Genomic DNA, 223502 nt, shown 5'->3' with positions numbered 1-223502 from the left:
GTCCTGCAATGTGAGGTCAGATTACCTTTGTTCTTCACTATGGCTCCCACAGTGGTGGTCAGTGGCTGTAGGCAGAGGGAACTGAGATCCTGTACCCCTGTGTGCAATCAGGTGTTGGAATATATTGGTAATATATTACACTGCTTATGTTGTTTCATGGAATACATGCTGTGCCCACATGTTGAGATGCTTTTAACTCATGTGCAGACTTTGATATTTCTTTTTATTTTTCCTGATATTACTGGGTTTTATCTGTGACCTGTGCAAGAAACAGCCCAAGCTGAGGAGAGCATCTAAACCTTGCTGATGCCCTGCCGTATGGTGATTTATCCTGAGGTACATTTTTTTCTGCTTTCTCTGTTATATTCAACATCACAATCCCCATATGGTTATTGCTTCTTTGTGTATTCCAGTGGGAGTTTATCTTTTGCTTTTCAAAGATTTGCCACAGACACTATCCTTAGCAGAACAGCACTGTGTTCCTGGCTCATCTAATCATCCTCCCTTGTTAGGGATGCATCAGGGACTCTGTGTTAAATTGGGAAAGGCTTTTAAAGATTAATATCCGAATACTGAAAGCGGTAGAAACACTAAAGAGCAAACAGAAGGCATCATATATTAGTGTTCGCTCAGCTTTGACTTCCTACTGCCTACAGCTGACTATGACTTGATTTTCATGGCAAAGCTCAGGGAATCACAGTAAAGAGGTATCTCCTCCTCCTGAAGTGACCAGAAATATTTTCTTCCATCACAAATTCAAAACATACAACATGCTCAAGGATCTTTGCTGAGCTATTACAGTAATGTAGGACTGCATCGTAGTTCCACCCATGCAATATCAAAATATGCGAGTATCTTGTTGATACTGGCAAGTCAAATCTATCTAGGTGCTCAGTAGGTTTTTAATAAAATGACAATAAAAAAATCAAACTCCTGTTGCTCATCATAAAGAACTTTTCCTGCTGTTTCACCTTACCCTGAAGACCATGACTTTTCACATCATCATACTGGGGGCATGTCCATGGTACTGAATAGTGATTCTGGGAGAGAACAACTGCATTAGCCTGCTAAAGACTCACCTCGTGAAGGGCAGCATGAGTCAGTGAAGTCAGCAAACCATCCTAAAAAATCCTGAAACAGAGTCCAAAGAAATGCAGACTCAGTGGGGCTCTTCAGGATAGAAGCAACATGCTGCTCCTATGCAATGGTTTCCAGCTGGAACCACAGTGGAAAAATAAACACAGACCAAAGTAGATGCTGCTTTTTCCAGTTCCCAGAAGACATATCAGTGCACAGCATAGTATGAGTTATTCAATTACATGTTTGTCATTCAGACATCTGTTAGATTTTTATGTCCTTAGCCATAGTAATAAAGGAGTTCCATATAATATCTTATTACAGTGGTATCAGATGCTGCAAAGCAGCACTGTGAAGATGTCGCTGTGATTTTGAGAGGTACAGTGCATGCATATCATCAAGATTAATTAATGGTAGCAAGTAACATTAGTGTAAGAATTTTATTAACCTAACTGCCTTTGTTTTCAAAACAGAAAATATGTAAATGATTTCAATATTCTGTGCTTCAGCCCCCAAGTCCACTCTTCTTCCTTTCTCTCTCCCCTTGCTAGTCAAAATGAGGCAGATGGTGTGTACTGAAAGGCTGTAAATCAGGAAGGATAAAGTCTAACATCTGTGGCATGTGTAGTATTTATAGGTATTTCCTATACTCTATTACTACTTCACACCTCTAAAGCATCAGGTATACAGTAGCATTAAGAATGCAAAAATAGGAATAGTAGAGTAATAAGAATTTTTTTAAAAAACCTCCACAGTATTTTTCTGAGATTAATGAACAGGTCATAGATATTGATTGTACAACTACTTCCACCATGTAAGTCTAGACAGACTGGAAGACTCTTCAAACACTTTTCTATATTGGTAAGGTTATGTATGTATGAATCTATCCACGTGTATGTGCAAAAAATGCAGATGCACACAGACACACAGACCCACACACAAGAGCTTTCTTTGATCCAGCTCCCCAAGTCTCTCAGCTAACTGGCAAATACATATCAAAGCTCCAATAGAGTAGCAAAACCAAGTAAATACAATGTCTTATATTTATCCAGTTTCTACTCTTCCAATTCTGCCTCACACAAGTCACAGTGTTTGGCATTGCTCTCACGTGGTTTGAACTGCTATAATCCTGGAGGAGTTCTGAAGTGAAGTTACACAGTAAGTGCTGTGTGTTACACACTGAATCACAGAGTCTTACCAAGGAAGCTGCAATATCAGCTGCTTTCCTGAGCTGCTTGTATTTATGGGAAGTATTCATCATTGATAGATAATGTCAATTTGTGCTGCTGTCATCCTTGCCCAGAGACCAAGAATGCAACAATTTTTCTGCTTCTTTCCTGTCCCATGTTACGTGGAAAGTGAACTCTGGTAAGAACAATCAACAGAGTGGCACAGACAGTGCAGATTCTGGGCACATTTGAGAGACACTTCTGATCTCAAAAATGCACCATTATTTGTTTTATGCTATTGCTTGTCAATAAAACTGTTGTTGGGCTGTTATCTGCCTGGGCACTCAGGCCGTAGCCATGAGCACCACCCACACTTAGGTGGTTAAGATGGGCATGGGAAGTTAAAATTGTAATGTGAAACTCTGTGAGTGAATCAGTATGAATTTCTATAATGTAGAAGTTCAGGAAAAGCTTGGAATGTAAGGGCCCCATGCAAAAGCAGAAGGAGGTATCAGTGTCCCAGCAATAGCAGTTAGGTGCCTGACAAATGGCTTGAAGGAAACTTCTTCCCTAAAGAGCTGGTATTTTCACAAGACAAAGAGATCTTTAAATAAGCAAGAAACATTATAAAAAACCTTCCTGAGCTAATGAATTTAGTGATGCCTGTGGTGAAACCATCTCCTGATTGATTAGCTAGGTGGGAAGATTTGCCTTTACTTATATGGGTGACAGGACATCTGTGAAACTAAAATGTTGTAAAAACATGAGTATAGCCTATGCTCCCAGTTTGCCCACATGCAATCTTTAATTCTGAGTCTAATGCAAAATCCTTTGTATAAGAAGTAAAAACTGGTGGAGATGTGCAATAATGGAGGTCCATGAAATTCAGAATCACTGCCGTGTTTTCTTCTATTCAATGTGCTTTTAAACTCAGTGTATGTTAAAGATCTCTATGTTGCATAATATGAGACTCCTGTCTCAGGAAACTTTAAATCTGATTTCAAACACAACATTATAGCTAAGGTCAGAAAAAAATAGACTGGTCTGTGGCAAAGCACTTCAGTCAGTGCATGCAAATTTCTTGCACCTGTGAAAGGAGATGTAAGGTGAAAGTGAGAAAAGAAAATGAGGTGGGAGTTGGTCTCTTTTCCCACGTAACAAGTGGTAGGAAGAGTAGAAATGGTCTCAAGTTGCTCCAGGGGTGGTTTAGATTAGACATCAGGGAAAATTCCTTCACCAAAAGGGTTGTGGAGCATTAGAACAGACTGCTCAGGGAAGCGGTGGAGTCACCCTCCTTGGAGGTGTTTAAAAGATGTGGGGATGTGGCACTCAGGGACATGGGTTAGTGGTGACACAGCAGTGTTCACTGCTGGGTTAATGGTTGGACTCAATGATCTTAGAGGCCCCTTCTAAGCTAAATGGTTCTATGATTCTAAATGGAAATAAGTTTGTTTTTTGTGCCCAGAGAGTGGATTATGGATTTAAAGGGACTTTTCCAAATGTCTATTGTATGAAAATAGAAACCACAGAATAGTGGTGTCTCTGCAGAAGACAGATTTTGTTTTCATTGTAGTTTTATATTTAGAGAAAGCAGATAGTATATTCTGTCCCAGGAGGCCTTTCCTCAACATTTGCTGCAAGTATCTTACCACATAACAAATTTAACTTGGGAAGTTGGGATTTTTTTTTTCATTCATGCCTCGAGGCAAAAGAGATTGTAACATCTGTCTTTCATATTTCACCATGGTACATCTGTGTTTCAATTACTGTTTTGTCTAAATTTCCCTTTAGCAGGATTTAGATTACCAAACAATATTTAAGGCTTCTTTATGCAAAAAAAATCAAGGCACAGAGGTCACTCTATTTATACCGATGTGTTTCTACAAAACAGCACAACTAAATTCAGACTGGGACATTCAGACTTACAATTTAGGTGGGCAGGAAGGAACATCTATGTTAAGGGAAAAAAAACTGCCGAGAGATGGAGGAGAAAGCAATAGGTGAAACTGGGTATCCTAAATTAATAAATCCTAAGCTCTGAACATTCTTGTCTCCTCCTTTCTGGTTCTTGCTATTGCTCTTTTGGGTAATCAGTTTATGGCATCTCTTTGGTGCAAGTGTCCCTTTGGCCCTAGTATGTGTCAGGAAAGTGGCTAGCCTGCAATATAACCAGCAAGGTGACAAACTGCTTTACTGTGAATGGAGATGATAAAACATAACCAGGAAACTTCACTGAAAGGCTGACAGGGCTGACAAACACTAAATTCAGAGGGGCCTTGGAGTTTGTGAGAATCTTTTTGCTTGACAAGTGCTCTAATTAATGATTAAAGGAAATGAGAAGGCTCAGCACACGAAGCAGAGTGGGAGGAAACTGCTGGCATGATTAACAGCTGGTAAAAATATGGATTTGAAATAATTGCACTGTTTTCCATTTCATGGCCTCTTTTTAATCATTCTATACAGTTCTTGTGATGACAGAAAAAGAACAGGCTCACTGACTTGCCAGCTAGCCTGAGATCTGTAAGAATCCATTTTGTGGCCTCTGATAAAGAGAAAGCACTTCTCTAATGATTGTAGCAAGGAAGGAGCAAACAAGAATCCGTCACTACCATGTTAGGTCAGGGATTTACAATCCATGGCTATAGGACAGTTTAAATTCTCTATAGGATATAAGCTCAAAAATGGTAAATCTGGGCCTCGTTTTAATAAGTTCAAGAGTGAAAAAAAAAAATAAACTTGCATTTCTGACTACCAAACAGGTCCCTGCAGGCATGTAGAGGATCTTGTATTACTGTAATTTGACTACAGTTGGAAAGTTACAGGCTTTCATTTTTCTGATGTAAATTTTATTTTCCAAAACATAGTTTTCATTTCAAACACCCCTCCTGAAATGCCCTTTTGGGTGAATCATACCTCTGCATTCAAATGGGTTTCTCAGCCTGTCGGATGCTACTGGCAGGGCAGTGATTTATGATTATTAGTCAGCTAAAATCCACCACAAAACTTCCTATAAGCCTAAGCAAACCATGACATTTACTTCACCTCTGAAGTGAAACTTCTGAATAAATATGTGTCCTCACAGCTTGTTCAGGAATTTAGGACAGTACTGGAGAATGACATGCAGAAAGAGGAAACACTGCAGAGAATAGTCAAATTGAAATACAATTCCACAGTAGAGAGAAGCTGGAAAGAAAGAGAAAATAAAAGGCTAGAGGAGCAGAAAGTAAGAAAAAATAGGATGGAAAAAGATGTGAAGAACTAGAACAAATAAAAAGGGCAGTACAGATCCTTAAGAAAAAAATTGAAGCAGTATTAAAAAGGAAAACAGCCAATAAAAGTTTCCATTAAGAAAACTGAGTTATTTCCTGGTTCTTTCAAAAAATGGAACCTCAATAAGCAAAGTTACTCAGAATCTCAAATTGCATCTCAGCCAAAACAAAGAAAAAACTTAGAAGCTGTGACAAAAATCAGGTACAGGAAGTCAAAAATCTGAAAGAAGCTTAGTTTTAGAGAAACTGAACTGAAATGAAATGTGCAAGTATGCTTTCTATTATATCAGCTTGAAGGAAATCACGCACACCAATGGTGCAAAAATGACAGCCAGGGACTTGGGAATGGAGCCAGAAGTAGAGAAATGGTAGTCAGAATCAGCTAGTCCAAACAATTATTCACTGTTATTTCCCTCCAAAGTGTTGTTTTTCTTGAACATTAAATGTCTAAAGCATATCAGATTTATTACAAACTACAGTTAATTAATTTAGCACCAATGCTAGAGAAACCAGTCCATTTTCCTCTGTGTCAGGTGGTGTCTCCAGTAGCATACTCAGCCTTGGCATGCTGCCTGGCCATTCCCTAGCCTCTTGGAAATTTAAGACAGGTGGTATTCTAGATTGAATCTGTTGATCTTATCTGTGTGTAAATAAGTAAAACATCCGAGGCAACAAATGAGCCAAGAATGAAGCTGTGCTTGATAAAGTTGTACCTGGGCATCTTTAGAATCTCTTGCAAAATGTATTCAAGTTAGAATGGAAATGTGGATGCTGAGCTGCTACAGTTGCAGTGTTAGGGAGTTTGCAAATCTCAGCCACATTGGTTCTTCCCATATACATATATAGTATTGGATAAGAGATGGGAGAGAGATCCTAGAGTAGAATCTCCCTTATCAAAGATAATGGGGAAACCTGTGAGAAGCCTATACATGTACTACTGAGTGCACCTGAGACCACAATAAAATGAACACAATGTCTGTGCCCAGTGCAGGGCTGAATTCAGTTGAGCCTGGCATCTGGCTGTATCAGAGCTAGGCTGGCTCTTGCTGTCACACTGGCATTTCCTAATCTTCCAGAGAGGCTTCACTAATGCAGCACAGTGCTAGTCTGTATTCTGCAGGGTCTGAAGCTGCACTGTGGCTTGAACAAACAAGCCCTGGAGCCAGGAGCACAGAGCTGCAGTGCACAGGCAGTGGTTCTGCACAGCATTTAACTTAGATCCAGCTTGCACAGGGCTGCTTGCACAGCTGTACTCAGTCTCACTGCATGTGGCTCTGGAAATTGTTCCTGCACACTCCTGACAGCCCACCTGGTCCTGCCAGTGTGGCACAGGCACTGAGGGGCTTTGAATCTAAGGTTTACAGTGGGGGCTCCATGCAACACAGATTAGCTCTGTAATTTCCAAGCCTCTCAGTAGTGTGTCATTGTTCTCCATCCAAGCAATAATACAAATTGTATCAGAGCCAACTCCCCCTGCATCCATACCAGAGATAAACTGCAACCTGAATAAATCCAATCCCAGAAAACAGAGGCGACTGCATAGTTGTGTCCATGGTGTTAGTTTCTCCAAATCACAGCTCTGCAAGGCTAGGATGAGTGTGGAGGTGCAGGAGAAGGAAGACTGCAAAGGTGTCTTGAACTGAACATGGAAAAGTGCTTGTCTTCTACACTGTCATGACAAATCAGACACTTGACTATGCGTATTCTCAGGGAAAAAGTAGGATGAGCTTCTTAAATCAGCCAAAATGTATATGCAGGAGAGGCAGCTAAATGAAAAACCCCTCAGAGGGAATCCCGGGTACTCAAATATTTAGAGAGAACCAAAGCAGGTTTCATTTGCCTCCTGGATATAGTCACCTCCCTGGGAGAACATGGAAAACTGCGGGGGATAGCAGTAATCTGAAACATTCCCCTCCTTGGCTAACAAGGGAAAAAGGAAAATTCCATTAAAGTGAGTATGTAACCAACCGCTAAAATCAGCTCTCTTTGTGATTCTAAAGCATTTGAAGGAGAGCTGTATTTTCACTGACAGCATTAATTGATTATGCTGATTCTCTAATGGGTAAGGGATACCCAAACAACAGCGTCCCTGCCCCCAGAGTTACTTAGTTCTTTTTTTATCCCTTTGATATCCTGAAGAAAGGACACAAAGGTTTTAGTGCAATTAAGCAAGAGGGAGACAGTGTTTTTAATAGAAGTGACTAATGTACGCCCTGGGAATGATGCAAATTCATGCCACAGGAATTTTATACCTTCCTCTGACTTATCTGGTGGTGTAACTGCCCACGTGTGACCAAGACCATTAAGCTCAGTAGGCACACTGTTCTGGAGTTCTGTGAGGATGGGGCATGAGCCTTCATTAACCAGTCTGCTTTAAGGCAGCCAGGCCACGTTTCTACGATGTCTTCCTGAAGCAATACTCCATGAGCCACAACCTCTCACTCTGTCTCTATTTACTAATATTTGAAAATGAAAATACTGGTTCCAGCCTATCTCAACGGGGTTTCTGAGCCTGAATTAGCAATTATGAACTGTGATAAGATCTCTGGAGAGCTGACAGAGCATAGTATTATAATCAGTTTTCTACTGTCTTAAATACTCATTTGTGTAAGTTGGTGTACGTATATTCTGTTGCCCTGTTTTGGGGAGACAAAAGGGAGAAGAACAAGTCAGATACAGATTCAGAAATTCTTCATTACTATATAATGAAGGGTAAAGGCATTTTTGACACATTCTTCTGGTTCTCATGCGCTAACACTGCTGAGGCTTAGGGATTAGAATTTTGATTGATACCCCTGTGCCAGTACTTCCTTTCCATGAAGAATCAATTGTTCTACTTAACATGAAGCAATAACCAATATGAGCCAAACATTTCACTTTTGTGGATAAGGATTCAGAATGAATGTTAATAGAAAAGTTCTGGTTAAAAGTCCCTGGCTTCAGTGAATACCCATTTCCTTTCTTATGTTCATGGCAACAAAAAGATGACTCAGGAACTGATGGAAAAGTATGACTATTCCTTGAAGGATGCAGAAGTCAAGTATGTTCTGAGGGCTGGCAGGATTGGACCATTGGATACTAGTTGCAAGATTCCTGCTGATCAGTATCTACTTCACCTTGCTGCCACGGCTTTTTGGAGGCTTCAGATTTTCTGAGGTCAGATAAATGTTACTTTCCTAGTCTGTGTGATGGTGATGAGCGGAGTCACTAATCATCCCCCCTGGGTAGCCAAGTGCCTTCACAGCAAGGTTCTGTGCACTGGGATCGTAGCCAGCCATGGTCAGCATGAAACAGGCTTCAAATCACTGAGGCTAAGAGATACTGTAAGCAATAGGCTAATCACGTTTCTTTAATAGGAACAGCAGCCAGCCCCATAGCAGTTTTCTCTCCAGCCTGCCTGGAGGCTTCAGCTCCTTATAAAAGCTCTGGAAGAATAAATCTTGGCTGCCATCTAATGTGATAGTGACCATAATGTAAATGTAGACTAGATTGTCCATCTGCAGCTTCTCTGATTTATATATCTTGCCCTTTTTCCCTCAAGCCCCTTTCAAACCCCTTTCTCAGAGTGAAACCAAATCATATTCCAAACTCCTAGAGCAGACAGCCCTCACTGTTGGCCACCTTAGGCCACCAGCAAGGAGGGCATTCTTACATGTCAGTCCCTGATACTGACAGTCTTATAGAAAATACCTCACCTTCACAAGATGCTCTGGGTTTTAATGAGCCACATTTAAGCAATTCATCAGCATCAAAATCCCTGTTATTATTTCAGCTGTGCCTCTGAGATAAGGCAGGTGGTAAACAGATCCAGTTGGACAGCGGATTTGACTGCAAAAAGTGTGCTTGTTCTTTGGAAATTTTATAGAGTGCTTGCTTGACTTGCCCTTTAGAAAAGCTTTGTTCTATTAGAGCTTCCTCTTTCCTGCCCACAGCTTCATGTTGTCTACTGGAAGCAGCTGACAAAAGCATCATGTTCCATTTTTCCATGAAGAAAATGCTTGATGTTCTGCTTGTCCTTTATGTTGATCTGCAGCAAACACCTTACAAATGTTTTTGGGGTTTTTTTTGTGGGTACAGAGAACAGCGACAGAGTGCCCAGCCTGCCTCTGTTGATCTGCCGAAGCTATCTGCAACAAATTATTTACCCACTGAGTTTGAATTTTGTTTCTGACAGAGAACAGTTTCTCACCCGGAACAACTCAGTGAGTATTCTGTGTAAAGAAATTTTAACAGAGAGACCATACTGATAGCCATCACTGTTAGGCACTGTAATGTTTGCAATCTAAAATCAGATTGATATGGGCTTGTTTCATGAGGTCATACAGCTGTTAGAAAATAACTCACATCTGAAATATTCATCTCTCACAAACTAATCATTAGCCAATAATATGAGCATGATTTAACTATTCATCCTAAATGCAGAATACCCTTTGCCCCTCAGATGTGAAAGTTACATCAAAACAGCCACATTCACTGTCAGCTGCCATCTGTCAGGTGGTTTTGTAATGTGGAGTTTTGGAGGCAATTATTTTTCTACACTTGTCTTTTAAAAAGGCTGTTCGGTAGTGAGAGATGAGAGACATTAATCTAAATCCTTATTAGTAGACCTTGCATGGTAGAAAGACCTTTGTGAGTGGCTACACCCCAATACTGCTCAGCAGAGATGAAGACACTCTTTCTCTGCCATCTTCTTCATTAATGCTGTTCCCAACATTGTAGGAGGCTCAAGGTGGTGGTATTTCCAAAGTTGTTTTCCTGGCATGACTGTAGTGCCTTAAAAAATACACTTTACTGTTATGCATATAATCCTATTCCATGTGGGGAAAGATGTTGAAAGTAGCTAAAGGTTTTGTTTTCTGATCTTATCTCTAATTAGAAAGGCTTCCAATATTGATGCTCAGATGGAGATTTCTGAAAGATGGGATTGCTTGTCAATGGACAGCCCAATTTTTCTGCTGTTGCAAAGTATTTTGAATGTTTTGGTGCATTTGAAACATTTTCTGTTCTTACTCTCTATTTAGCACAGTTGTGTTCATAACCCTCTATATAGTATTAATTATATTATTAATGTATTCTATTAAATATGTATTATTTATAGTTATCAAATTAAACAATACTGCACCATGTAGCCAGAAAAGGTTTGAGAGATGTTCCTCTTCCTCATACACAGATTAATCCCAGCAAGAAGCAGGATGACTAAAGCACAGCAAAGCTTGATCTTTACCTAATAACTACAGCATGAAAGTGTTCCCAGAAACCCTTACAGATGGGAGTCCAGGAATAACATCAATTTGAGATGCTTTGAGACTAGATCCATAAGAATATCACAGTAAAGATTTAGCTGCTTTAAAGGGAAATTTTATTGAGTTTCACTTGTGCATTGACCTAAAGAAGTCTTGACAAATGGGACCTTTCCTCTCCCTCACCCTGCTATTCACTTGCTCCTGCTGTGGTAGGATGAGCTGGCATTAGGAGCTGGTTTATCACCTGGCGTTTCCACTGAGCCAGTAAAACCACACCCACTAAAAACTTGGTCAGGAGCCAGCAGCAGTCTGCTCTTCAGAAGTATCTGTATGTGAAAAATGAATGAGTTAGAGATAAAAGAGAGTGTGTTAACTCTTCTAAGTAAATTATTTAAACTTGCAACCTGTTTCTATCTTTTCCATATGAAAATTTAATGTACCACGGGCCCTTTTGCATCTTCATGGTGAAAAAAAAAAATCATCTTTTTATAGGTTTATTCCTCTTATGGGGTTCTCACAGTCGGTATCAGTATTTCTGCTATCAATCCTCAGGCCTCTCTCCCCCATCCCTGTCCCCAAAGGGGACAATTCCATTAATGAGCATCTAAGTATGAACAGAGCAGAGCAGGCCCAGTAATCTCCAGAACAGTGTGCTACTGAGAAAGAAAAGCTGAGTCAAAAAATGCTGTTCTTAACATTAGCAAAGAATGAAATGAGGATTTTTTTTTTTCCATGTGCCACATGGATCTTGCACTAGCACTAGGCCTTAGACTGACCCTTGCTAAAAATCACGGCCAAAATCTTCAACCTGGGTGCACAAACTGGGCCTTCATTTTCAAATTGATGCAATACCTGAATAAAACCACCCTAATTTTTAGCAGTGCTGAGCAAATGTCCCTCGGAGTAATTTCAGTGGTAGTTAAGAAATATCAGCACCTCTAAAAATCAAACAGTGCTTAAATTTACAGCTCCTCTATTTGAAAATATCTCCCTGAGTCTCCATCTATTTAAATGGAAAACTGTGAAGCCAAGGGCACACAGTGATCTGGACACTTAATAATGTTCCTTGCTATATAACAAAACTCTTGGAAATAATGGCATCAACTTGGATCTAACAGTTTCATGGCAGCATCACCGTTCCAAAAAATATTGGAAATTTGCCAGCATGGCATTAGGGAAAGGTGAGTATTGCCTTTCTCATCTTGAAGGAAGGGAAAGCAAGAAAAGGGGACAATTCTTGATTTCCCTGAACTGGCTTCAGTCCTATGCAACATCACAGATTTTTAATGACTTGAAATGGAAGACTCCCTGATCTTTTTAGGACAGTCGCACACAGCTCATCACTGCAAGTAGGAAATGATTCTGCTTTCCCTTGTGACCTGCAATTAGCATCTGACTCCTATGGGAAGCATTAACTTTTCAAGCCCTGGAAGTGCCTGTGCCTGCATTTGGAGCCTTACTGCATCTGCCCTCATCAGTGGTAGCTTTCTCTCCCACATTCCCTGTGCTGGGTGGCTGTCTGGAAGCACAGCTGTAGTGTTTGCTCTTTTACAAGACTGCTCTCCTGGGCATTCCCACATCTTTATGGCCCCATGTTTCAGGTCCTTCTGCTTCCCCTCATTATTTATTTACTGCCTTTAGCTGCTTATTTGGCTGACAGTGCACGTTCTGTCCTTGTATACCTTGTCCCCTCCAATATTCCATATACATTTTAAAGACAATTTTATTAAAAAATAAAAGCAGGTGAGTTTAGTAACAATTTGTGGAGACAAGACCTCAAAGGGATATTTACCTGAGCCACAGTATGAGCTTCACACTGTAATAGAAGCTGAGGCAATATTTAGTTTTGTTTCTTTTATATAATTTCTTGCAGAGTATCCCAAGCAAATGCTGCGTAACTGCTGGGCAAGGAAAGATTGAAGGGAAAGCAACCTACAAACTACTTAATGCTTTTTGATATCCACATAATGCTGGCTGATACCCACCAGCCAGAAGGGCAATAGTGACATATTAAGGTTGACATTGTGAGCTTAATGCAATCATGTATTTAAGGGTTTACCATTTTGTTCTAGGATCCTTAGTGAAATACAGCTGAAAGAATGTATTTGGGCATTTTGGGTGCCAGGTGTAATTCTGTATTAAGAACTGCTGGGGGGAGTTCTTTTCTTTGTAGAGATGGATAATCTACAATGACCATCTATTTCTTTCCTTAGTATCACTAATGTGAAGCGTGTATCGAGCATTGCTTTGTGAGAAACCCTTTGATATCTTTGTTAAACCTCACCCTTTGCTATAGCTTCATCTCCAGCAACAAATCTGGCGTGTTTTGTACAGACAGAATAAACGATAAAAACAACATATTATATTGAAGGAGACCGTTCAAACTGGAAAGGAGAATGCTCGTCACAGGAAAGGTGGTTTATCTGTCCCGGGGAGGGCCGCACTCCTCGCCCCGGGCCTCCTCCGGGCACACGGGCGGGATCCCGGCGGGATCAGCGGCGCTCCCTGCCTGGGCTCCACCACACCCGGGCTCCGAGCCGATCCCCTGCACTTCCAACACCGCTTCCCTCGCCTCCTCCTGCAGCGCACCCCGAACGTTTCCCCGGTGCCCGCCGCGGCCCTTGGGAGGGGCCGGGCCCGTCCCGTCCCGTCCCTCAGCGCTGAGGCACACGGAGAGGCCCAGGGGCCGCCATGGCAGCGCTGGTGCGGCCCCGGCAGAGGGAGCAGGAGACCGCCGAGCCGAGGAGGCGGCGCCGGGGCCCCCGGGGCCGGGTGTGCTCTCTCGGGGCAGAACGGGCGGCTTGGCTTTACCTGGTCCTGCCGGGGCTCGGCCCCAGGGGTGTCCGTGCGCCGGCTCCGGGCCCTGCTGCCCGCCGGGGGTGTCCGCAGCCCGCTCCGCTCGGGGGCATCGGCCAGGCTGCTCTGCAGCTGCACCTCTGCCACCTGTAATTCGTGTAATTTGGTTGGACGGTAATTCCATCGTTGTTACCTTTATTTACAGGAGGTGCCCTGCTATTCGTTCCGTTTCTGCCCGTTGTTTTCCTGCACTTCCCAGTCGTGGTTCCGTGATTTCCTATGCAGTTCTTGGCTCCCGGGGTGTCAGTGGCTCCTTTGTGCCGTGCCCCAGGAGGGTTTGGGTCTGTACAGGATCTCTCGTCCTCGCCTACGTAAAATCACTATAGTCTTAACTGAAATCTCTTATTTCATTGAAGTATTACAAGGGAAAGTGCCTTGGGAATCCCATCAATTTAGTTTTGGACCTTTTCCCCCTTTTTTCCTTTCAAAAACAACTTGCTTTGTTTACCTTCAGATGCTCATTTAGCTCTAGGAAAGCAGGTGAGTACAGCTTCATTATTTCAGTTTCTACGAGCTAGATACCAAAAGCAATTCAGCACAATGAATTACAGCACTTTAAATGCCAAAATGTTTTATTTTTTAATCACTTCTCCTTGGAGCTGAATCTGAAACCTGTATCAAATCCCACTTGTGCTTCTTGAATGGGCTGTGGGAAAAGCTGGTATGTTAACCTGAGTTCCAGAACAGTATTTCAAAGATACTTTGAAATTGCCTCCAGAATAGTGTTTCCATAAGATCCATAAAATAGATCTAACCAGCAGGAAGTTGTGAGTGGAAAGGGTTCATCATCCATCATGTCTCCTTTTAGAGCTCAAGTGTTTAATTAGGAAACATTTGGGATATTGTCTGGAGTTCTTTTCTGAGCAGAGATGCCTCCAAAGAGAAGAGAGCTTTTATTTCTTCCTTAATGCTCCCTCATTGTGTAGGAGATGAGATGAAGGTATAATCTTGGTATACAACACCTTGTCAGGTGTTGTCTTCCTGCACAGAGAAACTGTGCAGCAAGTGAGAGATTGTTTTCTTCGCAACCTCACAACTTTCAAAGTCACATCTCCCCGAAATACTCTAAGCCTGCAGTTTACTGGGAGAGAGGCACAGTACTTGTTAACCTGTGTCATTATCCAGAAAATAATACATGAGAAAAGAAAATTTGGCTCCCACACGAAGAACTTCTGTTACCTGGGTGTCCAGAGTTCTAATCCCTGCCTCAGGAAACACATAGTTATTATACCAGTTAATAGTGAACACTGGAGTAATGCTCAAAATGGAATGCTGCCTTCTCTCAGGTGCATATTTTAAGTCCTCAGGTGCTCTGTAAAAGCAGACCATTGTCATCAATATGTAACAGCTGAGTGAAAGCTGTGGATTAGTAACTTGGGATCTTGATACCTTACGCCTAGAGCCCAACTAGGTGGCTTTGTTTTCCTCTAAAAAAATAGTCAAAGAAATAATAATCTGATCCTCTTTTTCAAGATTTTTTGTAAATATGGATATTTCTGCATATCTCTGAATGGTAAGATGATTTTTTTTTTTTGAATGGTGCAAATGGCTGCTTTGGAAATAATAAGGTCATTAAAAAAACCCAACATGTTTTTAATGTCTAAATCATGCCAGTGTGTGAGCACAATGAAAATTTCAGGATGGAGGTTTTAAAACTAATGAAAAAATTCTGTAGGCATATACACGTTCCAGATATGGAGATAAAAGTTACAGAAAGAACTTCTAAAGTTGGATTTGCATATATTAACTTTGTAATTGTATGCACAACAGGCAATTACACAAGAGTTAATAAAATAATAGTAATAATGATTTGTACTAGGTAATTGAAATTTATGAAGCAGTTTTGGTGTCTCTAATAAAGCTGTGATGTCTTCAAGTAGAGCTAATGAGTATGATGGAAGTGACTAGCATGAGTAAACTTAATTAACATTGCATTTGTCAAACAAAGATAGTAAAATATTTTTAAAGGTGTCTGAATATTAGTATCCTGATTATACAAACGGAAAGCTGGGGTAGGAATGCAAGTCACACTTCGATGTGCTTTTCGTCTTAAGTTAGAAATTGAATACTACAGTCTGTCATATAAACACCCTTTCCTCAATGCTAGTCAGTAAAATCTTGGCTGCTCTTTACAAAAACCACGTAAAGTGCTGGTGTGCTTCAGCATTACATCCATCCCTGAGGCATGTTCCCCAAACCAGTGTTGTGTTTAGCTACTTGATTTCTTTTCTCATGTTTGCACCACTTTAACTGTTTGTTATTCTTGAGTTCAGGTGTGTGTTAATTATTCTGAAGGAGTAGCCTGATAGCTTTGGGATCAGCCTCTGTCCATGCCTTTGAAGAACAAAAGAAAGAAAATCTCTGAATGTGAAAATGTTCTTGTTTGGGCACAGCTCACTTTTAAAAATACTGGCTTTATGCTTAGGGTTTACATTAGGGTTACCTTCTTTATCTCCCTTTATCTAGGATGTATTTAGCACTTGATAGCCAGTGGTTTTCCTACACAAAAAAAAAAAAAAAATCTGTGTAATTTGCAGGTCGGGTAATGCCATCCACATAGAGTAGTCCTTACTTTATGTGTTTTGTGGGGGGTTCACCTGGACAGACCTTTAAGCTGGGAAGTTTGCTTTTCTTTATGTTCTGGCTTTGTTGCAGTGTCCATCTCCTAAGAAAGTACTGTTTACTGTAGGATAGGATGAGACATGAGTAGAGAATGGATTCTTTCAGCTCTCTCAGTGATTGTGTTACTTTTTTTGTTGCATAAAGTTACAAGATTGCAATGGTATGAATTACTGGGGGTTTGGGGGGATGCAATTAGAAGGAAGAGGGAGGGGCAAACTCCAGAAATAAGGTAGTGGAGGAAGTGTCAAGTGCGTCAAATTGTTGTTGAAATGTGGTGGTAATAGTTGGGATCTCTGCTGTCAGCAGTGAGTAAGGACTGCTGGGGACACAAAGGTCATGAGTCAAGGTAATGTGTATTGGCAGAATTACGTATCAGTATTTTGAGAACTAGACAGATGGAATTAGGTTCTCTATTTCCCTCCTCTCCCATTCCTTCCTTGCCTCCAGCTGAGCTCCTAATGGAAATACTGGGGGGAGGGGAAATGGGAAGCAGCAGAAGGATGTTTATTGCTGCTTGGTAGGAATGTAAATTAAATAACTAACGCTGTGCATTGAATAAATGCACTTTGTTTTTTTTGTCTTACTTCTTAGCACAGATTGCTACTCACAGCCTGCCTCTGCCCTTCACTCACACATAAGCATGTGTAAATTTGACCTTTTCCTAGGAAAGTATCACCAAACTGAGTATGTTTTTGAGCATCTTTCCCTTCTAAAGGAACCGAAAGCTTCTCCAGTCAGGCATGACATGGCAGATCTCCACCAACACTTGTCACGCTTATGACTACAATGCAATGTGGGAATGATGGGTCTGGTTGCCAAAGCCCTGGGAACCATTCTTTTTCAGAGAAAGATGGTGGGATTTTTGAAAATCTGTGAGAGCAAATGGAATGGTGGTGCTCCTCCACGCCCCTTTTCTGGGGGGGAGGGTGTGGGGAGGGGGTGGAAATTCTGAAATGTCTCTGGATGTAGGGCTGGCTGGTGTTCATTGCCTCCAAATGGGCTCCTCACACCAGGAGAGACAGTCTACAGTATAGGTACCAGAAAGCTTCAGAAATGCACCTTTTTCTTAAACTGAGTTTCTGGATAGAGTTTGAGCTGGCATGAAGTGAGAATGTTCCACATTATCCTCCAGCAAGAGGAAGTAACAGGAGGGGTTCAATGTTATTTATTGCTGGGCATGCTGTATTTGGCAAATGACAGAAAAAAGAAGGAAAGGGGTGATGGCCTTAGGTGAGATCAGCTCAGGTCTCTGGTGCTGACAAGCTAAGAGAATAATTGGACTAACACAGGCAGTAAAAATGAGTGATGCATTATGTTATGCCAGTTGACCTTGGAATTTAACCTAGGACATTGCCAATTTAACCTACGACTGAGGAAGAGTGGTTCAGCTCTTTCTGAAAACCAAAGGAACCATGAAAGAGCTTTCCATAAATATAGATCAGCAGTCTGCATTGTACATGGACATAATGCCTACTTCAGCTGCTTTAGGTTTGGTATAGAAGGTGTCACGACCCAGTCCCAGAGTGCAGTCTCGTGTCTGAGTTATGTCACACAGCTCTTTACATCTCAACTTTCTGATAGTTGAATGTTCACTCTTACTGTGTAGGATTATATTCTTCTCTTGCTAAATAATCCAATTTGTTTCCACCCTAACTTCAACTGGCCACACTCAAGCCATCCTTGCTGACATGTACAGCAAACTGGGGCAGGATCTTAAGACTGGGAGCTGTCTGCTGAAAGCTGCTTTGCTCCATTTGGTACAAAAAATTGCAAAATATGGTACAAAGCCTTGTCTGTGGCCTGCAATGTCTGTCTTCAAGAAGTCGTAAAGAAGATGGGTGACTGCTTTAAGGCAAAGGTGCAAAAAACATTTTGCTTGAATTTTAGTTGGTTGGCACTGGTGGTTGTTGTTTTTAAAATCTTTTCTTCCACTTCATTGTTTTATCTTTCCACTCTTGTTTTGCCCTTATGCACAGGCTGACCCTGAGAACTAGGGATTATCTGATAGGGTGGTAAATCCAGCTCCTTCCCAAGCCCCTCTCATAATTCTCACTCTCTCTCTAAGGATCACTCAAGCAGGAAGGTGTGAAGAGAAGTATTGGTAAGAAGGTGTGAACAGAGGAAAGACTTGCAGTTACAAAGATGCTTTGGCACAAATAGTAATGATTTTTTCCTGCTTGGTTCATTTCTTCCTAAACACCCAGATCCCTGAACTGTGTATTAACTGGACAGCATGTCACTTAATTTTCACTGGATGGAAAAAACTATAATTCCAGTGAATTAAAAATAGAGCTGCAAATGGGCTTGGTTTGATCTCTGTGGTGTCTGAGGCAGAGGAACAAGATTAATTCCCACAATTAGATGTTAATTGATGTCTGAGCATGTCTATTCCTAGAAACAGCAAGACCACGTATAGCATAACCAGCACCATTAAAACAGCATCGCCTTCCCTCTGTGCTCAGCAAGTGCAGAACGGGAGGAGGGGGGAACTCACATCTAAATAGAGCAGTGGGGGATGCTGTGAAATGAGCAGAAACTTGTGATAAGGGAGCTGGGAGTGCAGCTGCCTCAGATGGTTGTGAACTGGTGGTTAAACGCACAGGGTATTACAGGAGAACCGTGGCTTTGTTTGCTAAACCTGTATGTGCTTTATTTTCATTTCTTTGCTGGTCAAGTCTGCTTGAGATTCACATCATAAGCAACTACAAAGGTTTATTACAAAGTGATGAAATATGTAATAAAGAAAAGAAGAAAAAAAAAATGAAAAATTTTTCTTTGGCCTTTGGAAAACCATATACTAACAATTTTGATTAAATGGAATAAGAGGTCATTGAATCTGGTCTTTTACCTGCTGTGTGTTACAGCTTCAGCTACATCCATTTCAATAATGAAATTCTGTTCCTGTGCTGCCCGTGCCTTATATATAAAGCACCATGCACTGTATATATTTCATTTTGTTTCCACTTTACAATACAGTAAAAATCTTTTTCAACTAGAATAGATCCTAGCCTTGGATACTGAAGTGCTGAATAGAATAATAAATCCTGTGCATCACTAGCTTGACTTTCATCTAAGAGTCTGAAAAAGCTTTATAAACATCAAGTAATCTTTCCAGCATGCCCATTACAACTGGAGAATATTACCACTTCTCTTCAGCTATTATTATTATTTTGTATCATTGCCTCTAAGGGCCCCAATCAGACTCAGGACTATACTCTTGTATGTAATGAAAAGTTAAGCCCTGTCCCAAAGACCTTTGAAAAATTATTAAAAAATAGAGGGATAGGGGCCAGAGTAATGCAGGATAACAGTAGAAGGGAGGGAAAAATTGCAACCTGGGGAGTGAACGGTGTTGGAACAGCATGAGCCATCGAACCATTGTCATATATCTTGTGGGCAATGCACTGAAGATGAGACCTGAAGAATTTTCTCAGTGACACTGTAGATTTTACTGTGTGACTACTTTTGTGTTTAAAGGGCAGCACAGGAACAGCCTGAGGCACACTTGATGAGCAATTAAGTTTGCCTCAACATTAGGACAAAAATCTGCAGAGTGGAGGTAACTGAACTGTGAAGGAGTAAAGGCTGTTGCATTATGTGAGGCAGTAATATAAATGGACCCAGTAGGCTGAGGGAAAGAGGAAAATAGTGGTGAGCCCCTTGCCCTAACAGAGGTGACAAATGGAATGTGCATAAACCTCACTGTCCCAAAACCTTGTGATAGTCTCAGCTTTGTATTTTTGTTTCCAGACATGCTTAATGAGGACTTTGCAGCAGCAAGAAGAAAGCACAAAGACTGTACCAGCTTATGTAGAATATTGTATTGTACAGCCTGGTCACCTGTAGCCAAACCAATTAAACCACAGCAGGTGTGGAGTGAGCTCTTCTGTTGATTTTACAACTACAGGAGCAGATTTAGGAAGCAGTGTCTGGCATATTGAGGCTGTGCAATAATTCTGTGTCACTCAGGATCACTCTTTCATTCTTTGTGTAGCCTGTCAAGCAGGGCTTTCATTAGTGTTTTGGGGGAAGGAAGAGCTTCCTTCTGGGATTTCCTCCTAGCCCAGTGCCAGTTAACACCTGGGCTGCAGGGACAATGCTTAGCTCAGAGTACCCCCTACATGGGCAGTTAAGGTGGGGGGTGAAGTGCATCTAAACCATCTATGGCATGATTTTTTTTGTTGCTAAACTGATAAAATGAACATCTCTCAATTTACAGCTCCTGTACTGCAGCAAAATTGCAGAGCTAACAGGGGTTTTATACTTTCCATCTTAGGTCTCTCAAGATGGAGAGTCTGACAAGCATCTACAGAAGAGTTAGTCATTTTACCCTGAGATGTGTTCTCCCACTTCAGACATGCTCATGACCAGTTCTTACCAAGGGCAGAGATCACACCTCTGACTGCTCCCAGCTGTTGAGTACAGAAAACGCCTGGTGAGGAGAGTGTTTGTGATTGCTGTGTGCAGCTGCTGTTGGACTGGACTTCTCCTTGTTTAGCTTCACTCTGTGCCCCCACCTCTGTTCTTCTCATTTGTTTTCTGATCACCTGGCTGTTCATGGGAAAGCTGAAGCAGAATTTGCCTCACAGTCCAAATCTAGACAGCAGTTTGCTTTTTTGAGTAGATTGTCTCTGAACTGCTTTCAGCAGTTCAGACAGGTCCAGGTCATCCCTGATGTAAGAGTACAGATGTGCAGAAAGCTGTATCACTGAAAGGACGACTGTCTGTAGCATAAGCACCTGCCAACAGCAAACTAAGAGAACCCTCGAAGTTCTCACACTGCTTCTCTAGACTGTGGGATCCCAGGTGTTTCTTAGGTACACATTGCTTGTCCCATCTGCATGTCACCCAGTACTCCCACAGGCTTCCTTCATGCCACAACTGAAGCTCATGCTTCCACAGTGCCAGGGACAGGTCATTAGCCCAGGTTTGTTAGCCTGGGCCCATTTGTCATCCCACAGCATTCCTGCTGGCAAACCTTGCTGCTGAGATCTGCCTCAGTGCCTGCAGCCAGTGAGGTGGTCACAACACGAACCTGCTGAAATCTTTCTGCAGGTATTTGTACTGTTCCTCTGCATTTTTAGTGGGTTGGGGTGGCTGCTGTGTCAGAGGGTTGGGGTTCCTGAATCCTGGACAGTGAATCTCTGCCTCTATTGTGTAAAATGTGTGTGGTTAAGAAACTCCTCTTGTGAAGTTGGTGCTCCTTGCATTCTGCCATGTTATCCCCGGCTGTAATCTAGAATCCCAAAGACTTTGTGGTCTAGGGAGATGTCTTCTAACCCAAGGATAATGGACCACAATATAAACATGAGGCTGTGCCTTGAATGTTTCAAGTCAAGATGACTTTGAAATACTGGCTTGTCAAATCCATCTCTTCCTGACTAGTGACCTTCCAGGAAGCTATTTGATCTGTCTGGGACTTGCAAAGGTGAAGGAAAAGTGGAATACTTTGGGTGACTGCCCTTTAACATCAGTAAAACTGGTATTCCTTTTGTGTGTCTTGTTTTCCCATTCTGGTACACATCTCCTTGTTGGGCTACAATATCTGTGTCCCATTCTGATGCTGTGGGATTTCACAGCCATTTTAGTGCCAGACTGTTGTCACGAGCTGTGTGATATCTTGCAGCTGGTCTCTTTGAAGATGTCACTGGAGTTGAGGATCCATCTCAAAGGCAATCAGTCAAGCTGGAAAAAGGACACTGACTGCACAGAGTAGCATTTTGATTGGCTTGCTGGCTGTCTGCCACAGGCTGTAGTTCTGCTGAATTTTGTGAGATAATGCAGGTTCGAATCTGGTCAGTTCTTAGGTGGGAGAATGCTGAGGGAAAAGCCTGTGCTGCAAGGAGTGTATTTCTTTGATGGAGGAGCTGGCATTCCTCTCTCTTCAAGGGCAGACAGCACTTTGCTGTGATAACAGGAGATGTTGTCCTTCTGGAAGTGCCATCATTCATGCACTACATGAAAATTGCAGTTGGTTTATGCTGCACTTAAAAACTTCCCAAGGCAGTGAGAATCTTATTCTGCGTGGCCTGTTCAAATTTCCATGTAAACAACTTTGGTGCTGCCTCCCTAAATCTACATTCTTATGATAAAAAATGTTTGAGGTACTGTGTGTGAAGGCCTGTGTTCGCAAGGGAAAGAGAACGCATATGAAGAATTACTGAAGTGCTGGTGATAGATGGTAACTTAGTACAAGATTTTAAGCTGGGCTGCATGGAAGTGCCTTTGCTTTGCATTTGCAATGGGTTAAGGGCACACCATGGCCTTGGCTGCTGCTGCTCAGTGGACAAGCTCTGATCCAGTGTACACCACACTAACTCAATCACTTGCAGCTCCATTCAAGATGGAGACAGCAATCTCATTTGAAGATGATTGGGTTTTTTCATGCCAAAGAAATGTGCAGTGTTGCCAGTGTGCTCAGAGGGATAGTGATGAATCTCTCTTGAATTCACACATCTGATGATTTTCCTGTGTGAAAAGGATTGGGATTTGTTTACGTCTGTGTAGGCAACTCAGCAGGAGAAGAGTGCTCTTCATATTGGAGATTTTCTTTTTTTTGAAAGAACAAATTGTTTGTGATTTGGGCTCTTTGCAATTGAGGCTACGTGAAGCAGTAAAATTTCAGTAGTAGAGTGAATGTTTGGATTTTTCTAGTGTAAGAAATAATGAGATGTTCTGATGCCTTATATCATCTCCAAAGGGCAGATCTCTGATGCTTGTGGCATTCAAATGCCACATTAAGCATTTCACTGCTCTGATCAGGAATTGTTTGGCACCTAGGCTTTGCCTGGGATTTCTAATACTTCTTTGTTGCATATAGACTTTGGCTTGACTGCAGAAAATCCTAGCAAATACTTTTGATGATACATTAGCATTTTTGCTGCCTTTTAAAAGCTAAGATTAAAAAGAATGTAATGAGCCACCTAATCTGTGCAGTACTTGCTCTCCCTTTCTTACATATAAGAGGAACTACTCTTTTTTTCCTTTTGCCACTAATTGACTTGATCTTCTCTTCATGCTACTGAAGTTGAGATGCTCTTGCATCAAGGAGGGGAAAATGGCATGTACAAGGTAGGTCAGCTCAGCTACCACTGAGAAATAGGCAGTAATTACACTGATTTTTCACCTGATTCTTAAATGACAGAATTGCTTGAGACACAGGGCGGGGTCCCAAGATTAATCATTGTAACCAAACTTGTGTTTGAATGGAAAACCTTCTGGCTATATTTTTTGCCTGCTGGGTGCCTGTTTTACAAAGCCATTAAATTACTCCAAATGAGAGAAAATATCTTAGCCAACATATGACATCTCAGCTGTCTTCTTTGGATGGTGAGGAGATAAGAACGATAAAGGGGTGCTGCATTGCCGTAATTAATGAAAGAAGATAAATTTATTTTTGCTATTCAAAAAGCACTTCGGTTCAGCAGCTGACATTCACTTGTGCAGTTTGGCTCCAGACTTTTGTAATTCTGATCTCGGTGGAAAGGTATTGGAGAAGACAGAAATAGAACAAATTAGGAACCAAAGCCTTCTCCATGTTAATTGAGTAACTGAATATGTCTATAAACACTGAACAGCCCCACAACTGCTGCTGAAGCTGTTGCATATAACAGCTATGGAAATTCTCAAAGCATGCAGATATAAAACATGTTGACAACTGAGAAAGGAAGCTGTAAAAAGGGAGAGCATTTAAAAAAAAAGTTGGATTTCATGTTCCCACACCTCATTTAAAAACAAACAAACATAACAATAGAGCTGTTATACAAACCAAGTCCCTCTGATTCCTGCGAGTAGTCAACACATCTCCTTTGCATTCCACCGTAAAGAGCAGCCGTTCACAAGGAGCCGAGCCACCTCACAGGTTTTCAGGCCTTCTGTCAAACAGTGCTCACTCTCCCATCACTGGAGACCTGGAGTTACCTCTGCACTCATGCAGACCTGCCGTTATCTCAAGTTTCTCTATTAATGTCATTTGTTGACATTAAGACATGGAGGTTATGGAAGATACTATTTACATGACTAAAACAAGTGCTACCTTATTGGCAGCTGCCTTCTGTCTGGATTTTTCTTTGTAAAAGGAAGAATATTGTCTTCAATAGCTCTCCATGGCATACTTTTAAGTTGCCCACAAAATATGACAACAAAAATCCAGGTTTAATACTCTAAATTAAATTTAGCAAGCTCATTTCCCCCAGCTTTTCTGTTTATTCTAAATGACTTTTGTAGTTATCCTTGGCTGCAGGAAATTCATTATCCAGGGTGTACAGTAATGCAGGTTGGGCACATCAGCTGAGCTGTCCTAGTTCTTGTACACAGTTCTTGTGTTTTGACTTGTTTAGCAGATGAAGGTGGTACCAGATGCAGATCTTTGCAGCAAAGGGTGCAGCTGCTTTATTTTATCCCTTTGTTTCTCATGAGGTGTGTTGTAGTGGAGTAGCAGTGAGGAAGGGCTGCCTGTGTATCTTGCAGCTGCTACACAAGAGTGAAATACTGTTGGAAGTACTTGTACTTTCTCTTGGGGGTGATGGGGGAGAAAGCCATTCTTCTCATTTAGAAAATCTTCAGCAGGAAAGTTCAGCAATGTGGGTAGAGAAACTCTAACAGAGAGACAGAGTCCCTCTCTTTTTCCATAAGAACAAGGCGATGGGAAGAAAGGGATATTGTGCTGTGAAACTTTTATTGACTGTCTTACCAAGCAAATCTCAGTTTTTTATCTGTTTGAAGAAAGGTCTTATTTTAGAGTCTAATAAACTAGAATGTCTCCTGGTTTAGAGATTGAGAGCTTCTTGGTGTACTTTGATGTGCTTATAGGAAAGAAAAGATGGGGAGTTGTTCCACATGAATACTCGAGCTGTTTCAGGGTTCTGTCACAGCCTATTTTTCTTCTCTCCTTTTACTTTAATTGGACAAATGGAAAATAATGAAGAAGGTACATAGAACAGGCTACCTGGATCAATAAAAATGTTAGTTTGGTCGCGTCAATGTAATAGGCAGGGCTAATGTAATTTGCCTAAATAAATGAGTATGTTTTGTGCAGCATTGTGGTTGTCTGAAGTGCTTTAAAAGCAAAGATAACAACACAGCTCAGCAGCTGGCAATCAGTGTGGCCTGGTGATCTTAGAGCAGAAGAGACTTTGTCCAGTTTTCAGCAGGAAAGGGTCTTCATGCCAAAGCACTGGCTCTGATGGGGACAGAGGAGGGCTATGGGGCTCAGCAGGGCAAGGCTGGACATGGTTTACTTGATAAATGGCAATTCTGCCAAATATACGAAACAATGCAAGGTTTTGCTGAAGTCTGGTCAATGTAGCTGCTGTCTTTGTGGCATTATGGCAGTACTGTGTTGAACCTGAGGTGCTGAGCACTGTAAGGATATTAAATCTGCAGTCAGGATCTCAGCATTGGACATGCTATATTCCATTTACTGTGGCATTTTAACACAATTGCATAATGCTGTGCATTTGATTTCAGTCCACAGAACTGCTAAAACTCTTTATGAAAGGTGACATCATTTAGTCTTTGCTGCCTAAAGAGATGGCAGCAAACGCATTTTCATTTGCTGGGGTTTTTAAGAGTTCTGTTAGCCCAGAAACTTATGGAAGTCTTGTGCAATTTCTGTGATACTGCAGCATTCCCAGAGAGGTTTTCTTTAAATACCAGTGGAATTGGGAAGAATCTTAATGGTCAGGATAATAGTCTGGAACTTCGGGTTTATCAAGGATCTAGTTTCATTCCAGCCAGATACCAGTTTTCATAGTTATTTGGTCTCTTAATTATCAGCTTTAGTTCACATCTGTGAAATGTGGCAGTTTGTCCACTTATTAATAAATACAGATGTGAAATTGGAGTGCTACCAAAGACCTGATCTGTGGGAGAGGTAGCCATGTGAGATGGGGAGAATTCCTACTTTCAAGGCTGCTAAAACAAAAATGAAAGGGAAGTCCTTTAAACCCTACCCTTCAGGTTCTGGGTCAACAATGTTCATGTTCATCTTCAGGAGCCACATACTGCCTTTATTTATATTTAGGGTCACACACTAATTTTACTTTCTGCTACACACAGGTAATTTTGAAACGAATACTGACAGACAGCCTCTTAATAGCCTGTATGCAGGATCTTTTTTGCAAGTATTTCTGTGCTTTACAAATTGGATTGCACGCTTTGATCTTTTTCCCAAAGGGCAAATACCTCTGGGAGGGATCCAACACATTTAAACATCGAAAGCAAAATCAAACACTCTCATAGTGTGGGAAAGAGGAGAATAGTACGCCAGCTAACCTTAGGGAACTTGAATGGCTTGTAAGAAGTCAGTGTAATGTAGAGTCCAGTCACCCTGGCTAGTGAACTGTCCTTTCAGTCATCTTCCATGTCCATTTGTTTTTCATTTCTTGTGAAAATGAAATACCAAGTCAAAGCATTAGGTCAGCATGGAGCCAGATATTTTATGTCGCACCTTGACATTTGTGCAGTCACTGATGCAGGGCTCAGCTTGAGCAGAGAATGAAATGGTGGCAGAGAGATTTACTGTTCCTGCTCCTGAGGAGCAGTCTTGTACCCAGAGGTCAGATCACTGACTAAAACTCGCTTCTGCAGGAAGCTCCGAGTCCAAAATGATAAAATGGGCACTGTCAGCTCACTAAACAGAAGCTGGTTCTTGCCAGTTTTGAAAAACAGCAAAGCAACTTCCCTTGTTATGTGTCAGGAGGACATTCCACCCAAGTTTTGCATCCCATGCCATCTGCAAAAAGCTTTCCAGTACCATCAAATACTGAGACACCACTGCAAGCTTGGATAGGAGTTAGTGGGATGTTGGAAGGAGGCTTCTGTGGAGCGTGTGCATCCCTTCACTGACCTTTGCTTGACAGATGTTCAGGACCTGAAACAAGATTTGCAGAATGGGGAGAGGGAAGGTTTCAAAATGGCCTTCAGCAGTCCAAAGCAGCACAGGGAGTTCTACTTTTTCCTTTCTCTTTGATGACTTTTGGTTAAGCATTTCCCAGTATCAACCTGCCACTCGTCTGAGGAGAGAACATGGGTGAATGTTATTGCAGAGGACCTCTTAAGCCCTTTCTACTGCCGGAGGAGAGGGTCTGCAGAGTACAGGCAAGTCATGGCCATGTGATGTAGGGGTAGAGCATGGAGCTCACCAAGGAGGTGCCTTGGGAGCTCAAGCACGGCACAATCACTGTACTGACAGTATCTTACACATGGCTACCCTTCTGTCCTGCCTACCAGTCAGTGCTGGCATGTCAGTGACTTCTCAGTAGCAGAGGATTGTACCCTTTTCTCTGCACAGAGGCTGGTGCACAGGTCTCAGCCTGGCCAATCTGAACTCCGTGATGCCACCTATGACTTTGGAGTGATAAGGGATTTTTATGATGATCACGCCATGGGTGGCATTTCTTTTACTGGTTTGTCATAGTCAGTAGGGGCAAGCACAGAAATGGAATTTGATTCTTTTATGTGGGTTGATGTGGACTGTAACTCAGTATTAGAGCTGGCTACCACATTCAGATGAATTTGGGATAAGTGGATACTTCAGAGCCCAGTATTACTTCTCTCTCCTTGCCAAATTACATGAACTAGTTGCTGAACTGCCTGCAGGTAAAGGTTACTTAGTCTGTCATCTCTGAAGAAATAGCGATTGTGTGAGACTGCCCTATGAGTGTTGTAGGCTCGTTGCAACCCAAGGAATATGACCAGGTTTCATATTCTCAAGAAGGAAAGATCCTTTTTATTTTGGGGATAGTTATGTGCAGTGTTTAAGTCTTAGTTGGCTTGGCACCTCACAAAACAAAGGCATTTATTTAAGACCTCTGTGCCACCAGAGAAGCAAAACAAGAGATGGTTAGAGCAGCATGGTGTAAACCTGTTATCTGTTGCAAACCTTTGAATTTCAGCCGCCTCCGTGGACTATGAGAGTTGGTGTGCAAAGCTTGTACTTCTATCTGTGTGGCTGTGCTGGCACAGACAGGGCCCCAGTAGTCACAGATAATTTGTATGGAACAGAAACATGGCATGAAGAATGTGCCTCTGGCTGGAGGGAGCAAGTCACTTTATCACTGGAGCTTTTTTTAACTGAAGACTGTTTACCTGGCAGCTCTCAATTAACAAGCTGATGAAATCTGTGCAGGAAGTTTACAGAGACTCCGTGAGAGAATTTTCTACTTTAAATTTGCCTGTTTTTTTCTGTATTTAGGGGATCAACCCCTCAGCCATGCGCCCAAAAATAAAGGACAAAAACTAGGCATTCTAACATTTAATGCTTTCATTCTTCTCACATACTTTGGAGTAGCAGTTATCTAGCAATGAATTACACAGTATCCACAAACTGTAGTTCACCGTTAAGCTCTCTCAAACAGAAAATTACACCAAGAAATCCATAAACAGTAAGAACAGCAAGGGTCAGACTGTCTTACCGTGAAGAATTACATGGTGTGGGAAGCCTATTGCCTTTTTTTTTTTTTTTCTGCTGTTAATGCCCCGATCTTGGCTCCCATGGAGCTTTCAGAGAAATCAGAAATGTAGTGTTGCATTTGAAATGCATTACAGTATTAGAATTCTATTTTGGTACACTTTACACAAAACTGTGTAATCCCTTATAGTAGATATTTAACTCTGGTATGTTTTATCTGCAGACTGCTCTCAAAATGATTGATCCTCCTTGCCTTTACTCTAGAATGATGCTGAATGTTGGCTGAGGGAAACTGATCTGTGTTGATGTTAAGTGACTGCATCAGGGCTGGTGTGAAATAAAAGCATTAATCTTTCTGCCTCGCTGGATGTATGCAGACTACATAAGGCCTACCATTTGTTTCAGCTCCTGTGGAGTGATTTAAGTTCCACAGGCTTGTTGAAGTTCTTTACCCACCTTACTATGACCATCCAAAGGCTGCTAAGAGAAAGCCATGCTGGAATGCATGATTCAATCACAGGTCAGCAGTGTCTTGTTTAGTTCATCATATCTCTTCATAAACAATTTTATTGTTTTGCAGAACAAACAGGTTAAGAAAGAGGAGGTACAGTGTACAGCTTGATTGCCTTCAGGGACTTATGCACGATGGTTCAGTGACTCCCGAGATCTTTCAGGGCCTGGGGCCCAGCACAGAGCACCCCCTCCAGCTGCCGAGCCAGGCAATGCAGCTGAGGCAGCAGAGTTGGATTTATTCTCCACACGGAGAACAGCAAAGGCAAGGAATTGCTTCTGATTCATGTTAAGAAGTCTTGACTTGGGTCTGCCTGATGCATGGTTTCTATGCCAGTCAGATCTACCTATTTCAGTAGGTTACACTTGAATACTGGCTTCATGAAGCTTGGTGTAAAGAAACCAAACAAACCCACTGTATCAACCACATGCAACAAGGAAACAGTGGGTGATACCTGTCCTTCTGTGTGAAGGGAGAGCCACAGATAGGAGTAGGTCTCTGAAATTTTATTCTCATTACTTACACAGTCACTGCACTGTGCTACAAGTTATTAACTCAGAGCATCCTACTGCAGGTTACTGGCTTTGCACAAACCTAGCAGAAAGGAACATTCTACTTACGGTTGAACTATTGCCATCAACACTTGCTACTATGTGAAGAACAAAACCCTTTTGCTAGAGGATGCAGTCATCACCATCTTAAACTAGATATAACTTTAGTAATCTCTTCATAATGCTTCAGATGCATGTACTGAATTTGAGATCATTTATAGTTTTAAGTCTTATAAAGTTCTGCTAATTTATCTTCCAAAGAAAATATAACAGCATTTGCAAAATAGGAAGGTCCAGTAGCAAAATATGTAGTTATTACTAAATAATCCATCAAAAATGTTTTCTTATTGTGATGGCCTCATTTAATTTTTTTGCATGTAACATCTGTGGGAGAACTGACTCGGGCAAACTCTACACAGGTACAGCCACAAAGATAAAGCAAAGTGGTTTTTTGTAGTACCAATTAAAAAAAGTTGATGCTGTTTGCAAGTACCTGCCTCTTTCCTATTCTATGATCCAATCTGTCTTGAAGAGAAAGGTGGATGTGATCACTAAGCACTTGTCACTTTGCATCTTCTGTCTCCTGTTTTCATAAACATAAAACATGAGTAAGGGACGGTGCTGGTTACTCAGCTTCAGAGTGGAAGTTTATGGGAAGGCGTTTGTGAACAGAATAATAGAACTGAAGTTCAAAAATCTCACAGCCCAAATTCCAGAACAGGTGAATTGTGTTTGCATTATATTTCAGTTAACTGAAAAAACAGCCTGTCCCTGCAGTAAAATACAAAGAGGTCATCACTTCTGTGGACCAACAGCCGTATTTTAATCTGCTTGAACTAACATGCAGGGACTTGCAAGAACAACAAAGTTGACGCTTTCTTTTTCCAGTGGGGAATAGTGAAAAGCCAAAAAGGGAACACTCAAGCAAAACTACTGTTGAATGCCCAGCCGCACATGCTGACTGCCTCAACAAAAAGGAAAAATTAGTGAAGATGAGGAAGAGTCCTTCTCACTGATGTATTTCAGGACCATTATTTAAGAGTCTCTCTTCACAGCAGCGAAGTTTGTCCTCTCAAAACAGTGCTGATAGTGAGAAATACAGCCCATTATTGCACCGGTTCACCATGTGAAATGTGCACTCCAAATACTTTTAAGCAGTTTAATCTTATGCACTCTGCTTTCACTGTGGTCCTTTGTGTAGTGAAGTACGTACAGACACAGCCTTAACAAAGCATAATCTTATGAACTGGTTATACTAAAACTACATCCTTACACAGCAGCTCCTGCTACCACAGCCTTTGTGCTGGACCACATGTATTATTTTTGTTCTTTATGAAGCATTCTCATCAGGTATTTCAGTAATAAGATAAACATCCGGTGCCAATAAATACAGGTATTTTTAAAAAGTCAGTCTTAAATGTTTCCATTAGTTTGCTAGGCATAAAAGTTTCCAGGAGAATTATGAATTTATTTTCAGCATGAACTGGCTACAAGCTCATTGTTACATTAAGGGATTACTTTGCTTAGACCACCTCTTGGCTGTTCCTCTGATGACTGACACTATCAGTGACTACAATACAACAAAGAGAATGTTACTACAATTTGTCAGGGTACTTAACTGTCTGCACATCACCTGTGAGGAGAGGTGCTGTCAGATATTACACTGGCATACTTCTTGGAGTCTATTATAAAATCTGTATTTTTATGACAGTTTATATCAGTCTTCCACCCTGGTGAGTCTTTGTACTGAAATAATCATTTTAAGATTAAAAAAAAAAGTGCTTTTATCTCTTAGAGATGTATATCTAAGATGTAGCTTAATCACAGAAAGAATTGCTGATTACAAAATGAACTGAACACCACAGTGAAGACAAAGCCAAATATAAAGAGGACATTGTATTCACTAGGCCAGGGGATTACAATTTGTCCAAAAGAAAAGTCATGCAAAATTCAAGTTTTGAATGTATTTATCACCTGCCCTTGAGCTGACAAAAGCAGATAATATAACTTCTGGGTTGCTGGAATTGCACCAGGACTCTTTTCAGGGTGTTGCCTGTGCAGTTCATGTTCTCCAGTACCTCACATTACAGATGTGCTGCTGCTCAGTCAAGACAAGGAGCTGCTTTGAAACAGAACAGGTACACAGCAACATTCCTAGGCAATTATTATTTCCTAGAAGCCCTGGCTTGCACCTAGTCACAGGTTTGAAACTGGATGAAAAGGCAGAGCTGTTTTATGCAACTTACCTTTACTAGAACACAGCCATCTTGTTCAACTATCATGAATTTTTATAACTGAAAGTACCATAAGAATTTGAAGGGAAAAAAAAATGGGTGTGTGTGTCCCATGAACCAGGCACAATTTCAAGTCCAAACTTTTCCGATTCTTAAAAAATGATTAGTTTTACATTCTCTCTCCCTCTAATCCAGTAAATTGTGGGGTTTTTAATTAGCCTTGTGTTTTTAGCATTGAAATGAGTAACAAACAATAGTTATTCATCTGTTTATCTATTATGAATATAGCCTGTTCTGATTTGGAATATAGCTACTCTAGACTAATCTGTCAAAGTACAAGAAAGAACATTTAAGACATTTATAATACCAGTGTTATGGTGTACAGTATGCATCTGAAGAGTATGCACAACTTACTCCTTTGATTACTGTCTCTAACCTCAAAGTTATTAAATGGACCAAACTGGCTGCAGTGGATTTGCTTACAAAACAAATTCCTCAATTCAAACCCAGCAGAAATACTATCCATCTCTTCCAAACCTGCAAGAAGTCCACCCTTCACCAATTGTAAATTCAGCTTGAAGTTACTGACCTAACCTTGATCTTTTCCCCATTTATATTTCTTACATGAATTTACAGTAGAAATGGTGCAAAATAGCAAGACCTGTTGGAATAGGCAGAAAGGAATTCAAACTTTAATCTGATTGGTTTAATTTTTTTTTAGCATGAGGAAAAAGAATAAAGTTACAAGATTCTTTTAATATTTTCACAATGTTAAACTAAAACTGAGCTCTAGGCTACATGTGTAAGTAAATCTAGAACACAAAAGGGTTAAATAAGATCTTTTTTTAAGATACAAGAACTTAAGCTTTCTTTACGTTTTACAAACTTCACAGAACAGATACTGCAAAGGAACAACCCCCTCCCCAACTTTTTGTTTAAAGTGAACATTGTCCATAAGTCACATATAAGTAGTGTCCTCTCAAGAGCCACCTTGAAACCATCTGTGCACTTGTAACGAGATTAAAGAGAATATTAAGGAGGAACAAAATAGCATCTTCAGTATTAATGCAGAAGAGTCTTGTGTATCAATCAGAATGCCCATCAAATGCTAGGGTAGGATTTTGTAGGAAAAGAAAGTGCGTATCACAGCAGCCGCCAAAATCCATGGGTTTTTTAAACTCCTCACGGCAAATGTAAATAATATCCTGGGACAGTCCCTCTCACCAGGACCACTTCCTGAAACTGCAGCCCATTACAGAAGCTTTTGCTGCTGGTTCATATTCTTGAAAAAGGGAAAAAAAAAAAAAAAAAGCAGCTTGCCTTCCAGACAGCTTGCATTTATAATGATGGGACACTTCCGATTTGCTTCATGGTTAATGCTAATACAGTCAGATGCTGAGTGTGTGTGTGTGGAGAGACATATATATATATATGTATATATGTGTATATATATATATGTGTATTCTTTTTTTAATTAGTTGTCTCATTGTTAAGTGTTCCTAACTGGATACCAAAGTAACAGTATAATTTGGCCTATAAGGAGTTAATTACCTGTAACAAGTAGAATGGAGGATGACTCATACAAGCTGGGGTTTTCCAAGTGATAGGTTCACCCCCAATGCTTCAGATCTGCCCAGTATTTGAAGGTGAGACAAAGTCGATCCCTCCCTCAGATTTTCTTACAGGTTTACCCACTTGTTAATAACTTACTGATCGACTGAGAAGTTAAACTCATTCAGGATTAAGCTGGGCGACACCGGCAGGAATCATTTTTACCTGCATAAGCTCTGTGTGCAGCAGGAGACAGCCCGGTTATGATGTTTGCTTTTATGTTTCCAAAGTGGCAAAGCTGGTGCGGTTCGGCTCAGCTCAGCGTGACACTCCGTTACACAGAACCACGGCTCTAACCAGATCCAGAACGTTCTATCCAGGTAATGCTTTTCACATCCACTTGCTATACTCACTTTGTGGGCAGGGATTTTCGTGGGCGCATTCAGCTGCATAGAAGGAGGGCTGGTGGAGCCCCTTTGATTATCTCGACACTCTGAACGTGAGGAACACGAACTCATTCTGACAAAGGGTGTTTTGTTTTACAGGTTGTTCCCCAATACTGTTACTGAATTCTGTTTGCTACAAAATGTCCTTTTTTCCCCAATATGTAAGTCTAGCTACAGAAAGTCAGTCTGTAGAATCCAGCCATGGCTACTGTGCTGTGAATTAGCCTTATTTGATCAATTATCAGATACCTGCACTTAGCAAAAGGCAAACAAGAGCCAATCAGGTTTCGGCCAGTGGGAATGGCTGCACTGCTCAAGGAATCTGTTCACATAACGCGTAGAATCTCTGTGGATGCCATGTAAAAAGTTATGCACCATTTACTGCTCCAGGATGGAGTTGGCTTTAAAGAGAGATCATAATTTAACAGAGAAGAAAGAAAAAAAAGAAGAAACAAAAAACCCTGATAGGTTCTATATAGTAAGATACATATAAAAATTTTTCATAAGAATCTCTGTCCCCCTTTCTTTTTGGCTTCCTGGGAAGAACCAGAAAGGTGTTCCTACCCCAACAGAATCCCTGATGCTGGTGACACTGCCTAACTCAAAAGCCACACGCGATGAAGGCACGAGTGACCAGTCAGGTCTTCTGGGCTTAAGCAGCTGCACTTGCTGCTCCAAGTAGTATTTCACCTCCTCAGGATTCAGTAGCAGTGAAGAGGTGAAAGGCTGCACATTAAACAGTTTGTCAGAAAGCCATGTGCATAGCAAACTTTTACACCAGCTTCTATACAACTATTTGTTTTAACTCTGCAGCTGGAATGTTTCCAGCATAAGGCTTTTAGAGTGACTCCAGCAATAACAGAAGCCTTTGGATTTTTCTTGCTTTGTTTAAATCCACTAGCCATACTCAAAAATAATATTTCTTCACGTTTTATTTTTATACGGTGGCTAGCAGGCACCTTAGTAACCAGCCAGAGATCAATTTCAACCACCATCAATCCCTAAACTACAGTACCAGGACGGTTGGCTAAAGAAAGGAAACTGATTGGCTGTAGTCTGAAACTTGCCTAGTACAAGGTGTCTGGCTGACTTTGTCCTAAATAAGGCTAACATTAGTGAACTAAGAGAACAGCATTTGGTTGCAGTCTTGCACTCAGGAGCATCCTTCGCCAATGCGTTGGCAAGATCTCCCTACTTTCCGATCCAGTTTCACCATTTTCATGATGGCCTCCTCGCGCCCGCGGCCCATGTGGTCAAACGTGCAGTCGTGCTGTTCGGGCAGGCGGTGCAACATGCAGAACACGTAACCTGCCAGGGGGAGACAGGAGACACAGTTAGGGACTGCTTACAGAGGTGGCATCTCGCCTGAACCACAAGTGAAGAATCCCATTTACTGGGGGACTACTCAGTTCTCAAAAATTAATGCCAGTTTAAAGCTTTCACTTACTTTCTTAGAAAGAATTTTTTCATTTACTGCATTTTTGAGAATTTATCAACACATTACCAAAGCTCAAGTCACATGAGATTTGTGGCCTTTTTTTTGCCATCCTCTCATCTTATACAGGAAACCTGCAAAATCATCTAGGCTCTATGTATATGTCTACATAGTAACAAAGCTAATGCTTTTGGGTTGTAAACACCTTTGTGGAAATCTTTCCACTTTTAAGTGGACTGTGTTGCCATTTCTGAAATTCATGCCTATGGGACTCTAGGGTGAGCTCCCAAGCAGATTTTCTAGTCAGAACTGTTAAATTTAAGCACCTTTCTTCCTCCTCACTGCCAGCGTTGGCAGTGACGGCAGGAGAGTTCACTGCTCCTTCACGATCCCGGTCTTGAGAAGCTTCTCCCCATGAGCCATTCTGACACTAACCACAGGGGGGAACAGGCATTTGACACAGGGACGTCATGCCTCATCACTTTGCTCTGCAGCTGAGAAGATGAGGTTATTGTCTCTGTCTAAAGCTCCTCGATGTTACTCAGCTTTCTAGGGAGCACGTGACTTAGAAACATGCCAATACTTTTCCCTGCAGGTGACAAGGGCATCTGCCACAGCCACCACTTTCTAGTCTACAAAGGCAATCAGATTTTTTCTTCTTTGTCCCTAACACTTTGTAATAGCAAAAAAGCTGCCTCAAATTTCCCACCTCCAAAATGAATGTTAAATAGCAGTAAATAGCATTAAGATGCTAATGGAGGGAAAAGTCACACAGTTACAGGGCTCACCAGTCCACTGTATATGAAACCAAGAATGGTTCATGTAATACCGCCTGTGCTGGGATATTTTTTCCTGCCTGATGGTGCAAAGAGTAACACTCTGCCTCTTTCTTGAACGCTTTACATTTCTGTTGCTCCTCAAATGCTCAGAAGATATTGAACCCACAAAATTATGGTATTTGAGAGATGGAAAAGGATAAAAATGAGTGAGTGAATGATTGGGAGAGTGTTTTGTGCATATATACATACACACATATATATGAGAATATGTATGTGAAATATTTTAAGTTCCTGGACTATAAAACATGAATTGCAGGAGAGAACAACATGCTACCTTTATATTAGAGCAATTGTTAAGAAAACAAAGGGAAAAAGTGTCCTGCATGGAATTATTTATAAAAAGTGAAGAAAAATTGATTTATCTTTGTTCTTTGTTTCAGTTGCACCAGGCTATGAAAAGACATGCCTATTATCTGTGTCTGGCTTTGAAACACAGTTCTAGGAACAAAGCCAAAGAGACAAGTTTTCTGTATTGGTATGTACAACTCAGAAATATGGATGGAAAAGTGCAGATTGAACTGATATGAATCTCACTCCTTGATCATTGCCTCCACTTCAATCTCAATCTGGGTCATACCACACTCAAATGTGACAAATATCTTTCCCGAGGTGCCAAAAATTCAAGGTTGGATTGTTAAAATGAAAATATCCCTGGACTACAGTGCCAATACTGAACAGGCACTTCACTCAGTTCTTTCTCACAGAAAGCAGGGTCTGAATGCTTCCCTTATTTCTTGAAATAAGATTTCAAATTGCTGAACCCATGTCCACTGCAGGTACAAGAATCATAAACACCTGACTGGATGAGCTCAGAAATCAAGTTCTTCGTCTTACCTGCAATGAATGTCCAAGAAGCAGATGCAAGACACCACGAAAATATGGACTGGGCAGGAGGTGCCTCAGTCCCTTCTAAATAAAAACTGGTTTTAAATCCTGGCAGTTTTACAAATCCTTTCCAAAATTTAATAAGCATATGTTAAAATGCCTCTAATGTTACTGAAAACAGATTTTGAAAATGTATACAATCTTCTGCACTGCTTCACCAAGTCCCTTTGACAATTCTATAAATCTAGTAAGGAAGTAGATATGCCACATGATTTTTCGCTTTTGAACGTGACCTTTCAATTGCCCCATCCCTTCCCCTTCTACAAAGCCTTGTGCAGACCAGCACAGCTTCATGATCTTCCTTTCTACCCTGCCACCCCAATACAATCTATCCTGTGCTATGCCTGTTCTTTATTTCATTTTTGAACACCTTTTATTTCTTTATAGAGCACCTGTTTTCACACAGGAAAATCTGTACTGTAAGCTATATTTATTCCACATGACACGTGATTTATTTTTTTCTGTTCAAAAATCAAGAATTTTTTTTATGCATTCTTGAACAAAGTTTCAGTAGATGTCCACAAAAGAATGCAGGTGATTTTCAGTTTTCCCAGAGTATGGTAATAGTACGTCTGAGTTCAGCAACTAAATGATCTAAACCTATTATTTTTATTTATATATATATATATATATATATTTAAATATGTACTGTTAATTAGAACAGACAGTATCTAATGAAAGAATACCCAAGCTCATTTTGAATCTTACAAAAATAGTTCTGCATATATTGGCTGATTTATGGAAGGGGGTTTATTCTGGTTGAATTAGCAATGCAGCTCTCCTAGAAGCTCCATTTTGAAAAAGAGAATTCAGATCTTTAGTCTCATTGCTACAAATGCTTTAAAGATTGGAACTTGTGTTTTTGTAGGTTTTATTTTAAATTTAAAGGCCTTTAAAACACTATTATTCAGCAACTAATGGAGTAACAGTAGTTCTGAACATTTTTTCATTAGTTCACAGTGGATATATTCAATTAAGTTATTACTGCCGTATTCACTCTGATTCTTCAGTGGTTTGAAAATCAGAATGGATATTCTGTGGTCTGCATGCGCACAAGTGCCTGATATCACATCAAGGCCATCAGATTTTACAGCAGTTCCATTATTAACTTGTGTGTACTGGGGCAGAAGGCCAATAGATGTATCTGTATTTTGATCCTTAATGCCAATCCATATTTAGAGGTGAAACCTGTTCTCCTGAAAATTCTGCTCTTATGGTTACAAAGTAAGTTCGATAAATGAACTCCTGCAGTGTATGTGCTGTTAAGTTCATTATGGGATGGCATCAAATACAGGTTGTGTCTGTCTGGGTCTCTTAAGGGAATTTACTGCAGAAATGCTTATTTTAGCACACTATAACTAAAAGACAAAATAAATAACTTTTCTGCTAGTGGAAAGAGCATTGCAAGAGGGAATCCATCTGCCAGCTGAAGTTCATTTGCCCAAGTCATCAACTTAAAACATTCCAGACTTCCAGCATGGAAGATTTCAATCTAGTAAATGTAATAATACATCTCACAGCAATGCAATTGTTTTCTGATGTTAGAAGTAAACTATGAATCACCTACTCCTCAGGTCTCTAATGCAAACATCTTGGAAAAACATTATGTAGTGTCTCAAAACATTTGAGCTCCTCAGAAACTTCTTCACAATACATCATAAAAAATTCACTTCCATTTCATTGCCAGAGTAAAAATGGCTAAAGCCATAAAAGCAGAGCACCATCCCTGCCTTACAGGAGTCACTCAAAGGAGGCCCAAGAGTGCACACCAGCAGCTCTGAAGCTGCTTTCATCATGCCTGAGGAACCTGATAGGAAAGGGATATTGGAGAGAACAGAAAACAAAATAGGCTTCCATATTCCAGACCAGAGAGTATCACAGACCTACAGTATGCTGTGTGTGGGTAATGAAAAACAATTGCCTTTTCTTCATTGCTGCACTCAAGAGCCCTGGTACATTTCTGAGTTTCTGAAAGCTGAGCCATTCAAGTATCACTGCTGATATGGAAAGGCAAAGCCCTTCATTACTAAGTACCATCAATCACCTTAATTGTTCACTCTAGGCATTTATGCTTTCACTGCAGGCACCAGCTGCTCTGAAGGTTTAGCCTTCTACACTACACTGACCCCTTTTGAAACATTCAAAGGAATTCCCACTGGTAGGTGAAGGAAAGTGAAGTCAACATTACCATAAAACCCTGAGCTTCTGATACTTAAAGATCTCTTACCTGCCCACTAGGATCAGTATATATTATTTTCATTCCAAAGTCAACAGGCAGAAGTTCAGAACTGTCAGTACTTGCAGCATACACCATTTCCAAATTTTATTTAATAAACAACCTTGTGTTTGCACAGAGCCCTACACAAAGCCTATTCAAAAGTAGTCCTGGTAATGATATGGACATAATCCTGCTCAGAATTCTGTGCTCTGTGGTTTGGTTTCTTCACAAGATATTTACTTCTCTTGCAAAATTGAAATTCTAATGAACAGATGTTCAAACAGAATTTAAAAACACCTTGTGACTTAAAGAGTTGAAGATGCTGCAAAAATTCTCTACCAAAGGTTAGAAGTAAACTGTGTAAGGTTAGAAGTACACTAACTACACCAAAGGTCTATTATCTAACAAGGTATTGTGTGAGTCTACAAGCAGATTTCTGTGCAACAACAGATTTTAACATCTCTTTAAAAAATGAACGTATCTGCAGGCTATCACACATCACAGCCAAACCAGGCAGATGAGCCAGCAGAGAAGATCAGCTCGTGCTGCTGCAGCACTGTTCAGAACAAGTGCACGCCATTTACCCCCAAAATAACATTTATGCATCGTGCCCAACACTTTCCAACTGGAAAGATGATTTGAAGTACTGCAAATTACACTAACAATAAAACAATTTATAAGTAAGTGTGCGAAGGGAACATTTTTTTGTTTTTTAAAGACATGAAATAGGTAAGAAATGAATGGAAGAGTAGAACAAATAGCTACCAAGATACAAAGCCAGATCCTAAAGGCTTGAGTACCTGAGAAGAGCAGTATGATCCAGCTTGCTTCTCTGTGTTCTGGAGGTTGTTTAGCAAGAACGCGTAGTACTAGGAGGTCAGGAACATGTGCTATAGCCCAGCCAGGCAAAGATTCCAGTGCAGCTTGCATGCACTGCATTAGGCAATATAAACATACTCTAGTCTGCTGGTAATCTGGTATTACTCTCTTTTAGACAGCTCCATTCTTCTATATACTCTCATTATATCTCCTCTCTTTTCTGTGGGGATACTCTGCACAAGCATTGTCAACTTTCATTACACAACTCAAGGAAATTTCAGATTTACTGACAAATTTCTATAAAACCAAACCAAATCCCACCAAGCTTAACAATGAGGTTTTGGAAATAAGTGAACTAAACTCTTCTATTTCTCTTTCCCAGCTCTGCAAGTTGCCATAGACTTTGATTAACTGATAAGTGCCTCAGAATAACTTGGCTGTGAATCTTGTCATTAATTTCCAAGGGGGAAGGGGAGCAAGCCACAGTATGATGAAGCTTTTTAACAAGACGGATATATTTATTAAAACTCTACAAAATTGAGGCAGTCTTTTCTATCATTTCCACTCCAAATGGAGTGGATGGGGAATGTTCAGTTCTAGGTGCTCAAAGGTAGAAGTCTCTAAATATCAATTCACATTGTCTTAAGCATTGTCCTTTTGAGGCATTTCAGTTCCATGAATCTTCACAAACAGCACAGCTGCAAAAAGTTCACAAAACATACAGTAGGATGAACTGTACTTTTCCTATTAACTTATTTCTCTAACCATTTGTTATGATCACTGCAACTTAGTTTTCAGTATTTTCTTCTTCATACAGATTGTTGATACTTACTCACGACTACCAAAATAGCTGTATCAGAGAGAAGAAAAGGAAAGAGGAGGTGTAAAGACACCTTATAATGTTTCTTTTACTCTGCCAATCCATCCCTGGGACTGGATGGGCACACTGGGATTTCCATCCTGCTCTGAGTCAGCAATTATTTCCAGTTTCATGCTGGAAGCACAGAGCTCTGTGATATCTCTGGTGCTACATAAGAGTGCTCATGAGATCCTAGAGATTCATTTTGTATTTCTACTACTGGTTTTATGCTTAGGAGAAAAGAAGGGAACAAAGAATTTTTTTTCCTTCTTCCTCTATTTTGCTCTCTGCCATAAAGAGGGTGAAGCAATGTGTATGTATCAGCATTAGAGATAGAAAAAGCATTTGTGGAAAGGACTGCCCAAGAAATGAATGGAAGAAGTTGTATACAAAAGAGAGAGGACATAATCTTAGTACTGCAACAGCCACTGGACAGGTATGGTTAGAGATTCTGCAAGAATTCTTTCAACTGCAAGGAAAAGACTTTGTATTTCCAAGTTTTGTCACTCACATATAACCTGTGCTTCAAAGCTGTTTTTCTGTCTATTTTCTTTAAGATCATAAGCCTGGGAAGCTGCTTTAGGGAGCACACAAGAGATGCAGATTGGCACTGTGGAGACCCTGCAAACAAACTGTGTTTTATCCCAATTAGTGCTAATTTCAAATACACTTTTCTATTTATCTGACTACTTGCACAGAAAGATGTCAAACAATTTTTTCCTATGTTAAATGTGGCACAAATTTTGAACAGAGAATTCATACCACTTGAGAACAGAGAACGTGCTGATTTTTAGGGGAATTTTTTGGATCAACAATTCTTAAGGAGGTTCTTACACAAGACACTATTCAATTCTTTGTCATTGGAACTAAGAACAACAACTCAAAGTTTTCTCCTGTTTCTTTGAAGACATTATATTTGGAGTGGGAAAAATTAAGATATGGCACTACTCTAGACTTGATTCTTACTTTCGCTGTAGTGAACACTAAGCCCGGAGAAACAGGGAAAATGTTTAGGGAGAGAACTGAGTTTTTCAGGGAATTATTTCTCAATTTCAAAGAATCCTTAATGAATCAAAATCATAAATACAGCACGTCTACTTTGTTTGCTGTGGGTCAGGTCTGACTCACTGAGTACCGCAGGTCTCAGCTGTATCATGTACCAGAAGAAGACAGTAGTTAAATCATTTGATTTGGACCAGATATTTTGCTTGCTGTACAGGACTCATGCATTTGAGAGTAAACACTTCCACATCACAACTTCTTCATCCACTACAGATTTGTAAGTTAAGGCTATTAGCTATTGGGGACAGACCATCAGAGCAATTCATGTCCAGGATTACTCCCACAGATACACCATGCAATCAATATTCACTTCTGAACTGCTTCATACCTCAGAGGTCACTGACTTAGACAGTGGTGACAGTGGCATCTGTAGGCTTCTGACCTCATACACTGTCCCTGGCTTTTGGTCTCAGCTTTAACCCACAGCAGTCAGGCACCAGCAGCAGCTGTGACACCACAAGCTCACTCTCCAACCACCACAACTGCTGGGTTACTGCTCTTGTGAAATCTCTACAGAACTGGGCTCTGGTCCCAGTTCATCTGTGATAAAGGATGCAACTTCCCAGAAATTAGCACTTTAATTTGTCATATATGATGTTGATGTAACTGGAAGAAACATTTTCCACCAAAGGCTTGTGCAACTGTTGAAATGCAAAGGCAGGAAACCTCCCCCGCCCCCCAACCAACCAAAATTAGTTGAACTTTAATTTAATAAGAGAGTATTTGGAGAAATCATTTTGTTCCCAGCAACTGAGGTATCAAAAAGTGAATATCAATGATCAACTTATTTTAAGGAGAGGAAAAGCAAGGTTCAAAATTAAAAGTTTAGACTTTAAGTTAGTGAAAAGTTTCCTTATTTGAATAATTGTGTGATTTTGCAATGATGCATTCAAGAGGAATTAGTATCACTGCTACACTTGTAAAAGGAGTATTCATGTTTGCATGACCAAGAACACACTGAAATGATACTGCACCTGCCAAATCATTCCTGGTTTCACAAGGTTATATGCTGTAGTATGTGGGAAAATTAATCCAAAGAATAGAATGTACAGTAAAAAAGCAGAATGATGCCAAAAGGCCTCTAAGTGTCCAAGGCAGCTAATGAAATAGAGGTAACTCATACTAAAAGGTTACACTATCACAAATGTTAGTACTGCTATAAAATTAGATCTTCCATGGGCTATACCAGCTTATCAAGAGGGATTTGTTTCCTACTCAATATATTTGAAAAGTGTAGACTCTCTAGATTTGAGTGGTGTGAAGCCTTAATTAAAGTGTCCTGAGAAATGGCAGGTGGATGACAGAGCTCTCCTAAGGTCAGAGCAGGGACTTGTGCAGTATTTAACACTTTAAAAAGAGCTGCAGGAGCTTTAATACTTCTAGAATCCTCTACACCAAGCCCACCTGAGCTAATACACTTCTCCCAGAAGCTGAGGATTTAATTAAAAGCTGAAGTGTACCCAGAAAGTTAATTAAAATGGCAAGCAATATCTGGTGATTTAATAATGTATGTGTGTAATTTTGTTTAGCCCAATGAAAATGCAGGAAAGATAAGGCTACTAATAAAGAACTGAAATGAATAATGAAAGGTCTGTACTAACATCAAGTACGAGTTGCATTAATTCTAACAGTTCTTCTGGATCCTGCATGTCAGAATTGACTTCATCACATGCTGACTATGATTCCAGGTTTGACTTTCAGTATACTTCCTGAGTTGTATTATTTATGCCCTGGGTTTCAGTAGCTTCCTAGAGGTTGCACTGCAGTGATCTACAGTCTGACAGCAGCTAGGCTTGCTGGCCAAACAAGAGAGAAGCAGCTCTGCTTCTTTTAAACCTAAATAAAAGGTGTTTTGTCCGCATTCCCTATTTACACCTTATGTCCAGAGTCTCTTAGATTACACCTTCTGCTCCATGAAAGTCTTCTGTTACTGTAGCCTCTTGCAATTTATGTCAAGAGTAATTCTTCTTCTAATCACAGGAAAACAGAGCTCCATTCAGAAGCCCCATTTATACTAAAGGAAAACAAATGCTTAGAGCAATGTATACTTCCACTCTTCCCTTTGTTGTTTTTCTTTTAGTGTAGGCTTACAAAACATTCCTGGCTCCTGCTTGTCTGGAATATGGCAGGATCCCCATACACCACTTATGCCTGTAACTTGCAAAACTTTCAGCAACTCAGGAATTTACAGCTCTGAACAACTCTATAAGCATTTGCATTTCAATACATACAAAGATACAGTAAATAAATGCATTACTTTTAGAAACATACTGAATATTCCAAAGTAATTATACTATCCACTGATACAGTTTTTCAGCTCTTGAAACTTTCCTCCAAAGCTAGTAATATTCTATGTCAGGGCCTTTTAGTATTAAGTAATATTACTCCTTTTACCTTTGTGAAAACTGATGCACAGTGATCTTAATGCCATTTCCTTAGGACATCAATTTCCTTAGAACATCCACATCAAGTAGTCTCAAGTCTCAGTACCTACCTTTAACACCTTCTCATAACTGAATTATGCAATTTAGGGCCACCGGTGGTATTTTCCTCTATGATAAGATTTTTTTTTTATTTAGTTTGGAGGGGAAAAATACTCTAGCTCCTGGAAAGAATCCTGACTTTTCAAGCAAATTTAGACAATTCCTTTCAATAACCTTTTTTTTCCTCCCAGTTCTCATGCAGCAGTTGTGGCTATGTTCTTTCCCCACTTCTTCCTGTGATTAATTTAGACTTTCATCAACAAAATTCATATTCCTCCCTACCTAAGCCTTACCTCATGGCCAGTTAACTACCTGGTAATGTTCCTTCAGGGTTCATCAGATTATTATGACATATTTTTGGGCCTTCTGTGTCTACTTCAAATATCAAACACAAGTAGAATCAGTACTTCTGTGCACAGCTGTTTGTTAACTTATGGACAAACATGTTTGAATCATTTTTAAGAGGACTTATCTGTCCTTTTGTCATAAGAAAAAAGTGACTCAGAGACTGAGCAAATACTTCCCTAAAGGTACTGGAAGACATAAGGTAGTCTTATATGTTTATGTTCAAGTTCACTAAGCCATGTATCTCTTGTGCAAACAAGACAATTAAAAACTGCTCATTTTTTCACTTTATGGACACACTTCTTCTGTAACCACAATACAGGTGTGCAGGGAAGAAGAGACTTAATGTGGTACACCTGCAAAAAGCTTTTTTTTCACTCACTACTGCAGTTTCCATTTAAAAACCCCCAGAAGGTTTTATACTGAAGGACTTATCACACCAGTAATGTCAAAATGAAACCACTTTTTATTTTTAGAAGGAACACCCTAACTTGTTTTACTTAAGGAGAACTTGGGGACTTAAGAGATGAGCAGCCCATTTCAATTACATGGACTGATCAGGACTACAGGAAGCAAAGGAACAGGAGGCTCAATACACATTACTATATCAGCATTGCCAGACTTTTGGTAGCACAATGGAAGAAACCCACGTTAATTGAACAAACTGGAGAAATACACTGGAGCCTCTTCAAACAGTATTTCATGATTCCTAATTATAAGGAGCATGAACTTCATTAACTTTTAAAGCTGTGGACAGCTTTTCTGAAACCTAGACACTAAAGCATTTTTCTGGGTCCTACACTTGGAATCTATGATGCACCAATTAATCAACTACTTCTTCATTTCCAGTACTTTCAGAATACACATTAGTCAGAAAGACCAACATTAGTTAACAGCTCCTATTCCTTATCAATTAAATTGGAGTCTTGGAATAACATCTTCTTAAAATACAACAAAAAAACTATCTCCCCCCCACCCCCCACTTTGAGTTAGAATTCAAACTGCAATAGACTCTGTGTTTTGTTGGGTATTTTTTTAATACTTGCAGCAATATAAGGTAAAATGCTGGGCATTCCTGAAATGGCTGCAGCAAAAGAACTATTCTGGGAACAACTCCCTTAGGAGAAACAGCCAACACAAGACAGCTGAATGTGGTACATCTTCCAGGCTGACAGTCAGATTTGCCAGAACTGTAGTACATAACCAGTCACTAATAAGATTTATTTTAATACTTCTTACTGAACTGGCTGACTCATACTCCCCAGAAGCTCTGTGCACATTTCATCTTAATCAATGGAAGTACCTCTGTTATACCAAGACATAATCATGCCCTGAAGCCATTTTGGTTTGTACCAGATAAACCTTATCCATCTAGAAAGTGAATTTACCAGCACCATTACAAATTCTCCTCCACAGAAAAAAGTTCCATGGAAATAGAACTATGATTTAATATTTTACCAAGTTTTAAGAGAAACACTAGTTTCAATACATGTTTGACAACTTTGCATAAAGATGGAGCAGCTTATCTATTCAAATGTGATTCTTTTTTCCTGTCTTACTGAAGATTATTTCTAAATTAACTGAGTAAATCAAATCACTCCAGGCTTATTTTGGCATAATCCAAACAAGTGCTTCATCTCTTGTGTTTATGGAGCAGCAATACTGTTATCCACGTTAAGAATCTGCAGCTTCTTTTCTTCCACTTTTTTGATTACTCACTGACCGTGAGACTTGCTGTCATTTTATCTGTAAAATAGGTACAGTCTCTACAGTGTGGATGTATTTTGTTTCTGCTGGTGCTTGACAGGAATCTGTTTTTCTCTCCCTCTATACCTGTGCTTAGACCAAAACAAAATAACCCAACAGTAACACCAAGGAAAGAATTTAAACAGATTATTACAGATTTATACAGAGCTGAACTAAAAACAGGGATGTGGAAAAGTAAGCACAGTAACTAGGAAGGAAATTTATGCCCTTCTAAAGGAACAGTCTGTGGTGGGCCATGTGCTCCACCTTCAATTCCAGGTGCTCAACACCCGGAGGTGGCTCTCTGGCTGAGTTGTAAAGTTTGACTCTTGTTTCCTGGCTCAATCTTACTGCTGTAGAGGCCACTTGTGAACTGCATCCCTTCCAATCAAAAAGCAGACAAACATCAGTACTTGCCAACATCTCACAAACTAAAATTACAAACCACCACTTTCTGCCTGAGGTTAATGCTCACAGCAGCCTCCCCCAAGAGCAGCAGTGAGTGCACAGCTGTTAGGTCAGATGCATTCCAGGAAATTTCAGCTTCTTACAACATAACCTAGGCCAGTAAAATTCCAAGAAAAGCTTTCTTGTCCACACAGGCAAGAAATATGGCTAGCAAGTGCTTGATCAGAATGCAGCATGACTGAGCAATTATTTTTTAAGTGTCATCAAGCTGGAAGGTTTCAACATCTTCCCTCCTCTTAAGTATCTCCTCTGGCCCAAGAACATGAAAAACATTACGATTCCTATTTGAGAAGCACACAAACAAATGGCACTGCTACTGGAAGCTACAGCCTGGCTTGCTTTGCAGGGCCCATTACCTCAGCCACCCCACTGACTGCCAAGAGGCAGGTGGAGTCTGAGGTACAGACAAACCATAAGAATGTGGCTACAAACACCAAAGTGTTCCACACAAAAGCTGCTGCAGAGCTGGCACACTACACTAATTTTTCTTTAACTGCTGGCTAAAAGCTGATCTAACATGACAAATGTAAAATTCCATTACTGATTATCTAGAATATCCTCATATTTCTCATGCCATTCCAACAAGAAGATCATTGCAGACTTCTGCGTGTTGCCTTTACAGACTTAGTGGTACCAGAACTACTTTTTACTGTAAAATTGGAAGCCTCTTCCAGAAAATTAAGTTTTGCTTTCTGTGCAAGTAATTTCTGTAGATTAAAAGTTTACAGCTCAGTGTCTTTTAAAACTGTACACAACTTTATTTAGTAGCAATATACACCTAGTCAAGCAATTAAGAGCAGGCCTAGAAATTTATAGTGTAATTTGCAACTTATCAACCTGCCTTTTTTACAATAAATTTCCAGAACTCAGTGTTTTATAGCTACTTCCACTCACACATTCACTGCCCCTAGTTTTGAAGCAACTCTGTGTAACCACCCAGTTATGACACCACTGGGACAACTTCCTTCTCAGATCAAGGACCACAGGCAGTTGATTTCAGACTGCTTGCAGAAATGCTGTAACAGAGTGTAACTTGAAAAATATGACTCCTGCAATTCTCTGATGATAAAACTGACTCCTAGATCTAATATTAAATAAAAAATATTTCAATACAATCATTACCCATTGTAAGACACTAAACTATTGATTGGAAGGTCCATCCAGCCCAAACTAGAGAACACTGCTGTCTGCAGGACTTGCCTACTCTTACTGTCACTTACAAACACTGCACAGGAAGCTGATTTTGTTTTAGTGGTGTTGATATAAAGGTTATCCTGTCAGAAGCTCAAAATGAGAATTCATTTAAAAATTTCTTTCACACTGGAGCTTACAAAATGCATCAGCAATTAACAATTCCTATCACTTCTCCCAGTTTGCTGTGTGAAAAGGCTCAGAACTCATCTTACAAATTGCTCTTTTGAAGATCAAAGGGAAGCTGAATTTGTCTTGTGTGTGCTCTAGATGAGTTTGTAATTTACTGGAACTTTCAGAGGAGGCTTGGCAGCACACTCGTTTGACAGCCCCAGGGCACAGGATTCAGGGGAGCTCTGTGACTCTTCCCTTCTGAGTTCCTTCCTTAGCTTTAATTGGCACCTCATTAGAAATTAATGAAAATGACATCCTCTGTTCTTCCTGCTCCGGGCGTAGAATGCTACAAAAAGGCCCATCACAATTCATAACACATTCAATTTATATAGCAATGGCTCTTAAGCATTATTTATGAGATGTGAATTTCTTGTCAGCAGTTAATAACTTGAACAGAGCAGAAGAAGAATGAAAAAAAAGATCTTGAGAGTACGTGTGTATGAAAACAAACAAATCTTTCTACATCTGAAAAATGTTGTGTTTGAATTGCTGGAACTCACTTCTCAGTAGTGAATTGTTGTTCTTCACAGCAAAGCCCTGCAGCACTGTCAAATCTGTCTAAAATTCCATGTAGTATCAAGGGAATGAGGTCAGCAGCATCACCTCTCTATGGACAGGGCTTACAGGAGACAGGAGTCAATACAGCAGCCTCCCAAAGATCTCTGAGCTGGTGTAAAGCACCAACCACTCTCTCTGTCTCCTTTGCAAAAGAGCTGTGCCTTATTGGACAAGTCCCAGTTAAGTGGATCAGTATTTGCAGATATATCTACATCAGAACATTGTTCAGTATGTACATGTGTTCCTTTCCACTATGTCTCACTAAAAATCTCACTGGAGGACTCTCCAGGACAACTCATCAAAAAGTAAGATGATTTCCAGTATTTTTAACATTAGGACAAGATGCGCAACAGCCAACAATCAAATTGTTGGTGTGTGGATGGAGTTAATTTGAATTTTAACAAGACTGTATCAGACACAGCTTTGGATCAACATTTTTATGCTTTAAATCCTTTTTCCTTACATCCAAGCAAACCCACATATTTGTCATTCTGAAGATGGTGTCTGCCTTTTTATTGATCCTGATATCAGATTTTCTCTTACTGTTCAAAACTGGGAGGGGTTTTCCCTATTTTTTCTCATTGCTTCAGCTCAGGATAAAGACACCAATAAATAAACAGTAGCTGTTCAAAGCCCAGATCAAACAATGTTCTGTGTTGACCATGACTTTTGAAGAGCATACGTGCTTATTTTACACTAGTTGATTCTATCTCATCACCTCCACCTGACCACAAACCATTACCCGTGCTTCACATTAGGACAGAGAAGGATAACCCAGTCATGTGTCAATTTAGGTAGTATTTTAAACAAATGAGAATTTTACAAATTTACTTTACTGCATTTCTATCACTTCCTCCCAGGGTTTTTGAATGGGCTTGTCATTCATGACCTAAAGCAACCTAATTTTACAGACAGCAGGGCAAGCGAGCAAGAATGGTTTCTCAGGCAGCATCTTTAAAACTGACCAGAACCACATGCTGCTGATTATTGGTAAAGCAATTTGGGTGATCAGTGCCCTGTGTTGCTCAGTGGTAGCATTTTGCTTGCTTCTTTTTAAAAACTCTACTAAATCTAAGTGGCACAGGATATGCCCACATTCACATCACATCAGAGCACAGATAACACACCCTTACTGCATACAGTATTAATGAAACATTGTAACTGCACAGAAACCGAAGATCTCCAGTTTTTTCAGCCCTGTTGTACACATGGAAATAGACTCCTGCCTTCTATTTTCTCATTAAAAGTATGAAATAGTAATGTTTATAATACAAACTATAAACTGTACAGGATGCAATACAGGAATGCAAATTTTTATCTCTTCACTTATTGCTGAGGAGTTCAGAATTTTTTTCACATTCATGTTTTATTAACACATTTTATGAACTTTAACAGAAATATTTCCATAAAGCTATATATATCCAGTAGAAGAAAATTAAAGAATAATTCCTACAACATTTATATTGCAACAGTATTGAATTATGAAAATACTTCATGAAAACTTAAGAGGAACCAACCAAATATATCTGTAATCCAGTTTACAGGGGAAAAAAAAGGCAGGTCTTATTTCGTAATTTTAAAAACCTTACTGATCAAGAAGAGGGCTTTTCAAAAGTTGCTTTCAATTTAATTTCTCTTACATAGCTCCAAGATTGCAGAATGCAGGAAAGATTAATGATATTACATAATGTTTAAGCAGTCATTTATCCAACCCTCCCCAAAATTCAAACTCTCTTGCTCCCAATATTAGGGACCATTCTGCTATTTCAGTCAGGTACCCATGAGCAGCTTGAGTTGTTGTACACGTGACAAGAGCAGACAAGAGCAGAAATTCCTGCCTCTACCATGCTGAGCAGAAAGAGCCATACCAAAATGTGTCATTGATAGCCCTTTCTTCAGTTTGATAAAAATGTTACCAGACACTTCAAAGTATCCTGACACATGATTTCCATAACAAGAATTTGAAAATTACAGCTTTTGATTTCATATTTGGTGGCTTCAGAGATAATGTATGTTAGTTCTGTGCAAGTGCTCCAGTATCTAAATAAAGCCTATCTTGTGTCCAAAAGAGCCCAACACAACAGTGATCTCTTCAGCCTGAAGACAGACAGATGCTGAAGAAAGGAACAAAGCATAACACAAAATCTTTGCAGCTTTCTATCACTTCTCTTCACTTGGCATTTGGTATTCAGTATAGGATTAACTGTCTTTGTAGCTACTTTAGCTATACCTTTCCTCTTCACGCTGCTGCTCAGGACTTGCCTTCTCTCCAGAAAATGGTTTTAACACAAGATATTAAAAATGGTTTTAACACAAGATTTTTTATTTCACAAGTGAATTGCACGTATCATCTGTGCAGATCCTTTGGAAATTATCCCCTGCCAGAAACACACTGGAGTAATTGAAACAAACTTCTCCAAATGTATCAAAGCATTGTCAGAGAGTTCAATGCAACCCTCAATATGTGATTATATGAAAAAATAATTAGCAGGTAAAACTACCACATCCATTATCACTGGGTCTAATGAGCACATTTAAACCAGTTAAGAACGCAATTGTTCCATGAAGGAGAGAGCATCTCCTTTGGAATCTAGTCACATTAATTATTGTTTCAGAAAGATTATTTGCATTTAATATAAAACCCCAAATGAGCAGTCTGCATGGGATTATCGTCCTCAATTCAACTACCTGAACAGTGTCATCAACTTTGGAAAAGCCAAGTTAGATAGTTTTAAGTGTATGGTGAACAATAACTCCTCCCCCCACAAACTAATTGTGACAATGAAAATATTTTCAGTTAGAAGGGATTTTTGGGTTTAAGTTTTTAATATTAATGTAATTATAACCTGCAGAAGCACATACTGACCTATGTTCCTTTACACACTATAGAAACCTTCTTATCTTTGCATATTTATTGATGTGTTTTGTGCTTCTTCTCCTGTAAAGTGGGTATGATGCCCTTCCTGCCTTACATGGACTTCTGAAGATAAATTCATTAATATCTGGCATCTCTTGAGACGAGGCAGTACATCAAGGCCAAAGTTTTAAAGGGGAAATTAGGAACTAATTATAACTTTTTGTTACCAGTGGAAGATACAGCTTCTGTTTAAAGCATCTTTGCAAGGTGAAAAATGCAAGTGTTCTCTATATTGCCACGTGTGACGCAGGTCGGAGCACGGCTGTGTTCGAAAGCCAGATGCTGCTGACAAACAGTACTCACCACAGCGACATGATCCCAGCTCCTGCTGTACTAGTTCCAGTTTTGTTTGGCACTGGAAGCATCGACGTCTACTCTTCTGTTTGGATCGACTGGTTTCTTCAGGCCTGTCATTACTGTCATCCAGTAGCCGTGGCCGTTTCACAGGAGAAGCCTCATTCTCCGACTGTGAATCTGTTGTATTCACAACAAATATTTTAGGAAAAATATTAGAATTTCCTCACTGAGGCAACCCTTTAGGCAGACTGAAGGTATATATTGCGTTCAGCTGGGGTCACCACCAAGCAGTGTGATACCTCCCACTCTATTGCATATGCATGTTTTCTTAACAACCAGAATAAGCATCGAGTAAAGGACAAATTATCTTTGTCCCCTGTAAGAACCTCTCCTGCTGTCAATACTGAATATAGAATGAATTGATTAGCTTCCTTCCAGCCTTGCCTGGGTCATACAGAGATACATGTAGAGCATACACCATCCTAAACAATTGCAGGCTTCATCTATCGTCTCATTTATTTTCTCCTGTGTGCTGCCTTTGGTGTCCCCACACAAACTGACTGAAGTGATGAAAAACACCCGAGGACAGGTTTGACCTATTTCCTCCCCGGGCAGGAGGGGGATTTTTCAAGCACAGTATATAAATTGTATCTCTCATAACTGAAGGCGGTACATGAAAGCACCTTACTGTGCTTCCCTCTCTTTCCACATGGATTACAATTTAAATGTAAATTAGTATACACCAACAATACAACCACAAAATAAGTATGATCTGTACATACATCCTATAAATTCCAAATGCTCAGCCATGTCTAAAGTATTAGTCAAAATACTATTTGCATTAATAAATTCATAAATTTCAGCTTGTAAGAAAATGGTGTGTGGAAAGACTCTAGAAGTTAAAAGTTTACAACAGTCTTAGTTCAGGTAGCGTAGTGCCTTTTTCTTTTCAGTCTTTTTTTTTTTTTTACAGTGGAGAATGTACTGACAAGGGTTTTAGAGTAGCACATAGAATGCCCATTACTGGCTGAACTGTGAGATGTCCAAGCCTTGTTTTTGTGGCATGCCAGAGACACAATATTTCAGTGGATCTGCTGCTCTGCAATCCAAGTCAGGTCAGAAAAGACATTTTCTTTTCCCAGACCTGTGCACAGGAGAATCAGTGCTGTACTTCTTTGCAGAAAGAACTGCAAATAAATCTAATCCCAACTGTACTAAAAATTAAATTATTTGTTGTAGTGCTGCAAGGAGCTGCTGAAAGACATTACTGCAATCAGTCAGTATTCTACTGCATGATGGTGAGCAAGGAAAAAAAAGCCCATTAGCTGAGTTAAATCCCTTTTGAACCTACATTAATCCAATGAATAACAGGCTAAATCTATCTTTTTTGGCAGGATGGTAACCTATTGAACATGTCTGTACCATTATTCTATGATTCCATTGCCTATGTCTGCTTTGTGCTGTCCTGGATTAGGCAGGAAAAGGTAACTGCCACGGATACAACACTGTCCATAACCTTGTTATGTCAGCTATCTTACCTGAGCCACTGCTTATCAAAATCATGGCTCTCCTTGAGTAAACACTTAAAGGAGTCAGACTTAGAACACTTGGTAGCTTCTCCCTTTGGGGAGGCTCTGGTAACTTCTGGTTTCTCACATGCAATACAGACTAATTCACATTTCCTACCTGTGTTTTAGCTCTTGTGTCACAATGTTTTTCCAGTTGTTGCACCCCACTGTTACAGCCATTACAAATATACACCTTGACTCACTGGGGCCTACTTTATTTCTGTCATACTGCTTTCAAGATATGCTTAAAATGTGCCTGGCTTTACAACAAATATAAAGCCTCTATATCTCACATTTCATAGAAGAGCAAATTGCTTTCTGCACTGCATACAGGTGATAAGTTTTTATTAAGCTGCAATGATTTTATCTGATGTGTGCCTCAAGACAGCCACCTTTCTGATCAGTGTCACAGATTACAATTTACACCTTACGAAATACATATATTAGGCCTAAACTAACATTCAGTACATAACATACCTCACCTCTGCATGTTTGGCTGTGCAGGAGCCTTGGCATGGAAAAGAAAGTAGTGCATTAATACAGCTAGGGAACAACTAGTCCTGTCTTAAATCTCTGGAGAAAACAGTTCAAGGGAAAGATCCTCTGAACAGACTGCCTGACTCCCTGAACAGAGATCCCAACTCATACTCCAAGGCCAACAGTCCCGTCCCATGGACACTTGTTTTCAGAGTGCCTAGAACACCAGGCTAGCCTTGAGTGTGTAAGAACACCCAATCCAACAGGCAGATTCTGTCCTGCGACCTGACTCAGTGTTCAGTGAAACCTGCTCCAGCCCACCTTGCTGCCTCAGATGGAGACCTATATAATTTGCAGTTTATTCACTACTCAAAGAAACAGATACACTGCCATTATGGAACAGCTGCCTCCCACACATCTTTGCTTTTGGAAATATAAGCCATTCTGGTAGTTCTCAGAATACCAATTTGGTTTTCTGAATTATGCTAATGAAAACCATAGTGGTCTGCTGATCCTGAAGTCCAAATAAGGGATTCATGGGGTGAGTCCACCAGTGTCTAATCAGTTAATGAAACCATATGCCTTAATGAGAAAAATAGCTTCCTCAAGTCAGGCTAGTAGTCCTACAAATGAAAATACTTAATCTCACACTTTCTGTTAATTGGTAATGACTAGCTGAATATTAACATGAGTTGGTCATTATCACAGAAATTATAGGTATCTCATTTTTTACAATGTGTATATTTCTACCATAAACTAAAACACTTAGCACTGAGGTAAACTCAACCTGGCTCTCAGGGACAGCACCATCTCTCTGATCACTGATTGCCCAGGGCCTTGAAAACAGCAGTCCAAGCTAATACTCATCACAAACCAGACCCACGGTACACACACTTCCATCTTTCCATGGGCAAGTACAATGAGCAAGGAGAAAGCACAGAGCAGAAATTAGAACTTTTAGAGTCAGTCCTGCATGCATTTCTCCCAGATGACATCACTTTTCATGATACTGATGCATGCAATACAGGAGACAAAATACATATTCTGGCACCTGGAGTCTTGCAACCCTCAAGTTCAAAAATCTGACAGCAAAATGGAATTGTCATACATAGCTTTATTACTTGGAGTGCAATTGAAAAAAGCCCCCTAGGAATACAGGCTGAAGTGCTGCAACTAGAATAAAGAATAAATTCCCAGAATGAACCTTCATACAACCAAAAAAGGCTACAGAGAAGAGGATTCTCTCAGCCAGTGACTGACAGTTGCTTTTCTCAGACAGTTGGTTCATTCAACAACAGTTACTTCTTCCTTTGCCTTAAGAAACATTTTCCATGCTCAACTTGCATTTTAGTATTGCATCCAAATCAACAAATACCCAATCCAAGAGGAAAACCAAAATGCTCTTCTTTTACCTGCAGATGCCAAAAATTGTAAAAGTTCTCTGTAAAAACGAACAGTAAGGATGAGAAATCCCCAAAATTCCAGGAAGAAACTGCTCAGCAGAGTAACTGCCATTGACACACTCCCACTGCAATTTTAATTCTGAGTTAAGAAACAAGGCTTCTTCTAGCTGATATCCGATGGTGGAGATCCTTCTAATTGTGCATCAAACTCCCATTTGAAATGAGAGAACAAAGAAGTTCCGTTAGGCAAGGCTGAAACTGGAGGCTTGTCTGGAATCAACAAGCAGAGCAGTGATCTTAAAACTATTATGCATGGACAGAGACTCACATTTGTTCATCACTGTCACTGTTCTCATCTTCATTACTCATGTTCTCCTCTCAATTTTTTTCCAAAGGTGCCTGAGCTGAATTCCACACCCTTACTCTCCAGCCTTGGAGGAGTTTGCAGGCTGCATGCAGATGGCTTCAGTTACAATCATGATGGCTCCTCCATGGCATTTGGGGGGAGGGTGGGATGATCTAGGCCCAACAGAGATGTGGGCTAACAAAACTTAATGGGGAAGGAGGAAGGACGGAAGAGATGGGGAAATAGTAAGAATAAGAGGATCTCTCCTCTGCTGCTGCTTTCTTCAAGAAGATGAATCTGTTTAATCTGCAGTTTCATGACAGCTTTTGAGGTGCTCAGGTTTTTTTTCTTATGATAAAGAACCTATCACACAGACTAGCATTTATGATCTCAGCTGTCTGTGCAAACACCAGAACAAGCAGTCTTTAATGAACCCTCAAACATTACTGCCATCTCCCCTGAAACTATTTTAGAAGCAGTTTAAGCTGTTAAAACCTCTGTCCATGGAGAAACTTGCACAGCCGCAGACAATAACTATATAACATAGATTAACTAAAATTTGAGCAATAGCTTGGTGCCAATTTCTAGTCGCTGTATTTTTTTAAATTCATTACTCTGTTCTTAGATGAGGGATTACTTAACTGCCTGGCATGTTGACTATGCATTAAAAATTTCATTTTTCTAGAGAAAACTGCCTCTATACAAATCTTCCCTATCACATTTACCAGAACCATAATTTAAAATAATAATCTCTCTAGTTCAAATGAATCTAAAATTAACACAGTTGTTCCAAAACCTTTTTGCTTGTTGACTATTAATGCAAAAACAGAAATTCAAGATTAACACCTCATAAGCCACGTCTGACAACTGTGACCGCCTCAGTCCCTCCCTGCTGCTGTACAGTACTGTGGAAAACATCATTCTGGAACTCCAATATTTAACTGAAATGAACATCTTATCTTGTCTTCTCACACAATTGTCACTGCATTTCAAGGCTGTGCACCTCTTTGGAAGCACTCACACTCATAAGAAATGTTTTTCTTTTGTGAATTCACCTCAGTTTCTTTTTTTAAACACTACAGACAGAAATCTCAAAAATATGTTACATAAGCCCTTTGGTAATATTTAACCACAAAATCTCTTTTCTAGTATCACTGCAGAACCCTTAGTATCATTATTTCACCAATTTATTTTTTTCCCCTCCATGGAGTTTAAAAGAAAGTGCACTAAAACTCAATGTCCCTAAACAATGTGGAATAGAAAGACCACATGGGAGCAGTCTCTATAGAACTCACATCCTATCAGTCGCTTCTTTGCCTCAGGAGGCTCTCCATTAAATCACACTGGAGACTATAAATAACACCCATAAGTTGCATTACATAAGTTATTATTTCTCATCCATCACCACAACCATGCAACAGTAGTTGTTTCCAGCTCTAATGAGTAAAAATAACCAATGAAACGCCCCCCACAACTTTCAGCCTAGCTGCTGGAGACATGTAAATGGAAGAACTGCTGCAAGATGTTCCAAATGTGAAACATTACTGATGTGCTTCAAACTGTTGACAGAAAAATCCTCCTTCCCCCTTTGCAATAGAGCTAAGAAAAACGGTATCATCATAGACTTGAAGTGTTGGATTGATTTTAAAAAACCCCAGAAACAAACAAACCCTCAAAGAAACCAAAAACTGAAAAACAGAAGAGGAGCTTGGCTGGCACACATGACATGTGTTGCTAGAAAGGAGGATACACATACACATGTATGCATGTGACTGAATGAGTGTTAATTATGATGATTTCAGGAAAACAGACAACGGTGAGGGCATAACCATATGTACAGTTTACAGATAAGAAAATGCTTTCTTACTGTAGGAGAGACCTGACACTGGCACAACTTGCCCAAATGGGTTTGTGGATGTTCCATCCTTGAAGGTACTCAAACCTGACTGGACACAGGCCCCAGCCTCCTCTAGGTGACTCTGTTCTAAGTAGGGAGGTTTGATCAGTCTCCTGAGCTTTCTCCCATCCTCAGCCTTTCTTACTTCATGGATAGGAAAATAAAATTTAAAATTACATACCAATTCCTTCCTACTGTTCCCATTTTTTGTGCTCCTCTAAATCTGTATTGTCTGTGTTATCACCCAGAAAAAGGAAGTGTACTATACTGCAGTGTAACTTAATGAGGGTGTTAACTACCATCTCTAATGAAACAGAAGGAACCAATCTAACGCATGTTGAAAATGTATGACAAATAGTGAACTACAAAGGCTCCTGCATGCATTTTAGCTAAGCTATAATTAGAGAAAGTGTGAAAATGGCTATTATCCTTTCCTGTCAATAAAATTCATAATTGCTAAATTACATGAAAAGGCAATTATTCATCTCGTATTTCGGCTCCTATAATACATCTGTTTTGTATTTAAGTTTTTGATTACTTCCCCCATACTCTCTGATGACAGCATGTCTTTAGTTAATAGAAACATTAATTTATTTCTCAAACATTTTTAGTTATATACCAGATTGATTCAAAAAAGCACATATTTTAATGTATTCAGGCACCTGCACTGTACAGTTCCTTTGATGGATTAACTTTGGGCATTTCAATTAGTTAGAACATTTCCTAAGGCAATGGCCACCTCTACTTCTGCTGGCTGACAGAAGGACTTTGTTTGTTTAGAAAACGACTACGTGAGTGGGGTTCCTTTCCTGAATTACACATGGAATTATACATGGGAGAATCCTGCAAACCTCCAGAGCCACAACAGAGGAGCTTGTGAAGAGAAAACAGGTTGAGCAGTCCTGGGCTGCTGTTCCTCTCATGCTCCAAGGGTAAACACCTGAAGAATGTGTTTAAAAGCAGCTGCTGACAGCAACATCATACACACACAGTGACTGCTGGTGCATACAGGCATGAGGCTGAATTCCCATTGCCTTGATTACTGGGGGCAATTGATGCAGGGTAGAAGCTTGATTCTATTCTAAGGATGGTAAGGGAAGCTGGTTTGGGTTGTTGTTAGGGGTTTCTGTAATGGCTCAGAAGCAGCACCTTGTCTTCATATATTCAGACTATTACAAAGAATGAACCTTGAAGAGGCCAGAAGAGAGAAAGGGCCACAAAACTAAACAAAAAACAAACAAACAAAAAACCCACAAACAAACAAACAAACAAAAAACCCCATAAAACAAAAAAAAAAAAACAAAACCCCAACCAACCAACCAACCAACCAACCAACCAAAATTAAAAAATTACAAAACAATATTTTATGGCATCAATTTGGACTTCTTTTCTAGTTATTAAAATATGTACTTTATTAGTATAGGGTCAGGGCTGGGAGAGGGACAAAGCCTCATTCTGGTGACACTTGAAGCTGGAGAACAAAAGACATCCTAAATGTTCTGAATAATCAGAACAGGATTATTAAGTAAGGGCTAATGCACATGTAACAAATAGCTAAATGGAAGAACAAGACACAAGTAGGAAGAAAAAAGTGACAGTAACACATACAATGAAGAACCTGTGAAAACAAATCATGAGCATTCTGGCCACTCCACAGCACCTGAAGACTACTTAGTAGTACTCAAATATGGATATTTAAATATCTGAATATGTATGTAAAAATATCCACAAATAAGCTCACACTGGTTCTGAGAAAATAGGAAATTTAAAATCATTCAGCAATATCATAGTTTTGGTTTTGCTGACTTTAATGAGAACCTTCTTATACTTTGTGAAATTCTCTAAAATATGATTAGCAAGAATAGATAATGCTAGAAATATTTCATATTTGCTAGTCAGCTCCAGCATGCATAAATAAGTGGTGCTGCTCTACTTCCAAATCCTAGTGGTATACTACAGCTATGTCCTCATCAATCAGATGGTATACAGTACTCAGGAAGGTAATTCTTCAAACTAATAGCCTAAAACCAGTTCAATATAGAAAGTATTTGCTCTGTTATTTTTCACTCATACACAGAGGCTTTCCTTAGTAGACCCTCCCCCATTGGTATAATGAGGGTTTTCCAAGGCTAAGAGAGATATTCAGAAGAGGAATGGTAAAGAACTCTTGCCTGCTAGCAGTGAAAAAAATACTTACCAATATTTATCTTTCAAAAAACTGATTTGTCTTTAACTGCAGAACTTCAGTGATGTCATTAGTAACAGAAAGCTTGCAATGAGAGTCTATAGTTCTAAGGATCGTAACTGATTAATGTCAAGGAAAGAAACTCTAAGAGCTCTTGTATTTGGATAAAAAATTTCCTGAATGCATTGTGAGAATGTTCTGAAGTGTACAGCTAATCCATCTTCAAAGTACACTTGGTTTTAATCCCATTACTTTAAGTAAGGCTTAACAATCAGTTTATATTTTGACTGTTACTTTTTCTAGCAGTTTTTTTGGGGGAGGGGAGAGAGGCAGGGCATGGTTGAAACAATCAGCCCTGGCATAGGACACAATTCCTGTCCACCTGACTGGTGTCTACAGTCCACCAGAAGTCAGGCTGGTTTAGCAGGCAGTTCTTACTGTTTGGAAAGAAGATGTTTGGGAAGCTTCTACAATAACGTGAACCAAAGACCAGGGAGAGGAAGAACAGATCAGTGAAACTTGGAGGATGCAACAGTACATGCACTGTCTTTTATCTTACATGCAGCTCTTTTTCAATCCTCTTTTGCTCCAAGATGTTGCTCTCATTAGTTATTCCTCAAAGTTTGTGTTACGGAAATAATTTGGAAATTATTGTTATTATAGAATCAGGAAAAAGTCATCACTTATATGTTCACAGATCTGTCACGCAAACAATTTCCTCTCTTCCTAGGAAGATACACTTTCCCTGTATTCAACACAGGGACTAAAGAATACTTCCAAAGGGCTTTAAAATTACCTTCATGTATTTTTTAAGTCCTTATGAAAACTATAATCTAAATGAAAATACTGAAAACTTGCTCTTAGTTGTCTGATGCTCACTGAAATAATTAGTCAGAACAGAGAACTTCACCGAGAGTTGGATGAAACATCTGGGACACTCGCTTCAAAAAGTACAGCAGGAGTCTGATTGTGGATTTGCTCCCTGCAGGTTACATGTGTTTTAAAGTTGTAAAAAATTAAATTAAATTTAAAGTAGTAAAAAAAAAAAAAAAATTGAGTTAAAAAGTAAGTGTAAGTGACTATTTATTTCAAACTTATTTCAGGCCAGTTATTTAATGCTTAATTTCATTTTAAAAATCTCCAGTGCAGGAAAGTAACAATTTTTAAATTACAAATTTTAAATTATGTGTCTCATTTGCTAAAGCATACCTATAAGGAAGCTGTCTGATCTGAACAGATCAGATCAGGGTGCTGACTGCTGAGGTAAAATCAATTCAATTCTTCAGCCTGACAGGAGCTAGAAGTCTTTAAAGTTAATGATCTCAACTATTCTTTGTGACATTCTCCATATTGTCAAAATTAAAGCAAACCCTAGGCTCCCCAGATCCTCCTCCAGTACAGTGCAGGGTGCAGGTAAGAAATGCAAGATGTACAACCCTGATTTCTTTACCCTTGAAATTAATGGAGATGTGCTTTGTTTAAAGTTATGAGATGCAATTTTTCCAGCAGTCTCCGGTTATAAAACAAGAAGTTCAGAGCTGTTGGGAGAAGAACATTAAGTAAGGGTAATAGGTGTGTATTCTTTTATAGTATATGCCTACTGTTAAAGATAATTTAATTGACCATAGAGATCTTAAGAGTTCTGAAAACTAAACATGGCATGAAATCACTAAAAAATAATCAAGGTAAAGCTGTTTCATTTTAACCAAAATATACATAAAGGAAAAAATATTTGCTCTTCAGTTTCAACAATCTGAAGACAAATCCTTCATCATAATTCCCTAAGACTTTGGTAAAAAGAGGTGGCAATATCTGAATTCTAAAAGACAATGACCTTTTAATTCCATAGCTTTGTATTTGGCAACAGTGTCACCAACCAGACTGAAAAACATCAGCCCACAGAGAACATGTGGTGAGAAAATGTTGAGGGCAGCAGCACACGTTTTTTCAGGACAGGAGAGTCTCATTTACGAAAGCACACATCATTTCTCCTGCTCATGGCCCAAGAGAATGCTGCTGCGTGGATTGCTCTCCCAGCTCTTTGCTTTGCATTGACCATCCCAACTCTCCCACCTTTCCCTCTCTCCTGGCTCTTCTCCACAGTACTTGAGGCACTAAATGTTTGCCTGTACTTCCAGACCTCAGTTCTCATTAAGTATTATGAATGCTACTGAGATTAGACTAAGTATTTTTAAACACTCATATTGTACTTGTTTTCCATTAGTGTCACTGCAATAATTAAGTTGGAAGGGATTTCTGGAAGTCATGCAGTCCAGCCTCCTGCTGGATGCAGAGTAAAACATCAAAGAAATTGGATCAGGTTGCTCAGGCCTGGTCCAATTTTCAGAAATTTTCAAAGACTAAGACTTCACAGCCTCTTTGGGTACCTGTTCCACTGCCAACAAGAGGGGAAAAATATCTGCCCTTAATCAGCCAGCTATACTGTTCCTAATACAGTTAATCCAGACAGTGTTTATTCCTATCATCTGGTACCTTTAGTTTGACATTCAAAGTATTTTTCTTATTGGCTGACAATTCAATGTAAGCTCCTCTCAAGAGATCATCTTGTCCTACTGACCCAAGTACATTTTCTTCCAAGTTGTTCTTTTTTTATGGGATTCAGAATATGGAAATGAAACTAGATGAAAAATTTGAAACAAAAGCAGCAAAAAGAGCTAAAGACAAGTGAAAGCTGAGGAATGGACTTACACAAAACCAGAAAGTCTTAAAGGGGTTATTTGGTGTCGAATGAAAAAGTTTCAGGGGCTTATCTGAACCGCACAAAGGATAAAAGAAGACGAATTTGGATGATTTGAGAGGATAAATAAAGATAGTGGGAATAACAGTTTAAAGTACTTGAAGGACATTTTCAGTTAGGATGCTGAACTTGAACTGACCTCAGGCAGCTGGGAGTACTATGAGGTACACAGAGGTGTGTGTGTCAGCTCCTGCTAGGAGGTCACACAGGCCAGGAGGCCCTTATTCCCCATCCACAGAGAGATTTTGATTATTGCTTTTTACTTCTATTTTACTGGGTTGGTGTTTTTTCCTCCCCACAAGGGAAAAAACGGTTGATTCTTCTAACCTATAAACCTCTGAATAACCAAAGTCCACCTGAATTATTGCTGCACATTTCTGCCACTCACACCAGCACACACCAAATCCCACTTTCTGCATGACACAGTGTCCTGGTTTCCACTGGAATTTTCTTCTTAGTAGCTAGTACAGTGCTTTGGATTTGGGATGAGAATAATGTTGATAAACATGCTGATGTTTTAGATGTTGCTAAGCAGTGTTTGCACAGTAAAGGGCTTTTCAGCTTCTCACATCATGCCACCAGTGAGAGGCGCTGGAGGGCACAATAAGCTGGGAGAGGACACAGCCAGGACAGCTGACCCCACTCTCCAAAGGGATGCTCCATACCTTACAGTGTCATGATCAGCATGTAAACTGGGGGGGAAAACTGCCCAGGGACTGCTGCTCAGCAACTGGCTGGTAAAAGTTGATTATTTCCCTCTCCTTTTTGCTATTTTCCTTTTTATCACAAGTTATTTTAATTATTGAACTGTTCTTATACCTAGGAGTTTTCTTTCTTGAAGATCATGTTTGATTGCCTTACATGCTCTTAAGAGAATTAATCTGAGTTATTGTGGTTTTGGGGAATATTACATTATAAAATGGGAAATATTATTAAGCATATAAGTTATTGTGTTCATCTATTTATCATATTCCACAACACCAATTTTATTTCTTAGGGTCAACAGTCCTTTCAAGAATGACTTCAACAGACTGGTAAGAAAAAGGAGTTAATCCTAAATAAAAATTACTGCCATGTTTTTTAAGTATGAAAGAGGGCTTTCACAGCCACAATACGTTTTTCATCCCTTTGGCCACATCAACTATCTAGCTTCCTCACCTGACGACCAATGCAAAGAAAAGGTACACCTAGGAGCCACTAACTGTGAAAGTTAATTTCAAAGTAATACTGTGAAAAGTTTCCATTCATCTTGATTTAGTGTACTTTAACATAGGCAGATAAAAGTATTCCTGTCCTACTACCATAAGATGATAGAAAAAATAATCTATTTACTTTATCCTGCCTGTACTGAATAGACAGGAGTCTCCGTTTCCATATGCTGTCATGCTGCTGCATGCCTTTTCATTTCTGAATGCTGTGTTTTCTCCACTACTTGGAAGAAAATTCTCTTCAAAAGTAAACAGCATGAGTGATTAATGTACGAACTATGAAGATGCTTGCAAAACTTCTCTTTACATCAAAGCAAACATGGACTAAAATTCAAGGCACTTTTTTTCACTGCAGTTTAGTAAAGCAGCGATTTAGATGCCTAGCATACAAATGTCCTAGACTGATAGATAAAAATCAAGAAAGACATTTTACCAAAAAAAACCCGAAACAAAACCCCCAAAAAAACCCAAAAAAGCCACCCAACAACTGTTGTGTATTAATAAGCTCTTACAAACCTTCACAGGAACAGATGAAGTTTTTAAATTCAGAGGCAAGGATCATAACAGCTGTAGCTGACTTTTAGCAAACTTTTTGATGTATTGACCCCAAACCCATCACTTTGGATTCTTCAACTAACTCAGTCTAAAATCATGGGATACCTTCAATGTAAATGAAAGTTCAGGTGAACCATATCCACTATTTTCAATGAACAAGGGTAGCTTTGTGAGAAAGGTAATAGTGGAAATAAATCATACAATTAGAGCAAGTCCTTAACTTTGTTTACTGCTATGGCTATTATGATCCTTAGCACTAGGAGAATTTTAATCTACAATAATCATAACACTTTGAGAAGGCTCTTAGATAAACCAGGAGGAGAAGAAACCAATCTGTCCATCCAGATAGATATGGGAGCACTGAACAAATAATGCAGCATGGCACAGAGCTGGGCAATAAGCTGAGGCAGTAAAAAGCCATCACCATATATCATCTGATCATGGTACGGTGTCATCTCCCAGCCTCTATCAGCTCCTGTGCATCAGTGCCAATCCCAGGCACTTCATCCTGTTTGTAATTGCTGATGAGCAGCAATAAGGCCCCCATGCCTCAGCTCCCCTCCGTTCCACTTCAGCACCCACCTATTAGGTTGTAACTTTTATTTACAGCCTTGCTTGATGTGCTGCTCTATTAGTACAGCTGGAAACTGAGCAGAGGGAGGGGGAAGAGCGTCCCTAATGGGCACTATTATTGCTAGGGCTGGGTGATTTACTATGCTGCTCAAAAGCTGTTCTATCATCACTTTCCTGATGGTGAGAGAGCTCCAAGAAGGCTGGATTTCAACACAATGCCCTCCAGAAGTCAAACACTAAAGAACACCTTAATAGTCCCTTGAAACACCAATGAAAAACAGACCTCAAAGTTGGTTTAGTGCTATAAAGCCCCATTCAGTAATCTTTTGTGCATTTTTTTGCTCAGGAACTTAACACTTTAGAACAATTCAAAAGGAAAATCTAATTAGTGGTGTATGAGGTCTTTTTGTCCTTATTCAACATATAAGGATTGATAAAAAAATGATCATATCAATGTAATGATTTCATGGTTTTGGCTCAGGCTCAGAATCTGTGTACTTTTATTTCCACAACTTGACCTTCCTATAACTCCGCAAAGCCTGTCCTTTCAATTGTGCAGGTTCAACCTCAAAGCATTTGGATTCCTGGCACTATTACAAGCAAGCACATATCTTAGTACAAGAACATCAATAAATTCTAAACTTTAAAAAGGACCACCGCCCTGTTCAATCACTCTACTCAAGCAGTGAAATAATTATTTCCATCTTCTAGACTCAAAGTTTAAACTAGAAAACACACAAAAAGACAGATTCTAATCATGTACAATATAAACACCACCACACCAATCTACAACAGATATTCTCACAAAAGTGAGCTATCTACACACATAACTATACAAAATATTACAGATGCACATTTCTCATGAACTGCTACTTAGAAATAAAGTACTTAAACCTCACCAACTTTATGTATATAATGCATGAATTGATTGTACCATTACCACATTTTATCTGCCTGTTTCTACCACCTTCTCTACTGCACAATTAAAAATTAACTGAGCACACTCACACAGTTCCATCAATTTTTTCCAGGTTTTTTTAAGCTGCATGAAAATGTTATAAAATCTGGCTGTTTAGAGTTGTGCAGTATATCATCATTAAATTTGTACAGCAGGAAAACAAAAGTAATATGCTACTTGGTACTGCACTGGTCAAAACACAGGCACCTGATACAAATGGGATGTGGATGCCCTGCAGACTAGAGCAAGCCTCCCAGTACCTGGTATCAATCATCACATTACCCAGCCATTAAGAAACAAATCAAAATACATAAGAAGCTGTACACCGGGCCACATGGCATCCCATCTTTCTTCCTACAAAATCTTCAGACTGCTAGTGCTCAGAAGCCTTTGAGGCATCATCCAAACTAATGATTGCAAGGCTTTATTCATTCTTTCCATTATAATCCTTGTCCTGTGGGTACAGTGGAATAGAAATACTTCTACCACAGTGATGATTCTGGTGAACAGGAGGAAAAACTCCACTATTTGGTGTCACTAGTACTATTTTTTATCAGAACAGCTCCTATAGCATGCAGGTGACAAGTGCATTAGGTAAAACCTCTTTTTTTCTCAACGAGAACTTTTCCTGTACCTTGGCAGATTTATTGTTTTGATCTTTCTTCAGTTGTTACAGTCAATGCTGATAAAATATGAAAGGTTTGCCTCCTTCCTTAATATTCTGATGGAAACTTACATATAGGATAAGTAGGTCAAATTTCTAATTTTTTGTCTCAAATGCTGATTTAGGAAACTTTGGGGAAAAACTATGCTTGAAGGGTGAACAGAATTACACAGACAAAATCCAACACAACATTTCTGCTTCAAAGCTCTTCCAAATAGAAGAGGCATAGGATACTTACAGAAAATAGGCTTACAAACCATGCATAGTGTTGACAAATACTGCTCACATCATTTAAGCAGTTTCTACGAAGCTGAAGTGATTCTAGTGTGGTTTTGGGTGAGATAGAGTTAATTTTCTTCACAGTAGATAATGGGGTTATGTTTTGGCCTTGTGGTTAAACACTGACAAATGTTCACCTACATGATATGCTGCTCATTCCTGAAGATGTCACAGCACTTCCGAGTTTTATTTTGTAGCCAGTGTTTTCTTGTCAATTCCCATGGCAACATGGTAATTTATTTTAAAAATGAAAGTTTGCTGAAAATTCAAGATCTGGAGAAGAAAACTAACTCCTGGTACCAGGTTTATTTGTGTAAGGCACTATAAAGTCAATATGTAGATTACTGAGCAAATAAAGTAAGAACCTCAGGGGAAATTGAGGTAATACAAAATCAGTAGATTTAGTTGGCTGAAGATTAAAGTTGTATCAAATTAAGGTCATCGCCTCATTTGCTTGCAAAATACTCTAAATGGAAAAAATACAAGCATCAACAGACCAAACAATAGCACAAACTGAAAATAAGAGAACTACTGAGCAAAGTTAGCCAAGACATTTTTCAGTATGTCTCATGGTTTCACCTGTTTTACTCCACGGAGCTTTCACTGGTGCTATTAGACACTCCAAATAACGAACTTACATTTCTTTTTGCTAAGCAAAAGAAACACACAAAAAAATTCTAACAGTATTCTCAGTTTACTGTATCTGTAGCATCATAGTAAGCTTTTAAATTACTCTGCCATGAAAACCAGCTAAACATTACAACAGCTAATATATAAAGAAAATACAATTTAGTAATAGCATGAGCAAAGCAGATTAATTTGCAAGGGATATAGCGGCAAACTTTCCATCTTGTTTAGATACACCTCCATGGCTACACAGAAAAGAAAATCCAGTCTTCCTGTTTTGAAGAGCTATCTTCCAGTTCCAAACTCAGTTCTTTGGCAAACAACACTCACTGTCACAGATTATCATGTGTTACTTGAGAAGTCTGCACCTGCACCAAGAGCAAGGTAATGCAGCTTCTCTGTAACCTTCCTGCACTGCAGAACAAGCCAGCCTGTATGATCACACATCCGCTGCAAGTTAACAACACTCACCTATGGAACAACTACAGTTCAGCTCAACAAACTTGAAACACTTTTTGAAAGAATGACTTCAGAGGAAATTTCTCTTAAACTCCTTAAAAAGAAAGGTTCCTTACTCAAACAAGATTACCCTTCCTTTCTGCACGTAAATGTAAATATAGGCAAAAATTATTTTGGAAACACAGAAGGCAAGAACATTACCATTACCTACACACCCACCACTCCTCAGGAGACTACGGCTTCCAACAGTGATCCTGGTGGAAAGAATCATGTGAGTTCTCCTTAATCCACACAAAACCAAAGCCTGGAGAAGACCTGAGCCAATGCAGGTAACTTGGCTGCCTGACTGAATAAGTGCATGCATGGTTCTTCAGGAGAGATGTGATACAGAAGCAGTGACTTCAGCCTGGCCTAGCACGTACTACTAATGCCAACTCTGAGAGACATTATCCATGTACATCCTGCATACAGAAATAAAGGCATCAAAAGGACCCAAAGCTGGTAAAATTTAGTCTCAATGAGAAGATGAGCTGTCTATACTGCATCTTCAGTCAGGGAAAGTCAATGTACTCAGAACAGTGTTCAACTCAGTACTTTGCATTTCAAGGGCAGGACTTCCAGAACACTGTCACAATCACAAGGCTTAAACTGATTACTCCTGTATGTCTTGTTTTTACAAAGATTAACTGAAAACAGAGTGTATTTACAGAATTATGTTTAACAGGATTCTCAGAGGAACTACCTGCCATACTAATCCTTTTATATGTACATTTCTGTCAGCAAAGCAACAATATTTACTTTCATTTGGCGTTTGCCAGATACAGTTATTACTCTTTACTATTAAGCTATAACTGCTAAATATAATACAAAACCTAATTCCTTGATCCCACAAAACACATACCTGAGTCGCAAGATCTTTTGGTTGGTGTGGTTAACGAGGCATGAGCTGTACCTGTGCATGGCCCACCTGAAAACAGAGAAGATTGTATGTCTCAAAACACCACCTGTATTTAACATTTACAACCACATCAAGATTATACTTAGGAACAAGGAACACTTGTTTCTGGAGAGCACATATGGAAGTAGCCTTACTCTCAGTACTTCCTTCCCACATGAATCTGAATGTCTTGTGGTAAAAAAATAGATGAAAAGTTGGGGCAAAGTTACACTTCTAAAACAGACTTTATAAATATTTCAAGAGGCATTTTTAGGAAAATATACACTGTAATTGCAATGCAAGAAATGTATTTAAGTGACCCACAAGTAACACAAGGGACAAAGTGATCACTTCTCTGATATCAAACCTTGCTACTGCCTCCAGTGAGATAATGACTTTGCCTCTTATCTTGTTCTCATTATGTGTTCTAAGTGTGTCACAGGCATATGATAACAAGCTCTTTCCATGTTTAAGGTTTTTCAGCTCTGGACTCTTGCCCACTCATCTGGAATCTGCTTGGTAGTAAATTGCTCTCTGCCTTTTTTCTTAATATGCATCATCGTTGAGGAGTTCTCCAGAGATCTTGTTAAAATAGCAACCAATTGAATATACACAGTGACAGAGTAAAAATAAATAAATAAAAATAAACTCCATGCAGGGAAGCCAAGACAAATTGTCAGTAGCATTACCAATGGTAATAACACATCATAGCTTTGAAAATTGGATATTATAAATGGGAAGATGCTAGAGAGCCTGAAATTGAGTTAGACCTACTAGAGTTTGGCTATCAAAATACCAATAATCAAGTTTGCACTAAACTGCTGGCGATATAGTAATGCTTGCTGGCAATACGACAGAGCTTAGTATAACAGGATAACCTTTAACATTAAGTCTTCATGGACTGAAAAATACTAAAAAATATTTCCCCCCCCCCCCCCCCCCCCAAGTCTTTGCATATCTGGAAAGCAGCACTGTGACTGTAGCAATGTTTTTACCATTTTAAGTATTTTCAAGCCTGGCCTGTTAGTAAACTGTTTCTTTGTGCTTCAATCCAGGATGCTCTCCCTTGAATCTTTCCTTCATTTCTCCTTTTCACTAAGTTTCAGGTCTCAGGCAACTCTGCCCACCCTGAATTACTCATAGCATTGTAACATTAAAAAAAACAACTCTGCAGTTGAGGGGAAAAGATATGAGGAACTTACTTTGGTGCATTTGATTTCAATGAAGTTCACTTGGGAACAGAGTTTTACACTCTCAGTTTTCCAGAGAAGAACCAATAAGGCCTGCAGGCCAACACTGAGAGCACATATCAGGGCCTGGCCTGAGATTAAGCAAAGTATCAGGACATGGGAAACTACCAAACCTGACATAAGAAATTGCTATTTGTGACAGGCAACAGCATAAGCAGCTGGCAGATGTTACAGACAATATTGCAAGGCACACAAGGATTCTCCAGGCTGGTAAGGAGGGAGCTGGTGGAAATGGCTGAACTGCACAGGTAAGGGGAGGGGAGTGGTGGGGACCTGTCTGCAGAATTAAGTCTGCATATGAGAAGATACAAGCTTGCTTTTGCAGTGAGGAGGACTGAGAGTCCCAGGGTGAGTCCTTTCCTAGCCAAAAAATACAGCATCCTGGATGGATGGATGGATGGATGGATGGATGGATGGATGGATGGATGGATGGATGGATGGATGGAGCAAGCATCCTGGTATCACCAAAGTAGTGCTGCCTTCAAGCCTGACAGCACTGGCAAGCAACAACCTCTTCTCAACAACCAGAAACGGTCAAGTAAGCAGAAATAATTTTTACAGCACAATATTTTCATTTTTTTTATATTCTGGCCTAGAAAAAGTTATCTTGATCTATGTTAGTACTACTATTGCAAAAGGCTCAAAAATGCTTAGTGTAGGATTTGGTGCATTTGGGAAGAAAATCAATACTGAAACAGAATCCTTACCAAGTTTTCTAGTGAAACTTTCTACATATACAAACACCTACAGAGCAGGTCTGTTCAGTCAGTCTCTACTTTCAAACACCAAGTATTTGGCTTCAGTAGAGAATGTGTGTAAGCAATAAATTCAACAGGGTACAGAATTTCAATGAACTGACTTTAGATGCAGCTGCCTCTTAAAATGCAGCAGGCCTTCTGTAAATAATTTTAGTTACATTCTCCCAGTTTTCACTGAATAGACAGTGAGAGGCATCATCACTGTGGACTAACAAATAAGACTAATCCTTTCAATTATTGTAAAATAAATATTTACACTAGCTGATACTTTCAGCATCCAACCAAATATAAGAACTTTATTTCTCACTCTCTAAAGTACAGTAAGTTGGCATACATTCTGCACTTCCCTTTGTCAGAGTTTTTCTGTTATTTATTCTTCCCTCATTAGGTATGGCTTTCATACAGCTTTGATTTGTATAGCACAGCACCAGAGTTTCAATAAAGAGTATCTGGGGATTTGCATGCATGTACACTAGTGCCTAATAACCAGTGAAGGCAGCACATACTTTGCAGCATTTCCTTCTGCTACTCCTTTTGTTCCACCATTAAAAATGTCATGCATAATTCAGTACCGTGGGCTTGACTGTGCAGTTCTATGTGGAAGTCACAATGTGGAATCTTTTGGTATACATAACTGCTAATTCGGGCATCTTTGTAATTGAAAAAGGACAGTATATTTCTCACAGCTTTAATAAAAATTCTGTGTGTGAGAAAGAAAAGAGAAGTCATAACAATAGAACACCGGTCCATCTTGGCTGTTCACAAAGGTAGGCTTATAAATTCACATGATTTAGGATATATCTGGATCTGCAGTGCAAAAAAAGTAAATTTTTCAAGGTTATTTAACTGTGCTACATAAAACACTTCAGTGCACAGTGAAAGACCACACATGTCTAGCTTCTAACATAACACACAAGACTGTAGAGCTGTTTTTGCTCTGCACAAACAAGACATTAAAATGGAAGAACAGAAATATCTTTCTACTCTATATCCAATTAACAGATAACACAACAGCTTCTGCTTCTACTTTTTCCAGTGTGTGGTTTCTGGTATTTGCAACTTCTCTTTCAAACAAATGCAGCCACTGCCCAGGAATAACGTAACCCCAAGAGAAGATGATTATAAATGCAAAAATACTAAAAGCTACTGAAGAAATCCAAAGAATTGTGAGAATTCTGAGAATCCTCAAGTTTGCAAATTCAAACATAGAATTAATAAAGGACAAAACAAAATAACTCAAACCTTATAATATATTAATACAATAGGTCTTGTTAATGTAGTCATGTTTTTGGCTTCTGATATCCACAGCTTTCCATAACTTACTGTTAGCTGTACTCAAAATATATTGATTAGCAAAACAGATTCAAACCAAATTTGGATAATTATCCAAAGCAGTAGAATTTCATTTGTTGCTTATATTTGTATGGATACATTAATATTGCTATTATTTACTACTGTAGACTATTCTAAATTCTGTATGTTTAAACTGTCTTTTAGAATGCCCTTCTGCACTGTTCACCTCCCTTCCTGAGCTATGTTAACTGCTGTCAAGGAGTATTTCTCCTGAGGACATCCCTGAGTCAGGGCAACTTCTTGTTTTCCCTTCCTGAAGTTGTGAAGCGACTCCACACAGTCAGAGCTTCCCATCCAGGAAAAAAGTTCAATACTAGGGTGTGTAACCTCCCTCTTCTTGCTGTTTGAAGAAGCACTAAGTTTGAGTCCAGAGTACACACATGAGGTGGATTAGAACAGCACTCAGAAGCACATTCTGTGCAGAGAAAGAGATGCAGAATGGAGCTAAACTAGGCACACAAGTAAAAAGTCCAAATTACAGTAATTCATTGAAATTATTTCAGGTGCAAACCAGGTAATGCACAAACATGAAAAGTAAGTGAAGGAGCCTGAAGCTCAGTAACATTTGTTCACAGTAACATAAGGACAGAGGAACTCCTCCTTGAGCTTTTGGTAATGTGATGGTTCCTTCCCAGATAAGCCACACTGACCCCTTGAATGCAACAGGCTGGAAGAAGGTAATAAGTAAGAGCTGAATTTCCTTGGACAGCAGCATTCTAGTCAGGACAGGAACAATTTCCTGGCTATTTGCAATATAGGAAAGAACCCACCTTGAGAAACCTGTCCAAACCAGTAACTTAGTTGTACATTTCCTAAATTGGGAGAGACATAATCTAATTAATCTACACAATTGAGCCTGAAGACAGTCATTGATTACGAACACCAATACATAAACAAACAGGAACATAAGTCTCTAAAGTTCAGTCTGCACAGCCAGACTATGCTATCTTTAAGGAAAAAAGGCAAAAGAACTTTACAACACTTAAGAACTGCTTATTTCCTGCAGAATAGGCAAGATGCATGATCATCTAAATGATGTCATTATTACACATAGAAGAGGATTATATCACATAAAAATACTTACTTTTAAAAATCGAGTTTTACAAAACAGCCTGTAGGTGGATTTTTGTCTGCATGAAGCTTTTGGAGAAGGAAATGAAACCTGGGCTGCCTTGTTGCTGAATGGATGGTAAATTTAACAACTACAACGAAGTAAAGGGAGACAAGATTGATTCCACCTTCTTCCCTACTACTGTCTCACTTTGTTACCTGTTTTTCCTCAGTAATAGGAATCCTACTTTGTAGGTGTAAGTTGAACTGTAAAATGTGCTTTTGAAACCAGCAGTTAAATAACATTTTTATAAACAATTTTATTCAACCTCAAAAGCTGTGCAGCTCTAACCCACATTTTTCCAATGTGACTGTGTTTCTGTTTTGTGTTCCATGGGGTCCTTTTACTCTAATAAATTGAAATGTAGGATACACTGTCTACCCTGCAATGTGAAGTGACTATAAATCAGAATGAACAATTAACAGTAGTATAACATCCCTGGTCTTCATTATGTTTCAAAATTACCATGCCACAGACGTGGAAAGAAGTGCTCATTTCATAAATTGCTGTGCCAGGATCTTTGCTTGTTAGTAAACACGTATGTTCTTTATATGAAACTTAGACTGTATGGAATAGATGGAAATTTACAGAAAGATCTTCACTGAAGAAAAGCTGATGACACTGCTTATTCAGATTTCTAACTGCCTTTATGTCCTATACTGGCACCTAATACTGGTGGCATTTCTCAAAAGACAACTCAAACAGTCCACAACTCAATATGGTTTTACGTTTGAAAATATTCTTACAAATTTCCAGAAAGAAAGTGCTCACATTGATATTAAAATATACATATTCTGTAATAAACAATAAAAAAAATCAGACTGAAAGATGATCGAACTAAAAAATTGAGTTAGCTAATTTTAACACTATAAACAGTACCAAAGGAGTATTTGTAAATACCTTCTAATGAAAACAAGGCTAAAAATAAAAACATCCCAGACAATGTAAAACAAATTTCACTCTAATTTAATAAAAGCAAAAGCCTGAGAAAATAGCTTGTTCTTGTTCTGCGGCATACAAACCCAAAGATGCCTGTAACATCAAAAACCAGGCAGGTACACTTAATATCCTGTATTAGAGGTGTGTCCCCTCTTGCTTTAATACAAGACACAAAATTGACTACAATGAGAAAGAACACATGACAATCTTGTGAGTTGATAAAGAAAATTAGAATTATTCACCATCACGTGCAGCAGCAGATTTCTCAGTTATGTTTGGGTATAAGTTTAATTTAATACTGGCTCACGTAGGCTTCATTGTAGCCCAGTACAATTTTACCTGTTACTGCATTCTTTTGAATCAGAGAAAAACACAGAAACTGGTATGAGAATAAATCAGGTTAGCAACAAAGCAAATTACTTTCTACAACCATTTGTGACAAGCAAGAAAAAAAAAAGGCAGCTAGCTTGGTATGCTTATATATTTACTACTTACAGAAGTGGGTATGCATGTAACTTTCAGCCAGAGATGAGCCAGAAAACAAAGTTCCCCATTGACTGAATTAGGAAAAAATCAAATCAAACCAAACCAAAAACACAGCCCCCACTCCCCAGGAAAAAAAAACCCAAACAAATGAAGACAGGATATACAAAACTGACTCCTACTCTGCAATAAGCAGCTGAATTCTCAAAGGCATTTACAAAAGTATACGATGAATCACATCTAAGAACAGGTGTCATTTTAAAAATCACTCTCCTTAAAAAGCACAAACTGAAGTTAAGGATGTCATCATAATAACTCAAAATATGAATTATTTTCAGAGCATACATAGAAAAGTTGTCATCTAGGACTCTACTCATAAACCCAGGCAAAATACAAAAACCATGAAGTTGTTATAAATTGGTAGAAACCTTTTGCATAGTGTCAGAGAAAAGGCCGCTCAGCAAGAAAGAACCAAAGAAAGAATTCACTTGTTTATCCATTTTTCACAAAGTAATGTTGAAAAAAGACATATATTTTTATTTTATTCCAAAGAGAAAAAATACCATTACTTTCTGAGTGCTATGGCCTATATGGCTTTTTACACAGTCATGCTTCAACAAGCAATAAAACTCAAGAGTATAAACATCCAATAGGTGCAGTAGGAAAAACAATCTCTCACCTTTGTGCCAGATATCTTTTATACAAGCCTACTGCATCTTTGTGTCAGGACTAGTACATGTAATGTACATTAACTTGACTAAAATTAGTCCATAATTGGGGGTATTTCAGTGCTTCCACTGCACACAAATGCTTAATAAAATAAACAATGTTATAAAGCATTTTCTAACCTTATTTTGCAAATTCAGGTGTTCGAGACAAAGGTGTTTTACTTTTGATGTGCAATGGTCTAAATTCTGAAGGGTATACAGAAACTAGCTAAAATTTACAGAGATCCAGTCATGAAATACCTTTATATTTGTACATCTAAAATTCAGCCCACAGAGAGGTGGTCAGTGATCATCACCATCTTTCTGGGCTGAAATCTCCAGTGTATTTTCTGACTTTCACAGCGGTTGCTCAGATCTTTGTTTATCTTCTTATAAATTCTTCAACACAGGAATGAAGAGCATTTAACTGTTTTAGAAACAGCAGATATTCCTTTTGTCCTTTTTCAATTGTGGTTCTTGCTATTCAAGAAGGCCAAGAAAAGTTAAGCATACAATTAAAATAAAATCCTGTCAACCGAAGCTAAAAACTACTGAAATACCAAATCTGATCAAGCTGCCAGAGTCAGTGTTCTTCACATTGACATTTCTCCTGTCACATAACAACACAGTTAATTTCAGACCTGCACAGAACCGGCTTTAGCTCTGCTCATACAGTGACAGAAAAATGATGTGACAGCCCCAAAGAAAGCATTGAAGGCCTGAAACTAAGTAAAATTATTCCATGTGCAGTGTGACCTTTTCTCTACCAAAATACATAGAATCTTGCTTAATAAGCTGCTGTTCTTAAAAAAAAAAAAAAAAAAGAATGCTGGTGGCTGAAGGTAAGGACATAGGGAATTGAGGCCCACTGTCAAATTCATTTTTTCCTGTCTGCTAAAAATAATCAAAAACCTTGCCCACCCAATATGAAAAGGAAATCTTTGACAGAGCAACTGGCTGCTATAGTGACTGATGCTGAAATAAATACCATTAGAAGCTCCAAAATGAAAGGAGGAGATGGAAGGAAAAACGAGAACAGATGAAACTTATCTGCACATAAAGCAGCAGCAGAACTAAAGTTAGACTGATTTAACTATCAGTTAAGAAATGGATAAGTAAAATCCATGCAGCTCTAGACTAACTAGAGCTATACTAATATCAGTGTTACTCTTTGACTGCGATTTTCTTTCAGAAAATTTACTGCAACTGGTGAGACCTGAAGGTTTTGGATAGAAGCAGGCAACTCAAGAAGTATATGTGGAGGGGAAAAAAAATTCCACAGAATTCCCCCTCATCAATTTCAACAGCATTTAAAAAAATATCAGTGACTAGTAATATTTCATAAAAGATCAAACACATGTGAAAGAAGTGGAAAAAAAATAATACTAAAGTTGTGTCACTGTCTCTGGGTATAAATTAACACACTTTTGTTGACTGTAAATATTATTGAGAACTACTGGGTATAAATTTTTAACACATTTTCGTTGACTGTAAATATAATGCTGAAAAGTACCTTTCACCTGCAAGGGGGAGAGATTATTAGAAGGCACAGCAGCCATTGTGGTAGGTAACTTGTCAGAACTGAGGCTGGTGGGAGATGGAAAGTCACTGCAACCTGATTGTATATTTAAGACACTCAGGAATGCAAATGCAACTCCCACATAAAATAAAAACAATAACAAAAACCACAAAAATACTTGCACACTGTCAAACTGAACTCCTGCAAAATAGGCTTCAAGGAACTTTTCTCATATATAATTAATTCTGTGATAGAAAAGGAAACAGCTATTTCAAATCAAAAACTCTTTCACTTTTTCTGATACAAAGTATGAATCTTACCACATGGGATTTCTATGGTTTTCTCCAGTTGTTGTAGCATGAATGACTTTAATTGCCTACATGACTGCTGCAATTTTGTTCCCTCTTGTTTACCCTGTGAACTCAAGTACTGTGGCAAATGCCTTGATGCAAGACTGACTCTCCTCAAAATCTTGAAAGAAAAGAGAGGCGAGTGGAATGAAACATGAGGATCCTTCTTGATTAGATCAATTTTCCCACACTTGGATAGGGATTACTACAGTGATCCCACACAATTGATTTCTGGTGAATTACCACAATTCTCTTCAGAACAGAACACAGCTGTACATCATCACATGGCAGTGAAAAGTATCAGTCTTTGAAAACCAAAGCTGTATTAAGAGCAGTGCATGCTTTACAGAATATGCAGCAAAATAAATAAATATTGCACAGAAAAAGACACCCTCAAACTAAAATCAAAAAGACATTTAAGTCTGGGCATTCTTCATTAAAGGAAAGAACCTTACACAATGAGCTCATTATCCATCAGAAAATCTCCATCTGTATATAATTATTTCTGATAAATGATATTAAGCTTCATTAAAGAGGTAGTGGGGATGTGAGAGAAGGCAGAGCTGTAAATAAATCTCTCCACTGTATTTCACTTAAAAACATCCCAGCAGAAATTCAAAGAGAATTTTTGTAATAGGCTATATTTTCAAATCCTCTGCAGGCTGTGCTGCCTACTATCCATCACATTCAGTGTATGGTTACAAGCTCACAGCAATTCAGGGTGAAGGACACTATTTAATTTCTTTCTCATCCCTGTAATCACCTTCCCACTTAGCAAATCTTACTCAGTCACAACAGAAACGCTTTGTTATAACACAATTTCATTTCTACCTGAACAAATTTTCAGAAAAGCTGACCCAGTAAGCACTACAGAAGCACCCTGTGATACTGGTTAATAAGTGAGTGGGGTGCTGAAGTCCCCTGCACTATGAAGGCCCAAACATGCGGCTGAAGCATAATGTTTTCCTGAATTCTCCAGGAAACTCGTTTAAAAGCCTTGTTTTTACAGCAGGCTACAGGCTTCCCCCTTGAAGAAGCACTGAACAGAAGGAAGAGATGGAAGGGTGGCCAGCAGCAACTGTGTACACGAAGCAGAGGCAAGAGTTACACAGCAAGTTCAGTCTTATGACAAGAACTCGTCACAGAACATTCACATTTAACACTTGTGTTTCTGACAATATTCTCAAATACAGTTAGATAACAACATCAGTTTAAAAGCTGTACTTAAGTTAGTCTAATAAAGCACCACAACCCCAAAATTACATTTTATGCTTTGTCCAACATAAATACTTGGACAATTCAGCAAAACCATGCTATGCAAATAGTTAATACAACTGAAAGCAAGACATTTTAGTCCTAGTGCTTTGTCAACATTGTTATTTCCAGCAGTTGCCTAAACGTTCAAGAACCAGAGTAGGTTGCAAATTTTCTACTGAAAAGCAAGCATTTTCTTGCAATGTGTAGATCTATCCACTAGCCACAACCTAAGGTAATCTCAGCTCAAGGGGGTTTCTCTCCACAGAGCATCTTCTAAAATAAATCTACAACTTGAAAAAAATGAAGCTACAAATTAGACATTGAAGCTTAGGTTGTAAAATGCAGATTTTGAAACTCAATATATTAGATGCAAGATGAGCTTTATACAGAGGTTTAGAATAAATTAAAAGTCAATTTTATCTCGCTGTGTTTGCTAGGCATTCTAACTTACCTTCAGGGAGAATTTTTGCCTGACCATTCAATAAAGACAAAAGATAGGTCATGAAAGAATAGATACATTACCACATGAAACAAGTTATATGCAAGTAGCAGTCTAGACAAACATTACAGTCAGTGTTATGTGCAACTACAGTCATTAAAGAACATGTTTAAAAGTCAAATTTCATAAGATACTGGTGTTGATGCTAGAATATACATATGAATTTACCATTAATGTGAGGAGTTTCGCACAAATTCCTTCCCACACATCAAATGGCTTACATATACATGAAATACAATACATCAAATGTAAAGTTAGTTAAAAACTCCTATTTGCTCTTCTGTTAAAGCCATCAATGTCTATTTTGTGAATAGCTTCTAAACCCTTCCCTTCACCCCAAAAGCCAGGCCATTAACTCCCAGAGGGAGTCAATGAAACATAAACCTGAGAACAAAGCAAAATGTTTATGCCTCCTTTGCTTTCACTTAGGGCTGGTGCACTTACATTCCTCTTTGCTCGGTGAAGTTACATTCAGTTCTGTCAAAAGTTGCTGGTTGGAGTTAGCGGCCTGCGTGGTTAGAGAGGTATTGCTGTTGTCACTGTTCGTTTCCCCAGAGAACAAATCTGACTGGCTGCTTGTGCTGGGAGTAGAGTCATCGTCTGGCTGTTTCTTCTGGAAATCTATCAAAACCAAGATTTCATATGTCATCACGCTTGCTTAGTCTAATAATCAAATTTTATGCAAAAACCCCCATGTAACAAAAATAAGCTCAAAACACTGCCAGAGGTATCATCACTTTGATAAACACAAACAGTGTCCTTCGAATTTTTACTTCAGATTTAAAATATCATAGGAGTTATTTGTTGGAGAAAAAATATTTTCAGAATTTCACAAAGGTCTTGTTTTGTCAGCCATCCAAGAGCATTCAAAGCTTACCACAGCACATGGTATAGTTTTTAAAAGGGTTTACACAAAGCATACACAGAAACATAAAGGGAGCAAACATCCAGTGAGGGAAGAACCAAAGCATGTAATACGGCACCATGGGAAAGTTATACCTTCACTGCCATTATATAAAATTCCATCAGTAACAGTTTTGAGAAAGCCAGTGTAGACAGCTACAGTTCCAGGTTAACATGGGGAGCTGGTGAGGGACTGCTTCTGCATCATTGGTTTGACAGGCATTTGGGGGAGAATGTGTGGGAAGATGTGGGGGGAAGGTTGGGACGTTTCCTCCTTCCTTCACTTACTCCAACACTGGTATTAAAAGTTGAGCACTGATCTAAGAGCAGAGTTAGGTATGGAAGATAAATCACTAAATACATCAGAGATGTATACAAACAATTTCGCTTCAAACTTTTCTTTTTTTTTTTTACCAGCAAATGTCAAGTCACACTTGTCTCCAAACTTCCCCCACAGTCCAAATCCCATGTGTTTGACAAATGTCACCCTCTGGCTTACCTTGCCTCAAAACCAGATGCAGGTTTGAGGGCAAATATTTTCAAGTGCAAATTGCCATTGAAAGCTTCTTCTCCAATCTGCAGTCCTGATATATCACTGATTATAGCATTACTCTACCAGCTACACTACTGAAATTCAGTCTGGCACACTATGACTCTGGGAAGCACACCTGTCAACCAAGTGAATTTTGGTTTGTTTAGCATTTGGTTCTCTCACCTCTTCCTTGTAAAGACAAAGAGACAGCTGAAGATGAAGTGCACCACCACTTGGTATCTAAGTACATTTTTTCTAAATTACATACAAGAGAAAAATTTATTCAATACACAAATACATAGATAAATCAATATTTGTTTGCTCATTATTATGTCATGACAGAGAAGAAAACAGAGCAATCTATAAATATTTGCAGATGATGATGTGTTAGAAACACAGGTTGCCAACATGAGTCACTAAGAGTGAGAAGTACTACAGTCAAACAGTCCCTAAATGCTGATTTAGCATTTTAAGTGATTTGCCAGAAAAAGTAATCCTTAGCTTCTGCTGTGGAAGAGTCAGCCAGAAGTCCAGATAGGAGAGAAGCAAGCTCAAAGCCAGGGAGGAGGAGGGGGAGGAGGGAGGTGGCAGACAGGAAATCATCCACCTCCACAATACAGCTCTGAAAAAACAGTGGGAAATTTTTTGTCAGGGTATGAGTTACAGGACTCAGGAAGATGTTCTACTCAGGCCTCACTAACTATCAACAAAGTTTAACCCAAAGTGGGTCTCTGGATTTTATTTGTGTGTTTGTACAATCAAGAAGGCTTCAGACGCTTTTCTGCACCAGCCACAATCAGGCAGCTGCGGCAATTTTAACAGTTCAGAGCGGCAACAGCAGCAGCAAAATCCACCATGGCAGTGAAATGCTCTTTGCCTCCATGAACTCATGACCTCCTGCTCAGAACTAACTTTTACTCAGACTGCAAATCAATTAACTTTCAAAAAAGTTTTAGCCTGCTCAGTTGAGTGGAACCCAAGAACACCTCCTGGCCCTGTTCTAACCCCTTCTTCATTACAGACAAGAGTACTTGAGAAAAGCCTTAAGACTGATGATCCCAAGCACTCAAAACAAGAACTGTAACTGAAGCTGCCTTGTATTTTGTCCATGTATTGGGGATGGCATTTGGCTTCTGCCAACCAGGACTCTCATTAACACGACTTGCAGATCACCTTGCTTTCCCTGCAAGCACCATAAAAGTTGGCAGTATTTCCAGGAGAGCTGTGCCTGAATAAATCCAGTTAAGCCTTAACTGCTTAACAAATAAAACAAAAATACACACATGATACACGCAAGACCCTGGCAAGTTTTGAAAGGTAAGCTTTATTCTGATTAAAATCAGAATGTGATTCTGTTGACATAACAATGACCTCGCCCAATAATCTCAACAAAAAAAACCAGAACAAGAGTTGGCAAGACATTAATCACCATTTGCAGAAGTTCCTATTTAATTGGAAAGGCACAAAAAGCACTTTTTTCCCCCCCGAGACTTTCACTATAGTAGCAAAATCTGTGCCAAAACGCACAAGAGTGACCAAAAGTCCGTGAAACGTACACTGCCCTTTCCTAGTTAATGAAATGCATCTTTAAAAACACAAACCTTCTTTATTTGTCAGAAAAGATGTTTTCTTTTTCCTCTTGACACTCCCTTTCTCCACTGCCTTCAGGTTTGGTGGTTTTGCTTTTGGGGGCTTTTTGGGGTGGCTGTGATGGGTGGCTTTTTTTTTGTTAAACTGCAAAGTATCCCATTGTTAACTATATGGTTGAGTCAGCATCAAAATAAGACATGCAAATTTGCTCCTTCCTGCAAATATGAGGAAACAGTAGATGGAAAGATCTACCAATAAAATGCATTAAATGTATTCAATAAACTATTACTGTATGGTAGAGAAGCATCTAGGAATAAGCAGCTGTCAGTCTTCAAGCTCCAGAATCCTTTTGCTTTGTTGAGTTCAAGGGTTACACACCTAGTATCTCAAATAGTTGAGCAAGAACAGAATATCTCAGAGCTCTCATACACTGAAATTAAGAGGGATTTTTTTTTTGTTGCTTAGTGTTTCTTTATAAACAAAACAACCACTATGTGAATAGACAGACATGATACAAACACTTCATATTTTATATATACAAAGAATTCTAATAGCTTAGACTAAAGGAAGGCAAGAAGCGCCATTTGCTTCCAGACTTGAGGTAACAAGTTCTCTTCCAGGACTGTCTTCTGCCATGTAAAATCACACCTTCTGCACAGCCCTGAAACTTTCAAGCTCAGTTGTCCAGTTAATGCTACCAGGTTAAGGTGAACAACCTGCAAGAGCCCATCCTCTCAGCATGTTCATTTCACTCATTGCCTCAAGAATATTTAGGACATCAAACCCCTTCCACCACCTAAAATACTTGATTCTGTGACACAATAAATCAGTCCAAATTCCAGGACCTAGCCTTCTTTAGCCATCAATATCCAATGAAATATCTTTAGAAAATCTTGAGTTCTCAACTTTTGCTTAACAAAGGGCTCTGTGACTCAGCAGGAAACAACCCTTCACAGCTTCTGGTATGAAGATTATCAGCATGTCACAAAGCATTTCTTCTGCAAAAGACAGGCAAAATGCCAAAGTATTAGATGAAATTACTTAATACTAAGCCAGATGGTTTCCTCACTTGCACTCCTGCTATGGTGTAAGAAATCATGCCATCTCCCAAAATCTCCTTTTGGGTTAAGAGTCTAAGTTACAAACAATTCCTATTCTCTGACCTGTAACAGATCTTTCATTAAAAAGAAAAGTTAATTCAAATATATTATGGAAGAGGTGTCTGAGTAAACAGCATGCTAAGGGGAGAAAACCAGAGTCTTTAAAGTAATTATTTTAACTGATAGGAAATATTACACTTCCTTACTCTTCAATTTTACAGTTCCCGAAACATAGCAATGTAAACTAGCAAAAAGGTTATTTGGAGAGTGTTAGCGTCTTTGAGTGCATTAAATGCATAATCTGCATGTTTTTTTTATGCCCAGGGCAACTTGCTCTTTTATAGAGCATAAATTAATGTGTTGGTATAACATCAAATGTCTCCAGTCCATTAGCATCCCAATGTTCACAACAGACATAGTGTAGGCTACTCAGAAAACACTTCCACAATTAAAATAAACTGCTTTCTGAGAGTACTCTATGGGCAGTAACACAAATGTTATGATATTGAAACTGCTACTGTGAAATCTTTAACTTATGGCCTTTCTTTTTTTTTTCTTTTCTTCATGTGTGTATTCACAGAACTGAGAACAGAGGAACTGTTCACATATGGCCAGGGAATAGTACTGAAAGTCCTAAAGATTTTATTTACTAATTGAGAACTCTTCACCAACTTAGGCATTTCAAGTGTCATTCATACATAACTACTTTTTGAATAATAAATTAAGGTGAGATGGATAAAACCTCCACTTTCAGTACATACTTGAATGCAATCTAGAGCTCCAATAATGGTCTGGCAATAAAACTCCACTTGGAAAGGGAAGTTTTAGCTTTTTTCTTTTTAAATAACACACAGATAGAAAGATGCATTAGCCCTCTTGGAGAATAAACACAGCTATCTGGCTATTAGGGGAGTGCACCATAGAATACGCACAAACATTTGCATTAAGAGGTGACAAATAAAGTCATAAAAAGGAATCAGAGGTATGTATTAATTATAGTAAAATATATTTATAAGTATATAAATGAAATATATTAGACAGGAAAGTACAAAATTACAGTTGCAGTACATCTTATATGAGCTATCAGCAGATCTCATTGCTTGCACAGTACAAAGTACTGAAGGAATTAAACAGTAAAAATACTAGAAAGGTGATTTTCTGTAAAACAACTTTACTTAAGAGTTATGAGCATATATGATATAGGAAAGCTATTCAGCTCTTATGGGTTTATTAATAAATACAACATTTTCTCTTTTTTCAGCATTTCTTCTTCATGAAGAAAAACTGAAATGAGTTCTTTATGCTAAGTTAGCTTTTATGATTGCTGTACTTTTTAAAATTACAACATATGATTAAGTTTCAAATAACACTGAGCTTTGCATATTGCATATACTGAGTTTTTCATAAGGATTTCACTGTCTTTTCAAATAAGCAGAGAAGTATTACAAAGGCAAAATAAAAAATATGCATCTTCAAGGGTGGCAAAGAGTGAGACAACACAGCTGCAATTACATGCATTTATCACTAAGGAATAATGACCAAGCTATACAACACTGCCTTATTTGTAAAGCTTATTCAATGTATCAATATTTTGTGGATTTAGCTTGGTGGGGGGTTTTGCTGAAGGGTTTTTGGTTGTTTTGGTTGCTTGTGTTTTTGAGGGGTGGAAAGTCAGGGGGCTCTCCCCAGGAAGTCTGATGATGATGTGTTTTGAGCTGGTTTTGTCTCCAAAAAGACATTCCTTGCCTGAAGATGACATTCCATAATAATCCTTATTTCCCTTGGCTCAATACAATGATTCTTCCCCAAAGCTACATAGAAAGCTCTAGATTTGACTAACAGATTTTGCCTATTATTTAGCAAGAAAATTCATGAATAGCTAATAAGCAAAGACTATCAAGACAACAAGCATAACTGTTACGGATGACCTTCAACTTAAGATCCAGGTCATTATTATATATGCAGACATATTTTTAAGGAAGGAAAATGCAGGTTTGTACAAGAGAGTCTACAGCAACTATATTAACCAGGCTTGTAACACATTGCATGACAGACATGAAAAAAATTGCCATTTTTACAGCATATGATCCCACCATTTCCAAAGCAGTTGTGAAATCCTAAATTGATGAAATAGGAATTTCATTATAATCGAGAAAGTATCCCTTGAGAGCGGCTTCCCCACAGAACAAATACTCCTTGCTCTGCCTGATAATGACAGTTTGCTTACTGTAGCTATTTCAGTACAGACCAGGAACAAGGTCACCGAAAGCTTCTGTACCCTGGTGTCACATTTCCCATTCTTACGTAAAGTGGCAGGCTTACATTATTTCAACTAAAATTTCACTCTTCCAGAAAACTCACCAACATAAAAAAGAATAAATATTATTGACTGTTACAGGATCCAAAACGCTGAAGCCATGAAGAGCAAACTCCTATTTTAACAATCCACTTTAAATTTCCTGTTAGAGAATCCCTACAGTCCACAGTCAGCATTCATACTTTTATTTATTATGGAGCACGTACAATGAGAAAGCTCTACTCGAAGGTACTGGTAACACTGCAAAACCTAAAACCAGTGAGGGGCTATCTTATACAGCACCTGCATCTGGTAAAAACAAGGACATGAAGACAATTTAATAACCAACTAACTGACATTCTATCGATTCTTGGATCTGTATCAAAAGATATTGGTAATAGAGTAAAACATGACATTTAAGTAACTGAGGAACACAAAGCAACCACTCCATCATGACTACCATAAAGAATTTATTTTTCAATGATATGTGGAGTGGGTATTCATTAGGAAGGACATATACCACAGTGGACAAGTAGTAAGACACCAACTGAATGGGCAGCTTGCTGAGGACTCTTACATGCTCCTCTGCTAAAGATGGAAATCACAGTAATTTTACCAACTCCAAGAAACAAGACAAGAAACTCCACTACTTAAGAGCCAGGAAAAGTAAAATCCTGCAGCCATTTGAAGATCCCTCTGGTACTTAAGAAGAACAAGCATTTATGATCTGAGGGTAATACAGTAGAGATATAACAATTAAATATGGGGGAAAAAAATTAAAAGTACCTGGGGAAAACATCTAAGCAGCTGTCATCTGTAGAATTTGCTAAGACAACTTGGAAAGTGTGTGACGTAACAACAGATGAGACAATTCTAGAAAATGCTCAGAAGTATAAGCATAAAACTGACGAAGAGCAGCGGACAACCCATAAAAAATGCACCTCTCTTATTCCCCTAAATTTTGGTATGTATATCACTAGAATTCTTTCAGTATTAGTATCTCTTTATGGAACTAAACAGACTAGTAAATGTACAAGTTTGAACTATATTCAGTGATGAGACATCAAAATTTATGCTCCTAAAGTGGGAGAAACATTCGTTCTGATGGAGGAAACTGACCCATAAACCAAGAACTTTGCAACAGCAGCGAGTCCTAATAAACAAACTAATGAAGTGAACTTCTCAAGGTGTGTTTATAATAAATGAGAGATCTTGAAAATGGGAGATCTTGAAAATGGGATTGTTAACTGACAGAGCTGAATGACAACTCATATTTATTCTGGACACATAGCAAATATTATTTTAATAAAAGAACTGTTTCAATTAGCTTTTCTTATACTGGAGCTATCTTTCAAGTCACCTTCCCATGCCCTTTCCAGTATCTAGAGAGAATCTTCCCATTTCAGGACATGTGTCTATTATTTTTAAATTAATTCCTCCAGTCTAATTCATGTGATTCCAATTAACGTGTACATTTGCTTAATTTTCTGTCAATAATAGTCACATTTATGGTCCAAGCATTCCCAAATGTTTGACTGTGCCATAAATTGACAGAATTTTCCCAAGGGACAGAAGGCCTCTGCAGTAGATTAAACCTTGCTTAGTAGTAAACCACTTACCAGCTCCCTCTCCCTTATCTTCAGTTAAGACACCTTAACTACCAATACTGAAACTCTTAAAACATATCCCAGAATCACTTGTTTGCCAGATTCTTTCCCTTTGAACAGCCCAGAGGCTGCTCTGGAAGAAGAAAGAGAGCAGGTCTCATTTCCTGGCCTCACTTCCCCAGAGCCAACCAAATGCTTTGAAACATATGTCTGTAAGGAAGACTTAGTATTTTCCCACTATTTAGGTTTTACCACCAAAGCAATGAATGGTGAAGTATAAGGGCTAATCTTCCCACTCTTCTCAACCTTACAGCAACCTGATGCTGCTTCTTGTAATACACATCTGCCTTTCATAAGAAGTAGCTACAGGAAACCTAGAGAGGAAGTTCCCAGTCTGACAGTCCTCAGCTGTTGGGGCAACAGCTTTGCAATGGTTAGAGCTTATAAGAGCAACCCGTAACTTCAACAATCTACAATAATATGAAGAAAACTAAAGTAATGTTTTATCATACAAGTGAGAACACTCTCTGAAGTCTCATCTGATACCGTTCTGCCTTAGCCTCAAGCTCCAGAGCTTTTTAACTATGGAAAGAATCCAGAAGCTTAAGCGAGCAGCTGTAGTCTCCCACTTACCATCCCCTCCATCACATTCTAAAATAATATAGAAATGCTGCAGAGTAGTGTTAAACCTGCCAGCAACAACAGCAAAAACCCAACCAACAAACAAACAACAAAAAAGCAAGAGCTCAAGGACAAAGAAAAGATGATTTAGGTTTATAAATCCCAAAGCTCCAGCACTGAGAACTCTCCCTAGCTGTGTTTGCCACAAACCACAGCGTTACAATAAATTCTGACTATGGAACATCATGGCTCAGAAACCAAATCTATACTTCAGCACACCATGCTTATTCTCAGTAAAGTTTAAACATACATATTTCTTTTCCAGTCCTTTAGGAACAAAAGTATCAGACACAGACATTGAATGCTTACATAAAATAAACATTGCTTAAGCCTCTTTGTGAGCAACGAAACATGATGAAGTTTTGAGATGATAAATGTTTCCTTATTTCTTATCAAAATTGTCTCTTAGAAGAAGACATTGAATGTAAGTCAAAGTCAACATCCATTTTCATTATTAGCCAATTGTTCCCAAAGAAAAAAGCTGGAACACATCTCAACATTTGAAATTGGTACAAAATGGCTGCAAAAAACGTCATCTATTGAGTTAATATCTGAAGTTCATGGATTTTTAAGTGGGTTTTTTCTCCTTACACATGCTGATTATTTTGATATTGATGCTTCCTTTAATGCAAAGAAACCAGAGAAGTGTAAGAAAGAAAAAGGAATGGAAAAACTGCTCTCCTCAGAATGTTGCATTCCTGTCCCCCCAGTGGAAAACACAGATAAATACACTTCTCCTCAATTCACCTTATTTTTATTTAACAAAGACATGAGAACTTAAAGCATCCCTTATGAAGTGATCCTTCTGCCTGTCAGTGCTGGAGGATCATTGCTGAGATTGCCTAAAACACCCACTCCTGTCTATGTGTGTATCTCCATATTAAGACAAAGTGCAATAAAAAAGAGGTGTAAGAAAAAATCAATCCTTTTTCTTCTCATATCCATGGTTTGTCCTTTGATGTGATCTGACTTCCTGTGCTATCACTTCCAAGTTAACGCAGATTAATGGAAAGATCTCCTTTCACAGTGGTGTTTCCAGAGTTATGTCTTGCAAACGGTTATTTGGTATAATAGGTGTGGAATCCCTTAAAAGGGTATCTTCAGCAGCAAAGCATAAACCTTCAAACCAGAGCACTGATGTGCTGACCTTGGCCAATGCATTAATTAAATACTGGAAATGCTGGGATCCTGCACACAAAAACATGCTTCTGTAGCCAGTCCTCCACATCCAAAGTTTCATTTCTCTGAGTTTAATGGTGTCACAGTTACGGAATTAGGACTCCTACTCATGGAAGCATCCCAGATTTTTTGCTTTTCAACTGGAGCTTTGGAGAAGATTTACAAGGTTTCACAGGTTCTTCTATTAATGACATACAAAAAAAAAAGCTAAAAGTGTTTTGAGTGCTCAGCCTGGATAGGGAGGATAAGAGCAGTTTTCACTATGCTATGAAAGAAAAACAGGAAAGGAAAACAAAGATCAAAAATGTCATTCTCACACATTCTGCTAGTTTGCTACACTTTCTGAAGTGTAATGAGCATGAAAAGCATGGAACTAAAATATGCCTTCAAGAAGTATTTTAAAGCATTCTTGTTATGCCTAAACAGAGGTAGAAATAACAATTCTACAGCCTCTTTGGGACCTCACATGCCTGATTGATAGATTGAACCCATCCCTGAACCACTTATTAAAAGACAAAACCTTTGAAATAATCTGTTTGTTGGCAATAATACCCTACAAGATAACCTGTTAACAGTAACCCTTTTCCTCCAGTTAGGGTGGTTAATCGTGTTTCAAGTACAAGTAATTACAGACATTACTTCGGAAGCTAACTGAGGACTGGCACATAAAATTCAGACCAAGCAGCCAAATATGAATAAACCAAGAGATTAATTAAATTTTCAGAACGAGCCAAATGATTGCTAGAAGCAATGAGCTGTTCCATGCATACTGTTTTGATTAGCTGCTTAAAGCACCAACATCCATAGAGCCTATTCCTACAGCCCAGCAAAAATGGCAAAATGCAAATGATCCCAGCAGCAAGAGGGGAGAAGACAGCACGACCTGACAGACTCGAGAGTAAAAGGGGGTCAAGCAGCCTAAACCTCCCCCATCATACCTAAAGAGGTACAGGGGCAGGAAAATATGTATGCAATTCAATCATCTTTTCAAAAAGTTCCCCTAGCTCTTCAGTAGCAGTGGCATTCCCCGCCATGAAGGTTCCAGTTCACTGTGTGACAGAGCAGTCTGAACAGTAATATCTACCACCAGAGGGAAGTGTTCTATTAGGCTGCATTTTCCAAAACCTTCCTTCCCTACACATCGATTTCGATTCAAATCATCTTCGGCAGAGAAAAAGCTTATTTCTGTAAAGACACTTTGAAGAGTCTCTTTTTATGTATATCAATTTTAGAATAAGTACTGCTATGGCAAATTTGATTATTTAACAGAAGCAACTTGGTAACTAAATCCATCCTTTCCATCTCAATCAACAAAAACCTTGCTCTTGATCCTCTTTCTGACACACAAAACAAAGGCAGTAGAAATGCTCATTCTCTGTATGACTGGGGACCATTACAATTTTTTTTTTTCAAAACAGAAATTACTTCTACTTTCTTCAATGAGGAGGGAGGGGGAAAAAACCAAAAAATCAAAAAGAGAAAAAAGGAAAAAAAAAAAAAAGTGAAGTCGCACCCACCTTGATGTGCAGCGCATCACTGAACTTGAAAAATAAATTCAACAGGAGAAACAGAGATATAGTTGCAGAAGCAAGACTGATGTAATTTTATCTTTGGTAAATACACAGTTATAAATCTCTGAGAACAACCAGTACTGTAGTTTTCCAAGAGACAAGGAAGTAGTACCAACAATGTCTAACTGCAAGAATTTCACTCTGGTAGAAGTTTGAGAGGACTGAGGCAGACACCTCTGGAAGAACAAAAAACATTCAGAGTGCCTACAACTAGCAAAAAAACCTACTACAATATACAGTGCCTAAATGGCTCTCTTGAAATACCCACTTCTGACTACAGTGAGCAACTCAGCTATGCATGGAAAAAAAAAAAATCTCACAAGCCTGCCATCTTGCTTACAATGATTTCTCCTGTTCTGCCTAAGTAATAAAAACAAACCCCCTGCTTGGGAAAAAAAAGAAGACAGGAGTTGTATGTTTCCTACAGAGCTGAACAGGTAATACCTGCAACACTCAAACCAGCACATAGAAATGCAGATGAAAAACAGAGAACAAGGATTTCCTGTATCACTTCAAATACAGGATACACCAAATGCCAGTCTTCAGGAGAAATCTGCAATCCACTGCATTGACTATTTCTAATTAAAGTCTGCAAGTGCTTCAATATATGAACACTAGATGGTAACTTTTATCAGGACAATCTCCAGTGTTAAATCTGATCTTGCTGGAGAAGCAGAAATATACCTAAGAGTAACAATGGAGCAAAGTTTTACCCATTAAGGGATTTTGCTTGGAAACAGTGACAGTAAATCTAACTTGTAATGCTCTGTGACTGGTGTTCCAGTGTTTGTCCTCATCTAAAATACTGTAAAGGTAGCATTTCAATCCTGCCTAAATTGTCTGTACATTAAAATATCTGAGGCAAACAACTTCCAAAGTTACTGTTCTTAAGAATAGATTTTACTCTCATAATCATATACTAGGACCATAGTGACATATATAACACCAGATACATTTTAATGCCTATATATAATATGAACTTCAACAAAAATATACTTAGCACAGGTAAAAATGAAAGAATAAGAATTTTTCTTCTACATGGGACAGGAGCAATGGAACCATTAATTTTATTCATACTATGGGCTTGGATTATCTCCAGAAACACTGGTTACATACACAAAATTATGCTTTATATGTTTATTCAAATAAAAAATAGGCTGTACTAGATATTCTGGAACACAACATCAGGAAACATCTGTCCTATTAGTTGTCCAAGGTTTCTGTAAACATTAGTACATTACGATTCACAGCAAATAACAGTGGCAGCTCAACTGAAAGCAGAAGTAAAATGAAGGGATTTCAGGTAATTAAATCAATCCACGGCCCAACATTTGCATTTTTTCTTTTCCTAGAACTAAATTCCAAGTTGATGCATGCTTTCTCCAAGACTTTTAATTAAGAAATTAATTTGTAGACCTGCATGCTAACTACACTGATACTCCATAGGAACACAAAGTCTGAATCTTAAATCTTGTTTCATAAAGGCAAATCATCTGCAAATCTCCTACACTCAATTTCACAGACTCAAGAGAATTACTGGTTATGCCCTATCTTTTTCCTGCCAAATTCAGCAATGACTAAGAACACATTAGCACTACAAACTCTCTGATATGAAACCCATATATTCAATGCCATCAACATACTCCCTTGCTAATTAATTTGTGACCTCTACAACGCACTCTGGGACTTCAATTTATAATCTCCTCCAGTTTCCAGTTCAGAACATAACTCAATCTTGACTGCAACAGTGGTCTGGCTCCCTGCTTCCTTCATTTCCAAGTTCCCCAGGCTATACTAGAATGTGTCAGCTGCATCCGAGATAAACAGTATGATTACAGAAGCTGAACTTTCAATTACATTATTTCAAGACCTCATATTTAATTTAAGCAAGAACACTCATTTTTATGTTTTGCAGACATTTACAGTAACAGCTGTGCTACTTCTGCTTTGCCTGGTCTGTCCCAAGCTGAATTCTGCTCTATTAAATTACCAACAAACCAAGTTCTGGTTGTGATGCTACTTAAATTAGCAGATTCAAATCTGGACATCTAAAAGATTTTTTTTAAAAACAGAGACAAATTAGTAGCCCAGAAGAGACCACGGTGGCAGAGGTAACAGACAAACTCCAAGCGTGTATGTAGTATGTTCAACTGGATTATTTCAAGTTGCTTTACATTGAACTGCACACTATTTACAGGGGAAAATGTCCCATGCTATATGACTGAAGGTTAAGTTTGTGTTTACTGTTGAGTGATCTTTTCAGCATTATCGAATACACTTTTCAGTAATGTTAGCTAGATTTTCATAACCATTTTCCAAGGGCATCCCACTGTCTTTAGATACACGGAAAAGCTGTGCATAAGGAAAATTAAGCTACTAGCCCAATTTCATGCTGGAGATGCGTGACAAAGTCAGGAAGCCAACATTCATTTCCAATTTAGGAAGGGTTTCTTTGTTGAGTATTTTTAGAAATTTTGAGAGTAGTTTGCCCTATTTGCTTAGTCTGGAACCCTGGTCACAACTGAGAGAGGGTGCTCACTAGTCATAGCTTTGGCTGGCCCTGTACAAACATTACTTCATTCAAATTAATGAATTATTTAGGAATTGCTCACTAGTACACGGGAAACAGTTTGAAGAGAGCAAGCAGTGTTGTAGTGAAAAATGTAGTTGAGAAAAGAACAGAAAAGAAATAATATAGTTCCTAATTGTATACTGTGTGAAGAACTCAATGTCAAAGATCAATTAATCTGAAAATTCTGAAAATAGCCATTTTGCTTGCAAATTTCAAGGCTTGCCACTTTTATCTTGCTTAATTATCTTAATCCTTCTAGACAAACAAACCTGTTTTTAAAAATTATTTTTGAAAAGGAAATCACCCAGACCTGAAAAGAAACAGGATTTGTAACATCTTTATAAACATTACACAGTACTTAAGTAGCTTGTTATTTTACTAGCAGCAAAGTGACTAGCATAACTTTAAACGAAGTAATGGCACAACTAACAAGAAGAGCTTTTAAGTCCCTGACTTTTGCTCTCCTTTTCCAGAGAAACCTGAAGTACCTCATTATAATGTATGGGAAAATTACCACTGTCTGATTCTCGAGCAACTTCCTCTTATTCTTGCTTTATCCAACCTGAAATGTCTTTTCTTCTCCACACTCCCTCCTAAAAGCAGTTTTAGAAATGTGAAACTTATGTTCCCATGTCAATTTAAAGATGATCTACAGAGTCAGTATTTCCCATCAAACTTGCTTTACAAGTCGTATTGATTTGCAATGCCAGAAGAAAACCGCAGTCTGAAAATCTGCAGCAGCCCCTCATGCTGAAGACAAGGCACTCACCTGAAGTATTTTCAGACTAGTTTTCACATCAAAATTAGAGAGCAGAAAGGTAATGACTTTTTACAAAGCATTACAGTCAGAAAAACAGCTAGGACGAGGCTTGTCTATCAAATTATTGCAATGCTGGATTCTCAAGCTCTCTGTTTTATTCATGCTAAAGACTGAGGCAGACACTGGCCAGTGGGGAGTGGTAATTGTACGTGCCCAGAAATGATGTTGCCATCAGCTTCTAAATTCAAGACTTGTGTTTGTGATTTTCTGCGTTAGCTGCCTTCTAGCCTTCTTTCAGTGCTGTAGAAAGTATTTTATCTTAGTGATACACATAATCTTTTCAACACTTATTTTAGGGAGCAGTATCAGATGTTACACTGATGGATACTTCATAGATTTTCTTTCTCCTCCTTTTTGATAATGTCCCCAGTCAAATGATATCTTAAAGACATTATACAAAAGGGAAGTTAAGACCATTGTACACTGTATTTGCATTGTCTTCTCAAGTGAGCATAATTCTAGTTTCTTTTTCTTTAGGTCATTCTCTTACTTCTATTATCAAGCATAAGGGGAGAAAAATCATTGCTAGAAGCAAGTTAGAGCAACTTTATTCTTAACCTGCTGAGAGAGCAAACCACGCTAACACCAGGCAAAGGCAAAGCAGCTGAATCCCATCAATGCAGAGCATGCCAGAAGTATCACATTTAAGAAGACATGAAAATTCAGTAAAGGGACAGCGCTATCCTTCTGCTGTTCTCAACTAATTTTCATAGTTTCTTTAGGGAAACAAATCTTGGACTGCTATTCTGATGCTGAGAGACTTTCTATTCTCTTCTTCACCTGTTCAATGACACGAGAACGAAAGGCTTTCATCAAATCTCATGTGGTGAAGAACAGAAAGCTGTAAATTTCCAACTGGATGCCTGATTAGTACTAAAATATCTTCAGAGATATCTGCTTTTAAAAATAGAAGTTGGTAGCACAGTCTCTCTAAGTTAATACAAAATTGCTGTCTAATTGAAGTTCAAGTGAAAGTGCCAGAAGTGCCAAGCTAAAACTACTCTGCAGACTTTTTCTATCTCACTCACAAAATTTTACCATTTTTCACAAGAAGAGGAGATGAACTCTCTATAGTGTATTATGTCATGGATGTATCATTGATGCCTAGAAGTTCCTTGGGACCTACGCTTGCTCAGATTTTCAGAAGGAGTCAGATGCGGAACATCCACAACCATGAATTTCTGAAAGTTTTAAGCAAGAGATTACATCACTTGTTTAGGCAAAATCCAACATCTAGTCTGTATATTCAGCTGCCAACAATGTATTTCTGGGAATACTACCTAAGCTTCAGAACTAGAACTTGTATCAGAAAAAGTAAAGAACACTAGGCTATACATGTACCCAGGTAAGAACAGTTGCTCTTTCTTGCAAATGTTCAGAGTGTATCACAACTACTAATGAGGTTTTTTTAAAAACACACCAGACTGATGAATAAATGAATTATGAAGTGATTAGAAATCTGTAGATGCAAATGAAAAAGAAGCCAAGATAATAACAACTTCACATATTTTTTCCAACTAAACTGTAAATGCAAAAAAAATTATATTTGTTTGAGATTCTGTTCAGCAGATAAATATGAGAAAAGGGATTAAACAGAGAGCGATTAGCTACACCACAAGAGAAAAGATGCTCTTTAGGTATCATGAGCCTGAAAGCAATTGTATCAGAAAATAAAAATCAAACAGAGATATTGCAATAACAACACACAATTTGCATACTGCTTTTTAAAAAAATAGTTTTTATCTTTAAGAAAGCACTCCATAGTCCTAGGTTAATCAAGATTCAAAATTATTAGAGGAATATATACATGTATTTACACCAAGCACTCACTAAATTATTTTAAAAAGTAATTTAGTAAGAGAAATTTATAACAAAAATGCATCTACAAACAAAATACAACCAAAGTAACTATCTTAAATATAATTATATTTATGCATTTCTGCTGCTCTCCTAAAAATGATTTGGTAAGAAAAACTTTTGTGAGGAGACCCAGTAGGTCCATTATGATTTCTGTTGCTCCTGTAGAGACTTCAAGCAGGCTGGGACCCATTTCCTCCTCTAAACTCTACTACATAGTCCCTCTTTTCAAATGCAAATGGTGTGTGAGAGCACAGCTATTTAATTCACCCATTTAATCCTCTTAATACTTTAAATATGTCAGAATTTGGTCACAATGAAGAAAGCTTTTCTCTTGTGGCACAGTATTACCTTTATCTACTGTATTTTAGTATCTATTTTTCATGCTCATTCACACTAATTAGGGCTTTACCAAGCAAGAAGGTAACAATTACTGTGTTCTCTAGCCAGCATAACATTGCTTCTTCTAATCAACATGTTGTAAAAAGAAAATGACGAAGAAAATGACAAAAAAAAAATCCTGAAAACCCAAAAACATCAAGTTATTTTAATCGAGTACCATGACAGGCAGTTATTATCAGAGACTCTGATACACACTATACTGTCAAACCACATTCTTCGTAAATACATGAGCTAGGATTACAACAGATGCTACTCTGCCCTTTTAAAAATACAAATCCATACTCAAATGCAAAACTTGAATTTTCTCAGAAGTGAAAAGAAGAGCAAAAAAGAAGTCCAGGAGAGGCAAATTGCATTAGGCTTCAGAAACCTCTACTACTTTAATTATTTTTTGCTGACTTCATGACACCTTATTTTCACTGATTAAGAAACCGTCCCCTTCAGTATCTATTGCTGGTTGCATAGTCTCCACTAACAGCAGTCTTTTATATAAATATTACAAAGGCAGACAGCTGTGAAAAATTTTCTTCTTCAAAACTACATATTGATTTTCTGTGACTTCACCTATTATTATATAAATTGAGTTAGTTTCACAATTCCACCAGGATTTTAATACTTTGTATGTTCATTAATATTTTATATATTTCATTAAAAGGATTTTAAAAATACATACTTTCAAATTATTTTTTATACAAAAAGTGTGCTCTAGGAGATTGTGTCACAAAGAACTCTACAATGGAACTTTAAGATGTTGAGGAAAACAAAGCCTCCAAATTGCATTTCATTTCTGTTCTCTTTATTGCACCACACTCAAAAGAATGAAGTAACTTCACAGCTGCCATTTGCTGTTCCATGATTAACACAATTCACCTGCAGATTTCTGGAATTTGAGAGCAGCTCCTCAGAACAATCTTTTGACATTTACGTTTAGCACCACCATCACATGTTCACAGCACTTGCTGACTTATTTTCTGATGCAAAAGGAGGAAAGGGGAAGGAAAGCAGTCTGGAAAAGACACAAGGATTTTGATTCTACTGATAAAATTCTTCACACGAACAAGTTACTGAACGTGTCTGACATTTGATATCAATACTTTAAGATTTGACCACCAATTTTCAAGTTACAAGCAGTAAATAAATGGATCTGTGCCAGATGTCAGTTAAACAGTCATCAGATTTCAGTCACAAGTATCTAAGCAAAGAATGGCTTAACCTGAATTAGTACCTTTTCAATATGGAACAAATCCTTGTACTTGTGAAGCAGTTTGCTTACCAGTGCTAGTCTCAAAGATCTTTGATTAACATACTTGTCACTTTATGTTTTGCTACGTCTATGTTAAGTGTTAAAGACTAAATTTCTCTTGCTCACATCTTCCAGAGTTCAAAATTTCCTTCAAACCCCAGTGAAATTCTGAACTTACAATGTAATCACCACATAGCCCGAAATATATATCAGGCCTCAGTTTACAGGGTCAGGGGTAAAAGTCTAGAAAAAAGGAAAGTATTACAACTACTTTTTTCCTGGTAGTTGAGATGATTTATTATTTATTGCAAGGATCACTATTTTTGTTTACATGATACTCTGACCTGAATTTTCATCTCAGATATTTAAATGCTATTGATTCCTCATAAAAACACATTTGACAAATCAGATGTCCTAGAAGTACTAAATCATTTTGTTGAGGGTAGAAAAGCAATTTGTGGGAAATTCCAAACTTATCCCACATCTTCAGATCCCTTTCTTTTCCTAGTTTAATTTCTTACTTTTTCACATTACTTTATACACTTAGTTTCCTAACTAATTAGTGGGTACACAAGTATATATCTATATCTATATATATCTATATATCTGTATCTCTATATATCACCACATTAGAAGTAAATAAAAATATGAGACCCTAAATGACTACATGCCTAATAGGCCTCACAAAGCTGTGTTCTACCATCTTCCATGTAAAGATGCCTAAAAGTTGCTTCTGAAATTGTGATTTTTTGATTCCTAATGGACAATTTGCATTTAAAAGAGCTCTGCTCTCACCTCCAATGAACTCCATCGATGGGAAACAAAGAGTTACTGCTGTTATTTTCTCCTGGATACAGGAATTTTTCCCATTTTAATACAAGATAACCCTGGTTTTGATTTTGAGTATGTTTTCTAAGTGCACACTGAAACACAGCTGTGGATACACACAGGCACATCTGCTCAAAACCCAGAGGGTGTTGTGGGATAAAACAGATCTTTACTTTTGATATGGCTACCAAAACTGTTGGAATCCTATTCAAAAAGGCCAGGTTTAAAAGGTGTTCTGCTAGAGATAGCATCGACATAGTGGCTGACAGATCTCTGGAGTAACAGAGTAACTTTTTTTTAACTAAACAAGTCAGATAGGTGATATGGAGCAGGCAAACTGTTCACCAAAACCTGCAATGAGCTCCCTCAGGACAATGAACCACAAACAGCTCAACCCTTTTCTCTATATATGTGAAGTATGTTTTTATATATATATATATATATATATATTCCTTCTAACATGTAACATACACACATCTACCTGCCCAGTCCCATGCCTCACCCAAAATCTTTCAAACAGAAAAACACTTACATAGCCTGCGCAGGATTTTACCCCTGGCAAAAGAACAAGGGGAACTGTCAGCATGAAAATATCATACCTTTTCAGCACTGTCAGAAAATGATCAAAACATACACTGACACGTGGTAAAGAATCTTGCAGAAAATGTTATACAGACGTGTCTTAGAGCTGATTTAATTTTAACTAATGCTGGGCAAGATGGAGCAGTAGGCAATCCAAAGATCTTGAGAGGCAATAAAAAACCACAGAAAAGTTTATGCTTTACAAGAAAATCTGAAGCACAAAACTGGAGAGTTGAACATAAACATTTCTAGAAGGGGTATTTTTGTATTGTTTTGGATGTTGGTTTGTTTTTCACATTTTCATAACCATCAATATTTTATCAGCAACAATGCAATGATTACTAAAGAGCAGAAAGGAACTCAAAGAATTTAAATCAGATGTTGACCATTATTTTATAGTGCTATCTTCAAATGGCCTAGAAACTACTTGGAATAGAACATATCTAGTGATAAATTTGATTTTATTCCTGCATCAGGAATAGGTTTATCTAACTCTATTTGCAGCGAGCATAGAGATGTTGGGTAAAAAGAAATATTGGCTAGGGATAAAACAGAGAACACAAATTTCTATGAGAGAAGCCTGATCATTGTTAAAAAAATGTTTATTCCACCAATATGTTGTGACCAGTGGAAGTGGGCAGCTTACCTCCAGCAGGTTTGGTAGGAGAGTGAGTGTGATCAACCACTGGCTGCCCGAAAAGCAGCACAGAACAACCCTCAAAAGACCAATTCAACATATTCAGCCAATGGATAAAACACAAAGATTCTGAAGAGAACATCACTGGGTGAAAAGTTCAGTCCTGCATGGTCTAAGAAGACACAGAAAGCTGAATGAATAGAAGAACTCTTGGTAATTTTTAGAAGACTGGGCCACCCAGCATAGAGGAAACTTATTTGTATCACAGCACTTGGGAGCTATTCAGCTCTCCAACACTGGTGTTCTGGGTGATGTTGCACAAGTCACTAATTTTTTCAGCTTTTTCCATATGCTGGTCATGTCAAATTAGCTTGTAAACTCATCAACACAATGATTTGTTCTCAAAATTCATCTACAAAGGATGCTCCAGAATGTTAAATAAATAAAAATGAATTAAAGTCTGAGCATAGGGCTAAGCACAGTAAAGTCTTACATAAATTTATCTGAAATAAGCTTGAGATTCAACGTCACACCTCCAGTCCATACACTTAAGTTTTCCCACATCTTGCATTGGCCTGCACACACATTCAGCAGTACATTTCCAAAGTATTATTTTAATAAGAGCTTGGGTATACAAAATTACTGCTTCACTCCTAATTATTTACTATTGCTTTTACTGCTTCAAGTACTACAAAGGAATTTTCTCCCCAAAAAAGACCCTTTGTCTTAAGAACTAGAATCAGAATTTCCTAGTCCAAAAAAAAATACACCACAAAAATATGCAGCAAACTAGCTGCAGCCCATCAAATTAAGATAGCATACCTTCGGCATCTTAATACATTTCTTGAAAAGTCCTATACTAATAATCCATCTATATACTGACTTTCATGGACAAATCACTAAACTTTCCCACACTGCTTATCTCAGGTAGGATAATGTTTGATCTAATCCTAACAGATTTTCATTTCGGAACCAATTGTAAATCTAAGCATGGGATTATATACAACTTCAACAAGACTCATGCAAGTCTCATGCAAGAATCTGCCGACATTCACTTGTTTAGATTTGCAGTATTTTCCTTTTGGAGGTCAGAGCTCAAGGAGAAATGTTAGTTGAAAAAAGAAAATTTAAAAAGAAGTGACACTTCTTTCCTGCTAATCATATTGATATGACTATATATGAAATATGACTTAACTGCTCATGGCATTTCTATTTACCTTTAGAAATTTCAAGACAAACTGTGCTCTCTGTTTATAGGTGCTTTCCACTACATCTACTGAGTTGCAGAAATTAATGCAAAGCAAGAAAGCAGCTCTGTAAACCCACTGACAGCCATTTAATGGGAGAGGTGGCAAGTGGTGGACATGTCCTGGCAGTGTGCTTAATGGATACACAAACACCCACAGTCGTCATTCTAAAGTGATACTGGCACAAAATTAACTGGGAGATGCAAAGCACATTTAACAAAGAGACCCAAAGCAACCTGGACAATATAAGGCAGTATAAAGGCTGGAAGAAGGAAAACAAGATGCATTTTTTCAATGAGATGGCAGTCTTTAATTTCACAAGACATTTTATTTAGCCTTGTTGCTTCAGTGCAGAAACCACTACCTCTGCTTTGCAAAGCAAATGCTTTTGTACAAATCTTTAAGTTCTCTAGACCGAGCATGTCACAGAACTGCTTGAGTTAAAAGGAGCTTTTAATGCTAATAACACTGCCACCATATCATGTTTTCTTCAGACACTTCAGAATGTGGCTGTAATAGAAATTACGGTCTCTCTCACATTGTGACCATTTCGAAAAACAAACCTCAGCCACTGTCAGACCTTTTGCAATTACTGACAGAAAAGCAAACCAGCATATTGAATTATACCAAATACTGGCATTGGGAAATAAAGAAAGAAACATACAAACAATAATTTAAAAAAAAATCCCAAAACACAAATAATAAAAGCCAAACACCACAAAACCTTTCTGCATGGTTAAATAAGGAAAAAAACCCCAACTCTTTATCTATTCATATGGCAGTGGTAACCAGCTGCCCAAACAAGTCAGGGCTGCTGTTCTACCACACAAGGTGAGCTGCAAACAAAAGAGAACAGGCAAAGGCAAGACTGCAGAGAACTGTATCTGCAATATTACAGAGGACTTCAAATAACATCATGAAATCACAAATTCAGTCTTCTGTAGCATTTCTGTGGGATTCTGTCTTTCTGGTGACAAAAAGATCAAACTAAACAACTTTATGTATAAATAGTTTAAAGAGCAATCATCCTCTTCATTAACATTTTAAGCAACTTTCTGTGGCACTTCCTATTGCAGAGCAGTGAAATTTTAAGTGCATGAATCCCTTGCAAAAACAAAAATAAGGAAATTATCAGGCAGTCTGTTTTCTGGCACCTGACATTTCCCAGCACAACCCTGAAGTGACCTGTAAATCCACTACTCTCTTCCTCCAGACCTTCTCTCTGAACCACCTGTACACCAAAAGCTAGAACAAAGTCTGCAAGTCCCCAAATATTATAACAGGATTAACTAGGCAGCATTTCCTTAGGTTTTATAATTATGTTGTTAATGATAAGCCTTGCCATTCTCCATTCTTATACAAAAATTTTAAAAGTTTTCTCCTTAGCTAAAACAGAACTTCATTCACTTTTTAAAAGTAATTTTTATAATACAGTTCATCCAATCTGTAGTCAAGGATGATTTTATTCCTCAAACACGGAAAGGAAAAATCCTAAATCTATTCCACCCTATTATCTGTATGAGCCAGAAGTCAGAAATTCTGTCCAATGCAAAAATAACAGAAGTACTTTCCATCCAAACTGTATCCAAAACAAGATGACTGCATCATTTAAAAATTTCATCTTGAAGAGATAAACATGCCAAAGTTCAGAAAGCATTTCTTCCAACAGCTGCACCAGCTTGTTTAAGCAGCTTTCCCTGTGTGTTCCTCAGGTGACTGTCCTACACAAGTGTGACAAACCACACCAGAAAGCTGAATGTGGAAAAAATACACCACATCCTCTCATCCTAAACAGCTGCATTTTTGCATTTTTTTTTTTTTTTTAATATTCTGGTCAATATTACTTACTTCCCAGCCTAGGTTACACAAAAGAACTGGGGGTGGGTGAGGAGGAAACAAACAGGGAGTCCTTGAAACTGGATCCATCGCAGAAGAAATGTACTTGAAACTCTGACTTCAGTTTCATATATCTCCAGAGCAAGCAGTGATGAATTTTTAGAGCAGTTGTGTTCTCAGTATATGAAAACTGTCTGCAAAATCAACTAATGTAGTTATTTCAGCAGCTTAGCAGGAAATTTGTTAAATCATACCCTCTACCTATAGTGGCATATGCATCTTAGTATCAATGAAAGGTTCCACACTTGGAGAAAGTATGTCAACAACCTAGACCTTTCCCCCTACTCTCCATGCAGCTCCATCAACTTCCTAACATCAAAACTTTAAAATACCTTTTATCTTTTGGTATGACAATCTCAAATAAGATTTTCAATATAGTCTCCTTTAGAAGTAACTCTCTAAACCATAAGCAAGTACTACTGTCTCTCTGACACAGTCAAGTATTTATGACAAACGTACTAAATGCAACCACACATCTTCCACAACTTTTCCTTCTCCCATTTTTTTCAGCTAAAGCTCAGAATTTCTTAGCAGCCAGACATATATTTACCAGCCATATCATGAGAGTCAACATTTTAGACAGATTTAGAAGAGGGAACATAGACAATGCTTTTTATCTGAAAGAATAAATAAACTATAAATTAAATCTTCCCACTCAAGGCAAATCAGTTGCCAACAAGGGTCAAAAATAAGTCAGCCTTTTGCTATCAGTTTCTAGACAGTTGTGTATTTTGTGCTCAAGGTTAAGTTTTTTGTAGTTTTTCTTAGTAAAATTCCTGAATACCTCCCACTCCAGACAAGATTTTAAATGCAATCGAACTCAAGTGTCATTTCTATGACATTCAGAACTTCTCTTGGCAGTAATGAAGAGAATTAGTAAATTTATTTTTATCTTTCAGCTTTCACTACTGTATTACCCTGGTTGGAAGGCACTGCCCTGTAAAACATATGTAAGAATAGGCCATTAGTACTGATTCCTTTATTCTAAGATGCAGATGACAAAATCAAGATATCTCTATTTATTCATAAATTGATTATCAGGTAATTTAATAAGATATCCTTAATTCAAAATTAGTTTATTAAGTTCCAGTACCCATCTGTGCTAACCCATGTATAATTGCTTCCTCCCTTGTGGTCTCAAAGTTATTTGTGAGGTGGTGAAATACACTGAAATACAGAACTCATCCAGCTGTTTGCATTTTGATGGGATATCTTTGTTCCTAGTACAGTCTGCTGTGTGGCCAAAACCACCACACCCACGGAGGGAACTATCAAATGAGGCTTTCCAATTCAGTTTACCTAAACCAGTCCGTATTGATACTGAAACTGTGAATTACATTCGAGCTAACTTGACTTCAATCGTCTAAACATAGAAAGCTCAATCACCTACAGCTTCAGATGGAACTTCCAAACTCTTCAGCCAGGAACCAGCCACTGAGAGGGGTGTAGCACTAGTACAAATACAGACAAACTTAACAAAATGAAAACATGGCTAAGAAACCTACAGAGCAAACTGGACTGAAGCACTTTGAGGCATGGTTACTGTTTGACAGGCAAGAATGAGGAAAGCAATACATAAAGTCTAATAAAGCAACCTATGCCACCATGTGTCTAATTCTGTATGACCTATAAGATCATGTCCAAAACAAAACAGGAAAAAAATCAGTTTAGAGTGCAAAAGATACTAGATAAAAGCAGCTATTAAATCAGTAGACAGTACAAGTCTTCTAAAAGGGATTTACAGAAAAAGTATTAACCTGAAACATGACATGATGTCTCTAGAGGATGGTTTTATCTTCGATATAAAAAAACTGAACACATCATAGTGTCACTTCACTGTCTGCTGAGAAACCTGTATCCTGTCATCTGTTCAACCCCAAGAACAATACTGTGAGAAATTTCAGCAGTGAGCTCCACAGCTTCTGAGAGGTTATATGATTTTCTACTCTTGCTTTCAGTTTAGGCAATTCTTACAAAGATGTGGAATTTTGTTTTCCTCCTATTGCTTCTGCATTCTTTCCACTGTCAGGAGACAGTAGAAAAAGCTTTAAGAAAAAATACACATTTTAGAATTTATCTTGAATCCCTGTATGCACGAAGAAGAGAGGCAGTAAAGTGTTTTCAAAAACAAGAACATTGATATAGTGGAACTAAGCAGATCAAGCTCTCAGACTGTATTTTTAAAACATTGAATACATGGCTGGCTGGGCACACTAATAAAGAACTTCAAACACCAGCTGAAGGAGCTCTATAATGGAAAGACAGCCAAACTAAATAAAATCCAAGCAGGAAAAAAACCAGCTTATTTTTTCCATTACTCCTACTTGCTCGTCCACAAACCCCATAATATAAGTCTTCACTATATATTTACTAATATGCAAAATAAATAGATTCTATCACTCTATACTGAAAACTAATATACACAAACTTGTGTAAGTGGAACTTCAGAACTATTTTGTGTACAAGACTCATGGCTTGGGTTTTACTTCTCAGAAGTACCCTGTTATGATTGAGTTAGGAAGTGTTACTCACTGTAGTGAAAATAAAGTCGCAATTATTTAACTATTTTGAATCTGGATAAACCATTTTTTTAGGTTTCGGAGGACTTGCTTTTTACGCTCCTTATATCCAGAACAGTGAGAGTGACTTCCCTATTATTTTTTTCCATATCTACAGGATTTATAAACCACATAGATCCTCATTTAATTGTCAGCCTGGGATACCCAAGCAAGTTCTCACTGGGTATTGTGCAGTACTTAAGTTTCTACAACTATTTTACTTACCTGAGGTCAACACCCATTCCTATGCTAGCTGATGGAAGTCAGAATGTAAAGATCCCAAATGTGTGTCCCAGCTATCAATGCAAAGTCTAACAGATACAGTCAACAAAAAGCATTTTAAAACCATTAAGAGATGGAAATTTAGAGAGGCAGAAGAGATACATCTCAGTTCCTTAACTGTAATTTCTGCTCTCCAAAATCTGTATTGTCCAAGCCATGGAAGACACATGGAATGCAAGAGAATTAGCACCCATCAGTGAAAACAGAATAATCTCCTGAACATATGCATATTCATTATCATACTAGCACTAAGCCCAGTGCTGGCTGCTACTCAGTTTAGGAATTCTGTCTCCTGGGAAAAAATTCTGGGACACAAGTTCTCTTTACCACTGGCAGAAATCTTAGAATTTGTTATTCTTCATAGCTGGTGAAATGTATTGGCAACCAGTATAACTGAAAATTAAAAAATCAAGTAAGTAAAGCAGTACAAATTTCTGTTAATCATGCAAATATTTATCATATTAGTAATAGGAAGCCTGGGAACAGATGAGAAAGCTGACATTTCCTACGTGGAATAAAGAACTTACAGGACCACGACACAGGTCTCAAAGCACAGAAGTCTGCTTTGGCAAGCTGCTGCAAAACCAACAGAGGTAAAAGAGAGATTTAAAACTGTTGAATCATTTTAGCTGTTATTACTGATGGCAGCATTAAATTTAAATCTTTTATTAAAATTAATTAAAATTAATTTAAAATTAATTTTATTAAAATTAAATCACCTGCTATCACCAACTACATTTGGTGAGCTGGGAGACAAGCCCTGTTCTCAGCAGATATACAGCTGTGTTTTGGAAGAGATACCACGCCACAGAGATCAATTGTGAAATATCATCTGTAACAAACAAATACTTGTGTGTGCAAGAGTGACTATATAGGACACTGCTTCTGTCATTTGCACACTGGATACAAACCAGTACTTTCTCCGTTGCATGACAAAAAAGACATTAAATAAACACAACTGTTTTACCAATGATGTTTGTTCATTGTGTTAGAAGATACATGGTGCAGCTGCTTTCCCCCTCGTTTCTATTACTATAACAGTTATCTACAGTAAAGGAAACTCTGAACACCAAGTGAGAAATAATCAATAGCAATTTACCTTAATGGGTTGACAAGCAGTCTAAGCAACACTTCATTCTTACAGAAACACCTAAAAAGCAGACCTTGAAGCACTTAAATGTCTTCTATTAGGGAACAAAAAATGCAGACACACCTGAGAATTTGTTCCTATCATTGTCTATAAAAAGATAATTAAAAATAAAGGACTGGCAGATGTTATCTGAGGTTCTTGATAAGTCGTTTTAGTCTTGAAATTTTTTAAGACAAATAAATCCAAGATATTGTTGCACTATAATTCTGTTCAGTGAGAAGATAAAATAGGTAACTGAACAATTACACCATCAGGGTCCATCTTAAGAAATGTAGTCTTCCCCAGCTGCAGAACTTGCATATACCTTGAACCCACAGGAACATTTCCTCCTTCAGGAAGGAGATTCTTTTATTATGCCTAATACAATCATCAGCTCATCTGGAAAAGGGCCAAGGCGATGTCAGCTCTCCTTCAGAATCAGACAAGAGTAACACTTCACACCACCCAGGACCAAGTGGCACAGCTGCCCTGCACTGCTTGGAGTACATTCCCATACCTAATGAACAGTGCACAGAATTTAGTATTTCTAAGGCTACATATCAAGTCACTTGTGGATCATGTGGATATGTTGTTGTGGGGGTCAGGGAAGAGACTACAGCAACAAAATATGTTAAGGTAAACACAGGTAGTAATTAACACCCTTAAATGAAAGATAATGTTATTTTTTTCACCCAAAACCAGTAACACGCTTTTCCATGTAGCAACTTCAGTGTTTCTGAACCAAATACAGACAACATTTCATTAATTTAGGATTAGTTTGCTATGTCACACAGCCAAGTATCTGACCAGAATTGCTAGTTTAAAACAGTTCCCAAGAATTATTTAATACTTTATCAAGAATATGGGCTCTGTTTTTACTGCTGCTTTACCCAGTCTTAATTACTTGATACAGAATAACAGAAAATAAACACTTAGTTGCTAATAAAAATTATTTTCTCAATTACAAAGCACTTAAAACTATATAGACAATTAAAAAAAAATACTACTGAAAATTAGATTAAAATTTATGCCAAGGACAGATTTTATACTTATCAGTATACTTAAAAGTATACTGATAAGTATGTACTTCATACTTATCCCTTACATAGCTCACTTGCAGGCACACATATCTACATGGATAGGTTTCCATTTATTTCTAGGTACAGGGAAGAAGTGAACAGTATTTTATAATATTTCCAAAGAGACTTTGTAGCTAAAATATTGATTTTCCCTCCAATATATGTCAGCTTCAGGGCACTTTCCAACTAACACCTTGATCCCTGAAGCAACTTTGATTTTAGAAAGTGTTTTTGTGTAACAGTTAGCCATCAGCTTCTCAAGAGGGCTCTCATTTATGGTGCATGACTTCATTCTGGACATTTTTCAAATTAGCTGACACCAAGATGCTACAGCTTCCCATAATGAGGAAGTGCTATTTATTCCATTAGCATATGGTGCAGCCTTTCTGCTGTCCATCGAAGAAAGTAAGAGCTGCCAAGGGACTGTACCACTTCATAATTATACAGAGCCTCTCAAATTAACATCTTCATCCCCGTATCTTGTATATGGACAATATTTTTCTGAATACTAATTGCTGTAACCTCTTCCTGAGAATCTCTAGTTAGCCCTGTGACCTCAAACACCTCCAGAAAACATATGTTAAGGCAAATTACCAGGATTTTTAAGAATTATGCAGCTTATTATTCAGCTACCCCAAGACAGGCAACCCAGGACAAACTGCAATCTTCTAACAAATGCAAATCAGTCAAGGAAAGAGACAAAGGCAACTCAGTAGGCATCTCAGGCATCAATTGCAATGAAGTCCTGTTTCAACTCAGTTATGAAGTAATATGCTAACCCTTCAAGGCACCACAATGAAGACAAGTGAATGTGTTTTGGGACTTAGTTTGATTAAATGTCTGGGTTTACATTTAATTTAGAGAGGGCATTCTCTTAATTGCAGGAGCCTTTTCATGCTTTGCATGAAAAAGAAACAATTAAAACAATCTGAAACAAAATGAGTGTGAAATTTCTCCAGCATCCCACATGCCACTGCAGCAAATGCAAAGATGTGTAACAGCTGGTCAATTTAACCTGCATTCTCAGTTATTAAACACCACCTGAACGTTCATAAAATTCTTTTCTACTGGAAACATGGTATATATAAAGTACTTTGTATCCACAATGCTAAAGTATCAACCTGACCTTTCTCTAGGGCATGATACATTCCTGTTCAAAGTCACTCAAATACAAACCTAAAATGAATGTAGCTGTTCTTCTGGAGTCTCATTTTAGAGTTACATCTTTTGTAGGTAACCTGGAGGATGTCACTCATCTACCTTATTGCTCTTTTATGAGAAACACCCAGGATTGAGAATCCTGGTCAGTCCTTGAGAGAGACAAATAGACGTAAGTACTCTTTCACATGGCTGGTATCTGTGCCTGTTGGATACAAATTGTGTAACAACTTTTGCTTATTCTTATAAAATTGTTTCAATAGCTCCTGGAAATGACAAAATATAACACTGGGACACTGCTTTTAATTTTCTGCCAAGAAAAACTGAGATAGTGAGAACTTGGCCAAATACTGATTTTACCCATATGACGAGCTACAAATTCTTTATGCTGTGTAGCCCAATAATTGTATGTAAATTAAGATGTTTTCTGAAATCCATCATTATAGCTAACCTAATTATTTAATGCATTACAATCCTTATAAATAGCATAGAGAATGAATTGTTGCTTGTTATCATTAAAACCTCATGTAAATCTATTCCTGCTTCATATTTTGGGACGTATGAAGCAAGAACTCTCCTGACCCCTTCTGACCTCAAGCAGTCTGTGATTCTGTGAAATATGCAGCAGTCTGACTAATGACAAGAATTCCTCTCAACATAAAGCAGTTCTCATTAATTGCAGATAGAGTTACCTGCAGTACTAAGACTATTCCTGATGCTACTGTTTGAGAACAGGAACAAACCAAAAACATATTTGGACAGCATATGGAACATTAAATCAATGTGAAAACCACAGGAGACAAAAACCCATAAATACCCACAACCTACATGTAAATATGATCTCTAAGAAATGGCTGCTGTAAGGGAGGCTGCAGCCCAGCTGTTGGTGATGATCTAGCCTGAAGTACATTCAACTTTGTCAAACTCGGGATGCTCTACAGCAATGCTGATAGTCCAAACCCTCAGGGAACTACAGCTAGTGCTGAATACAGCAGTCATCATCCATACTGCCAGTATGGAACCTGTCCAAACCTTTATCCTGGCTTCTCAGAAAGGAATTTCAGGTGAGATGTCAGATCTTATCTTTGTGTTAAGTGTTATCTGCCAGCTTGGTACTAGAAGGCATCTGAAGAGAACCATGCAGAACACACCACAAATTGCTTAAAGCAAAGGTGAAGCTCACCTGAATAGCACAGATTTCCCCAGTCAATTCAAGTCTCTGTAATGGATTCCTACAGAAACTAAGCCCACTGCAAATATTATCAGTAACTTCTACAAAGGCAAGGTATGCTCTGGTGATGTAGCTTTCACTAACAAATATAGAACAGAGAATAAAGGAATGTATTTAGCAACAACCCTATAGGACTTACATTGGGGAAAGGAAGAACAAACCACGCACAGAAGATGCTAATCAGATTGCTTGCTTGATTTCAGGCATTACAATAAGGACAACTGTGTATGAAATAATAACCCACACTAAGAAGGTAAATTCATTAGAAAATGTCACAATTGAACCAATACAATCAGCATTCAAGGACACCATGAAAACACTATACTCAGGGCAGATGAGCAGCTAGGCTAGAAAACAATCCCACCAGAAGACCACGTAACACCACAGAGAACTGAGAGAATGCCTGTGCTCTTGCTGAGTAAAACATTACCATGAAGGGCTGCCAACAGCTTGGAAGCCTTTTTCTGTAGATATTTAAATACAAATAGACACACTTTAGACACACTGGGCATAGGTTTTTGCAATCTTTACAACATTCCACAATAAATATTACTTTAGTATTAACAGAGAATATCTCTGGATTTTTCTTAAAGACACCATGTAATATTTTATTTCTCTCATGAATTTTAACACATTTCCCTTTTGTTTACAAACATTCTCCTTTTAAAACTAATTTTATGGGGATTTTTGTTTCATATCCATTATACTGAAAACTAACTCTCATTTTTGTTTTGTAATAATCACAAGCTTTACCAGTACATAGACTGTAAGTGTAAGATTGAATCCTTTCTCCAACACAAATATTTGAGCATGTTTACACTTTGGGACAAAATATATCCTAGCCCATACTCTACACTCAAAACTAGGGTATGGCAACTGATAAATTGAAGGAAGTGTATTTATAAAACATTGTTTCTTCTCACATAGAAAATATTGCATAGATATAATCAGTATTAACCACACATTAATTTTGTTTAGTTCAGTAAATGTAAGGCATAGCTCCATTATTATTCTCCAGAGCTACCATCTTGCTTTGAGATTTATTGCATTTGTAATGACAGTGACTGATGTACTCTTTTCTATCAATATTCTTATCTTTCAGCTAATGAAAATTTTACTTTTGAAACAGAATTTTATAACCATACAGTTCTCGTAATTCTTAACTTCTCATAGCAATTCTGATCTGCTAAAATTTTTGTATTGTGTGATCAACACAACAAAGACAAGTACCATATATGAAATGAAAAAGAAAATTGAGGTAATTTAAATGAGAAATTCACAGTAGAGTGCAAGAAAACACATATAGAAACCATGTACATGAAAATATTTAAATACTATGAAATTAGTTTAAAAGCTATCAAAGTAGTGAAAGATGTATTACAATCTGCTGCTCAAAACCAAATAGTAAAATGTATAGTTTTACTTACATTACTGTTATCAATGGAAAAACTGCTTTAAATTATGCCTTTTTATGTTTTCAGATGGGAGATTTTCTTACACAGAATCAAAGTCCAACTTAATACTGTATGTTGATGTTCTTATGCAAGTGGGAACTGTTTTGTTCTTCCCTTTACTGTTTAAGTACACACCTTTGTGGTGTCTATTTTCCATATTCCACATTTGAATTGCACCTTCCAGAAGGGAAAACCTGTTGGCAGCTAAAATGTAGATTCACACACAGCAAGATAATTGCATGCTAGTGACAGCACCAAACAGAACTCACAGAAGAAATTTCTAGTTTGATTTGTCTAAAACTACAGTAATAGAGATTTATTTCTAAGAACTTGAACTAAAACTCAGAATAAAGCATCTGATAAAATTAAATTTTTCTACACCAACACAACAGAGGAAAAGGTCTGTGTCAGGTTAACAAAATAAATTTCTCCTAAGAAACCTCCTAAACTGAGAAAAGACTGGTTAATGGAATCTCTGCCAGAGTCAACAGCTTCCACTATGGCCCTGACACAGCACAGTGCATCAACAGAGCCAGTATTTCAGTAATCTCTCCAGTATTATGGTACTCCCACCTTCCCTCTTCTGTTTTCACCTCTCAATCTTCTATTCATTCATTATCAAACACAATGCAGCTGATAAATTCTTATCTCACTGTTAGCAAAAGAGAAATTTTCTAATTAGAACTGTTGAGGTAGTAGAGGGCACACTTCAGGCCATGCTGAACATGTTTCCCTCCCTTTTTAAACAGATGCATGATGTCCTTACATATTTAATGGGCCTTTTACCAAGGAAAGAAAAAAGTTATGCACAGAATATGCACAGAGAATATCCTCTTGCAAAGGTCCATCCAGAACTCCAGTAAGAGGTGAAAACATTATGTTGTTCTGTCAAGTGTTTCATATATGTTGTTAGAAATAAGTTGGAAAGTAGATGAAAAGGTATTTTACTGATTAAACATTCTCGTTACCTACAATGACTGGTAATAAGAATAAAATGCTCCAGGGAGTTACTCCAAGAAAGGAGAGTATCTTCAATCCAGGAATAAAACTTGAAATGAGGAATACCTTCTCTTTCTACTGAGACTGATAGTTGTCACTTACTTCTATGGAAACTGCCAAAACAGGAGGCCCTCAGCATCTAAGGGACTTCTATAACTATAAGGGAAAGTAACATAAAGAAATGGCTATGCACACATGCACAGTCTTTCTCTCTCTCCTAAGACAGCCACAACCATATAATATAATTGGGAAACTAGAAAAAAAAAATCTATTCCATCAAATTATGACAAATGAAAAATCTTTGGAAAGAAATTGTTCTCAGAGTTAAAAACCAATATATTTTGCCCTAAGAAAAAAAACAAGCAACAGTTTCAAAAGTTTGCCACCATCAATATTTCCAGAAGCTATTACATCCTACATGGTTTCACAAGAAAAGCATGCCTTTTAAAACCTCAGGCAGAAAACCCTTCCCCACTGCCACTTAGACTGAGTTCTGCACCTCCACCTCTCTGCTAGCTCCTTGTCTTGCTTTGATGAATGCAAGAATATCTGAACACTTACTAGAGGAGCTTCTGTTTAGAAAGAAAATACAGGAACAATTGTTTTAAAAGCAGCTTACTCAACAAACCCAAAATATGCTATATATAGGGCCATCTGATCAAAAAAAGAAAAAATTCTGATGCATACATGCTTACATACTTCAGGAGTATTAGCTGCACACTTTTGTTCACAACACTCCAGGTTTTACCTTTTGAATAAAAAGCCTGCATCCATACAGAAACTTTAATGAGTTCTGTGTGCCCTGCTTTAACCTGCACTCACATTTTTTCATAAATTCTTCCTCTCTATGACAACAGCAGTTAAAAAGGAAGAGAGAAAATTCTACATCCAGGTATAAAGAGGGAGTTTTCTGTAAGGCAGTATTTCAAACTGGACATACATTTGTCATCAAAACATGTCTCGCTCCCCTGCATCATGCAAGAAACTCCCCTTAAAAGCCCACACAAGCTCCACATTGAGAAGAGGAACCAGAACTCATCCTTTCAAAAAGAATCTTCACCTTTTTCCATACAATCTATTCAGCTCTGTATTTCTCCTTCCCATGCTACTTGGTCAGAATTACAGTTTCAGTGTTCGTTGAACTGTGCCAATAAAAGAACAGTGTGTAAGCAGGGTGACTTCTTAGACTAAGCTGAGTGAAGTACCTGTCCCCCTCTCCCTCTTCCATTTTAAGGAAGTTACTCTGTGCCTCACTTTTCTACATACAGCACACAGCTCTATCTTTGACTGAAGCAAATGGAAATTACAATGCCTGAACAGTAGAAAATCCATACAGCGAAATTCCATAAACACTACAGGCATGGCAAAACAAAACTAAAATTAGCAACCAGTTTTTTCAGTTTTAATGAAGATGACCTGGAAGATTCATTATTGTGACTAGAACATTAGGAAGCAAAGAATTTTTTCAGGCTTCCTAATAACTTTTCATCACCAGTGATATCACATGGTACCACCAACTCATGCAGACTCAATTGTTTTTAAGTTTACTGATTACTGAATAGCTTTGCTATGCTCCAAGAGAGTAGTGTGATTTTCCAACCCAGATGCCTACCCTACATAAGATAATACAGCACCATTGTTTAATGCTTTCGAGAAATTTGACAGGAATGGTGTGAAATACTGGCCTGTTGAAAATAAACAGCAACTCAAATTTTTGGCAATATGTTTAAATTGAATCCTAAGAGTCAATATAAATTCTAAAACTTCTACTCTTATTTTACACAATTCTCTCACCTCTTTAGCCCTGTGGATAGCACTCTGTATACTCACTTCACTGGACACTGGCAGAAGACAAGCTACAGCTGCAATTCCCCTGGAATGTCCAGGGGAGACAAATACAAGCTACTGAACTAGAATTAAATATTATCAATTTTCAAAAGGGAGCACAGTTTCTCTACAGATTCTATTCCAGTTAGCTCCTATATCTTTCACAATTTGTCTGTCAGTACCTAGTAAATGAACCGTACCCTAAATTTTTAATCATAAAGCAGTCCCATATCACACACATACACTATTGCCAGGTTAGTGAAGATTAATTTTCAGTTTCTTTGGAAAAGTAATAAGCATACATACAGAAAAAAAAAACAACTTACTTATTCTACTCATAGTCCAGTACATTTCAAGCGTGAACATATCTGAAAGCTTCAGTCAGAAAACAGTTTTGAAATCTCATTATAACAGTTAAAGAAAAGGCCCAATCAATTTTAACACCAGACAGCACAGATGCAGAAAAATCCTTCAAAAATGCAGTTCACATTTGCCATTTATATCTACATGGAAAAAAATGACAGGAAACTACTTACCACATGAACAAAGTATAAAAATTGTAAAGGTTTCACTTATTTTCTCTCTGAAAAAACAGTAGGAGCATGCTGCTCAACACGTTAATGCACATCTGCCTCTCAGAGAGCCTTCGCAATATCGGTTTTACAATTCTTGAACACTGTGGGTTCAATTTCAAGAATTTAAAAAGGTTACCAGAGAACAGCTGATTTGAAAGGAACACTTTCCACTGATCACACAGAACAGGCAATGCATTGTATCCTAGGGATTAAAACTGCTTCTCAGAAACCTATCAGAGATACAGATGGTTTCTTTTAACCACTTTGTACTGCACTCTGTAAGGTATTTCCACACTGACAGATGTGTCATCTTCTAAATTCAACCAGGAAACAAAAAAGGTGGAGGGACAGGGTTATTACAAAGAACTGTCTACTATATGGGAACTGCTTCCAGCAGACACCTGTAGACACAGCAGCACAAACTACTGCCATTTGTAACACGGAGATCCCAAGCTCAGTCCCTCATTAGATGAAGACTTTCCTGTTCAAACAGATTCCCCATTTTCTTTTGTGCATTTCTGTAGATCAAGTTGAATAATATGAAATTTCATACAAACCTTTAAAAAAAAATAAGGTAATGATCCATTCTTAGTTGGGCCCAATCATGAGTACCTTTCTTAGGCAGGAGCCATAGCCTAATGAGGCTAAGTTAGACTGACAGCATTATAAGAATTCTGGAAAGAAGACAAGTCCAAGGTAAGGTACATGCCAAAGATTCTTCATGCCTATTGGGCACCAAGCTATACTTGACAGTCTGTGAATTCAGGTCTCACTTCTCAGAAGGAAGGAGAATGATTAAAAGTAAAAATACGAAAAATTAAAATCAGTGTTACCTGTAACTTATTTTAACCCTAGAAAACTCACATTTATGTTTTGTGCTTTATTGGTAAGCTAACATACTGACAAACCTTATGTTATTATTTTGAAACCTCTATTGAATCCTCTAGGAGCAAATCTAGCTCAACAGCAAAAACAGTGTTTGACAACATGATTTTTTTTTTTTGTAATTGCAGCGCAATTGTCAGGTTTTAAGCTTACATATTTCTCCTTTTGGTATCTCATTTAGTAGACATCAGTGAAATGAGAGTTTTCCCTTTTTTCTTTGAAGAGACAAAGCAATTCCTTGAATTTATTTGCCATTAATTCTCAAAACAATTTCTGTAGCCCACACCAGATGCAAAAAAAGAAATCCCCTATCACCTGCAGATGGACTAGGTGATCAAACTGGTTTTACTACACTAGGTTAAGGCTTCTGTAGAAGCCTTCTTCATGCCTTTACAGCAAGAGTCAGTCCTACCATATGAGCACACAACCTAGACTTGCTAGAAAAGTTTCCAACTACTGCTTTTGTGATCTAAATTTGAGCAGTATCAGCCATGTAAAGGAACTAACTCTAACCCTAACTTGCCCATCTCAACCTATCATTCCATCCAGTGCATGACTCTACTTTTAATGCCTGGTTAAAACCAGCAGTTTGCACCAGTTAGAAAAGTCTCAGGAACAACACTATCAAAACCAATGTAAAGCAGATTTCATTTTATAACTCAGTCAACTGAATACCATTTGAATTAATTAACTTTAACCAAATGCATTAAAAGAATACACCTAATATGATTCTGCTGTCACTCTACAAGAGAGCAAGCAGATTACAGGACACTAAAAAAACTCCTGGAAAACCAAAATTGTCCCAGAGAACAGACTGAAGATTACTTTCTTCTTCCTCAGCTGCTGTGTGCTGCCATCCCACTAGGACAAAAAAGCCACAAGAAATACAAAACAGTAAGAGTAAATCCCCACTTGCCTAAGGAATGCAGCACATCCTGAAATGCACAGCTTATAAACTATTAAAAAAAACTGAGTGTTTCTGTCTAGGGCTGTTAACTGGTGAATTATTTTCCATTTGCCTTTTCTGTTGCTGTAAAAGTGTTGAGTGGTTTTCCTGTTTGCACCATCCCCCCTTGGCAGAAGTCTGTGCTCCACCCTTTGTCAAACACTAGCTCACCTACACTTATACCTAAGCTTTGTCTCAGGGCTGTAAACCTTCAAGTAGGATGATTAAATTCTCTTAGAAGCAAAACAAATAATTTCTTTCCACATCATGAACCTCTTATTGGTTATGCTGAGCACTCCAGTTCCATCAGTACTGATCTATCTCTTCGCTAAAGTTAAAAACATATGTTTCATTTGGAGCATTCTGAAATTTTTACAAAGTATTCAATAGAAATGGAATTATAAAACCTTTTTATCTTCCCTAGGCAAACTGAAATCCCTTATCAATAACTTCTAGTTAAGGCTGACCTGAGCTGAATCAGAGGAAAAATCTATAGCTGAAGCATTTGCAAAATGCCAGCTCCAAACCTGAACCCAGATTTGTACAAACTCTCTGTTCAAAGCAAACAAAACCAAACCCAACCACCAGGATTAACATTTAATATCAAACAGCTTTCCCACCTCCCCCTGCATTGCACAAAATTCGCATCACCGGTGTCACATGGCAGTTATTGAAAAGGCATTATAATGCTCACTAAAGGCAGAACTCTTCAGAGTTCTTTTCCCTTGTAGTACTGACACAGATGGACAACAGCATCTCCTCTTCCTCAGGAGTTTGCCCTTTTTTCCTTGTCATTTCCACTCATCCTTATCTTCTGCATTCTCCTCATACTTTGAATGCTCCACAAGCATTTTTTCATACGTGAAAGCAAAACTAAATCATACACTGATTTACGTTATAATCTTTCTAGTTGAATTCTACTTCAAGAAAGTATTTAAACAATTAATTTTAATGTACCAGCAATAAGATTTTTTTCCATTATGTTCCAATCAGAAGACAAGAACAAATCCAGTAACAGAATGTCAACACTAATTTAAGAGGAGAAGAAAAACGACTTAATAACGCTGCAGAAGAATACCATTCTTCAATAGGTCATGAAGGCATAAAATTTTCAACAAATTCATTCTTGTACCACTGTATATTCCTGCTAATAGGCCAGGGCACAACTGAAAAACTGTTAATACCTTGCTGCACAACTTACACAGTGGAAAGAGAAGCTAACTTTTATAGTCTCTGTTTTCATGATCAGCAGTAAAACTGTGGAAAGAATTGGGAAGCCTCCTACTTGCTTTCCCTTGAGCAAAGGGCAGAAAATGAGTTGCAGTTAACCATGAAATGCAACATCATATTAAGCCTCTATTTAATAAGTGACACTAAATACTACTATAGACATGTTCTAGTGAAGAAACTGCACCTAGAGAGTCAGAACAGCACAAAATAGCCACAATAATAATTTGTTACTAGTTTCCTCCAACCAACTGGAACCTGCAAGTACACTCAAAACTCAAGAAACTTTCTCTTCAGTAATTCAGTTAAACAGGAGTGTTTTGTAAAGGTGCTTGTGTCCTTACTAGAATACCTTGCTGAATACAATATAAAGCACAATATAAAAGGAAAGAAGAGTTTCCTAACACAAGGGAGGGGAGAAAAAAATGTCTGTTTTGGACACAGTAACTGCCATGTCACTTTAACTTCTCCACCCACCCAACCCTGAGTTGTTCAGAGACTGGAGAGTGAGAGAGGGAAGAAGGTGGCCCAGACACATGCCAATCTAAACGGCTTCCTCTGAGAGTCTAGAAGCCAAAGCTCCTTTTGGCTAAGCAAAAATGAGGGCTGGGTAGAAACCAGCAAACATCTCAACCCTTGCAGTTAAGTTGCTTACACAGGTTTTACAGCTTTCCAGCCTCAAACCTGATGGAGAACACACAATAGAACATTGGATTTTCACTCCTGCTCAATAATGCAATCTCACAGTAATTTAAGATTTTCTACAATTTTCAGGGCCTGAATTCCTTTGAGTTTCACTAAGAAAAGAGAAATAGAAGAAACAGATTCTAACCAGGCAGCTCTAGAAAGAGTTTTCAGATTTTAAACTTAGAAAATGCTATTCTAATCCTGGTTCACAAGGACTCGTTTTAACCAAAATGTTTTATTATTTGGTGAACATGTTTAAAGACTGATTCTTAGTCACTGTTCACATTTTATAATGAAATTCAGAATTTCTTTTTGTTCACTAAAAAAAAAAACTACAGGTTACCTACACGCATTTACAAAATAAAGAAATTTAGTATTTGCCATGCTTGTTGGACACTTACCATCTTCTAGTTCATTTGTCTATTCATGGTTTAGGAATACAGCAAACTGGAATTTCACAGAAATTCCACAGAAGGTTCACAAATACAGCAAGTTAAAATTGATTACTTAGTTGAATAAGAAGTTATCTCAAATGCTTTTCATTTATTTAGAGGCAACATTACTGTTGATAAAAATGACTGCTTTTATGATAATGTTAGTAAAAATTTCAGAGAAGTCATCTTCATCTTGAATCTTTATAAATTACATGCCATCACATCAACACAATTACCTGCCTAGCTCTTCTTTAATATAAAGTAGCTAGACTCTAATTTGAACAACTTGCTAAGTCTAACTAAAGAACAAGCTGCCATAAGAGAATACAAGATTTAGTACTTTAATTATTTTCTGAAGTCTCCTAAATGAAGATACACTCTCAAGTCCTACTGACAACATCACCTTCAGAAGCCTTAAGTGAAAGAGCCATAGGTTTCCCTTCCTTGTAAGTCAAGTCACAATTAATTTCTCAGGCCCGGGTGCATGGATAGAGCCACAACTGACCATTCTACCTGCAGGGAGTTACTGCAGCTTGTTGTATGAAAGAGAAAACAGCTTCAAGTTAAAATAATTACTCCTGCTGTCCTGTAAATGGACATTCCCTACTTTGTTACAGTACCCGCAGAAAAGACCAGAATAAATATCTTAAAATTCCTTTCACCAAGGCATGGTCAGAAGTACACAGTGCTGCTCACAATGTCAGATGTTTATGCAGTACTAACTCACAATAAATAAATCAAGTGCAAAATAGCTTTCCTTCTGTCAAAATGGAACTCAAATGGGAACAAATACATGAAATCTGACCTTTACATGAAGAAAAGCTCATTTACTTACTACCAAGAAAAACTGGTTCTGTTACAAAAGCTTTCAGCACTCTGCATTTTAAAATCTATTAGATGAATATTCCTATATATTTTGCCTTCAACTAAAGCACACCAGGACCCTTTCAAAGAAAGACCAAGAAAAAGAAAAAAAAAAGAACTGAAACGCACTACTGCTACCCACAGCTACCAGATATATTGATTTAAAGAATATTGCCAACCATCTTGATTTTGGACTCAGAGTTACTATATTTTTACAATTCAGTTGTGCATAGATTTTAGAGCTCATTTAGAAAAAAAGAAGAAAATATTCATACTGGAACACATCCAGTTACCTCTAACTAGCTGTAGCCACATATCAGCTATGGTTTTCATGTGCTGATTAGCAAAACAAGTCACTGCAATTTCTATCTTAAATGAAACCTTTACAGTCAAAAGTTTTCAGTAATTTTAACTCTTTCGAAATAATAATTATGAACACTAACAGAAGCAGTGCAGAATGAAGAATAATGTTTGAGCAATTTCTAAACATTAACTTATCTGTGTCAATTGAGTAGATGTCAACATCCATTATATGTGTTTACATTTTTGGGATTATTTACACCTATCATAATTTTCTCTAGATATTAGTAAGTCTCAAGGGGAGAAAAAATAATTACCAGCATTGTCAAACTCTAGTCTTCAAATTGCTGTTCAAAGTGTTTCAGCAGATGCCAGTTCTGCTGACAACTTGAAGCTAAGCACTGACTTTGCTGAGGCACAAAAAATGTCATGGTGAAAGACTGCATTCACCTACACTGGGATCAACTTTCTATTTCTTCACATATTGCAGGGCAAGACATGTCAACAGAGGAGAACCAAAAGCTTGTCTATGAAGAGCAGTAATGCTATACTAAACATTGCTAGGACACAAAGGTAAATAGCACAGTGTATTTCCTTCTCAGCCTGGAAATGAGCCAGACTGCTATTTACCTCCACAATCACCCTCTAAAGTGGTCAAAGTTTTGCTGTTTTTGTTTTCCTATTCTGAAGCAAAACACAAGATGGAAGGCAAAACTCCAGCATCTTTTTTTTTTTTTTTTAAAGAGCAAAGCCTATAACTTACAGAATTACCAAAAATTAAATGAATCTTTTATTGCTGATTGAGATCACCACAAACAACTTGCAGTGAATACCATGCCTGCTTCGAGCAATCCTAGAGCATTTGAGATGTACAAGTGTAGTTTTGGTCATTTCTAATGCTTACCAAACCCCCAAGACATCTATTGTCTGCTCATAATTTGCTCTCTACTTACATGGGACCTTTTCCACAGAGCTGGACAGAAATGTCCCAAGCCCAAAATATAAAAGCTCCAGTTATTTACAAGCTGAAACCTAATAAAAATGCTAGCAATGCTGCTAAACTATTAATGTAAATAAATGTACATAAATACGAAATCAATGTGTAGAAATCTCTAAGGTTCTTCCTTATACAGGGGATCATTAACCTTGCACACCATGACATTCATGTGTTCACTTATTCAAGTAATAAAGAGCTATGATGTGGTAACGTTAGTAGTTAAAATATACAAACCAGAGCCTCCTTCAATATTCGTCTGATCAGAAGCCTTAATGCATAGGAGAAAAAAATCCTGCATTATGTTCTGAAGACTATTACTAGAGCTGCTTTTGTTGCAGCAAGAAAAGAGCAGTCTCAGAAGATGGACTCTATAGAAGACCCCAATCAGATTACTTGTTCAGCCTCAGCACTTCTGATCAACCATGACAGAGTGTTTGGGTCCAATCTCACTGCAACCCAACAGCTCAGAATCAGCACTCCCAATCCCTCGTTTCCAAATGCTTTGGCCCAGTAACAGTTAACAGTTCCACATAACTGCATATATTTATACTATAAGATTGGGGATGGCATTACAGGTTGGCAAAATCCTACACTGAGCCTGAAAAGTCAAGCAGTCTGAAATAAAGAAGTGCCTGATCTAATCAATTTTTTACACTTGTGATCTGACCTCTTTATTTCATTTTAAATTACTTCATAATGCATGTAAGTCACGGAACTTCTCTTTTAGAGGACCCCTAATTTCCTTACTGGATAGAAAGACATTCAATACATGCAACTGGAATTTTACAGAAAGCAAAGCAAAGCTCCTTTTTGCTCTTGACTTTGTTTTAACCCCAAGGAAGATTACAAAGAAAAACCTAAGAGAACTGAATTCTACGTACTTTCTCTGCTACAGAATTTTGACATGACTTTTGTAATGCATTTATTGTATTTATTTTCAGGATATTCAAAGTTATTCTTAGGTTCACCAATTGAAGCATTAAATACCTCTGCAGTTCCAGAGTTAGGGAGGTGTGTACTTTTAATGGTTAATGCATCAAAAGATTTTACATCTTAGGGGAGGGAAGATTAAGAAAGGACTGCAGTTGATACTCAGTATCTGTGGATGTCTGACATTTGTGCTTTAGATTCTTATCTATGTATATATAGGGAACAAGAGTATCACCACCTCTGACTCACACAAATGTCAAGATGGTAAATTACTTGTTTTCTTGAAGCACTAGGGGGCTAATGAGTTCTTTAAAGAAATTCTCTAAAGAAAATTGTTATTCTCTATTCAGCTCAATGTGCAAATGTCATCCCCATAATGCTGCAATTAAGAAGGCATAACTTAATATTACTTAATAGTGAGAGGGCCTATTCATTATAAATACTACCAACCATGGTGCATTCAGAACCCCCAGCATCCTCCCACCAAGACAGAGTAGCTGTTTAAAGGAGAACTTTTCAGCAAACAGAGCTTACCTAGATGATATTTAATGACTTGTGATTTAAATCAGGAGATTAGGCCAGTAATCTTGTGCTTTCCTGTACTCTGATCCTTTTATCATAATTAAAAGACAGTTACAATGCATACACACAGATTGGATTAATTATTACAGCACCAGAACCTGTCTCGTCATTTCCTAAATCTTTAGTGCCAGATTCAGTCAACAGCCTATGCTTTCTGCAAAGGAAAGGAACAAAATCTTACAGGTTCAACTACTAGAGATGCAGATATTTCAGGTGACTTTTCAAGAAAGGCCTTATCTGTATCTGCAGCATAGGATTACACATATACACCTGCCCCCATAATAAGAGTCATCTATTTAAAACTAAGAATAAAGATATTCCTGCTGAAAATGGTTTCAAGCCACTTTTTTTCTCTCTGACTAATAGTTGTGATATTTAATCACTTATTTAGTAAGGGCTATTTACTGTGATAAAAAGGAAAAATTTGTCTAAAGGGGTACTTTTTCCCCAGTGTTTACAAATTAGTCCAACCATTCAAATTTTACCATTTAAAAACTCCATCTTATTCAGCATAAAATTGTAACTTCTTCATCTCTGAAGACAACAGTCATTAAACTTCTCATTTAATTAATACTACATGGAAACCCACTTATAGACTCTTGGGCTTTTTTAAAAAAATTAGGAAGTTATAGTTGTATTGACTAAATCTGCATGAGCAGTTTGCCCTCTGGTGATTAACTTTTTGAGAATGTTTTGCAACACATACATATGAGAAGACTGGTACAAATAAACAATGACTGGCATGTTTGCAGGCAACAGAAGAAAATGCATTAAAAGTTTTAAAAGAAATGGTTTGAATTAATTGTAGCAGTGCAGTATGACTTCCTTTAAATTAAGAAGAGAAACAAAGTGGACTGAAGATACAGTGTCAAGAAGATGAAGAACAGAAATTCAACTGCAGAAAAGACACCTACAGAAAAGAACTGAAATTCCAAAAGATTTCTGGAGGCTAAGACAAAATAAAGGAACCAAAGGACCGTAACTGCATACATTGCTCAGGGGTATAAAAGGCATGTCCAAAACCAGGTTGTCCAAAATCAGCAGGGAAATAGTACCATCATTCAGTAAGTGATGAGGAACAGAAGTGCAAGACAAAAAAACCCCCCAACTTGTCTAGCATCACAAAGAAATCCTCACTGACTGCAAAATGGAAATCAAGTCAGGATCTCAGCTAGCTGTCTAGCTGCTAGATCTTTCATATGAAATGGCCAAAGAACTGAAAAGTCATCAGTTACATTTCATTCTATTGTCCAGATCACATTTGTCCCATACACCTGCTTTCCTCAACAGCTTAAATCACCTTAGCAAACAGCTGTGCTTCTTTTACAGCTAGCTGCTCAACAAAAAGGTTTTCACAAGGGAGATCTTTCTTGGTCTTGCCTGCCTTGTGCCTGCAAGGACTGCTGAAATTTTGTATAACTGTCATGACTGTTCACCTAAATTCTTTCTCACTGTCCTCAGCTAAGACTTGTTGGACAGTAGCTATTCCCATTTGGAGATGCTCAAGAATATAGAAGTACAAGATACTAGTAATTAAATGAAAAAGGAAAGGAAATGCTAGGGGTGGAATTCAAGAACTGCAAAATAGAGTTAACTTCCTAAATGATTATTGTGTCTTGTTTGAATTCACCAAGAAGTTTAGTTAGTCTGAACATCAGTAGAACTCTGGATAATTTATTCAATGATCACAAATACTGATTATAAACGCACATCTTCCCAGCTATCTCAAAAAAACTTCCTCTTGGTCATCTAGTACATAACCTTAGCACTCTAAATAAACAAATGCTGTTTCTAGACTCCTTCCCTTCTAAAATACCTTCTGAAATCAGCTCTTTCACCATCTGGCACTCCTCCTGTTCTCTCTTAGCCCCTTATGTAGCAGTACAAGAGGAAAGAAAAAGGTAGCTGCTAGTCCTGTATAATTTTGATGTGGAATTAGCAATCAGAATCCTAGAAAACACGGAGTCAGCTCGACAGATATCCTCATGAACTCCTAAATACTCCACAGGCAGTAGTGCCTAACACATCTCCAATGGTAAACTACATTTTATTTAAAAGACAAACCATGAATCTGCGTAATACTTTTTAAAGGAATGAGCTGAATGTTTCTAAAATGTGCACTCTGATATTGCCTTCTCTTCTCAGGCAGAAAGAGTTAACCATCCTCTTTTTATTCCCCGAAGGCTGCTGGTCCCACACAGAGGTGCCATGTTTTATTTAAAACATGCTCTCTCAGTAACCACTTGTTCTAATTGGCAAGGCAAGGCTGGGTCCCCAAAGCACATAGCTCGTTAGATTCAGTTTGGATTACAAAAACACGATGAAACAAACTGCATCGAAATGTACAAATTAACAGCTCAGGAGTGCACGACACGGACATGGAATTAGATTGTAATATGGAACAAACTCCACAGGGAGGCTAAGGAACAAATCACTAGTGTCTCTATAAACTATAGAAAGGTTCCAAATGAGCAAACACACAAAAAAGAGCACAGATTTTTCCATAAATCAAGCAAATTGCTATATTAGAAAAAAAATAATAACATTCCTTCTTCTATCGTATGCACACATTTGTAAGAGAACGGAGTTATAAAAAAAAGTTAAATAAATTAAACCCGTGGGTTGCACATCCTCAATAGGTAACTGCACTTTCATGCTGGCAAAATGCAAACATTATGGCAATTAAGTCATGTTTCTAAACATTTTTTTTGCATCAACACAGAACCTGTACACAAGAGACTAAATTACAGCTGGTGCTTCAACGAGTCATTTGGAAAGGTTATGAGTTAGAAGGAGAATAAGATATTAAGGAAAAAGAAAGAAATTGGCTTTACCATAAAGAAAAAAGACATACTATAAAACAAAGCTATGAAAAACTAAAAATCATGTAAATCTGAGGAAAAAAGGGCTTGAGCACTTTTCTTGGCTTGTAAATCAACCCATACAATGGGACTGGCAATACCCTGAGATAAGAAAAAGAAAACACATGGAAAACATCAGTGATGTCTTGTCAAGACAGAGCAGAAAGTTTAATTAAGATTCTCTAGTAGTCTTTTCAAGTAGCCAGTACTGAGAAAAGGTCATATTTTTGCTTGAGTGTAATTTTTTTTTTTTTAACAAATTAGCCCCAGTCTACTAGATTGAATTTTGCAAAACACAATCCAACAACAACTAATGTCCTAAAGGGTAGTTTGCTGATAGGATTGATTTACTGTAAAATGATAATACTTATTAATTAAAAGGCTTTAAATTTTTCTAGACTCTGTTGGTAAAAATATACTTATGTGACAGGACAATGCCCCACTAACTTAAAGCAGCCAGAAAGAAGGAAAGAGAAAAAGAAAAATCTGTACTACCTCAATACACAACATCTGAGTGACAGCTGTGAAAGAAATCCTTTCTTCCACTAACAATTGCACAGAAACTTCATGGGTCTGTCCCCTGTCAGTGCTTGCCCCTTCCCACTATTTCATCCAGGGGAAATTAAAGGAGGATGAAAAAAGACAAACTAACTGAGCACACCAAACCAGCAGCTGAGCCATTGGCCACTGGCCCTGCTGGCACCCTTCACTGCACTGCTGTGCACACAATGCTGTCACACAGCCAGGTTCAAGACTGTGAGGGTTGTGCCTTCTACACAGTGTCTTCCTCACCTTTTTATACAACACACAGTCAAATCAGATAAGTACTGACACAAAGCAGCAGAGGAGCACTGTAGTCTGCAGCTTCCATGCCATGACAATGTAGACAGGGTCCCCTCAAGTAATGTTTTACTAACTTCACTCAACATGTGATCTGTATTTAACTCCAGCAATGCTAGAAAGCTTCAGGTATCCCTCTCTCCAGAATTTCCAATTCTCCTGTATACACTTAGACCTAGGAAGGTACTGAGTAAATATGCTGTATGATTTGGTTGATGTTTACTTTTGACAAACGTAAAATTATTAGTCCCTAAGTTTTGATCACACAACTGTATTTGAAAAAATAGTTTCCTCCTGATTTGTATTTCCCCTCCAAACCTTGAACAGAGGTTAGGGTAAAAGGAGTCAGCTAAAAATCCCTTCCCAAACTTTCCACAAAATATTGTCCTGTTTTAACAATCCAAACAGAGCTATACTCAGATTTTGAAATTTTTCCAATGTCAAAGAATGGGTACTAACAGAGTAAAAGGAATGACTGGGGTTAGCAGCGCAAATCAAGGGCATAAATAACTGAAGCAGTTTATCCAATTTTTTTCTTAATTCCATTTCATGGTGACTCTCTTTTTCAAGCTTAGCACACATCTTATATTTCAAGCTTACTAATTATGCTAAAACATCTTTTTCCTACCAGGTTTATCCATTTAGAAATTCTCTGGGTACAGAGTAAAAGAAATTGAATATATGCCAAACAATATCTATGGTTATATCTGAAATGCTATATTCTTTACTAGAAGGCGTTCTAGAAATAAGAAACATTTTTGATGCCACTGTAATAGGTATACAATTTTCCACAGGAATATCTAGCTGCAAGCTTGACTGTGTAAGAGAAGTTAAAGATGAAGCTTGATTACTTTCAAATTCTAGCCAGTGAGGGCCATTTTTTGTAGCAAGCAGTCCATGTACTTCAACGTACAAAGACAGATGTGAATACAGCAGCAAATTCTAACCTAACGAAGCAACATATCGAGGCACTGGCTTCTATTAGGAGCCAACAAAGGAAATACCATACTGAAGAAAGAAATGTCTTGTGTAGTGGTAAAGAAAATTAATTCTTAGTAATGTTTTCAAATTTCTGGAAACACTTCTTGCTGCTTTTCTAACAGAGTACTAAAACTTGTGGGTTCACATCAGAAATTACAAGCATATGAAAAATACAAATATAACAGATTTGTATCATTCATTTAGGACTGAAAACTTTATGAACACAATGCTGAATGAAGCATAATTTAGCAATTACCATACAATAAGGTACAGTAAAAAAAGTATGATTTGAACTAGCAACATGTAAGATGCACCTGCTGAAAAATTTTCCAGTAAGTAAGCTGTAAGCTTGACTAGGAATCAAATCAGCAGTTAATTAACAGCAAAATCTATTTAGGCAGGAACGCTGATTTTTGCCAGCTCATGCTTACAATAGGAGTCAATACTGCCAGACATGGCAGCAATAACAGACAAGTTCTAAAAAGCTCCCAAGATTTACAAAAACTGAGAGAAAAGGAAATTGTATTATTCAATATGCCTGATATACAAAAAACTGCCAAATATATAATCTCCAAAAACTGTTTGCAATTTAAGCATGACAAAATAAAGGTCTGCTCAACAAAGGAGGGAGGTTAAAATATGCAAAAATATGATGTAACTCTATAGTCAGACATCTGAGTTCAAGCAATACATGAATAATAAGCCACTTCTAGACTCAGACAATATGCAGTACATATTAATGTCTATTTTTCTTTTTCACTCTTTATTAGATCTTTTCAATTCAGGAATATAAAAAATACTATCAAAGTTCCAAAATTTCATAACCTAACATAGAGTTAAGCACATGTACTGCAAATACAGATGTGGTTCTAGAAACACTGCCTTTCATTAGTATAATCAAGAATCCAGTAATTAAAAATACGCATTTTATTTCAACCTACAAGTAAGACCAAACTATGAGTTGAAGCTTCTAAAACTCAGACAATTCATGGGTTATATGGCTGTGTTATTTTTCCATTTCAGTGACACTGTTCTAGTACTTCACACAACATGAATATAAATACTGCACAGCTGGATTAAGGGATGGATACCCACCTCCAGAAGTTTCAATTACATGTTCAGACAGAATGCCTATAATTTGATTCACAAATCCATATATACTCTAATAATATTTTGTCTTCTTCCAGTTTTGCAATTGCATCTCTCCACCAAACCATCCAGTGCTGCACTTACCTTTGGCTTCGCACACTACCAAACAAGCTGAAATCCACTCCCTGTACCCCTCTTTCCACTGCTGATAGAATATAACACAAATTAAGCCTTCCTGGCTCACAATCAAATGGATTACAGATAGACTGCATTTTTGGGGGATGATGTAAGTAGAAAGTGCAGTATTATGATTTTCTCTATTTAAATTTTTGTTTGTACTCTGTAATAGTTCATTCTGTGACTGTTCCCAGAGGTTCCAATTAAAATTGAATTCTTGAGGTACCAGGTGCTGTTTCCACGAATGCAGAATCCCTGCCAGAAACATACTACTTTATCAAGTGGCATTTCAAAAAGTACTCAAACAATGTCCCTACCTGAAGTTGATACTAGAACTTCCATAAACCTAATGGGAGCAAAGATAGGTTAATAAAGAGTACTTTTGAAAATTTTAACTCATCACTGTCCTGTACTTAATCTCTCAGAATTCACAGTTTACCATATTGAAAGAAGAAAGGCTGCAGCATTCTTGAAAAATGCTGTGTCACGAAGAGAGATACTCCAGCCAAATTTATATTTTTCTTTTCTCACCAGCCTATAGTCTCTCTCTCTCAAAAAAAAAAAACAAACCACCACCAAAAAAACTTCTGAAACCCACACGACTTTACTGCATTTGTACTCTAGATACATGGAAGTCTGAAGCAACTATGTCTTCGCCATCTAAAGAGCGTATTTATTTGAAGCACTTCAATATGTATGGTTACACTTGTTCTGTATCTGGAGACTCTGAGGCACTGATAACACACGGTCAGCACTGAATTGGAGACATAATGTTGTGAAGTACTTTGCAGGAGTAGAATTAACTTGAAATTATTTCAGAGAAGCTCTTGAACATTTCAGAATCTGTTGCCTCTACAGAGTTTAGTAAAATAAGTCAGGTACTCCTTATTGGAACAGGCAGATGGTGTGAAGAGGAGCTAAAGACAAATGAAGAAGGTAGCTAACTTCAAGCTCTTCTGCAGTATTTATCAACCCTTATGTAAAAGCTAAGAACTGTGGCAAATGAACAGCAATATTGTGGTTGTACAGAAGAGCTTAGTGAACTTTCTGAAACTCAATCAAAACGCTGGGCAGTTACAGGTAAAGAGCTGCATGTATCTGTGCAATATGCAGCTCATTCTTGACATAGAGAACTGAACAACAGTATCTACAATAACTTGTGAGCAGTATTCTCACACTTAACGTAGAGAAAAGTACAAAAAGATAACCAAAACAAGGAATGCTGGTCTCCCTGCTATATTATGTGGCTGCGTCTCATCTTTGGAAGAATGTGAGTGAAAACTCAGTGAATTTATTTTGACAATAAATTTAGAAAACATAAGCATTTGGTTAAACAATAAGGCAAACTGACATTATGTTTTGCTCCAATTCTGGGCTAATTACTCTGATGGATACCAAGCTTGACCATTTTTCCCCAAAGGATGGGTGTCATGGATTAGGAATGATATTCCCAAATTTAGTGTCCCACTGAAACTCCAAACCACAACCCACTCTCCCTCACTTCCCCCTTCCCTTGTGGCAGGCTGGAGAGGAGAATTAGAGGCACAAAGGTAAACACTGCAGGCCGAGATATCAATTTACTGGAAACAGCAATGAGATACGAAAACGAACATTAATGGAGACAACATTACTAACAAAAATGTACCCGAGAGAGGAGAGTGGCTCACATGCAAAATGCTCACAACTGGCATTACCCAACCACTCCCTCTGCCAGACTTTCTTGACTGGAAGGCAGCCCCTTCTCCCTGGAGGAGCGTCTCTTTCCCCCACCCCTGACAATGAGGGGAGGTGGTACAGTACAACCTCCTATCCCAGCCATGCCTCCTCCTGGCTATTGCAGAAATCAACCCTGCCCTGGCAGAACTACAACAATTGGAAAGCCAGGAAATGCAGAAGCAAAGAAAACTTCGTGATCATGTATTTACAAACTTGTTGATAGTTCAGAAAGTCTGAAAAACCTGCTTAGATAGGGAGGTTCCACAAATAAATTATATTGCACTGTAAACAGAACGTTTCATCCCTTAAGGACTTGTTACCCTTTTTCCCTGATATATATAAAAGGAATGCTTACACAAATGTAAGGGTCTTTCCTGCTATGCCTCAATTTTTTTTTTTTAAAGGAAGGCTGGATTCTTCTGTCTAGAAAAAAAACAAAGTAATTCAAAGAGTTACTAACCTTTTTCGTTGTGTGGATTTCTTTTTTCTGAAATAAAAGAAAAAGGAAATGATGGTCAAGAGAAGTAGTATTTTGAAATTCTCCCTCTGCTTCAACATAATCTGGCATATTAAAAGAGAAAAAAGAGAAACTATTGTTCACATTCTTTCTCTGGAGTGCCTGAAACAGTGAAAAACATGTTTTAACACCCTAGTTCCCTAAAATCTTGCTACCTGTGGTGGTTAAATTTACAGAAACAGGAGTAAATATCTTTCTATATCAATATGTAGCTAGAAACCCAGTATAAAATATGGTAAAAATATTTCAGTAACATTTGGGGAAAAAAAAGAAAACATAGTAAACCACTTTTATGTTGGAATGATAACACTCATAGGTTTTGAGTTAGGACTCCAACAGAACTGGTTATTTCAAAACTACTTCCTGAAGGAACCATAGTTAAGATCTAAATAACATAGAATAAATTTGTCTTTTTCTACAGTATCTTCTACAGTACCTTTATTCAAACCACTAATAGCTCTTTACGTTATTAAAACTCTTCCAAAGACTTATGTCATTAAAATAAACAGGCTGTAGGGAACATCTTGAAATTTTAAAAACATAAGCCTTCCCACTCCCACCCCGCTAGTCACACAAGGTCTCATCTTACAATTTTACAGCAGTGAAAAAAAATTAACTTTATCAGAGGTAATGGCATTCCAGAAAAATCGCAGAACAGAAACCAAGAACTTTTCTTCTCGTTAAAAAGAAACAAAATTACAAACAAGCAAAAAAAAAATCCAAACTGGGAAAAACCAAAAGAAAAGATGCTCTGCCTAATGCCTGGTCTGCTGGCTGTGAAGTGTTGGGTACTCTGCTGAACTCAGCAAACAAGGGATGGCCCTGTTTTGATGTCTCAGAATGAGAACGCCTGCATTGCTGACTACATAAACACAGGCTATTTACAGTGCTAATATAAAACAACTGTCCTACTGAGGCAAATCAAAGACTTGTTTGTGACAATGGTCAGCAGGCAAAGAGTACAAGAAATGACTTACACTTTCTTCAACATACCCTTTCCAGAGACCCATGCCTTTGGAAAATAGCCAGAGAAATACATTTTACTGAACAACCTTTTAACAATCTTTATTTCCCAGGTGTTTATTTAATGAAGTGGTGCTGAACCCAAGATCTGAAATCTAAGTCAAAACTTGTTTTTTGTTTAAAAAATGCTAAAAAAGCTTTAAATTTAAAAAAAATAAAGCTGAACCTTTTAAAATTTTATCTGTTGACCCAAGGCAGTTAAAAATCATGAGCTATGACAGGATCTTAATTACAATTAAAAGGAAGGTTAAAATACTAAATAATACAAAAAAATTATTCAGAAGGGCAAAGCTAGAAGCTGCTAACAGGAAAAGGTCAATAACTATTCTTAAGATTTTACACAATAGCAATGACCTTACAATAAGAAAATCATATGAAGCAATTAGAACAGCCTACCAACTTACTGATGATTTAACATTCAAGAGCTGCAAGTTAAAGGAAACGGAATGAGGTGTACTATACCAATTTTTCCTTTTATTTTTTTATCCATTCTATATATTAGAGGTTATTGCAAAATAAATCCTACAAAAATTCAAATTACAATTCAGACTTGAATTGTAGAAACCACATCATCCATACAGGAGCTGTGCTGGCAACAGAGCTCTGTAGTTCAAGGATGTACCTAAATTCCCTAAACTTCAAGAACAAGGTTTGATGGGTACATTTACACAACAGGTTTTTGATTAGCAAATAAAGGAAGCACCAAAGTGAGGAAAATCTGATTACACAGACACACTGAAGGAAGAGAAACCCATGCACTTATCCTAAGGGAGATGCCAAGAATGTGGTTTCAATAATCTAAGGGAAACACAAAACCTTTTACTGCACTTACCAGCAAAGCATTTGGAACAGAGATTCATAGTCTTGCTGGACCTGGGGCAAAAAATAAAAAAAAAAAATAGAGCTAAAAAATTCATTATATTTCTAATCAATACAGGGAAGTGTTGGGGGGAATGAAGCAAAGGTACAGAGAAGGTAAGAATTTCAGTGGCTAGGAATCAAAGCTAAGTGCCTAGAAGTGGCTGAACAAGAAACAAGAGTGTGGAAAGAGACTCTGTACGGTAATCTCTTTCCAAGGGATTTTCAAAATATGACTTCTACACATTTACCTCATATATGAAAATAAACTTAATTTACCATTCAGTGTATATGTTACACATTCATCATTCTAATCTTCGCATTGCAAAGTGATAATAATGATAGACAGGAAGCACCAATACATTCCACTTGAATATTAGACTCCCCCGGCAACTGCTCTGCAGTCCTAACAAAACCTGAATATAATACAGCAATGGAGAGATTAAAGTATTTCACTTATAAGGACACAGACACATGTGCTCTTGGAAGTCTAGCTGGAATGGTTTAAGTAGTTATTGTATCAAGCTGTTCATCACTACCTTCAGCTGAATTCAGCAGTAATTTAAAATAATCTGACTGACTTTGCACTGACATGGACTAGGATAGTTCATATGATCCACAAGGGTGGCTCAGGTTTGAGGGCAGCAACTTTCAGCTGAGAGAAAAACAACAGGAGAACAGCAATAAATTAAGTCTCCCAGATGTCTGCAAAGTGCATATGCAATTATGCTACAGGTGATCAAACCTCAAAGTCAGTAGTCTCACAAAAAACACAAACAAACAAAAAAATTAAGGTTATAAGACCTCTCTAGGGCTCCCATACAAATACCCAAAGCAATACACCATGCTTCCCCTAGTTTACAAGAAGTTCTAACATCACATCCCCTTTATGAAGTGACCTGGAAAATATTCTCAAAAGTTCTCTTGGTGTTGGAATATCCTTAGGTAAAAACAAACTGGTTTCTATGCACACTGCCCAATATCTGATTTGTTCAGCATTCCTGAATCAACTCTGCCATTATTTACAGGCATTAACACCATCCTGGGAAAGTCTGAAAGTATCTATTAACAAGCAAGGTTGTACCAAAACTATCCACGCCCATAAGACCTTTCTTCCTCCCCTGGGCAGCCTCCAGCTGGAACATATCATTTAGCCAAATTAGTTGCACCTTTTTCTCTAGAAAAATGAATACAAAGAAACACCTGAGATTACCAAAAGAGTTGTTTTCCTATCTCCAACCAAACAGGAATGGAATTTTGAGAGGAGATCTGTGTCTAACAACACATAAATTATAAAAAACTGCTTGATACCTTGAGACAAAAAAAAAAAAAAAAAGGACAAATTTTTCAAAGCAATTCTATCACAAATGAACACTTATCAGAATTATAGACTCCCCCTGCTGAAATTTGCAGATGGTTATTTTGAATGACTTGCCAGTAATAAAGCAATTCCAGTCTTGGTCAATCATATCTTGGTATCAGTCCCATCAAAACATTACAGATGCTTTTCAATTCATGCACATCTGAAAGCTAGTTTACTAGCTTCTCAGGCTCAAAAATTCTATAAGAACACCTATCACCAGAGATTTGAGACATAACCATTTGCCAGCTATAGCAAGAGCCACAGACACACGAAACCTAGTTTTAAATGCAAACAGTATGTGTACAGGAGAAAAGTTAATTCCCAAGAAAAGAAAAGCAGATGAGCATTTGTAACCATACAAATACATCATCAGATTGGTAGATACCCAAATATTTAATATGTTGATGGTCTGCACAGATTATCTACCTTCAAGAGGACTGCAGTTAAAAACAGTATGGCAAGTCAACATCTACAGCACTAGTGTGCTGCAGTTCAATACTCACTGCTTATGGGTTAGACCTTCTGGAGCAACTCAATATGCCAGGCAGGACTTTCTCTGCAAAGCCATTAAACCCCAGGGGCAGCAAAGAAAAAGAAAGGCAGAGTTCAGCTGGCTCATACTGATGACATTGGAACGGGCAATGACAAATGTTTTCACTGGTATAATCAACCATCTCTGCTGTTAAATACCAATCCAAAGCCTCATACAGTATTTACTTATCAGCACACCCACAATGGAAAACACAGATGCAAACACAACACAGAGCTCTGCGAAGAAGAGAAAAAAGGCCGTCACGTTCTTCTAACACACAAAACCTCACCAAATTTTCTGAAAGGACAGCACTATTGGACAAGTGACCTTGTAAACCAAGTAACACTGTTACAGTTTCAAGGATCATTTTCTCTTCGATCCTTGTATACGCCTTTTCAAGGCATCCAAGTCAGTCTGAATCTACTACAATGATGAGAACCTGAACCCTGAGTGGTTTTGTTATTAGTTTCTTTTACACAGTCACTCCTGTGAAAGCAGAAAGAAACACTACACTAGAATGAAGAAAACAGCAAAGCCAGAGCAATAGCACTGATCAACAATCAGCTTCTTTGTGAAAATGCAGTATTCAATTAGAGCAAAGGTTTTATGAAGAAAATGAATTATGCAGTTTACATACATCAAATTTAGGAGGTCACTGTCTGTCAAGTAAAATGTTTCACAGCTTTTTGCTACACTGCAAATCCCTCCTCTTACTGCTAAGATCTCCTCTTTTCAGCACAGAAGGGTTCACTCCCCAGACTTGAAGTTGAGCAAACCTGCATATTGCTGCTCTCTTGTGAAGCACATATTAACCACATCACTGGTTTAATTATTTCTCAGCGACTCCAGAATTCACCAGAAGTTCATAGTGCCAGGGAGGACCACAAAAATGTAAAATTTCTTTATTCCCAACAACCTTCTCAAATGTATCATACATTTGCAATATCTGTTATTTCTAGAGACAGTTTTATTTGAAACACTCAAAGTTTCACTTGAAGTTCTGAAATAGCAAACAGTCTTGATCATGACACAACCCTCTGTTTCCACTTCATAGGAAAAAATGGTCCTGGATGACTTTTAGGGAAGGCAGTACAATTCCTGTCTCTAGGAACACAGAGCAAAATCATGGCTGTAGTGGTGTATAAGGCACAGCAAAGCTAGAATTCTAAGTTAGTCCTGGCAGTGAGAATTGTGTGTTTTAGGCTGCAAGGATTTTAGGCTGACACCCAACACTTCTACACCCTTCTGATGCAGCTGGCTTGGGATATGCTTCTGATTCTGGTATCAAATCACCATGGCTTTAACTGGACATATTATAGTAATTCCTGGATTTCCTTCATAAAATGTCAGCTTCATGCTGAACAGCACCTAATCCAGAATTACTCACAGTATACATTTTATATGTAAAATATCCTTAGAAAGTAATTTTATACAGATAATTTATAATCTCCACTTGTACATAATTTAAGCTGGTATTCAGAAAGACATTCATATTTATAGATAAATCAAGTCAAATAGAATGGCCTTATCGCTGAGGCAGAATATATAGTTAAACTCTCTCTGAATATACTTCCATCTGTCAAAAAGAAACCATTTAACTAAACTGTGACACAAAACTATTATGTAGATTGGAAATCACAAGGTGAAGCAAGCTCAGAAGGTCAACTGGCAGTCCAAGTTAAAAGCAGAGGATACTTCAAGCCCAGAGGCTAGAGAATGACTGCATGCAACAGTTTTGCAGGGTTTGGTCTGAAAGAAGCAAGGGTATTAAAACTGCGTCTGCTGCTAAAGGAAAAAACCCACTCCCTTAAAATGGCTATGAAAGCAGCAGCAATGACAAAGGGACTTTGAAAGAGGAAGAAATTCACAGAAATGGGAAATCCTGGAAGTTCTAACATGTTTATACTTTAAGCAGGAAATAAATTGCATGCAAGGGTAAAAATAAAATGCACATTTGAGGCTCTCCAAACCATCATCCCTTACTCGTGCTGCTGTGCCTACAACTTGCCACAGCAAAGGAACTAATTGAGCATTCAGATAGCTCTGCACACAGACCACTATAAGGTCCCAACCTCAGAGAGCTGCACGTCTGCATCTCCAGTTAAAGATGCATAATGCAAACAGAGTCAGCAATGGGCATTAAATAGCAAAAATTACGTACTTCAAATCCCATACATGCTCACATCATGTGCCACAATTAATATATAATTAATCATGAAAACTGAAGAGATTTCTTCCCTGATTCCATTTTCATATGGTATTTCCCTTACATTCTCAGGAAGGTGTGAAGTGGCCTTATCTGCTCCAAGAAGAGCACTTGATCTTATAAACCTTATTTTATTCTCTATACTATCAATTATTCCTTTTATCCCTGCCATTTTACAGTATATCATTGCAAGGTACCATCCAAATCAATGCACGTTCCACTCTGTCTTCACTGGAAGTTTGGTTTTCCTTCCCCATCTTCCAGTAAATGATCACCAATACAAAACCACAGAGAATGCAACTGAATTCTAGCCCTAAATCTCAAAGACACAACTGTTAGATGCACAGCAGCTGATCAGAATAAACAGAATCAAAAGACAATCTCATTCTGAAGATTCAAGAACAAGTTACATGTGGAAATTCTGTGCAGTCGAAGAGAGTTAAAAAGAAGTATACCAAAATTTGACTGATCTCAAGATACTCAAGTGTCCAAAAACAAACTTCTACCAAGAAACTTAGACAGGCACACCTAAGAAATAATAAAGGTTTGGTAACAGAATCTTCTATCTTCCAGCAGATGGTCAGGTACTTCATAACTTTACCATCCCATCTTTAAGACAAAAAACAAAAGAAGACCAGAAACACCAAAAACTAATACCAGCTTTACTCTACCTAAGTGCCACAGGGCAAAACAAAATGCTCAGTTTCATCTGTATTAGCACGCCACCCAGACTTTTCAAGGTAATGGTCAACAAGTATTATTAGTGCAGATGCTCAACAATGACAAGAATTGTGCAACTTCCTCAGAGTAAAAATTCTACTACATACAGGTATGTATTCTCAATGCTTAGAAAACAACACTAGAATAATCACAATTCTTGAAACTAATTTTTGTTCTCCTGTTTTTTGATGACAGAACAGTAAGCATTTTGGAGAAAAATGTTTTCACGTAGCATATGTGCATTAGATATTTAATTTTAAAGATATTAAAACCACAGACACTAATTAAATATGACTATAAAACCCCCAGTTCTGCCTTTTTATTGGAAACAATGCCTTCCAGCATATCCAGTAATGGTTTGTTATGATTCAGAAGCTGCTATGACTTGGTAGCAGGGAAACATATCTACTTCAGTGTCCCTGTAATTGCGTTGGTGATTAAATGCAGCACGTTAAACGCCTCTTGGTCCCCTTCCAGCACAGCAATTACAGTGGGATCACAGTGTCACTACAGTACAAATGTATCTCAGCCCCTGAATGATACCTGTCCAACATTGTCAGGAGCCCTCTGTTTGAGAAAGACTAACATAGTATGAATCATGTCATTAATTAGTAAAAACCACAAAGATACTCCCTATATGCTCAGCACACACTACGTCATGCATTTTGCAACTTAGGACGACTACACACATGTTAAATCGATGCATTCGGACTACTGTAGTTAATGATCTGTCACCATTTCCATTAGAAAGCAATTTTCAAAGCCTTAGACCTCTGCTAAGAATTCACTCTGAGCTGAATCCTGGCACATGACAAAAGCAAAACCACAGCAGACACATTTACTTTCATCCAAATAAATTAGAAGGATTATTTATTATTAAAAGAAAATCGATTCAATTCTGTATTTCCCTGACACTTTTCATCATTCATTCAGAGCATCTAACACTTCACCTTGTACAGGAGGGAGGTTAATTAGGCTATTAACATGACTCTCAGTTGTCCTTTGAAAGTTCTATATATTCTGTACACTACCTTCTGAAAAAAGCCATTTTACTTTTCTAAATCAGAAGTCACCTCACTGATTTCATATATGCTGCATATTTGATATTATAGGTACTCTGTAATTTATTATCTTGTTAAGGGGATATAGGCAAGTTTTTTGGGGCAGTTTAAACAATTATTTGTATTTTTGAACTGAGGTGGTTAAATTATTCTTCATAAATGATGCATGCCAAATTCCTTTCAAATAAAAGAGCAGAAGGGGAGCACGGCAAACACAGGTGGACCTACAGAGAACTTGGCAATGAGAAAGTCACATGCATTCAGAAACAGATTTTTAAGTGAACTAAGATCTGAAATTAAATATCCAACAAATGCATTCAAATCTTCTACTTCATCATCTGTTCTATACCTATATGTTCAGGGTTAAGAACTCTATAGTTTAACTAGAAAAGTGTTATCAGTAACATTTCTTTATGATTACAGCTACTATAGGTGGTTGTGCTTTAAAAACCTAAGTATTCTGGTGTTGGACTTTTCACTACAAACAATTTAAATGTTGCTTAGCATCTACAGATTTCTGGTACACTGCTGAAAATGATGCTTCAGTCAGTGAAGTCACGAGTTCTTACCTCAATTTGAAATGAAATGGGGGGGAACTTTATGAATATTATAGTGTACTAATGCAATGCCCTTCTGGCAGCTTTCCACACTCAAAAGACACGCTGACGTAACCCAATGAAGTAGCTGGATCTTAATTTATTATTTTTTCCAATGGGTACACTGAAGCACCTTTTTAAGACTCTGTGACTGAAAAGACTTTTTGTGTTTTAAATACATAAAGACACTGAAGTGCTCAGCTGACAATTAATCGAGGAAAGAGCACAAACACACAGGTGGTAAGAAGGAAGAATGTGGAAAATACACAGTGAAGTAGCTGAGTCCTACAAAACACACAAAACCACATGAGTTTTCACTGAAAGTCTTCTCCAACAATTTTTAAAATAAACTGCAAAAGAATCCAGTGCATTTAAACTAGCTAAGACAGGTTGTGAGAACTTCAGTCTGATTCATCTGGTTTCTAGCTGAACTTACAATGTTTTTGTCCTCCAGTCAAAGCTAAATGGTCCATATTCCCATGAATACACAACTCTACACTTTAAAAAAAAAATCTCAGCAACAAAATCATATAGCAAACTGATGCAACTCTTCAAAATCTTTTTCAAGAAGACGAGTAGCCTACTATTTATAGGACAATTAAAAGGTTGGAATTCTAAGAGTTGAAGAGGCCTTTAGTGAAGCAGGAATAAAACTTGAAAGTTGTGATCTACCCACCTTCCACCAATTCCTCAAGGATATTATTTTGCTATATATTGCAGGTAATAACTAACATTGCCCTATGACAACACAACCATCCTCCTGAGATTTAGAATATGAGATATTAACTTTATCTTTTTTTTTCAGATCAGACACTCCAAAAAATGCTCTGCTGATAAGCACCACTCAAAAATCTATTCCATTTCGGTTATTCCTTTTACCAGAGGATCAGCAAATAGATACTAAATAGTACAACATTCTTAGGCAAAAAAAAAAAAAAAAACAACAGCTGGAAGAGACCTCAAGAAAGAAACTGTTTGGTCCCTGGACTTAAAAGGTATGGGTAATTACATATCAAACTTTGCCAGGAAACCCTTCTAAAATACTTCCTGACAGAAATTGCCAGATTTGGCATAGAAAGTGGGAAAATGTTTGATTCTTGCTGATACTAAGCCCAATGTGTCTCTTCTCTATGCAAATGCACAGAGAAACATTTTTTTTTTTAATCAAAGTTGCTTTTCTATAGTACAAGTATACTTAAAATGTCTGCCATTATGATGGCTTAGAATGGCTAGAACATTTGAATTCTTGGTGGGGGGAGAAGGGAACAGCTGTGCAAAGTATTTCCAAGACTGTGGGGTTCATGTCAAGTAATATTTAAACAGACAAAGTATGTACATTGGTTTTAAAATGCTTCTGGTGCATTAGTATTAACAAATCACACTAATAAATACTGGTATAAATACCGTGCCATGTGTATTCTCTCAAAAGCTAGCAGAACACCAAAATTATAGAACAAAGTACTTTGCTGCAGAGCTCTGCATTCTGTGACTAACATGTCAAACATTAATCAAGCAAAAAGGAGTTTCAAGTGTTGACCACCCCAAACATTGAGAGAGAAAGCACTTGAAGGTGCACTATATGCAAAAGATCTGACACGATGAGTTAGAATCCCAGTTATTCTATGAGTTAAAAAGCACAGGAAGCTAGGTTCAGAAATAAAGCAGCCAAAACCAAGAGGAAAAAGTATGCCTTGAACAAAGCAAGAAAGCTTTACTATTCTCAGATGGGTAAGGGGCTACTTCCTGTTTAGTAACAAGTTGTCCAGCAGGATCTCTCACCTGCCTAGATAACCCCAAAAAGCAGTAATGAGAGACATTTTGTGAATGAGATATAAACTGCCTTTTATGGTTTTCTGCACTCCTGGGCTGTTGAATCCTTTTGCAACTGCACACCACGGTAGAATTGCAGCACTTCTTGAAAAGCAGCTGAAGAATTTTGACAAGGTGCCTGCAATCCAATCTTATTGCATTGTTCATAAATACGTCTGAAAGAAGGTACCAGTATGAAGTTAGCAGGTATTTTTCCTCCTCCCCATTTAAAACAGGTTTCAGTCGTCCCCAAAAATTTAGCTGGATGGGAAGTTTTTCCATGGGAAATTGACTTTCTTCCATCCCAGCCTGACTTATACCCAATTGCACAGTCAAGAAGCAATGGGGCTTTTGCTCTGGTCACTGCTGCCTCTACACCTGACTGACTACACACAGATATTTTCAGTTCTCAGGTGTGAAAATGCAGGTATAGCTCATAATCCTGTTTTAGAAAACAAGAGTACTTCAGCTCCTCCTCAGGAATTTGAATTGTATTAAGATTACGCCTACACTAGGAGCAATCTGCCAGGTAACTAAACAAAACATTCCTGGAAGCAGAACTACCTACACTGTCAGAAAACAATTCCTCCCTTTTGTTACAATAGCAGAAAAACAAGACAAAGAAAGTAGAAAAGAAACCCCACATAAAAAGTCACTTTCAAAATTGGAATAAACCACCCAAGACTATGTTAATCTTAGCAAAAATAGGTTTAACATATTCATCACGGCCACCCCAAAATTTTGGTCTATTTCCTAATAGTTCTCAGGTGGATACTTGTCCCTGAGTTGTATCTATCAGGTAATGAACAGAGGCTCCCACCCTCAAAAGAACCATCCCAGAGTAAAGGAACAGAGTGTAACTCTCTTGCTATATTGCAGAAATTTTAGGAACTAATGTTTTCACCAACACATTACACAAAGTCTTGGCTCAGAACAATACTGTGAATGTTTAACCCTGAGAAGAACTATCTTCTCATAAGTAATTTTGAAGCTTTCTAACAGTTCAGCATAATTCCAACCAACAGCATAAAACTGTTTATAAATAATTTCTCCACTATGTTTCTGTGTTAAACATTCAACTTCTAAAGCATCTGAAAAAGACTAAATAAAGCAGGTAAAATTTAGAACAAAGACTTAAGGAACAAACAAACACACTCATGTTTGGTAACACTACTTCAAAAAGCAAACAAATCCTCAAAAAAAAAAAAAAACCCAAAAACACTATAAACAAGGATTATGCTGATAATAACAAAGACTTATACAAAGCAAGACTTGAATCTGAACAAAGAAAAAGGTGTGATTTTTTTCTTTCCCACATGTGCACCCAGGCACAAACACAGGTAAAGAAATACAACAGCAGTTATGCACTAACCATCATTAGTTCAGTGAAACACCACACTCGATAGGCTGGGACCTACAGCTCCATTAATAGCTCATATAAAACAGCATCCAATTTTCAGCACTGTTTGATACGAAGTTGCTTTCTCAAGAGCTTCTAAAACACAGTGGATGCTGGCCATGGGAAGTGTCTTCAGCCCGAAGACCCTTCACTTGCTGAAGGGGTATGCTCTATAAAACATCCCAAATCAGTCCACTGAAAAACAAATCCCAAAATGGAGGGGCGCAGGAAATCTGCACAATTAAGAAATCAAATATGAAATGGAAGTGCTTGAAAGACTTGAGTAATTCTTTTAGGGGGAAGGGAAACTTTTTTTTGTTTGGTTGGCTTTGAGGTTTTCTTAAGCTGTGATTAAAACATTAAACATGAAAGATATTTTAATATCTGAAAATCTCAGCTCCTCCCTACATCTTCAACACAATTTCCAAAACCTGAACTTGACCCACAAAATGCTGCTCAATGCCATTCTTTTTTTCAAGGGATTTTGGAAAGTTAATGAGTAAACAGTGTGGTAGAGCTCAGCAACTGAACTGCAAGTAAACATGCTCTTTTGCTCAAATCCTATGATTCATGTGCCCAGGAGGAACAGCTGCCTCAACTCTACTTTATCCAACTATGTTATCTGAAAACTCCTCTCAATTTTCCTTTAGGTAGAAAAATGCTTTATTAGAAAAATAAATTTAACTGGGCTAAAGAACTACTCATTTAAAAAACAGATTGTAATAAATATCCTGAGCCCAAATTATTTGAGCCATAATGTCCAGAATTTGTGGATGAAAGACAGGAAAAAACTTTAAAATAATGTAATGCACCACAGCGTCCATGTTTTGCACTTTCCAGCATTTTGAATGCAAATGCGTGATCTCCAGGAGTGATTGCAAGACAAATAGTACCCCAAGTTTTCTCAGAAAGAAAAAGCATCTTAAATACCCTACTACAGGAGAAAAATTTCTGTAATTCTAGCCATACAACTTGGTTCTACTATAGAAGAACTAAGTTAAGGAAGTTACTGTACCAAAGCGTTTTCAAAATACAGATGAAGAGCACCCTATGCATTCTCTTGTAGACAGTATTCCAGTCTTCGCTATTTTATCACATGTTAATTCAAGTTAACATGCACCTGACTCACTGAATAAAACTGAGATATTACTAGTCTCTGTTTATTAATTTCTGCCACAGAGAAAACTGAAACTCTGCAAACAAACACCTGACACAAGAAGAACTCATTGTTATGGGAAAGGTTACTGCATAAACATTTGAATGTTCAACTTTCTCTGTCAATAATCAAACAAAAGGATACAATTAAATAAAAGCATTTTGAGTCTCAATATGTAAATATATATACAGACGCTTTTCCTTTTTTTTTTTTTTCTAATAGGCCAATAACTTTCCATTCTCTTTTGCAGCTATATGGTCACTACTATTGTCATGGCATTGATCAGGAAGTCAACAGCATGAAGTATCTTCCACAAGAACTGAAACAGAATGAGCACAGTACACAGAAAGCAATCCAGACAGCATCAGTGCAGAATTGGACCCATCAGACAAGTGCCACAATGTCCCTTTTTATGCTAGATTATTCCGAGTTTCTTGGTTTTGCATCTTTCAACTCTCTATACCTTTCCAAAATATTACCTAAAACTACTTTTCCCAAAATTCTAAAAGGAAGCAACAGCAATTTGTTTCCACATATTCAGATTTGGTAGTTAATATAGCTATCCCAACAAAACATTATTATTCAAAATATCCAGGTGCTGGGGATCTTGTCAAGAGTCCTCAATTGTTTTGTTTCTGACTGTGACCAAGAACTCTTCTCTCTGCATGTTCAACTGCAGCATGCCTGAAAATCAATACCTTATATTCCAGTATGAGCATCTGTAGCCAGAGAAACAGAGAAAGGACTGGGGAAAACAGATTCACAGACAGATTTTAAGTATCTTTCTCCATACAGCCTGTCATCTCAGCCTTGAAGACCCTCTGTTTGAAATTTTAACACTCATCACTGTAAATGCTGCTGCTGTTATCCCTGACACAGAATAAATCATGCTGTCAATCAGCACTGCTCACAATCTACTACAAGCATATTCTAATCACTTACGCATGGGCTAACTTCCAGCTACCACCCATCATACCTGGGGACTCCTAGGATTTGCTATATTGGAACCAGTGGCATGAACATCAAACTGTTATTTACTTGATTACTACCTGAGAAGACATTCAGATCTACAACAACAGTACTCCATAATCTGAAGTTTAATCTTTATTTTCTTAAAGGTATTAGGGTGAATTGGGCACAACAGAAATAATGCAGTTGCTTTGATATGTATATAACTACAGCCAACTTCGAAAATATCTTGTAAATATAATTCTCAAAATCACTTATCTTCCTGAAAGGTGTTTATGGTATGAGCTCAGTATGCATTAAATCACAAGTGTTTCTAAGAAAGACCAGTTGTGTCCCACAGTGTTCACTAATACAGGAGGTTAATAGCAAATATTCCACCTGTTTTTTCTTGAGCACATCCTATGAAGAAGTGGCAAATTGTTCCAGTGTATCTAACTGACTTACTACGGGAAAATGGACTGGACTCTAAATCTCAGTTTAGTTCTTGGCTTAAAAAGTCTGGAAAACTTAAAAAAAAAATTAAAACATCAGATAGGGCAATACAAAAGCAGTAAAGGAAGCTGGGGAAGAGACTGCTCATCCTTTATTTGATGGTGCTCATTTGCCCTTACCCTTCAGACATAACCAAGCTCAGAAAATTTAACTTACTGTTTATTTAATAAAAAAAAAGTGTTAATGACTCAATCTAGTTCCAAACAGACCACTGGTCTGACGTCCATGGGTTGTACACAGCACCCTTAAGATAATGTGGCACCCCAGAAAAGTACCCACACAGGCAGGAGTTAACACAGTGCCTGTCTGCTGTGTTACCAAAACCCATACTCTGGGCCTCTGCTAGTTTGCACTGAACATTTATAATTCTCTAGGTACTCTAGCATCCGTGAAACATTTTGCCACTCAAACTATCAGCACGCATGGGTTTCTGCTGTTGTAAACACTGAATCAGGTGAACTACTAGAAACACTAGAAAGAATTTAATGTATAAATGAAATGCACTACAGAAGCAGGCTACCATACTCCAGCACCAATGGGTGAGTCACAACAGAACTTAGAGCAAGTTCAGATCTTCCCTCAGCTCTACAAAATCCAAGTTAAATCATAACCTGCTTATACTCGCATTGCACGGCCACAGTGAATACCATCTGCAGTGGGCACTACTTCATGGTAATTCAGACTGCAAATGTTATTTGCCTGTGTCTGCAAATAAATCTATAGGGAAGAAATGCCACTCACCAAAATCAGCATTTGATAATCAAACACATTTATTGATGTGGTAGTCTTTTGTGTTATTAGAAGGGGAAATGCTGAATATGGTATTAAATGAAAACAGGATAAATATTACAACTTAGCATACTACAGGATTCAGTATCACTTCAGCAAGACGACCCAGAAAACTTAGCTAGTATAGAAAAGAATATACGAGCAATTAAACAAGCATATATCTGTTTGCCTCCTTTTTACATTGTATTACAAGAATCCTGGTTTATTTTTTCCTGCTTTTCTTTTCAGCACAATAAAACTAGCAAATCAGAAGGTGAGAGAATGAACACACTGGAAGGTACTACTACCAACGAAAGAACCTATTTTTAAAAAATGAATATTTATTATTTCTAAATACAATGAGAGTCACAAAATGCTTAAGCAATGCCAAAGTGAATGAAATTGCAATTTCAACTCACTTCCTGCTCCCTCAGTAAAGGTTTGCAGGAACTCCCACTTCTGCTCTGGAGATTTCTGTAACTTCAGCAGAAGCAAAGAAGTAGTTTGACAGGCCCACCAGTTCTACTGAAAAATTTCAGTCTTTAAGTGTCTCTTTAAAGGTTAAAACAACAGAATAAAAGGAAGTGAAATACTTTTTTCGGTAGTCCCTTTTTAAAAGGACAAGTGGCTTAGTGTTTTCAAATGGCTGGGGCTTCAGACTCCAGATTTTATTCTCTTCCAAATTTCATTTGCAGGTCATCTGAGAACTTTAATTACTGGACTTTCTAAATATTGATAAAGCTTTTGCTTTTCCATGCATCACATAAGAAATTTTGTTTCCCTATATCTTAAAGTTTAAAAAAAGGTAACACAACTTCTTTGCTAAAGTCAGCTGCATCAGACTAAATGTTCAATTTAGTAAGAAAGTGCTAAGGTCAATGGCTTCAATGTAAGTGAGATATACAGAGAAATATATATACACACATCACAGAATCATCTGAGTTGGAAGGGAACCACAAGGATGACCAAGTCCAACTCTTAAAGTGAATGGCCCATACAAGGATCAAACCCACAACCTTGGCATTATTGCCAACATGCTCCAACCAAGATAGAAATATACATCTATAGACAGATGGATAAAAATATATATATATTTGTTTTAGTATACTGTTGACAGCTTATGGCTTGTGAAATGTACTGCCTGGAAACCTGAAAATGACTAGAAACAAGCTCAAGCAGTCAGTTCTTGTCTTTCCTAATGTAAGAGTACAAAGCAATATAGAGATATAATGCTCAGAAGTAATTTTCTCTAGACAACTTTCTAAACACATATTAAAACCTCATACTTGAAATAAAATGCCTTAAAATTATGAAACTATGTTCTTCCCTGTTACTCATTCTAGGGGGAAAAAGAAGAAGGAAAAAACCCAACACAAAACCACCCAAAAAAAACCTCAACAAAAATTCACAAATCTTCCCATTTCCCCAGCTATCTTACACTATTTTGCTATTAAAGCCAAATTTTCTTGCTATTTGTGAATCAGTGACCAACACTTTCCTAAAGTGCATCCTCAAGATGAAAGTAAGAATTCTAGCTTGCATTTAACTAAATCACCTTTCATAGTTTACCCATCAGCTACAGCAACCATCACTGTAAGTAGTTTCAGAGGAATAAAAGTTATATTCAGTTTTGTGGTTTTGGTACTGTGCAAGAGAACCATAACTACACTGCAGGTTTCATTTTTCCTTTATAACACCTATACTAAAATTGGTCACACAATGTGGGCAAGGTCTGTTCCTTGTAAGACAGTGTGAACATTTTATCCCTGAGCACAAGGTCCAGAAGGCTCCTCAATAATAGTGACAAAATGGTCCAAAGGAAAAAAAAGCCAAAAATTTTTGAACTACCTGCTTCTTATTTCTCAGATGCCAATGGGACAGACTGTCATATCTGCCTCTCTTTCTTCTGCTTTTTGTTCCGTAAAGGTGTCTTATTTTGAATCATCACTTTCAGTTTTAACAGAAGTATTACATATATGGGTTAAAAAAAAAAACAACCTGCAAATTGGAATACTCAGTTGAATACTCTGGTCTTCATTCTTCAGTGAAGTTTCCCTGATATACAAAGCAATGCACTTATTATACATCAGACCCAAAGATTTTGAAATTTTTTCTTATTATACAGCTGAAGGTCAGTGATTGCAGTTGTACTTCTGGCATTTATAGCATAATTACAAAAAAAAGTTGTATGATTTTACAGAAGTGTCTCAAATAATTTAAAGGTTGCTTAGGGGAAGGAAGAGCACCTCCAAATACATTAGCCTTCTTCATAAAAGCTGTGCTGTATGAAAGCTTTATTTTATTTCATTCTGTTGATAACATACATAATCAGAAAAGCAGAATTTGTGTGGAAAGAGTAATACAGTTATTTTTCACTACTGACTCATCTTCCAAGTTACTGAAGCTTTTGAAACTGTACTGAATCAAACATCACACCCTGGAATGTCAGATCTTATATCTTGTCTGGGCTCATGGACTATTTCTTACCCAGTGTAGGTATCCACATCTCATTGAAACTAGAGGGGCTTTTGTGGGTGCATTTATAATGGCAAATACTGTGGGTAAAGGCAAAAATATTCCAAATACCTTTTAAGTTCACAGGATTGAACATTAAACATGCATACTAATGACAGCTATTGTCCCTGCCTCTTTGCCCTGACACCTCTCCTTTGAATTTAACAAGCAAGTATGGGAACTTGAAAACCTGCTGATTCAGGATACCTAAACTTAAGTATATTTTAAACACCCTTTTTTCCATCTAAATTATTCCCCCCACACTAGTAAATGTCTTCAGCAATCTTGCCTTGTCCCCTGCTTCAAACAATTTATTTGATTACTCTGTTCAGGAAAAATCCTATTGCTACCAGCGCCGCCAGGTTCCATGAGCTACTTAAACATATTGCACAATGAGGCTGCAGGGAAACTCATACAGGAGTTAAAATGCAACAGAATGGACCCACTACATTTCAGATTTCCAAATTTTCCCTCGAATTTGCAGACCATTTTGCAGGCTGTAAACATACTCACACAACAAATCCACAACATTTTGCAAAGAAAAATTAGTGTATCTTTTTGAAGCACAACAAATACCTGAAGGAATTTCCAGCTCGAAACTGAAAATAAGTTAAATAATGCAAAAAATTGGTATACTGCTATGGGGTCTGTCAAAAAAATACTCATAAATAAAATGTGACCACAATGTTGATAAAGTATTTTTCTAAAACAGTTTATGATCAGAAACAATAGTAGGTTACTATGGAGTGATGCATCTTACTAATGGGGAAAACATTTATATTTTTGTACACTCACAAGATGATCTCTGCCAGGAATTAAACACATAAAAGCGTAACCAGTAAGAAGCAAAAACACCAAAACTTGCCTTATGAAATTATTAAATAATTATTATGAAACTACAACAAAAATAACTGCACTCCTGTACACAGGCACAGAAAAGCATTTCATATGGATATTCAAAAATATTAATGTCACCATGTATTTATTACTTATTTTCAGATGTGCAAATCAGCTACAGAACCATAGCCAGTTAGCTTTCATGACATTCCTTTAAAATGTTCTTAATTTTTAGTGCAAGACTGAATGTGAACTACAGATTACATATACAACAGTTTTTTCTCTGTTGTACTGCCAGCTGGGGAAAAGATGTAAAACTGTATTATTTATTCCTACATGCAACTCCTTTCAGGGTTGTTAAAAGCTGGCTCAATGTTAAAACAAATGGACTACACAACTACATTTTAAATCAAGTCATATATAAGTCTATCTAATGCTGACTCTGTCACTGAAGTAAATCACCCCACTACGATATTCTACACAGTTCTGGCTCTGCATTCAGTCCTACAAACCTACAATCACTATTGGATTGCATTACGTAAGTATGGATGATAATGAAACATTTTCAAAGGCTCCTGAGTGTCAAGAGGGTTTAACACACAAGCCATTTAAATGCTTTGAAATAATTTATTATATTTAGATTTTTCAGTGAAGGACACAGTTACATTAATTATGTTTGTTTTGTTACTCATGAAAGATAATGCGTTAATTTGGTTTTACCCCAGTCATGTTATTTTCAGGGCATCTCTAACAAAAAGGCCCTCCCAGGAATCACTAAAAACTCAATTAAAAAAACCAATAGACTCTATGACTCGATATCAGAATTCAGTAGTGTTTACATCAGTCTTAAGCTTTTCAATATTTGAAAGTGTATGAAAACAACCTCAGCAATAGAAAAACAGAAGACGAGACTGTAACACTCTCTAGAATGAAAATACCCATTGATTCATTATTTCTATCAATGTAAAGTAGTATTTTTCCATTTTCATGCTCCAAGGTGTAGTGAGAAATTGTAGCTGTTTTTCTCACAAACTTTAAACTTTCTCTTTAAACTTTATGCCTTTCAGCATTATTTGCACTCTTCTTAATGACATAAGAGAGGGAAAATAAAGCTCAAGTTCTTTTTTACTGTTTGTATCCCGAAGATGAAGTTTGATAATATGGATCCACTGCAACAAAAAGTTGTTCTGTGCTTCCTCTGAAACTGAGCTGAAATGATTCCTCACAGGTTGTACAGTGTGCAAGCAACCCTGCCCTCTGCTCTTATACCCAGTCCCCATGCAAATTTTGCTCTTTTAAGTAGCAAATTATATATCCAGTAAAGATCATTCAGCATTCCTCATACACACCTTCACAAATTCACAGATCTCCCTTTATGATTGCAGTAGGAAGGATAACAAACAAGTTGATTTTCAATTTCCTCTGCATTCTTCCCAACTTTATACTTGTGTAGCTGAACTCATTTGTATCTCTACTAGACACAGGTATTTCCTGGTCTATGTTGTATCACATTTCTTTTATATGCTTTGGGAAGCAATTCCATTTTAGGATTTTGAACTACTCTAGTGCAGAACACACTGATTTATTAACAGTTGACAATCCTGCATAATGTCAGCTTGACAAATTATTTTTCCAGTTTAGGGAACTCTTTGTGTCTCTAAAGTACAAATAAATATTTTCACATGATTAGAGTTCCAAGTTTAGGTTTAGTTGAAGTATTAATGAAAAATGTACTTATCTTACATTTCAGTCTCTCTGTGGCAGCTCTGAAGAGCAGGAAGTACATGGCTATCACTTGCAAATTGTAACAAATCACATAAAGCTCAAAGAAACAAGTAGAAGCTTTTCTATTTTGAAAAGCCCAGCATTTCCTATTTACCATCTTAGCAATGCAGCAGTACAAGAAAGTGTTATACAAGAATCTGCCAAAACATAAACAAAACCCTCTAATCTCATTTCCTCTCGGCATCTAACTAATGAGAAATGCAACTAAGTAAACACTATGCATGCTAAATCACATGGGGGTTAGTTAAGTGTTTAGGTCAATCATCAAATATGCTATCAACAGCAGTAAATCTTGTTTGGAAACAACTTTGACACAACCAAATCTGTTGAGCTAATCAGTCACTCACAAATCCAAACTCCCAAATTTAAATAGATGGATCTACATCAGGCCACTTTTGCATTTTAAACATATAAGCTCTGTTAATTCATACAATTAGTTGAAGAGAAGTACTTCAAAACTTCATAAAACCCATCAGCAGCCTCTTTTACGTAAATAATCAGGATCTCTCAAACATCTTAAGCCTTACTCTCTGATGTCCTACTGACTCCATCAAGATCTAAAGCAAAATTGTAAAAAGCACTGGTGCTTACCATTCTGTGTTTCTTGCTGTCATAATTCAGTTACACATAAGCAGGGAGGTTTTTTCTAAAGGGTTTTTAGCAGTATGTGGAGAGGTTTGCAGTGTCTACATAATAAGATAGATCACACTTTGTGACTAGCCACTTGACATTTTCCTTATAAATTTATAACTAAAGCCGTTATGCAAGTGCAGCAGAACTAAAATTTAATGGCTGGAGGACAGACAGAACAAGGTCACCCAAAACTATTATATTCTTTTGTTGACAAAAATAAAAATACCTAGGTTTTTATTTTGTACTTGGAGAACTCAGAAGAAAAAGCAACAAGGGAACTAAAGGAATAATCAAAATGTGAATGTGCTTTATCCTTCCCCCTTCCTATCTCCTTTAAAGTTTTGCCAGCCTAAATTTATTCTCGAGTGTAGATGTTTGTGGACAGTCTCTCACATGGTGCTTAGGAAGCTGAGTCAGGAGCTCTTATTCCACTGCTGTTCAAGTGAAAGCCCCCTAAGTAAGACCACAGCTACTACAGAAGACAGTGTGGACCAGCTGTAGGAGCAGTTCAGTCTTCTCCACTAGGTTTGCACTGGTCACCTCTCCATGGGAAGTGGAGGAAATGAGCTGCTGCACATGCCCTTCAGTGACTGGCAGGTCAGGCTGCAGCACTTTCTAGAAAGGGAGTCAGTCAGATGTGAAGATGGGATGAGACCCCCTATGTAATGCATTGTGCCTTTCTCCTGTTTCACACAGCACATTTCCCACGTCTCAGGCAACTGCATTTCAATTACCAGGGTAAAAAGAAGTCACAGTGCATGTTTTGCTTTAAAGTTCAAGGGTTTTAAACATCTGGTGAAAAAAAAAGAAATCCTTCATCCTACATCCTTCATCCCATGACAGGAGAAAGAAACCTTTAGACAGGGTGATACTTCGGCTTTTCCATCTTCAGTGATCCAGATTAATGTAAACTGCAATCTTCACTTCTGTCATTTTCACAAGGTAGCTTCTACTATTTTCTAAGTGTTCAAAGTAGACAGCCTAGAATTATTTACATGAACAAAAAAAAGGCATCACAGCACTCAGAGAAGCCATTATTAGTCTCACCATTTTAGAATAACATGGAGAAAGTGTGGGAACAAGCCTCAACTTTTTATTTTCATCTAATAATGGGGACTGAGAGAATAAATCACAATCAGTACATTTATTTCATCCAATTCTGACAGTGGGAAATCGGGGCCAAGTTAAATATTTTATTCTCATGCATGCAAACAGCAAAGGCTCTTTCGTTAGAGCAGCCTTTTATGCATCTCTGAAGGCAATCTCAGGCAAAGGCACGGTAAGCAAGCAGAGTGATCATTAACAGCAAGTAATACAAATGAGCCCCAAAACCTTACCTCATCCTGAACTCTCGTCCAAGCTATGCGTAACCTTCTCAGTACACAAGAACAAGCAAGTTTTAACCACCTAACCACTGTGCCAGGCTGCAGCTGCAAGCTGCAAAACTCTACTGCTACATTAACTATGCCAAATTAATGCTGAATCCTAACCAGAAGGAGTTAAAATGAGTTTTAAAAATTAAGCAAGTGGCAGTATACAGCCACAACTCTTCAATCATCTCTAGTCTCCTAGTAAAATAAAAAAGAAAATCTGGTATTTCCGTGATTCTGCCTGACTTTAAGCTTATAATCATAAAAGTGTGCGCCTTCTTCGGTTGCATCCTTTACACAAGGAAGGCCCCTGATGAAAGGGGCCCACAGTATCTTTTGTCATTCTCCATTTACACTAACATGTAACAGAAGTCTGAGAAATTTAGTAACATGTAACAGAAATAAAAAGAAAGTGTTTTCAGCTATTACACTAATGAACAGCAAATATGTGAATTACTAATTTCATGAACATGGTTTTCTTGCCCTCTTACTTCCCAAAATTTTTACCCAACACCTGACCTTGTGCAAACAGTAGACTGGCAGATGACAATTTTGGATTTTCAGCTAAGTATCATTTTTCTCCAGTCAGTTCATGTAGATGATTTTGCTGCTTTGGGAAAGTAAAATACTACCTATACCCGCTCAAAGAAAATGTTTACAATTGCCTAATTCAACTACACTCAACATGATTTCAACACATTTCTAGTTTTTTCTAGCTGGTACAAATTGAACAGTTCAATCTTTTGTGGTAAGGAGAATACCAAATTTAGTGTTTGCTACCGATCATGCCAGAAACAGGGGTTTCTGAAAAAGATACACCTGAAAACAGCTGAAAAAAATACAGAAACTTCCTGGCTGGTAGAACACACTTGTCTTTCACGTCATTGCTGCAACCGTGATGACCTAAGGGTATGGGCAAGACTGAGGTAGTATCTAGGTATATACTTAGAAAAAGTAGATTAACTTTCCCTTGCACTGAAGAAATGCCTGTGCCTCCAAAAGCTGGTCTACTTTCTCCAAATTAATAGTCAGCTGTGCTACTAAAAATAGAACACCTTCAGAAGTTGTCCTGCAGAATGATGAGGGACAAGAAAACTAAGCCACAGAAAGTTAAGCACCACTGATTAACCAGCTAATAATTCCAAGATGAGGATCATGCTCACCATTTCCCATGCCCTCTTCTGTAACTGCCTTCATGGACACCCAAAGAACACAAGTCCTTGAAGCTTTCATTTGTGTCAGAATTCTACTAGGTAACTTTTAAAGTATAAATCCATTTGGACCATAAACTCATTTAAATAATCCTTGGTTGTTTAGCAGCCTTAAATAGTCCTCAAAAATAGTAATTTAAAAAAAACTCTTCTTTATACAAGTTTGCAAAAAACACCTTGCTAGCAGGCGTCAGAAAGCCACTCTAAATCAGCAAACTGAAATAATAAGATAAAAAAGAATGCTAATAAGAAAGCAGCTAAATCACTTTCTGTCTCAATGGCATCTAAGAGTGTGATGGAAACTTGAACTGAAAGGGGGGATAAAACAACACAGAAAGCAACCAAAAAAAAATTACAACCATCTCTGAAAGCTGCAGACTTAAGGTTCTCAAAGCACTGGTCTAGTTCTGTTTACTTTGGGATTGCAATTACAGCAGTTTCGACACCAACCAGTACTTTCTGTTATCTGAATTTCAGCTGCACTTCAGCTCAGGCAACTGAATTTCAAACTGTAATGCTGGAGTTCTTGTTATGCCACTGAGTGATGGCATTTTCAGTATAATATAATGCATCAATCTGCTTTATAATAATATACAACACTGTGGATTTGTTTACACCTTTTGAATCTCTCTCAGCAAGTCACTTGGACAGAACAGGAAGTGTTAATTATTCACCAGAAAGATTTCTGGTCTTTCCTGAATTAGTCACACAAGAACTTTAATAGTCAAAGGAGAGACTGCATCACAGAATAATGGATAATAATGGTGTCCTATCTTCATCAAGAGAGTGCTGCAAAACCACCTGAGACTCACAGATGTGTAATGCAGGCAGTTCTTGCTCTTCTAATTGCATAGCAACTCTTCTGATTGAAAGAGATTTCCTCCACCCACCACAAACACTTCCTTCTAGATGCACCACCTGGGAAACAGTATGTCAATGGGTCAATATTGTCCTACAGCAAGTTCTGATTTAAAACAAACACCTGTTTCTAAATGAAAATAGTCCTTGCTCCTAAAATACTCCTTGCTATAATATCTTTCATTCAAGGCTCCTAAAGCACTGTGGAATTGAATGAAGAAGGATATGTAATTCACAAATTAAAACACAGACAGTCCATGCAGAAAAAAAACATGGACTGACTGTCAAACAGTGTATCAGCAGCAGAAAGAGCAATAAATCCTTTCCCAACTTAAATGTCAGGAAGGGTACTTTTACTAAAAATGGAACATCCTACTACCCATATCTTTTATAGTCTCCAAAGTATTGTAATAAACAGATGTCTTTAAAAAATCAGCATTAGAGCTCAACAACTAAAGCAGTACCCAAGAGACAGTTAAACAGGAACACATCCAGTGTCCAAAATAAAATAACTTCTAATAAACTACAGTCAAAGTAAGAGAAGAAAGCATAGTGACATTCAACACTATATGCAGAGGCATTCTAACATTTAGCTTGATTTAGATTTGGGAAAGAATTACACTCCAAAACAGATATGCTAGGAGTATCACAGACACTCCATGTATTTGCCAATGCCAGGAGTTAATAAACAGCAGAGTCCACTTTCCTAGTCAACCTGCTCCATCTTAATTATTATTCCCAAGGCAAGCTGAATTTCAATTATTTTGCCAAAGAGTACTAATCACAAAGTCTCAATGCCAGGAAAAAAAGTATTTGAAGAGTGCAAATATTATTGTTAATTGCTTTCTTTCAAAAGTTCAAGAATGAGTTAGCACCTAGGGAAGGTACTGAGTATATATGGACTAAACCTAAAAGCCCTTAATAAGTTATAGCAAAAATTATGATCATCCACACATCTATGTTAAAAAAAAAAATGAAACAAATAAACAACAATATTTCAGCTTCTTCAAAGAATTTGAAATGTATCTTAAATTTTGTAAAATTCTGTGCATTTAAAAAACTTGAATTACGATACTTTTTTTTCCTATTAAAATGGAGTAATTATATTAACATGCTTGCAAACTAAAATTGGAGAGAATCTTCATTATGGAAACATGCAGTATGAGAACTGCTTTAATTTCTTCATAGAAGTACATAGCCAAAAGTTTTAAATATAGAAATTAATACATTTTAACTTGATAAACATGTTAACTATTCAGGGGAACATTTGAAACCTATTTGCATGAATAAGCAAGCATTTGTTAACACCTGGACAATTTTGGAAACCATTACGGTCCATTAGTTCACTGAAGGAGATTACTAAGGAAAAGGTAAGAGTATGGCATTAAGCAATGAACAACCAGTACTAACGCCTCATCCTGCAAACTGGTGTCAGCAATACCCATCCTAGAACTCCTTGCTTCAGGTAAAAAAATGCATTTCACTCAGTAATAGTGGATACTTGTTAAAGAAAAGTTTCAAAGACACTTAATTGATTTATCAAAAAGCCACGCTCCTTAATATTGACATTCTCTTGGACCAAAATAACATCTAGTCAATAGTTAGAGGACAATACAATTTCCAACACTGAGGGACTCTTGCTAAATGACAGCACCTTGCCTACTTTATACATGCAGCTTCCTCTGAGACACTGCTGAATATAACAATTAGAGATAAAAATGCTGCAGTTATGGGGACAGAGTTGATGTCGGTAACAGTCACATTGTGAAGGCCAGTTGTGCTTTAGCAATTAAGTCAATAAGGACATGACTTTGGATTCTGCTTTTTCAAGAGCACAATAAGGTGGCTATCATGAAACCAGCCTGTTTTTTCTGGTTTTTTGTTCTTTTAAACACTGCTTCAAATCTAGTACTGTGTTCCTTCCTCCTCTCCCTTCCTTAGATGCTTAGGACTTAAAATAAGACTTTTAACTTAACTTGTAAAATAACCCATGCAGAAGTTAGATATATATTTTACTAAGACAGGCCTTCAAATAAACAATTCACCCAACATTAGAGACTATATAATCTAAAGAGCCAAAAATTAGACAGTAATCATCAACCGAACCCATTTTCTCTGTTTGGTTGACCACTTATAAAAATAGTTTTAGGAAAACTGGTTTTTATCTCTGCTCAAAATTTTTCATTATTTTCAGTTAGTTTCCAATTTACACTATGCAAACATTGGAACTCCAACACTAGCCAAAGCACATTTATTAAAGGACATAACACTGATGAAAGTAGTATTAGAAATAGATTTCCTTAAAACACTAATAAAAATACTACAATGTTTAGAAACTGAAATTTACCTTCCTTGCATTGACTTATATTGTTCAAGTTCAGAGCATGCAAATGGTGGCCAGATTAAACAGATAGAATCAAACAGGATACCTAAAAATCTTTCACACATTATATGTAGCAGCATTTCCTGCTGCACAGAAGATAACAGATGACACATTAAGTGTAAAAATCAATCAACTATTTCCTAATACAAGTTTTCTGTACAGGCAAGTGCTGCACTTACCACAATGCTACTACTCAAATGCTATAAACACAAACTGAACAGACAAGTGCAAACATCTTCCTTCTCCTCATGGAATACTGCAACTCCTCAACTATTATGTTTTCCTGAGTGCAGGTAAGGAATAACTTAAGAGTTAATGGAGCTATGCATTACAATACACTGTTTGACATTCAAGATTTTTAAAAAGTGTGAAAAAAATAGAAGTTTAACCCCACACTCTTTAAGTATATAAACTTTCCACCATTTCAAACAAATGACTCATCTCTATTACAAAAATAGCTTTACATCAAAATCTTAAATTCAAAGATAATGATTGGGCATTTTTGCAGAACCTAAAAATACCAACCCGCTACTTCTGTACATTAATGTCATCTCCACAGCCTGAAACCATTGTAGTCATTCACACAATGGTTTCATTTGTCAGAACTATTTATTATTCAATGCATACGGTGTCCTCAACAATATTTTGTTATGTGGCCTTCTCAGAGTCCTGAGGAAATGCCATTTTAATATCTGCAGCTATTCTGACCTAAGTTTCTTCACAGATCTATCATCGAGAGAAGCTGATTCATGCTGCAACTACTGCCTGATTTTCAATTCTTCCGAAAGCAAGGAAGGGACTCCTTCCTAGTGAGCTCTGCCTGTTCAAAATAGACAGGAAATACTTCTGACACTTCGGTTTAAAAAGAAGGAAGAAAAGGGAGAAAATATTAATGGAATTTACCAGCCTAAAGTTAATATGAATTTTATCTTAACCCAAATAAAGGTTTCAACATAATCAAGATGAAATACTGTCCAATAACACTCACAAGACATTTGTCTTAACTTTTGTAGTACAATGTCAATTATATCAGTCAAGGTAGCATATCTGAGGAGACACATGAACACAATTACATTTTTAACTTCGAAGAATATAAGCAGTAATTGGCTGAGAAAGTATATCACATTCACATTTTTTAGTCACTGGCTCTAAAGAAAGCCTGTGTCTATTTATATGCACTAACTTCTAATTTAAAAAGAAATTAAAATCCAGTAATGGCATAGCATGTTAGTGAAAAGATTCAAGTCAAAACTAGACATCCCAAATAAATACATGAATCAAGGATCATTCTTGCTAGTTAATGTTTTGCATCACTGATTCGAGACTCACCAATTTGAGACTTCAACAGCTGCCCAACATGCAGGAACAATATTAACATCAAATTTCAACAGAAGTGGTAAATTTGTTGAAATTTATGTAACTAAAATCAGCAGCAGTATTTCCCCAAAACTGATACTTCTATTATAACCCTCTGACTGACTAGGCTTATCATCAGAAACTTCTGAGAATCGAAAGCATCTTCATCAAAATGAAGCAGACTACAAAGCACATCTATGGTACCATACATCATTTGAATATTTGAATATTTTACTAATTAGCATTAAGAGAGATATTTCCTAGCACTAACTGTGGAATAATTGTCAGTACTGCTCAAACAGTAATATCTTTGACTAACCACAGTTTTACAGAAGACACGAAGAAGGTTTTGTGGCACAGGAAGACAGAAACCTGGAAGGTGACCTAGACGCAGTAACTTAACTCCTCCAAGCTTAAAAAAGAGGACAATCTACTTCTTCCTTGTTTGTTCCACTTCTAAGAACAGCAGCTACAATAGTGAATTTCATTCTGACTGATTAAGAAGCTACAATTAGATTAAAAGGTGCTCGATATGCCCGTCTTTAATTAACACAGCACCCATTTAAAATCAGAAAATATTTATAAAACATTTTATATACAGATTTTGAATAAATTCATGGTTTATGCAAGAGGGCTTTTTCCTCAAATTCTGGCTGCACTAAGTTAACAGACATTTTTAATCAAGCAGGCCTATTTTTGGATCTTCTTAAATAAAACGCCCTCATATACCAGCTGTTTGAATTTATTCACTCCTTAGAATTATCACACAGCAAGTTTAAAGGAAACAAAATCAATTACTTTTTTTTTCCCCACAGAGAGAATGGTTAAATTATGGAATGTCTTTCTGCAGGACACTGTAAGGGTTAAGAGTACAGAGGGCCTCACCAATTCATTATGCGAATTTGTTGAAAAATAGGTAAGGCCTACTAAGCTGTAGATCTATAAAACAGAGGACAACCTTATGTCAGACTGCCAGAAGCAGAGGAGGCATACTAAGATAAGCACCACTGCATGCTTGCTCTGTCCTTATGTTATTCCCTCAGCATCACTTATCACCCAAATCAGAAATAGGGCTGGATGTAGCTTTGGTCTGATCCAGAACAGCTGGTTTTCATTAAATAACAAAATCTCCTTTCTGTTTTGTCTATTAGGTACTGCAAAAGAAAGCATTGTTTTCACATTCCTAGAAAAGAGCTTATTAAAGTATTAAATCCAGTTCATCTGCTTTTACTTCAAGTGCCAATAAGGCCCATTTCACAAGGTAAGCTTCTACAGCAAATGGAAAACTTGGCAAAAACGTGGTACCTTGCAACTGCAGTTGCAAGAGGCAAGTGCTCACTGTACAAAAAAGTGGATAAAATTTATACCTTTTGACTTTATTTGGTATGTCTTTCTAGTTGTATTACGACTGAGGGAAATCACAATTCATCTTTCTTTATCCTTCATATTTTTATTCAAACTATTAACATGACAAAGCTCAATTCCTCACCACCACACTCTCATCAGACAGAAGCTTCTCTAGCTCACAATTCTCAATATTGTCTAAAATCAGGATCTAAGCAAATAATTTCAGTTTCTCTCCAACATCCCATACCATACACTGTAGCACTTTGTAGGAAAGTTGTAAATAAATCAATTTCTCATCAGACTCTTTGTTTCACAGTTAAATAATCTGTCACTTCTGTTTGTGCAACACACCAGTAGATATATTACTACAGCAGTTAATGCTGGATTTAAATATAAACTGTTTCAAGCTCTTTTGCCTAAGAATTTAACAGAGTATTACATAAATTCATGCATAATATTGAAAAATTACAATAGTGAAGTATTCTTAGTCTGAACCTAAGAGCAAAATAGCACTGCCTCACATAAACCAACAAATTCACTGCTTACTCCAGAATCTGATCCAAAGTGCCAGCCAGTGAAAGCCTGCCTAAGGAACTGCATGATCCAAGCCCAGTGAAAACAGATTCTCAGAGGGAAAGGTACAGATTTCAACAGTTTACTCAAGCCTCATTTAGGAACATCTATGTGAGGCTGCAACAACGATTAAAGCAAAATTAGGTTTAGGGAGGCATTATGCATTCACAATGACCTATGCTGCCTGGGAGATTAGACAGAATTTATTAAAAAGGAAGTGCTTATTAAAAAGGAACACTGAGAGTTCCTATAGAATGAACAGCTGTAATCACCAAAAAAAAGCAAAGCAAAGACTAGTCAGGAAAGAGGCTTCTAAATGGCACATATATATAACCATTGTTTGTTTAGAAGCTAAAAGCAAGCTTTGGTGATATATACTCACAAACTCATCATGCTTATGTTAAATGATTCACTGTTTGATCAAATGTTTAATTTTAGCAAACACTGAGGAAAGAGCCAGATTGGCATGGCAAGGATCTGATGATACATAAGTGACTGGAAAATCCAGACTCAGAAATAAACTCTGAATTGGGCCTGCACAGAATGCTTGGGGCACAGTGTCTCATCACACATATGATGCATGCAGTGTCACAGAAAGGCAGAGCAAATGGCAACATCCTGCAAAAGCCCTACTGGCACGTTCTCAAATAATATTGCTATCAGTTCTAGCTGACTACAGTACCTTATAGTTGCCAGAACTAAGATGAGATGAAACTAATCATACTGTGTTTTCAATCAACTTCCTGCTGACTGCCACCATTTCAAGAATGGAATTAATTTGTTTTACGTCTATTAACATATTTCCTTCTTTTCTGGTTCTAAGGCACTAAATGCAGAGTATGGTATCAGTCTGGACAATAAAAAAGGTAAGCAGCAGTCACTACAGTACAAACAGAATTGTAAAAGTATAACCCTCTCTGACATGCTCTTTTCACAGTATATGCTACCACCAGCTTACAAGTCCCTTTTATGCTTATAACCATTTAACAGTAATATCCGCAACCCTCTGATGGTTCACTCAAGTGAAACCTTCATGGAGATCTTTAACAGCCAAAGGGAAATTGCCAACATGTAGGTCATTACAGAATCATCCTCATCTCGAATAAGCAAAAAAGGTTCAATTGAAATATAATACACCCAGTAATATTTTCAAGCATTTATAAAATCTTCAACCTTGAGCTCATGTACACCATAAGGGAAAGGTTTCTGAAATCCAGTAGTCTAAGAAAAATAAACATTACATGATTCTATGATTCTCTGGTCTGTTAACCAGGAAAATAAGGAAGCATTTTTCCGGGTCATAGGAATCAGAAGTTAAGTACAGCATACTTTAGATGAAGTAATCTAAAACAAAAACTTGCACACTGAACCCTTTCCAATCCTCATACACTAAGACCATTCCAATAAATAGTGAGGTAGTTGCTAATATCCAAAGTTGAAGATATAAAAATAGGGAGAAAGGGGAGCAGAATATTTCCAAACACTAAGTTGTACGAATTTTTCATAAATAACATGAATACTGATGAGGCTTCCCAGTTGAGATTATCTGGGTAAGTGAAACGGTTTTGTAAAATATAAAAACCATCTCAGTGCTCCATTTAAACTTTACTTGAGCAGAATTGACAAACTGAGGATTCTAAAATGAAGGGCAAGTCTGCAGATTTAAGGATGGATTCCGTGATCTTCAACAAAAGGCAAGCAAAAGTTAGTTGCTGACCTTAAGCAGGTATTTCAGAAGTTCTTAACAGCCTCACTCAAAAGTATCATCTCTCAGTTATTCATTTTTCAGTCTCTTAGATCTTGAAACATCAAGAGTTTAGTAGTTTTCCAGTCTCTAGAGACTCCTGAAACCTAAATAATCTGAATTTCTAACATAAACCCAAGTCTTTTAAAAGAAGAACCCCTCCAACTTCAATGCAACAGTACATGCTAGTCTGTTCCTGTAATCTGTTTGCATGCCATCACTATCAACACGTGTCTCTGGAGCTACTTCTATCCCTGTTCAACCAATGGGCAAGCCTCAGCACAGTAGCCCACAGCTTACTTCAATTTTAGTAAGTCTTTCAGTCTTTTCCTTAACGTTTCCTGTCATTGTGGCTTACTGCAGAAAGCATGCACCTTACTACAAACAGTCCTGTAAGCATTAAATAAAATCAATTATAATAAATAAATAAATAAATAAGTAAATAAATAAATAAAAGGCATCACCTTTTACACCTGGTAAAATCTAGACCTTACTGTTTGACCTCCAGACACAGAATTGCTCTGCTGCTTACCTGGCCTGAGCTCACTCAAGAACTGTGAAAGGGTTCTCAACTATTGCACTGACAAGGACCAGAAAACTTAAAGCTATACTGCTCCTCTACACTACCTTATTTACAAATTCAATGGAAACTACTACATTAAATTACAAGTTTCAGAACTTTTCATAGCTTTAAATGTCCTGGCTCTGTAGTGCCAAAATGTGACTTGACACTTGACAGACATCAACATGACATAAAAGTCACAGGTAAGACACTGTCTAAGACATGCTGCTGGTCATAACCCTAGCTGACATCTAGAGCAGCAGAATTTCAACTTCAGGTGAATATAAGTCTTTTTGCTACCATGACTTATTTCTTCAGAAAGCTGGCATAAAGCTGCAACCCCTTAAGAACTCCTGACAATACAACTTCAATAGAAAGGCACATCTGCACTGATTTACCAGACAATCTGTCCAAGCACTAGCAAGGCCTGGGTAAATAAGGTCATGTAGTCACTTAAGCTTTTTCAGGACTGAGAAGTACAGCAATCAACTCTGAAAACTGACAGTACATTTTTTTTTAAGTGGAAAAACAGATACTTAGTTTGCCACTGTATACTGAAATGCACCTGGCAGTCTTAAAGAGACCGAAAAACTGGCCAATTCAATCACTGTATCAGTGGAAAAAGTGAGGATTTTGTTCCACACTGCTGCCTTTCAAAATTATCATACAAAAACACCCCTGCATGGATGGCACTCTGAAGGGGAAAAAAAGAGAAGGCAAACAAATTCCACTTGATATCTGCTTGTGCAAGGGTAGCATGTAAAAAAAAAAAAAAAAACACCAAAAAAACAGCTTTAAAAGCAACGGGTTTTCTTGAGAGCCTCCTGTAACCATTAAGCAGATCCTTGAACACAAAGCACCAGATTTTCTTCTCATTATCAAAACACGCTGAACTAGCCAAGAAGTTGAACCCAACGAAAAAGTTCACTTTCAACTTTTGACAATTCTCTCATAAGTATCACATTACAGAAGTCAGTGCACTGCATTAGAGAAAGCAAAAACTTGTTCTCCACTACTTTACAAAAAATATCAGACCCAAATATGGGAGCCTAACAAGACAACAATAAACAAAATAATTTACTATGTATTTATAATCTCTCTTGCAAGATGACTCCCAACAGGGCCATGGCATTTGCTGCCATTCAGGCTTACTGTCATAACTCAAAAATGGGATTTCATTTAAAATCCTGCCACTTCAATAAACCAACCAAATGTACAGTGACATCACTATATCACTCTTATTGCATCTATTTTCTCTCAGCTTCCACTTCCCCAGAGTACCTTATATTGCATTACATAAATCCCAAGAAGGTACAATCACAGACAAGTGTAAATCTCAGGTGGGTCCTCAAAAGTCTATTTAGTCACATATTCTTTGAATTTTCCATAAATAAGAACATTAGGGACTACTGTTGCTGTGATAGACACTAAAGACATTTTATTATGATGTGTATTTGCTAGAATACCATCTCCCCTGGTACATGCGATTTAAAAAAAAAAGATCACTAACGGATATATCTTCAACAGACACGACCCTAGAGGTGGTAGTTTAGGAAGGAACAGATTTACTCTCTTTTCTCACCTTTGGCAAACAGGAGTGACCCCTACTTCCGTCTTCCTAAAAGGGTATCAGCAAGCAGCTAACAAGGGCCTTATCTATTATAAACCACTTGGCTTTCATAAGGTGGAGAAAGAAGTATGTTTTTTTGTCCTTAGCCTTTTTCCCTCATTAGTTATGCTGCCCTGCGTGAATTGTAGCGACAGCTCCCCGTTCCCGGGCACGGGGCACGGATGTGTCAGGGACACTCGTCAGGCCACCCAGGGGCCCGCATTACTCATCTGCGCCTTTGAGGAGCTGAAGGCAGGCCCCGGAGCGCAGCCCGCAGCCCCAGAGGAGGGGCGGCCTCTCCATGAGACCTGCGTGCCTGGGGAAGCGGTCGGGCCTCCCCCGCCGGGCTGCCGGGAAGGCCGCGGTGTCCGGGCGGCGGGGGGGCCGCGGGCGGCCTCGGCACCCCCTCCCCCTCCGCGCCCGGGGGCAGCGCAGCCACCTCCCCCCGGGGCACCCGCTGCCTCTGAGCCAGGAGCCGCCGCCGACACCGCGGTCCAGGCCCCCCGGGACCCGGCACCCACGGGCAGGGAGACATCCCTCTTCCGAGGGCGGTGGGGGGAGAACGCCGCGGCCCGCCCGGCAGGGGCCCGGGGCCGCCCCCTCCCCGCGGCGAGCTGCGCGCTCGGCCCTCGCGACAGGCCAGCGCCCGGAGTTACGACCTGGCCCGTTCCCCCCCCTACCCGGCCGCGGCCCCCCGCCGCCTCGCCCTTCGCCTGGCCGCCCGCCCCGCTCCGTCCCTCTCCGCCCCAGCCCAGCCCCCGGCCCGGCTCACCCCCAGAAGCCGCAGGGGCAGCGCGGGGGCAGGCTGGGCGCCTTGCTGCGCTCGCTGCCGGCGTCTCCCATGGTGGGGCCGGGGCGCGGGGCGGCGGCGGGCGGGGGGCGGGGGGCGCGCGGCTCCCGGCCGGGATTCCAGGCCGGTCAGCTGGAGCCGGGCGGCACCACTGGGGAGGCGGCGGAGGGGACGGCGCGGGGGGGGCGGCCGCACCCTGCCGATGGGGCGGGCAGGGGAGCGGAGAAGCGGCGGCACGGGGACGCGGACCTCCGTGCGGCGGCGGTGGCCGCCCGCCGGTGCCGGTGCCCGCTCCGGTGCCGCAGCGGCGCGCGCCCGCCCTCCCCGGAGCACCGCTCGGCCCCTCGCGCAACAATGCCTGCCCCCCTCCGGCACCGTGCCTCCCCCCGTCCTGAGCGCGATGGTTTCGTCAAGCCACCGAATCAGCTGGGAGCGGCCTGTACCACAGCACATCCCCGGGGGAAGTTGGGGTAGATCGCGTGCTGTTACTGGGTGAAAAGCGAGTTTCGAAAGCACCCATGGGCTCGAGGAGAGAACTTGATTTTCGATGACGAGTCTCAGGCGGGGCTGAGGCGCGCGGAGCTGCCTGGAGCCGCTGCCCTCTTTTGCCTCTACCCATACGTTGGGCACACAGTGGTACAACCGGGGACGGCCGGCGGGGTGGGGGGGGGGGGGTGTGCCGGTGCCGCTCGCACATGCGCGGACGGGCCCCCGACGCGGAAGTCTGTGGGAGGGAGCGGGTCCCGGGGGGCCAGGCCTGGCCCGTCCCGTCCAGTCCAGTCCCGGGGCTGCTGCTCTGCTGTACCGGGAGCTGCTTCGTTTGGTGGGTGGCTGGGGGGATATTGAATAGCTTTCACTTGTCCTTCTTGCTGCCAGCGTAGTGTGCCGGGCCGGGCCGTCTGGGCGGCTCTGGGGGTCTCCGGTGCGGTGCAGGGTGAGAACAGGGACTTGTTCCCTTTGGGCTCTGCTTGGAGAGAGGTCTGGAGGGCCCCTAAGGCGACGTTTGGATTTCTGAGTTCCTTCTTACCCTGTAGATGTTCGTCTTCAGTTCCTTGTGTCCGAAATAAGGCCGTGTACGTGTTTGACGTACTCGGGGGTTTCCTGTTTTAAACACCACAAGCTGCGTGAGGACACGGAGCTGTGGGCTGGCCCCATTCCCTGGGGTCTGCGAGAGGTAAGGTATGGCAGGGAGGGAAGAGCACCGCGGGCACAATCATTACCGACTGCCGCCCTTTGACGGACAGGAAGGGAGACGGGAATTTCCAACACCTGGACTTGAGGGCTGAGTAATGGGGATTGTACTTCAGGCACTGGTTTAGCCAATAGTATTGAGCAAGTTAGAACCCTGAGCTCCCTGTACATTGTTTTTGTCTGTGAAATGGAAATACTGCTGACGCCCCCCGCCAGAAATTTCAGATCTGAGTGGAAAATGTGTGGAAGGAATACTGGTGTGGCATTATTGAAGGTGGAATTTTGATCTATTCCTGACTGCTGTTGCCTGACTTACACTTTGGTTTTTGCTTTGCACTTAAAACCAAAGTTATTAAACTTTGAAAATAATAAACATTCTTTAAGAAGTTCAGAGTATGTGAATCTTTGTGAACAACTAATTAATTCTGATGATACGGCTTTAATATTATGCTTCCTAAAGCATCTTCTATCAAAATAATTAATGACAGAAAAAAAGCAATAACAAAGTACATATGCACATGTGCTTAAAACTTTTTAATAAAAAGTTGGAATTTAATTGAAATAATGTAAACAGACTTCTTGTGAAAGGGCTGGTTTGTGACAGTTTGCTGATGGTGGTGATTTATCAAACTGTTCTAGTCTGGGGTTGCCTGACTCCCAACTGATGCAACTCTAAAGTGTTTGTAGCTGCAGACCACCCTGTGCACTGAAGCACCAACCTGTTCCCTGGAAGAGCTCTCTGAGGACAAAGCTGAGCTGCTGAGGGTACCAAGAGAAGTGGGTACATGCAAAAAAAATAACTTGGCCTTGTTAACTCAGCCCTTTAAGCCACTAAGTCAGCTGGAAACTGAAATGGTCTCTTGTGTTGGTTACCTGCCCTACTACCAGCAGCTGTAAACTCCCCTCAGATAAGGAGTAGCTTCTTAAAGATGATTTAATAGGCTTCATGTCTGTAATTGCTATTAAGGTAAGCTCATGGTGAGTTAGTTTTAAACTATTACAAATGTGGAGAAGCAGTCACTCTGCTCAGTACTCGTGTCATTTCAAATAAACCTTGGCTTTCAGCACCTGAAGGGAGCCTAGAAGAAAGAGGGAGGGAGTATTTACTTGAGCATGTAGGGACAAGGACAAGGGGGAATGGCTTTAAATTGACAGTAGATACAGATTAGATAAGAGCTCAAAGCATTTAGCTGTGAGAGTGGTGAGGTATTGGACTAGGTTGCCTAGAGGAGCTGTGGATGCTCCAGCCTGGATGGCAACTGAGCAACTTGGTCTTGTGGAATGTGTCCCTGCCCATGGCAGGGGGGTTGGAATTGGATGATCTCTCTTTAAATCCCTTCCAAAGCAGGCCATTCTATAATTCTGTGAAATGATATTGGGATAATGTCAAAATTCCAGTTTTCCAAGCTGTTCAGATTTTTAGAAGCCCTGCAATGGTGCGGTACTTCACTCCAAAGTTAAATACAAGAAAACCATGAATTTAGGGACCATGCTGTCACACAAAGCAAACACTTATTAAGTATGCTGCCAGTGAAGATAGATGAACAACTAACTCTGGCTGCTGCTAATGCCCTAAGGAAGAATAATCTCAGGGACACACACATTATAGAGTTCAGGATTATAGTGCAGTCGAATATTATGGGACCCAGAAGAGGGGAGCATGTGCTATGATTCCATGCCATGTTTGTAATAATGTATTTGGCCTTTTTAAATATAATCTTTGCAACACTGGTTTTGTATATTTATGACATTTCCTACTTTGTTTAGACAACAGAAAATTACCAATGTATCAGTTCAGCATTTCTTGAAAATTCTAGTATGTTAATCTGTACCTGCTTTTCTAAGCCCTTTAATGTTTGGATTTGTGTCATGTGTCTGCAAATCACATCCATCCATTTGCACCCACCAGAACATCTGTTTTTGTGTTGAAATGCGGCAGCAAGGGGAAGTACGGCTGAGCGATGCTTCTTTAAAGGCTGGCAAGGAGAAAACTGGTTCAGCTGATTTAAAATTAATGCTGTCATGAACAGTGCATTGCAACCTCTGTTCAGTGTGCGGGCTCTCCCTCCAGCAGATCTCCCCTTGAGCCAGGCCTCTGGCCCCTGAGGAGTTTCAGTGCTAACTGACATTTTCTCTGGCTTTTTTGATCCAGAGTCCAGGCCCTGGATGCTTTCTCAGCAATGTACAAGCATCCACAGACAAATGGATAAACAGCACTTAGGAAACATATGGAGGGATAGGTAGCATATTAGGTGGACAGGGCTGGGAATATTCATATGCAGAGAGTTATCAGATGGTCCGGATACAGCAAAGCATGTTTCAACCTTTGGAAGCAAATATGATTGTAAACATGCATAGGAGGTGGGGAGGGAACCTCCTGAGTGATGGGAAAGTAATTTGGAGAAGAGTGATGCCTGGAATAGTGAGCAACATTTGAAGTACATAACAAGAGAAACAACTCGTGCAATTTGAATTCTGTGTATCTGAATGCATGAAAGAGATGGGGAAGGTGCTAATCCTTTTTAATGAGTGACCCTGCAGCTGTTCTCCAGGCATATTTTTTTCAAACAATTCAGAGAATACAGAGAAAAGCAGCCAAAATACAGGCTGCAGATGCTGAAATACTTGAAAAATCTGATGTTTACTGTCTGGTCTCTTGGGGAGAGATTATAACCATACTTTCTTATTTTAAATTGTCACCAAAAATAGAAGGTATTTGTTAACAGGACACACAGAATTTAGTAAAAAATACAAACAGATGTCTCTAAGGAGATAAATGCTTAGGACATATGCAGAAAGTGTTCTCATGGTAAAGTCTGATTTTAACCTCTCACTGACGTTCACTTCTAGATCATTGTCAGCAGGACCCCATTGCAGGATTAGATTAGGTAATAGACCTCACAGAATCAGGAGGCAAAACCACCAAATTTAGAAGCATCTATTAAATACCATTGTTTCTCAAGAGCTGCTTTTTTTTCCTCACTATGCTAGAAAAGATTGTACCTGTATATAATCAGGACATTTGGGGGTGGTTTATTTTAGTGTAAACATGATTGCCTGACTGAAATACATGTGCACAACCATAAAGTGGAGCAGGTGGAGAATGTCACAAGTATTGTACATCTTCCTACTCATCTTGAGATCTAAATTACCATGAAATTATAAAAGTGACTCGTGATGCCAGTCTGTTTGAGAGACTCTTGAACTGATTGAAATAATCACCCCTTTTTACTTCCTCTTCACTAGGCAGAAATTCTTAGTGAAATCTTTTCTTTTGGAAGATCATTCTTGTTAAAACCTGTACTGAAGCTGTGAAATAAAACAAGCATGTGGGAAAGGGCAGTGGAGAGGACATGTCTGAGCTCTAGCCATAGCAAACAATAAAAGTGAACAATTATGATGATTCACTAGAGCCCAGGGCACAGACTGCAGACCATGAAGGCATTAACCTGCAGCAAGTCAGCAACATAGATCTGACCCTGGAAAAGGTGACTGAGCTGTGCCAAAGGCTGGCTGGATGGGGACACGACTGAGGCTGCCAGGCTTGCAGGTGCCTGCTCTTCGCTGCATAGCTCACCTCAATTTCTCCGTTTGAAAGGCATACCTTGGGTTTTGTATGCACCTGGCCTGGCAGGGTGTGATCCAGCTGAATGCCTCAGCATTTGCTTATTCATTTAGTTTAAGTTAGGTGTCAGTGCGACCTGAAGAGAGAAGTGCCTGCACCTTAGCCTCTGGCTTGGCCTTGATGAATCAACTCAGTTTTCTTTGCTGCTTGAAGGAAATCTCCAGATTAAAGAAAGCAAGCTGATCTCATCTTGGCTCTCAACATTGCTTGTGTTGACAAAGCAAAAAAAAAAAAAAAAAAATTAAAAAATAACCAGCCATTAATTATTAATTTATGAGTCATGCAGGTTAGAAGGTTTTTGTAGCTGTGTCTTTTTAAAACATAAAACATAAGCTTGAAAACTAAAGGACAAGTTTAAGTAGTTACAACACAGAATTTGGAGTTGGGACTTTGACATTCTTCTGGTTATTTTAAGTCTCTCTGTGCCTCAGTTTCGATTTCTCAAATGGAAACAATACTCTCATGGGCACTCTGGTAAAGGAGTCTTTATTGGATGGTGTTTTTAGAAATGAAAAACTGCTGTTGTTCCTATTGCTGTGACTAAGAGAGTGCCATTTCTTTGCAATTAATGGCTGGATGGAGGGTCCAAGGTCAAAGAGAAAATTCTTAATCAGTTGCAATTTGCATTATTATGACTAGCCCAGAGGCAATTAATAATACTTCTGTTTTTTTCACACACATATTTCTTCTCCTTCCTGCCCCTTATGTAATCCAGGGCACTTCGAAAAAAAGCACAGATGGAAAAATTGGAGTGCAATTAAACAAACATTCTAGGCTATTCTGAAAATGCCAGATAATATATTTCAAATTAAAAAGTCAGAATATTAGACATGATATAGTAAAAGGAGTGAGGATGCCTAGAAAACAAAAGTGAGTAGTGACCTCACACACTGGGGTGACAGTGACTAATACTGAAATCACTCACACAAAAATAAACCTGTAGATGTTAAAAGATGTGTAGATGTGGCACTTTGGGACATGGCTTAGCAGCAGTGCTGGGTTAACGATCTTAAAGGCCTTTTCCAACCTAAATATTACAATAGTTCTATGTTCTATATAAGTGAGACTTTCATTATTATTAGAAACCATGAGACTTATGAATCTGTAATGTTGCTGAATTTGTGCTAGGCATTTCCTGGTGCTGGATGGCAGACTCAGCAAAGAGCATTCTTAGCCTTTGAATGTTCTTTTCAGCAAATGATCTCCAGTACTCCTTAAAAAAAAAGAAAAAAAGAGAAAACAAAAAAGGTAAGCATTGTGACAACAATTTTACTAGGAGGAAAGCAGCTTTGGAAAGTGAAACAATCTGCCTTGGGTCACACAAGAAGGCACCTGGAGATTTAGTAATAGCATTCATATTGCTCAACTCCCAATATAGCAACCACTGCAGAGTCTGTGCCGTCTTGCAGAACTCATGCCTTGGGTGCTCCTATAAGCACGTCCCAGGACCTGCTTCCTCTGCCACAGCGTCCAGATTTGCTTAACAGTGGTATCCCAAATCATCTTCGTTGCAGCTATGTGGTTTATAAATTGCATGGATAAAAATAACACTATACATGTCCTTTCATTTGAAAAAGCATCTTAGGCTGAAAGAATACGGTTAAATGGAAAGGTAGGATATCAGTAATATTTATATATTTCTTCTTTTTTCTTTACCTGTCTAAGATTTTCATAATGCCTTGTGCAAAAGGATCTTGTCTGCACCTAGGTCTTCTGGGTCCTACTACAACACAGATAAAGAAGCATTATAAAATTCTCATCTTGTATAAATATGAAAAAGTTCACCCTTCATTAGATTGGAAGGTGCCTGCCCCTGGTATTCTGTTTGAGAATAAGCTATTTCTGCTCTTTCCTCCACTGTTCTAAAGATGTCAGCCCCAGGGACACAGCAACTGAACGTATTTCTTGGCACCTCAATAGGTTTATTAATTCTCTGACTTCTGACCTGGCGTTTCTGAGCATGGCTGAGATGAGCAGTAATTCCCTCATAAACACTTCAGTGCCACGGAGGCTTAATTGCTTGGCGTCATGAGAAAGTGTTTGGTAGTTCAATGACAAAAGGTCTTAGAGAACCTGAAATGAGAGGCGACAGTTCTCCCTTGCTGCCCCTGCCTGCTCCCCTCCATAATGTATCCAGCATTTAGCTTTTTCAGGGCTGTGGCACCAACATTAGCAGAGCAAATCCTGATCCTGCTGTTTATAGTATCCATGTGATCACAGCAAGATCAGAAATTAGAAGTCATAAGTGCAGCTTGGGTAATTTTGTAAACAGCAGCAGCACCAATTTCTTTTACAGCAAGTAAAAATACATTGCAACTGGAAATGAAGAGCATACAGAGCAGCTGTTTCAGATTTGTCTGATGCTGTTATAAAACAAGTTTAAAGTGTTAACAGTTGTACCCATGGCACAGTTTCCCCTGCTGTGTGCACACTGACAGCTTTCCTTTATGCTGTATTACAGAGCTACCACATTTGTGCTCGGTCCCCTTACTGTTCCTCTGAGATGCATTTCTCCATCTGTGGGCTGGAAACGTCTGGGCAGACTGCTGGACTTCCAGGAATGCCATACATCCAGCCACAGCTATCATGCCATGCAGCAGCATCTGCTGGGCTGACCAGTGCTTGTGGTGATCCTCAAACCTTCTGCCCATCCTGTTAAATGTGTGTCACCGTCTGACTCCTCCAGAGAGCCTCAAGTGTTTCACACTCTGCCTGTCACATCAAGCTGATGTGATGGCAGGATACAAGCAGGAAAGGTTGTAGGAGGTGGTGGCCCTGGCCAGTTTAGTGCTCCCTTGGCCAGATCAGCAGCCACTGGCCTTGAACAGATACTGAAGAGGAGGCAAATTGGTAAGGGTCTGCTGGAGAATCCTGTCCTGCCTCTTGCAGTAACACACGTGAGGCAGTGTCCTCTCCTCTCCTCTCCTCTCCTCTCCTCTCCTCTCCTCTCCTCTCCTCTCCTCTCCTCTCCTCTCCTCTCCTCTCCTCTCCTCTCCTCTCCTCTCCTCTCCTCTCCTCTCCTCTCCTCTCCTCTCCTCTCCTCTCCTCTCCTCTCCTCTCCTCTCCTCTCCTCTCCTCTCCTCTCCTCTCCTCTCCTCTCCTCTCCTCTCCTCTCCTCTCCTCTCCTCTCCTCTCCTCTCCTCTCCTCTCCCCTCCCCTCCCCTCCCCTCCCCTCCCCTCCCCTCTCCTTTCTTCTCCCTGGGCTGAAAACACTGAGATTTGAAGGAGTCTTTTACCCGAAGGGCAGAACTGCTACTCCAGTTTAGAGTAACTGGAATATTTGCTGGAGAGTGAGGAAATGGTGCTTGTTGAAGGTAAGGAGAATGCTAAGGCTTTGAATTTTCCTTAGAAACTCAGCAGGGGATTTCTGTACCACCCTCTGTCAAGCTGCAAAGCATATCACAGGCTACTGCTAAAGCCAGGATACCCCATATTTTTTCAGTCAGGTGAGAAATTTGAGAACCTAGACAGCAAAGCAGCAGATAAGAAATCCAAGCAGCAAGCCATGAAGGAATGGTTTCCAGGGAACTGGGTGTGTTAGGACTCAGAATCTGGAAGTGAAGCAGTAGTTAGGGAGATGCTTCTGACAAGATACCAACCATGATGAGAAACCTTGGCCCAGCTGCAAGAGAAGGAAATTGATCTGCGCAACAACACTGTAGCTGGAATGGAGAGTGGAGAGCAGACTGGATGAAAGACAGGCTGCAGCACCTGAACTTCATGACCACAAGACCCAGTGGGAGCAGTTGGGAAACTGCAGCTACTGATCCTTACTTTGCTCCTGCACAGCTCTGTTGATGGTATCAGCAGTACAGAAAGAAGAATGGGTTGCATGGTGTGGGGCCGCTGCTGGGCAGAGGCAAGGAGATGCTATCTCCCCATAGCACAAGGAGCAGCCATCCTTTTCCTACCCACAGCAGCAGGCATGGCAAAGTCTTTGGGACTCTCCATCCCAGATTTCATAGCCTGTACCACACCAACTACATAGGTGGCCCCAGAGTCACACAGCTGCTGTGAGAGGGAGGATTTCTTAGAGCAGGTGGGAGGGAAAGTGCCTGTCAGTGTTTGTGTATGCGTGAGGGAAGGGAGGTAGAAGTCTTGGAGTGAGCAGATGGAAACAGGCTCACTGCAGCTTCTTCACTTTCCAAAGGTTGACTTACCATTCCAGCTTCCCAAACGCATCTTCAGCTTCAGCAGTGAGTCTGGCTTGTATGGGCTCCAAATGTGTGGATCTGTAGGATAAATTGAGGGTGTGAATAAAGTAAGAGTCTGGCTAGAAGACCAGTGCAAATGCCTACACTCAGGCGTGGAGCTGAGTGCTGGCACAGGAATGAAACGCTGGGTGATCCTGTATGTCTAAACTAGGCATGCAGGACGGAGAGATTAAATCATTGTTGGGGTTTGCATATTGGTTTCAGGAAGATTATTACATTTTACATTTTCCAGACAACTTTTCAACAGAAGGACATTTTACAGGGTACATCTTGAAGGCTGCTGATGGGAAGAGGTGGAACATGGGGCAGGTCACTGGTTAACAAGCTGAAAATAGTTAAGTGAAATACCACAGGCAGAAACCATAGCACTGGAGAGAGAAGTAACAGAAGGATAGGAAAGAGGAAGTTATCAGCGAACCCTTAGGAAGCGATACTAAATCTGATAGACTTCTGAGCAGAGATCCTCAAGCCCTTGCTGTCACAATTAGCCTTCTGAAGCTTGTCTGTGTTGCTAGGACTGTCACTTGTGTTACCTGCTGAGTTTATTCATTTCTTTATTAACCCCCCCAGCAGTGGTTAACATGAGAGGTTTAAGAAGACCAAGGGAAAAGCTGTCAGAGTGGCTTTGTCTGTACTGACTTCCATTTCTGAAAAAATGTGACAGTTCAACACCTCAGAATGGGATCTGGGAAAAACTGCTTTGTTTTCCAGTTCTGTTATTCATAGTCAAGGCTGGATTAAGACTGTGTTAGTGTATGTCTTATCATTTCACTAGGGAAGAAAGCTTTCTGCTGTCCTGATCACAGAAAATCTTGAAAACCCCTATTCAGGAATTTCTACCACCTTTTGAAGGCAATTTATAGACAACAGCTCTGAGGTGTGAGGTGCCTGTGCTTATTAGTGAAGTACTGTTGTCACTGACTTTGGTTACCATGTAAGCTCATTCACTTCTGGGATCAGAAGGTGTCACAAGTCCTTCAGGAGTATGATTGGGAGTAGGTGTTGATAGCCATTACTCCTCTCAGAGGTGCACCCCTGCATTTCTGGGATGGACACATCACTTCCCTACTTCCAGAAGGCCACACACTGTGACTCTCTCGCTTCTACTCCAGCACTTTCTGGCAATGCTGATTTACTGCAGAGGGGGCAATAGCTGCTCTCACACTTGGGGTCATTCACCTGGCCCTCGGCTGCATTGGATAAAAGGGCTCCGCAACCAGGCAAGGGAGGCTGTACTGCTGAAACTGAAAGCTGGGTATCTCTTTTTAGAGAAAAGCAGACTGCGTTGCTCTGGTCCCAGAAGTTAAATGATGAAATCTAAGTACCTGGGAGCCAGTGGTTTATATATTCTGAGCTGCTGCCAGTACACATACCTGGTGCACTGAAGGCATGGCCATGCTGCTAGCAAAGCCCACTGGAAGCAGCTCAACTTTACTGCAACACAGTGCATCTGCATAAGGTCGGTGAGGTGATCAGGAGACTTCTCCAGCAAGGCATTCAAAGTTTTGCTAGTTTGCACACATGCATGGCTAGCAGATTTCAGCACCTGTTGACTGATCATCTTATGAATGAACAGTGAGAGCTAGCTGGCAGCTGTTGGAGATTCATCCTGCTTGTGACTATAAGAGCTTGTAGCCAAAAAAAAAAAAAAAAAAAAGAAAAAAGAAAGAAAGAAAGAAAGAAAGAAAAAAAAAAAAAGAAAAAAGAAGCACCCAGTCAGGAATAAGGAATAAAGGGGGTGAACATCAAAGTACTGTTGAAACCAAGAACCAGAAGATGGTTAAAAATTATTTATTCTCTAGCTTTCTGCATTATTCCCAAATAGCAGGCTGTGAACAATAACTTTTGGAGACTAGTATTCCTGTCAACGTTTTCATTCAGTATAGCCCTGGGACTTGTACGGGCCTAGGTGGGACAATGTTGCACCACTGGTATCGGTGCATCTGGTTAACAGAACACTGACCTGCTCAAAAGAAATGTAATAATGTAGACCATGGTTCCCCATTTCCTGTCTTATGCTGGAAAATGCATCAGTTGCTTCATACATAGCTACAGATCCAGCTCTGCTGCTGCTTTTGTTCTGAGGCCATTCCCCAGGAGATCTTTAAAACACAATTTTCTCCAGCTCCACTTAATCACACAATCTGTCCCAAGGTCTGTTCTTGTTTTTTTGGTCCTCCTGTTGCCAAGGACTCTCACAAGGACTCTGCTCTCTCTGCTTTGATCCTGTATCAACACTTGCCTGTGTGCCTTGTCAGTCACTTTGCTCTGGGACAGCCTCACGGCAGCTCTTGCTGCTGTGGTACATTGCCTTGTAAAGCAGATAGTGAGGTGGTTTAATCGTGTTATACCTGCCCCAAAGCAGGATGACACACATCTGCCCAAGCCTTTCCTTTGCCATCTTCCCATGTCTGTTTTCATCTGTGTCATGACACCCATGCAGGTGTCAGTGTGCTTACCCAAACCACATTGTTTCCCCTTCTCTCACAAGTGAGCACCCAGGACTGAGCACTCAGCCCAGCAAGTAGTCTATTCAGGTTGTTGTAGAGATCTGAGCAGTGAAGCAATGGAGAACGTTGTGATATTTTGGGTTTCAGCTTTGCTAGAAACAAGCAGGTTGCTTCTAGTAAGCTGGAGGAAAAGGAGGGGCAATAGAGAGAGTCTGGAAAATACAGGCTTAGGAGATGTGATGGCACTGAAGGACTACTAAAATTAAACTCTGCTGTCTAGGTTTCAGCTGTGTCCAGTTTGGGTTCAGCTTACACTGAAACCTAGACTCTAATTTATACCCCTGCAAAAAGGTCTGTGTCTAGCTTTCTCTTTCTCTGGGGGTTGAAGTAAAATGCATGAGGACAGCAGCCATAGGTAAGGCAGTACAAAAATGGATTAGAGACAAACCAGCAGTACTTAGCTGCAGCTTAATCCATAATTATTTACTGCGGAGTCTCTTACACCCATGTTAGTATCCTGTATTCTATTTCTGGTGACAGGCTGTTAGACACTGGTTAAGCAGGTGGTTTGCCAATGACTCCCACATTATATATTGATCTGTTCTGGTCTCCCTGTTCCTGGCTGGTAACTTTATCAAGGCAGAACTGCCTATGTAGTTTATGTTGTGACAGTGCCAAGAAGTACTGGGCTCCTGAATTAAACACATAAAGTCCTCTACAGGTACAAAACCATTAAAAGCCCCAGGCTAAAGTACCCATTTATTAAACTTCCTCTCCCCTCTGTTGTTGTCCCATGCCATGGTACAAAACCACCAAAAGCCCCAGGCTAAAGTACCCATTTATTAAACTTCCTCTCCCCTCTGTTGTTGTCCCATGCCATGCCAGCCCTGGACAAAACCTAGCAAAAAGCTGTGATCATTCATTCATTCTCCTCCCTGCAAGGTGCTAAAGCTGCTTCTCAGTCTCCCCACCAAACTCGCTGCCTGGGGGCAGCATCTCTCAGGAAGGCCCATGCCATTAGACATGTCACCCTGATATAACAGCGCTGAGTATTCTTTGTCTCCTTTGCTCTCTGATCTTTTGCTCCATGACTCAGCCTGGACTGATCTCCTCCTTTATCAGTATCAGCATCAACTATTTTCCCCAGCTTTGGATATGGAAGGTAGCATACACTTTTTTTTTCTTATACTGCCTCTTCTGCAGCTCATGCAGGCTAACACATGAACCAAGGGGAGCTTGACTGTGCACTGTGCCTCACGTTTTATGCTGTATCTTTGTGGGGCTTAGGCATTTGGGATAACATATCTCTTCATCACTTTCTTTTCCAAATCCAGTAATACTTCATATTTTGGATCTGTTTAATCCAAAGATATACCTTTTTCATTGAATAGCACTGACAGTGCTCCCATATATTCATAGAGTGACAGAACTGGGCCTTTGATATTTGTTATCTGACCTACCCAGCTGTATTGTCCCAACACAAAAAGAAATGTAGGACAGCCCAAGGGCACCAAGGTAGCATTTTGGTTTCCACAGTCAAATGCTCTGCCCATAGGTGTAAAGAAGTAATGCTGCAAATTGGTGGATTAGGTGAAAGGTGCGAATTGATTCCTCGCTAGACAGAGCTCAGTCAGAGATATTTCCCTCTTCACACCTTCAATAAACACTCAAAAAATATTGTAAATGGACTTCATAGTAAGCAGAAAGTGAGAATGACCTTGGGGAAGGATGGAGTTCCCATATGGGATGATAAGAATAGTTTGAGTCCCCAGACTATTTTTTTTTCCATTGAGTTTGGTTATAAACTTTCTCTTTCAGAGAAGAGCTCTTTTTGCCGTTTTTTGTGCATACCTTCTGCCCAGTCATAACATTTCTTTCCAGTAGCTGATTTTACATGTCACCTTTTACCTGGGAGCAAAATGTCTGAGAATGATTTGAAAATTATGGAGGACAATCTTACAGCAGACAAATAAAAAGGCCTTCTTCCAACTCAGTTCTGCATAATACCAGTAAGATGCAGTTACTTATGCTGTCTGAATCAAAAACATTTATTGCCATTATAAAAATATATATTTCAGGAGTTTCAAATGGGAACTTGTATCTTGATGCACTGATTGGTGCTCACAGATTTATTAGCCATGTGATAAGTAACTTGAGAATGAGAAAATAGCTGTAACCAATTGAAGATGCATTTAACTTTGAAAGATATGGAAACAAAAATAAGTATATATTAGTTGTAACACTAAGTAAGCATGTGCCCTGTTTCCTACCGGATAGTGTGACCTGTCTTGAACTTTGCAGTCATAGTTCAGAAGCAGTTTCCATCAGCTCATGCAGAGAGCTAGGAAATAGGTTTCCTATTCTATTGAGGTAAAATGTCTTATCAGGATCTGTTCAAATGTGTTTATAAATGTTCAAAACATTTCAGCATCTCCTTGTATTCTTTCTTCAGGTGGTCTGCAAATTGTTTCTGACATGTTTAATTTATTCCTGAATGACTGGTCTGCTCAGAAAACACAAAATCTGGTTCTTTTCCTGCTTTCTTGGCTTTCAAAGCATGAGATCCTACTGATGAAAGGAAAAGACACCTGCTTTCTACCAGTTAAAAGCTACAATTATTAATGCTATCTTAGGCTTAATAACATGCATTCTTAGGATTAGGACCAAAGCAAAAGAGAAGTCATTCTTGGAACATATTGGTCTCTTGGAATTTCAGGAAGCTTAGTTGAGTAAGTGATAGATGGAGAATCTAAAAGCTGAGTTCCTGAGTTTCTGCTGTTGATACTACTATTAATTAATTTCCACAGATTGCTTGATCTTTGGTTTGCAGTATGTTTAATGCTTCTGCTCTCAGGGAGATGTAACCTCTTAATAATTGTAGAATGCTTTGAGACCATTGCATAGAAAGTACTGCATGAAAGCTCCATAATGACGTACAGCAAGTCTGACTTCAGACTTCTTGTTGCTTTTCTGGATGACTGATTTTAATTGCAGTGGGTTAAACAGCTGTAAACATGCAATTACTGCAAATTAAACAAAGGTTTTCATTCCTGGGTTCCCACACAGGTGTGTGGCTGTGACCTGACCAATACTGTCTCTGCTGATCCTCCTCTGGTTTATCCCTTGCAATCGATTCCAGCAGTGATGAATTCACCTCTTGAAATTAATAATGTCAAGTTTGTCAATATTTTAAAAGCTAAACCTAATTTTGTTCTCTCGAGCCTTGCCTTTGGCTTGTGAAAGCAGAAGCTTTAAACTCTATTATTTGGGAAGTCTACTGGGATGCCTTGGTGTGGCAGGTGCTATATAAGTTTAGTGCTGCATCACTATTGAAGTCCATTAAGAAAGATCTTTCTGGAGCTGTCAGCACTCTGCAGATTAAAACCAGAAAAATAAAGCCACTCAATAAATGCTTCTATAATGGTTCAGATAACTGCAGAGAGAGGACTTATCTTTGGCTTGTGATCAGTTTACTTCTGGGTTCAATGTAAAGGTTTTTTGGCTTCCTGTATAAGCTCTGAGAAAAAAAAAAATCAATGTGGAGAAGCTTTGGATGAGTGCCAGAAGAAATATTGTACTGAATCCAGAATATAGAAATCCTTCACAATTTCTGTATTTTGCTCTGTGCAGGCGCTTTATAGTCTAGCAAGAGCTAAGCTTTACTATCATGACTCCAGTATCACTACAGGGTTGTACAGGATGTGAACAAATTGTCAGATTTTATTTGGTCATTTAAAAACATGTCTCAACCCCAACACCCCCCCAAAGATACTGATAAAAGGCAAGGTGGGTAAAATGTGAGAGGAAGAAGCATCAAACACCTGCAAAAGGGCTGGAAACAAAGCATAGGAATAAGAATTTTGTTTTAAAGTTGGTGAAGATTGGCAGCGAGGCACCTCGTTAATCCCTGCCATGGCTTCTATTTAACTATTTGGAAAAGGGAGGGCAAAGTGAGGTGTTAAGAGGAGGATTGGGCACTGCCACAGAGCCTCCTCACATGTGGAGGAGATGGAGCAATGGCAGACACATCCTGCATGAGCAGGAAAGGAACTGTGAGAGTGCAGTTGGATTCTCCTGCTCAAGGCTTAATGGGGTGCTCAGATTTGCAGATTATGTCAGTCAGAGTATTGGCCAAACCAGCCTGCAATCATTGACCAGCCTTTGGCTGGGTCAATGGCACAATCCTTTTTCCCTGCTCTGGTTTCTGTTTGGTAAAGATACTGAATAAGGCTCTCAGATACAAGTGGCAGAAATTGCAAAGCAATCTGAATGTGGTGTTTGACTGGGGAATGTCTGGAGATACTGAAGTTGCACATCAGATAGGAGGTCCCTGACTGGGATGTGAAAAATGTGGGTAGTAGAAAGAAGGAGAAATAGGGAGAAATAGAAGATCCTATTCATGCTCCCATAATACAACGACAAGGGAACATTCAATGGAAATATAAGGCAACAGTTATAAAACTGTTAAAAGGAAATACATTTTATACAATGCCTAATTATCTCATTCCCATAAGATAACATTAAGCCTAAGAGATTAGTAGGATTTAAATAAAGGGATTAGACATTTATATGGATAATGTAATTGAGGATGTTCTTATTAAACAGAATACATATTTTCTTTTGTTATGGAAGGATATAAGACCTCTTCCTTCAGGGGCTAGACTAGTTGCTCACTGATAAGAATTAAAGAGAAAATTCCCCTTTTGGCAAGTCATTCCCTACTTGTCTTCTATTAGGTTCCTTGTACTTAATCTGAATTGTTTCTACAGGCCCTATCACAGCAGGATTATTAAACTATATGGTCCATTTGTTTGGTATAGCATGGCAATTCTGTTTCTTCATAATCAAAAGTCTTGATGACAGATCCCAAAAATCTCAGTGGTCTGAAACAAAATTCCCCTTTTCTTCTGCTAGTTCCATAAGAGAATTGAACTCGATTGCCCACCTATTAGACATCACCAAATCAGCACCAACAAATCTCACTTACCTAACAGTAATATCTTCCAATTCTCATTCAGGACTTACACGAGCTCAGTTAGGGAGGTGGCAGGACACCAAAGATCCCTCAACCTTCACCAAGTGGGTTGTCAAGCATTGGAACAGGCTGCCCAAGGAAGTGATGGAGTCATCATCCCTGAACTTATTTTAAAGATAAATAAGTAGATGTGGCATTTAAGGGCATGTTTTAGTGTTGGACTTCACAGTGTCAAGTTAATGGTTGGACTTGATGGATCATCTTGAAGGTATTTTCCAACCTGAACAATTCTATGATTCTATGTCCTCTCAGAGATGTGAATGGGCATGTCTCATGGATGCTGCAGGCTGTCCGAATTTGGAACAAAACCCAAGGATAATCAGAAAGAAAAATTGATTCAGAACTTTTCCAGGTAGGATAAGACAGTTACTGCTAGTAGTCTAGTCTTCCCATCAAAAAGCATCAGATGGCCTTACCTAACCTGGCTGAAATTCAATTGTCTTACATTTTGATCACTGAAACACCCTTCTCTTTGGTCTTGCCAAGTGTATTTTCACTCTGTTTGCATCCTTGCAAAATACTGCTAGAAAGATCATCCTCCTAATCCATCGGTTTGAGGATTTTACACATTCTTTGTTCCTCTCTACTACATTCCTCTTCTTTACTCCATCAAACATGGGTGATTTATCTTTCCTGTCAAGCCCCTTCCCACCCTGCCAAAGAGCTCTTCTTTGCTATGACAATGTCATCTCCTTCTCATCATTCTGTCAGTCTCCATTTCTCACTTGTTAACATTTTTATAAAAACAACTTCTGGACTTTTTTCCTTGCTGCTATTGGGAAGAATCTTGGTAAAGAGCAGCAAAATACCCTCATTATATTTCCAAATCTCTGTTGAAAACACTCAGTTTCAAAAAGTGTTGAAAACACTTTACTGTGTTGCCTATGAAAACTATGCGTTCAGGAGAGAGAGAATAAATCACTGTTGGGGTTTGCCTATGGAAAGCTTGCCAGCCATATGGCCACTCTCCATCACACTGACAAACGGGACTCAAACCAAACAGCCCACTGCCCTGTGTGCCCAGATGCACCTGCTGCCCTTTACATACACCTGGAAGGTAGGGATGGTCTATTTGGTTCTGCAAAGTCTTGTCACAACACCTTCCTTGTCATTGACTGGGACTTCTGAGGGCCACTGCAAGACAAATATTGATCTTCCTCATTCCTTTTTCCATTGCTTGAAGAGTTTAGCTGAGTGCTGATGCTTTTGTGCCAGTGAAACACCCAAGTTGGGAACTGCTTTCTGTAGGAGCTATATGTGTTGTCATTATGCTCTCCAGCCAAGGTCTCTTCTGAAGGCACATGCAGTGAAAAGTGGGCTCCAGAGAAGCGTTCCACTTAGCTCTATGCTTGGCAACGTTGCTTTTCCCTCATCTGATAATGACTCCTGCAAATCCTCCAGTTCAAGAGGGTGTCTTTTGTGTACTAAATGCTGCCATTATTTATAAAGCACTCTTGCTGAATGTGCCTAAAGTCAGTCCTGCAGGACAGTTTCAATCAAATCGTGTTCAATTTATTCTGGCTGAATAACTATGAAATGTAAATAAAATTAAATTAATGGTGTTGCATTTGTATTGTGTTACAAATGTAATAAGCTTGAAGTAATGCTGACTGTAAAATCAGATGAAGACTATAGGGTAAAAATGAACCCCTAGAAAACAGTGCAAAATTTGATATCTGGCTTGCAAGAGCAATCAGGGTACATGTAATCCAGAGGGCATTTTTAATTACATTTCTTCATACTGTTTCTCTGCTTCATTCTAATAAAAGACAAGAAATACTCTCCTATAGTGGTTATGTTTGGTTTGACAAACATGCAGAATGCTCTGTATCTGTTTCTAGCTGAATGTTTTGGGACTTGCAGAGATACTGTTACTAATAATTATCTTACATTTATAGGACACCTTTAATCCCAAAGCACATTATAAATTAGAAATAAGGCCCAAAATGCTTACATAGCACTGTCAAAATATGTGTGTTTTCTTCCACTTATTTAATGAAACTCTAGATTTGGTCCTAGAATTTGTAAATATTGATATATACATCGCAGTATATCTTATCTATTGAATACCTCCCCAGAAAACTTACTCCCCAGAAGGTCTAGATATTTGGATAATTCCTGGTGCAAACATTACGAACATCACAGGGGAAAACCCAGTTTTCACCAAGAGTGCTTCAAAATATGTTGCAGGCATACAAAACAGGCACAGCTTCAAGATGTGATGTCTTACCTAAACCTTTAGAGACAGGAAAATACGTGGAGTGCAGTTGGGTAACTGGAAGTAGCTGTTTAAAATGGCCCTGTTGGAACTGGCTCCGGGGGAGCCCAGGTATTTTGAATGCTGCCATCTCTTCAGCCACAAGATGGTCTGCTTTGAGCTGCCCAGGAAGTAGTTTGGAATCCATCCAGTCTTACATACCCTTCTTCTTATCTTACAGGAGCATCAAGGCTTTGTGTGCAGAGGATTCCACAGACTCAGGGAAAGGATGCAAACCTATCTGGGGCAGCACAGGTGGAAGGAAAGGGAAAGCAAGACTCAGCTCACAGACATCCACTGCCATCCCATCATGAGGAATGCAAACTGCACTGGGGAGGGGCGATCAAGCCCCTCAGTCATGCTTTTTTTTTTTTCCCACCCCTTTTAGCTCTTTTCCAAAGGCCCTAAAACACAGTGCAGTGCAGTTGTTCCCACAGTAAACAATGCTCCAAACCTGGGAGGATCTCAAGTCTTTACCAGGACTGGCAATAGCCATGTCTATGTATGAAGAAAATGTTCTTTGTTCAAGAAAGCCATATCAAGTTACCAGAGGCAAGGCAAGGTTCTCAGTGGACCAGAAATTCTTCTGACCTGCTAACAACATGCAGATATTAAGGACATCTGGTTTCTGAGACATTTGTGACCTCAAAGTGGTTGGACAGTCTCCTTTGAAAGTCTGACAGATTGTCTATGAATCCTGGTGTTTAAAGTGATACAGAAAATACTAAATCAATGTTAGCACTGATAGACTTTAAAAACCTGATGCCTTAATATTCTCTGACTTTAAAATCTTGCCTAGAAATCTTTCCAAGTTCATTTGGACTGGAGTAAAATTCATGAAGCTGCAGTCATACTGTTCTTTATATTTAATTTCTGCTTCATACATTCCTTTCATAACTATGGAGCACAGTTATGTGGCCCCAGGAAGAAAGGGCAAAGTCAGCTCTATTGTAATGGGGAGCATCTTGGTAGAAGGCACTGGGAGTATGCCAAGGCAATTTTCAGTCCAAAGGGTACCCACCCAAAGTGCTGAATAAAGGTCTGTTTAATGTATCATCCAAGAACCATGGAGGTCTTTCAGTAATCTTTTGTTTTTAATTAAACAAATGAGCAGTCAGTGGTTAAATAAATTCTAAAGAGGAAGAAGCTCTAACATTCCCTCTGATCCTCCTTTTTTTTTTTCTGGCTCTCTCACATGTGCTGCTCACGTGCTTTCCTCAGTTATTCACAGCCACATGACAAATGCTACCTAATGGCTGGCTTATTCTATTTGTGCTTTTGTACTACCCTCTCCTTACAAACCTGAAACACTTTGAATTCACACAGTGAACTACAGCAAGTCAATGCTCACTTTTGATACACTGGATTCATTTAAAAAGGGGCTTGTGCAAAAATCTTTGGATGAGCTATGGTGTATTAAGTTTTGTGTGGACACATCTGTCCTTTGAACTTTTCTACCTGGCCTCTTGCTGATATCCCATATGATATTTCTTCATGCCAGGGTTGTTTCATCTGCTTACCTGTAGGCTCTTGCTGGATCAAGGGCCAAGCTAATGGGATTCAGCTAATGGTGCATGTACCCAAAAGTAGCCTGTGAATACATACTTGAAATCTCATGCACGATTTCACACCTCACAATCTCCTTGCCCAGAAAATGAGGGGTCATCCAGGATTCATAGGTCATCATATACCCAGGAAAAGCAGGCTGATCAAACATGCTGAGAGTGACCTGGAGATATAGGAGTATATACTAAAATAATGGAGAAGAACATGCTTAGAATATAGCTCATTGCAACAAGGATGGAATAAAACTGGCAGAAATGAGAGAAAAATCTCAGAGTCTGTAAACAAGTTCTCTGTCAATGTTTCATGTACCAACTTCTTCCCCAAGGCTTTGTGTCTGATATTTGGTGCAGAAACTTGTGTGCTGTGACCTGTGCTGGTGGAAGAGAGGAGTCTTGGCCTAACTTAGTCAGGGCTACAAGAATGTAAAAGTCCTGTAAACCCAGGACCTTTTCCCTGTGGAAAAACAAACAAAGAAAAACCCTGGACAGACACAGACAAGGAAGCTCCTTAAATACAGCATAAACTTGCTGTACAGCTACGGTAAAAGAGTGCTCAAGATGGTTGTGGTAGAGTTCACTTTCAGGTGTATCTTGGTATTATAGAGGGAGGGATGAGGGAAGACACACAAATGTGTTCTGTGAGCCCTGCAACTGATGTCATTTTAGGCCAAAAGAATTAGGCAGTTTCTTCAATTTGTTTGGGTTGTGGATTCTAAGTCTGCTGAAAGCAGCATCCATGCCAAAGAAGTTTTCTTTGGTGATGATCATTCCTTTAAAATTTGCATAGTAATTGCACACCGTCACTTACTTACCATCCCCATTCTCCCAGCCTTTTGCATTTTCATACTTTTCAGGCCAATCACTGTGTTACATGCCTGCACCTCAATCAAACTAATGACACTGCAGAACTTTCAGATGGATAATTACTTAATAGGGGCATCCAAGTCTACTGCAGCTAAAGAGAGCTTGGGCAATAAACAAGGTACTTTGCTATTTGATAGACACTGTCAGCTTTCAGCTCCCATGGCATTTTATGAGATATATTAAAAAAAAATTAAAAAAAAAAAGATGTGTGGAAATGGAAGGAGGTTACATACCCCTGGGCTGGTCACTGTCACAGTCACACTCTTGGCATCATCAGAGTTTTGGTCTAATAAGGTTATTGCAGGACTCGACTTGGCATTGTGCTTTGAATGTGTCCCTGGTGGAATGAGGGAGAACAGTGAGCAAGGTGGTGCTGCACCTCCTCACCAAGAGTGCAAGACAAAGCAGGTCCAGAAGGGTTCTGAGTGAAGTGATGACCTGTGAGATGACTATTTGATTACACAAAGTGATCACATCTCTCCTCGTGCTCTGCTTTTAAACAGCTACTTTCTCTGCCCCTCAGGGCCTTATTTAATAAAAAACTTGAAATTGAAATACTGTGGTTGTAGCACTTACACTCCAATACCAAAACATCATATGTGTTTGAAAAGCAACAGTTTAAAAGACAGCAGTCACTCTAGAAGTAGTACATTTACACCATTTTCACTGTGTACCTTATAATACATAAAAACAGTGCAAAAGGTACCCGTTGGAAATTGCAAGCTTTCGTGCATTTAGTTTTTTATTTCTTCCAGTATTATAGCAGTAGTTATTGGTATTAAGTCTGTATGAGTATCAGGTCTGTTTCATTTTGATACATCATGGAGCAAGCTGTAAAAGTAAGTGCAGAAATAGGAATGTGGTTTAGTGGTGGATTTGGCAGTGCTAGGTTAACAGCTGGACTCTTGAAGGTCTTTTCCAAGCTCAGAAATGCTATGATTCTATGATTCATGGCAGGATGAACTTCTCCAGCATAAAAACCGTGTGCCTTGACACACAGGCAGGGCTGAATTCATTCTCTCCCCATCCCTACTTTTTCAGCTCCTTTGTGCCTATCTAACCTCCCAAGGCCTCTCATCCCCACCACCTTTTCAACTTTTTTGGGTTCCTCAGCAAAATGGAAGCAGCGTGAGAAACATTTTATTGTTGCAACATCTTTCCCCGCCTTGGAAGAGACTTGGGAGTGGCATTCCAAAATCCTCATTTTGGAAATGTTATGGCTGGGATCAAGATCCCAGCTGCCACAGTAATGGCTTAATCTGTTTGCCAGCCTGCCCTGCTGCCATATCACAGTCTCCAAGAAAGGGGAGTGCATCAATTGCAGAGTGCCAAATTGACCTTCTAAGTAAGAAAGAAAAGGGTAGAGATCAAGTGTTTTGCATCATCTTCATGGTATTGCAGAGGATGAACAAAAGAAAAAAAAAAATAGGAGAAGAAGGGAGCTCTCTGAGCAGAAATACAAGACAGCTTTTAACTTGAAGGGGGTGTAGGAGGGAGAGAGAAATGAACAGCAGTAAATGAAAAGCAACAACAGCAACAAAGAGAAAGAACAACCCTGCAGAAGGTGCTTTTGGACTGGAGACAGAGCAGAGAGCTTGTGGGGGATGTGCTTGTGGCTCATCCTTGTGCACTATGTCAAACCCAGCCAGCTGTGTTCTGGAAAGCAGAGGGACAAGTGATTATTATGGGCAGCAGTACACAACACAAAGCCAAACCCAAGACAGAAGCTCCTTCCTTCCTTCTGCAAAAGCTGGGGCAACAAAACCAGCAGGCCCCTCACTCGTAGTCAGGCAAGGACATCAGACAGAATGGCCACATCTGCACCCAACTGGGAGCATTGCAGCCTTCCTGCATGCACCCAGCATCCTTTCCAGTGCTTTCCAGCATGGATCTTATCGACAGTATTTCACAGATTGTTGATTCTGGATGAATCTGTATCATGCCTGATGGAAAATTCTGCCTGGATTTTCCCAATGGGAGGTTTTACTACTTGCATTATTTGATTTCCAGCAAAGGCTATTTTTGACAAAGATGTTACAGTTTCATAAATTTATATGTTATCTCATAAACATCATAAAATGCCTTTTTGACAAATCTAATAAACATAACAAAATGCCCTTTCAATAAAATCGCTGAAATCTTGCCAGACTGCATAATAAACTTGCACTTTAGCATGGTTAGCATCTGGTCTTAAAGAAGAAGTGTAAACCACCCACACCTTTGAGCTATAACTTTCTGAAATTTGCTGATCTTGACATGTCCAAGGACCCTGCATTTCACCTTTCTACCAGCCAGTGAAGCTCAGAACAAGGTTAAGATATGGGGCAAAAAAATACAGACGGTTTACACTTCAAAGGAGCAGATATTGCTCAGTAGCCTCCAGCTTTGTCATGCCTTTGTCAGCCTTTCAAATATATATTTCATTTGCATTCCACATTAATTCGTTGTAGAATGGAGTGGTTCTTGTAGAAGTGCCCTAGAAAAAATGTTTCATGAGCTGGGGGAAGCTGATGGATAAATTTTCTTAAAACAGGAAAAAGTCACAACACCCTTGTTGTCCAAGTGTTGTTGGGAGCAAGAAGAGCTACATACTCTCAGAGCGTGTGTGTGTGTGTGTGTGTGTGCGTGTCCCCAAACTCAGTAGTTACCAGCTGGTGGTAGCTGAGAGTGGTGAACTTGCAGTGTAATGATGTAGTGATATCCATGGATGGTGACAAGCAGAAAGGGAAAAAAACCTCTGGGATACATGTCCAGAATTGCAGAGCTCTTGTTTCTCAAGACCTACTACAGCCTTGTAGTGCTGTGGGGACACGCTCTCAGCCATGCCTTTCCTTAGATGCACTGCTCGTATGCAGTGAAATAGAAATAGACTCTTTCCTGAGATTCTGTGGATGCATGTCTTTCTTTGTGCCTTTGCCTCTCCATTGGGTAGGGAATGTAAGACACCCATACCTGCTGCAGTTTCTGCTGCCTGCTCGTGAGTCAGGCATCCTGTTTTATCTGTTTGCTATTATCCCATTCTCCCTCTTATCCAAGAATCGGAGGAAAGTGATAAAGAGATGGGAAACTGAGGAGAGAGGAACATTGCCAGATAAACAAGGCAGTAGAAGCACAGTCTAGAGGGACATGGACAGTGCTCAGGTGAGTGCTACCACTTTCACCCGTTTGATTCTTGTAAGAACTTTATGGCCTTATTCTTAAGCTGGAGTAGTTCTGGAAACTTCCAGAATTTCTTAGGGAAACACAAGACTGTAACTCTGACACTCCTAAAGAGGCAGGCTCCTATGGAGGCCTAAGGGTGCTTTCTTAACTTTTCTGTGCAATGGAAGCAGTTGTCTGGGCCCTATCTCCCCCTGCAAATGTTCTGTCTACCATGAGGTAGTTGAGAGAGGTTTGGCTGTGGCACTCCAGAGCTATGGAATGCTGTTAATAGCACTGAGCTTTTCATTGCAAGGAAATTTCCATTTTCTTCCACTGGCCTGATGAACTTAGTACAGCATATAAATGGTAAGACAAGTGTCACCACTGAGCTTGCTGAGCTGTGCTCTCTCCTAACGAAACCAGTGAGTCCTCTCTAACTTGTCTCTTCCCTAAGTATTATCTTCTGGGCATTAGCTGTTTTCCACAAACACTTGCAGAATAGGCATGGAAATAATTTGAATTTATGCCTTGCTCTGACAGATGAACTGCCAAGTGTGAAATGCCTCTCCACTGGTGGTGTTTATTAAGATCCTTCTGGAAATTACATGCATCTTCCAATGGGCTCTAGGTTGGCAGCTGATAACTGAACATAAATGTGAACTCCTGCTCACAGAGCTAAAGATAAACAGCGGGAAGCAACAAAATACATCTCAGTCCCACAAATGAAGTGACATTCTTCAGCATTCTTTTTTGCTTTCTCCAATTTCATGGGACATATTTAATTACTTTTGATTATAAGTGAGAGTTAAATTAGACAAATGTGCTTAGAAATCTTCTCTTCATTGCATAGCTATATTAGCTTTGTGATGTCACAAGTATCAGAATAAAACATTTACATTCTTCTCTTTATTGGTTAAAATTCATCTGTGGTTGTAAATCCACGGAATTCAATTAGATCACACCACATAGCAATTTCATCCTATTTGTTTAGGTTCTGAGGTAGAAAGATTTACCGATGGCTCTAATTCCCTTATTTCCAGAGTTAGTTATCAAATTCACTTAAATGATACTCTGCCTTCAGTGTCATGAGAGCTATTACCAAAAGTGGAGGTAAAGGAGAGATTTTTCTCTCTGCGTTAGACATTCATGGCGTAACCTGAGAATGCAACCATGACGAAAGTGCTCAGCTTTTGCTTGGCCCCCATCTGACGTAGAATCTCTCTTAAGACTGATAAATCTCTGTGTATGCTTCATTCAATCTTGTATTTGATATATCAGGCCATTTTTCCATTGTTTTAAGATTTACAACCCACTTCATGCCTCACTGTATAGGGCAATGAGATTTCGCTGATTTTCACCTGCAAAGAGTGGTTCTTCTCTGGCAACCTTTCACATTCATTCACAACTTCAGTTTGACATGGGAATTTGCTGGGTGGTTAGTGGGTGATGTGGCCTTCCAGAGCTTCAGGCTGAGCTACATAGGCTCTAGGAAAGGATTTAGCAGCAGTGGGAAGCAGAACAGGCTGCAAGCGCTGGTTATGAAAATACCGTCAATTAATAAACTCATGTGCAACAAAACAGAGTCAAAGCATTCCACCACAGCCTGAAAACAGGTTCCCTCACTGGTTCCTTTGGGATGAAAGGTACTACAGAAATGTAAGATGTTATTGCAGTGGTGCCATCAATATGGCTTGGTGTGGGAAGGCATTGTTTAGTACGACAGTATACAGGTTTGCTTAACCTGATCATGTCATGCCTGTTCTGGAGCTTTTATGGGGGGTCAGGGGAGGTGATGAGAAGTGCTGGCTCTGGCCATCTGTAGTTTCCTCTCTCCAAATGAAATGGGCACAAGATACATGATTTTATGAATATAAGTCTACAGTATCACAACTAAATAAGCTAAAATAGTCTATACTGCTATAAAACTGCTGAAATTTCAATGAATTCCATGGATTCATTCCAGATTTGATGTCACTAGGAAAAGAATCTGTCCTAATTGTTATTCACTGACTCATAGGGTCAAAAGTCCGCTTTTGCCATGGGAATCTGCATTTCTAGGTACAGTTGTGCTACTAAGCCAGCTGTACAGATGTTAACACTGCAGTGGTCTAACTGTGAAAGATGAGCATTATTAAGCCAGAGCACTCCAGAACACTGCTTCTGGAAGATGTCATTATAACATATTGCATCCCTTGGACAATTACATCTCTTTTGACCTAGATCTTAGGCATCCAGGAAAACACTTCTGCAGAGGTCAGCTTGGATCTGCTTTCCCCCGCAGCCAGTCTTTAATTGAGCAAAGTTTCCTGAGTTCATTTCAATGAATATTGAGTGGATATGTCAGAGAGTTTGTTTCTGAGCCCTCAGAGATCTCATTTGCTCTGGCATTCTAGTCTTCATCAATATTACTTTGTCTAGGCTGGAACATATTTGTACCATCCTTTCACCTCTTTGTACATAAATAGAGGGTAATGGCTGAAGAATGAACAAAATTCCAGGAGAAACATTTCATATGTTTATGTTTAGCCATTTCCTTTTTACATGCCCATTATTTAATCCTCATTCAGCTCTTTGTCTAGAAGGAACTTGAGTAAAGACTGATTTAAAACTTAGCTAGAACCTCAGAAAATTGGGCAGCACTAAATTATGTTTTTTTCTTTCACATATAACATTGCTGTATAGATACAGTGCTGGTACTAAGGAAAACTAAAGTGAGAAACTGAATAGAGAGATTGGAGCAGTGTGGCAGTCAGGTTCTTCAGTACCTTCCGACATTATTATGGACCCCAACTCAATCCCAGAAAAGCCTCTCCTTTATTAGTTTCTAGGTATCTGCCATTTTATGTTATTTGTGTTACTGCTGTTATTATCCTCAAGTTCTTTTCAGGCAAAAAATGAAGGGGAAAAAGGAGAATAATAGAACAGGAAGGCAGAAGTGGCCACAGTGTCTTTTTCAGCATCTTCAAACCTATGCTTAGAATAGCCAGCCTTTCCACACTTTTCTCCCAGGCTGCACATTTTCTACACTTTCTCATGCCCATATGTCCAAGGGAAGTGTTCCACATAAGAAAGGAGTTTCTCAAAATGAACAAGGAAGCCCCAGGAGGTTTTTTAATTCAAACACCCAGAAGTGTAACTGTGCCCTAAAAGAATGAAATTAACTTTGGAAGTTTCTGAACTCTTGCTTTCTCACCAGGTGCCCTGGACTGGGAGATATTCTTTCTTCCATGTATCCTTTTTCCTTCTATGTGAAGAAGAAACCTACATCATCTGCCTGTAAAACTCTCAGATCACAAACTAGGTGGATCTTTGCATTTTCATCCTGCAATAGCTTTCTGCTTTGCTGTTTCTTTTCTCCTTGCTCATAGGGTGATGTCAAAAATGTCATTCCTTATGAAGGAGGAAAGGACAATGTCAGTGTGCAATGTGTAGGGACTGTGACAGGGAGACAGGCCATAGATATAGGTCTAATGTCACTAATAATACATGAGACTGCATAATGGGAGGTCTCTGGAGAGGAAGGTAGCACTTAAGAGATTCTGGACATGTGGAATTCAGTCCTCCTTTGGGGGTTAATTATACCATTTGGCCCAATATATCCTGGTGTTTCACCTTCTTTCATATATTAGATTTCAAACATTTAACCTTGCAATGGCAAAGCTGCTGTGTCTCTTCTTACATGGTCCTGCTTAATAAATTTAGACTTGGGTGGGTCAGCTTGAAGTCTCTGCCCTGAATCTTTCAGAGATGCTGGGTTTATTGCCAAAGGAAGCTTTCCAGCTAAGGCACAGGCTGAAGAATATCAGTAGTGACTCTGATAGTACAAATTTTAAACTATTCTAGTTCTTGATTCAATATTACTTAAAGTTCTCATTCTCTCATCCCCCAATGACTTCACTGGGAGTGCAGATTGAGCATTGCACCTGAGATACACAGCACCCTACATGTCAGGTAACACTTAGACATTTGGGGGTGCTGGCATTGTAGAAGAGAAGAAACTCCAGTAGGCTCCATGCCAGCCAGACCACCTTCCTACCCATCACACAGGGAAAGCTGCTGGAGGGAACACAAAGATGGTAGAACAGTGTCTTTTGTGTCCTTTTCTTGAGATGAGACTCCAAGAGCCCAAGCACTCATTGTCCAAGTGCTGTGCAAATATTGGTAACTAATTTCTATTCTAGTCTATTCTATTCTATTCTATTCTATTCTATTCTATTCTATTCTATTCTATTCAAGCAAACAAGTAATTTTGTCCATACGCTGAAGGCTCTTTCCCTACCTGGTTATATTAGATTAAAAATTTGGGTCAAGATCCTTCAATGTTCTTTAAATTAGAGTGAAAATACAGATGTCACATTTGTGACTGAATTGGCATGTGAAATTCATGACTGTGTTTATGTCAGTAGAATTATATTGAAGTACATGGTTTATTTTTACACTACTTCAGGTCTGTCACAGGGTGGGCCTTTGGCAGAGAGTTGTCAAGAGAGTCAGAAAGATGGTAGTGGGATATTATGCTGCAATGACAGTGAGACAACCAACATGATCCATGGTTTCCTGGTACTTCCGTGATACTGAACACTCGTGCTCCACTGCAGTGTTGCTGCTTTCCTGGTTACTACTTTCCCCCTCTTCAGTGCTCTTGCCTCTCAGCACTATTTCTAGTTCACTATGCACACCCCCAACAGGGCTCAGCCCTGACCCTAAGCTCCTTTGAGAGCTTCCTGGCATTTTTCCTGGAACAGTATGGAAGTCTGGGCATGAAAAATGCCTATTCCAAAGAGTTGAAAAGCCAGAGGGCAGTGTTCCTCCTTTCTCTTGCTACACCAAACTCGGCTCCACCAGGCACAGCTTTGCTTCAGCTCTTACATTTTGTTCAGTGAGAATCAAGCTTCAGCAATTGTATTCCATTGAAATCAATGTCAGGGACTCAAAGGCAGCTCTAACATTTGGCATCTGAGCAGGAACTCCCCAATTTACATGGGGGAAACACTGGGCAGCATCCAGCTTAGAGCTCTGCTTGCTGCACGGCAAACAAACACGGGCTTATTTAGCTTTCAGTAGCCTTGGAGGCAGGCGCTTATCTCCAGATGCAGCTCCTGTTGCGTAGCACTAGCCTTGGAGAAGGCTCTCAACACATCATGAGGTTCTTGTTTGCACGACTTCTGCTGCCTTTATATCTCTGTGCTGTGTTCAGAGATATTTCATGGGAGGAATTACAACTACTCCGGTGGCATTTGCTGGGTCTCCTTGATGGCTGAGCAGGGAAGCTGGTGCTCCCAGTCGGCTGACCTGTGTTTCTCTGGGTAAACCTCTGAGAAGGGCCCATGGCAATAAAAAAAAGGAGGGTAGGGGATTTCATTTTGTACTTGGGATGCGCCACGGGTATGAGCAACGTGGTTTGCTGTTTATTTAGCTGCCCTCACCTCTGTGCTCACAGTGTCATTCCTTGTTTCTTCACATGGCTCCCACATTAGTTAAGAGGTCTCTCCCTCAATTCCTACTAGTAGGTGAAAATGGCAAAGATTAAATTTCACATGCCCTGTGTTCAGCACTATGGCTGCTTCCTCTGAAGAACAGCAATTGTCACATTCTGATACTGCTCAATGAAAGCCCTTTACAGAGCTGATCCTTGCAATAACCCAGGCTTGCTTCCTTCAAGCTTAATTTGACCATGTGTCAGGACCAGACACAGCTCAGCTTTTACAGTCAGTCTTTGTCAGAGAGGGCTCTAGCACAAGAAATTCACCCCACCATCACTCCTCTGCTAAATCCATCTAAACCACATTTTCTCACACTATGCTTTGAAACAAAGCCATTGTAACCACATATTTATTCCCTTCTGATATCTCCATGGCTTTGCCTCTCCGGAATTCAGCATGCTTTATTTGAATTATAAGATGTTTTTAATACTATGTTTGTATTGTGTTCTGAAGCATTTCTATTGTTGTTCTGCAGTGCCCCAAGTGTTCTGGCTGCAAAGTGCTTTAAGTACAACTGGATTATTATTTGCTTAAGTAAACATCAGAAAATAGGTTTAGAATCATAGAATCATTTAGGTGGGAAAAGAACTTTAAGACCATTGAGTCTAGCCATTAACCCAGCACTGCCAAATGCACTACTAATCCATGTCCCTAAGTGCTACATCTACATGACTTTTAAATACTTCCGGGGGTGATGGCTTCAACACATTCCTGGAGAGCCTTTTTTCAAAGCTTGATAACCTCTTCAGCGAATAAATTTTTTCATATCCTATCAAAACCTTCCCTAGTGCAACTTCTGGGCATTTTCTCTCATCCTGTCACTTGTTACCTGGGAGAAGAGTCTGACCCCCTCCTTTCTACAACCTCCTGTCAGGTAGTTTTAAAAGCACTAAGGTCACCCCTGATCCTCCTTCTCTCCAGGCTAAACACCCCCAGCTCAAAAAGTGTACACACATCCATGCCAGAGTTCACATAAATAATCAGCATGTAAATACACACTCATACCACATATATATACTCACACACATATACCACAAAATTGTATTCATGCACTTGAACGTCCAGAAGATGTCAAGGAACCATGCTGCAAAAGATTACCTGAATTTCTCTGCCTTTGAGGTATGAGGTAATGTTTGAATACAAATCAGAGCTCATTCATTGCATTTCCTGATTTCTATAACAGCTTTTTTTAATTATTATTATTACTTTTATGCAGCTCCCTATAACAGTGAAAATATATCCCATTCTGGCTTGCATAGTCTGTACCCACGAAAACAGGCATGTGGAAAATCCTGTTAAACCAAGAGAGCTTTCTGTCCTTATGAGACAAAGCTGGGGGAGAAATGTTCATTAGCTTATGGCAACAATAATTCAGAAGGGAAACCTAATCATGTTGGGAGGCACCTTGGGCACTCTCTCATTTACTTTCTTGCTCCTGGATACCTATCCCTGTGAGGCAGGAAAAGCTGCTAGCAGCCAAGTTGCCATGCGGGAGGATGCACAAGGAAAGACACCAAAAATATATTCCTTCCAGGCTGGACAAACAGGCAGTCTCACTGAAGAAAAAGACTCCTTTACTATAGTGGTGGTTGCTCATGTAATTACAATTACGCTGGCACAGAAAAAGACAGGTGCCTGAAGCCTTTGCCTTTCTAGAAGCAGATGATGGCAGAAGCTTTTCAGTTCAGTGGGGGGAATGGAAAAGGAGAGAAGAAAGACTGATTTTAATTCAACTTCATTTCTCTGCTCCTGGCCCATGGCTTTTGAGACAGATATTTTTTCAGGTTACCATATTTGGCTTATTTTCTCTGAAATCCTTAAGTTATTTCTCTCTCCAATTTGACTAGGAATGAAAGCACAGGGTTCAGGTGATCGATAGCAAAATGAAACACAGTTTAGCTTAGATTGCCAGGCCTTGTTCTTTGCTTTTGTTTTGCCTTGTCTTGTTTATTTTTATATGTGACTGTGCCTGCAGAAATCCAGTAGGAAATAAAGATACTTTCCAAAGAGCTCAACATTGTCCTTTACTGAATTTTCTGGGACCCTGAGCAGCAGGATAGAAGAAAATCGTGTTCTATCCCCTTGTTCCAAATCCTGAGTGATGGACAACAAATACGAAGATTTCATTTTCCACTGACTAAGGGTCTCTTGTTTACCAAATTATTAAAGCTGAACTGAAAGAACTGTAAAGTTTCTTAATTTCTACAAGCAGAACATAAAGTTGTATTATTACCATCTCCTCATGAGAACCAGATCATCCCCATCTTTTGGGGCTCTTTCCTAGGCACTTCGAGCATCCTCCTCATTCCTTCATATCTGCTTTACTCTGTGCCCTACTTTAATTGGCTCTATTATTCTTCATTTGCAAGACCCAGCTCTGCTCAGGCATGCTTAGAAGTTACTTTCCTTTGTTTTTTAGACCCAGCTCCACAGCTGGATTTCCACTTGGCAGACCTCTGATCTTGTCTCGGACACTTCATCCCACATTAGAGGATTTTCCTCAGTTTCTGTTAAACAGTGTGTCCAACATAGCTGGCTAATCATGGAGCTTGTGGCTCCATGCTTTTTCTTGTGGCCTTCTTTTAGTCATAGTTGGCCACACAGTGAAATCTCCCAGTGTTCTATTACTCTGTGATATTCCACCTAGAGACATAAAAAAGATGAGGACTGGCTCTCAGGAAGAGTTTTTAGTTACTGAAATGGCTTCAAGTTTGGATGTCAGCAGTGGTAGACATAAAGTGAATCAGCAACCCAAATTCTTCACCATAAGAGGCATAGCAACAACATTCTAAATCCAAACCAAATGATAATTCTTTTTCATACTTTATTTTTTTTGCACATTTTTAGCTCTTGTTATCCTCACTAGAAGTCTTCGTCTCTATTTGCCTTTTAACAATGCCTAAGTCCATGGCTACAAGCACCCCTCTCCAAACATCCTTTGTAGCTCAACACCTGTGGGCTGGAGCTGAGGATTCATCAGCAAATAGGTAGTGGAGCTAAAAATGACCCCAAGGAAGATCTGAACTAAATCTTTCAAAGCTCTCAGATCACAGTGCTTTAATTATCTGACAGCTAAGCACTCTGGAACCTGCAGCTTGCTGCCCTTGTGCGCTGAGAGCTTTACACTAGCAGAAATTTAGGAAATTTTCATCTCTTATCTCTCTTGCAAACTTTGCCATTGGATTTTGAATGTGATGCTTGGTAATGTAGCAACAGTACACCACAAAAAAAAAAAAAAAAGAAAAAAGAGGGAAAAAAAAACCCCTCTCAGACTCCAGAGAAGAATAGCTCCTGCCATTTCCCTTTTGTATCCGCTGCTGAGGTATTTGAAAAGACAGGAGATAAGTAACCTCATGACTACTACAGATTAGCAGGCTCCGAGGTACCGAATGCGATTGCTGCTGCTGGGAGTATAATGGCTATTGAAATTCACATTTATACAGTCATTTTCATGGCGGCACTGCAAAGAGCGGGGTGTATAGGAGGCTGCAGACTATAAATGCTGAGGCCATGAGAAATAGGACAAGGAGCAAAATCCCTGTCATTGGGAAGCAGCAGGGCAGTGACCAATTCCTACCATGCAGGGGACCCTCTCCAACTTCAGATTGTGGATCTTCCTCAGAGACAAAGAATACATTAAAGCTTGGAAAATTACTGTCAGAGACTTTCTATAGGGAAGGGAACACAAGTCCCTGACTTGTAACACTGAATGACAAACTGCTATGCGGCATCTGCTGTCCTGCCAGGCTCTCCAAGGCAGATCATAGCACTAGAGAACTTCTGCCAGGTGAGCCAGGGATGCTCTGGAGGACAAAACTACAACAGAGGTTTTTGGTTCTTTTGTAGCCTCTGTTTTGATTTGTGGTTTGTTTTGTAGAGCTCACTGAACAGAGATGGGGCTTCATGCAAGAGGTGTTATGGCATATCACTGTTGCAGAGTCAACTTCTTGTTGTGTGGTTGTCCTTGACACAAGGGCTACAGTGTGCCATGTCATCCTTTCCCAATGTGTGTACATCAGAAAGCAAAGGCAGTTTGCTCAAGGCTGGTTAAAGCAAGACTGACTTTTGCTTTCCTTGCTTTAACACTGAAATATGAGAGACTCAAAATCACCTGCATTAGGGTTGCACCAGGACAATGACACTGTTAATACTAACCCATGACCCGTGGTGTAAATCATGAAGCATTCTGCAAGTGAGTGAATTCAGCTTTCCCAACATCCTCAGCAAGGTCAGTAGTATTGTTCCCATACTATGGCTGGAGAGATGGAGGTACTGAGAAGAAAAGTGTTTTTTCCACCATCACCTAGAAGACCAAGGACAGACTTAGGAAAAGAATACAGATGTCTTTTCCCCAAGTCTCCTAATCTGATGCATACATATGCAATTCCCCATTAAAGACAATTCTTTTTGTATTTCCTCATATATCCACAGCCTCTGAACACCTTTCAAGCATTTGCAGTGTTATCCTTCCTGCATCCCTGTGAAGGAAATGCTGAGTGCCTCCTTTTACACCTAGCAAGTAGCAATTCAGGGTTTTAAGGCATGTCTTATGTCTTTGATTTGAAGAAATCTGAAATTATATGGAAAGCTGAACTGCTAATAAGCAATGTTTGCATAAATTCTAGAAGGAAGCACTTTAATAACCTGTTTTCTGCTATTTACTGGCAAAACCCTTAATTCCTTGTCTATCAGGGAAAGGGGGGTGGGAGTGGGGGCAAGCTCTTATCCAAATTTTCATGTGTGCACCTCTCCAGGGAGCAGAATTGGCACATAGTCATTAGATCTAAATTATATCCACACATTTCTCTCCAGCTGCTCCTGTTACTGAGGAGAAAGCTGATGTGTTGATTTTTCATCTCTTAGGTACTTTTGATTAACTGATCCCCAAGGAAAAGAGGGATTAAAAACCACATCTGCAGGTTCCAAAGGATATGTCCTGGACAGACCTGCAGCTTTCTATCTTCTAAGTAGAGGGATGTTTCCAAACAAGGGCAAGCCATTCCATTCCTGGTGCAATGGTTTTGTGCTACACCTATCCCATCAGAAAAATGAGTTGTCTGCATCGTGTGTGGTGCTTGATGCTACAATAGTAGGGTCTGTGGGTCATGGCTGAGCAGCACTGGCAGAGATGTAGGGGGGTAGCACTGGAATACCAATATAACCTCCAGGTCAGAAGTGAAGAAGCTGGTAGATTTTGGTCTGTGACAGGTTTTCATACCAAACACCTTTGTGGAAGAGGTACGTTCTTACTCCAGTGGAGCCATCAACATTCATGGCAAATTCATTATGTCACTGTTTCTTCTAGCATTGCCAAAATTCAGTACCAAACTAATACGGGTTAAAAATAGTTCCAAAACTGTGTCTATTTATCTAAGTAAAAGTTTACTTTCTTTGTATCTATGTTAGTGGCACTGGCCAAGCCAGCACTCAAACACAACAGAACTGAATGAGTTACTGCTCTGTGAGCCCCTGGCTCACACAGAGCACATGACCATGATGCAAGAAACACACAACTTATTTTTACTGGAGGGAGAATGTGGAAAGGATCCCCAGGTCTGCAAATGGAAGGAGCTGGTTCCATAACAGCTAAGGACACCAGGCTGTCTTATTAAGGTCAGATCTAGTGTGTCATGTTGAACGTAATTATTCTACCGCTTATAATTTCAGTACATTTGAATCTGAATATAAAATGAGGCAATTTTCTTCCTGGGGATAAGAGAAATGTGCGCCTTTGCAGAACATGAGACACAATCACTCCCAGACTGGCCAGCTTTATTTCTTCTTGATGAGCCTCTGACTCCCCAGGGAATAAGCTGAAAACATTATTTTCAACAGAGAGGGCAAGACACAAAGAAGAAAGTTTTTCTTATGCTCTCAGGGGTGGTGTGCTTGGATGGTGGCCTGTTGCTAAGTGGCCCTACGGGAATGATTCCCAAAAGGATCATAGTTCTGTGTCTGGGGATTTCATTCCCTTTAGACTTCTTTCATCTCCTCATTCAAATCCCACTGCTGAGATTGACCCTGTAAGCTATTAGTTGCCTTCAGCTACCATTCTTTCAATTTTAAAAGCAAGGCTGATAGGAATGTTAAAAAAAAAAAAAAGGCTCTTCAGCCCTGGCAAATTTTATCATTAGGTAAGTGCAAAATACTCTTCCTTTTTTTTCCTCTTTTCTTTGTGGAGTGAATGAGATTGGATTCTTTGTTGCCTTGCACTTTACACTGAAATTTATGCTTGTGCCAAATGCCTATAACATGCTGCCAAATCCAAAGAGTAGCATTTTGTATGTTCTTTGTTCAAGCATGAATGCCTTGTGCAAGGTGCAAAGCAAGACTAGCTCAGATGCTATAATAGTCCCAAACACAAAATGTTACTAGCAAATGCTTAAACATGGTAGCACATTTCCTTAGTTCTTCTCCTCTTGTCTGAAGACAGGATTACTGAGACTGAGCACAATCCTCATGCAACAAAATTGGCATAAAGTTAAAAAGCTACTGGGTATAAAATAGCATTTCTCATTACCTTGTTCATTTGCAACCTGCAAACAAAATTTAATTTTTCAAAATATGAGCCCAAGCAGGAACTGTAACAGTGCCCGTTTGCACCCTTAGTAATTTTTGGGTGTCCTGTGATCACCTATAACTAGAACACATAATGGATGACAAAGGATTCAGCATGAGCTCACAATTAAGCACTTGTGTGACCTCTGATTCATTTCATACCTCAGAAAGAAAGAAAGGTCTTTTATTATACAGTGATCCTGCACAATGGGGTTTTGTTTGGGTTTTTTTTCTGAAATGATTTTTAGTTCTGTAAAAAATTCTGGGTGACCCTCCCTTAAGGATTACTCTCACAGAAAATGCTCTCTGCTATAGAAGTGAAGGGGCTCAGGCTCAGGTTATTAAGAAGACAGATATTCTTGGGGGGTGAGAGAAGGTAGTAACTATGGAAGAACTTATGTGAGAGTATTTCCTCCCTCTGCAAGTGAGGTTATTTTCCTCTGGTGTCCTCAGAAGAACATATATATACTCTCAGCCAATTCAAATCAAATCCATAGGTCTTGAATTATTTGGGGTAGTGGGCTATTATCCTTAGGAAATATGAATGATATATGTGATCACAGCATTTAGGAAGAAGGACCTTATCTATAGAAAGAGATGGCCAGTGCTAAGAGTCCCCAGTGTTTATTTTAGATGAACCCAGGCCAGCTCAGGCAGTGCTGAACATGACTTAGGGACATTGCACTCTGGTCTTTCTAGTTCTCCTTTCAGCTCCTTACAGCAGAGACAGGGAGAGACCTGTTCTGTGGGGAGGAGAAATAAAGGAAGTTATATTCTGCTCCTTCTTGAAAAATAGAAGCTTTATAATTGAGTTGTCCAAACAAGAGCAAAGCCTGAATTTGACATCTGCTTCTTAGGTTCTTGAGTGGAAAGATCTCCCATCTTTACCTCTAAGCTCCTGTGTTAACTTCAGGGCCACTTCCTCACCTGATCCACTGTGAAGGCAGGTTCTAACTTGGCACTTTTGCAACGTGGTTTGAAGTTTAGTCTCAGAGCATAAAGAAACTCTCTCAGGAAAAATCCTGGAATAGGATCCTGTGATTTCCATAAGAACATGCTGTTGAATTACTGCTAAATAAATGAATAAGTAGTGATGGGATTCACCAAGGGCATCAGTACCTACCACAGCATCTTGCTATGCTGGGCTCAGTCTGTAGCCTCCCAGGAGTTCAGGTGGCATTTAATTTTGATCACTGCAGAAAAGAGACGCTGAGCCTGCAACAGTGACTGACTTAGCTGATGTGTGTGAAAATGTTATTAAAATGGGAAAATGTCTCTCCAAATGGATTTTGCTTTGCCATTTAAAAATCCCATGTAAATGATGCACACTGGATTTGGAGTGGGAGAAATATCAAAGACAATAATAAACCCTTAATACAAACAGGTCAAGTTTCACTCAGTGGGATTACGACTCAGTCGTGTCTCACTCAGGAGTGCAGAATTAAGCCGTCTTTCAAACATGACAAGGTTTATGTTTTCCCTGAGTTGTTTCCAAATGAGGAGGGAAATCTCAGTTAATTTAAATTATTGCCTGTTGTCAGTCCTGCCTCCGAGGATTTCAGAGTTTAGCCTGATACCATAACCTACAGGAGCAGTGATGGATGCAGGTTTGCCATTGACAAGGAAGCAATAAGTACCAGAAAGAAGTGCTGAGCAGGGGAAGAGTTGTCTGAAGACAGGGCACAGAGTGGAGAACATGCTGTCCCATTCTCTGGGAGTCATCGATGTTGCCATAGAAATGAATTTGAAAGAGTAGATTATTTTACCCTCAGGAAAACAGAAGTTTCTTTTTTTCCCTAACACTGGCTGCTAGAAAATCAGCCATACATGGAAAAGACTGAATCGCCTTCCCTCTAGCTGCCTCTGGACAGAGCAGCTATGAAACTGAATGTCTGTATCTCAAAATTGTTGGTTATACCCCTTTTCTGGCAAGTCTGTCCCTTGGCTTGGTAGATTGCATTATTAGAAAATATTTTTTTAAAATTATACTTCACATTTTATATCCATCTGAGCAGCTGAATCAGGGAATTCAACTATAATGTATTTAAGATGTATGGCATGTGTGAGTCCTCACCGTGTTGCAGTTGGATCCTCTCACTTGCTTAGCACCATACAGACATGTTGTTATATTTAGGTACCATTTACAATGCCCTTTTTTCAACTCCGATCTTCAAATACATGCAGGAAGTTACTTTGTCCTCCTCAGATATCACTTAATAAAATTAAACTTCAGCAGCTGCAGTCACCTGCTGTAGTATCTGTGTTGTCATTATCACAAATACTGGGGGATTTAGAGATGTACTGCTTTAGCAGGATGAGAAGTAACCATCTTTCATTTGTGCAAAGAAATGTAGCTTAAGAGGTACATTTTTAGGAGGTTTCCTAAACTCAGGACAACTCCACTCATTAACACTATAGAAATATCAAGAATTTCAGGGACTCCTTTAACTAACTTGCCATTAACATTTCTGATTCAAAATGAACTTTCTGGGATTGTCCTTGATTGGGATATCTCTTCAATTTATGCAAAACATCTGTCTGAAATGTGTGTCATGTCAAGAAATGTAGGCTCAAACTACTGCTTTTCCCATGAGTTGGTTTCTCTAGTACTTTGCTGTGATGTTTGCAAGCCCTCTGTTTTTTTGGGACGTTGTTATCATTGTCCCTGCCATGTTCTCCCAAGGGAAACTGGAGGCCGGAGTTCTCAGGAATGTATGTGCCCACAGAAATTTTAGAAAAAAGAAAAAAAGTTCATCCTTTACATTTTACCATTAATTTTAGCTGATGTGTGATTTTTTTTTCAGACAGTAGATTTTAAATTTGCAATAGATTCTGCCTTTGAAAAGTAGTGTTAGCAATTAATGAAGCACAGCAGCTAGGGATAGAGAAACATATTAATCTATCTAGAAATCTATACAAAACCAGCACAATTTTAGGCACAGAATTTTTCCAAAAATACCTTGTGAATGAACTGCAGATCACTTGAATTAATTAACAGGTTTTCAGATACAGCTTCAAATGGTGAATTAATTTCAGAAAAAACCTCAAAGCTGTGAACAGACATTTTGCAATGACAAAATAGACTATAAAATAAACTTCATTTAAGAAGTGAATTATATTAAAAAACTTGCTCAGCTCCACTGAGATTTGGGAGTCCACCCTTTTGATTTAAGTCCCATGCTCTCTCTATCTCTCTCTTACACACACACACACACACACACTCTCTCTCTCCGTCTCCTTCTCTGGACAATTTAGCTCTTGCAACATCTTGTTATTAGCCATAATCATTAGTGCCATGGTCATTTTGCTGTTCCATTTCCTCCTCTCTCATCTTTCCTGGTTCTGCTTGTGCACTACAGTGATTCCTCTCTGTCTTGTAGAATTAATTTTAAACATGGAGACTTACATGTTTCAGTCTTTAGATGGCACCAAAACTGAATGCACTAATTAGGGAAGTTTTATGATTTCTATTATTTCCACTCACAGAGAGGCCAGGTTTTTTTAGAACCTGTGAAGGTTCTGGCTTTGAAGGCCTTCTAGGAGCTCCACATATGCTGTCTGCAGTGCAATATCTTATGTTGATTATGGGCACCATCTAAACAGAAGCAATTACACCTGCAGCTTTGAAGTACACTGTATATTGACAAAAACTGTACTGTATTGAGCTGCAAGAGTTTGACAACAAAGCATAAGCAAATTCTTGAAATACAAAACTAAAGGGTGAGGTTGTCTGATGTTGGTAGTGGTCCTTTCAAGTCTTTCCTGTTGAAGCATATGAAGCAGTCAAATATTTTCTTTTCATTACAGGGCATTATTACCTTTAAGGAGCTTGTGTATGTAGTGACTTCAATTTGTCTAGGTGGTATTGACTGAAACAAAGCAATGCATGAAATTGCATTTCTAAAGAACCAGTGCAAAATGATATGAAATTAAAATATATAGAGACACTAAGTGCTCTCCAAGGGCAATAACACTGGTACTTAATGGTCAGAGACAAAACTAGGAGTTATTTACTACGTAAGTATTTATAGACAGACAGACTTCTGGCAGCTGGGACTGTGGTGAAGGAAGGTCTGAAATTGTTGCTTTCTTTCAGTTCTAATGTAGGGGTGGTCACAGTCCACTCAAAGTGATCCCTTCTGGTCCTCAGCCCTTCTCATTTCCCAATGCCTATGGCTTAACTGGTTGCTGCTTACAGAGCACCTGTCAAAGCATAGTCAGAAGGCCAGAGTCCTGGAAAGCTGAATGGGTAAGAAAAATTACCCAGGATCAGTTTTCTTGAATTTAAATTGATTTATGAACACCATCCCTTATTTCTTTACTCATATTGCACTTCCAAGAAAAGCACTTCTGTGGCTTATGAGCAAGTGGCCCAGAAGATTTGAATTTTAACGAATGTGAACTTTACTGCTAAATACTGAAATCTCAGGCTTGACAGGTTGGTTCAAGAATTGCTTGAAGAAAATTACACACACTGTAGTGTGTGTAAGCATGTTGTACTGTTTATTCACTCTGTTTGGATCAACAAACAGACTTAAGATCAAAAGACACTTGTTTTTTTTTTTTTTTAATATTCTAAATACACGAGCAGTAACAACCAAAAAGTAGAGAACAGGCAACCCAACCAGTCTGCTTAGTATTGGCCTGAGCCAACAGCAAGCTTTTAATCTTAGGTGTCAGTAAATTTGACAAATAAACTACATGTGTATTGAAACTTCTTAGAAACATCTCAGCTTTCCCTGACTGTTCAAAGGTCTGCTGCAATCTCCTTTCCCGTGATGAGAAAGGTCTGGGGAGCCACCATTGTCACAAGAGCAAACAGTGACAAGGTTTATGAAGTGAGGGGCTCACCCAGGAGCTACAGGGAACCCCCGACCTCTGTTAATTACACCCAAACTAGCAAGTGGTTTAAGAAAGAGGCATTTCTTGAAGGGTTCTGTCTGGTTTATGTGCCTGACTGCTCACACAAGCATCAGCAAGCATCACTCATTCCGGTGAGATCTCTTTCAGCAGTGGCTCAGCACTCGGAGCACAATTTTAATGCATTCACTTCGGCACTGAAGCTGGCATGACGTGGTTTGTTGTTCCTGTGATCTGGATTGCTCACTGCTGCTCATATCTGCCTGTGTGCCCTCTGTGACTGCCCCCTTGAGTGTACTGTGGACCTGGATCTCTCAAAAGAGTCCTGGAAAAGATTATGGAACAGGTGGAAGGAAATTTGCTGCAGCCACCTTATCTAGCAAAGGAGGTCCCTGTAACACTGGAAGACTGATGAAAACATTGTAGCATGATGAGTGATGAGTGAGTCCCTAAACCCTCTTGGTTTTGAAGACCGCTGTGGCCAGTCCTCTGATGAGGGATGCTCTGGGAAGTGTTGGGCTTGTAATAGCAGCTCTTCAAGGCAAATTGTTACAGATCTTTTTCCCTCCTGTCTGCTCACCAAATGGCTTTACAGGCTGAGTTGCACTTCCCAAGGAGTTAGCATCCTTGGTGTGCTTCGTAGTCGAATGAAAGCTTGAAACACCAACTTACCTGCTCCTCTTCTGGGCCCTAAAATTTCCTTGGGTAGATGCTGAGCCCCAAGCAAATACCAGCCACATCCAGCCTGCTTTTCATGCTTTGCCTTGAAAGGGTAGCTTGAGAACAGATGCCAGTCACAAACCCCTTTATTAGGTTGCTGTATTAGCCTGTAAATTGTGCAATCCAGCCCTAGAACAAATCTCCAGTGAGGCTGTGGCATCACCATTGTTGAAAATATTAAAAACTTTTGAACAGGGCCCTCAACAACCTGACTGCTTTTGAAGATGACTTTGAGCTTGTGTTTGGTTTAGATGGATTCCTAAAATCCCTTCAAACTGGAATTATTCTAGGTCTTAAAACTCCTTTGTTTTGGTTGTTTAGACTTAATATCCCCTTTCATTTCTTTGCTATCTGGTCTCCCTTAAAAAATTTTACTCCCTTAAATATAATCTCCTCTCTCTTGAAAAAATAAATAATAGGATCCACAGAAAAACACAGATGACCTAAGTGGAAATTTTAGTGATACCATTACATCAGAGCAGGGCTTTAATTAGTAGGCCTGAAGTAAAGATAATCAATTCTGCCTGTATCTGTTACAGACACATGAGAGGGATGCTAACCAGATGGAGACTGCCATTTGTTAAAGTGAAAGGTGTCTTCTCTAACCTTGGAAAGATCTCTAACACTGTGCTTCCCTTCTTGAGCAGCTCAGCAGGGCAATAACTGTGAGGGGAAGAAAGAAAGAAATAAAAGAAGGATTCAGAGATGACTTGAGGAAGTCAAAAGCTATCATACCTAAAATACAGTTTTTAACTTTTACCTTCCCGGTAGGTTCTTTCTCAGGAACTGCACAAATTTACCTTGGCCTGTAAAGAACTATTTCATTCCTTGTGGATTTAGCCAGGAAGAAAGGCACTGAGTCATGCTCTCCTGAGGAAAGTTTGAGCACAGAAGGAAGGAGGCAGGGCTACAGGTATGCTTCCCATTGGAAAGATGATTCCTTTAAAGTGATACAATATGGTCACAGAGGCTGCACAATGTGTCTCTGGATCTGTGTTGCCTCAGAGAAAGCTCCCATCACAGAGAGAAGAGGAAAGCACTGTAGAGCAAGGCTTCACCTGTCCTCAAGGTCCTCAGTCTCCCTGGAATACCCTGTCCTCTCTTCAACAGACATGACAAGGAGACTTTGGCTACACCAAGTAATCCCATGTCCACAGATGCCCGTTGCAGGGGGGAACAGCCTGAAGGATGAGCAGCAATTCCTGCGTCTGTTCTAGGAAAGCAAAACTGGGACCATTAGGGGAAAAGTAATTAGGGACAACATGCTAGGATTCCAACCTCACACTACCTTTCATTGTGAGGTGTTTATGATCCTGTGTTTTCTAAATACACCTTGCTCTTGTATCTCTTGGAGAGTGGGAGAAGCCTCAAAGACACCCAAAAAACAGCAATATGGTAAGAAGAAAATGAAGGAGAAAAGAAGTGACTGTAAGAGAGAAGAATTCCATTTTTCTTAAGTGTCTAAGAGACTTAAGAGATCAAACATTTGGTAAATTTAAGTCACTTGAGGCACTTCTGATAATTTACACAATTTATTAGGAAAAAGGCCCCAAATTATAAAAGCTTGACACTAGTTATGCTGGAGGAAAAACAAACCTTATTTATTATGTCTCTCACTACTCTGCATATGCTAAGCTTGGTGCTGGATCCCCAGGGAATTTCCCCTTGAACACATCCTGTCTTAGCACAGAGCAACTAACGTGTGAGAATGCCTAGAAGGAGTCACTCTTTTTGAGTGACAGCATGTAAACTGTACAGTCTCCTGTAGAAAGGCTGTCTGCTGGTATTTCAGCTCTCCGGTAGAGATTCTGTTTCCCCTGTAGTCTGGCCTCTTCTTGTCTGTTTGTTTTGTTATCATTTGTATGGAGATCATCAGATCCAAGTACGTTTGACATATGGAGATAACAGTCAGGAAAGGAAACAACATATGGCAGACAATTCATATCCATCAAGATCTGTCATAAAACCATTTTTAGCAATAGAAAAAGAGGAGCAGAAAAAGACATCAGGTTTGAATTTAAAATAAGCATGCTGCTCTAAAAAACAGGAGGGCCCAGAGCTTTTCTCAATGAGACCACTGGTTCACCAAAGCCAGCACCTGCTGGTGCTTGAGCACTGGGTTAGAATCCTCCGTAGTGCACTGGCCTGTTCTTGTTGACAATCATGACCAACTAATCTCAATGCCCTGAACGAAGCCAACTGCACTAGCAGTCTAGCCTGTTGAATCATTGCCTTGGGCTACCTCTGGGCTAATTTAGCTGTTCAGCCCAGGTTATAGGGAGGAGGGAGAAAAGGAACATGTACAGGTGCTAAAGGCTGGGTGGGTGCAGAGACCCCAGAGCATGATGCTTGGCTCTGCTGTCCTCACTTGTGCCATGTAGCAACATCACATAATTGATTGGACAGATGAGATGGTCCAATGCCTCTTGGAAAGGTGGACAGGACTGAATTCAGGATGAATTCAAATCATCTATATGGGTGCTTTGGATGTGTAGCCCTAGGCTTCAGGATGCTTCTGGGACTGACCCCCTCAGGTAAGGAGTGGATGTATACCAGAAGAATGGTATTTGAATTCTTTAGCACAAAATAAAAGCTGGTCTTTCAGTTTGGCTGAATTGGGCTTTTGGCTAGAGAGGAGCATTTTGAAGGACTGTATCTAGCCCAGACATGGCTGTATATGTATTATTTGGATATGTATTATTTGGAAGTTTTAAAGGAATGAGGATGCTTTCCAAAAAATACTGTGCATGTCATTAATCTATATAACTTAGCAATAAATGGAATTTCTTCTGTAAAATGTAACAGCCTAAGGGAATTTTTCCCTAAGGGAAACCTGGCCTTTTACCAAAGAAAGTGGCCCTTTACTTTTACTTGGTTTTCTTTTTATAGCCCTGTGAAAGAGCCCTGCAGGACAGAGATGCTGCTTTAAAGATGAGAAAACCTCTGCAAGGGAGTGTTTACATTTCCCAACCTAACAGAGGTCTCACACATTCAGGCACAGTATCCTGTGCCAAGAGGAAGGAGCAGCCTCATGCTCCTTCTTATGAAAAAAAAAAAAGAGGGGAAATAGCCAAAGATATACATATTTTTAGGGAGGATCTTCTCCCAGTCTATCTTCCTGATGTTCTTTTATATAACTTCTGGTGTGGGCACCTCTTTTTCTCTTCTGGCAATTATCTTCTTAGTGAGCATGAAAGATGAAACCTTGGTCTGGTTTAACAGGCCATCGAAGCCTGGTCCTGTCCAGAGCCTCACCACAGTGGCAGAAGAAGGAGGTATTGCTGTTGAGCACAGCAGTCCTTTACACATGCCAGCTTGGAGGCTTTAAAATGCAAAATGGCATTTCAATGTTTAAGAATAGCAAGTAATTTGATGGCTATAACAGAAAAGATTCCAATAGAAAAGCAATGTGTTCCAGGGCTGCATAACACTGCTGATAAAATTGCCTTTGGATTCCTTGTCTAATATTCCAGCCTTTCTCTTGCTCAGCAAAACACAATAGCTTGCACTAAGCCTCCCTGGGAGGGCAGCTAACAGCACATTTACTAGACACTTCAAACATTTGATCATATTTCTCCTGAGTCTATTTAATATCTGTTAATGTCAGCAGCCCCAGCCTGATCAGAATCCCCGCATTGCTGGGAAAAAAAAAAAAGTGTTTAATATAAAAGATGAAATGGGTAAGCAATCACTTACTGATGTCTTTTGGAAATGGATAGGTGACTAGGCTCACCCTACCCACTTCTTCAGCCCCCCTCATTCGCAACCCTGCTCTGTTACCACCCTGTTGCTGGGTGCTGCTCTGAATGCATTAGAGTGGTTATTCTGAGTGTGCAGGAGATGCCAGGAATAGTTTCAGGTTTCCTGCCTCATCAAACCAAATTCAATCTGTAAAAAATTAATACACCCAGAAGGAACAGTTGAAAGCATCTCCAATCAATTAATGTTAAAATGAGGGCTAGAAGGCTGATTTGTTAAAGGAAACACAATCCAGCTCAGGGCTCAAGAGGCTACTGAGATGAGCTACAGTGATGAGTCAAGCTGCAGTGCTAGAGAGGAGGGGAGCAAATAGGTATAGGTTGGAGCAATCCATGCATTACTCTCAGCTGCTCATTGCTTCAATCTGGGGGACCCCAAAGGCACACTCTGTTTGGGGCAGAGCAAGAAGTCTCAGCAGAACAAGTCTTCCACCCAGATTTCCCACAAGGCAGGAGGTGTCACAAGTCTAGGTGTTTGCGCTGGCCATTGAAATCTTCTGTCCCTTCTCCCAGTGCAGGTGGAGTGAGAGTAAAGGATGCAGCCAACAGCCTTGAGAGATCTGCCCATTTACAGCAGCCCCATGTGAGCTGCACTGCTCACTCCAGCAACTCAAAAGACAAGTTGGTACACCATCCCCATAACTTTGCCTTCAAAAATCATAAGCCTAAAAGAGATAGATGAAAGTTGGGAGGGTTTTTTTTGATATCTGAACCTTATTGACATTCAGTGTTATTTTGTGATGGAAGATGAGATTTACATATTCTCTTGACTCCAGAGCCTGGAGCTTCAAGATGCAGTTTTAAAGGCATGTGGATAAGTTTCAAGAATTGCCAACAAAGATCCTTGTGGTGTATTTAAATATATATAATTTACACACAGTGGCTTCCATCTGAAATTCTTGACTGCCTCTTGTCTGTTGGGCTAGTCTTCATAAAGTTGATTTTATTTTTTTTCCTTGAATGATGTATTGGTTATTTCCAAAGTGTAGAAAACTTCCAAATCATGTCTGAAGCTACATTTAAATGAAAGCTTTTCAAACATGTTTTCTTGATACCTGCTGCTTTAAAAATAAATAAATATATGACTAACCAAACAAATAAATAAACAATTAGATACACAGCCAGCTGAAGCCTATTGTCACCACTTTGTTTCTGATTAAGGTAGGTCACACTTTTCTTCCTTCCAGCTATTAAGTATTTAGATCCATTTATACTTTAATCCCTCGTCTTTCTTCCTAGTCCTTTGTTGCTGTGTTACATCCTCACAGTCAGAGAGCATTGAACTAAGTGGTAGAAAAATGGGAAGATGGAGTTAAGGCAGTAATCCAGCTTTGAAATAAAAAATTGGCCTGAGGTTAGTGCTTGAATCTAAAGAGCTTACCGGAGGCAGAAGGGAAGAAAAAGAGACTGACAAGAGAAACTGAGGCAGTACAACTGAGCCAACATGAGTGCTTATCTGGACGTGGTACTTGAATGGAGTCCTTGTGACAAAGGGTTAATTAAATTGCATTTCCCTGAGTGTTGACTGGACCAGGGTTAAGAGTGAGAGATTTTCAGAAGGTTATGATAGGATTGTTAGGGTTTTTAGGTGAAAATGTAGTTCAGCTGGTGCTGGGCTCTGCTGCTTGGTGGGCTGCTCTGTTCAGGGAGGGCTTCACTGCCATAAGGAGGAATCAGAGGGACCCCATAGGTTTTGAGATGGGAGGTGTTCATATCATACTCCTGACCTTCCCCTCTATCCCTTTGCTCAGGCAGAGGAGCACTGCACCCCAGAAATATGGTCATTTGGTTTACAAGTCATTGCCTGTAAGATTTAGAGTGTGTTCTGGGCTTGATCTTTTCTGAAAATTATATTTCAGTTGGAGGTGGGAAGGATATTTTATGGACACCAGCAAGAATTCTGCTCATAGAGAGGAAACATATCTGCCTGTTAACTATCACTTTTTTCTATATTCTTTATCTTGGACAGCAGCAGCAACCTCTCCTCTGGCTAAATTAGAGGAAATGGCTAGGGAGAGCTCAGGTAAAGCCAGTTGAGATATTCTTATGTTCACTAAAAGAAGTTTACACAAAAACACAATTACTGGTCTCCTCTGTCAATAACTGGGCATGCTGACTCCATAACGCCCTAGGTTACAACTCTAGTTCTTTGGTGCTCGAAAGCCAAAATCAATTTCCCCGTGAAATTTTGAAAATAAAATACCTATTTAAGGAGACATTTTAGGCTCCGTGTGTGCTGCATTACAAGAAGATATGAACTGGGTTTTGCTGAAAATGAGCATCGTTATTTCATTTATCCAGGTCTGGGCAAAAGGAATTATGTTTCTGCAGTCAGATATAGGAGACTTCATGGCTCAGTTGTTCCCTACACTAAGATACAATAAACACAGTGTGGTGCAGCTTTAATTTTAATTCAAAATAAATATTTCCATAACCCACAAAATTCCTCTAATACACTTATCTGGGAGAACACAAAGATTAAAGAAATCCTGCTAATTCCTCTATCTTTCAGATACAGGGCTGAAAACAAAGATATCCAAACCTTGAGCCATTTAGAAGAGGAAGAAGCCAAAATCTGTGGCAGAGGTTTGACTGCAGGGTTTACTCATGGCTTCAGGTAAGCTTCTTTCCCTGGGTTGTTTAGCATTTCAGAGGCCCTATGTGTTCCTCAAGGAGAGCTGTGGATTACAGACATAAAACCTTGCATAGCTTGCAGCCAAGGCAGAGCAGTGGGAGTACAAACAAGCTAATCCAGGGTGCCTTCCTATCCAGCTGCCTGCCTCTGACCCTGGCCAGCACTACATGCTTCAGAGGAAGATGTAAGAACCTCACAGCAGGCAGATGTAGGATAATCAATCCTTTCAACCTTGTTCTCAAGCCCCATTAGATCTCATCCTGATCCCAAAATAGTTAGAGGTTGGATTAAGTCTTGAAGGATAGCATTTAATACACTCTAAAAACTGTTGTTATCATTAACTCCCATGACTCTGGAAACTAATGTTATCCACAGACAAATACATTTTCATTTTGAATCACCTTGTGTCCTTGGTCTACAATAGCAATGAGTACATAGGCTTAAACACCTGTTTGCAAAAGGTATTTAATATGTCTTTCTATCCATGGTGATTTTGCTGTGATTTTTTTTCACTGCATGTCTCTTTTCCTGACATTTTGAGCTAAGGAGGAGGGATAAAGTGAGTATACTCTAAAGATTGCACATTCCTTCATCACATTATTGCACAAAAGGTCTCAGGAGATGAATTATTTCAGCAGCTTAAGCATTGTTTTGGCATCCTGCTTCCAGCCCCACTCAAAAATACAGACAGATTTGCACCTCTCCCAACACAAACTCGGATCCACACCTCACTCCAAATTGCTGACCTTGGCTGACTTTTTTCCCAGCTTTCCCAGTCATTTTCAGGATAAGCAAGATCTTATAGGAAAGCTATTTTGCAGACCATCCATCCCTTGGCAGCCTTTCCTGCCCTACTACAGCTGGAGCAGTAGCTCATGTCTCTATCAACCCTTCCACTCACCCTTTTTGTTAGCACAGCCTTTCCCAGGACTCTCAGGCATCCTGGAGGTGGAAGAGTTGTCAGAGCAGAATGCCTTTCCAGCTTCCCTGTTCCTTTGGCTTCCTTTCCACCCTGCACTCTTTGTAGTTTGTAGTACTCTTATTGTAGTGATTTTTAAACCTAACCCTTCATAATAGCCTTGTCTTCTGCTCTTTCCCTAGGATGTCTTCTTAATATTTTGTTGTAACAGGAACCATATCCCCATTCAACTTGTGCAGTATCTCTGAGGAAGTTTTAGAGCCTATGAAGAGATGTTATGTGTAGGATTTCAGCTGGATTTTTAGCGCTTACATAGAATTGCTCAAATATTTTTGAGTGTTTAATTTTGAATTAATATTAGCTCTCTGCTATTGTTTGTGCACAGATTGAATCTACATGGATATAACTACAGTGATGACTTGGACTGCCTCCTTGTGTCACCTTTGTATCTTTGTACCACCTGCAGTGCAGTGTCCTCTCCCAAACCCCGGCTCTTGACCATTCCTCCTCCCGGCTCTTCCTCTGTCCTTTATTTTCCCTCACATTATAACATCACAACCTCTTTCTCTTTCATGTTTCGTACTCTGTTCTTGTCTCCTGCTTGATGCCCCTCACTGAGACGGAGGCCGAGGGGTGCCCGAGGGTCCCATGTGTGTCTTCAGGTGTGGTGGACACGAGACCGCAGAGGAGGACCTGTCTGGGAGAACCGGCAGAGCCCCAGGGCTGGGGGAGGGAAGCAGGAAGGGAGTTGTTGTCCTGCTGTGGGGCACAGCCTCTCCCATGGCGTGACAGGGACAAATGCTGCTCAGAGCCCCCGTGGAACCCTTGGCACACGTCTGCTAAGGGGAGGCACTGTGCAGCCACGAACGCCCTCAGTAGTTTGGAGGTATAGACCATGGGATGGGTGTAGAAAGAAGTTTTGCTTTTTTTGGTAAAATGTCCCACCTTCATTTAGATTCCTGTGCAAGCAATATTTTCCCCTTTTCCAATGTTACATATCTTTGGTGTTTTGGCACTGGAATTTGGTTACCTGAGCCAGTCATCTGGTTGCCTAGGGTCTTCCTGAGTGTAGTCATCATCATAATTCTTACTACTCACCCACCTAAAAATCTGTGGCTGGTGTATTTTTGCTATTTCAGTTCCAGTCATTTCTAGATTGTTCATAAATACAAGCAAACTAAAAAGTGTGGAATCCAGAGTGGAACCTTGAGGCATATGATGGTTTCCAGGGTGAAAATAGGCCATTTGATTCTTCACTTCTTTTCCCTCTATTAAAGTTTCATCAAAATAATAGTATACTTCTTTCGCTGAATTCTTACCGTTTCTCTTTTTTGTGATGTTTGCTCAAAAGCATTTTGACAGTCTCAGTAGGTCACGGCTTTCTTTTGACATGGCCAAAGAATTATGAGAGAATAGTGAAACACTTTTGCCTTCTCTGGCTGCCATTTTAAACATCTTGTTACAATTTTCTTCTCATTCTTAATGTTGCTTTCAAGAAAGATGGCTAAAACATTTCAACCAAATGTAGCTTATCCTGATAACACCAACCCTCAGCACAACCCGGTTTTTAAATATGGAGACCAGTAGTAATTGGAAGAGCATGAAAAAGGATAGATTTCAAGAGCTTAGGGCTTGATTTTCCAAACAATTTGGTACTAATACCTGGGACTGGAATTTCACAGCCCTAACTCAGTGGAAACAGAACTGTGTTGGAAGCCTGATCCAGAGCTGTGTTTTGGCCCCTTTTAACAAACTGATGTGTCTTCATGGCACAGTGCAGCTCTGTGCAGATAACAAACTCAGCTTCCTGAGATCCAGTAGACCTTTCAGTGCCCAGAAAATTACCCTTTCAGGAGAGAAAAGCAGCTTCACAGCTATTTGCCTTCTGATTTGGATGATAATTAGACCAGAATTAGTTTGGTGGCCTTTGCCCTGAATGTGGTTGTACAAAGACAAGTTCATGCTTTGGAAGTCCTTAGAAAGTGCTTTGGAGTGTGTATACACTCATCCCCCATCTCAGACAAGGAGCAACCCTCTTTCTGCAACCACTTCTGCATGGGGTGAACCCAAAACCTACGGAGGTTGTTTCCCTCACACAGAGATACTGAGGAGGTGAACATGCCATTGCCTCAGACATTTATCAAAATTCCCCTCTGACCCTTACAATTTTTTCAGGACTAGGAAACCTCTGAGATCCAGCTGCTCATGTTCCTTCTCCCAGCAAAGTGTAGCTTGTCCAATGGGACATGTGCTTCACTGCAGTTGATCCTTCAGGCTGTCATGACTAACAAAGGAGCCCTTGACTGGCTGCACATGTGCATCCCTGGTGTTCTGCTATTGCCTAACTCTACTGAGAAGAAATGGGTGCTACATCTGATGACTTAGCCTATTCAATGGATGCAGTTCCTGGAAGAAAAACCCAAGCTAAACAAAACAAAACCCACAGAAATCAAAACAGCTGGGAAATGCTGCTCCATATAATCCCAGCTGTCCTGTCTTGCTGCTAAGAGGAGCCATGTGGCTGCTACAGACACATTCAGGAAAACAATGTTATTAGAGGCATCAGGGTATTTGTTCAGGAGGCTGTGGGATGCAGCCGTTCCTTGGGCACTCCAGATGTATTTACGGTATTAAAAGGTCAAACAATCTTTCTATTTCCCTGTTTGCTTCAGAGAGTTTTGTTGAACTTTCTCATTATTCGTTGTGGTATTTCTTTGATTTAAGAGGATTGCTCTACACAGCTGTAGTTATTAGAATGCGGGGTGTGTGTGTGTGTATGTGTGTGTGGTGAATGTGCTATTACAGTAACAAACTTCTCCTTGTAGTAAATACTTATTCTGAGAGCAAAGCTTTTAGTTCAGCTGTGCATGTGGCAGTAAAAACAAGATGCTCCAGGTAATTTGGAAAAAGAAAAATTAGTGAAATGGAAAAAGACACAAAATTAATAGTTTAAAGTCATGACTTCTGTTCCTGTCTTTGTTATGGCCTCTGTGCCATCTATTAACTTATTTTTCATTACCTCTTTTTGACAGACAGAAACCCTGTACAACAGCATAGAGGCTGTGAAGATGGGAATTTACAAATTTTTCTCTTCACATAATATCCCTCTAATCGCAGGCAGGGCTTTTCGCCCCATGAACTGTAGATGAATTACAGAAAGCCTCTGAATCCCAAAGCTGTTGTTAGGTATCCTTTGCGATCCCCCTCCAGAAACTGCTGTTGTTCCTTGACTACAAACACCCTTCCACAATCAGAGAGGGGAAAGAGGCAGCAGAAAAGGGGTTGCTGGAGGGGAAAGCACCTTAACACAGCACAAAACCCCTCTGATTTAGTGAGAGAAGATAGAGGCAGTGAGGACTTTCTGTAGGTTTAGGAACTGTAGGAATGCTGGCATCATCAGCCAGAGATAATTAAAGATATAATAATGAAGGCGGGGAGTCAAAGGCATTATGTCACGATTTCCACTCTATATTTGAAAATCCACAGCATATGGACTTGGATAAGGCTGATTACTTCCCACAAGAAGTAACTGAGGGGTCTGCTAACATTATCTATTAGGACAAAATATATCAAGGATTCTTGAGAGGGTTGGCTCAGGAAACATCTGTTTTTAATGAAGCTGGGAGTGCTGGCAGTATTGCAGATGACTGCGAAGGTGTTAGGTTTTGCCAGTACCTTGCCACCCCTTCAGAGGGGTGTAACAGGAGTAGTTAAGATAGTTACAACTAAACAACCTGAAATTAGTATCGGGTAAAATAGCGCACAGGGAAATACGAGGTTCTAACTGGAAATATAATTAATATCAGGCAACTTAGCTTTTAAGGAGGTAGAACCTACTAAACAGAACAACTTCCATTTTGTATGTGATTAAAAATCCTGTTGTCAACAGAGACTGCAGAGAGATAATGTGCTTTTGCACTGTGTTCATCATGTCCCAGCACAATATTTTGACTGGATTCAAAAGAGGTAGGGAACACTGACTGATGGGAGTGAGCTTTTTAGGAAATAGTCTGTGCCCAGTGTTATTTCCCTTTCTCTATTGGTGATCTTGAAATAAATATAAAATTGCTGCTGCTAAGTCTGAGAATGACACATAAACTGAAGGAGTAGCCAATAATGATGGGGACAGAGTGGTTACACAGAGAGATAGGATGGTGCATTCTGCAATTCCCATTTCAATAAAACACTTTTTAATGTTGCCAAGTGCCAAGTCATTCACCTGGATTGCAGGGAAACCAGTTTTGATATGGTCAGCTCTTATTCATGGCAGCCCTAGCACATAATTTGTTTCCTTTTCTTTCCTCTTTTTTTTTTTTTTCCATCTTGAAATATCTGTTAGGGTAATACATTTGGATACGATCACTGACTGTTTTGCAAATGTTTTTTTGCCAGCACAGACTGTTGTTAGGTGGTTGCGTATGTTAGTGTTAGTCTCTTACAGGTGAGGGTGACAGTGTTGTACCAGCAGTGAGTGAATCAGAGCTGGTGGAGCTGACTGTTGAGACCTACTCTGTGCTCAGCACATGTCACTCTGCTGCTGACAGTACCCTTCTCCTTGCGCGCTTTTCCTACCCGGGGGTGAGCTGATTAAAGCAGCTCACCTCATCCCTGAGCTTGGTGCTCTGCTTGTGACAAAAGATTCATACATTTGCTGATAAATTGCACCTCAGTCAAATGTGCATTTAAAATTACTTGAAGCACTTTCTTGGACAACTGCCCTTGCCAGTTCATAATTTGGGCAGTCTTGTACCATCTGCCCAAGCCACGAGCCCAGCTTACTGCAGCTGGGTCGTCATTAATAGACTCTCAAGGTTTGGTCTTCATGCTGCGAGGTTTGAAGGGTGATTAGCATCTCACACTGTCTTGGGCAGGGTAGGGAAAATCACAGTAGCAGAATCTCTGCAGCTTGTATTTGCTTTACAGCATCAAACCCTCATATTTCTATAGAATAAGGCAAAAAATCATGCAGGGTGAGTCTATTTCCAGTTAATTATTAGGAATATCTTGATTCCATACAGAATCTGGAGTGGAAGTCAAAAATCTTAACAGAGTAGGTGCACATATGAAAATGGATCCATTGATAGATACTCTACTTTAGTATTTTTTTCCTCCTTGAAATAAAACATTACTTACTCTAATGTAAACCCACAAAGTCTTGTGCAGCATTTAATAGTCACAGATTTAGAGTACATTGTCTCCCCATCCCTTTTCATGGATCTCTACACAAGGCAGATGTCAACAAGGGTGCTGGGCTCAAGTCCTGACTTGGAGGGCTGGTCAGCTCTCCCCCATCACTTTAAGATGCTCCTCGACATGCTCATGGCACCCCACTGAACACATTCAGAAGGTTTCTGCCACTAAGCTTGTGAGAGCTGATGAGATCACAACCTGGGAAAACAGCTTTATTAAAATAGGGTCTTGAATATTGAACCAATTTCTCAGACGTGCTTCTCTTGTCGTTAACCCTGACAGATCAATGGGTTTAAATTTCTTTCTCCAATGGTCTAGGCAGGCTTTGATAAAAAACAAATGCATCTGTGAACTATTCTCTCTTTCTGTCCAGGAGACTGCTTCTTGATACATACCCAATTATAAACATCATAGTGATTGTTTTAAGTTGTTTATCTTTTTTTTCCTCTGTGATGGTTTCATATTAAAAGGAATGAGATACTGTTAACTGTACTAATCATGCATCTTTCAGAACTTATTTAGTGGATTATATAGTGCCTCCTCCTCCCCCTGCTGAGTAATCAATGATATGGGCATACTGCATTTGGACTCTTTTTTAACCATCTGAACCTGCAGGTGGTTCCCTTCTTGCTGCACTAGAAGGGAAAGCAGTGATGTAAAATTAATTTCTGTGGTGCTAGCAAGCAAGAAGTCAGGCCCCTTTCCCTAAAAGTCCCCAGCCTATGGATGCTGTTTCAGGTCTATTTACAGAAGTACTGATGAGTACGACAAGAACTATAAAGGAAACATGAACCTGCCTCATGTGGTGATGTGGCGAAAAATTAGATGCCTCTGGAGAGCTGGACCCGAACTGCTGTTCCAAGGTTATGGGGGCTCCATTGCACCACTGCCTTCTTCAGCCTGTGAGAAAGAAACAGGTACAATGTCCTTAGCAAGAAAGACCCAGCAGGGAAGAAATCGTTCCAGGCTCTCACTTCTTGCAGCTCTTTTTAGCAGATGTCAAGGAAATTGCATCTGACTATCAGCAGAGCCTGGGGGACTTCCCACACTCTACTCTTTCTCTCTGAAGCTCATAATTGTGTGGATGACTACCTCTGCCCTCTTCTCCCTTGGGGTAAAACTGCCTGAGCTCCTACTTAGGGCTTCTCTGAGGGACCTCCTAGGCTTGCTTTGTCCAGTCTCATGACCCCCAGCAAACAGTGGAATAGGAATCTTTGGGTCATTTAATTTTGCTGGGCATCTTGTGTGAGCTGTGGTTAGTGCCAGAATCTGGGCTTGGGCAAGGGTAGGGGACAGGAAAGTGCATAGCAGAGGGACATGAGGTTCAGGTGACAGGCACATAAGAAGTGATTTTCAAATTTGCTTTGTCCCTTTTTCTGAATATTTTTGGGGCTCTCATTTCCTGTGACCATCCTGTACCACTTCAGCAGCTGACACCCAGGCCGGGCATGTGGTGACAGGGGACTTTGTGCACAGACTCGGAGCAATGAGAAATAAAGGATTAATTTAACTTGTCCTCACAGTGTTGGCTTTTCAGTTGCTTTTCTGTCATAGAGAAATTTCAACATCTGTAAATAATTCTGTCTTCCAGAGAAGTGATTGCCTGTATTGCATTATCTGTGAAAAATTCTTGCCCCAAAACCTTATTTGTGGCTCCATTAACCTAAAGAACTTGTCTGAATGCTCCATTTGCCTTTTAAATAAAGAACAAGTGATTGCTGAGGACTCACATCCCTATCATTTTGTGTTGCTTTCCTCATTAAGAGAGGAACATAAGGGTCCCCAATCATTATTTCTGACTCTGTCATTAGCAAAGGTCTGGAAAGCATGTTTTCACTCCATTAGCCTTCAGAAATAAAAAGAATGATTGTATAAGTCGAGAATAATAATTTCAACCAGCTCTTCTCAATGTATTGCTGTGGAACAGGCTGGGATCTAGATAGGAGCTGACAAATTAATCTATATTATTTCTCTTTTCCAGAAAAAAAACACCATGTTCAGGACTGATTTAGAAATACAAATGGCTCTGTTTGTGGTTTAATGTGCCTCTCTGATCACTTATGACAAACATCAGGAAGTTAATCTCTTCCTTCATGATATCTGCCAGGATTCCTGCATTTTACCCCCAGAAGAGTGGTAGAACAGAGATACCCACCATCTGTCATGGTTCTTTTGTTTCTCAGAAGTGTGTGGATACTTATGTTAATCAGCACTGACCTACTTCTGTAATGATACCCTTCTGTGATGGCGTTGAAATTCAGTTATATGATGGCATGTGAGTCCAGGCATGGTCCAGATGATCTGAATTGGGCACTTGACACGTTCAGAGCAATTTCTTCTTTGCTTTGAAGAAATGATGGAATGCCCCCACCTTCCTTTCATTGAAAGACCAAAATGCAGGCATTTTGGCATGAAGGAAAGCATCTCCTATAGATCTGTGCAGCTCCTTCTGCCACAAATTTCTCAACTGGAGTCTTTGGTGGAGGTAGGAAAGATCATATTCTCCTTGTCAGTGAGAAGTTGTGAGCTGTTGTATTAGCAATTTTTTTCCAACAGGGTATATGAGATGTGCCAAATGAGATGTGGATTGCAGCTTGAAAACATAGGTGTTCTGTGCACAGATGCCATTCAGTAAGAGACAAAGGTGATGAGCACAGAAAGAAAGAAAACCCAGGTGATACTGTGAATCATGATACTGTGCCAGAATTTTATGTTAATTGCACACCTTGTTTCCCTCACCTCTGACTGTGCTAGTTCCTAGGAGAGGAAAGAGTTCAAAAGCTTGATTCCAGCAAACCCACAGAAAGCCTGCAGTCATTCACACTTCACTATTAACGTAAATCATAACCTGAAAGACAAAGAAAGATGTCCTCTACCTGACAGTGTTGTAAAACAATTATCACGGTCCCTTTCTCCTCTGAACAATCTTCATGGAAACCTAGCCAGAGCATCTAAGACAGAAGAGTCTTCTGATCAGTAGTGTAAAAAAGAAAACATCAGTCCCGAGACAAGGAATTCATCTTAGCCTTGAGACTGACCTGAACTTTAAAGGATCTGAGCCCAGGCATGCAAAGAATAACAATTGGTACGTGCTTTTACCTTGTAAAAGCAGGCACCGTGGAAGCTGACATGACCATCGCTTCTGCTGGAAGATTCATGGTATAGGTAAAGCCTCATCAAAATAGCCCAGAGAAACAGTGGGGTATGCCTGGGGAGCTGTGAGATACGGCCCAAATCCACATGGGATGAGCCTTCACCCCACTCCATAACTGTGACAGTGACACATAG

The 223502-nt window shown here is 39.1% G+C and overlaps 1 protein-coding gene across 3 annotated transcripts; it reads right to left on the bottom strand.

Moving 5' to 3' along the window:
- Window positions 1-34780: 34780 nt before the first annotated feature.
- On the bottom strand, window positions 34781-165848 carry ZFAND3 (zinc finger AN1-type containing 3). Of its 3 annotated transcripts, XM_062490331.1 has the most exons (7): window positions 165732-165848; window positions 133081-133121; window positions 131169-131195; window positions 79802-79978; window positions 69096-69161; window positions 52244-52414; window positions 34781-35249 (listed from the first exon to the last, which is right to left on the bottom strand). In XM_062490331.1, the coding sequence occupies exons 1-7, from the start codon at window positions 165800-165802 to the stop codon at window positions 35095-35097; spliced, it is 708 nt and encodes a 235-aa protein (XP_062346315.1). In that variant the 5' UTR covers window positions 165803-165848; the 3' UTR covers window positions 34781-35094. The 3 variants fall into 3 exon arrangements, with proteins under 3 accessions (XP_062346315.1, XP_062346316.1, XP_062346318.1); XM_062490332.1 differs by lacking the exon at window positions 131169-131195; XM_062490334.1 differs by lacking the exons at window positions 69096-69161; window positions 131169-131195.
- Between the last annotated feature and the right edge of the window lie 57654 nt (window positions 165849-223502).

Source organism: Cinclus cinclus, chromosome 3, assembly GCF_963662255.1.
Source record: "Cinclus cinclus chromosome 3, bCinCin1.1, whole genome shotgun sequence".
Classification (NCBI taxonomy): domain Eukaryota; kingdom Metazoa; phylum Chordata; class Aves; order Passeriformes; family Cinclidae; genus Cinclus; species Cinclus cinclus.
Note: the sequence above shows the minus strand (reverse complement) of the source record. Positions and strands in the feature narration are given on the sequence as shown.

Excerpts from the sequence above, each read along its gene's own strand:
- ZFAND3 (XM_062490331.1), bottom strand. The coding sequence starts at position 165,802 with ATGGGAGACGCCGGCAGCGAGCGCAGCAAGGCGCCCAGCCTGCCCCCG. Across the intron at positions 131,196-133,080 it reads CTGTTCCAAATGCTTTGCTG|AAAAAAGAAATCCACACAAC; the intron begins GTAAGTGCAGTA and ends CTTTTATTTCAG. Across the intron at positions 52,415-69,095 it reads CAAAAGATCTTGCGACTCAG|ATTCACAGTCGGAGAATGAG; the intron begins GTATGTGTTTTG and ends TGAATACAACAG.